At 45.4% G+C, this 288358-nt stretch overlaps 1 protein-coding gene across 1 annotated transcript; it reads left to right on the forward strand.

Moving 5' to 3' along the window:
* Positions 1-72017: 72017 nt before the first annotated feature.
* stard15 (StAR-related lipid transfer (START) domain containing 15) lies at positions 72018-214226 on the forward strand. Its single transcript, XM_078551242.1, has 6 exons — positions 72018-72179; positions 160433-160580; positions 175818-175921; positions 186530-186647; positions 211742-211794; positions 212751-214226. The coding sequence occupies exons 1-6, from the start codon at positions 72018-72020 to the stop codon at positions 212979-212981; spliced, it is 816 nt and encodes a 271-aa protein (XP_078407368.1). The 3' UTR covers positions 212982-214226.
* The last annotated feature ends 74132 nt before the right edge of the window (positions 214227-288358 follow it).

The following is a 288358-nucleotide window of genomic DNA, read 5'->3' on the forward strand; positions in this document are numbered from 1 at the left end:
TCCCATAATCCCATATGCCTTCTTGACTATCTTATTAACCTGTTCTTCGATACTCAGGGATCTGTGGACATGCACTTCAAGGTCCCCCTGTTAGTCTACACTTCCCAGGATGTGACCATTGATTGGGTATTCCCTTCCCCATATAAATTACCTCACAATTCTCTCTTGGTCATGTCCTAGTTCCTGGCCATTTCAGAAATCAGAAAAGCTGCCGATTTTCAGAGTCGATATTTATTTTCAGCTTTGTTTCTTTTGGAATAAGACAGCCTGGGCTGGAGTGGGATGGTCTAACATCCTAAATAACAATCCTGACACAGATTGAGAAGTAGCTCTCTGAGGATAGCACACAAGCTTCAAACCCACGTGCCTCACTTTACCTATGACAATCCGAAGGGACAGGATGGAATGAAAAATATTCCCATTCCAAAAGAAGCAGCATAATAAACCAGGATTTTGGAATTTTCTGCTGAGAAGCTATCAGTGTGGAACCGTGGTTCGAAATCCACAAGTAAAAGGATTGGAGACAGGAGAAGGCTAATGGTTGCACCATTTGAAATGCTGTAAACACTTGATACTGAAATCCCTTTTTGTTCAGGTTTGTTGCTCCTTTCCAACCTGATCCTGACACTGAGAATTTCAGAATTTAAAATAACCTTATGCCATTTCAATCTGGATATAGTTTGGAAGAGATCAGGGATGTGTTTAGTATCAAAATTCCTGCCGCACCAAAGACCTCAAAACCAAATTGGGAAATCCGACTGCAGCTGAATAGACAGAATAACTGGGGTAGAATTGACACAAATGCAACAGGGTCAGTCCCAGGGTCAGTCTCAGGGTCAGTCCCAGGGTCAGTCTCAGGGTCAGTCCCAGGGTCAGTCCCAGGGTCAGTCCCAGGGTCAGTCTCAGGGTCAGTCCCAGGGTCAGTCTCAAGGTCAGTCCCAGGGTCAGTCTCAGGGTCAGTCCCAGGGTCAGTCTCAGGGTCAGTCCCAGGGTCAGTCCCAGGGTCAGTCCCAGGGTCAGTCTGAGGGTCAGTCCCAGGGTCAGTCTCAGGGTCAGTCCCAGGGTCAGTCTCAGGGTCAGTCCCAGGGTCAGTCCCAGGGTCAGTCCCAGGGTCCGTCCCAGGGTCAGTCCCAGGGTCAGTCCGAGGGTCAGTCCGAGGGTCAGTCCCAGGGTCAGTCTCAGGGTCAGTCCCAGGGTCAGTCCCAGGGTCAGTCTCAGGGTCAGTCCCAGGGTCAGTCCCAGGGTCAGTCTCAGGGTCAGTCTCAGGGTCAGTCCCAGGGTCAGTCCCAGGGTCAGTCCCAGGGTCAGTCCCAGGGTCAGTCCCAGGGTCAGTCTCAGGGTCAGTCCCAGGGTCAGTCCCAGGGTCAATCCCAGGGTCAGTCCCAGGGTCAGTCTCAGGGTCAGTCTCAGGGTCAGTCCCAGGGTCAGTCCCAAACATTGTTTTTCCCACTCATTACTGCATTTAGTGAAAATCTGGGATGATTCCACCCCATGCTTCAGTTTGAGTCAGTGTGACAGAGAGGAGAAAAGGTGCCTTTGGGTGATTCTGTAAACTGTACAATATTTATGTCTAACAATCTAATTCTGCTGCTGTTTCAGGTCATTGAGCAGAGTCCGGATTCAGACGAGCTGGTGGTGAATAATCTGTGTCACACCTGTCAGCTTCTCCAGCCACTTCGAGCTAAACACTGTTCCGCTACAAATCGCTGTGTGAGGCACTTTGATCACTACTGCCCTTTAATTTACAATGCTGTTGGATACAAAAACAGGTCTGAACTAGGTTGAAAATTGTCCCATCACTTAGACCCTCTGATCCATCAATTGTGGGGAGTTATCTGTGTGCATTTATACGTGTTCCACATGTTTGTGTTAATATGTATGTGTTTGACCAGATTGATAACAATCATGGACTAAATCGTATCACCATTAAATAGCATCAACACCTTGAATTAATAGTTCAAAAAAACTCAATGTTTTAAACTTAATTATTCAAAATGTCTATGCAGAAGGTCTGTACATCACTGTTAATGAGCTTGAGAAACATTGGTATCGGAACATAGGAACAGGAGGAGAGCAATTAGCCCTCAAGCTTCTTCTACCCTTCAATAAATCATGACTGTTCTGTGATCAAACTCCATATTCCACACCCACCCCCCCACCCCCGACCTCAATGCCCCTTATCACTTAATATCTTTAAAAAATCTCAGTCTCAGATGCAATTTTAATAATTAATCTAGCAGCAATTGCTATTTGAGGAAGACAGTTTCAAACTTCTCCCACTTTTTGTGCGTGAAGTGTTTCCTATTTTCACTCCAGAAAGATCTGACTCCAATTTTTAGACTCTGCCTCTTAGTCCCAGACTCCCCAACCAACAGGAATAGTTTCTCTCTATCTGCCCTGTCGGTGTCCCTTAAGAACATAAGAATTAATATCTTGAAAACTTTGATCAAACCCCCTTTAACTTTCTAAATTCCAAGGAATATAACTTGAGTGTCTAAACTTAGCTGAAATAAAACCTAAAGCTTGTCCCTGATCTGATTAAAATAAGACTCACTAATCACCCCACACTCTCTTACCTCCAGGCGTTTACTCTTCGGGACTTGTGACTTATAACTCTCATCAGATTGCTGCTCTACCCCCAACATCTCTCGGGCTTACCCTTGCTTCCAGGCTCTCTGATTGCTTTTAAATTATAGCTATGCTAAATTAAATACTTACCAGCAAAATCACCCCCACCACCTCTCCTGCTATGTCACATCCTCCTCTCCCACATTTTCTGTACTGTCACTTTCTTGAATTCCCTCGATATTTGCTTTTTGTATTTAAATCTCAGGCCTCTCCCATGATGCTCTGCACTCTCCAAACTTTTCTACATTTTGTTTCCTTTTCTTTGTATGTTTTGGTTTTTCTCTTATTTTTTTGCTTTCAGACAACAGCACACCCGCTCTCGGCACATCTTTTCTTTATTTCTTCCTTTTCTTGTCCTGGCTCCATTCCCTTTGACCCTGGAAGACTAACTCTACTGTCATTCACTCTCTCCTGTCTCCCACCCAATCACAGACCTTCCTTTTGTCCTAGTCCCACCCACCCCTTGCTCAAAACCTATTACATCTCAAACTTTCCCCAGTTCTGGTGAAAGGTCATAGACCTGAAACGTTAACTCTGTTTCCTTCTCCACAAATGATGCCAGACCTATTGAGTATTTCCAGCATTTTCCATTTTTATTTCAGATTTCCAGCATCCACAGTATCCTGCTTTTGGACAGAAGGATTTAGTTTGTATTTCGCTGTATTTACTTAACCAAAAAATGGTGAGAAAAAGTGGCCAAGACATGAATTGGGCTAATATTGGTTGGCTGGTTGAAAAGAATGGTGGGCTCTAGACCAGGTATAAGCCTGATTTAAAAATCACCATCTCAGAATTCCGATGCCTCCAGAATGCTCTGCAATTATTCAAAGTGCTGGTGGGTGGGAGGGAATGGGGAAGCCACTCGCTGTCCATTAGTGGCTCATTAAAGTCCTTTAGGTGCTTGTTAACAGACCAGAGAGGTCAAAACTGTAATTTTCAATGGAGACTTCAATGAAAATGAACAGTCACTTACACTTTAGAGCATATTTGCCAGACTTGCTGTGGAGCCAAATAAAAGTTTCTATTTTAACACTGGGGCCCTCTGCTAATCTGCACAGGAACATGTGTATTCCCTTGGTTTTTCCCGTTCACACTCTGTCTTATGCCTTTATCCTGCTGGCTGTCTGAGGAGCCGCCTGCTCTCTTTAGCGAGGCAGTGGCAGCCCCCATCGTGGCGGCCGTCCGTCTTTGCCACTGCAAGGCAGGCAGCTCCCATCTCCTGGAGGCAGTTGGCATCACTAATTTAGCACTGAGCTTGCCTCCTGCCCTATCAGGGCATTTCCATTTAAAAATAGCCCTGCCAGAATGATGAAGTTGAAGTGCAGGGTTAGGATTTGAAATTCTTCCAGTTGTTGGGCTCCCAACCCCACTTTGAAAACCTGGCCCTAGGTGTCTGAAATCAATAACATGCTTCACTTTCGTGAATACAAAGTTGTCCAATTTGAGGAAAAATAATCACCTTGTTTCCTTCCTCCTTAGAGTTGCATTTTCCCTCTTTCTGCTTCTACTTGCTCTGAATTGCTGGATGGCAGCTTTCATTGGAGCCACATGGTTCCAGAGATTTGGATTCCATCTGCCAGTCTTTGTTTTCTTCCTGGTTGTGCTATTTAGTGCATCTGGTATCTCTCTGCAAGTGTGCTTCACAGTGAGTAAACAGGAATGAGGGACCTCATTCATACCTTAAAATTGTTACTCCTGAGAAGTGAGATTGATTCTTCCAACTCCCTATGGTAGCGAGTTCCACATTCTCACTACTCTGGGAGTTAACAACTTTCCCCTGAATTCCATATTGGATTTATTTGCGGCTATCTTATATTTATGACCCATAGTTTTGGTCTTTCCCATGAATGGAAACACTTTCTCTATTGTTACAATTCTTGTAGAGAGCAATAAGCTGAAGGGAAAGGAGTCTCCAAATAAATCCAACTAAAGGAATTGTCAATGGTTAAGATATCACTTTTTAAAACTTTTACTGTGACATCAAACCCAAAACCAACATAAACTTAAGCAAGCATTAACAGACAAATGATATTTCAATGGAAACAATGAAGTTTAGAACTTTAAATAGTTGATACAATAAGAATATGTTTCACAGAAATACGAGCATTTCTCTTCAGCATGTGTGGCATTATGTAGCTACACAGTTCCACAAAGTGCTCTTCTTTATTCACACAGGGTAGGTCAGGAGTCCTATCAGACAACAATTTTCACCCCCCCCAGCTTCATGAGTATAATAATCATCAGCAAGACACACGTCTCCAAATGTCCACTCCTCAGGGTCACGACAGTCCTGATGGTGCAGCTTTCTAGAGATCCTTTTCAACTAGCCAACCACTACCAAAAATTGGCTTAGTGGCTGGCGGCAGAGGGTGATGGTCAGAGGTTGTTTTTGCGATTGGAAGCCTGTGACGAGTGGTGTATCTTAGGGATCGGTGCTGGGACCCTTGCTGTTTGTAGTGTACATTAATGATTTAGACATGAAAAGAGGAGGTATGATCAGTAAATTCGCAGATGACATGAAAATTGGTGGTGTGGTAAATAGTGACGAGGAAAACCCTAGATTACAGGACGATATAGATGGGCTGGTCAGATGGGCAGAACAGTGGCAAATGGAATTTAATCCTGAAAAGTGTGAGGTGATACATTTTGGGAGGACTAACACGGCAAGAGAATACACAATGAATGGTAGGACCCTAGGAAGTACAGAGGTTCAGAGAGACATGGTGTACATGTCTCTCTGTAGCCAGAGAGCACAGGTAGATAAGGTGGTTCTGAAGGCATATGGGATACTTACCTTTATTAGTCGAGGCATAGGATATAAGAGCAGGGAGGTTATGTTGCAGCTGTATAAAGCGTTAGGCCACATCTGGAGTACCGTGTGCAGTTCTGGTTGCCACATTATAGGAAGGATGTGCTTGTACTGGAGAGGGTGCAAAGGAGATTCACTAGGATGTTTTTTGGGCTGGAGCGTTTCAGCTATGAAGAGAGATTGGATAGGCTAGGGTTGTTTTCCTTAGAGCAGAGAAGGCTGAGGGGGGACCTGATAGAGATATACAAAATTATGAGCGGCATAGATAAGGTAGATGGGAAAAAACTTTTCCTTTAGTGGAGGGGTCAATAAACAGGGGGCATAGGTTTAAGGTAAGGGGCAGGAGGTTTAGAGGGGGTTTGAGGAAAGAAATTTTCACCCAGAGGGCAGTTGGAATCTGGAACACACTGCCTGAGGGGGTGGTAGAGGCAGAAACCCTCACAACATTTAAGAAGTATTTAGATGAACACTTGAAACGTCATAGCATATAAGACTGTGGGCTAAGTGCTGGAAAATGGGATTCGAGGAGATAGGGGCTTGATGACCACTGCAGACACGAGGTGCCAAAGGGCCTATTTCCATGCTGTAAAACTCTATGACCCTATGACTCTATGACCACACTCGTTCATGGTTTGGCCACTACTGGTAAAAACACCCAGCTCTTTAGTGGCTCTGAGCTATTCACACAGCTTTCCAGGTTCTAGACCTTTTTAGCCAGCTCACACAGTACCTCCTACTCCTGTCTCCTTTTCTGCCCAACTGAAAACTGACCTCTTCCAGAGAGAAAATTGTTTCTTCTCCTCACAAGAATTGTGTGTATTCTACTGCTGGACACAATCTGTAACCCAAAACCTTCAATTAGTTTTTGTTTGTCTCAGTTTTTTAGCTAATTCTCATTTTCCATCCAACCCAGTTCGCAGACCAGTTCATGGTTTTGCCTCTTACCTGAACCCTGGCTCCCTAACAACTGCATTTCAGGTTAGTTTCTCTGAAGTCCAATGACCTCATAGCCAGGAATCGAATTTTACCCCCTTTCCAGAATTCTCTTTAGTTTCATTTTGGATTCAAAAGGGACATCTCATGCCATATTTTTGCCAAGTAGAGTTTGTCACTCTATGTGTAACAGATTGAAACCCCCTTCACAAGATCTTCATCAGGTTTACTCTCAATCTTCTAATTTCTAAAGAAAAGTCCCCCAGTCTAAACATAATCTATTTGATATACTCCTATATGAAATAGGTTATGTTTAGACTGGGGAGCTTTTCTTTAGAAATTAGCCGGCCACCCAGCACCTTAAGCCTGTTTGATGCACACTCTTCTTAAAAGTAAGATGAGCTTCATATATTCCAATGAGCTTGTGGACAGTTTTATCTGTGTTTTATTTTATTCCATGCTGAGCACTGTGATTGTAATGATTAAGATGATGATTGGGTGATTTAGAGAGCAGGAGGTCACTGTTGGGTTTTTTTTGCTTTAGTTAACCCTGGCGATGATGAATCTGACAGCCTATGAGGTGCAGCATTGTCAGGAACTGAGCTATCTGAAGAGAAGATGTGGCCGTATATCTAACCCTTTCCAGCAAGGGGTGAAGCTCAGTTTGCTGGAGTACTTTCACTTCATTCAGCCTCTAAATGATGAAGAAATCCCAAAACACCAACAACAGGACCTAGTGTAACTGCTGACATTCCAGTTGTTTCATTTTCTAATAAAATTAACTTTGTCACATGGAGTTTCAATTCTCCAATGATTGAAAGATTCAATCATTTCATATTTATCATACCCAAGGGTTGGTGAAACAATAATGTGGTCTCTTTATTTGAAGATAAGACTATATACAGATAATGTTCCCTGGGAGGCTAAGTATAGTAGATCTGATCTCTACCTGACTACCTGCAGATTGACTGCAAGTCATGGGACTGATACATCATATCCTGTGCCAGTTGTAGTAGCGATTGACAGTAGTTTAAGACACACTCCTTAAAGATGCATGCACATCATAATGCAATATGCCCCTTTTCCCTAACGAAAGATTTACCCTTAAAAAATCAAACTATCAACGTGACAGCAAAACATTATAATATTGTGTCTAAATGTACTTTAACATAGAGCATTTACAAGTCTCTGAAATGTATCAGCAGTTTACTTATTTGTCCAGACTTAGTTACGGTGATTGTTGCTGGTGACAGCTGTATGATTTCAGAATGCTGCTTAGGGGTGTTTTGGTTATGTTGTGTTTTAGGTTGTGTTCTGTTTGCAATAGGGTTACTCAGTATTTCTGGTTGTGACATTGTTCTGATTTGGCTTCTGGTTCGCCACATGGTCATGCTGTTTGGTGTTTGGATTTGATACATCGTGGTCCTGGGCAATGCTGACATTTTCTGCTGGATTCCATGTGTCATGTGGCTGTTGTACTTGAACTTTCTGTCCGATGTTCAGGTTGGGAAATTTGTCACCCGCATTCCAGCCATGGGATCTTTTATCATCCCCTGTTTATTGAGTAATGCATCATGTCCTTCTGGGAGTATTGACGAGTGGTGACTGGGGAGGTTTGCCCCCACTTGCCTGTTGAATAGCAATGCCCCACTGGTTCTGCAGTTTGCAAGTTCAGAATGGGTATAACTATCCAGTTCAATCAGTGCTGTGTAGCCTGTTGGCTGATGAGCTGCATTGCAAAGTTAGGTAAACTCTCCCAGTGTGTGAGCAGGGCTCCTGATGCTGCTCCTTCTGGTCTCTGGTCTTCATCATTGTCTTGACGATACCAAAGATGATGACCATAGACAGGCCCTTGCCCGCCGGTACACGTCTGACCACTAGACCCACGGAGTCCACAACATAAATTCTGTGGGGTGACCAGGTTGAGTTTTTGTAGTGACACTTGAGTGTAATGGATCTGAGAGATTGAATCTCTGAATCATTGTACAGAGTGAGTTTTGCATTGGTTGGTTGAATCATCGCTTTCCACTCCTGTAGATACATATATTTCAGTGCACAAATGGAAGGATATTTGCACCTGCACCCATATCCTGTTTTGCAAATAGGTTATTCTGACCCTTTGTCTGTGGTCACATAATCTAGCTGGTGACAAATGCTTCCGTTGGTACCACTGTGCCAATACATTCTTTAATATTCACCATGCTAAATGTCTGCTCACTTTGTGTATCAATGGTCTGGTCATCCTCATCACTGGACCCCATAGCTTGGCCAGACATTTTTTGGACCTTGTCTTGACGTTCTTTGGTACATACTCCTGGTTAGTCAGAATGTTGTACCTGTCAGGCATTTGGATGTCGGGCTTCTCATGATGTCAAACCACTTGTTTTGGCCTTTGCTTTCCATATTGGTGCTTGCAGTTCCCTGTAATGCCTCATGCCTTGTATACAACGTTAAACGCTGGGCAATTTCTGCGTGCATGTATGAGAGATTGCACTGCCTGTGTTGCTTACTAGGCTTGCCAATGTTGGTAATCTTGCCAATGGTGGATGAATGACACGTAGCCTGTAGACTTTGTCTACCCATTAGAACGGCTTCATACATGTGCCTGCTTTTCAATAGTGCTTCCATAGTGTAAACCTTTGGTTAGACCAAGAGGTCTTCAAGGGGAGTTAAATCTGCAACGTGAGTGGTAATTGGAACAGAGTAGATGCAGTTTCGGGGCTGAGAGAGAGAGCAGCTTGACACTCTGTCCTTAACAGTAGAAAACCAGAGGCTGCCCTGCATGTCTGGAGGAAGCTGTGGTGGGCACATCTAATCGTTAATGGCCTTCCTCAGTGATTTGTCATTTTGAGCTAACATACAGGTGAAGGCCACAAGTAAGGGGGCAATGGGCAAGTTAGCCTTGACCACAAGAGGGATTGAGTGTGGGATTTAAGAGGTGTGAGTATAGTTGACTGAAGCCTTTGTCAGACCTCACATGGATATTCATTTAGCCTCCTTGTCTCTCTGTCAAGGGTGGCAGTAGAGGGTTTGCAACCAAAGTGCCCCAGAATCAATGAAGGACCGAGGTCTTAGTCCACGAGGTGAGAGAGAGTAGAATGAGTCTGTGTGCTGGGCTGTGCTGAGGACTGTGAGGGTGTCCATGTGAAGCATCAGCAGCTCTAACAGCCTCTGCAGGGTCCATATAGGAAATATGTTTACCTTGGCTGGGGAGTCCGCAATGTCAGATCACAGTCTCACACCATTACTAAGGCCATTTAGGGCTGAGTCTTGTAGGAGTCTCTGCGATTGGAGGGTCCTGAGTGGTTGCTACTCAGCAACCGATAGTGCAGGTGAGGCACTCACAGTGGGTGGACTCCAGAGTAACCTCGAAACCTCTCAGCATGATAAAGATGTCAAGGGATCTGGTTCATCTTGGGTAAGTGGAGGACTCCAATGTCCATTGTCAAGAGTGGCTTGGTAGCACCACTACTGACCGAGCTGGCCGAGTCCTAAATGACATAGCTGCTAGACTGGGTCTGCGGCAGGTGGTGAGGGAACAAACAAGAGGGAAAAACATACTTGACTTCATCCTCACCAACCTGCCTGCCGCAGATGCATCTGTCCATGACAGTATCGGTAGGAGTGACCACCACACAGTCTTTGTGGAGACGAAGTCCCACCTTCACATTGAGGATACCCTCCAGCATGTTGTGTGATACTACCACCGTGCTAAATGGGATAGATTTTGAACAGATCTAGCAACTCAAAACTGGGCATCCATGAGGCGCTGTGGACCATCAGCAGCAACAGAATTGTACTCGAACACAATCCATAACCTCATGGCCCGGCATATCCCCCACTCTACCATTACCATCAAACCAGGGGATCAACCCTGTTTTAATGAAGAGTGCAGGAGGGCATGCCCGGAGCAGCACCAGGCATACCTAAAAATGAGGTGTCAACCTGGTAAACCTATAACACAAGACTACTTGCATGCCAAACAGCATAAGCAGCAAGTGATAGACAGAGCTAAGTGATCCCACAACCAACGGATCAGATCTAAGCTCTGCAGTCCTCCCACATGCATCCATGAATGGTGGTGGACAATTAAACAACTCACTGGAGGAGGAGGCTCCACAAATATCCCCATCCTCAATGATGGAGGAGCCCAGCACATCAGTGCAAAAGATAAGGCTGAAGCATTCACAACAACCATCAGTCAGGAGAGCCAAGAGGATGATCCATCTCGGCCTCCTCTGGAGGTCCCCATCATCACAGATGCCAGTCTTCAGCCAATTCAATTCACTCCACGTGATATCAAGAAACAGCTGAAGGCACTGGATACTGCAAAGGCCATGGGCCCTGACAATATTCCAGCAATAGTACTGAAGAGTTGTGCTCAGAACTTGCCGCACCCCTAGCCAAGCTGTTCCAGTACAGCTACAACACTGGCATCTACCCGGATATGTGGAAAATTGCCCAGGTATGTCCCGTGCACAAAAAGCAGGACAAATCCAACCCAAGCAATCAGTCTACTCTCCATCATCAGTAAACTGATGGGAGAGGTCATCAACAGTGCTATCAACTGGCACTTACTTAGCAATAACCTGCTCACTGATACCCAGTTTGAGTTCCGCCGGGGTCACTCAGCTCCTGACCTCATTACAGCCTTGGTTCAAACATGGACAAAAGGGTTGAACTCATGAGGTGAGGTGAGAGTGACTGCCCTTGACATCAAGGCAGCATTTGACCGAGTGTGGAATCAAGGAGCCCTAGCAAAACTGGAGCCAATGGGAATCAGGGGGAAAACTCTCCACTGGTTGGAGTCATACCTAACACAAGGGAAGATGGTTGTGGTTGTTGGAGGTCAGTCATCTCAGCTCCAGGACATCACTGCAGGAGTTCCTCAGAGTAGTGTCCGAGGCCCAACCATCTTCAGCTGCTTCATCAATAATCTTCCTTCCATCATAAGGTCAGAAGTGGGGATGTTTACTGATGATTGCACAATGTTTGGCACCATGCGCGACTCCTCAGATACTGAAGCAGTCCATGTCCAAATGCAGCAAGACCTGGACAATATCCAGGCTTGGGCTGACAATTGGAAAGTAACATTTGCACCACACAAGTGCCAGGAAATGACCATCTCCAACAAGAGAGAATCTAACCATCACCCCTTGATGTTCAATGGCATTACCATCACTGAATATGAATACCCCACTATCAACATCCTGGGGGTTACCATTGACCAGTCTCTGAACTGGACTAGTCATATAAATACAATGGCTGCAAAGCAGGTTAGAGGCTAGGAATTGTGTGATGAGTAACTCACCTCCTGACTCCCCAAAGCCTGTCCACCATCTACAAGGCACAAGTCAGGAGTGTGATGGAATACTCCCCACTTGCCTGGATAAGTGCAGCTCCCACAACACTCAAGAAGCTTGACACCATCCAGGACAAAGCAGTCTGCTTGATTGGCACCCCTTCCACAAACATTCACTCCCTCCACCACTGACACACAGTAGCAGCAGTGTGTACCATCTACAAGATGCACTGCAGGAATTCACCAAGGCTCCTTAGGCAGCACCTTCCAAACCCACGACCACGACCATCCAGAAAGACAAGGGCAGCAGGTACATGGGGACACCAACACCTGGAAGTTCCCCTCCAAGTAACTCACCATTCTGACTTGGAAATATATCGCCGTTCCTTCACTGACACTGGGTCAAAATCCGGAACTCCCTCCCTAACAGCACTGTGGGTGTACCTACACCACATGGACTGCAGCGGTTCAAGAAGGCAGCTCACCACCACCTTCTCAAGGGCAACTAAGAATGGGCAATAAATGCTGGCCCAGCCAGTGACACCCACATCCCATGAACAAATTAATACATTTCATCAGCTGAGCGGAGGACAATAAGTGGACATCAGCAGGAGATTTCCTTATCCATGTTTTACCTGATGACAAGAGCTTTACCAGTGAGAGAGTGAGAGGAGAGTGACCTTTAACAGTGAGAGTGAGAGGAGAGTGACCTTTAACAGTGAGAGAGTAAGGGGAGAGTGACCATTAACAGTGAGAGAGTGAGAGGAGAGTGACCATTAACAGTGAGGGAGTGAGAGGAGAGTGACTTTTAACAGAGAGAGAGTGAGGGGAGAGTGACCTTTAACAGTGAGAGAGTGAGAGGAGAGTGACCTTTAACAGTGAGGGAGTGAGAGGAGAGTGACCTTTAACAGTGAGGGAGTGAGAGGAGAGTGACTTTAACAGTGAGAGTGAGGGGAGAGTGACATTTAACAGTGAGGGAGTGAGGGGAGAGTGACCTTTAACAGTGAGAGAGTGAGGGGAGAGTGACCTTTAACAGTGAGAGAGTGAGAGGAGAGTGACCTTTAACAGTGAGAGTGAGAGGAGAGTGACCTTTAACAGTGAGAGAGTGAGAGGAGAGTGACCTTTAACAGTGAGAGAGTGAGGGGAGAGTGACCTTTAACAGTGAGAGAGTGAGAGGAGAGTGACCTTTAACAGTGAGAGAGTGAGGGGAGAGTGACCTTTAACAGTGAGAGAGTGAGAGGAGAGTGACCTTTAACAGTGAGGGAGTGAGAGGAGAGTGACCTTTAACAGTGAGAGTGAGAGGAGAGTGACCTTTAACAGAGAGAGTGAGAGGAGAGTGACCTTTAACAGTGAGAGAGTGAGAGGAGAGTGACCTTTAACAGTGAGAGTGAGAGGAGAGTGACCTTTAACAGTGAGAGAGTAAGGGGAGAGTGACCATTAACAGTGAGAGAGTGAGAGGAGAGTGACCATTAACAGTGAGGGAGTGAGAGGAGAGTGACTTTTAACAGAGAGAGAGTGAGGGGAGAGTGACCTTTAACAGTGAGAGAGTGAGAGGAGAGTGACCTTTAACAGTGAGGGAGTGAGAGGAGAGTGACCTTTAACAGTGAGGGAGTGAGAGGAGAGTGACTTTAACAGTGAGAGTGAGGGGAGAGTGACATTTAACAGTGAGGGAGTGAGGGGAGAGTGACCTTTAACAGTGAGAGAGTGAGGGGAGAGTGACCTTTAACAGTGAGAGAGTGAGAGGAGAGTGACCTTTAACAGTGAGAGTGAGAGGAGAGTGACCTTTAACAGTGAGAGAGTGAGAGGAGAGTGACCTTTAACAGTGAGAGAGTGAGGGGAGAGTGACCTTTAACAGTGAGAGAGTGAGAGGAGAGTGACCTTTAACAGTGAGAGAGTGAGGGGAGAGTGACCTTTAACAGTGAGAGAGTGAGAGGAGAGTGACCTTTAACAGTGAGGGAGTGAGAGGAGAGTGACCTTTAACAGTGAGAGTGAGAGGAGAGTGACCTTTAACAGAGAGAGTGAGAGGAGAGTGACCTTTAACAGTGAGAGAGTGAGAGGAGAGTGACCTTTAACAGTGAGAGTGAGAGGAGAGTGACCTTTAACAGAGAGAGTGAGAGGAGAGTGACCTTTAACAGTGAGAGAGTGAGAGGAGAGTGACCTTTAACAGTGAGAGAGTGAGGGGAGAGTGACCTTTAACAGCGAGGGAGTGAGAGGAGAGTGACCTTTAACAGTGAGGGAGTGAGAGGAGAGTGATCTTTAACAGTGAGAGAGTGAGAGGAGAGTGACCTTTAACAGTGAGAGAGTGAGGGGAGAGTGACCTTTAACAGCGAGGGAGTGAGAGGAGAGTGACCTTTAACAGTGAGGGAGTGAGAGGAGAGTGATCTTTAACAGTGAAAGAGTGAGAGGAGAGTGACCTTTAACAGTGAGAGAGTGAGGGGAGAGTGACCTTTAACAGCGAGGGAGTGAGAGGAGAGTGACCTTTAACAGTGAGGGAGTGAGAGGAGAGTGATCTTTAACAGTGAGAGAGTGAGAGGAGAGTGACCTTTAACAGTGAGAGAGTGAGAGGAGAGTGACCTTTAACAGTGAGAGTGAGAGGAGAGTGACCTTTAACAGTGAGGGAGTGAGGGGAGAGTGACCTTTAACAGTGAGGGAGTGAGAGGAGAGTGACCTTTAACAGTGAGAGAGTGAGAGGAGAGTGACCTTTAACAGTGAGAGAGTGAGAGGAGAGTGACCTTTAACAGTGAGAGAGTGAGGAGAGTGACCTTTAACAGTGAGAGAGTGAGAGGAGAGTGATCTTTAACAGTGAGAGTGACCTTCAACAGTGAGAGACTGAGAGGAGAGTGACCTTTAACAGTGAGAGAGTGAGAGGAGAGTGACCTTTAACAGTGAGAGAGTGAGAGGAGAGTGACCTTTAACAGTGAGAGAGTGAGGAGAGTGACCTTTAACAGTGAGAGAGTGAGAGGAGAGTGACCTTTAACGGTGAGAGTGAGAGGAGAGTGACCTTTAACAGTGAGAGTGAGAGGAGAGTGACCTTTAACAGTGAGAGAGTGGGGGGAGAGTGACCTTTAACAGTGAGAGAGTGAGGGGAGAGTGAATGCGAGAGGGGAAAGAGAGGGGAGCAGCTGATTGGTGAGTAGGATTGGTGAGTATTTCTAATCTTCAATGTAAAGTAAGGTCTTTAGTTTGTGTTTAGATCTCTTGTCTTTTTTCCTCTTTGTTTTATAGGCAGCTTGTTAAAGATAAGATCAATACTGGTGTCTATAAAAAATAATTATAATAAAGTGTAGAGAGTGTGGATACTCGAGTAATTAATTAATAAATTGAATAGGATTCAATAGCGATGGCAGGATGGGTGATGTGTTGCTGCTGCAGCATGTGGGCCCTGCTGGGTACCAAGGTGATCCAGAGTGAACACATCTGCAGTAAGCGTTTGCAGGTCAAGGAACATAGGATCCCAGTTGAGGGGCTGGAGCCCGAGCTGCAGACATTGCGCCACATCAGGGAGGGGGAAAGTAACCTTGCTCTTTGCTCCAGGAGGCAGTCACACACCTCAGATTAGGGAATTCAAATTTGGACTGTGGCCTGGGAAAGGAGGATGTGACTGCAGGTGAGGCAGGTTTGGGGATCTGGGGAAAGTGTTCGAGGAGCCTCGGCCCCTGCAACTGTCCAACAGTTTATAAGGTTCTTGCAAGCTGTGTGGACAAGAGGGGGACTGCAGAGAGGATGAGCAAACTGACCACGGCACCATGGTACAGGGAGACATTCAAGGGGGTGGGGTGGAAATGGGAGCATAGTAGTGATAGGGGAGAGTATAATTAGGGGGATAGATACTGTTCTCTGTAGCCATGAGCATGAGTCCCAAAGGCTGTGTTGCCTGCCCAGTGCCAGGGTTAAGGACATCTCCTCAGGGCTGGAGAGGAACTTGGAGTGGGAGGGGAGGGACACAGTTGTCGTCATCCATGTTGGTACCAACAATGTTGATAGGACCAGAAAGGAGGTTCTGCTAAAAGAATTTGAACAGTTAGGAGATAAATTAAAAAGCAGAAAATCTATGGTAATAATCTCAGGATTGTTACTGAGCCACAGGCAAACTGGCACAGGGTAAATAAAGTCAAGGAGTTAAATACGTGGCTCAGAGATTGGTGTGGGAGGAATGGATTTCAGTTCACGGGGCACTGGTGCCAGTACTGGGGTAGAAGGGGCTGTTCTGCTGGGACGGGCTTCACTTGAACCGTGCTGGGACCAGTGTCCTGGCGAATCGAACACCTAGGGCTGTAGAGAGGACTTTAAACTAATTAGAGTGGGGGCGGGGGTGGGTGGGGGGGGGGGGGGTCGCGGGAGGTGGGGGTGGCAGTGTTGTGGAGAGGAGATACATAGACTTACAAAGCAAAAGGACATGTCTGCATTTCAGGGCAGCTATTTAGGTATTGATACAGGAAGATATAGATGGGATGGTCAAATGGGCAGATAAGTGGCAGATGGAATTTAACCCTGAAAAGCGTGAGGTGATAAACTTTGGAAGGAGTAATTTGACAAGGAAGTGTTCAATGAACGGCATGACACTAGGAAGTTCTGAGGAACAAAGGGACCTTGGCGTGTGTGTCCATAGATCTCTGAAGGCGGAGGGGCATGTTAGTGGGGTGGTGAAAAAGGCATATGGGGCACTTGCCTTTATCAATCGAGACATAGATTACAAAAGTAGGGAGGTCATGTTGGAGTTGTATAGAACCTTGGTGAGGCCACAGCTGGAGTACTGTGTGCAGTTCTGGTCGCCACATTATAGGAAGGATGTGATTGGACTGGAGGGGGTGCAGAGGAGATTCACCAGGATGTTGCCTGGGATGAAACATTTAAGTTATGAAGAAAGGTTGGATAGACTTGGATTGTTTTCGTTGGAGCAGAGAAGACTGAGGGGCGACCTGATCGAGGTGTACAAGATTATGAGGGGCATGGACAGGGTGGATAGGGAGCAGCTGTTCCCCTCAGTTGAAGGGTCAGTCACAAGGGGGCATAAGTTCAAGGTGAGGGGCAGGAGGTTTAGGGGGAATGTGAGAAAAACCTTTTTTACCCAGAGGGTGGTGACGGTCTGGAATGTGCTGCCTGGGAGGGTGGTGGAGGCGGGTTGCCTCACATCCTTTAAAAAGTACCTGGATGAGCACTTGGCACGTCATAACATTCAAGGCTATGGGCCAAGGGCTGGTAAATGGGATTAGGTAGGTAAGTCAGGTGCTTCTCACGTGTCGGTGCAGACTCAATGGGCCGAAGGGCCTCTTCTACACTCTGTGATTCTGTGATATCCAGAATGTGAAAGTAAGGGACAGAGTGTACAAACATAAAAAAAAAACAACAGCAAATAGGGTCACGGGGGGGAGAAATGTTAAAAAGGCAAAATTAATGGCTCTTCACTTAAATACACGTAGTATTCAGAACAAAATAAATGAATTAACGGCACAAATAGAGGTTAATGGGTATGATCTTATAGCCATTATAGAGACATGGTTACAAGGAGATCAACACTGGGAACTAAATATTCAGGGGTGTGTGTCTTTTTGACAGAACAGGCAGGAAGGAAAGGGTGGTGGGGTAGCTTTGTTAGTACGAGATGGAATAAGTACGATAGCAAGAAATGAAGGATTCAGGGAAGGGGATAAACCAACCATGGTTAACCAAGGAAGTTAAGGACGGTATCAAATTGAAAGAAAAGACATACAATGTGGCTAAGATTTGTGGTAAGCCAGAGGATTGGGAAAGATTTAAAAACTAACAAAAGATGACCAAAATAATAATAAAGAGGGAGAAAATAAACTTTGAGGGTAAACTAGCAAGCAATCTAAAAATGGACAGTAAGAGCTTCTTTAAATATTTAAAAATGAATAGAGAGGCCAAAATCAATATCAGCCCCTTAGAGAGTGAGGCTGGGGAAATAATAATAATGGGGAATCAGGAAATGGCAGAGGAGTTGAATAAACACTTTGCATCAGTCTTCATAGTAGAAGACACTAATAGCATTCCAAAAATACTAAATAATCATGGGGCAAAAGAGGGGGAGGAAATAAATACGTCAACTATCACTAGAGAAAAAGTACCAGGGAAACTAATGGGGCTAAAGGCAGATAAGTCCCCTGGACCTGATGGGTTGAATCCTAGGATATTAGAGGAAGTAGCTGCAGAGATAGTGGATGCACTGGTAGTAATCTTCCGAGAATCCTTAGATTCTGGAAAAGTCCCAGGGGATTGGAGAACAGTCAATGTAACACCCTTATTCAAAAAGGGAAGGAGACAAAAAACAGTTAACTATAGGCCAGTTAGCTTAACATCTGTCATTGGGAAAATGTTAGAGTCTATTATAAAGGATTTAATAGTAGACCATTTAGAAATACATAATATAATCAAGCAGAGCCAGCATGGCTTCATGAAGGGGAAATCATGCCTGACAAATTTATTAGAATTCTTTGAGGAGGTAACAAGCAGAATAGATAAAGGGGAGCCACTGATGTAATATATTTTGGATTTCTAAAAGGCGTTCGATAAGGTACCGCACATAAAGCTACTTAATAAGATGAGCCCATGGTGTTGGGGGTAGTATATTGGCATGGATTGAGGATTGGCTAACTAAGAGAAGACAGAGAGTTGGAATAAGGGGGGCATTTTCAGGATGGCAACCTGTAACTAGTGGAGTGCCACAGGGATCAGTGCTGGGGCCACAATTATTTACAATATATATTAATAACTTAGATGAGGGAAGTGAATGTACTATCGCCAAGTTTGCGAATGACACAAAAATAGGTGGGAAGGCAAGTGGTGAGGATGACACAGAGTCTACAGAGGTATGTAGACAGGTTAAGTGAGTGGACAAAAATGAAGCAGATGGAATATAATGTGGGAAAATGTGAGGTTATGCGCTTTGGCAAGAAGAATAGAGGAGCTGAATATTATTTAAATGGAGAAATACTGCAGAAAGATGCAGCACAGAGGGGTTTGGGTGTCCTTGTGCATGAATCACAAAAAGCTTACATACAAGTTCAACAGGTAATAGGGAAGGCAAATGGAATGTTGGCCTTTATTTCAAAGGAAGTGGAGTATAAAAATAGGGAAGTCTTGCTAAAACTATACAAGGCACTAGTTAGATCACACCTAGAATACTGTGAACAGTTTTGGTCCCCTTATCTAAGGGAAGATATACTGGCATTGGAGACAGTCCAGAGCAGGTTCACTAGGTTGATCCCGGGTATGGAGGGATTTTCTTATGAGGAGAGGTTGGAGTTTAGAAGAATGGGAGGCGACTTTATTGAAACATGTAGGGCAGCATTTTCCCTTTGGCGGGCAGGGGGCGGGGCTCACTTGCTGATGTGTAAAATGACGCGTGGTGATGTCGGGCGGGTGTAATTCTGATCCTCAGTTCGGTGAGCGCACACCAGAGTCAGCTGTGCACCCGCCGAACTGTCAAAGGCCTATTAAAAATTAATCAAAGTAATTAACTGAACTGCCCGTCCAACCTTAAGGTTGTGGGCAGGCGAAGAGCCCAGGCGGCCTTCGCATTTTTCATGAAACCTCATCCACGGGCGGGATGAGGGTTCATAAAGGGTTTATTAATTAAAAACATTTTTTGAAAAAAATCATTGACATGTCCCAGCTCATGTGATATGGTCACATGAGGGGACATGTTTTAAAAGGTTTTTTTCCTTGATTTAAATTTTAAAACCTTAAACTGATCCCCTGAGGCACCTCAGGGAGATCTCTTCGCTCTTTCACACACAGGGAACCACTCAGGGAATCCCCACCCGCACAGGGAGCCCTCAGCACTTCCGGGTGGGTGTCACGATGGGTGGGCCTTAATTGGCCCCCCCCACATAAAATGTCTGAGCGTCCCCGATCGGAGGCGCCTAATGGGCTCACGCCCACCCCCTGTACAACCCCCCCAATGGGGGGAAATTTCTGCCCATAAGATTCTTAGGGGGCTTGACAGGGTAGGTGCTGAGAGGTTGTTTCCCCTTGTGGGAGAGTCTAGGACCAGGGGGCATAATCTCAGAGTAAGGGGTCGCCGATTTAAAACAGAGATGAGGAGGAATTTCTTCTCCCAGAGGGTAGTCAACCTGTGGAATTCTTTACCGCAGAGGGCTGTAGAGGCTGGGTCATTAAGTATATTCAAGGTTGAGATAGACGGATTTTTAATCAGTAAGGGAATCAAGGGTTATGGGGACAAGGCAGGAAAGTGGAGTTGAGGATTATCAGATCAGCCATGATCTCATTGAATGGTGGAACAGACTCAATGGGCTGAATGGCCTCCTTCTACTCCTACATATAAATGTTCTAATTTCGCACTGGTCAGGGAACTGAACACACACAAATCTGCACACACACACACGCGCACATACACACACACACACACACGCACATTCACACTCTCATGCACACACACACACTCATGCACACACACACACACACACACACAGATTCACACACACACACAGACACACTCATGCACACACACACTCATACACACACACACAGACTCGCACACGCACACACACACTCATGCACACACACGCACACACACACACATGCACACACACACACACACACACAGACTCACACACACACACACACACACAGACTCACACACACACACACACACACAGACTCACACACACACACACACATGCACTCATGCACACACACACATACAAACGCATGCACACACACACACAAACCCCTGCGCAAACACACACGTTCACACAAACACAGGCAGTGGATTTCCTCACAATGTCACTTTGTAATATTCCATGAGTTCTGATGCATATTTACAGTTTGAGGCCATTGGTTCTGGGGCATTGTTGCTGTAATTCCAGCTCTTACCACATGAGGACAGCAATGTCTCAGTATTCCACAGACACTGAGAGTTTCTGAGGGTTCCCAGCATTTTGTCTTGTTTGTTTCAGTTTACAGTTGAAACTCAACTGATTATTAATCAGTAAATCCTGCATCTACTGCTGTCTCACAATCTATTTTTTCATTTTATAAATGCCCACATTGTTGATAGGTTTAGCAATGGGAGAAGACTTGGAAAAATAAAGGGAGGGATGGAATTTGGTCGCTCCTGTGTTCAGGTGCATCAGTGACGATTTTGCATTTAGCCTGAACCTGATTTTGCTGAAACAGGCAACACATTTTCATGCTGCTTCCTTATCTTGTCAGGAACTAGAGATAGTTTAATAAATTACATTTGTTTTTGTGGTTATTAGGAATGAGTTTTAGCTTTGAGTTTAAGTTTAATTAGTGTTTCTGTATTTGTATGTTAAGAAAGCGGGGAACTTGAGTTTTGGTTTCACTTTAAAAGCTGCCTGAATTTTAATGGGGTTTTAAGACTCTTGAAGGGAAGTTAAAACAAACACAAGGTAGAAAAAAACTGCGGTTGCCTAGCAACAGGGGTCCAGAGAGAGGGGTCCACAGACACAGAGATAAACAGAAAAGTAGCTTCAGTTCAGTTGAAAGGAGTTGCCAAGAAAAGCAACATGTGAGAGGGACAGAGGGCAAGTCCCAAACAGAAAGAAGAAGCCAAAACCAGGGAGTGGAACAGGAGACCTTCTAGTCAAAGGAAGAAAAGGTATTTGGAAATGGTCCTGTTAAGTTAAGAGTGGGGAGCAGAGGGAGCTCTAAGCTTAAAGGAAAAAAGCTGCAGGACACAGACCTAAAGCAATATAGGCTTGTGAGAAGCCAGAAAATCCAAGGGGACAGTCAGAGGTTGGTGATTTCTTACTCTGGGCATGTGAAGCAGTGGTGTTCTATTGACACGGCTGAGTGTTTGAGAGAGAGTGTGTGGAAGGTAAAGTTTTAATGCACTTGGTGACCCAGGGGAGAAGAACCCTGGAAGGAGAGTTCCAAACCCTGGAGGTGGACCATTGCAGAAGGCGTCCGAGAGAAAGCATCGTTTGAGAGAAAATTCCAAAGTGGGCTCTTCGAGAATGAAAATTGGAATCCCTCGCGTGAAAGATGGGATTCAGTGAGACTGGTTTGCTCACAGTGTGACAAGCGTCTGGGGGGAGATGAGAAGAGACCCATAGCATCAGTTTGGGGTGGTATCTGTCACTAAGTTTCAGAGTGTGGTGTGTCTGACCACAGGTCACCTATTGGTTTACATGGACTGTGCACTTACTGTGAACATTAGAGTATAAGATAACATTTGTAACTTGTACTATCCTTACAATAATCTGTATATATCTGTATAGGTATCGTTGTGGGTGAAGGAGTATTGTAATATGGTTTATTTTGTAATATGGTTTATGGTTTCTTGCTTAATAAATGTTTTATTCTTTTGTTAAAAGTTCATAGCTGACTCCTGTGACTCTGTTCAGTTGCCATTCTCCACATATCTAAACAAAAAATAAAAATTAGGATCTATCAAGCCGGGTTCCACCCTGGGATCAGGCTTGTCCAGTAGTAACATCAGCTGGGATCATAAAATATGACCAGTTTCAGTCCAGTGTCCAACAGACTGCTTGTTTGCTGCGCACTCCACAGAGGTCAGCAGTTTGCATGGGAAGGACATGTCTTAGACAGCCTGGGCCTCTCTCGGGCAGTCTGCTCCTCTTGGAGGGGAGATGCACTCATTTTACAGGAGCTGCTGCTAACAGTCTCTCTAGGAATTGACGACGAGAAGCACAGAAAATGGAGCAAAGGGAAGGGAGATGGTTCCTAAGGTTTAAAGTGTGGTGTTGAAGGCATTAGTGTAGGAGGTGGAAATGAGGAGCGATGCAGTGGGTGGGAGGGAGCAGCAGGCCCCCCAAGACAAACCCGGAGAATGGAATGGGAACAGGTGACCAGTGCAAACAACTCCCAAGGTCTGGGCCGAGGACCTGGCAGCAGCGCCACAAGAAGTTTAATGACCTCACACAGGTGGTCAAGGTCAGTGGCTGCACCTTCGCAGGACGTCTCCTAATGACCACAGGACCGAGCTCTCACCCGTCTCAATGCACCCCACCCCCTCACTCATCCAGCAGCATCCCTGACATCCAGATCAATCTCACCCTCAAGCACCTACCAATGCTGCATCCAGCTCTCGCTGAGTCCACTTACCTCCAGCTATTCAGCTGGAGCAGGCACATCACCCAAACACAGAGTAAAACAATCGCTGACATTCGGCCTCTCTCCTGCAGGACAGATTGGCCCCCAACATGAGGAGGGAGGTGAGAACCAGACACGGACAAAACTGCAACTCCAAAACCCGCTGGAGCAGATGGATCTCAGCTTCATGGGACCGTCTGTGACAGAGTCAATAAGATCAGCATTACCCAGAACAGTCAGGGGGGCGGCATCTTCCAGGCTTTAGCCTCTTCCCCCCCATCCCCCAACAGAGTCTCGAACCCACTCCCCCTGTTTTTCTCTATTTAGAGAGATGACAATAAAGTCCTGACGACTCCCGACAGTTTTACCCCTTCAGTGTTGGATGTTCTGCTATCTAAACGACATGATCATTATTATGTTTTTTTAAAAATATTCTTTATTCATAAAATATCTGGAAGAACATTACAAACCATTTCTAAATCACCATTACAAAAGTACAATCAGCTTCAACTTTTACACATGGATCATGAGGTGCATCAATACAATCAATGAATATTACACTCATTTCAATATGGTCATTGCAGAGTTAGACAGTGCGATGGTATTGGAGTTATCGACATACATCATGTTGCACTCTGAGGTGCTTCAATATAATTATAATACATTATAATTATCACTGCAGACATTCATTGTGAGTCTTACAGCCCGAGGGGTCCATACCTTTCCCAGTCCCTCGGTGCACTATGGCAGGAAGGTCTTAGACAGCGACCTTTCCCCATTGGGCCTTTGCAGCCCCTGCCCCAAGCTTTAGTGCTTTAGTCCCTCAGCACGTAGTCCTGGACCTTGGAATGTGCCAGTCTGCAACACTCGGTCAGGGACAATTCTTTGTGCTGGAAAACCAACAAGTTTCGGGCAGACCAAAGCGCGTCTTTCACTGAGTTGATGATCCTCCAGCTGCAGTTGATGTTAGTCTCGGTGTGTGTCCCTGGGAACAGCCCGTAGAGCACAGAGTCCTGTGTCACAGAACTGCTCAGGATGAACCTCGACAGAAACCACTGCATCTCTCTCCAGACCTTCTTTGCAAAGGCACAATCCACAAGGAGGTGAACAACGGTCTCGTCCCCACCACAGTCACCTCGAGGGCAACGTGCAGAGGGGGTGAGACTCCTGGCGTGTAGGAAGGATCTGACGGGGAGGGCCTTTCTCACCACCAGCCAAGCCACGTCTTGGTGCTTGTTGGAAAGTTCTGGCGATGAGGCATTCTGCCAAATGACTTTGACAGTCTGCTCGGGGAACCATCCCACAGGATCCACCCTCTCCTTTTCCCTCAGGGCCTCTAAGACGTTACGTGCCGACCACTGCCTGATGGACTTGTGGTCAAAGGTGTTTCTCTGCATAAATTTTCCCACGAGGGACAGGTGGTACGGCACGGTCCAACTACTTGGAGCGTTCCGCGGCAGCGTGGCCAGACCCATCCTTCACAACACCGGGGACAGGTAGAACCTCAGCACGTAGTGACACTTGGTGTTTGTGTAATGAGGGTCTACGCACTGCTTGATGCAGCCGCACACAAAGGTGGCCATCAGTATGAGGGTGATGTTGGGCAAGTTTTTTCCCCCCCTTATCTAGAGGTTTGTACATCGCATCCCTGCGGACACGATCCATTTTTGACCACCAGATAAAGCGAAAGATGGCTAGTGTGAAAACCATCACGCAGAAGTCTGGAATAGACCAGACCTGCGCCACGTACAGCAACAGCGAGAGTGCCTCACACCTGATGACCAGGTTCTTACCCGCAATGGAGAGGGAGTGTCGCTCCCACATGCCCAGTTTCCTTTTCACCATTGATACTCGCTCCTTCAGCCCTGATGGTGAAGGGGACAAAGTATCGGTCAGCCCAGTTCCCAAAGAACATGGCCTCGCTCTTCCCACGATTTACCTTGGCTCCCGAGGTCAGTTCGAACTGGTCGCAGATGTGGATCAGTCTGCGCACCGACAGCGGATCCGAGCAGAAGACGGCGACGTCGTCCATGTACAGGGAGGCTTTTACCTGAGTGCCTCCACTGCCTGGGATCGTCACTCCTCTTATACCTGGATCCTTCCTGATGGACTCAGCAAAGGGTTCTATGCAACACACAAACAGGACAGGGCAGAGAGGGCAGCCCTGCCTGACTCCAGATTTAACAGGAAAGCTATCTGATTCCCACCCATTGATTGAGACTGCGCTACTGATGTTAGTGTAGAGCAGTTGGATCCAATTGCGAATTCCCTCCCCAAACCCCATTTTGGAGAGCACATCCACCATGTAGGTGTGCGACATTCTGTCAAAGGCCTTCTCCTGATCCAGGCTGATGAGGCAGGTATCCACACCCCTGTCCTGTACATAGGCAATCGTATCCCTGAGCAGCGCCAGGCTGTCAGAGATCTTCCTGCCGGGCACAGTGCAGGTCTGGTCAGGGTGGATCACCAATTCCAGAGCAGACTTGACCCGATTGGCGATGACCTTGGACAGAATCTTATAGTCCACATTCAACAGTGAAATGGGTCGCCAATTTCTAATTTCCTCCCTTCCCCCCTTGTGCTTGTAGATGAGGGTGATGATGCCTTTCCTCATGGATTCTGACATACTGCCGGCCAAGAGCATACTCTCGTACACTTCTAGCAGGTCTGGGCCGATCAAGTCCCACAGAGCCGAATACAACTCCGCCGGCAAGCCGTCGCTTCCGGGAGTTTTACTCTTCTCGAAGGACTCAAGGGCCTTAGTCAGTTCGTCAGGAGTTAGCGGTTTGTCCAGGCTCTCCCGTGTACTGTCGTCTAAGACCTCCGTGATAGAGGACAGGAAGGACTGGGAGGCCGTGCTGTCCGTGGGCTTCACGTCATACAATCCGGCATAAAAGGATTTGCTGATCCTCAAAATGTCGGACTGCGATGACCTTACTGAACCGTCTTCTTCCTTCAGGCTGCTGATCACAGAGCTCTCTCTGTGTACCTTTTGGAAGAAGAAATGTGAGCACGTCTCATACTGCTCCACGGAGCGGACTCTGGAACAGAAGATGATCTTGGAGGCCTCCGAGGCAAAGAGCGAGGCTTGCTGGCTCTTCACCTCTTGGAGTTCCTCCTTGACCTTGAACCCCATCGACTGCAGCCGGAGCAGATTCTGCATGTTTTTCTGGAGTCGGGACATTTCCCTCTGTTCCTTTCTAGCTTTCTAGGCGCCTTTGAGGATGAAAAACCTCTTGATGTTTCCCTTGATCGCTTCCCACCAGTGTGTCAGGGACTCAAAGAGGGGGTTTCACGGTTCTCCAACCTTTGTAATCCCTCTTAAGTTCCTCAATGTTCTCCGGGGTCAGCAGTTGCACGTTTAGCTTCCATGCCCCCTGCCCACCCTCTGGTCCTTCTCTAAGTGACAGTCAGCCAGTAGGAGGCAGTGGTCAGAGAAGAACACTGGCTTGACGTCGGTGGATCCGGCTGTGAGTGCACGGGACACAAACAGGAAGTTTATCCTGGAACGGATGGACCCGTCTGGCCGCGACCAGGTGTATCTACGCTGCGCTCCGTCTGCAGGGTTGCTGAAGACATCGTGCAGCTTGGCATCCTTAACTGTTTCCATCAGGGATCTGGACGTGGCGTCCAATCTGCTGTCGGCCCTGCTGGATCGTCCAGCCGCATTGATGATGCAGTTGAAGTCACCGCCCAGAATGACCGGCCTGGAGGTCGCCAGCAGCAGTGGGAGCTGCTGAAAAACCACCAGCCACTCCGCCCTTTGTGCCGGGGTGTACATGTTAATTAACCGGAGTGGAGCGTTCTTCTACATTATGTACACGTTAATTAACCGGACATGATCATTATTATGTAAGATAAACAGAAAATACCGGAAACACTGAGCAGGTCAGTTCGTGCCTGTGCAGAGAGAAGCAGAGTTAATGACTCCGCTATTGTAGTCAGCGTTGAAGGTGTTCATTCCACTGACAGCCGATCACAAAGTGTTTGCTAACTTTAAAAAAAGGCCTGTTCCAGCCCATTTTCCGATCAGGCACAAAGTTCTCTACAGGAAACCAGCGGTGTGTGTGAGCAGGACACCAGCGGTGTGTGTGAGCAGGAAAAGGAACAGTGAGGCTCTCCAACCAAGCAAATTGAAGCAGCCTTATTGAGACATGCAGACTATAAACCAGACTGTATAAAGTAGATTGATCATGTAGAGAAAGTGAAATAATGAGTGGGAAACACAATTAAGATTGAGAGAGAGAAAGTTAAAATAGACAGGAACAGTAGAAGTTGTTTTATAAGCAAATATCCAACATCAATTAAATTCTAAAAGAATGAAATGTTGCACTTGTAAAATGAAATTTTCAAGACCCAACAGTGCTATCAAGTGGCACTTGCTTAGCAATAACCTGCTCACTGATGCCCAGTTTGGGTTCCGCCAGGGCCACTCAGCTCCTGACCTCATTACAGCCTTTGTTCAATCATGGACAAAAGAGCTGAACACCTAAGGTGAAGTGAGAGAGACAGCCCTTGACATAAGGCAGCATTTGACCGAGTGTGGCATCAAGGGGCCCGAGCAAAACTGGAGTCAATGAGGATCAGGAGTAAAACTTTCTGCTGGTTGCAGTCATACCGAGCACAAAGGAAGATGTTTGTGATTGTTTGAGGTCAATCATCTCAGCTCCAGGATATCCCTGCAGGAGTTCCTCAGGGTAGTGTCCTTGGCCCAACCATCTTCAGCTGCTTCATCAATGACCTTCCTTCAATCATAAGGTCAGAAGTGGGGATGTTCACTGATGATTGCTCAATGTTCAGCACCATTCCCGACTCCTCAGACACTGAAGCAGTCCATGTCCAAAAGCAGCAAGACCTGGATAATATCCAGGCTTGGGCTGACAAGTAGCAACTAACATTCACACCACACATGTGCCAGGCAATGACCATCCTCAACAAGAGAGAATCTAACCATCTCCCCTTGACATTCAATAGCATTGCCATCGCTGCATCCCCCACTATCAACATCCTGGGGGTTACCATTGACCAGTCTCTGAACTGGACTAGTCATATAAATACTATGGCTGCAAAGCAAGTTAGAGGCTAGGAATTGTGTGATAAGTAACTCACCTCCTGACTCCCCAAAGCCTGTCCACCATCGACAAAGCACAAGTCAGGAGTGTAATGGAATACTCTCCACTTGCCTGGATGAGTGCAGCTCCCACAACACTCAAGAAGCTCAACACCATCCAGGACAAAGCAGCCGCTTGACTGGCACCACATCCACAAACATTCACTCCCTCCACCACCAACGCACAATAGCAGCAGTGTGTACCATCTACAAGATGCACTCCAGGAATTCACCAAGGTTCTTTATGCAGCACCATCTAAACCCACAGTATCTAGAAGGACAAGGGCAGCGGATAGATGGGAACACCACCACCTGGAAGTTTCCCTCCAAGCCACTCACCATCCTGACTTGGAAATATATCATCGTTCCTTCACTGTCACTGGGTCAAAATCCTGGAACTCCCTCCCTAACAGCACTGTGGGTGTACCTACACCACATGGACTGCAGCGGCTCAAGAAGGCAGCTCACCTCCACCTTCTCAAGGGCAATTAGGGATGGGCAATAAATGCTGGCCCAGCCAGCAAAGCCCACATCTCAGAATGAATTTTTAAAAATATTCCTTTTTGCATCATTAAGAGTTCACTTAAACCTGAATTCATTTTTTATGGCATCTTTAGTGGGGAAGGACTGGACAGACCCCCCCAATTTCATGCTATTGCATGTCTTTCAGCGCTAAGCGTATCATTGAGAACTGTTAGTGCTCACCGTGTGGGGGAGTGAGTGACCTCTGACAGCAACTGCCAGCTTTTTGTATTTAAAAGCACGAGCTCAAATGCCAGGTGTTGCTGTTTGATTTACTTCATAATTGTGAGGTGCTGTTTGCCACATTTGTAACTTCATCATTATCATTAACGCAAAATCCGGTGAATATTTTAGCTTGGGTGACCTTTTGACCTTTCACCAGAAGCAGTGAACATCATATTGGTCGTTGCTCAGTCCACCCACCAGATGGGGCAGAGTTGCTTCACCTGACTGCAACCCTCACCTTCACTCTCTGCAAGAGCTACTTATTCAACTCGAGCCCTTTCCCAACCCTTCAGCTCTGGGTTATTGTTGGGGGAATGCAGAGGAGGAGAAAGACAGCAACCCAGAGTTTCTCAACGCTTTTTAAAGGTGTCTCCCAGGAGATTCCTTGGCTGGTTGTTGGGTGGCAGTGATAGGGAGGGCTGGGGGTGGGTGATAGTGGTTGGTAAAGTTGGGTGGCAGTGATAGGGAGGGCTGGGGGTGGGTGATGGTGGTTGGTAAAGTTGGGTGGCAGTGGTAGGGAGTGCTGGGGGTGGGTGATGGTGGCTGGTTGTTGGGTGGCAGTGGTAGGGAGTGCTGGGGGTGGGTGATGGTGGTTGGTAAAGTTGGGTGGCAGTGGTAGGGAGTGCTGGGGGTGGGTGATGGTGGTTGGTAAAGTTGGGTGGCAGTGGTAGGGAGTGCTGGGGGTGGATGATGGTGGCTGGTTGTTGGGTGGCAGTGGTAGGGAGGGCTGGGGGTGGGTGATGGTGGTTGGTTGTTGGGTGGCAGTGGTAGGGAGTGCTGGGGGTGGATGATGGTGGCTGGTTGTTGGGTGGCAGTGGTAGGGAGGGCTGGGGGTGGGTGATGGTGGTTGGTAAAGTTGGGTGGCAGTGGTAGGGAGGGCTGGGGGTGGGTGATGGTGGTTGGTAAAGTTGAGTGGCAGTGATAGGGAGGGCTGGGGGTGGGTGATGGTGGTTGGTAAAGTTGGGTGGCGGTGAGTGGGTGGGTGATGGTGGTTGGTAAAGTTGGGTGGCGGTGAGTGGGTGGGTGCAGGTGGGCGGGATTTAATTCAATTCTATTCCCCCTCGGCTCTGTCTCTCGTTCCTGTGTAAACCCCTATTATTCCTGTTGGTCTTTGCTCTTTCCGAGAGGGTGATGTTCATTTTAGCTCAGGTATTATTTTGTCTCAATGCGGTTTCCTCTACATTGGAGAGGCCAAACGCAGACTGGGTGACCGCTTTGCGGAACACCTTCGGTCTGTCTGCAAGCATGACCCAGACCTCCCTGTCACTTGCCATTTCAACACTCCACCCTGCTCTCATGTCTGTCTTTGGCTTGCTGCAATGTTCCAGTGAAGCTCAACGCAAACTGGAGGAACAGCACCTCATCTTCCGACTAGGCACTTTACAGCCTTCCGGACTGAATATTGAGTTCAACAATTTTAGATCATGAACTCTCTCCTCCATCCCCACCCTCTTTCCAATTTTCCCCCTCCTTTTTGTTTTTTCCAATAATTTATATAGATTTTTCTTTTCCCACCTATTTCCATTATTTTTAAATGTATTTCCATCCATTGTTTTATCTCTACCTTTTAGCCTATTTCGATTCCTTCCCCCCACCCCACCCCCACTAGGGCTATCTGTACCTTGCTTGTCCTGCTTTCTACCTTAATTAGCACATTCCTTAGATAATATCACCACCTTCAACACCTCTTTGTCCTTTTGTCTATGACATCTTTTGGTTATCTCCACCTATCACTGGCCCTCTGTCCAGCTCTACCTGCCCCACCCCCCCTTAAACCAGCTTATATTTCACCTCTTTTCTATTTTTCCTTCGTTCTGTTGAAGAGTCACACGGACTCGAAACGTTAACTGTGTTCCTCTCCGCAGATGCTGCCAGACCTGCTGAGTTTTTCCAGCTATTTTTATTTTTGTTTTCTATTAAATAAGGTATTGAATCAGAACACAGCTCAACTCATAATAAAATTATTGACTTTAAAATGACCAACAATACTGCTTAATAGGACAGAAGAAGAGACAATTAACTCACATTGGACCAGTTGCAATTTCCACAAACCAGCCCATCTGGCTTTAATATAGAATTTTTTTTAATTCATTCACGGGATGTGGGCTTCTCTGGCTGGGCCAGCATTTATTGCCCAACCCTAGTTTCCCTTGAGAAGGCGGTGGTGAGCTGCCTTCTTGAACCGCTGCAGTCCATGTGGTGTAGGTACACCCACAGTGCTGTTAGGGAGGGAGTTCCAGGATTTTGACCCAGTGACAGTGAAGGAACGATGATATATTTCCAAGTCAGGATGGTGAGTGGCTTGGAGGGAAACTTCCAGGTGGTGATGTTCCCGTCTATCTGCTCTTCTAGGTGGTAGTGGTCATGGGTTTGGTGTTGTCTAAGGAGCCTTGGTGAATTCCTGCAGTGCATCTTGTAGATGGTACACACACTGCTGCTACTGTGCGTCAGTAGATGGAGTGAATGTTTGTGGATGTGGTGCCAATCAATCGGGCTGCTTTGTCCTGGACGGTGTCGAACTTCTTGAGTGTTGTGGGAGCTGCATTCATCCAGGCAAGTGGAGAGTATTCCATCACACTCCTGACTTGTGCCTTGTCGATGGTGGACAGATTTTGGGGAGTGAGGAGGTGAGTTACTCACCACAGGATTCCTAGCCTCTGACCTGCTCTTATAGCCACAGTATTTATACGGCTAGTCCAGTTCAGTTTCTGGCCAATGGTAACCCCCAGGATGTTGATCATGAGGGATTCAGCAATGATAATGCAGCCTTTCCCTTAATACTGTTGAAAAAATTACCTGTATTAAATTATCCTGGAGGTGGCAGAACGCCAGGATATACTTGTCCCCAGGGACAGGAGGAGGAGGACCCCCACCTCACCCAAAATGCCTGGGAGGAGGTGACATCCACGGTGAGCTCCCATGATGTGGTGAGGTGCACATGGGTGCGGTGCCATAAGCGGTTCAATGATCTCCTGCGATCGGGAAGGGTGAGCACCGTGTTGGCCTGGGTCACTTAGCACAGTAGTTAGGAGCAGCACCCCCACCTCCCCCTACCCCACGACCCCACCATCCCTCCCTCCACCCCAGAGCTCAGTGTTCTTAGAGTGTGAGTGGCAAATGTCAATGAGGCAGCATCTGGGTAAAGGGGGTCAGCCCTGGCTGCTTGGACTGAGTGTTTGGTGGCTCCAGGGTCAGGAATCGGATGAGCCCTGTGAGGGTTTCCCTCAGGTGGGGTTGGCCAGGCTGCAGTGACAATGCAGGTACAGGGTGGACTAATCAATGCTCCTCTCTCCTTTCAGGAGAAGACAGCCCACAGTAATGCAGAGCGGCTGTGGACTGGAGGGGGGCAGCCCCACCTTCTCATCATCACCAGATACGAGCAGGAGGCCCTGGAGCTGGAGAGGTGCCATGCGCCCAGGTCAAGCGGCCGCGGTGAGGTTGGGGTGTCACTGGGAGGTAAGAGTGCCGTGCACTGAGGTCACAATGTCTGTCACTGCAAACATTCCACTGTCGACTGTATATTGATGTTAGCCTCAGACATGGGATCCCCATTGATAATGGAAAGACGAGGGCCCCCTGACCCGGGTGCCGGGATGCACAGTAACAGTGTAACACATGACCTTGTTCTTCCTTTCAGGCTCACCAGAAGCCCATCGGGGTCAGGAGACTGAAGGACCATCGCTCAGCCCAGAGGACACGGAGGATCTAAGCGCACCAGCGTCCCACCCTCTCAGCCAGACAGGCACCAGCGCAGATACCAGCACCTCGGTGGGAATAAGATTGTCGGCTAGTATCTCAGTCACAGCGGTGAGGGCACTTCACACTCGCTTGAGGTGCAGCGGAGGCAGAGAGTGCCCAGGGCCCCGGCAGTTGGAGGGCTGCTGGGGACCAGGAACACGCTCAGTCGGTGGCTGATGATGAGCCTCTGGACTCGTCTCTGAGGCAGCAGATGCTGGAGGTCCAGCAGGGTGTGCGGGAGGATCTGGCGGGGATACAAGAGGGGATGTGTGTCATGGTCTCCGTTGTGGAGGAGTCCATGTGGATCGTGAGCAATGTAATGACCCTCATGCCCGGGCGCACTGCCCCCTCCATGGAGAGAGTGGTGACTCTGATGGAGAGGCTGCTCCAGGAGAACAATCAGAGCTTCCTGGGCATCCGCTCGGACCTGCAGCCCTCACACTGGCAATGACCTCAGGTGGTCAGTGTCAGTGTGGGAGATGGGTTGGGCACCCAGTATCCCAGCTTGGTGACTGTCCATCAGTGGTGAGCAGGGAGGTCCAAAGCGACATCATGTTAGTGCACAAGCTGCCTGTTGTCTCTACGGGCTCCTCTCAGGGCGCTCCAGATGACGGCAGCAGCTCCTCCGCCACTCTGCTAGTGACTGTGGCATCTGATGAGGCTGTGGTGACTGGAGAGATGCCAGCCATGGCACTGGCTGTTCTCTCTCAGGCGAGGCCAACACAGGCTCCACGGGCCAGAGGACACCCACCAAGGTCATCAAGGCCAACAGGACAGCAGAGTCAGCTTCCAATGCCAGTGCCAGTGAGGTGGGAGCACCTGGACGTAGCACCCGCAAGCGAAAACTTAAAGCGCCTTTGGCACAACACGGGCTTATCATTGGTGAAACTTTTATCCCCCACTTTTACATTAATTGTTCATCGTTGTGCTCCTTGCGCTCTGACCGACCACGTGTGCAGGAAATGCCACCAGCTGCAGCTACTTGAGCTCCGTGTATTGGAGCTTGAGCGGCAGCTGGAGACTCTGAGGCACATCCGCGAGGCTGAGAGTTTCGTGGATAGCACGTTTTTAGACATGGTCACCCCACAGCTTACGGAAGTGCAGACAGAGAGGGAATGGGTGACCATCAGTCAGAAGAAAGGTGTCAGACAGGGAGTCAAGAAATCCCCAGGGTGCATCTCGCCCGAGAACCATTTTTCTGTGTTGGAAAACGGTGAGAGTGACGGTTCCTCTGGGGAGTGCAGCTATGCTCATGGCACTGTGAGTGGCTCAGCTGCACAGGGGATAGGAAAAAGAGGGGAAGAGCAAAAGTGGTAGGAGACTCAACAGTAAGGGGAACAGACAGGCGTTTCTGAGGCTGTAGACGTGACTCCAGGATGGTATGTTGCCTCCCTGGTGCCAGGGTCAAGGGTATCAATGAACGGCTGCAGGACATTCTAAAGGGGGAGGGCAAACAGACATAGGTAGAAAGAGGGATGAGGTCCTGCAAGCAGAATTTAGGGAGCTAGGAGGCAGGTTAAAAAACAGGACCTCAAAGGTAGTAATCTCTGGATTACTTCCGGTGCCACACGCTAGTGAGTATAGAAATAGAAGGTTAGTCCAGATGAACGCGTGGCTGGAGAGATGGTGCAGGAGGGAGGGCTTTAGATTTCTGGGACATTGGGACCATTTCTGGGGGTGGTGGGACCTGTACAAGGTGGACGGGTTGCACCTGAACTGGAATGGGACCAACATCCTTGCGGGGAGGTTTGCTAGTGCTGTTGGGGAGGGTTCAAACTAACTTTGCAGGGGGATGGGATCCTGAGAGGAGGTTCAGCAGGGGGGGAAGCACAGCCAAAATTAGAAGAGAGAGCAAGTGAGTCTGGAAGGCATAGAAATTATAGGCCAGTTAAGGCATAAGGGAGGTTGGCAAGGTTGGATGGTATTTATTTTAATGCAAGGAGCCTGATGAATAAGGCAGATGAGTTGAGGGCACAAATTAACACATAGAAGTATGATGTCATTGCTGTCACAGAGACATGGTTGAGAGAGGGGCGGGACTGGCAGCTCAATATTCCAGGATATAGGGTCTTCAGGTGAGACAGGGAAGGAGGTAAAAGAGGGAGGGGGTATCGCAATATTGATCAAGGAATCAATTAGAGCAGCAGTAAGGAGGGATGACATCTTAGAATGCTCCTCAAATGAAGTAGGACATAAAAACATAAAAGGAGCAATCACATTGCTGGGAGTGTACTATAGGCCCCCAAACAGTCAGAGAGAAATAGAAGGGCAGATATGTCGGCAAGTTTCAGAGAAGTGTAAAAATATTAGGGTAGTAATAGTGGGGGATTTCAACTTCCCCAACATGAACTGAGTTAGTCATAGTGTGATAGGTTTAGAGGGAGCGGAAGTCTTGAAATGCATCCAGGAGAGCTTTTTAAGCCAATACGTAGAGGGTCCTACAAGAGAGGGGGCGGTCCTGGACTTAAGTTTAGGGAATGAAGCCGGGCAAGTGGTAGAGGTATCAGTGGGGGAGCATTTTGCAGATAGTGATCATAATTCCATTAGATTCAAGGTTGTTATGGAAAAGGACAAGGATGGGCCAGAAATCAGAGTTCTAAATTGGGGGAAGGCCGATTTTAATAAGATCAGATATGATTTGGCCAGAGTGGACTGGGAGCAGCTACTTTTAGGTAAGTCTGCATCAGAGCAGTGGGACTCATTCAAGAAGGAAATAGGGAGAGTACAGGGCCAACATATTCCAGTAAAGACAAAGGGTGGGACCAACAATCCAGGGAACCCTGGATGTCGAAGGATGTACAGGATTGGATAAAGAGAAAAAGGGAGGCTTATGGCAGACACCGAAAAATGCCCTGAAAATCGCACGGGCTGCGAAAAATACCAGACAATTGGTGCCTCAAGGGCCTTAACTGGCCCGTTAATTAATGATGGGTGCCCGTCCTTCCTCAACGCGTGCCCGCCTAGTGAAATATCGCGACGGTGAGCGCTGACGTCAGGACGCATACCCGACATCATCACGCGACATTTTACTTTCAAAATTCTGCCCATAATCCCACAGTTCTTTCTACTGCCCATATCCTAACTTGAAACAAGTCCAATTCACCCATCAGCCTTGTGCTCGCTGATCTGCATTGGCTCCTCCACTTTAAAATCTTCATCCCTGTTTACAAATCTCTCCATGACCTCACCCCTCTCTATCTCTCTCATCTCCTCCAGCCCCACAATCCTCCGAGATCTCTGTGCTCCTCTAACCCTGGATCTTTGCACATCCCTGATTTTCATATCCCTGTCACTGGTAACGCTTTCAGCTGCCTCTTGAATTCTCTCCCTTACCTCCTTACAACGTCCCTCTTTTTCATCATCTGTCCTCATATCTCCCTATGCAGCTCGATGTCAGATTTTGCTTGTTGACTCTCCTGTGAAGTGTGATGTTTTATCTGTTAAAGACACTTAGATAAATGTACTCAGTTGCAAAGAAGAGTCATATTGGACTTGAAACAATAACTCTGTTTCTCTCTCCACAAATGCTGCCAGACCCACTGAGTTTTTCCAGCACTTTCAGTTTATATAAATGTAATTTGTTGTAAGAAAATAATCGAAAGGAAATGAGAAAATATGATGCTGATTCTTGATAGGTGGACTTAAGCAAGTTAATATCCTACAAATATCATATGTGTGTTCCTGAACAAAAGCTTCATTGGCCAAGTCATACTTAATATAAAGGAAGATGTTTACAGTCATTGGAGGTCAGTCATCTCAGTCCCGGGACATCGCTGCAGGAGTTCCTCAGGGTAGTGTCCTAGGCCCAACCATCTTCAGCTGATTCATCAATGACTTTCCTTCCATCATAAGGTCAGAAGTGGGGATGTTCGCTGATGATTGCACAATGTTCAGCACCATTCGTGACTCCTCAGATACTGAAGCAGCCCGTGTCCAAATAGAGCAAGACCTGGACAATATCCAGGCTTGGGCTGACAAGTGGCAAATGACATTCGTGCCACACAAGCGCCAGGCAATGACCATCTCTAACAAGAGAGAGTCTAACCATCTCCTCCAAACATCCAATGGCATTACCATTGCTGAATCCCCCACTATCAACATCCTGGGGGTTACCATTGACCAGAAACTGAACTGTGCTAACCATATAAATACTGTGGCTACAAGAGCAGGTCAGAGGCTAGGAATCCTGCAGTGAGTAACTCGCCCCTTGACCCCCCAAAGCCTGTCTACCATTGACAAGGCACAAGTTAGGAGTGTGATGGAATACTCCCCACTTGCCTGGGTGAGTGCGGCTCCAACAATATGCAAGAAATTTGACACCATCCAGGACAAAGCAGCCCGCTTGATTGGCACCAAATCAACCACCTCCAACATTCACTCCCTCCACCACCAACTCACAGTAGCAGCAGGGTGTACCATCTACAAGATGCACTGCAGGAATTCACCAAGGCTCCTTTGACACCACCTTCCAAACCCACGACCACTACCATCCAGAAGGACAAGGGCAGCAGATACATGGGAACACCACCACCTGGAAGTTCCCCTCCGAGTCACTCACCGTCCTGACTTGGGAACATATCGCTGTTCCTTCACTGTCACTGGGTCAAAATCCTGGAATTCCCTTCCTAACAGCACTGTGGGTGTACCTATAGCAATTGGACTGCAGCAGTTCAAGAAGGATTACAAAATTAGGGAGCTTATGCTTCAGTTAAACAGGACATTGGTGAGACCACATCTGGAATACTGTGTACAGTATTGGTCTTCTTATTTAAGGAAGATGTAAATACATTGGAAGCAGTTCAGAGAAGGTTTCCGAGGCTAATACCTGGGTTGTCTTTTGAGGGAAGGTTAGGCTTGTATCTGCTGGAGTTTAGAAGAGTAAGAAGTGACTTGATTGAAACATATGAGATCCTGAGGGGTCTTGACAGGGTGGATGTGAAGAGGATGTTTCCTCTTGTGGGAGAATCTAGAACTAAGGGTCACTGTTTAAAAATAAAGGGTTGCTCATTTAAGACAGAGATAAGGGGGAATAGTTTCTCTCTGAGGGTTGAGTCTTTGGAACTCTCTTCCTGAAAAAGTGTTGGAAGCAGAGTCTTTGAATATCTTTAAGGCCGAGGTGGATAGATTCTTGGTTAACAAGGAGGTGAAAGGTTATCGGGGGTAGGCAGGAATGTGGGGTTGAGGTTACAATCAGATCAGCCATAATCTTATTGAATGGCGGAGCAGGCTTGAGGGGCCGAGTGGCCTACTCCTGCTCCTAATTCAGATATTCATATGTTCATAAGGCAGCTCACTACTACCTCCTCAAGGGCATTTAGGCTTGGGCGACACATGCTGGCTTAGTCAGCGACGCCCACATCCTGTGAAAGAATAAATAAGAAATAAATAATTAAAATTAGGAAAGTTGAATAGACTCAGAATCCATTCTATCTATATTCACAGCCAACCCGCTAATCAACAGCAGAGCTTCTATTTATTATTAATTCCCTGGCATGATCAAATTGCTCAGTTACAACAGCAGGTTGAAGTCAGCAACCATTCATCGAATGAACCACATTTGTTCTTTTAAACTCTTTTCTGGGCACCTGATCCAAGGGGCCTTGGCAATCATTGGGCACTATCACATTACTCTCGACACACACTGTAAGCAGGAGTGGCAGAGGGCAGCAGGTGCAAGGTCACAACTTGTTGTTTATGTGAGTCTAACTTCAATCACTAGAGGGTGTAAACTGATATAGGACAGACAGTTTGAGGCAGGTGGCATTTTTCTAATAGCTCCTGATGAAACCATGATAAACAAATCCTCTGCCCAATCCAATGTGTTTTCAATCATCTTCCCTGTCTGTGTGGCAGCCTCGCAAGTAGCGGGTAGTGAGCTCCTGTGACTGGTGGGCAGTTTAGCAGCAAAGGATGTAGAGGTAAGAAGAAAATCAATGAATTGGGCCCTTGTGAAGGGTTTCCTCCAGCCTACCAGGTTTCAGGGGCTGGATCCCATCCAATTCATTGATATCTTCCTCTTTCAGATGCTGATTCATTCTGGTGTCTTGCTTGCAAGGACAACATTTTTGCTCTTGAGAAGTTGGCAGTGTGATGAACTCCAATATTTACCTTAATTGGCAGTCGGGGATCGGGAGTTCGGAGGCAAGGAACTACAGTTCTGAGTAGGTCTCGGGCCTCCTGCACATGTGCCAGCCGGAGAATGGTGGCACATGTGCAATTTGTTGATTTCACCATCTTCAGGCCGGTAACCAGCCCTGCGCACATGTGAAACTGCGAAGCTGCAGGTCAGGTGAACTGAAGGCAAAGTGTCCCAGGGAGCAGGGCACTGGGAGGGGGGCAGGGAGAAAGTCCCAAACCCGTGAGTGGAGCAGAAACAGGTCCCAGAAGAAGGTCCCAGGTAAGGGACAAGGACAGAGATTGGAAACAGATCCTGTTAAGTAAAATTAAGAAAAAGGAGCAGAGCAATAGGCTTTGAATTAAAGAGCGAGAGCTGCAGGGAGCAGACATAAAGCAAAGTGGGTTCGAGAGAAGGCTGAAGATCTGAGGAGGCAGCCAAAGATTGGTGACTCCTTACTGCAGCACTTTGAAGCAGTGGTGTTCTGCTTGGCATGGCCAAAGACCTGAAATTGTGCTTGGAAGGTGAAGCTTGAGTGAACGAAGTGATCCAGGAGAAAAGAATCTCAGAAGGTGAGATTGAAACCCTGGAGGTAAGTCCTGGTTGAAGCTGTCCAAGTGTGAACGAGGTATGGGAGGGAATTCCCAGGCAATTTCTTCAAATGCGGAGGTTGGAGACCCTCGTGGGAAAGACAGAGTTTCAATGAGACTGGTTGCCTCACAGTGCGACAAGCACCTGGGTGGTTGTTGAGAAATCCATAGAATCTGCTTTGGTCGCATCTACCATTTACTTTGGAGTGTGGTGTGTCTGACCACAGTTGACCAGTTGGTTTAAATGTACCTCATACTTACCCTAAATATTAGAGTATAAGACAGATATGTTAAATTGCTTTATCTTTCTGAATTTGTATGTGTCTGTACAGATAAAGCTGGTGTGAAAGAATAGTGAATACTTGAATCATTTTCTTGTATTTGTATTGAGACCTTTCCAACCTTTTTGTCTGTTGTAATATAGTTCATTTTTCTTGTTTAATAAATGTTTTATTCTTTGTGTTGGAAGTTCATCAGCAGATTCCTGTGAATTTGTTCAGTAACTTCCCTCCACAGTTTCTAAAAAAAAAATCCCAAGTTTCACTCTGGGATCTGAATTGTCCAGTAGTAACATCAGTTGGGATTGTACCAGGATTGAGCTGCCTTCTTGAACCACCTCAGTCCACGATGCTGTTAGGGTGGGGGTTCCGGGACAGAGACAGTGAGGGGATGGTGATCCAGCTCCAAATCAGTACAGTGTGTGGTTTGGAGGAGAACTTGCTGGTGGTGGTCTTCCCTTACAACCACTACCCTTACCCTTCTAGGTAATAGAAGCTGCAGCTTTGACAGGTGTTGTCAAAGTGGACACCTGTAGCTTTACAGAAATTTTAGTTCCATGCCAAAAATGTACTTTTAAAAATTGTTGCTGACCAGGTTTGTCATTGATCCCAATATTGTCAGTTTGACAAATCCAAGCGAGGGGAACATTGTGTCAGGGTCTGGTGCTAAAGCAGTCGGTAAACATTCCAGGAGTCCAGGGGTCTGGTGACACGATCACACCCATTATTGGGATTGAGATTTCAAAATCAAGCATCAACACATTTGAAATGGAAAGGTCAAACAGACCCCTTTCATCTCTATCTCGCAGCAAGCATGCTGTTCACCATCAAACAGTACATTTATTAACAATTCATCATAATTTTCCATTTGATTCTGAAGCGAAAAGTTCAAACCAACTCCTCAATAAATTCAATAACCCCAAGGCCAGGGTTTCCCAGTCGGTGAACAGGGGGCGGGGCCCACTCGCCGACGTGTAAAATGACGCGGGATGAAGATGGGCGGAACTCTTTTTGAGGAAGGCGGGGGCTCAGCTAAATCAGCTGTGCACCCGCCGACCTGTCAATGGCCAATTGAGGCCATTGACAAAGTAATTAAAGTCATTAGTGGACCTGCCCGTCCAATCTTGGCGGGCAGGCCGGGAACCCCGGCAGCCATTGGAAAAAGCAAGAAACCTCATCCACGGACAGGATGAGGTTTCATGGAGGTTTTTAAATTTTTAATAGAAGTGTTCATGAAAGTGATGGGCATGTCCCAACTCATCTGACAGTGTCACATGAGGGGATGTGTCGGGGAATTTTTTTTTTCTATTGTTAACATTTTTGAATTTGGCGCCGATCTCCCTGAGACAGCACTTAGCCTCAGGGAGACAGGGAGATGGGGGCACCCTAATGCGCGCATGCGTGAAAGAGCCCAACCCCAGCTCAGGGAATTTTCCCCCCCTCCCAACGTCCACACTGGGAGCACATAGGGCTTCCTTGCGGACGTCACGCTGGGCGGGTCTTAATTGGCCCGCCCACGTAAAATGCTGGTGCGTCCCCGATCGGAGGCACCGATCGAAGGTGCTCCTCCATGCGCCCGGTCCTAAACTTCCCTCCCCCGGTGGGGGAAAATTCTGCCCCAAATGTATTTGTTGTCACTGGAGTAACCCTAAAATCTGTGTGACTCCAAATGTTACCAGGAGGGTGAAGCCTGTTTTTGGGTTTCCATTATTCCTTATGGAATAACAACAACAACTCACATTTATAGAGTGCCTTTCACATAATAAACTGCCCAAGCATTATAAAGCAAAATATGTCAGTGAGTCACATTAGGACAGAACGCCAAAAGCCTGATCAAAGAGAGAGGATTTAAAAAGCATCTTTTTTCAATTGGTCCTAAGGATTTGAGCATCGCTGGCTGGGCCAGCATTTATTACCCATCCCTAATTGCCCTTGAGAAGGTGGTGGTGAGCTGCCTTCTTGAGCCGCTGAAGTCCATGTGGTGTAGGTACACCCACAGTGCTGTTAGGAAGGGAGTTCCAGGATTTTGACCCAGCGACAGTGAAGGAACGGCGATATATTTCCAATTCAGGATGGTGAGTGACTTGAAGGGAAACTTCCAGGTGGTGGTGTTCCCATCTACCTGCTGCCCTTGTCCTTGTAGATGGTAGAGGTCGTGGGTTTGGAAGGTGCTGTTGAAGGGGGCTTGACAAGTTGCTGCTGTGCATCTTGTAGATGGTACACACACTGCTACTATTGTGTATCAGTAGTGAAGGGAGCCAATGTTTGTGGATGGGGTGCCAATCAAGAAGGCTGCTTTGTCCTGTGCCCTTGCCAACCTCAGTGCTTCCTCCAAGTGGTGCTCAACATGGAGGGGCACTGATTCATCAGCTGAGGGAGGGCAGTACATGGTAATCAGCGGGAGATTTTCTTGCCCATGTTTGACCTGATGCCTTGAGACTTCATGGGGTCCGGAGTCAATGTTGCGGACTCCCAGGGCAACTCCCTCCCTGCTGTATACCACTGTGCCTCCACCTCTGCTGGGTCTGTCCTGTCGGTGGGACAGGACATACCCAGGGATGGTGATGGTGGAGTCTGGGACATTATCTGTAAGGTATGATTCTGTGAGGATGACTATGTCAGGCTGTTGCTTGACTAGTCTGTGAAACAGCTCTCCCAATTTTGGCACTAGTCCCCAGATGTTAGTCAGGAGGACTTTGCAGGGTCGACAGGGCTGAGTTTGCCGTTGTCATTTCCGGTGCCTAGGTCGATGTCGGGTGGTCCATCTGGTTTCATTCCTGACGTTCCGAACGTACTGCGGTGACTGATGGGCTAAAGCGCACAATCACGGTCTGGTTTCACGATGCCTTTAAACCGATTTTTGACCTTTTCACAATATTTTCCACTCCTGCCCACCTGCTGCGAATGGGTGTGGAAAATCCCAGCCCTTACCTTACCTATTAATCATTTGTGTGGCACATTATTGAATGGCTTTTGGAAATCCAGGTGTGCTGTGTCCATTTGGTTCCACTTTAATTACGCTGCTAAAAATTTGTTCAACAGGATTTCGCTTTAGTAAAACCATGGCCGCAATTTTGCACTTGTTGGGTGCGCGTGGTGGGCGGGCCCGGGAGCAGACAGGAAATGGGCTCCTGACCGCAATCGGCACTGACTGCGATTTCATGCTGGCTGATCGAAACGCGTCCTGAGAAAGGCTCAGCGCTGCCGGAGGGGGTGGGAAGAGGGTGGAGGCTGATATCACTGCGGGGGCTGGTCTGCACGTCCACTGAGCTCCCTGAAGGCAGACAGAGTCTCAGGAGCTGCAGACCTGCAAATAATACAAAGAAGCACAAAAATGCTGCAAAAAATGCCCATGCAGCAGTCAAGCGCCTGAAAGTGTATCTCATAAAAATGATGTTCCCAGATATTTCTCTTTATTTTGTATCCTAACGGAGATTTCATCCCACCCATGGATGAGGAAATGATTCAAACGTGAACTCCACCCACCCGTTTTACCCATGTGATGAGCTAAAAATCGCAACGTTTAATCACGGTCAGTAGGCTTTTTAATGACCTTAATTGGCCCTTTAATTGTCGGCGGGCACCACTCCGACTCCCGTGTGCTCCCGCTGACCTCAATATTGCACGTGTGCGCGATGACATTGGGATGCACGTCCAACATCTTTTCACCTTATTTCACATGCGTTCAGGCCAGGCACATACCTGACCCCTGAATGCAAGATTCAGGCCCATGTTGACCTGTTCTAATCATACTACACTTTTCTAATTACATTGCAAAGACTTCGTTGATAATATATTCCAGCATTTTCCCAACAGCTGATATTAGGCTAACTGGCCCATAGTTCAATGTTTTCTCTCTCCATTCTTTCTTGAAGAGCGATGTAACGCTTGCCAACTTCCAAACTAGTGGGACTGTTCCTGAATCTAAGGAATTTTGGAAAATCGTAGCCAGCACATCCACTATTTCTGCAGCTGTCTCTTTTGGAACCCTCGGCTGTAGACCATCAGGTCCCAGGGATTTGTTGGATTTTAGTCCCTCAAGCTTCTCCAATGCTTTTTCTCTGCTAATATTCATTTACCTAATTTCCTCACCCTAGCTTAGCATTCATTTCTGGTGTGAAACTTACATCTTCTACTTTGAAGACAGACACAAAATATTTGTTCAATGCCTCTGCCATTTCCTCATTCCCCATGATAATTTCTCCTGTCCCTGCTTCTAAGGGACAAAGTTTACTTTAGCTACTCTCTTCCTTTTGTATGTACTTATTGAAGCTTTTACAACCTTTCTTTTATTTTTCTGGCTAGTTTACTCTCGTATTCTATTTTTTTCCTTTTTTATCGACTTTTTGGTGGCTGTCTGCTGGTTTCTAAAACACACCCAACCCTTGGACTTGTAACTGTTTTTTGCAACATTGCAAGCCTCTTATTTTAATTTAATACTATCCTTAACTTCCTGAGTGAGCTACGGATGGGTCTTTCTTGATTACTTTTTGTTTTTCAATGGAATGTATTTTTGTTGAAGATTTTGAATTTTCTTTAAATGTTTCCCACTGTTCATTTACCTCCATATTGTGAGGATGGATGTTATGTTTTTAAATATTTTGGGGGAATATTGTGTTATTCTGTAAAGAAGGCTGTGTGTGTGTGCACGCGTGTGTGTGTGTGTGCATGCGTGTGTGTGTGTGTGATTTAATTAAGCTGGGCAGAGATTAATAGGAGACAGGTTGTCTGGGGGTTTAAAACATGAAAAGGATAGAGGTGCTAAGTTGAGGTACAAGTAAATAGGTTAGATCTAACATTTGCATTTTTAGGTAAGTTGAGGTTTTGTTTGAATATCAAAGGGAAGTCAGAGGCGATAAGAAACACATTTGTATCTTGCAAGAGTTCCATAAGTAAATAGAAGAGGGTATTTATTTTATTGACCTGAAAGCAAAGGCAAAACAGAGGTATGAAAGATTTTATATTTGGAAGGATTTGAGTTTCAAAGAGGTGTGAGAACAATGGAACAGGAGGTGAAAGGGGAAAAGGGTATTTTAGAGTTACTATGGGGATCTTAGTTGGGAGAGATAGCTGGAGGTGTTTGAGCTGTTGAGCCATAGCTAGAGCTCTGGGCTGGGAGAGGATGCAGTTTTAAGCAACCATCCTGTCAAGCCAGAAAAGTCCTGAGCTGCAACAAGCAATTTTATTCTGAAGTGGATTCCACTGCAGAGTGGAAGAGGGTAGAGGTCACATGGTATGCCAATATTGAAGCTACAGCAGTTTGCCTCGTGTAATATTTCTGGGTTTTTTTTATATTTAACATTTATAAGGGAGTGTTTACTTGTTGGTCTCACCAAGTAAGGAGTCTTTTTGGGGATGTTTTGTAAGACTAATTTTAACTGTGCCACTGTAATCTTATGTGCTAACGTTTTCTTTAATTCTTGTTAATAAAACTTTTACTTTTCATGTTTAAAATCCCAAAAATGTTACTGCACCTCTTACTGCTGAAATTGGTACATCTTCTTCTCATTTTCAGAATACAGAAAAAAAGGTTGTGGCCCATAAGCCAAATTTCCCTCTGGGATTTGGTTTGCGCAGAATTAACAGCAGTTGTGGCCATAACAACACCTTTTAGTCTATTTACCCATTAACCTTATCTGGTTCTCCCCTCATACCTATATAATTGGCTTTGTTTTAGTTTAAGATTCATGTTTGTGATTGGAGTATGTCACTTTCAAACTTAATGTGGAATCCAATGGTATTATGATCACTATTTCCCAATGGACCTTTTGGTATGACATTGCTAATTTATCCTGCTTCATTCTAAGATTTAAGATTGCTTTATCCCTAGTTTGTTCCACAATCTAATGTTCCAGTAAACTGTCATTAAAACATTCTACAAACTCTTCTTCTAGACCACCTTTGCTGATTTGATTGTTCCAGTCTATATGAAGATTAAAGTCCCCTATAATTAATAAATCTCCTTTGTTAAAGGCTCCAATAATTTCTTGTTTAATACTCTGCCCAATGGTAATGCCTATAAACACCCCCCACCTGACTCTTGCTTTTCCTGATTTCCACCCAGACTGATTCTCCTTCATGATCTTCTGGGGACAGATCCTTTTTCACTAATGTTCTAATGTCATCTTTTATTATCAGGAGGACCCCTCCTCCTTTGCCATTCTGTCTGACTTTCTGAAATATCGTGCACCCTGGAATATTTATTTCCCAACCTTGATCACTTTGTAATCATACGAGACAGAAGGCAGGACAAACAAATCTGCGGCTCCCAAGTGAAGATAAATTTTGAACTGTTTGGAGGCAGGAATATCTGCAACAGCTGATCCCACCTTTTAAAATGCATCAACACAGCTCAATGAGGCCCCTGACTCTGCCCGAAAATCAGATGGTTGTGTTCAAGGGAAACCTTGGATGTCTGAAAACTATTTGACCATAGCTGTTTAACCCAGTGTTGTCCCGTGCATTTGCCAGCAGCAGGAGCCTCTGAATGATAGTGCAGAGTGGGGACCCTGTTTGACAAATTGTTCCCAATCTCCATCACAAATGCTCCCTTGCCTATGACATTTCCAGCAGCAGCTCTCTGCCCGCCAGTCAGTCACTGGAGACCTGGATTCCCTCTTCTTGCTCATTTGCAGAGGCCAAGCAATTTTCAGGATCTCAAATCTCACACACTCTGCAAGATTGCAATAAGGTTAAGATAGACACCGTCTGAAACACCTCCTGCACTCGAAATTCCAGCCCCTCTCAATATCGCTCCCATTTCTCTCTCCACGGATGCTGCCTGACCTGCTGAGCATTGCAGCATCTTCTGTTTTTATTTCAGGCTTCCAGCATCTACAGTAAGTTGATTTTATTTACATACAAACATATTAACATAAGAAATAGGAGCAGGAGTAGGCCGTTCGGCCCCTCAAGCCTGATCTGTTTGTGTTTCGATTTCCACATTCCCATCTACCCTGGATAACCTTTGATTCCCTTGCCTAACAAGAATTTACCTCCCTCTGCCTTAAAAATATTCAATCCCGCCTCCACCACCTTCTGAGGCAGAGAGTTCCAAAGTCACACAACCCTCTGAGACACAAAATTTCCCCTCATCTCTGTCCTAAAAGGGTGACCCCTAATTTTAAAACACTGCCCCCTAGTTCTGGACTCACCCACAAGAGGAAACATCCTTTCCACGTCCACCTTGTCAAGACTGTTCAGGATCTTGTAAACTTCAATCAAATCACCCCTCACTCTTCTCAACTCCAGTGGAAACAAGCCCAGTCTGTCCAACCTTTCCTCATAAGACAACCCACTCATTCCAGGTATCAATCTAGTAAACCTCCTCTGAACTGCCTCCAACGCATTTACATCCTTCATTAAATAAGGAGACCAAAACTACACACAGTATTCGAGGTGCAGTCTCACCAATGCCCTGTATAAACGAAACATAACATCCTTACTTTTACGTTCAATTCCTCTCATAATAAAGGATAGAATTCCAGTAGCCTTCTAAATTACTTGCTGTGCCTGCATACTAACCTTTTGTGGCTTTTTTAAAAACTAGAATATGGTTCTGTATACAAAGGTCAACATCTTGCACCATGTGTGACCTCCAGACAATTACTATCAATAGGCTATTAGACTGCGAAAGGCGGCACTGACATCTCAATCATGTCCTCCCCTGACATCCCAACGCACATATATTCCTGTGCCTGGGTTGTTTGGATTGTCTCAGCACACAACGACTGCAGGAAGATCAGAAGCAGTGAAATGTACACCACACAGCCTGGCTGATACTCTGTCCATTCATTTAAATAGAGACACTCAGGAGAGATCCTGAACTGACACATACTCTTCTTGTCTATTTTTCCTTTATTCATCGCGCCCAGGAAAACCTGTGCCAATATTTGGGAAATGAATTCTTGGCATCAGACTGAAGCTATCTTTTTGGTCCCCACTCCAGAGTCCATTCCCTAACAGCCAACTCCATCCTCGCCCTGGCAGCAGCCAGAACCAGCCTGTCCACAACCTCAGCGACACATCTGAATCTGAGATGAGCTTCTGAACTCATATTCATGTCATTGCTAAGACTGCCTTTCTCCTCCTCAGTAACATCGCCTGACTTTACTCCTGTCTCAGCTTATCTGCTGCTGACACCCTCATTCACGCCTTCATTTGCCCGAGACTTAATTATTCTAACACAGTTCTGGCCGGCCTCACACACTGTACACTGCGTAAACTCGATCTCACCCATAACTCTGCTGCCCATGTCTTAACTCGCAGTAAGTTCCATTCCCCTTCACCCCCTGTGCTCACTGACCTGTACCGGCTTCCTATCAAGCAATGCTTTAATTTTAAAATTCTCATCATTGTTTTCAAATTCCTCCATGACCTTGCCTTCCGCCCTCACAATTTCTGTAATTTCCTAGAGTCCCACAGCTCTCCGAGATAACTACACTATCATTCGGGCCTCATCCCCGGTCTTAATTACTCCACCACTGGTGGTTGCGCCTTCAGTTGCCCAAGCCTCAAGCTCCGGGATTCCCTCCCTAAATCGCACTGCCTCGTTACCTCACCTTCCTCCTTTAAGACACTTCCTAAAACTCAGCTCTTTGGCCAAGTTTTTGGTCACCTGACCTAGTATTGCTCAGTGTCATACTTTGTTTTATAATGCTGCAGTGAAGCACCTTGGGCTGGTACAAAAGCCTAAAGGTACTATGTAAATATAAGTTGTTGTTGCTATTTTTGCATTTTTGTTTTTGCAGCCCAAACACTGAAACACTTTTCAGCTAATTCAGCTCTGCAGCCCTGCTGCATCCCGTCATGAACAGTGCTGGGTAATAAAACACCTAACAGGCAGAGGAAACTCCACAAATATCTTCATCCTCAACGATGGGATAGCACAGCACATTTTTTCTATTATTCTTTCGTGGGATCACTGGCTCGGACAGAATTTACTGCCTGTCCTTAACTGCCCTTGAGAAGGTAGTGGTGAGCCACCTTCTCGAACCGCTGCAGCCCATGTGTGAGAAAGATAAGGCTGAAGCATTTGCAACAATCTTCAGCCAGAAGTGCCAAGTGGATGATCCATCTCGGCCTCCTCCGGAGGTCCCCAGCATCACAGATGCTGGTCTTCAGCCAACTTGATTCACTCCAGGTGAAGGCACTGCAAACGCTATGGGCCCTGACAATATTCCAGCAATAGTACTAAAGACTTGTGTTCCAGAACTTGCCGCGCCCCTAGCCTGGACGTGTGCTCCAGGTCCCTGAATGCCGTAGGATTCTGCAGTCACTCTCCATTTAATTAGTATTCTACTTGGACTCATAGACTCATAGACGTCTACCACACAGAGAGAGACCATTTGTCCCATCGTGTCCACGCTGGTCAACAAAGATCTGACGACACTAATCCTATTTTCTTGCTTGGCCTATAGCCCTGGAGGCAATGTTAAAACAAGTGAATATCGAAATACTTCTTAAATGTTGCGAGAGTTTCTGCATCAACCACCCTTTCAGGCAGTGAGTTCCAGACTCCCACCACCCTCTGGGTGAAAACATTTCTCCTGAACTCCCCTCTTAACCTTCTACCTATTACCTTAAATCTTTGCCCCCTGGTTAGTGACCCCTCTACTAGTGGAAAAAGTGCCTTCCCATCCACCCTATCTGTGCCCCTCATAATCTTATACACCTCTATCAGGTCCCCTCTCAACCTTCGCTGCTCCAAGGAAAACAACCCCAGCCCATCCAATCTTTCCTCATAGCTCAGACCCTCCAGCCCAGACAGCATCCTGGTAAATCTCCTCTGCACCCTCTCCAGTGCAATCACATCCTTCCTATAATGTGGTGACCAGAACTGCACGCAGTACTCCAGTTATGGCCTAACCAGTGTTTTATACAGTTCCAGCATAACCTCCCTGCTCTTGTATTCGATGCCTCGGCTAATAAAGGCAAGTGTCCCATATGCCTTCTTAACCACCTTATCTACCTGTGCTGCTGCCTTCAGGGATCTGTGGATATGCACACCAAGGTCCCTCCGATCTTCAGTACTTTCCAGAGTCCTACCATTCATAGTGTAATCCCTTGCCTTGTTAGCCCTCCCCAAGTGTATTACCTCATACTTTTCCGGGTTGAATTCCATTTGTCTCTGCTCTGCCCACCTGACCAGTCCATTGATATCCTCCTGCAGTTTACAGCTATCCTCCTCACTATTTAACACCCTAACAATTTTCGTGTCATCCACGAACTTCTTGATCATACCCCCTACATTTAAGTCCAAATCATTTATGTACACCACTAACAGCAAGGGCCCCAGCACCGAGCCCTGTGGAACCCCACTGGAAACAGACTTCCAGTCACAGAAACATCCCTCTACCATCACCCTCTGCTTCCTGCCTGTCAGCCAATTTTGGATCCAATGTGCCACTTTGTCTTGGATCCCATGGGCTCTTACTTGCTTGACCAGTCTGCCATGAGGGACCTTATCAAAAGCCTTGCTAAAGTCCATGTAGACCACATCAAATGCATTACCCTCATCAACACTCCTGGTTACCTCCTCAAAAAATTCAATCAAATTGGTCAAACACGACCTTCCCTTAACAAATCCTTGCTGACTATCCCTGTTTAATCCGTGTCTCTCCAAGTGCAGATATATTCTGTCCCTCAGAATTCTTTCGAGTAACTTCCCCACCACCAAGGTTAGACTAGACTGGCCTGTAATTTCCTGGTCTACCCCTTCCTCCCTTTTTTAATAATGGGACAACATTAGCAATCCTCCAGTACTTTGGCACCTCACCTGTGGCCAGAAAAGATTTGAAAGTTACTGCCAGGGCCCCTGATATCTCTTGCATTGCCTCCCTCAACAGCCTGGGATACATCTCATCTGGGCCTGTGGATTTATCCACTTTTAAGGCTGCTAAACCCGCTAGTACCTCCTCTCTCTCTATGTTAATTTCCTCTAATATTTCACAGTCCTCCACCCTGATGTCTACACCTGCGTCATCCTTTTCCATTGTGAAGACCGATGCCAAGTATTCATTGAGGACTGTACCCACATCTTCCGGGTCCACACACACATTACCTCTATGGTCCCTAATTGGCCCTACTCTTTCCCTAGTTATTCTCCTGCTCTTTATATATTTTAAAAAACCCTTTAGATTTTCCTTTATTCTACCCACCAATGCTTTCTCCTGCACTCTCTTAGCTTTCCTAATTTCCTTTTTAAGATCCCTTCTGCACTTTTTATACTCCTCCAGGGGACTCTGCTGTATTGAGCCCTCGGTATCTGCCATAAGCTTCTCTTTTTTTCTTAATCCTAACCTTTATGTCCCTTAACATCCAGGGTTCTCCGGACTTGGCCCCCCCTTTGTCTTTACGGGAATATACTTCTCCATTCTTCCTGCCAAAGTGGACAACCTGACATTTTCCAACATTATCCTCCATCTGCTAAATTTATTCCCATCTCACCTATTTATATCCCTTTGCAGATCTTTGTATCTTCCTCACATCTTATTTTTCTACCTATCTTTGTATTGTCAGCAAATTTGGCTACAATTCAGTTGGTTCCTTCATGCATTGTAAATATTTGAGTCCCTAGCAATGATCCCTGTGGCACTCCACTCATAAGTTTGCTAACCTGAAAATGATTCATTTATCCTGACTGTTTCCTGTTCGTTAGTCAATCCTCTAACCAGGCTAATATATCACTCCCAATACTATGAGCACTTATCTTGTGCAGTAATGTTGTATGTGACATCTTATTGAATGCCTTTTGAAAATCCAAATACACTATATCTACTGGTTCCCCCTTCGTCCACCTGCTTGTTACATCCTCAAAGAACTCTATTAATTTGACAAACATGATGTCTCTTTCAAAAAACTATGTTGACTCATACCAACACATGAATTAGGAGCAGGAGTAGGCCACTCGGCCCCTCAAGCCTGTTCCGCCATTCAATAAGATCATGGCTAATCTGATTGTAACCACAACTCCACATTCCCACCTACCCCCGATAACCTTTCACCCACTTGCTTACCAAAAATCTATCTAGCTCTGTCTTAAAAATATTCCAAGACTCTGCTTCTGCCACCTTTTCAGGAAGAGAGTTCCAAAGACTCACGGCCCTCTGAGAGAAAAAAAAATTCTCCTAATCTCCATCTTAAAAGGGAAACTGCTTATTTTTAAACGATAATCCCCTAGCTCTAGATTCTCCCACAAGAGGAAACATCAGCTCCACATCCACCCTGTCAAGACCCCTCAGGATCTTATGTGTTTCAATTAAGTCACCTCTTACTCTTCTAAACTCCAGCAGATAAAAGCCTAAACTGTCCAACCTTCCCTCATAAGACAACCCACTCATTCCAGGTATTAATCTGGTAAAAACAAAAAACTACTGCAGATGCTGGAAATCCAAAACAAAAACAGAATTACCTGGAAAAACTCAGCAGGTCTGGCAGCATCGGCGGAGAAGAAAAGAGTCGACGTTTCGGGTCCACACGACCCTTCAACAGAACTGAGTATAGTTAGGAGAGGGGTGAAATATAAGCTGGTTTAAGGTGGGTGTCGGGGGGAGAGAAGTTGAGGGTGGGGTGGTTGTAGGGACAAGCAAGCAGTGATAGGAGCAGATAATCAAAAGATGTCACAGACAAAAGGATCAAAGAGGTGTTGAAGGTGGTGATATTATCTAAGAAAATGTGCTAATTAAGAATGGATGGCAGGACACTCAAGGTACAGCTCTAGTGGGGGTGGGGTGGAAAGATTGACAAGGTATTAGTTGTAGATTTAAAAATAATGGAAATAGGTGGGAAAAGAAAAATCTATATAAATTATTGAAAAAAACAAAAGGGAGGGGGAAGAAACGGGGTGGGGATGTGGGGAGGGATTTTATGATCTAAAGTTATTGAATTCAATATTCAACCCAGAAGGCTGTAAAGTGCCTAGTCGGAAGATGAGGTGCTGTTCCTCCAGTTTGCGTTGGGCTTCACTGGAACAATGCAGCTAGCCAAGGACAGACATGTGGGAAAGAGAACAGGGTGGAGTGTTAAAATGGCAAGCAACAGGGAGGTTTGGGTCTTTCTTGCGGACAGACTGCAGGTGTTCTGCAAAGCGGTCGCCCAGTTTGCGTTTGGTCTCTCCAATGTAGAGGAGACTGCATTGGGAGCAACGAATGTAGTAGACTAAGTTAGGGGAAATGCAAGTGAAATGCTGCTTCACTTGAAAGGAGTGTTTGGGCCCTTGGACGGTGAGGAGAGAGGAAGTGAAGGGGCAGGTGTTGCATCTTCTGCGTGGGCATGGGGAGGTGCCATAGGTGGGGATTGAGGAGTAGGGGGTGATGGAGGAGTGGACCAGGGTGTCCCGGAGGGTACGATCCCTATGGAATGCCGCCGGGGGGGTGAAGGGAAGATGTGTTTGGTGGTGGCATTGTCTGAACCACTTCCAACACATTTATATCCTTCCTTAAATGAGGTGACAAATACCATGCACAATACTCCAGCTGTGGTCTCAGCAACACCCTGTATAACTGACGAATAACTTCCCTACTTTTATATTCAATTTCCTTCACAATAAATGATAACATGCTATTAGCTTTCCAAGTTACTTTCTGTACCTGAATATGAGCCTTCGGCAACTCATGCACCAGGACACCCAGGTCCCCCTGCATCTCAGAGCTCTGCAATCTTTCACATTTAAATGATATGCTTCTTTTTTATTTTTCCTGCCAAAATTGACAATTTCACATTTTCCCACATTATTCTCCATTTGCTAGATCTTTGCTCACTCACTTGACCTATCTATATCCCTTTGTAGCCGCCTTACGTCCTCTTCACAACTTATTTTCCTACCTATCTTTGTACCACCAGTGAGTTTAGCAACCATCACTTCGGTCCTTTCATCCAAGTCATTTAAATGCTCTGCTTAATTGCATTTCGATTTTCCAAATGTCCTGCTGCTATCTCCTTAAAATGGGTTTGAGATAATGGATGCAGAAAACCTGGACAACATTCAGGCTTAGGCTGCAATGTGGAAAGTAACAGCCATGTCATGCAAGTGGCAGACAATGACAATCTCCAACAAGAGCGATTGTAGCCATGTCCCCTTGAATTTCAATGGCCATTATCATGCTGAATCCCCCACCATCAACATCCCAGGAGTTACCATTGACCACAAACATAACTGAAACACATCAGAAGATTTGTGCAACAGCTTCGAATCACTGTGAACCAGGTCAGGAGGAGTGTGAAGCACATCATAATCACTGTGAAGCAGATCAGGAGGAGTGTGAAGCACATCAAAATCACTGTGAAGCAGACTGGGAGGAGTGTGAAGCACATCAGAATAACTGTGAAGCAGATCGGGAGCTGTGTAAAGCACATCAGAATCACTGTGAAGTAGGCTGGGAGGAGTGTGAAGCACATCAGGATCATTGCGAAGCAGATCGGGAGGAGTGTGAAGCACATCAAAATCACTGTGAAGCAGACTAGGAGGAGTGTGAAGCACATCAGGATCATTGCGAAGCAGATCGGGAGGAGTGTGAAGCACATCAGAATAACTGTGAAGCAGATCGGGAGCTGTGTAAAGCACATCAGAATCACTGTGAAGTAGGCTGGGAGGAGTGTGAAGCACATCAGGATCATTGCGAAGCAGATCGGGAGGAGTGTGAAACACGTCAGAATCACTGTGAAGCAGACTGGGAGGAGTGTGAAGCACGTCAGAATCACTGTGAAGCAGATCGGGATGAGTATGAAGCGTATCAAGGTGACTGTGAAGAAGACCAGGAGAAATGTGAAGCACATCAGAATCACTCCTGAAGCAGACTGTGAGGAGTGTGAAGCACATCAGGATCATTGTGAAGCAGACCAGGAGGAGTGAAAAGCACGTCAGAATTACTGTGAAGCAGACCAGGAGGAGTGTGAAGCACGTCAGAAATACTGTGAAGCAGACCAGGAGGAGTGTGAAGGACCTCAGGATCATTGTGAAGCAGATTGGGAGGAGTGTGAGGCATGTCAGAATGACTGTGAAGCAGATCAGGAGGAGTGTGAGGCATGTCAGAGTCACTGTGAAGCAGATTGGGAGGAGTGTGAGGCATGTCAGAATAACTGTGAAGCAGACTGGGAGGAGTATGAAGCACGTCAGAATCACTGATGTGAGAGAGAGAAAAAAACAAACGTTGACAACACTCGAAGGTCATGAGCTGATTGCCTCGTGAATATTGTTGCTTTGTTTCCCTTTGTCCAAAGTTAGGGAGTTTGTCTAAGGAGTTGGGAATTTAACATTTCATTTACTTTTTGATAATAAGCATTAAATTAAGCATTTGAATTAATCTTCCTATATTTAAGTTACGTAGAAGAAGAGAAGTGAGTAGCTGATGCATCTTTTTTTTAAGTAGTTTTTTAATGAACTAATAGATAGAGGAATGGCAAGGAATCTCTGACCCCTGGAGTGCATATCCTGCTCCATGTGGGAACTCCAAGACATTTCCTGTGTCCTGGATAACTATCTGTGGAAGAAGTGTCATCAACTGCAGCTCAAGTTCTAGTTTCAGAGCTTGAACAGCAGCTGGCATCACTGTAGCACATCGATGCAGCTGAGAGCTTTGTGGATAACACATTCATAGGTATGGTCACCAGCAACTTAAGAGTATGTAGGAAGGGAGGGAATGGATGACCACCAGACAGTAAAGAAGAAGCAGTCAGGTCCTGCAGGAATTGCTTGATTGCGTCTCACTCTCCAACTAGTATTCAGTTCTCAATTAAGATTAAAGCAATGGTTTATCTGGAGAATGCAGCCAAAGCTGAATCCATGACATCACGAGTAGCTCAGCTGTACAGGGGGCACAAAGGAGATTGGAAGAGCAGCAGCTATTGGAGATTCAGTAGTTAGGAGAACAGGCAGGTGTTTCTGCAGCTGCAGATGTGAATCCAGGATGGGGTTTTGCCTCCTTGGTGCCCGGGAATAAAAGGGACAATAGCAACGAGGATACAAAATTGTCTGAATGACAGGAAATAGTGAGTAGTGGTGAATAATTGCTTTTTGGATTAGAGGGAGGTTTATAGCTGGCTTCCCCAGGGGTTAGCTGGTGTTAAGACCCCTGCTCTTATTTATATATTTTAATGACATTGGTATAAAGAGCGCAATTTCAAAATTTGCGAATGATGCCAAACTTGGCAGTATTGTGAGCTATGGGGAGGATAATGTCGAACTTCAAAAGGACATAAACATCCAATACAGCAGCTGCTGGGAATCTGAAACAAAATCAAAAAGTGCCCAAAATACTCAGCAGCTCAGCTCGTGGTTAGGGGGCAGAATGTACTGCCTGAGATAGAGGCAGAGTCAATGAAGGCTTTCTAAAGGTTCTTGGACATTATCTGAAATGAAAAAGTTTGCAGGATTACAGGGAAAAGGCAGGGGGTTGGCACCAGCTGATTTGCCCCTTCAGAGGACCAGCACAGACACATTGGGTCAATTGGCCTCCTCTTGTACAGTAACTATTCTATGATTGCATGCTATAAATACTGTGGCTACAAATGTAGGTCAAAGACTGGGAATACTGTGGCAACTAATTCCCTCTGACTCCCCAAAGTCTGTCCACCATCTACAAGGCACAAGTCAGGAGTGTGATGGAATACTCCCCACTTGCCTGGATGAGTGAGGCACTCACAACACTCAAGAAGCTCAACACTGTCCAGGACAAAGCAGCCGCTTGATTGGCACCCCTTCCACAAACATTCACTTCCTCCACCACTGATGCACAGTAGCAGCAGTGTGTACCATCTATAAGATGCACTGTAGGAATTCACCAAGGCTCCTTCGACACTACCATCTGGAAGGACCAGAGCAGCAGATACACAGGTATACCACCACCTGGAAGTTTCCCTCAAAGCCACTCACCATCCTGACTTGGAAATATATCACTGTTCCTTCACTGTCACTGAGTCAAAATCCAGGAACTTTACAGTGAGCAACTGTGAGAGAAACAGCGTGGTCATTTACAGTGAGAGAGTGTGAGAGAAACAGTGTGGTCATTTACAGTGAGAGGGTGAGAGAAACAGTGTGGTCATTTACAGCGATAGAGTGTGAGAGAAACAGTGTGGTCATTTACAGTGAGAGAGTGTGAGATAAACAGTGTGGTCATTTACAGTGAGAGAGTGAGAGAAACAGTGTGGTCATTTACAGTGAGAGAGTGTGAGATAAACAGGGTGGTCATTTACAGTGAGAGTGTGAGAGAAACAAGGTGGTCATTTACAGTGAGAATGTTTGAGAGAAGGAGTGTGGTCATTTATAGGGAGTGAGTGTGAGAGGAGCGGGGCCTTTAACAGTGAGAGAGTGCGAGAAGAGTGTGGGACCATTAAAGAGAACGAGAGGGAAGAAAAGCACAGAGAGCAGCTGATTGGTGAGTAGGATTGATGAGTCTTTCTAGTCTTTAAAGTTTATGTTTAGATCTCTCATCTTTCTTTCTCTTTTCCTTAAAGATAGCTTGTTAAGTATAAGATCAATACTGTTGTGCATAAAAAATAATTATAATAAAGTGTAAAGAGTGGGGATACTAGAGTAATTAATTAATAAATTGAATAAAGTACGATAGCCATGGCAGGATGGGTGATGTGTTGCTGCTGCAGCATGTGGGAGATGCTGGACACCAAGATGATCCAGAGTGAACACATCCATACCAAGCGTTTGCAGTTTGAGGAAATTTGGGTCCGAGTTGAGGAACTGGAGTCTGAGCTGCAGACATATCTCCACATCAGGGAGGGGGAGAGTTACCTGGACACTTTGCTCCAGGAGGCAGTCACAGCCCTCAGATTAGGGAATCCAAGCTTGGTCTGTGATCAGGGACAGGAGGATGTGACTGCAGGTGAGGCAGGTGTGGGGACCCAGGGGGTAGCGTTTGTGGAGCCTCAGCCCCTGCAATTGTCCAACAGTTACACGGTTCTTGAAAGCTGTGTAGATGAGAGCGGGGACTGCAGGGAGGATGAGCGGACTGACCATTGCACCATGGTACAGGGAGTCATTCAAGTGGGGGGGAGGAAATAGGAATGTAGCAGTGGTAGGGGACAGTATAATTAGGGCGATAGATACTGTTCTCTACAACCGTGAGCATGAGTCCCAAAAGCTGTGTTGCCTGCCCAGTGCCAGGGTTAAGGACATCTCCTCAGGGCTGGAGAGGAACTTGGAGTGGGAGGGGAGGGATCAAGTTGTCATCGTCCACGTTGGTACCAACAATGTTGTTAGGACTGGAAAGGAGGTTCTGCTAAATGAATTTGAACAGTTAGGAGCTAAATTAAAAAGCACAACCTCCAAGGTAATAATCTCAGGATTGTTACTGAGCCACAGGCAAACTGGCACAGGGTAAATAAAGTCAAGGAGTTAAATACGTGGCTCAGAGATTGGTGTGGGAGGAATGGATTTCAGTTCATGGGGCACTGGCACCAGTACTAAGGTAGAAGGAAGCTGATCCGTTGGGACGGGCTTCACTTGAGCCGTGCTGGGACCAGTGTCCTGGCGAATTGAATAACTAGGGCTGTAGAGAGGGCTTTAAACTAAATAGAGTGGGGAGGGTTCTGGAAAGAGGATACGTAGGCTTACAAAGCAAAAGGATATGGCAGCCTTGCAGAGCAGCTATTTAGGTAATGGTACCCAGAGTGTAACAGGAAGGGACAGAGTGTGCAAACATAAAAAAACAGCAGCAATTAGAGTCAAAGGGGGAAAATATGGTAAAAAGACAATATTAATGGTCTTTTGCTTAAATGCATATAATATTTGGAACAATTAACGGCACAAATGGGGTTAATGGGTATGATCTTATAGCCATTACGGAGACACGGTTACAAGGAGATCAAAGCTGGGAACTAAATATTCAAGGGTATGTGACTTTTCAAAAGGATACGCAGGAAGGAAAGGGTGGTGGGGTAGCTTTGTTAGTACGCGATGGAATAAGTACGATAGCAAGAAATAAAGCATTCAGGGAAGGGGATAAACCAACCATGGTTAACCAAGGAAGTTAAGGACAGTATCAAATTAAAAAAAAAATACAATGTGGCAAAGATTTGTGGTAAGCCAGAGGATTGGGAAAATTTTAAAAACCAACAAAAGATGACCAAAAATAATAAAGGGACAGAAAATAAACTTTGAGGGTGAGCTAGTAAGTAATATAAAAAACAGACAGTAAGACCTTCTCTAAATATATGAAAAGAGAGGCCAAAGTGAGCATAGGTCCCTTGGAGAGTGAGGCTGGGGAAATAATAATGGGGAACCAGGAAATGGCAGAGGAGTTGAATAAATACTTTGCTTCAGTCTTCAGGGTGGAAGATATTAATAGCATTCCAAAAATACTGAATAATCAAGGGACAAAAGATGGGGAGGAAATAAATACAATAACTATCACTAGAGAAAAATCACTAGGGAAACTAATGGGGCTAAAGGTTGATAAATCCCCTGGACCTGGTGGGTTGCATCCTAGGATATTAAAGGAAATAGCTGCAGAGATAGTGGGTGCACTGGCTGTAATCTTCCAAGGATCCTTAGATTCTGGAAAAGTCCCAGAGGATTGTAAAACTGCCAATGTAACACCCTTATTCAAAAAAGGAGACAAAAACAGGTAACTATAGGCCAGTTAGCTTAATATCTACCACTGGGAAAATGTTGGGGTCTATTATAAAAGATTTGATAGCAGAACATTTAGGAATACATAATCTCATCAAGCAGAGTCAGCATGGCTTCATGAAGGGGAAATTATGCCTGACAAATTTATTAGAATTCTTTGAGGAGGTAACAAGCAGGATAGATAAAGGGGCACCAGGAGATGTAATATATTTGGATTTTCAAAAGGCGTTCGATAAGGTACCACACATAAGGCTACTTAAGATATGAGCCCATGGTGTTGGGGGTAGTATGTTAGCATGGATCGATAATTGGCTAACTAATAGAAGGCAGAGAGTTGGGGTAAAGGAGGCATTTTCAGGATGGCAACCTGTAACTAGTGGAGTGCCACAGGGATCATTGCTGGGGCCACAATTATTTACAATATATATTAATGACTTGGATGAGGGAAATGAATGTACTATCGCCAAGTTTGCGAATAAAACAAAAATAAGTGGGAAGGCAAGTGGTGAGGATGACACAAAGAGTCTACAGAGGGATATAGACAGGTTAAGTGACTGAGCAACAACTTGGCACATGGAATATAATGTGGGAAAATGTGAGGTTATGCACTTTGGCAGGAAGAATAGAGGAACTGAATGTTATTTAAATGGAGAAAGACTGCAGAAAGCTGCAGCACAGAGGGATTTGGGAGTCCTCATGCATGAATCACGAAAAAGCTAACATACACGTTCAACAGGTAATAGGAAAGGCAAATGGAATGTTGGTCTTTATTTCAAAGAGAATGGAGTATAATAATCGGGAAGTTTTACTAAAACTGTACAAGGCACTTGTTAGACCACACCTAGAATACTGTGAACAATTTTGGTCCCCTTATCTAAGGGAAGATATACTGGCATTGGAGCCAGTCCAGAGAAGGTTCACTAGGTTGATCCTGGGATGGAGGGATTTTCTTATGAGGAGAGGGTGAGTAGGCTGGGCCTGTACTCATTGGAGTTTATAAGAATGAGAGGTGACCTAATGAAACATATAAGATTCTTAGAGGGCTTGACAAGGTAGATGCTGAGAGGTTGTTTCCCCTTGTAGGAGAGTCTAGGACCAGAGGGCATAATCTCAGGGTAAGGGGTCACCCATTTAAGACAGATGAGGAGGAATTTCTTCTCTCAGAGGGTAGTGAATCTGTGGAATTCGTTATCGCAGAGGGCTGTGGAGGTGGTTTGTTAAGTATATTCAAGGCTGAGGTAGACAGATTTTTAATCAGTAAGGGAATCAAGGGTTATGAAGAAAAGGCAGGAAAGTGGAGTTGAGGATTATCAGATCAGCCATGATCTCATTGAATGGTGGAGCAGACTTGATGGGCCAAATGGCCGATTTCTGCTCCTACATCTTATGATCTTGTGGTCTCCCTCCCTAACAGCACAGTAGGTGTACATACACCACATGGACTGCAGTGGTTCAAGAAGACAGCTCACCCCCACCTTCTCAAGGGCAATCAGGGATGGGCAATAAATGCTGGCCTAACCAGTGATGCCCACAGCCATGAAATGTTACCTGTTGTACTATGGGTAGCATGACAGCCAGGCTCTGCACAGCAAGCTCCCACAAATAGCCGCAAAATAAATGTTTGTTTTGCTTATTGGTTGAGGGATAAATATTGTGCAGGACACCAAGAGGACTCCTGTGTCTTCCTCTTTATATAATGCCATGAAATATTTGACATCCATTAATGTAGCAGATGGAGTTTTGGTTTAACATCTCATATTAATGAGATTTATTAAAAGCAGCATCTCTAAGTGTACCGATCTCCCTCAGTATTACAGAAAGAGTTGCATTTATATAGCTTCCTTCATGACTACAGGATGCATGAGAGCACTTTCCAACCAATGAAGCATTTTTGAAATGTTATGTCTCTTATACTGCAAGAAATGCAGCAACTACTTTGTACATAACAAGATCCCACAACCAGCAGGTAATGGCCAGGTGATCTGTTTTTGTGATGTTCATTGGGAGACAGTTATTGGCCTGGGCACTGGAAAGAACTCCCGTGCTCTTCTTCGAAATAGTCTTCGGATTTTTTACATCCACTTGAGCAGGTAGACAGGCCTCAGTTTAATATCTCATCATTAAGGTAGCACCTCCAACACTCCCTCAGTACCACACGAATGGTAGACTCTCCATTGTTTGACTATGTCCATGATGTAAATGATATCTTCTGTGGGTCCTCTCATGAAGAGTCCAATGTGGCATTGGCATTGACATCCACAGAACTTTATGTTGTCATTGTTGCTGCTTGGGGAACATCTGCAGCTGCGCCATCTCTGGCCTTCCGCTGGGCATCATGGATGTTGCGTGTTTGGAATAGATGGTGTTCGAAACATGCTGAACCAAACTTCAGTTTTTGCTTCCACATGGGCTGGCCAGTTGTAGTGTTTCTCCACTAGAGGTGGTCTGCAATGCAGAAATCTGTAAGACTTTTTTAGGATGCCCTTGTATCGTTTACACTGACTATCCCAGTGTTGTTTGCCCTGAGGCAGTTCCCCACAGAAGATCTGCTTGGGGATTCTGTCTTTATCATCGGGAGACATGGCCTGAACATCTAAGTTGAATTTTCTGGAGGATGGCCTCCATCCGGTTGAGACTAGCATGACGGAAGAGCTGGTTGTTTGTGATCTTGTTGTGCCACTGAATTCTCATGATGGACCTTGGGTATCTTTGGTCAAAGTGTAACAGATCTTTGATGTGGTGATGATAGCAGAGCCAGGATTCTGTGCCATACAGCAGGATGATAAGGACAATGTCCTGGTGAAGTTAAAGGGCAGGCAGTGACATAGTGGTATTGTCACAGCATGAGTAATCCAGGGTAATGGTCTGGGACCTGGGTTCAAATCCCACCACGGCAGATGGTAGAATTCAATAAAAATCTGGAATTAAAAGTCTAACAATGATGATGAAACCATTGTCAATTGTCACCAATGTCCTTTAGGGAAGATGTCCTTACCTGGCCTAGATGTCACTCCAGACCCACAGCAATGTGCTTCACTCTTAACTATCCTCTGAAATGGCCAAGCAAGAGTCTCAGTTGTAACAATCCACTAAAAAGCTTAAAATGAAAGGAACCAGGTGGACCACCCGGCATCGACCAAGGGGCTGGAAACAACAACATGAAACCCAGCCCTGTCAACCCTGCAAACTCCTCCTTACTAACATCTGGGGCTTGTGCCAAAGCTGGGAGAGCTGCCTCACAGACTAGTCAAGCAGCAGCCTGACATAGTCATCCTCACGGAATCATACCTTACAGATAATGTCCCAGACACCGCCATCACCATCCCTGGGTATGTCCTGTCCCACCGGCAGGACAGACCCAGCAGAGGTGGCTGCACAGTGGTATACAGTTGGGAAGGAGTTGCCCTGGGAGTCCTCAACATCAACTCTGGACCCCATGAAGTCTCATGATATCAGGTCAAACATGGACAAGGAAACAAGAAGTGTGAGGTGATTTGTTTTGGAAGGAAAGATATGGTGAAAAATAGAGAGTCTCTAAAGGAGGTGCACAAACAGAGGGACCTCGGTGTATATGTACATAGGTCATTGAAGATGGCAGGGCAAGTTGAGAGAGCAGTTAATAAAGTGTATAGTATCTTGGGCTTTATTAATAGGGGCATTCAGTAAAAGAGCAAAGAGTTCATGTTGAAATTATATAAGCCAGCAGTTATGCCTCATCTGGAGTATTCAAGATCCTGAGGGGTATGGACAGGGTAAATAGTGAGAAACTGTTCCCACTCAAAAGAACATCATGAACCAGAGGGGCACGGATTCAAATAAAGTGACGTGAGGAAAACATTTTCACCCAGAGGGTGTTTGGAGTCTGGAACAAACTTCCTGAGGGGGGCGATGGAGGCAGGTTCGATCGAGGTATTCTAAAGGGAATTGGATTGCTACCTGGAAAGAGAGAATGTTACGGGATAAGGCAGGGGAGTGGGACTAAGTTGAATGCTCTTTCTGAGAGCCAGTGCAGACCCAATGGGCCGAATGGCCTCCTTGAGCATTCTAGAGATTCTGTGATTCTGTGAAACCTTCTGCTGATTATCACACAGCACAGACCCCTGCCCCCAGACCCCCAGCCCCACAGCCTCAGCTGATGAATCAGTGCTCCTCCATATTGAAAGCCATTTGGAGGAAGCACTGAGGGTGGCAAGGGCGCAGAATGTACTCTGGCACAGGGACTTCAATGTCTATCACCAAGAGTGGCTCGGCAGCACCACTACTGACTGAGCTGGCCGAGTCCTAAAGGACATAGCTACTAGACTGGGTCTGCAGCAGGTGGTGAGGGAACCAACAAGAGGGAAAAACATACTTGACCTCATCCTCACCAACCTGCCTGCTGCAGCTGCTTCTTGCCATGACAGTATCGGTAGGAGTGACCACAGCACAGTCGGTGTGGAGTCCTGTCTTCACATTGAGGATACCCTCCATCATGTTGTGTGGCACGACCATCATGCTAAATGGGATAGATTTCGAACAGATCTAGCAACTCAAAACTGGGCAACCATCATCAGCAGCAGAATTGTACTCAAACACAACCTGTAACCTTATGTCCCGGCATATCCCCCACTCTACCATTACCACCAAGCCAGGGGATCAACCCTGGTACAATGCAGAGTGCAGGAGGGCATACCAGGAGCAGCAACAGGCATACCTAAAATTGAAGTGTCAACCTGGTGAAGCTATAATACAGGACTACTTGCGTGCCAAACAACATAACCGGCAAGTGATAGACAGAGCTAAGCAATTCCACAACCAATGGATCAGATCTAAGCTCTGCAGTCCTGCCACATCCAATCGTGAATGGTAGTGGACAATTAAACAACTCACTGGAGGAGGAGGCTCCAAAAATATCCCCATCTTCAATGATGGAGGAGCCCAGCACATCAGTGCAAAAGATAAGGCTGAAGCTTTTGTTACAATCTTCAGCCAGAAGTGCCAAGTGGATGATCCATCTCGGCCTCCTCCAGAGATCCCCAGCATCACAGGTGCCAGTCTTCAGCCAATTCAATTCATTCCATGTGATATCAAGAAATAGCTGAAGGCACTGGATAGCGCAAAGGCTATGGGTCCTGACAAAATTCTGGCAATATTACTGAAGACTTGTGCTACAGAACTTGCCGAGCCCCTAGCCAAGCTGTTCCAGTACAGCTACAACACTGGCATCTACCCAGCTATGAGGAAAATTGCCCAAGTATGTCCTGTACACAAAAAGCAGGACAAATCCAAGCCGGCCAATTACCACCCCATCAGTCTACTCTCCATCATCAGTGAAGTAATGGAAGGGGTCATCAACAGTGCTATCAAGCGGCACTTGCTTAGCAATAACCTGCTCACTGACACTCAGTTTGTGTTCCGCCAGGGTCACTCAGCTCCTGACCTCATTACAGCCTTGGCTCAAACATGGACAAAGCGTTGAACTCCAGAGGTGAGGTGGGTGTGAGAGTCAGGCGAAAAGCTCTGTGGCGATGGAGGATTGTCGACAGGGGCAGGGCTGTGATACCTGCAGGCCCCCAGCCAAGATTCTGCACACAGGCGGCGATGTGCGATGGTGTGTCGGGCTCCTGTGTCGGGACAGGGGTGCCTTTCGGCAGCTGCATTTGCGACTGAGCAGCCCTCTTCAGGACACCCTCTGCTCACCCCGAATGAGGAGGGGGGCTAGAAAAGGTGGTCCAAAAATAGGCTGTCCCATCTCTCCATGCTGGGAAACCACACCCAGCGGGATCACCATCTCCGTAGTCGAAACAAGGAAAAGCTAAACTCCAGAACCTGGAATGTGAGAACATTTGTTGACAACCTAAAGAGTGATCATCCAAAAAGATGAACTGCCATCATGGCCTGTGAGCTAGTGAGGCACAACATCGACACCGCTGCTCTTACCAAAACTCAGCTCGCTGGGGAGGGGCAGTTGAGGGAGGCCAGTGGAGGGTGCACCTTCTGGAAAGGGAAGTCAGACTGTGACCCCCACATCCACAGAGTTGGTTTCACCATCAGGACCAGGAGAGCTGCCACACTCTCCAAACTCCCATTGAGGTCAATGAGAGGCTGATGACCTACATCTCAGTCGTAACCAATGCACCATTGTCATTAGCGCATACTTTAGATTCGGACCATGAAGTAAAGGAGAGGTTCTACTCCAGTCTCGATGGTGTCCTTGCTTCTATCCCAGGAACGACAAGGTCATTCTCCTGGGTGACTTTAATGCCCAAATTGAACATGACCACAAAACCTGGACTGGAACTTTCAGCAAGAATGGCGCGGGGAAGGCCAATGCCAACGGCATCCTACTCTTGACCGAGTGCGCCCAATACGGTCTGATCATGATGAACACAATCTTCTGCCAGAAGAACCAGCTCAAGATCACACGGCGGCAGCCGAGGGCGGGGCATTGGCACCTCCTGGACTACAACATTATCCAAGGCAGAGACCTGAGGGGTGTGTTTGTCATGAGGGTCATGAAGGGTTCTGAATATTGCTGGATGGACCATCGAATTGTGCACTTGGTGATGAACATCTGCCTGGCACCAAGATACCAGAGGACCCAAAAAGCAGCCCGGAGAAAGCTGAATGTTACAGCATTGAAGGACCCGGGATTGTGAGAAAAGTTCCAGGCCCAGTTGCACAGTGCACTGGAGCAAGTGCCTACCAGTGATGCCATTTCCATCTAGGCATACTGGGAGCAACTCAAGTCTGCTGTCCTTGACACCTGCGCACAGACTATCGGGTTTGTGCCACTATGGAGCCAGGACTGGTGTTATGACATGGCAGATATGTGCCAGGCTGACCAAATCCACAAGGAAACTTGGTCGCGCTATCACAACAGTTTTGCAATTTGTATTTATTACGAGATGTGTGCACTGAATTCAGAAGCAATAAGTCAACCAAGCCTTTTAGAGACTTTAAAAATTAAATTAAAAAATTTATTAACAAAATAAAAGATTTAAAGCACTTACATAAGACTACAATTACTGTATTTACTCCTAAAATTCCTAATTAACCTGACTCCCAGTTACACCCCCTTTAAGGCAATGGTCCAAAATAGGTTTTAGATTTAAAACAGAACCAGCAAGTTAACACAATACCCACTTGTCAGTGGAATTCCTCATGGCTTTTCCCCAGCTTCAGTTTTGTTATATGGCAGGCTCATGCACGCATGACTGGAGGCTTCATTAAGGCTATTTCACACACTCCTGTTAGATCTTACATGGCCTTCTCCCATATAGCCTTTCATTCCCCTTTATAAGTGTTTCTCTATTTTTAATATGTAAATTCTATTGTTCCATATGTCTTTGAAACTGTATCTTCCTCATAATATAAAAACTTTCATGTTGCCAATATTGTCAGTAATATTTGGGAAAAATAAACACATTCCTTGGCCCTGCTTACCTGGCTAGCTGTAAAAGGATAAGAGCCCTTTGAAATTCAAATCTTTTCATTTAACTAAAAATGCAAATTCCCTTCACAACTTATATACTAAGCTCACATCCATGTTTATTCATTAGCATGTCAAGCGCGTAGCTTCTTTTGATGATTTTCAACATGCAGTCTACTTGACTCCAAGTGTAATTAAATCACCCAGACAGACCCAACTATACTTTAACCCCATAAACCAACTTCACATTAAACCAGAAAAATATTATGAAAATTATTATACGTTCATCACACTGGTTTGATGCCAATGACACCACAATATGTGATCCGCGATCTCCTCGAGCAGAACTGAGCAGCCTTCATCACCGGGCAAAGCCTCCCATGTACCCGGCGAATAAGGGCAGAGTACCACTAACTGAAGGCTGTGGTCCAACGATGCATTCGAGACTTGAAGAACTGGTGGGTGGAGAAGGCGCATGAGATTCAAGCCTATGCTGACCAGCACGACATGTGCAACTTCTTCCAGGCTACCAAGACAATCTATGGTCCCCACTTGACTGGACAGAAGACTCTCCGACCACAGGACGGCTCCCAGCTCCTGAAGGACAATCAGCTGGAATGAGAGGCCATAGTTTTAGAATAAGGAGTGGTAGATTTAAATCAGAGATACAGAAGAATGACTTTTCTCAAAGGGTCATGAATCTGTGGAATTCACTACCTCAGAGTGCAGTGGATGCCGGGACACTGAATAAATTTAAGGAGGAGATAGACAGATTTTTAATTAGTAACGGGTTGAAAGGTTATGGGGACAGGGCGGGAAATTGGAGTTGAGACCAAAATGAGATCAGCCATGATCATAATGAATGGCGGGGCAGGCTCGAGGGGCTGAATTGCCTAATCCTGCTCCTAGTTCTTATGTTCTTATGTTCTAAGGACAATGGCACCATCTGTCAGCATTGGAAGGAGCACTTTGAACTGCTCCTCCTCTGGGACTCCACCGTATTGGAGGAGACCCTCCACGCCATCCCACAACACCCTGTGGAGGATTCCCTCAGTGATCCACCAAACATTGATGAGCTTAAGTGGGCATCCAACAAGTGAAAACTAACAAAGCTTGTGGGCCAGATGGTATACCTACCATGCTGGCAGCTATCAGCTTATGCCATGACTCCACCAGTTTATCCTCCGCCTCTGGGGTGAAGAGGACTTCCCCACCACCCCCCCACCAACCAACCCACCCCCCCCCTCCCCACCCCCACCCCCACCCCCCCAAGGATCTCAAAAACATGGCCATCATTACTTTCCACAAGAAGGGGAACAAATCTGATTGTGAAAACTACAGGAGGGATTTCCCTCCTGTCCATTATGGGTAAGATCCTGGCCCACATCCTCCTGAACCTTCATCCAGTCTCTAAGGAGATCCACCCAGAAACCAAGCATGGCTTCCCATCATCCCAGGGTACTGCAGACATGGTCTTTGTGGCTATATAGATCCAGGAAAAATGTCAGGAGCAAAATCAAGAATTGCTCCTCACCTTCATCAACCTGACCAAGGTGTTTGATTCTTTGAATCGTGAAGCTCTGTGGATCATCCTCCAATGATGTGGTTCCCGTTGAAGTTTCTCACTGTCCTGAGACTCCTGCATTACAACATGGTCACCACTGTCCCAAGTGGAGGATCTGAAACTGACACCTTTCACATTCGGACCGGGGTCAAACAAGGTTGTGTGATCACCCCCACCTTGTTCACCATTTACCTGACTGTCAATGTCCACCTCATCCGAGATTAGCTGCCACCTGGTGTCAGCGTTCAGTACTGTCTGACTGGGAAGCCCTCCAACCTGGGTTGTTTCCGGGCAAAAACAAAACTCACCACCATGGGCATCCACAACCTTCAGTTTGAAAATGACGGCTGCGTGATGGCTCACTCTGTACAGGACATGAAAAGGACGCTTGACCTCTTCAACACCTCATATAAGAAACTTGGTGCAGTAATCTGATATGTAATATACATTTTTTAATGTAAGGACACATGATCTTATTGTCCAATAGCAGAGTAGCACGGACTACCTCTCTGTGGGAGAGTCTTGAGTTAGTCACTGATGAGTGAAGACAGAGTTTTATGTTGTGAACACACAAGTGTATCTGCTGAGTTTAGTTTATTAAATAAACAGCGTGTGTTTATTCTAATGGTGATCTCCCGATGCTCTCTCTCTCTGCACCAACTCGGTCACCCCAAGACAAACGTGCAACCCGGATCCTTTAGCCCCAAAATCCCAAAGGCACTGGATCCAACACTTGGCCTGTCCTTAAACATTGTTAAGACGATGGTCCTTCAGCAACCTTCCCTGGCCAGTTGAGCATCCCCTGCACCATTCACATAGATGGGGTGGCTCTGGAATATGTGCAGCACTACCCTTATCTTGGCAGCCACCGCTCCTAAGGGACTACCATCGATAAGGAAGTCCAACACCGAGTCAACTGTGCCAACACTGCCCTCTTCAAGCTGTGCCAATGTGTCTTTGACACAGGGACCTTTGCAAGTCAACAAAGGTTCTGGTTTGTAAGGCCACCCTCCTCTACTGCAGCGAAACATGGACTGTCCACTGACTCCTCATTAAGACCCTTGAGAGCTTCCATCAGCGGAGTTTGTGTTGACTCTTCAGGATGAAATGGGATGATGGCCGGACTAACACGAGTGTCCTCCATGAAGCCACATCGACTGGCAGTGAAGCCCTGCTCCCGCGGAACCAACTCCAATGGACGGGCCATTGCGTCCGGAAGCCTGAAAACCACCTCCCTCGGCAGCTTCTCTTCTCACAGCTCTCCATTGGCCAACACTCAAAGGTATAAGGATATGCTCAAGGTCACCCTAAAGAACAGAGTCATTGACACCACTGACTGCGAGGAGAATGCTGCCGATCACTCGGCATGGACCCACCTGGACCGTCAAGGTGCCAGCCACTTCAAGGCTCAGCGTCTCAACAGTGAGGCAGAATGGTGATGTCAGAGGAAGGAGAAGGAAGCCAATCTGGGGCTGTGATTTCCAATCCATATGCAACAACGTACCCCCACTGCACAAGAACATGTGGAATCAGAATTGGGCTCCTCAGTCACCTGAAGTCTCGCCAAGCCTGACGGATGTCATCCTCGATTCTGAGGGACTGCCAATGACATCCTTGGTTCAAACATGGACAAAAGAGCTGAACTCCTGAGGTGAGGTGAGAGTGACTGTACTTGACATCAACACAGCATTTGACCGAGTGTGGCATCAAGGAGCCCTAGCAAAACTGGGGTCAATGGGAATCAGGGGGAAAACTCTCCACTGGTTGGAGTCATACCTAGCACAAAGGGAGATGGTTGTGGTTGTTGGAGGTCAATCATCTCAGCTCCAGGACATCACTGCAGGAGTTCCTCAGGGTAGTGTCCTAGGCCCAAATAACTTCAGCTGCTTCATCAATGACCTTCCTTCCATCATAAGGTCAGAAATGGGGATGTTCATTGATGATTGTTCAATGTTCAGCATCACTTGTGATTCCTCAGATACTGAAGCAGTCCATGTCCAAATGCAGCAAGACCTGGACAATATCCAGGCTTGGGCTAACAAGTGGCAAGTAATATTTGCACCACACAAGTGCCAGGCAATGACCATCTCCAGAGAGAATCAAACCATCGCCCCTTGATGTTCAATGGCATTAACATCACTGAATCCCCTACTATTAACATCCTGGGGGCTACCATTGACTAGAAACTGAACTGGACTAGCCATATGAATACTGTGCCTACAAAAGCAAGTCAGAGACTAGGAATTCTGCAGCGAGTAACTCACCTCCTGATTCCCCAAAGCTTGTCCACATTCTACAAGGCACAAGTCAGGAGTGTCTTCTGACTTGCCTGGATGAGTGCTGCTCCCACAACACTCAAGAAGCTGGACACTATCCAGGACAAAGCATGTGATTGGCACCACATCCACAAACATTCACTCCCTCCACCACCAACGTACAGTAGCAGCAGTGTGTACCATCTACAAGATGCGTTGCAGGAATTCACCAAGGCTCCTTTGACAGCACCTTCTGAACCCACAAACACTGCCATCTAGAAGGACAAGGGCAGCAGATAGATGGGAACACCACCACCTGGAATTTCCCCTCCAAGTCACTCACTATCCTGACTTGGAAGTATATCACCGTTCCTTCACTGTCGCTGGATCAAAATCCTCGAACTCCCTCCCTAACAGCACTGTGGGTGTACCTACACCACATGGACTGCAGCGGCTCAAGAAGGCAGCTCACCACCACCTTCTCAAGGGCAACTAGGGATGGGCAATAAATGCTGGTCCAGCCAGCGAAGCCCACATCCCATGAATGAATTTAACAAAAGCTTGATTCTAGTCTTTGGCTTAATGCTGAGTATAAGCTAAAGTCGGCACGAGATTCACTCAGCAGAGAATACCACGCACACACCACCATGTAGGATAGAGGGAAGAGCTCTCCCCACTGAGCCACAGCCAGCAGGAGACTGACTGATAGATTATATTTCAAACGGTAACTTATGACTTCTCTTCACAGACGCTCTGCCTGAGTCTCGTCAACAATTTCCTGGGTTTTTTAAAATATCAAATTTCCTGTATCTGCAATATGTTTATTATAAAATAAATATTCCTCACCAAGGATTCCTCAAACAGATTACCTCCATGGTATTACATTGTTGTTTGGGGGTCTTGCTGTGTGTAAATTGGCTTGTGTTTCCCACATGACAACAGTGCCTACACTTCAAAAAGTACTTCACTGGGGCCCTGAAAGGCGCTATATCAATGCAAAACTTTTTATGATGTAAAATGAAGTACAGGCAATTCTGTCAGCAGGATGTAGTTGTGTTAAAACTCTTGAATTTTAAACTACCCCAATGACCAAGAAGCTTTTAATTTGCAAAGTGAATGATTGGGTAATATTTGGACGGCAGGTTTATTGCTCCTGGTTCAAATGGGGAGGATCCTGAAGTAAAAGTGGCCCATGACCGAGAGACAGAACATGTGGGGGTAAATCCTGCCCCCAGACACTGACATGTACCCAGGGGGCTGCAAATTCAGAGGCTCAGACTGTCTGGGGGGGGGTCAGGTTGACACTCCGAGGGCAGATCTGATAGGTTTGTGTTCATTTCCAGCCCCCTACCCTCGGCAAGAGGTAATCCAGTTCCCTCTCAGGGTTTGGTGCGCTGGTTTGAGCCGAGAGGAGCCTCTGAGAGAGACAACCTCTTGTCTTCAATTTCAGGCGGCGTCCGGATCAGTTTCCAACCGCAACGTGAGCCTGAAACCTGCAAACAGGAGGGAGAGGGAGAGAGGGAGAGAGGGAGGGAGAGGGAGAGAGAGAGAGAGGGAGAGGGAGGGAGGGAGAGGGGGAGAGAGAGAGGGGGTGGGGGAAGTCTTCAAACAGAAACACAACTGATGCAGCAATTCGAGGAGAGAGAGAGAGGGGAGAGTAAAGTGGAGGAGGTGATAGGCTGGAGGGTGGGAGGGAGGGAGGGAGCGGCTGTTCGGACTGTGCTGACCGCTCATTTGCTGGACAGTGTTGTTGGCTGGTGTCGCTGGGGGAGGGTGGGGGATATTGCATGTGCCTGTTGTGTTGTGTTTGTGAGTGTGTCTGTGAGTGTCTGTGTGTGTGTGTCTGTGAGTGTTTAAGCTGCTGTATTGGAAGATTCCGGTCTCTGGCTGCAGGATGTCCAGTGGGGAGATTGTACAGATCCCCGATGATGCACATTTCACCTCTTTCCGGGAACAGTGTGAACGCCAGGAGGGTTGGCTGGTTCAATACGACAAGGGGGGCACGACAGTGTGGAACCGACAGCCCGAGGAGAACAGGACCGTGCAGAAACTAAAGGTAAGGAGACGAGAAATCTGCACAAAATCCAGGTCCATGCTCCAGTAGTTTACTGAGGGAGAGCTACAGTGTCGGAGGTGCTGCGGATAAACAGAGGTCCCATTTGCGGGCTCAGGTGGATGTAAAAGATTCCATTTGGCAGAAAAGCAGGAGAGTTTCTCCCTGTGTCCTGGTCAATATTTATCCCTCAATCAACATCACTAAAACAGATTACCTGGCTGGTATTACATTGTTGTTCTGGGGTCTTGCTGTGTGTAAATTGGCTTGTGTTTCCCACATGACAACAGTGGTTACACTTCAAAAAGTACTTCACTGGGGCCCCGAAAGGCGCTATATCAATGCAAAACTTTTTATGATGTAAAATGAAGTACAGGCAATTCTGTCAGTAGAATGTAGTTCTGTTAAAACTCTTGAATTTTAAACTACCCCAGGTTAAATCTGGGAGTTTTCTATAAAAGTGCTAGATAATTCAAAATCGTTTAATTTCAAGTATTAGATAATTTACATTGGTAGCAGTAATCTCAATTCACTGTGCAATTTCTGTCACCTACTGCAAATGTTTAGGGAAAAGACATTTTTTTACCATAAGGAAGTGAGTTTGGATTATTAGAAATAACATTCATTCTGACATGGCCCTGTTAACTTTGTGGGATTTAATGTTTAAGAGAACTGGTTTTGTTGGAAGGTGTTTGGGAAAAACATTGTTCTCTGATCACTAAACACTCAGCCCCACAATACAGCCCATGTGGAAATCCACAAATTGTGTTAAATGGCTATAGCACCTTGGTTAGACCACATAGAATACTAGCACAGTTATTACCAAAAATGATATAAAGACACTGAATAAGGTGGAAAGAGGATTAATGTGGCTGATACCAAAGCTGAGAGGTTATCCCTATCCAGGCTTGTGCTGTGAAGGGGTGATCTGATAGAGGTAGTTCAGATTAAGGAAATATTTAATAAGTTCGATGTAGAGAAGATGCCCCCACCAGTGTGGGGGAGAGGAGGGGATAATAGAACTAGGGGGCATCAATATAAGATAGGCACTAATAAATCCAATAGGAAATTCAGGAGAAACTTCTTTACCCAGAGAGGTGAGAATGTGGAATTCATGACCATAAGGCAAATTGTTTAGATCCCTTCAAGGTGAAGCTAGATAAACACATGAGGGAGAAAGAAATAGGAGGATATGTTGATGGAATTAGGTGACATAGGGTGGGAGGAGGCTCATGTGAAGAGTGAATACCAGTATGGACCAGTTGGGCTGAATGGCCTGTTTCTATATTGTACATTCTATGTAATGTGAAATGTGCCACTAAGTCACAAAAACATCACCCTGTCAATTGTACAATAACTACAACAATCATAAAAGGGTATATTGTGGGCTTTTTACAACCTCAGTCTCCCTTTTATCAAGATTTTTATTGCACAAAACGTCAAATTAAACCAAAATGTGCTTTTTGAACTGTATTTTGTTTCGATGTGACGCTGGCGGGAGGAGAATGAGCAAGTGATTAGGTGGAACTAATACAGCCTAACACAAGACCATTAAGAGAAAAGTGACTGAAAGAGAGAAATATAATGCAGCCATTGGAGAGAATTATAGAGAAATGGACATCATAGGGACAAAGCTTTCAGCCCAGCTAGGTGGAGATTTTTTTTACACAGCGAGTTGTTATGATCTGGAATGCACTCAAAGCAGACTTAATAGTAGCTTCAAAGGAGAATTGGACTTAAATTTAAAATGGAAAAAAATGTAGGACAATGAAGGAAAACCAGGGGACAATTGAGAAGCTTTCAAAGAGCTAGCACAGGCATGATGGGCTAAATGGCCTCCTTCTATGCTGTAATATTCTATTGCTTCTGAGAATGTCCAGTTATTAATATAAAGTGCAACCTTGGGCACACATTTTAAAATAACACTACATCCATCTGGTGTGGTAGAATTAACCAGCACTGAATGAACAGTTAAAATCTCATTATGCTGCCAGTGCACTTTAGGGGCATAACCACAAACATTAAAACTGAAAAGTCACAGTTAGAAATCACAGAAACTAGATTACCAACTGTTTTATAAAACCAAAAATAAATACATATGATTACTTTTCCATTCTGTTTCATTTATGTTGAATATCAACAAATGAAACATTTTCAGCCAATAAATATTAAAATTGGGAGACAGTTTTAGTATGTTGCAGTTTTCTCCAATGTTATATTAATGTAGAGTTCTTAACTTTCCCATCACCGTGACTTTCAAAATTCTAATGCCAAGCATTAATTGGATTAATATGTGGTGCTTACTTTCCATGGCACTTAATGACATAGAATCAGATGTCACAGCCCCACTCCCCTCCTTTTTCCCAACAATCCTGCAGTTATTTTCCACTTCAATATTTAGTTCCCTTTTGAAAGTTATCACTCAATTTCTTTCCACCAACCTTTCAAGCAGCACATTCCTGATCTCAACAACTTGCTGCATAAAAAACTTTTTCATCAGTTGTCTCTGGTTCTTTTGCCAATTAACTTAAATCTACGTCCTCTGCTTAGCAATCATCCCACAACTGGAAACAACTTTTCCTTCTTCATTCTATCAAAACATGTCATGATTTTTGAACAGTGGGGGTTATAAACACTGGTACTGGATTTATCTGGTGGGGTTATAAACACTGGTACTGGATTTATCTGGTGGTTTTATAAACACTGGTACTGGATTTATCTGGTGGTTTTATAAACACTGGCACTGGATTTATTTGGTGGGGTTATAAACACTGGTACTGGATTTATCTGGTGGTTTTATAAACACTGGTACTGGATTTATCTGGTGGTTTTATAAACACTGGTACTGGATTTATTCGGTGGGGTTGTAAACACTGGTACTGGATTTTTCTGGTGGGGTTATAAACACTGGTACTGGATTTATCTGGTGGTTTTATAAACACTGGCACTGGATTTATTTGGTGGGGTTATAAACACTGGTACTGGAGTTCTCTGGTGGTTTTATAAACACTGGTACTGGATTTATTTGGTGGGGTTATAAACACTGGTACTGGATTTATCTGGTGGGGTTATAAACACTGGTACTGGATTTATCTGCTGGGGTTATAAACACTGGCACTGGATTGATCTGCCGGGGTTACAAACACTGGCACTGGATTTATCTGGTGGTTTGATAAACACTGGTACTGGATTTATCTGGTGGGGTTATAAACACTGGCACTGGATTTATCTGGTGGGGTTATAAACACTGGCACTGGATTTATCTGGTGGGGTTATAAACACTGGCACTGGATTTATCTGGTGGTTTTGCATCTGAAATGAAATGTTGTTCCTTGTGTCCTCCAGTCACTCACGTGTCCACATAAAAGTTTTGCAATGCAAATGGTTCACTTCCCTTGGCCAACTTTAGGGGATTTTAATAAGGGCACACAACAGAACAGTAATGGGCACAGACACATAAAGGGAAGTCTATGGATCCACAGCATATGAAAATACACTGAAGGAGACGGATAATGACAGGGGTTTAAATTTGAAGAGAAGGGGTTTTTAGCTCCCGATAAAGAGCTGTGGGCTTAACCACAAGAGATGGGGAAGTTTACTAATTACAGCCACTGCCTCTGAATCAGCATTGTTGCAAATTTGAGTCCTGAAACTCAGTGTTATAAAGGAGACAACAAAATACAAGTGTAAAACTCGAGGGATTTCCATGCTTCATGAACGCTGTAACAAAAACAAAAATACCTGGAAAAACTCAGGTCTGACAGCACCTGCGGAGAGGAACACAGTTAACGTTTCGAGTCCGTATGACTCTTCAACAGAACTAAGAAATATAGAAATGAGGTGGAATATAAGCTGGTTGAAGGGGGGTGGGACAGGTAGAGCTGGATAGGGGGCCAGTGATAGGTGGAGGCAAAGAAGAGATTGCCAAAGATGTCATAGACAAAAGGACAAAGGGGTGTTGATGGTGGTGATATTAGCTGAGGAATGTGCTAATGATGACATTAAAGTTAGAAAGCAGGACAAGCAAGTGACAGATAGCCCGAGTGGGGGTGGAGTGGGGTGAAGGGTTAAATGAATGCTGTGTCAGCCAATCGTGAAGTCTGTTTTAATCTTATCAAAGTCACATCACACCTGTATGTGCTTTGCAACTGTAAAGTTTAAAAATGCAGGGCCTTCATGTGTCCAAACCAATTAGTTTGTGATTTATGAATGGAACTGCTGAAGTCTACTTGAGTTAAGAAAATTTCTTTGTCATCAACTATTGTGGAAGCGTCCATGTTTCCAATCTGGGAGACACGTTAAAGAATATGTGAGTTATGGACATGTTGAACTTTCATTTCAATTCTGGCTCAGAGATTGGTAGAAATCCAGTGACAGAGAGTAAAGGCTAGCAGTACAAGTATATAGGCTGTCCCTTCATGAGTCTGATTGCATACTTTTGTAACTGATAGTGCTGAAAAGAACAGTGATTTGGGCTTCTGTTAACCCCGACTAATATGATCATGAATATGATTCAAGACACGAAAATGTTGAAATATGTGATTAATATGGGCTGCAGCAGATTATTTAACTTCATCTCCAGGCTAGTACAGTTACAGACCTTGCATCATTAAAATGCTGCAGCAAACCAAACGGCCTGTTTCACAGCACAGAAGTCCGAGGAAATTCTGGTATAGGTTACTTACGTCAATTCTCGTGCCACATTGCAATTTCCTGGGACTTTTGCTATGTCCCTCTGACGCCCTCGTCAAAGCCGTTGCCATTTAAATATAATGGCTCCACTCCCACGTTAAAAATAAGACGAGTGGCAAATCCCCTTGATTCACACTATTCTTCTGGATGATTACAGGTAAACTGATAATAAAAGGCCCTGTGTCATAATTTTGAATTTTAATAAAAGTTGAATCTGATCAAATTGATTTTCTACAGTCGCATTCAACAGAGAAGAGTTTTATTCAGATCAGCTTCTATCGGTCATTTCATTTTGTGTCAACGTGTTTAATGTGTAAAGTTATAATCAGGCAAATTATTACAGCCTTGAAATATGTATATTTGAAAGGAATTGATTGTTATAAATTCAGTGCACATGTAATTGGAGAGAGAGGCAAGCTAAATTTTAAACAAAGTAGTTCTCAACATTTTCTATAACATGAACATATCTTTTAATTGTCACTGTGAATTACAACTCAAGCAAGCAGTGCAGTTGAATTCTCAATTATAACCAATTGTGAAAAAAGAAACTTGGGTGGCAGGTTATTACTAATCACTTCATCCTGAATCAATATCTAACCTATACATCCCATAGTTCAAATGTGCTGGAAATCAGGGAAGAATGTTAAAATCCCAGCCCTTTGGTAAACATATTAGCATAAGCGAATGAATTATGTAGTGTACAGGAAGCTGGGAGCCATTTACCTCCACGTTCCTGAATTATTAACTGGTTGCAACATTTGTGATTAGTTGCCACATGCGGCATGTTCAAATGACAAATCCTGTTTCAAATTCAAATACTAATATCAGCATGTAAAATGCCAAAACTCACGGTACATGCCAGCCAGTTCCCTGTTGCAGGAAATTCTGGGCCAATGCTGACAGGTTGTACTAGTGACATTACTACAGCTAATCAAAGCTTATCAAAAACGCTGTTGGGATTAATATCCTTTAGGCCTACATATCACCCCAGACCCACAGCAATGTGATTGACTCTTAAATGCCCTCTGAACAAGGGCAATTACGGGTGGGCAATAAATGCTGACCTAGCCTGCGACACCCACAACCCATGAACGAATAATAAAAAAAACAAATCGATTTGATGTGAGTCCATTCCCTACTCCTGCAATTCTCTATAGAACAGTTTTCTACATTATCCACTCAGTATAATACTATTTATTCATAATCTCTAATATAATGCATTTCTGATGTGATCCTTATCTAATAATTAGACCATTTGGATGGAGTCTCTGTAGAATACAAGTTTACTGGTCTATTCAACATGATGAACAAGTGTGATCTCCTGATCTGTACCAATCTATGACTTTATTATTCGACTGTGAAGAATTGATTTGGTGGGCGTCTATACGAACAGAATATTTTTATTCTATATTAAGAATAATATACTTAAATAATTAAAACTTGAAAAGACACTTACAGTTAAGATAAAGTCAACATCATCACACTTGCACAAATGTGCTGACCTGGCAGGTTTTTTGGGATTTTTCTGATGTCAGACATTACTCAAGCTGAAAGAGGCATTTTCTCTTGGGCTTTATTGATCTTAACTTAAATCTGACTCCTCAATATTTACACCTCGTTCCTTCCCCAAAACAGATCCTAAATCAGTCAATAGCATTTGTGATGTGTGTGTCTGCCAAAAAGTATCTCTGCAGTTTTGATGCTAACGTAATCAGTTTTTATGCACCAATAAGTGACGAAAAGGATGAAATTCAATCTCAAATGCTACTGCCTTTACATCTTAGTCAGCAATGTAATGTGCTAACACATACACCCCATACCTATTCCGATGAAATTCAGAAGCATTCTGAAATTGAGAATATGTTTTCAAAGCAAATGGCCCAGGGTCTCATCACTCTGAGCTGTGTGAAGTTTAACAATGTTCTTATTTATATGAAAGGAATATTTTGACATAAAGTGAGGCTAGGATGATATAATGGCCCAGAAATTGCTGAAAAAAGTTATGGCATGTGAATGACACTGATGTTAAACCATCCACCAAGCTGTGACAAGACTCCGCACCCCGTGAATTGCAAATTGCTACAAGTTGCTGGCAATTTGCAATTAGCCCCACAAAAATGGCACTTTGCCCAGAACCTCTCTCTGATTTTTGTGGAGTTGTTGTATTTACACAAAAATTTCTCATTAAACTCCTGGCAGAAAATTAAGCCCAGTAATTATGGGTGTAAGTATCCCGATAACAATTTGACAAGTATCACTATAGCAATGCAAGTTAATGACAGCTAATCAATTCCTCTTGCTCAAAAAGTGGACAATTATAATGGACAATAAATGAGCAATGGCAACAACATCATGAAACTTATGGGGATGTTAAGGATGAGCTGCTGTTTTCACTTAACTAATGGTGAATTGTTCAGCAGCTTCTGTTTCACCATTCACAGTGTATCACTTGGTTGCCAAGAGTTATTGACTGATTTGTCATTAATTTGATATGAATGAGAGTGTGGACACATTCATTATTTTCTCAGCAAATTCTGGATTATTATTTTCAGTTTTTTACCTGCTATCTATTTTTTATTTATTTATTCATGGGTTGTGGGCTTCGCTGGCTGGGCCAGCATTTATTACCCATCCCTAATTGCCCCTTGAGCAGGTGGTGGTGAGCTGCCTTCTTGAACCGCTGCAGTCCATGTGGTGTAGGTACACCCACAGTGCTATTAGGTAGGGATTTCCAGGATTTTGACCCAGCGGCAGTGAAGGAACGGGGATATATTTCCAAGTCAGGGTGGTGAGTGACTTGGAGGGGAACTTCCAGGTGGCGGTGTTCCCATTTATCTGCTGCCCTTGTCCTTCTAGATAGTAGTGGTCAGGGCTTTGGAAGGTGCTGTCTAAGGAGCCTTGGTGAATTCCTGCAGTGCATCTTGTAGATGGTACACACTGCTGCTACTCTGTGTCAGTGGTGGATGGAGTGAATGTTTGTGGATGTGGTGCCAATCAAGTGGGCTGCTTTGTCCTGGAAGGTGTCCAGCTCCTTCAGCGGTGTTGGAACTGCACTCATCCAGGCAAGTGGGGAGTATTCCATCACATTCCTGACGTGTGCCTTGTAGATGGTGGACAGGGTTTGAGGAGTCAAGAGGTGAGCTACTCATCGCACGATTCCTTGCCTCTGACTTGCTCTTGTAGCCACAGTATTTATATGGCTAGTCCATTTCAGCTTCTGGTCAATGCTAACCCTGAAGATTTTGATAGTGGGGGATTCAATGATGGTAATGCCATTGAACGTCAAGGGACAATGGTTGGATTCTCTCTGATGGTCATTGCCTGACACTTGTGTGGCGCGAATGTTACTTCCCACTTGTCAGCCCAAGCCTGGATATTGTCCAGGTCTTGCTGCATTTTGTCATGGACTGCTTCAGTATCTGAGGAGTCATGAATGGTGCTGAACATTGTGCAATCATCAGCGAACATCCCCACTTCTGACCTAATGATGGAAGGAAGGTCATTGATGAAGCAGCTGAAGATGGTTGGGCCGAGGACACTACCCTGAGGAGCTCCTGCAGTGATGTCCTGGAGCTGAGATGACTGACCTCCAACAACCACAACCATCTTCCTTTGTGTTAGGTATGACTCCAACCAGTGGAGAGTTTCCCCTGATTCCCATTGATTCCAGTTTTGCTAGGGCTCCTTAATGCCACAATCGATTAAATGCTGCTTTGATGTCAAGGGCAGGCACTCTCACCTCACCTCAGGAGTTCAGCTCATTTGTCCATGTTTGAGCCAAGGCTGTAATGAGGTCAGGAGCTTAGTGACCCTGGTGGAACCCAAACTGGGCATTAGTGAGCAGGTTTTTGCTGAGCAATTGCCACTTGACAGCACTGTTGATGAACCATTACATTACTTTACTGATGATGGAGAGTAGACTGATGGGGCGGAAATTGGCCGGGTTGGATTTGTCCTGCTTTTTGTGTACAGGACATACCTGGGCAATGTTCCACATAGCTGGGTAGATGCCAGTGTTGTAGCTGTATTGGAACAGCTTGGCTAGGGGCACTGCAAGTTCTGGAGCAAAAGTCTTCAGCACTATTGCCGGAATATTGTCAGGGCCCATAACCTTTACATATCCAATGCCTTCAGCCGTTTCTTGATATCACGTGGAGTGAATTAAATTGGCTGAAGACTGGCATCTGTGATGCTGGGGACCTCTGGAGGAGGTTGAGATGGATCATCCACTTGGCACTTCTGGCTGAAGATTGTAGCAAATGCCTCAGCCTTATCTTTTGCACTGATGTGCTGGGCTCCTCCATCATTGAGGATGGGGATATTTGTGGAGCCTCCTCCTCCAGTGAGTTGTTTAATTTTCCACCACCATTCATGACTGGATGTGGCAGGACTGTAGAGCTTAGATCTGATCCGTTGGTTTTGGCATCGCTTAGCTCTGTCTATCACTTGCTGCTTGTGCTGTTTGGCATGCAAGTAGTCCTGTGTTATAGCTTCACCAGGTTGACACCTCATTTTTAGGTATGCCTGGTGTTGCTCCTGGCATGCCCTCCTGCACTCTTCATTGAACCAGGGTTGATCCCCTGGCTTGATGGTAATGGTAGAGTGGGGGATATGCCGGGCCATGAGGTTACAGGTTGTGTTCGAGTACAATTCTGCTGCTCTGATGGCCCACATCAGCCTGGATGCCCAGTCTTGAGTTGCTAGATCTGTTTGAAATCTATCCCATCTAGCATGGTGGCAGTGCCACACAACACAATAGAGGGTATCTTCAATGTGAAGACATGACTCCACAATGACTGTGTGGTGGTCACTCCTACCGATACTGTCATGGACAGATGCATCTGTGGCAGGCAGGTTGGTGGGAATAGGTCAAGTATGTTTTTCCCCCTTGTTGGTTCCCTTACCACCTGCCGCAGACCCAGTCCAGCAGCTATGTCCTTTAGGACTCAGCCAGCTCAGTCAGTAGTGGTGCTACCGAGCCACTCTTGGGGATGGACATTGAAGCCCCCCACCCAGAGTACATTCTGCGTCCTTGCCACCCTCAGTGCTTCCTCCAAGTGATGTTCAACATGGAGGAGCACTGATCCGTCAGTTGTGGTACGTGGTAATCAGCAGGAGGTTCCTTTGCCCAAGTTTGACCTGATGCCATGAGACTTCATGGGGTCCAGAGTCGATGTTGAGAACTCCCAGGGCAACTCCCTCCCGACTGTACACCACTGTGCCGCCACCTCTGCTGGGTCTGTCCTGCCGGTGGGACAGGACATACCCAGGGATGGTGATGGTGGTGTCTGGGACATTATCTGTAAGGTATGATTCTGTGAGTTTGACTATGTCAGGCTGTTGCTTGACTATAGTCTGTGAGACAGCTCTCCCAATTTTGGCACTAGCCTCAAGTATTAATAAGGAGGACTTTACAGGGCTGAGTTTGCCTTTGTCGTTTCTGGTGCCTCAGTCGATGCCGGGTGGTCCGTCCGGTTTCATTCCTTTTTTGTGACTTTGTAGCAGTTTGATACAACTGAGTGTCTGGCTCGGCCATTTCAGAGGCATCTACATTGCTGTGGGTTTGGAGTCACATGTAGGACAGACCAGATTTTCTTCCTAAAGGGCATCAGTGAACCAGATGGGTTTTTGTTACAAACCACAATGGCTTCATGGTCATCATTTGACATTTAATTCCAGATTTTTTTTATTGAATTCAAATTTCACTATCTGCTATGGTGGGATTTGAACCCAGGTCCCCAGAGCATTACCCTAGGTCTCTGGAATACCAGTGCAGCGACAATACCACTATACCATTGCCATCCCCCAAATACAGAGGTGTGGTGTGTCTCACTCAGATATTGCCCTAATTTATATCAGGAATATGGTGCAATAGTGGCTCAGCCTTTTTTTATTCATTCACGGGATGTGGGCTTCGCTGGCTGGGCCAGAATTTATTGCCCATCCCTAGTTGCTCTTGAGAAGGTGGTGGTGAGCTGCCTTCTTGAACCGCTGCAGTCCCTGTGGTGTAGGTACACCCACAGTGCTGTTAGGGAGGGAGTTCCAGGATTTTGACCCAGTGACAGTGAAGGAACGGTGAAATATTTCCAAGTCAGGATGGTGAGTGGCTTGGAGGGGAACTTCCAGGTGGTGGTGTTCCCATCTATCTGCTGCCCATGTCCTTCTAGATGGTAGTGGTCGTGGGTTTGAAAGGTGCTGTCTAAGGAGCTTTGGTGAATTCCTGGAGTGCATCTTGTAGATGGTACACACTGCTGCTACTGTGTTGAGTGTTATTGGAGCTGCACTCATCCAGGCAAGTGAGGAGTATTCCATCACACTCCTGACTTGTGCCTTGTAGATGGTAGACAGGCTTTGGGGAGTCCGGAGGTGAGTTACTCGCTGCAGGATTCCCAGCCTCTGACCTGCTCTTGTAGCCACAGTATTTATATGGCTGGTGCAGTTCAGATTCTGGTAAATGGTAACCCCCAGGATGCTGATAGCGGGGGATTCAGTGATGGTAATGCCATTGAGCATCAAGGGGAGATGGTTGGATTCTCTCTTGTTGGAGATGGTCAGTGCCTGACACTTGTGTGGCGCGAATGTTACTTACTGGAACAGCTTGGCTACGGGTGTGGCAAATGCTGGAGCGCAAGTCTTCAGTACTGTTGCTGGAATATTATCAGGGTCCATAGCCTTTGCAGTATCCAATGCCTTCAGCCATTTCCTGATATCACGTGGACTGAATTGATTTAGCTGAAGAGTCGTATCTGTGATGCTGGGGACCTCCAAAGGATGTGAAAATTAATCATCCACTCGGCACCTCTGGTTGAAGCTAGTTGCAAATGCTTCAACCTTGTCTCTTTCATGACTTGAGTAAAAGAAGTATTGCCGCTGTCTTGATGGGCAAAGGAAAGATGTTAAGGCTTTAGAGAGGATGCAGAGGAGATTTAAAATCATGAGAGGTTTTCATCGGGTAAATAAGGAGAACTTAGTAATTAACACTGAAATCACAGCCTAAAACTTGATTTCCAGGAGCACTGTCTTCATGGGGAAGTGTCAGGCGAAGCTCATTTTCCAATTTTCTGACAAACATAGAACATACACACAATTCACACGGAGATGCGTTCTCCCATCACCTCCAGACTCATTGATACTTGCATCGTGTATCCCACACCATCAAATTTAAAATCACTATTCACATTTAAAATTCTTCCACAAACTCGCTATATACTCGCTCGCTTTCAGTCAATGAACTGACAAGACAGAAACTCACAACTGAACCAGGTTAGATAGTTTGAATCAAGGCCTGAATAATTCTCTCCTCACCATCCCCCTCAAACCCATCTCCTTTGCGTTCCTCACTTGTTCTTTCTCCATATCTAATGATGGATAAGTGTAAGAAGCAAGTGGCACCGGTCATGCATGTGTGTACTTGCTTGTACACAAATGTGAGTGTGTGTGCGCGTTTATGTATGTAGGGGAAAACATGTCATAATATTTTCATTACCTTTAATGTATTCTGATCAAAAGAAAGCAAATAAACCATGTGTAATAAAAACAGAAAATGTTGGAAAAAACTCAGCAGGTCTGACAGCATCTGTGGAGAGAGAAACAGAGTTAACGTTTCGAGTCCGTATGACTCTTCTTCAGAGCTCGAAACATTAACTCTATTTCTCCCTCTACAGATGGTGCCAGACCTGCTGAGTTTTCCCAGTATGTCCTGTTTTTATTCCAGATTTCCAGCATCCGCAGTATTTTGCTTTTAAATAAACCAGGTGATTTTTTATGATTATTAGCAAAAGGAACGCTTTTTTGAAAAGTAACTTTTCAAAACACTTTCAAAAAGGCCCTAAACTATGTCAAAAAACAAACCAAAATTTGCCAAGTCTGATCTGACTGCGATCTTGTTGCCCATTTAACTAATAACCAGATTTACCTCCTATGGTCACACTGTGGGCAGGATTTTACCGTCGGTGAGCAGGGGGTGGGGCCCGCTCACCAATGTGTAAAATGATCCGAGATGATGTTGGGCGGAACCCCAGATGTCACCGCGCCCCATTTAAATTTTCGGGAAGGTGGGGGCGCAGCAAAATCAGCTGTGGACCCACCGACCTGTCAGTGGCCAATTGAGGCCATTGACAGGATCATTTAAACAATTAAAGGACCTGCCCTTCTAACCTTAAGGTTGGCAGGTTGGCCAGGAGCCCCAGCGGGAAATAGAGAAAACATGAAACCTCATCCAGCGGCGGGATGAGGATTCATGTAGGATTTAAAAAGTTTAATAAACTTATTATGTAAATTAGGAGCATGTCCCATCTCATGTGACATTGTCCCATGAGGGGACATGTTAGGGAATTTTGTTTTCTCTATTTTTAATATTTTTCAAAGTCGAAGTGATCTCCCTGAGGCTGCACTTAGGGAGATGAGTGCGCTCTGTCGTGCGCATGCGCTCTGTCGCGCACTCTCAGGGTTAGAGATTCCCCCCACCCGCACAGGAAGCGCTTCCCACCGGACGTCACGCTGGGTGGGCCTTAATTAGACCCCACCTAAAATGGCGGCAGGGCCGGCTTCTCCGGCGGGGATCGGCTCCCCACCTGCCGGAGATTGGGTCGGGCCCGCCCGCCCGACAGGTAGAAAATTCTGCCCAATGTTTCTGCCTTTCTGCTAGATAGATTCCAATACCATCCCCCCCGCACCCGCCCGCCACCCGCCAGTCCGTCCTGCTGTGTCACTGCATTAACAGATTTTCCTTGGGTCAGGTAGCGGTGCAAAGCCAGTAGTATAACTAGAGCCTGCTGGTTACCCATTGCCTTCAGACTCAGACACTATTTGTAATATCACTGGCTGCTTTAGTGAAGGAGCAATGGCAAATTTTCCACTTCTGTAATCTTGGTGAAGAGTCACAGGAAATCTCGCAACAGCAACCAGCAGCTTTTTGTGTCTTCATTCAATGTTAATATGTTTGGAAATCCTTGGCTGCACCAGTGCCCTCATCTTGGAGCTGTCGGGCTAGAAAATTGCCCTGTCCCTGCACATCTGCAAAGTTGCTCCCATCTTCTCCTGTGCAAGGTCAAGATAAGGAAGTTAGCTTACAAAACCTCACGCCAGGTTTGCTCACCTTGTTAGATTCATTGGCAGTAAGCCACGTTTCACTGTTTGCATTAGCCACACACTAATAGTTGACTGAACACAGCACAAAGCTTTGCATCATTGTGACATCAGAATAATTTCCTTGATTAAATGTAAAGATCAATTTCTCTTTATTTTATTTCATAAACAGTTTCCTAGATTTAGACGCTGTCACCTGGAATTAACCATTTGCCAATGATCACATAGAAGCCCCTGTCCCATGAACCAGACAAAGCATAAGAAATAGGAGCAGGAGGAGGCCATTCGGCCCCTCGAGCCTGATCCACCATTCAATAAGATCATGGCTGATATGATTATGGCTTTCACTCCACTTTCCTGTAAAATAAATGAAAAAAATAATTTATGAAAGGAAAATTACGTTTGACAAACTTGTTGGAGTATTTTGAAGATGTTACTTGTAGCGTAAATAAAGGAGAACCAGTGGATGTGGTGTCTTTGGATTTTCAGAAGGCTTTTGATAAGGTTTCACACAGGAGGTTAATAAACAAAATTCGAGCACGTGGTATTGGGGGAAATATATTAGTATGGATTGAGAATTGGTTAACAGATAAAAAACAGAGAGTAGGAATAAACGGGTCATTCTCAGGATGGCGGGCTGTTACTAGTGGGGAACCACGAGGGTCAGTGCTGGGGCCACAGCTGTTCACAATCTATAGAAATGATTTGGATGTGGGGACCAATTGTAATATTTCCAAATTTGCGGATGACACCAAACTGGGTGGGAATGTAAGTTGTGAGGAGGATGCAAGGAGGTTCCAAGAGGAATTGGTCAAGCTGTGAATGGGCTAGAACATGGCAGATGGAATATAAAATGAATAAGTGTAAAGTTATTCACTTTGGTATAAAAACGGAAAGGCAGAATATTTCTCAAATGGTGAGAGGTTGGAAAGTGTTGATGTCCAAAGGGACCTGGGTGTCCTTGTTCATGAGTCACTAAAAGCTAACAGGTAGGTGCAGCAAGCAATTAGGAAGGCAAATGGTACGTTGGCCTTCATCGTGAGGGGATTTGAGTACAGGAGTAAAGATGTGTTGCTGCAGTTCTATAGAGCCTTGGTGAGACTGCACCTAGAGTATTGTGTAGAACTTTGACCTCCTTACCAAAGGAAGGATATACTTGCCATAGAGGGAGTGCAGCAGAGGTTCACCTGACTGATCCCTGGGATGGCAGGATTGTCTTACGAGGAGAGATTGAGGAGACTGGGCCTGTATTCCCTAGAGATTTGAAGAATGAGAGGTGATTTCATTGAAACTTGCAAAATTCTTACCGGGCTCGACAGGGTAGATGTGGATAGGATGTTTTCCCTGGCTGGTGAGTCTAGAACCTGGGGACACAGTCTCAGATATTAAGGGTCAGGCCTTTTAAGGCTGATGTGAGAAGAAATTTCTTCACTCAGAAGGTGGTGAATCTTTGGAATTCTCTCCCCCAGAGGGCTGTGGAAGCTCAGTCATTGAGTACATTCAAGACAGAAATCAATAGATTTCTGGATACTTATGATATCAGGGATATGGGGATAGTGTGGGAAAGTGGGATTGAGGTAGGTGATCAGCCATGATCTAATTGGATGGTGGAGCAGGCTTAACAGGCCAAATGACCTATTCCTGCCCCTATGTTGCTATGTTCCTGGAAAATAAATATGTTAATGTGCTACTTACTTTCCACTTGCTACATCTCTTAATCAGCAACCCTTCCACTCCCCAATTGTCACTCTTCCTGACCCTCCCTCTCACCGATCTTCCTGTTCCCCGACCCTCCCTCTCACCGATCCCCCCTCTCACCGATCCTCCCTCTCACCGATCCTCCTGTTTCCCGACCCTCCCATTCCTCAACCATCCTACACCCCAACCCTCCCGTTCCATAACATTCCCACACCCCAACCTTCCACTCTTCAACCTTCCCTCTCTCCGCCCCTCCCATTCTTCGACTGTCCTGCTCCCCAATCACCCCTCTTCCCAACTGTCCTATTCCTCGATCCTCCCTCTCCTGACCCTCCTGCTCCCAGACCTTTCCACTCCTTGACCCTCCAGTTCTCTAGCCCACCGAGACTCTGACCCTCCCGCTTCCCAAACCTTCCCTCTCTCCAACCCTCCCACTTTCTGACCCTCCCACTCGCTGACCCTCCCACCTACTGCACCTTCCGCTCGCCGACCCTCCCACTCGCCGACCCTCCCGCTCGCCGACCCTCCCTCTCGCCGACCCTCCCTCTCGCCGACCCTCCCTCTCGCCGACCCTCCCTCTCGCCGACCCTCCCTGTCGCCGACCTTCCCATTCCTCGCCACTCCCTACCCTTCCCTCTCCACAACCCTCCCAGCCACTGATTGTTCCACTCGCTGACCACCCCGCTCCCCACCCTCCCTCTCACTGACCCTCCCACTCGCTGACCCACCCCCTTACTGACTGCCCCAGTCCCCACACCCCCACTCGCCAACCCCTCCACTCACCGACCCCTCCACTCGCCGACCCTCCCAGTCCTCGCCAGTCCTGCTCATCAAATCTCCCGCACCCCACTTCCCAATCCCAAAACCTGGCTGTGTGCTCGGGTTTGGAGATGAGTGGCGAGAGGCAGGAAGAGCAGCTTTGAGTTGTAGGGTTTCATAAGGAAGTTGCAAGCCCGAGAGGTGGTGAAGGGGAGGGTTATGGAGTGGGAGGGATATGGAACTGGAGACTCAGCAAGCGGTCGGGGAGAGGGAGAGTCGGGGAGAGGGAGAGTCGGGGAGTGGGAGGAGTGGTGAGAGAGAGGGATGGTGGCGAGTGGGAGGATCGGGGAGCAGGAAAGACTGCTCCAAAATGGCGTCGATAGAGTCACATGACACCAAGTCAGACCCAGTGCAAAACAACATTAAAACAAAACTTCCACTGCTAAACACAAATATTGGCCCATTAACTGTGCAATGTTACAGCAGAATGACTTAAAATAAGGGCTTACTGTCAGCTATAACATCTGTCTAACTCAGCCTTGAATATGTTCAATGACCCAGCCTCCACTGCTCACTGAGAAGACTATTCCAAAGATTAACGATCCTCTGAGAGAAGAAATTCCTCCTCATTCCCATCTTCAATGAGCAGTTCCATAATTTGAAGCTGTGACCCCTCGTTCTAGTCTCTCCCAGAAGGGGAAACATCCTCTCAGCATCCACCCTGTCAAATCACCTCAGGATCTTCTATGTTTCAATAAGATCATCTCTCATTCTTCAAAACTCCAGTGGATACAGGCCAAGTCTGTCCAACCTTCCCTCATTAGATAACACTCCCCCATACCAGCTATCAGCTGAGTGAACCTACTCTTAACTGTTTCCAATGCAAGTAAATCCCTCTTGTAGGCAGTACCCCAGGTGCGGTCTTGCCAATGCCCTGTAAAGTTGTAACAAGACTTCCCTACGTTTATATTCCATCTCCCTTACAATAAAGGCCAACATTCCATTTGCCTTCCTAATCATTTACTGTACCGGCATGCTAAATTTTTGTTATTTATGTATGAAGATATGCAGATCCCTCTGTACCTCAGAATTCTGCAGTCTCTCTCTCTCTATTTAAATAATTTGTTGCTTTTCTATTCTTCCTGCCAAAGTGGACAAGTTCACATTTCCCCCCATTAAACTCCATCTGCTAAATTTTTGCCCACTCACTTAACCTGTCTATGTCCCTTTGCAGGCCCCTTATACCCTCTTCACTACTTGCTTTCCTATTTACGTTTGTATCATTAGTAAATTTAGCTACACTAGTTGGTCGCTTCTTCCAAGTCATTAATGTGGATGGTAAATAGTTGAGTCCCAGCACTGATCTCTGCGGCACTTTACTAGTTACAGTTTGCCAACCTTACAATGACCCATTTATCCCAACTCTCTATTTCCTGTTCATTAGCCAAGCCTCTATCTATATTAATGTATCACCCCCAACACAATGAGCTCCTATCTTGTGCAGTAACCTTATCGGCTACCTTTTGGAAATCCAAATGCACTACATTTACAGATTCCCCTTTATCTACGTTGCTTGTTACATCCTCAAAGAACTCTAGCAAATTTGTTAAACACGATTTCCCTTTCGTAAAACCATGTTGTCTCTGCCTGATTGCATAATAATTTTTTAAAAAATGTCCTGCTACTACTTCCCTAATAATGGATTCCAGCATTTTCACAATAACAGATGTTGCATTAACAAGCCTATAGTCTCCTGCTTTCTGTCTCCCTCCTTCCTCGAATAGTGCTGTTATATTTGTGGTTTTCCAATCCACTGGGACTTTTCCCAGATCTAGGGAATTTTGGAAGATTACAGCCAATCTATCCATTATCTCTATAGCCACTTGCTTTAGGACCCTCGGATGTAGACCATTAGGTCTGGGGGCTTGTCAGCCTTTAGTCCCATTAGTTTTCCTAGTTCTTTTCCTCCCAAGTGATAGATCCTGTTCTATTGCCTCCTCCATTTGCAATATTCCATTTGCCACTGTACTTGGGATGCTTTTGTGCCTTTTGCTACGAGGACAGTTATAAAATATTTGTTCAAAGTCTCTTCCATTTCCCTGTTTCTCATTATTAATTCCTCAGTCTCACCCTCTAAAAGACCAATGTTTACTTTAGCTACTCTCTTCCTTTTCATATACTTGTAGAAGTTTTTGTTGTCTGTTTTTATATTTCTTGTTCGTTTACTCTCATATTCTAACTTCTCTTTTGTTTAGTCACCCTTTGTTCATTTCTAAAATTTTCCCAATCTTCTGGCCTATCACTAATCTTCACAGCATTGTACACCTTTTCTTCCAATTTGATACCATCTTTAACTTCCTTAGTTAGCCACAGATGGTGCATCCTTCTCATTGAGTCTTTCATTCTCAATGGGATTTTTATTTGTTGAGAGCTTTGAAATATCTCCTTAAATGCCTGTCACTGCTTGTCTGCCATCCTATCTTTTAACTCATTTTCCCAATCCACTTTTGCCAATTGTTTTCATATTTCTGTGAGTACCTTTATTTAATTTTTATTTATTTATTCATTCATGGGATGTGGCCATCGCTGGCTAGGCCAGCATTTATTTCAAACCCTTATTCCGAGGGCATTTTAAGACATTACTGTGGGTATGGAGTCACATGTAGGCCAGACCAGGTAAGGATGGCAGATTTCCTTCCCTAAAGGATATTAGTGAACCAGATGGGTTTTTATGACAATGGTTTCACGGTTATCATCAGACTTTTAATTCCAGATTTTTGTTGGACTTGAATTTCACCATCTGCCGTGGTGAGATTCAAACCCGGATTCCCAGAGCGTTATCCAGGGTTCCTGGAATACTAGTCAGTGACAATACCGCCTCCCCATGATTAAGTTTAAGACATTAGCTTCAAACCTAAGTTTCTCACCCTCAAACTGAATGTGAATTTCTATCATGTTATGATTACTCTTGCCTAGATGATCCTTTACTATCATTAATTAATATTGTTTCATTACACAGTGGGAACAGTGGGCAGTAAAAAAGCCTCCATCCAGTAATAGTGGAAACAGTCGTTTCCAGGCTTTTAACTTAGGATGTTAAATCATATCTACAACCAACTTCGAAACTGACAAAGAAAGAATGTAATTATATAGGACCATTTATAATTTCATGGTTGTCTGAAAGCACTTTATAGTGAACAAAATACTTTTCAGGTTTAATTTAGGAAATACACAGCCAATTTGTGTCCATCAAACTCCCACAAACAGCAAGGAATAATAAACAGATCATTTTTAAGTGATGTTCATAAATATAATGGCCATGAGACTGCTTTTCTTTGAAATAATACACAGGATTTTCTATATCCACCTGAGAGGAAAGATAAGGCTTTGCTTTAACTATTCATCTGAAAGCCAGCACCATCAATAGAATAGCAGTCCCTCATTCCTGTAGCCAGTACCACAACCATTAACACCCTTTCATTCACGATATCTTTGTCAATCTCTCCTTTGCCTCCACCTATCACTGGCCTTCTATCCAGCTTCACCTGCTCCACGCCCCTTAAAGAGTATAAATTTCATCACATTTTTACTTTTCTTTAGCTCTGAAGGGTCATACGGACTCGAAACATTAACTCTGTTTCTCCCTCCACAGATGCTGTTAGACCTGCTGAGTTTTTCCAGTATTTTCAGTTTTTGTTTCAGATTTCCTTAATCCGCAGTTTTTTGCTTTTACCCTCATTCCTGCACTGGTCTGAAGTCTACATTTTGTACTCGAGTGCTTGGGATTTGAATCCATAAACCTTCTGTCAGAGACAAGAATGTTTCCAACCAAGCCAGAGTTGACACACAAATTCAGTCTGCAAACACTTTACTGGTGCCTTAAAAACTCCTGCAGTAATTTGAACGGCATTGCTCAGAATACCAATCAACCTTTGATGGTAATGAAGCTGTTATTAACAACTGTCATTATTTCCATGCACTGACATGGTTTCCATTTCACTTTGGTTTTGATATTACAGCCTTGTTCAGTTTGGATTAATACACTGTGAATGCGATCCTCCAGGGATTATATTTACAATGCTCACTTTCAGAGTGTAAACTGAATGCTATCAAGTTACCTGTTCAATGCATAAAGCGAGATTTTCTTTGCTGCAAGAGTTCCTTATTAAAAAGGGCCAGAGAGTCATTACGGCACAGAGAGAGGCCATTCAGCCCACAAATCATTTTCTGTCTACTCAGTCCCATTCTCCCACTCGATTACCTGCAAGTATCTCCTTCAAGCATCCATTCAATTTCCTTTTGACATCAGTGATCGTATTTGCTTCCACCACCCTCGCATGGAGGGGTAAAGATTCTGCTCGCATACCCCTGTAGCTCTTTCCAAAACCTTAAATCGGAGTCCCCTAGTCCACGCACCATTAGCCAATGGGAACAGATTTTCTTTGTCTACCTTACCCAAACCTGTCATAATGGTGTATACCTGTATCAGATCTCCCCTCAATCTCCTTAGCAACATCGCAACACAGGAACACAAGTGGGCCCTTCAGCCCATTGAGTTTGCTCTGCCATCCAATTAGATCATGGCTGATCATCTATCTCAATGCCTCTTTCCCACACTATACCCATATCCCTTGATGTCATTAGTCTCCAGAAATCTATCGATTTCTGTCTTGAACGTACTCAATGATTGAGCTTCCACATCCCTCTGGGGGAGAGAATTCCAAAGATTCACCACCTTCGGAGGGAAAAAATTATTCCTCACTTCAGTCTTAAATGACCTATCTCTTACTCGGAGACTGTGTCCCCTGGTTCTATACTGACCAGCCAGGGGAACATCCTATCCACATCTACCCTGTCATGCCCTGTAGGAATTTTATACGTTTCAATCAAGCCACCGCTCAATCATTGAAACTCTAGCGAATGCAGACCCACTTTCCCCAATCACTCCTTAGAAGCCAATCCCACCATCCCAGGGATCAGTCTGGTGAGCTTCCATTACACTCACTCTATGGCAAGTATATCCCTCCTTTGGTAAGGAGACCAAAACTGTACACAATACTCCAGGTGCGGTCTCACCAAGACTCTATACAATTGAAGCAAGACATCTTTACTCCTGTACTCAAATCCCCTTTGCCTTCCTAATTGCTTGCTGCACCAGCATGTTAGTATTTAGTGACTTATGAATAAGGACACCCAGGTCCCGTTGGACATCAACACTTTCTAATCTCTCACCAGTTAAGAAATATTCTGTCTTTCTGTTTTTTCTTCCAAAAGTGAATAACTTCACACTTACTCACATTATATTCCATCTGCCATGTTCTAACCCACTCACTTAGCCTGACCAAGTCCTCTTGAAGGACAACAAGCCCAGCTTCTCAAACCTAACCTTGTAACTAAGATACCCCACCTCTGGACCTATTCTGGTAAATCTCGTCTGCACCCTCTCAAGAGTCCTCACAATCCTTCCCAAATTGTGGTGGCTAGAACTGCACGCAATACTATGCTTTTGGCATAACACCCCTGCTTTTGTACTCCATGCCCCTATTTTTAAAGCTCAAGATCCCATATGCTTTGCTAACTACTCTCTCAATATGTTCAGCCAGCTTTAAAGATCTATTTGCACAGAATTATACATTTTGTTCCACACTCCACTTTGGAATGGCCAAATATGTCCTTTGGTTAAGCAGAGAGTCCTGCTTTAATTTTTTATATTCCTTCCTGTGATGGCGGCTTCGCTGGCTGGGCCAGCATTTATTGCCCCTCCATAGTTTCCCTTGAGAAGGTGGTGGTGAGCTGCCTTCTTGAACCACTGCAGTCCATGTGGTGTAGGTACACCCACAGTGCTGTTAGGGAGGGAGTTCCAGGATTTTGACCCAGCGACAGTGAAGGAACGGTGATGGAGTTCAAAGTTTGGGAGGCTGCATGATTTGGGGGAACATGAAACTGATGGTGTTCCCAGGAACTTGTCCTTCTTGGTGTGGGGGGTTTAGATTTACAGACTTTACATTAGTAACAGCAAACTCTAATTTGATTCACAAAGTTCTTTGAGGAAGTAACATGTGTTGTGGATAATGGGGAACTGGTGGATGTACTGTACTTAGATTTCCAGAAGGCATTTGATAAAGTGCCACATCAAATGCTATTGCAGAAAATAAAAGCTTCTGGTGTAAGGCAGAACGTATTGGCACGGATAGAAGATTGGCTGGCTAACAGGGAGCAGAGAGTTGGCATAAATGGGTCTTTTTCAGGTTGGCAAGATATAACAAGTGGTGTGCCACAGGGATCAGTGCTGGGACCTCAACTGTTTACAATTTACATAAATGACTTGGATGAAGGGGTGAATGAGATGGTTGCCAAATTTGCTGATGATACAAAGATAGGTAGGGAAGTAAGTTGTGAAGTGGACATAAGGAGGCTACTGCTAAATATAGATAGGTTAAGTGGGTGGGCAAAGATCTAACAAATGGAGTATAATGTGGGAAAATGTGAAATTGTCCATTTTGGCAGGAAAAATGGACAATAGCTTATTATCTAAATGGTGAGAGACTGCAATGATCTGAGATTCAGAGGAATCTGGGTGTCCTAGTGCATGAATCACAAATGGTTAGTTCAGGTACAGCAGGTAATTAGGGAAGCTAATAGAATGTTATCATTTATTGTGAGGGGAATTGAATACAAAAGTAGGGAGGTTATGCTTCAGTTATACAGAACACTAGTGAGACCACATCTGGAGTATTGTGTACAGTATTGGTCGTCTTGTTTAAGGAAGGATGTAAATGTGTTGAAAGCAGTTCAGTGAAGGTTTACTAAATTAATCCATGGAATGGGCGGGTTGTCTAATGAGGAAAGGTTGGACAGGCTCGGCTTGTATCCACTGGAGATTAGAAGAGTAAGAGGTGACGTGAATGAAATATTAAGATCCTGAGGGGTCTTGACAGGGTGGATGTGGAGAGGATGTTTCCTCTTGTGGGAGTATCTAGAACAAGGGGTCACTGTTTAAAAATAATGGGTCACCCATTTAAAACAGGGATGAGGAGAATTTTTTCTCACTCAGAGCGTTGTGAGTCTTTGGAATTCTCTTCCTCAAAAGGTGGTGAAGCAGAGTCTTTGAATATTTTTAAGGCAGAGGTGGATAGATTCTTGGCAAGCAAGGGGGTGAAAAGTTATCCGGTAGGTGGGATGCATATTTGAGGTTATTGTCAGATCAGCCATGATCCTATTAAATGGAGGAGCAGGCTCGAGGGGCCGAATGGCCTACTCCTGCTCTTTGTTTGTATGTTCGTTTTTCGTATGTTCATGATTGTTCTGTTGACAGAAGCAGTCAGTCACGAGGGAAAACTGACTGTAGCAAATGAAGCATTGACTGGTTTCTCACTCCTAAGCAACGAGTGACAGACCAATCCTGGAAACACTCCAAACTGACAATATTCCTGCAACTGCTCCATTGAACTTGGGAAATTTTACTAACCTGTGTCCTCATAACTATTCTCCTCTATCTCAATACAATTTGGGAGAGGTAATTACAAAACCATTGGTTTTCTTCCCACTGTCCTTTATAATGACAATCATTGCTTTAATCATAGAGCTCCCAGAAACCATAACAATAATTAGTATTTCTAATGCACCTTTAACAGAGTAAAACATCCCAAAGCATTTCCAGGAGCAAAATCAGACAAGGTAGGACAGCAAACCACACGAGGAGGCCTGAGGACAGATAACTAAAAGCTTGGTCAAAGACTTGGGTTTTATAGGGAGAGCCTTGAAGGAAGAGAGATTGGTGGAGAGGTTTGGAGAGTTGTGGGTGGGGTGCGGGGGGCACATTTCTATAGGTCAGGGTCTAGACGTTGAAAACACAGAGCTCACAGTGGGTTGCAGGGCTGGAGGAGGTCACAGAGAGGCCATGAAAGGATTTGAACTGAAGGATGGGAGCCTTAAAATCAAGGTGTTGTCAGTCCTGAATCACATCAAGTCCTGTTCACCAGGCAGTCCTGTGCTTGCTGACCTACACTGGCTCCCAGACTGATAACACTTTCATTTTAAGACTCCGATTCTATCAGGGAAAAATAATTAGTTGAAAATTCATCTCATTGCAGTTTGTTACTTCTTTGCAGCTCTCCAGAAGTGACCACATAAATACAGCTTCAGGGTGGATTTTTCCAGACACCCTTCCCTACCCCCTCCACCGACACGGCAGGGTGGGGGAAGGGGGCAATGCGGCAGAAACTGAAAAATCGGTTTTCCACAGGTGTAAAACGATGGGGGAACTTGTACTCCTGCCCACCATTCCCTGAGGGAACTTGTGCCCCTGCCCACCATTCCCTGGGGGAACTTGTGCTCCTGTCCACCATTCCCACCAGAGGCCGGCAGGAAACCATTTTGTATCCCATTATTGGGATGCAAATGAAGGCCCAGCCGGAATTGTTCCCTCTCTGCTTGATTGTCCACACCACCAGTGGGATGTCACCCTGGTCCAGAACAGGTCTGGATCTACGTGGGTTGGAGGTGTTGGACTTACCTGAAGAAGGCCTGGGGTAGCCTGCGGAGATCAGGCTGGAGGCCTCCAGCGACTGTGGACCCTGGAGCACCAAGCGCAATGGGTGGGTGAAGCATTTACCAGGTGGATCTCCTGTCTTCAGGATCTTCCAGTTGGTCCATCTCCTGCCTACAGGATCCTCCAGGAGGTGGATCATTTGGCTTCAGGAGCTTCCAGGAGGTGGATCTTCGACCCTCAATGGTGGCTCAGTTCATGTTCAGATGGCTTTTCAATATGGCACCCGGATATGGTGATGGGGCACAAGTCATCCAGCTGCCCCATCGTGTAGGAAACCCCTGACTGCGGAATTAATTAGGCCAACGTTGTGCAATATGGCGTGAATTCCCACCGGCCTCCGCTGTGGGAAACTCTCCCTATTCCCACTCCCACCACAGGGCTTAGTCCCAAAGTGGAAAACCCCACCTTTAGTCTCTTGCAGGGAAGCTGTTACGCTTGGGGCAGTTGTGCTGCGTTTGTAGATAATATTTTCTTCTGAGATTTACAGTAACTAGACTGAGATTAAAAATGTATTTCCATTACCAAATGCTACATAAAAATAGAAAATTATGTAACCTCAAGGAAGCATTCTGGAATCCTCGACTGGATTAGAAATAAAATAACTCAATTTCCAGTACTAGGTACTAGTCTTATGAGAGGTTAGGCTGGTAAGTGAATTGATTGCATCTGAGAGACTTCAGAATTGAGTGCAAATTTTAATATTTAAAAAGAATTTTCATAGGGTTCAGCCATAGTAACTCGAAAGTTTAAATCTTTAAAAGCTGAGGATTAAGATAGCACCGAGACATATAGGCACAGAAATGAGAGGCAGGTCCTTTAGCAAATTCTGAAAGGAGAGTCCTTTCTGTCACTTTTTTAATTCTGAAAGATGTGGGCAGGGTGGGGTTGGATTTTGTGAACCACAGTGCAGTGTGGGAGGGGTATGAACGAGGAGGAGGGGTATGAACGATGCAGTGTGGGAGGGGTATGAACGAGGAGGAGGGGTATGAACGAGGAGGAGGGGTATGAACGAGGAGGCAGGCTGGTTAGAAGACCTTGCTTGGGAACAGCAGGCCAGCTGCCAACACCATTATTCTACCCCCTCAACCTCACTTCCCCCATGCCTCCTCCTGCCCCCATGCTCCCTGTATCTCCTCCCCTCCATACCCCATCATACCCCGTGCCCCCATGTATCCCCCATAGCCACTCATCCAGTATCCACCACCAGGAGACCTCAGGATGTCGTTGAAATAGAGAGTTAAAAAAAATAAACTTCTAGCAATCTGAAAGGGCTATCATGATTGGGAGGTAATGGCGTAGTGGTATTGACACTGGGCTAGTAATCCAGATACCCAGGGTAATGCTCTGGGAGCCCAATTTCAAATCCCACCACATGAAGTTTGAATTCAATAAAAATCTGGAATTAAAAATCTAATGATGACCATGAAACCATTGCCGATTCTTGTAAAAACCCACCTGGTTCACTAATGTCCCTTAGGGAAGGGAGCCTGTTGTCCTGACCTGGTCCAGACCCACAGCCACTCAGTTGTATCAAACTGCTAAAAAGTCTAAAATAAATGGAACAGACAGACACCCCAACATCAACAGAGGCACCAGAAACGACAATGGCAAACCCACCCCTGTAAAATCCTCCTTGTGAATATCTGGGGGCGAGTGCCAAACTTGGGAGGGCTGTTTCACAAACTAGTCAAGCAACAGCCTGATATAGTCATCCTCACGGAATCACACCAGATCATGGCCAGGATTCTCCAGCCGTCGAGTGGGCTGAGTGGGTGGACAATCACGGAGCCGACTGCTGCACACGATTGGCTCCGCACCGCAATTTCACGTGGGTAGGCCAATTAAGGCCCGCCCTGCGTTTATCACAAGCGTCAGCGCTGAGCCTGTGCTGGAGGAGGGAGAGCCAGGTGGGGGCGGGCGGAGGAGGGAGAGCGGGTGCGGGCGGGGGGAGGGGGGAGAGCCGGGTGCGGGAGGGGGGAGGGGGGAGAGCCGGGTGCGGGAGGGGGGAGAGCCGGGTGCCGGCGTGGGGGGAGGGGGGAGATCCGGGTGCCGGCGTGGGGGGAGGGGGGAGAGCCGGGTGCGGGAGGGGGGAGAGCCGGGTGCCGGCGTGGGGGGAGGGGGGAGAGCCGGGTGCCGGCGTGGGGGGAGGGGGGAGAGCGGGCCTGGTGCACAGTTGCGCTTGCGCGCGAAAGAGCATTTCAATGCCGTTGAGGCACGGAGCTGCCTCAGGGAGATTGAAGCGCTTTTTGGAAAAAGTGATTAAATACAATAAAAAATTAAATGAAACATGTCTCCTCGTGTCACATGAGATGGGAATTGTTCTTAATTTCAAAGGAAAGTTTTTATTTATTTTTGATTAGCTTTCGGAAACCTCATTCCGCCTGTGCATCATGTTTCCTAAAAACAGTAAAGTCTGCTTGGCCTTTTCGCCTGCCCATCAGGTTAAGGTTGGACAGGCAGCATAAAAGTACAGTTAATTAGGTCCTTCATGGTCTTAATGCCTTTCAATTATCAGCAGGCGCGCAGCCAACTCCAGCACGCACCCGACAAACAAAATATCGTGAGAGTTTGGGACGCATGCCCAGCATCATCGAGCGTCATTTTACCTTTCGGCATTTTAGGGACACGCCCACACGCCAAATGTAAAATTCTGCCCCATGTCCCAGACACCAATATCACCATCCCTGAGCTTGTCCTGTCCCACCGGCAGGACAGGCCCAGCAGAGATGGTGACCCAGTGGTGTAGAGTTGGGAGGGAGTTGCCCTGGGACAACCCAACATCAGCTCTAGAATAATAGCATCAGGTCAAACATGGGCAAGGAAACCTCCTGCTGATTACCATGTACCACCCTCCCTCAGCTGATGGATCAGTGAGATGATATCTTGGAGGGGGCATCGAATGAAGCTTTGTGGGTAGAGCTTAGGAATAAAAAAGGGGCAGCCATATTATTAAGTGTTTATTATAGACCCCCGGATAGTCAGCGGGAAATTGAAGAGCAAATATGTGCACAATTTGCGGAGGTGTGTAAAAAGAATAACAATAGGGTAATTATATTAGGTGATTTCAACTTTCCCAACATTAATTGGGATAGACATATTGTTAAGGGCTTGGATGGGGTGGATTTCTGCAAACGTGTTTAGGAGAACTTTTTAGGTCAATAGGTACAGGGTCCAACAAGGGACAGCGCATTGCTGGACCTAATTCTGGGGAATGAAGCCGGACAGGTGGCTGAGGTGGTGGTGGGTGAGCATTTTAGTGATAGCGACCACAACATGGTACAGTTTAAGCTTGTTATGGACAAAGAAATAGACAAGATGTTTTGGATTGGGGGAGAGTGGATTTTTAGTAAAATAAGGCAGGATCTGGCCAAGGTAGACTGGGAACAGTTACTTGTGGGGAAATCTACAGAAGAGCAGTGGGGGGTGTTCAGAAACGAAATGGGGAGGGTACAGGCTCAACATGTTCCCTCTAGGGTGATAGGAAGGCGTAAGAAGCCCAGAGAACCATGGATGACCAGAGATATTCTGGATACGATGAGAAGGAAAAGAGAGGCTTTTAGCAGGTACAAGGGGAGCAAATCAGCGGAGGCATTAGTGGAGTACAGAAAGTGCAGAGGGGAGCTTAAGAAAGCAATCAGGAGAGCAAAGGGCAAAAATGAGAAATGTCTGGCTAGTAAAAGTAGGGAAAATTCCAAGATATTCTATTAGTATATCAATAGGAAAAGGATAACCAGTGAAAGAGTAGGGCCCATTAGGGACCAAGAGGGCAATGTACGGATGGAGTCAGAGGACATCGCTAGAGTGTTGAATGAATACTTCGCATCTGTCTTCACCCAAGAGAATGAGGACAAAGGTATCGAACTCGGGGAGAGAGACTGTGAGGTTCTTGAGCAAATTGATAGAGGGAGTGACAAGGTATTGGAGGTGTTGGCAGGCTTAAAAGTGGACAAATCTCCAGGTCTGGATGATTTGTGTCCCAGACTGCTGAGGGAGGCAAGGGAGGAGATCGCAGGGGCTCTGACCCAAATTTTTAATTCCTCTCTGGCCAAGGGGGAGGTGCCAGAGGACTGGAGAACAGTTAATGTGGTTCCGTTATTTAAGAAGGGTTGTAGAGATAAGCCAGGGAACTACAGACCAGTGAGTCTCACGTCAGTGGTAGGGAAACTATTGGAGAAAATTCTGAAGGAGAGAATCTATCTCCACTTGGAGAGACAAGGTTTGATCAGTGATAGTCAGCATGGCTTTGTCAGAGGGAGGTCATGCCTAACAAATTTGATTGAATTTTTTGAGGTGTGTAGATGAGGGTAGTGCAGTTGATATTGTTTATATGGATTTCAGCAAAGCCTTTGACAAGGTCCCACATGGGAGACTTATAAAGAAGGCAAATGCACATGGGATACAAGGTAATTTGATAAGGTGGATTCAAAATTGGCTTAGTTGCAGGAGACAAAGGGTGATGACAGAAGGATGCTTTAGTGACTGGAAGCCAGTGTCCAGTGGCGCACCACAGGGATCTGTGCTCGATCCCCTATTATTCCTCATTTATATAAATGACATAGATGACTATGTGGGGGGTAGGATTAGTAAACTTGCGGATGACACAAAGATTGGCCGGGTGGTTAACAGTGAGGTTGAGTGTCTTGGGCTACAGGAAGATATAGATGGGATGGTCAAATGGGCAGATAAGTGGCAGATGGAATTTAACCCTGAAAAGTGTGAGGTGATACACTTTAGAAGCAGCAATTTGACAAGGAAATATTCAATGAACGGCATGGCACTAGGAAGTTCTGAGGAACAAAGGGACCTTGGCGTGTGTGTCCATAGATCTCTGAAGGCGGAGGGACGTGTTAGTCGGGTGGTGAAAAAGGCAAATGGGACACTTGCCTTTATCAATCGAGGCATAGATTACAAAAGTAGGGAGGTCATGTTGGAGTTGTATAGAACCTTAGTGAGGCCACAGCTGGAGTACTGTGTGCAGTTCTGGTTGCCACATTATAGGAAGGATGTGATTGCACTGGAGGGGGTGCAGAGGATGTTGCCTGGGGTGAAACATTTAAGTTATGACGAGAGGTTGGATAGACTTGGGTTATTTTCGTTGGAGCAGAGAAGACTGAGGGGCGACCTGATCAAGGTGTACAAGATCATGAGGGGCATGGACAGGGTGGATAGGGAGCAGCTGATCCCCTTAGTTGAAGGGTCAGTCACGAGGGGACACAAGTTCAAGGTGAGGGGCAGGAGATTTAGGGGGAATGTGAGGAAAAACTTTTTTACACAGAGGGTGGTGACGGTCTGGAATGCGCTGCCTGGGAGGGTGGTGGAGGCGGGTTGCCTCACATCCTTTAAAAAGTACCTGGATGAGCAGTTGGCATGTCATAACATTCAAGGCTATGGGCCAAGTGCTGGTAAATGGGGTTAGGTAGGTAGGTCAGGTGTTTCTCACGTGTCGGGGCAGACTCGATGGGCCGAAGGGCCTCTTCTGCCCTGTGTGATTCTGTGATTCGGCTCCTTCATGTTGAACATCGCTTGGAGGAAGCACTGAGGGTGGCAAGGAAGCTGAAGTACTCGGCGTGGGGGACTTCACTGTCCATCACCAAGAGTGGCTCGGTAGCACCATCACAGACCGAACTGGCTGAGTCCTAAATTACATAACTGCTAGACTGGGTCTGCGGCAGCTGGTGAGGGAACCAACAAGATGGGGAAAACTACTTGACCTCATCCTCACCAACCTGCCTGCCGAAGATGCATCTGTCCATGACAGTATCGGTAGGAATGACCACCGCACAGTCATTGTGGAGGCGAAGTCCCGCGTTCACATTGAGGATACCCTCCATCGTGTTGTGTGGCACTACCACCGTGCTAAATGGGATAGATTTTGAACAAATCTAGCAACTCAAGACTGGGCATCCATGAGGCGCTGTGGGCCATCAGCAGCAGCAGAATTGTACTCGAACACAATCTGTAACCTCATGGCCCAGCATATCCCCCACTCTACCATTACCATCAAGCTAGGGGATCAACCCTGGTTCAATGAAGAGTGCAGGAGGGCATGCCAGGAGCAGCACCGGGCATACCTAAACATGAGGTGTCAACCTGGTGAAGCTACAACACGGCTACTTGTGTGCCAAACAGCATAAGCAGAAAAGGATGGATCGAACTAAGCAATTCCACAATCAAAGGATCAGATCTAAGCTCTGCAGTCCTGCAACATCCAGTAGTGAATGGTGGTGGACAATTAAACAACTCACTGGAGGAGGAGGCTCCACAAATATCCCCATCCTCAATGATGGAGGAGCCCAGCACATCAGTGCAAAAGATAAGGCTGAGGCATTTGCTACAATCTTCAGCCAGAAGTGCCGAGTGGATGATCCATCTCAGCCTCCTCCGGAGGTCCCCAGCATCACAGATGCCAGTCTTCAGCCAATTCAATTCACTTCCCATGATATCAAGGAACGGCTGAAGGCACTGGATACTGCAAAGGCTATGGGCCCTGACAATATTCTGGCAATATGACTGAAGACTTGTGCCCCAGAACTTGCTGTGCCCCTAGCCAAGCTGTTCCAGTGCAGCTACAACACTGACATCTACCCGGCTATGTGGAAAATTGCCCAGGTATGTCCTGTACACAAAAAGCAGGAAAAATCCAATCCGAGCAATCAGTCTACTCTCCATCATCAGTAAAGTAATGGAAGGGGTCATCAACAGAGCTATCAAGCGGCACTTGCTTAGCAATAACCCTATTGTGTCTGATGTCCAGTTTGGGTTCCGCCAGGGTCACTCAGCTCCTGACCTCATTACAGCCTTGGTTCAAACATGGACAAAAGAGCTGAACTCCCGAGGTGAGGTGAGAGTGACTGCCCTTGACATCAAGGCTGCATTGTGACCGAGTGTGGCATCAAGGAGCCCCAGTAAAACTGGAGTTAATGGAAATCAGGGGAAAACTCTCCATTGGTTGGAGTCATACCGAGCACAAAGGACGAAGGTTGTGGTTGTTGGGGATCAATCATCTTAGTTTTGGGACATCACTGCAGGAGTTCCTCAGGGTAGTGTCGTAGGCCCAACCATCTTCAGCTGCTTCATCAATGACCTTCCTTCCATCATAAGGTCAGAAGCGGGGATGTTCACTGATGATTGCACAATGTTCAGCACCATTCGCAACTCCTCAGATACTGAAGCAGTCCATGTCCAAATGCAGCAAGACCTGGACAATACCCAGGCTTGGGCTGACAAGTGGCAAGTATCATTCGCAACACAAGTGTCAGGCAATGACCATCTCCAACAAGAGGGAGTACAACCATCACCCCTTGACATTCAATGGTATTACCATTGCTGAATCCCCCACTATCAATATGTTGGGGTTACCATTGACCAGAAACTGAACTGAACTCACCATATAAATACCGTGGCTATAAGAGCAAGTCAGAGGCTGCGAATCCTGTGGCGAGTAACTCACCTCCTGACTCCCCAAAGCCTGTCCACCATCTACAAGGCACAAGTCAGGAGTGTGATGGAATACTCCCCACTTGTCTGGATGAGTGCAGCTCCCGCAACACTCAAAAAGCTTGACAACATCCAGGACAAAGCAGCCCGCTTGATTGGCACCACATCCACAAAACATAGAAACTAGGAGTAGGCTATTCGGCCCTTTGAGCCTTCAATATGACCATGGCTGATCCTCTATCTCAACGCCATATTCTTGCTTTCTCTCCACACCCCTTGATGCCTCTAATATCCAAAAAATTATCAATTTCTTTCTTGAATATGCTCAGTGACCCGGCCTCCACAGCTTCTGTGGGAGAGAATTCCACAGGTTGACCACCCTCTAAATGAAGAAATATTTCCTCATCTCAGTCCTAAATGGCCTACCCCGTATCCTGAGACTGTGGCCCCTGGTTCTAGACTCCCCAACCAGGGGGAACATCTTCCCTGCATGCAGTCTGTCCAGCTCTGTTAGAATTTTATACGTTTCAATCAGATCCCCTCTCATTCTTCTAAACTCTAGTGAATACAGGCCCAGTCGAACCAATCTCTCCTCGCACGACAGTCCTGCCATCCCCACTATCAGCCTAGTGAACCTTCACTGCACTCCCTCTAGGACAAGTATATCCTTTCTTAGGTAGGGAGACCAAAACTGCACACATTACTCCAGATACGGTCTCACCAAGGCCTTGTATAACTGCAGTAAGACATCCTTACTTCTCAACTCAAATCCTCTTGCAATGAATCACAGGATCACAGAATGGTTACGGTGTAGAAAGACGCCATTCGGCCCATCATTTCTGCACCAGCTCTCTGAGCATTTTAACTTAGTGCCAATCTCCTGCCTTTTCCCCGTAACCCTGCACATTGTTTCTATTTAAATAATCATCTAATACCCTCTTGAATGCCTCGATTGAACCTGCCTCCACCACACTTCCAGTCAGTGCATTCCAGACCCTAATTACTCGCTGTGTGAAAAGTTTTTTCTCATCTTGCATTTGCTTCTTTTGCAAAACACTTTGTAACTGTGCCCTCTGGTTCTCAATCCACTTACGAGCAGGAACAGTTTCTCCATATGTGCTCTATCCGGACCCCTTATTATTTTGAAAACTTCTATCAAGTCTCCTCTCAGCCTTCTCCTCTCCAAGGAAAACAGTCCCAACTTTTCCAATCTTTCCTCATAACTGAAGTGTCTCATCCCTGGAACCATTCTTGTAAACTTCTTCTGCTCTCTCCCCAATGCGTTCACATCCTTCCTACAGTGTGGCACCAGAACTGTACACAACACTCCAGCTGAGGTCTAACCAGTGTCTTATATAAGTTCATCATAACCTCCCTGCTCTTGTACTCTATGCCCCTATTAATGAAGCCGAAAATACTGTATGCTTCAGAAACAACTCTCTCCACCTGTCCTGCCACATTTAATGACTTATGTTTGCATACACCCAGGCCTCTCTGGCCCTGCACACCCATAGAACCATGGAAAAGTTACAGCACAGAAGGAGGCCATTTGGCCCATCTTGTCCATGCCAGCCCGAGGACATCCAGGTGCCCTTCCTAATCCCACCTTCCTGTACCTGGCCCATAGCCCTGCAGTTTACAGCACTTAAGGTGCAGATCCAGGTACTTTTTAAAAGAGTTTAGAGTTTCTGCCTCTACCACCAACTTGGGCAGTGAATTCCAGACACCCACTACCCTCTGGGTAAAAAAGTTCTTCCTCATGTCCCCCCGACACCTTCTGCCATTTATCTTGAATCTATGTCCCCTGGTTCTAGAATTCTCCACCAAGGGAAACAATTTTATCCTGTCCACTCTATCTATTCCCCTCATAATTTTGTACACCTCAATCAAGTCACCTCTCAGCCTTCTTTGTTCTGAGGAAAATAACCCCTTAGAATAGTATCCTTTATTTTATACTGGCTTCACCAGGTTGGGACCCTATTTTGGGTACATGTGGTGCTGTCTCTAATATGCCCTCATACACTCCTCATTGAACCAAAATTAGTTATTTGCCTTGATGGTGGTGGAGGAATAGTGATTTCTTCTGGGAGTGAGTTTACAGAATGTGATGGAATATAATTCTACTGCTGATGGCCCACAGCTTCTCATGGATGCTTAGATATGAGATGCCAGATCTGTCCTTAATAAATGCTGCTTCACACAGTGGTGGTACCTAATGAGCTGATGGGAGGGTGTCCTCAGTGTGAAGGTGGGACTTGGTCACCACAAGGATTGTATAGTGGTCACTTTTACCAATGCTGTCATGTACAGACCCATCAGCGACTGATTGGCAAGGATGATGCTGGATGTGATAGTTTAAAAATAAAATACTGCGGATGCTGGAAATCTGAAACAAAAACAAAAATAGCTGGGAAAACTCAGCAGGTCTGACAGCATCTGCGGAGAGAGAAACAGAGTTAACACTTTGAGCCCGTATGACTCTTCACCAGATAGTGTAATGATAGTGATAGTGTAATGGTTACATTTCTGGGTGATTAACCCCCAGGCCTTAATCCAGAGATTGTGGATTCAAATCCCAGTGAACGACTTGAGAATTAGAATTCAGTTTAAAACATTTGGAAATGAAATAAAAAGTTACGATCAGTAAAAATGGCAATGAAGCTGTTGTGTTTTCATCAAAACCCATTTTGTTTACTCCTATTCTTTAGCGAAGGAAACCTGGGATTAATGTTTAATTACTCTCCGAATTGTTGCAGCAAACCATTCATTCGTACTCAAGCTCTGGAAAGAATTGTGCTGAGGGAGGTCAGTGTAGCCTGAGAGTGAGCTGATTCACCAGCCTTTTCATTAACTCAGCCATAAAAGATACTTCCCACTGCGCAGAACAATGACTATGAATTATGATCATGTGTTTATTAAAAATTCAGCACTGTACTTGGAAGAATGTCTTAGACTCCTTAAATACTATAGAAATATTGTGCCCTGAAATAAATTTAATTGTTTATATTTGTTTGGAAATTTCTAAGTGTTTAAGCAGCATATCTAATTATATAGGACCTCTAATTTATTCATAGGTTAATAATTTTACTAAAATAAAGGACTGCATTTATATAGTGCCTTTTTGTGACCTCAGGACTTTCCGAAGTGCTTTATAGCCAATTAAATTCTTCTGAAATGTAGTCATTGTTATATTGTAGAAAACCTGGTAGCCAATTTTGCTCATACCAAGGCCCATAGACAGCAATGAAATACATGTACGGTACATCTGACTTCAGTACTACGGTACATTCAAACTTCATAAGTTATGAGGGATAAACATTGACAAGGGCACTGGGAAAGCTGCCCAGCTCTGCTTCAAATGATGCCATGGGAATTTTTTTACATCCACCAGAGTCAGGTAGACAAAGCCATGATCTAATCCCAAAAGGCAGCACCTCCAACAGTGTTGCACTACCTCAGTACTGCAAAGGAGCTTTAGCCTGGCTTATATGTTAAAATCTCTGTAATGAAGTGTGTCATCAAATTCAGAGGCAGGAGTGTTACACATTGAACCCAGCATTGTCATTGTGTTCATTCAGAAAATGCAGCAGCTGATTCCACAGACAGTAATGAAATTCACACACACACACACACATACTCACACACTCAGTCACACACACATGTATATATATTTATATATATATATATATACACAGATACTCAGTCACACACACGCACACAAGCACACGTACACACACACACACAGACACACACACACACACAGACACACACAGCGGTTTGAGTGCAGTTGGAAGAAGGTGCTAGGACAGGCAGGACATGAAAAGGGACTGATAGCAACTTCCAAACTAAAATCCAAGGGAGTGGAACAGGAGAAAGCCCCAAGAAGACCTTCAAATCAAAGGAGGGACATGAACCTGGAAAAGGTTCTGTTAAATGAAGTTAAGAGTGAGGGGCAGAAAGTGTAAAGTCCGAAGGTCCAAAGAGACAACTGAAGGTCTGTAACTCTTTACTATGGGCCTGTGAAGCAGTGTTGATGGGTGAGCATTTGAGAGAGAGTGCATGGAAGAAAGTTTGAATGTATGTGGCGATCCAGGGGAGAAGAACATCAGAAGAAGAGTTCGAAACCCAGGAGGAGAACCCTTGCAGAAGGCCTCTTAGAAAAGTGTCAGTTTGGGGGAAAATTCCAAAGGGAGTTCTTCAATACTGGAAATTGGAAACCCTCATGTGAAACATGGAGTTCAGTGAGACTGGTTGACTCACGGTGTGACAAGCGCCTGGGCGGAGCTAACGAGAGATTCATAGCATCTGTTTGGGGTGGCATCTATCACTTGGTTTCAGAGTGTGGTGTGTCTGACCACAGGTCGCCTATTGGTTTACATGGGCTGTGTACTTACTGTGGACATTAGAGTATAAGATAGCTTTTGAAACTTGTGTCAACCGTACAAATTTATAACAGTATAGTTGTGGGTGAAGGAGTTTTGTAATATAGTTCACTTTTTCTTGCTAAATAAATGTTATATTCTTTTGTTAAGAGTTCATCAGCTGACTCCTGTGACTCTGTTCAGTAGCCATCAAGCCGGGTTCCACCCTGGGATTTGGCTTGTCCAGTGGTAACATCAGCTGGGATCATAACACTGAAGAATTAAACTCATTTTTACTGCTGCTGAATTTGTTTACATGTGTAAAATTGGTAGCATATTAGAGTTATGTGCTTGTTATATTTTGGGGCTTCTGCAGTAGATATTTGCTCAGATTTAGTCTTGGTGATCACTGTGATCAGGAGTGCATCCTCATCTGCCAAGTATCGAGACAAATAATAGGAAGACCCTGAGGTTGTAACAGAGGACCCCCTCTCTCTGTCTGCTGACAAATCACCAAATCACTGATTCGTGTGTTTACACTGTTTTTTCAAGAGTGAACTTAACATAAATTACTCCTAAATAAAGACACAATTGTGAAACCATCATCAAATGTTATAGGCTAAATAAATAAATCCACCAGTTAATCATTACCTAGGGTTAAAGAAAAATACATTAGCATTAGTAATAGAGAAATAAATGTACAGTAAATAACTAAATAAACTAACAAGAGCAGCACAGGTAGTGTGGAGACAGTCAGCAATGATCATATCTGTGCGAAATATTTATGCCCTGGGCCACTCTGCTTAGACTCATTGAGCTGAAATGTGAAATAGAGGAACTCCAACACTTAGAAGAAATAGAGGAACGTCTGGATAATTTACTCCCGAGCCCCATCAAACCGTGTAGAGAGCTGGTGACAGCCTTCCATCTTGTAAGACAATAGTTTCCTCTGTTAAACATCACCTGGTGTGACTCAGGAGCCCCTCTCTGGTATGGCAGCCTCTGCTGTATTTCCTGCACAGGAAGACAGGGGCTGAGAAGGTGCACGATTCACCGGCCTTGGTTTCCCCTGGACCCCCTCCTCGGGCAGCTGAGCTTTTCATTTCTGCTCCCCTCTTCCAATGTCCTTCCAAGCAGTCAGCCTCCAGAGGTCACAGCCACCAGAGGTCACAGCCTCTAGAGGTCACAGCTGTCAGTGACTGTCTCCCAGTTGTCAGTGTCAATGCTGCCATCTTCGTATCTCACTTGCAGGTGTCCTTGTAGCGGAGGTATCGATGTCCAGGAGGTCATGACCCAGTGGCCAGGTCAGTGCACAGAAGATCTTTGGGTACATAGACAATCCAATGAACATGGCTGAATCCCAGTGTGATTTCAGAACTGGGAGGTTTACAGTTGACATGATTTTCTCAGTCTGGCAGCTGAAGGGGGAATGTCATGAACAAAGGAGACCTTTGGGTATATTGCCTGCATCGACCTCAACCAAGATCTGCAGTGACAAGAGAAACAGGGGCAAATACATTTCCCACGATGCTCAGGAGGATGCTGCCTGGATGGTTGTTGCAATCACTGCATCCGTCTGACGAACATGATTGCGCAGGTCAGGCATCATTGGCTTAGCAATGACTGGGGAGACGGTGCCATAGTGGTAATGTCACTGGACTAGTAATCCAGATGCTCAGGATAATGCTCTGGGGACCTGGGTTGAAATCTCACCACAGCAGCTGGTGGAATTTGAATTCAATTCACAAATCTGAAATTAAAAGCTAGTCTCAGTACTGGTGACCATGACAATTATCATCAATTTTGGTAAAAACCCCTCTGGTTCACTAATGCTCTTTAGGGAAGGAAATCTGCCTTCCTTACCTGGTCTGGCCTACATGTGACTCCTACAGGCCATGAAAGAATAAAGAAAGAAAGAGAATGAGTGTACGCTGATGGAATGAGCACACTCCAGGACCTCTGAGTTGGTGACCTGGTCCTGCCAAGAGATGCCGAGGATACGTGTGGGACAGCGAGAGGAGAAACTGTTCAGCCTTTTCTCCTGCCTAACGTTTGTTGTCCAGGTCTCACCCAGGTGAGGAGTGAACTGGGGATTCAGGCTCAGTAGACTCACAGTTTGGTGATCTCAGTCAGGTTGCTGTTGTTCCACACTCTCTTACTCAGCTTGGACATAACAGCTGCAGCTTCTGTGATACGTGTGATTCCTGCATCAAGTGACAGATTGCTGGTGATTGTGGAGCCGAGATATGTGAAGCTATCAACAACCTCCAGTGTCACATTGTCAATGCTGATAGGTGGTGATATGGCAACACCCAGGACCATGACATTTGTCTTCCTGATGCTGATGGTCAAACCAAACTCTTTACAGGTGTGAGTGAGTCTGTCCATTTGCAGCTGCAGGTATTCCTCGGTGTGGAGTGTTAATGTGGAATTGTCAGTGTAGAGCAATTCTCTGATGAGGACAATTCTCCTGACAAGGGCAACTCGCACAAATACATTTCCCATGATGCTCAGCAGGGAGATGCCCCAATAGTTGTTGCAACCACTGTGGTTGCCTTGTTCTGGTACAGGGTCACAGGAGCTCCAGGTACAGGAAGAGGAGTAGGTAAATTAGCAAGGTAGTTGATTGGGGGTGGGGGGCGCGGGGGAGGAACCTGGTGGAGGCAGAGAATAAGGAGCCTATGAAGCAGGTCCTGCCTGACACATATGATCTACTGGTTAAATGAGGAGATAAAGACGACTGTGCAGATGATGGCCACAATGAAGACAATTCAAAGGGGAAGAGGCTTTTGGGGGGCAGGTGAAGAATAGAAAGGTTGTAGTTTCAATTCTTTGGAGGAATTGAGAGAATCATCTGTAGTCACCCTGAAGAGTCCAGGAAGAGGTATTGCTCAAGTCAGGAATATTTCAAAGCAACTGGGAAGGAGAAGAGAAGAAGAAGATCTCATTGTCACAGTTTGTGTCAAAACCAAGAGGAAAAGGTTCTGCTGAGAAAGTATCAGGAGCTAAATGAAGAAAAAATATGACCTGACAAGCAGTAAACTCCAGATTAGGATTAAGAGATCAGGAAAGAGTGGGTGTGGGAAGGAAAGTTTTTAGCTATGAGACACTGGTAGCAGTGCTGGGACAGGAAAGAGCTATACTGATGGGACAGGCTTCACCTTAACTTACTTGGGCCTGGGTCGTCGTGGCAAGAATGAATAGAACTTTAGAAAGGACTTTAAACATGCAAAGAGGGGTAGGGTTTGAGTGGATATAATAGTAATATAAAAAGATTAGATGAGAGAAAAGGTGAGAGAATAAAAATAAATAAAAAGAACCTGAATACTCAAGAAGCAGAAGAGTTATGAAGCAATAATAAAATATATGTTCAAAGTAAAGCATGAATAATAACAAATAAGAATGTATTAAGTTGCTTGAGTACCGGTGTACAGAGTATCAGTGATAAAACAGAGGAATTGTAAATATTCCATTGGAAATGAGCTATTAGACGTAACATAGAGAAATGAGAAATGGCTGAAGACTGAACAGGATAGGCAGTTAAATATTGTCGACTTTATTTAGGGCGGGATTTTTCTCTGAGCAGGCAGGCACACGCCCAACCCACTCGAGCGTAAAATGACGTGCGATGATGTCGGGCGAGCGTTCCGATGTCCGCGCGCACTCACGTGATATTTCGGTCAGCGGGCACGCCAACAATTAAAAGGCCATTACGGTTGGTGGGCAGGCAAAAAGGTCAAGTGGCCTTTGCATTTTTGCGAAACCTCATCCACGGGCAGGATGAAGTTTCGATTCGTCATTTAAAAAAAAATAATAATTTAATTCACCCTAATTTCTAACATGTCCCTGCTCGTGTGACAGAGTCACATGAGGGACCATGTCTTTTAACATTTTAAAAATCTTTATTTTTAATTTTCAAAACTCTTCATCTCCCTGAAGCCTCAGGGAACTTTTCCTGCGCTCACCCACGCGCCTGCACGAAGTTGTGCACTCGCTCTCCTGTCCCTCCACACTCCGGCAGTGCTGAGCGCTGCCCCATGCGCTTCACGCTGGGTGGCCCGCCAATGTGAAATTGCGGTCTGGCCCCGATTGCGGGCAGCGGTCAGCTCCTCGACTACTCCTACCCACCCCTGTCGAGCCCGCCCGAGGAGGGGAAAATCCGGGCCTTAGAAATGATAGGGAAGGAAGGGCAGTGGCATTAATCAGCAATAATACGATGACAACAGCAAGAAAGAGCATAACAAACAGACAGATTAATAAAATCTATAAGGTAGGAAGGGAGCTGTCACGTTAATAAGATGCAGACACCAAATAGGTGAAAGGAAGTGGAGAAAGAAACATGGAGGCAGATATAATAAATGGGCAAAAAGCAGAGAATTATAGCCATTAGGGATTTCAGCTACGTCTAATTAAAATGGTGAAAGGGAAGAGAGCATGGAGATTTTACCGAATATGTGAAACTCTTGACTGACCGAAAATGTAAGAAACCCAACAAAGGAGGAACTATAGTTAGACGAGGAATGGGAAAGGATCCAAAGCAGATGAGAGTAGTGAATAGAACCATAGAACACTACAGCACAGAAAACAGGCCATTCGGCCCTTCTAGTCTGTGCCGAAATATTATTCCGCTAGTCCCATTGACCTGCACCTAGTCCATAACCCTCCAGACCTCTCCCATCCATGTATCTATCTAATTTATTCTTAAAACTTAAGAGTGAGCTGCATTTACCACATCAGATGGTAGCTCGTTCCACACTCTCACCACTCTCTGAGTGAAGAAGTTCCCCCTAATGTTCCCCCTAAACCTTTCCCCTTTCACCCTAAAGCCATGTTCTCTCATGTTTATTTCTCCTAATCTAAGTGGAAAGAGCCTCCTCGCATTTACTCTGTCTATACCCCTCATAATTTTGTAAACTTCTAACATGTCTCCCCTCATTCTTCTACGCTCCAAGGAATAAAGTCCTAACCTGTTTAATCTTTCCCTGTAACTCAACTCCTTAAGACCCGGCAACATCCTAGTAAATCTTCTCTGCACTCTCTCAATCTTACTGATATCCTTCCTGTAGTTAGGTGACCAGAACTGCACACAATACTCCAAAGTTGGCCTCACCAATGTCTTATACAACCTCACCATAACATCCCAACTCCTATACTCAATACTTTGATTTATGAAGGCCAGTATGCCAAAAGCTTTCTTTACAACCTTGTCTACCTGTGACGCCACTTTCAGGGAATTATGTATCTGAACTCCCAGATCCCTTTGTTCCTCTGCACTCCTCAGTGCCCTACCATTTACTGTGTATGTCCTACCTCGGTTTGACCTTCCAAAATGTAACACCTCACACTTTTCTGCATTAAATTCCATCTGCCATTTTCTGCCCTATTTTTCCAGTTGGTCCAGATCTCTCTGCAAGCTTTGAAAGCCTTCCTCGCTGTCCACAACGCCTCCAATCTTAGTGTCATCAGCAAACTTGCTGATCCTCATAATATGGCAGAACATCTCAGAAGTAGTGATTAAAATATAATAAGGTTTATGCTAATTATTGAGTGAGAGAGTTAGGTAGTAAAAGATTGAGAATTGGAAGAGAGCTAAAGGAAGTAAACTGAAGAAAAATACCGTAAAGAGGGAGAATAATAATGGAGAATTTCCCACCACCACATGTCAGGCGGCTAATTTTAATACTTTAGCATCTCATTATAGTCCCTGCTGTCTGGAACCATTCCCCACGCTGGATCATCCTGGCAATCACGCCATGTTTCACAACTGTACATATGCAACGTGCACCTGGTGGGCTGCACTTCACTCACACCTTCGAAGGTTGTTCGCCTACCTTGCTTCAGGCATCACTCGCGATCATCAGCGCCAGGCTTCACAGGCGGCACCACATCACTTTTAGGGGGGCTCATGGGCAGGTCTCTACCTACCAGACCAGCCGTAAGGCAGGGGTGGCTTTTCAATGACTGCAGGGCTAGGGCTTGCTTGGGGAAGGGGGAGAAGTGGACTCAGGCAAGGGAAGAGACTGCAGGGTGAGGGCTGTACTGGGGAAAGGGGTGTATATCAGGGTGTGTGTCGGGGCACATGTTGATCTATGCAAGTGGACATGATGGTGAGGGCTGAGGAGGCAGTCTGCAGAGGAGATGAGGCCAAATGGAGATGTGAAGGTGTGTGTGAGGGAGTGAGTGGTGATATCCATTGAGCTGGCAGTGAATGAGATACCAGTGAATGTGTGATGGGCTTGTGAGTGGGTGAGTTTAGAGTGATGGGATGGTTGCCTTACCCTGGCTGCATGGATGAGATCATTCACCCTATTTCTGCACTGGATGGCCAACCTCTTGTGTGCAACATTGGCACTGACCACCACTGCCACTGCCTCCCAAGCCGGGGTGGTGAGATTGTTGGACCTCGTGCAGTCAGAGTGAGGGTAGAGGACATCATGGTCGGCCTCCAAAAGGCGTTTCAGCGATAGGTCACTGAACTCTTCTTGACTTTCAGGGCCATGTCTTCACTGGAGAAGCCCTGGGCTGGAAGCATTGAGAACTGTGTATGCGGCTTCAGTTTAAATATGGCACCCGGAGTGAGGAAACAGTGAGGTAACGGCGTTGGGAGCAGTTCAGAGGCTGCCCACCAGCGAGACAGCTTGTTCCCTGTGGCTGCATAATTAATGAGGTTCGATTGGGACAATACGGCATGAAAACCTGCAATTGCAGCCGACGGGTAAAACATTGTTCTTCTCGCCTGCTTCCGCACTTAGTGCAAATCTGGGATGATTTACCCACAATGTATTTATGAGGAAGAAGGGAATACAGGGATATGGGGTAGGAAAAGATAATTAGAGACAGAGAAGGCTCACTTGAATGATAAACATTAGAAAGAAGGACTTACATTTACTTTTCATGTCCATTAAACATCTCAAAGTGCTTTAAAACCAATTTTTGTTTTGAAGTGTAGGCACCATTCTAATGTAGGAAATGTGGCAGCCAATTTGCGCACAGCAAGATCCCACAAACAGCAGCGTGATAACAACCCAGATCATCTGTTTTTGTGATCTTGATTAAGAGATGAATGTTGGCCAGGACACTGGGGAGAACTCCCCTGCTCTTTTCTTCAAAATCGTGCCCTGGGATTTTTTACATCCACTGAAAAAGGCAGACAGGGGCCTTGGTTTAACACCTCGTCTGAAAGACAGCTCTTTCAAAATTGCAGCACTCCCTCAGTACTGCACTGGAGTGCCAGCTTGATTTCTGTGCTCAGGCCCCAGTCTGCTCTTGGAACCTTGTGAGTCAGCAGGAAGAGGGTAGCTGACTGAGACCAGCACAAACCCAATAGATCGAATGGTCTGTTTTAGTAAATGTGCTGCTAGTTTAATGTAATATTTTTACTGCATTGAATATCACCCTTTGATTCAAATATGCAACAATAAGACAAAGAAGAATAAGTAAATCTTCACCAAGGAATTCAAGAATTGTCTGATGGATATTTAAGCAACAGCTAGCTGCAATGATGAAAAGCCAGGAGGCCTGTGTGAATTACTGACAGACTCTGTATACATAATGCACTTTATAAAGCATAGATATTAATATCAGATCTGCGGAAATCAGTTCCATCACAATAGTGCTGAAGATCAACATTTATTTTTCTTTCAAGTGATTTTTTTCTTTGGAATGCTGTGACTCAGTTGTAACGTTCCTGCTTTGGAGTCAGAAAGTTGTAGCTTCTAGACTATCTTCAAGACTTCAGCACAGAAGCCTAGGCTGATACTCCAGTGCAGTACTGAGGGAGTGCTGGACTGTGGCCATATTTCACATATGACAGAGGGCCCATCTTCCCTCTCAGGTGAATTTAAAAGATCCCATAGCACCATCTCAAAGAAGAACAGCGGAAATATCCCCATTATCTAGACCAATCCCTCAAAAGACATCATTAGAACAATTGATCTGTTCATTATCACTTTGCTGTTTGTGGGATCTTGCTGTGCACATATTGGCTGCCACGTTTCCTACATTACAACAATGATTACACTTGAAGTAATCTAATTGGCTGTAAACCACTTTGGCACATCCTCTGGTCATGAAAGGTGCTAGATAAATGCAAAGCTTTCTTTCAGCAAGTTGGGAATATATTTGAGAAGACACTAACCTAAATGTTGATGCAACTGCATCGATGAGCTGCCAACAATGAAGATGCTGTCAATGTATCTGATATAGGAGAACACTTCATTCTGCAGAGGCTGCATCTGCTATTTCAAAGTGAGAAGGTTGGCTGCACCAGCAATAAATAGCACCGTTCCTCATGCTTCTGTGACCTGTGTTAGATTAGTTTCCTCTAATAATAACTTATTAAACATGAGAAATCGCAGCACTGGCAGGTCGATGGATAATGGATTCAATAATTGCTTTCAGTAATTGTTCTCCTGCCTGAGGTTACAGCAACATGCAGAGTTTATCAGGGGATGTGTCTGAAACTAGCTCAACAAAAATAGCCAGCCTTCCATCGGTGACAGCAAGAGAGATAAGGGCCTGGATTTTTACCCTGGGGTTGAGATACTGACAATGGGATAATTTCTGTGTCTCAACCCTGCACATCATTGTTGTGACAGTCTCACCTTCCAGTACTGAAGGATCTGTAGATACAGGTGAGATAGAGGGCACCTCAACATGGAGGCAGCCACTCAGTCCTTTATCAGATTGTCACAGCTGCCAGATTGCCCTCATACTGCACTGGGGGCAGGCTGCTGCTACTGTGCCAGCCACAACCCCTCTCCCCAACCCAGTCTGCTGCCAGGGGGCTGCTTCCTCTCTATTGCCATGGTTTGGTCACATGCAGGGGGTCCACCTGCCAACTAAAATTCAGTCAGTGCGGGAAAGGGGCCTTAATAGGAGCAATGTACAGTACCTCTCTTTCTAGGTGTGAATGAAGGCAGTTTGATTTACTCACTGCCTGATTTTCCTTTCCATCGACTTCAGTAGTTTGAAATTTCGAGCTGGTGTGAAGCAGGCTGTCTATCCACTAGGCCTGGTTCTGGAATACTGTCCATCACCAATTTCACCCCAAAGAATTCCAGTGGTAATACTTGGCAAAGAGGAGGGAATTCTTCAGGTAACCCTGTCCATGCCTATCCCTTGATCAAAACTGATTAACTGATCATCTTTCTCAGTTGCTGCATGTGAAACCTTGTTATACACAAACTGACTGCAGGTAAAAGCAAAATACTGCGGATGCTGGAAATCTGAAACAAAAACAAAAATAACTGGAAAAACTCAGCAGGTCTGACAGCATCTGTGGAGAGGAATACAGTTAACGTTTCGAGTCCATATGACTCTTCATCAGAACTAAAAAAATATAGAAATGTGGTGAAATATAAGCTGGTTTAAGGGGGGTGGGACAGGTAGAGCTGGATAGAGGGCCAGTGATAGGTGGAGATAACTAAAATATGTCATGGACAAAAGGACAAAGGGGTGTTGACGGTGGTGATATAAGCTAAGAAATGTGCTAATGGTGAGTTTAAGGGTAGAAAGCAGGACGAGCAAGTGGCAGTTGTTTGCTTAAATATTAATATCAAGCACACCTCAAATATAATTAATTTCCTTTGAAGTGCTTTAGGATGGTCTAAGGATGCAAAAGGTGCAAACTGCAAGTATTTGATTCAACTTGTATATTTGTACAACTACAGGCACTCTGGCACTTAAACATCTGCATGAGACAGAGCATCTGTCTCACACCATCTCTGAACTTCTCTATTGAAGTGAATGGAAAGGAAAATCAGCACTGAGTAAATCACTTCACTTCCTCCCAGTTTGTATTATTGACCTTACACCGCTTCAAGGGGGAGGCAGTGACACAGGGGGAACAATGCTGGACGAGTAATCCAGAGCCCAAGCTAATGCTCTGGGGACAAATCCCACCATGACAGCCGGTGGAGTTTAAATTCAATTAACAAATCCGGAATTAAAAGCTAATCTCAGTAATGGAGACAATGAAACCATTATTGATTTTTGAAAAATCAAGCTGGTTCACTAATCTGCCATCCGTACCTGGTCTGGCCTACATGTGACTCTGACACACAGCAATGTGACTGATGCTTCAATGCCCCCTCGAATGGTTGAGCGAGCCACTCAGTTGTATCAAACTACCACAGAGTCTAAAAGCAATGAAACCGGACAGACCACCCGGCATCAACCTGGGCACCAGAAATGACAATGACAAACTCAGCCCTGTCGACCCTGCAAACTCCTCCTTACTAACATCTGGGGGCTAGTGCCAAAATTGGGAGAGCTGTCTCACAGACTAGTCAAGCAACAGCCTGACATAGTCATCCTCACGGAATCATATCTTACAGATAATGTCCCAGACACCACCATCACCATCCCTGGGTATGTCCTGTCCCACCGGCAGGACAGGCCCAGCAGAGGTGGCGGCACAGTGGTATACAGTTGGGAGGGAGTTTCTCTGGGAGCCCTCAACATTGTCTCCGGACCCCATGAAGTCTCATGGCATCAGGTCAAACATGGGCAAGGAAACCTCCAACTGATTACCACATACCGCCCTCCTTCAGCTGATGAATCAGTGCTCCTCCATATTGAATGCCATTTGGAGGAAGCACTGAGGGTGGCAAGGGCGCAGAATATACCCCGGGTGGGGGACTTCAATGTCCAACACCAAGAGTGGCTCGGTAGCACCACTACTGACCGAGCTGGCCAAGTCCTAAATGACATAGCTGCTAGACTGGGTCTGCGGCAGCTGGTGAGGGAACCAACAAGAGGGAAAAACATACTTGGCCTCATCCTCACCAACCTGCCTGTCACAGGTGCATGTATGCATGGCAGTGACCACCGCGCAGTCATTGTGGAGACAAAGTCCTGTCTTCACATTGAGGATACCCTCCATCATGTGTGGCATTTACCTCCGTGCTAAATGGGATAGATTTTGAACAGATCTAGCAACTCAAGACTGGGCATCCATGAGGTGCTGTGGGCCATCAGCAGCAGCAGAATTGTACTCAAACACAATCTGTAACCTCATGGCCCTGCGTATCCCCCACTCTACCGTTACCATCAAGCCAGGAGATCAACCCTGGTTCAATGAAGAGTGCCGGAGGGCATGCCAGGAGCAGCACCAGGCATACCTAAAAATAGGGTGTCAACCTGGTGAAGGTAGAAAGCAGGACTACTTGCATGCCAAACAGCATAAGCAGCAAGTGACAGACAGAGCTAAGCAATTCCACAACCAACAGATCAGATCTAAGCTCTGCAGTCCTTCCACATATGGTCGTGAATGGTGGTGGACAATTAAACAACTCAATGGAGGAGGAGGCTCCACAACTATCCCCATCCTCAACAATGGGGGAGCCCAGCACATCAGTGCAAAAGATAAGGCTGAAGCACTCGCAACAATCTTCAGCCAGAAGTGCCAAGTGGATGATCCATCTTGGCCTCCTCCTTAGGTCCCCAACATCACAGATGCTAATTTTCAGCCGATTCGATTCACTCTACCTGATATCACAAAACGGCTGAAGGCACTGGTTACTGCAAAGGCTATGGGACCTGACAAGATTGCAGCAATAGTACTGAAGACTTGTGCTCCAGGACTAGCCGCATCCCTAGCCAAACTGTTCGAACACAGCTATAACACTGGCATCTCCTCGGCGATATGGAAAATTGCCCAGGTATGTCCTGTCCATAGAAACCAGGACAAATCCAACTGACCAGTTACCGCCCCATCAGCCTATTCTCGATCATCAGCAAAATGATGGAAGGTGTCGTTGACGCATGTGTGCAGGAAGTGTGACCAGCTGCAGCTCCTGGAAGCTCAGGTTTCAGAGCTGGAACGGCGGCTGGGGACACTGTGGAACATCCGTGAGTCTGAGAGCATTGTGGATAGCACGTTTAGAGAGGTGGTCACACCACAGATGAAGGGTCGTGAGGAAGGAAGGGAATGGGTGACCACCAGGCAATCCAAGAAAAACAGGCAGGTAGTTCAGGAGTCCCCTGGGGTCCCGCTCGCAAATCGGTATTCCGTTTTGGAGGCTGATGAGGGCGCTGGATCCTCCAGGGAGTACGGACAGAGCCAAGCTTCTGGCACCACAAGCAGCCTGTCTGTACAGGAGGGGAGGAAGGGAGGAAGAGCAACAGTAATAGGGGATTCTATAGTCAGGGGAACAGATAGGCGCTACTGTGGCCGTCAATGTGACTCCAGGATGGTGTGCTGCCTCCCTGGTGCCAGGGTCCGGGATGTCACTGAACAGCTGCAGGGCATCCTGAAGGGGGAGGGTGACCAGGCAGAAGTCATGGTACATGTTGGTACCTATGACATAGGTAGAAAGAGGGATGAGGTCTTGCATCAAGAATTCAGGGAGTTAGTCAGTAGACTAAAAAGCAAGACCTCTCGGGTTGTAATCTCTGGATTACTCCCAGTGCCACGTGCTAGCGAGCTCAGAAATAGGAGAATAGCGCAGATGAATACGTGGTTAAGAGTTGGTGCAGGAGGGAGGGTTTTAGATTCCTGGATCACTGGGACCATTTCTGGGGAAGGTGAGACCTGTATAAGCGGGACGGTCTACATCTGAACCAGAGTGGGACTAACATCCTTGCGGGCGGGTTTGCTAGTGCTGTTGGGAGGAATTTAAACTAATTCGGCAGGGGAAGGGGACACAGAATGTTAGCAGAATTGGGACACATCATAATACAGTAAAACAACTAAGTCAGAGGGAGTACAGCTGCAATAAGCTTCAAGGGAGTAAGGCAAGGCTGGATGGCCTCTACTTTAATGCCAGGAGTATTACAGGTAAAACGGATGAGTTAAGGGTGAGGATTGACAAGTGAAATTGTGATATAGTAGCCATCACTGAGATGTGGTTGAGGGAAGGGTAGGATTGGCAGCTCAACATTCCGGGATGTGGAATCTTCAGGCGAGACAGGGGAGGGGGTAAAAGAGGAGGAGGCGTTGTATTATTAATTAAGGAGTCAGTTACTGCAGTAAGGAGAGATGATATCTTGGAGGGGGCATCGAATGAAGCTTTGTGGGTAGAGCTTAGGAATAAAAAAGGGGCAGCCACATTGTTAAGTGTTTATTATAGACCCCCAGATAGTCAGTGGGAAATTGAGGAGCAAATATGTGCACAATTTGTGGAGGTATGTAAAAATAGTAACAATAGGGTAATTATATTAGGTGATTTCAACTTTCCCAACATTAATTGGGATAGACATAGTGTTAAGGGCTTGGATGGAGAACTTTTTAGGTCAATATGTAGAGGGTCCAACAAGGGACGGCGCAGTGCTGGACCTAATTCTGGGGAATGAAGCCGGACAGGTGGCTGAGGTGGTGGTGGGGGAGCATTTTAGCGATAGCGACCACAACATGGTACAGTTTAAGTTTGTTATGGACAAAGAAATAGACAAGTTGCAAAAAAAAATGTTTTGGATTGGGGGAGAGTGGATTTTAGTAAAATAAGGCAGGATCTGGCCAAGGTAGACTGGGAACATCTACTTGTGGGGAAATCTACAGAGGAGCAGTGGGGGGTGTTCACAAAGGAAATGGGGAGGGAACAGGCTCAACATGTTTCCTCAAGGGTGATAGGAAGGTGTAACAAGCCCAGAGAACCATGGAAGACCAGAGACATTCAGGATACGATGAGAAGGAAAAGAGGGACTTTTAGTAGGTACAAGGGGAGCAAATCAGCAGAGGCATTAGTGGAATACAGACAGTGCAGGGTGGAACTTAAGAAAGCAATTAGGAGAGCAAAGAGGGGAAATGAGAAAGCTCTGGCTGGTAAAAGCAGGGAAGATCCCAAGATATTCTATAAGTATATCAACAGGAAGAGGATAACCAGGGAAAGTGTAGGACCCATTAGGGATCAAGGGAGCAATCTATGGGTGGAGCCGGAGGGCATCGGTAGAGTGTTGAACGAATACTTCACATCCATCTTCACCCAAGAGAATGAGGATGAAGGTATTGAACTCGGGGAGAGAAACTGTAAAGTTCTTGAACAAAATGATATAGGGAGTGACAAGGTATTGGAGGTGTTGGCAGGCTTCAAAGTGGACAAATCTCCAGGCCCGGATGATTTGTGTCCCAGACTGCTGAGGGAGGCAAGGGAGGAGATCGCAGGGGCTCTGAACCAAATTTTTAATTCCTCTCTGGCCATGGGGTAGGTGCCAGAGGACTGGAGAACAGCTAATGTGGATCTGCTATTTAAGAAGGCCTGTAGAGAAAAGCCAGGGAACTATAGGCCAGTGAGTCTCATGTCAGTGGTGGGGAAACTATTGGAGAAAATTCTGAAGGAGGGAATCTATCTCCAATTGGAGAGGCAAGGTTTGATCAGGGATAGTCGGCATGGCTTTTTCAGAGGGAGGTCATGCCTAACAAATTTGATTGAATTTTTTGAGGAGGTGACCAGGTGTGTAGATGAGTATAGTGCAGTTGATGTAATTTATATGGATATCAGCAAAGCCTTTGACAAGGTCCCACATGGGAGACTTATAAAGAAGGCAAATGCACATTGGATACAAGGTAATTTGATAAGGTGGATTCAAATTTGGCTTAGTTGTAGGAGACAGAGGGTGATGACAGAAGGCTGCTTTAGTGACGAAACCAGTGTCCAGTGGTGTACCACAGGGATCTGTGCTCGGTCCCCTATTATTCATCATTTATATAAACGACATAGATGACTATGTGGGGGGTAGGATTAGTAAATTTGCGGATGACACAAAGATTGGCCGGGTGGTTAACAGTGAGGTTGAGTGTCTTGGGCTGCAAGAAGATATAGACGGGATGGTCAGATAAGTGGCAGATGGAATTTAACCGTGAAAAGTGTGAGGTGATACACTTTGGAAAGAGTAATTTGACAAGGAAGTATTCAATGAATGACATGACACTAGGAAGCTCTGAAGAACGAAGGGACCTTGGCGTGTGTGTCCATAGATCTCTGAAGGCAGAGGGGCATATTAGACGGGTGGTGAAAAAGGCATATGGGACACTTGCCTTTATCAATTGAGGCATAGATTACAAAAGTAGGGTGGTCATGTTGGAGTTGTATAGGACCTTGGTGAGGCCACAGCTGGAGTACTGAGTGCAGTTCTGGTCGTCACATTATAGGAAGGATGTGATTGCACTGGAGGGGGTGCAGAGGAGATTCACCAGGATGTTGCCTGGGTTGAAACACTTAAGTTATGAAGGGAGGTTAGATAGACTTGGGTTGTTTTCGTTGGAGCAGAGAGGAGTGAGGGGCGACCTGATCAAGGTGTACAAGATTATGAGGGGCATGGACAGGGTGGATAGGGAGCAGCTGTTCCCCTTAGTTGAAGGGTCAGTCACGAGGGGACACAAGTTCAAGATGAGAGGCAGGAGGTTTAGGGAGGATGTGAGGAAAAACTTTTTTACCCAGAGGGTGGTGACAGTCTGGAATGCGCTGCCTGGGAGGGTGGTGGAGGTGGGTTGCCTCACATCCTTTAAAAAGTACCTGGATTAGCACTTGGCACATCATAACATTCAAGGCTGTGGGCCAACTGCTGGTAAATGGGATTAGGTAGGTAGATCAGGTGTTTCTCACGTGTTGGTGCAGACTCGATGGGCCGAAGGGCCTGTTCTGCACTGTGAGATTCTGTAAAAAAAAAGTGCTATCAAGTGGCACTTGCTTAGCAATAACCTGCTCGCTGACGCCCAGTTTGGGTTCCGCCAGGTTCACTCAGCTCCTGACCTCATTACAGCCTTGGGTCAAATATGGACAAAAGAGCTGAACTCCGGGGTGAGGTGAGAGTGACTGCTCTTGACACCAAGGCAGCATTTGACCAAGTGTGGCATCAAGGAGCCCTAGCAAAACTGGAGTCAATGGGAATCAGGGGGAAAACTGTCCGCTGGTTGGAGTCATCCCCAGCACAAAGGACGATGGTTGTGGTTGTTGGAGGTCAGTCATCTCAGCTCCAGGACATCACTGCAGGAGTTCCTCAGGGTAATGTCCTCGGCCCAACCATTTTCACCTGCTTCATCAATGACCTTCTTTCCATCATAAGGTCAAAAATGGGGATGTTCGCTGATGATTGCACAATGTTCAGAACATTCGCGACCCCTCAGATACTGAACAGTCCATGTCCAAATGCAGCAAGACCTGGACAATATCCAGGCTTGGGTTGACAAGTGGGAAGTAACATTCACGCTACACAAGTGTCAGGCAATGACCATCTCCAGCGAGAGAATCTAAGCATCGCCCCTTAACATTCAATGGCATTACCGTCACTGAATCCCCCACTATCAACATCCTGGGAGTTACCATTGACCAGAAACTGAACTGGACTCGCCATATAAATACTGTGGCTACAAGAGCAGGTCAGAGGCTAGGAATCGTGCAGAGAGTAACTCACCTCTCGACTCCCTGAAGCCCATCCACCATCTACAAGAGCACAAGTCACAGGGTGTGATGGAATATTCTCCACTTGTCTGGATGCACAATAGAGTAATCATGGTTGACTTCAATCTGCATATGGACTGAGCAAACCAACTGAGCACGAATGTTGTTGAAGATGAGTTTCTGGAGTGTATTAATGATGGTTTTCTAGAGCAGTGTGTTGAGTAGCCAACTAGAGGGCAGGCTATTTTAGATCTAGTATCATGTCACAAGAAAGAGCTAATTAATAATCTTGTTGTAAAATAACCTTTCGGGATGAGTGACCATAATATGATAGAATGTCACGTTATGTTTGAAAGTGAGGTAGTTCACCCTGAAGCAAGGGTGTTAAAGTTGAATAAAGGAAATTATGAAGGCATGAGGGACAAATTGGCTGAATGGATTGGGAAAATACATTAATTGGTCTTTAGAATTCTCTATCCCAGAGGGCCATGGGAGCTCAATCATTGATAGATTTCTGATTAAAGAGTAATGGGGATAGTGCGGGTAAAAGGCATTGAAGTGTTCGATCAGCCATGATTGTATTGAATGGTGGAGCAGGCTTGATGGGCTGAATGGCCTCCTCCTGTTCCTATGTTCCTATGAGTGCAGTTCAAGCAACACTCAAGAAGCTTGACACCATCCAGGACAAAGCAGCTTGTTTGATTGGCTACCCATCCACCATCTTAAACATTTACTCCCTGCATGACCAACACACAGTAGCAGCAGTGTGTACCATCTACAAGATGCACTGCAGGAACTCACCAAGGCTCCTTAGACAGCACCTTCCAAGCCCATGTCCTCTACCACCTAGAAGGGCAAGGACAACAGATGCATGGGAACACCATTGCCTGGAAGTTCCCCTTCAAGCCACTCATCATCCTGACTTGGAAATATATCGCCGTTCCTTCACTGTCGCTGGGTCAAAATCCTGGAACCTCCCTAACAGCACTGTGGGTGTACCTATACCTCATGCACTGCAGCGGTTCAAGAAGGAAGCTCACCACCACCTTCTCAAGGGCAACTAGGGATGGGCAGCAAACTTTGATCTAGCCAGCGATGCCCATATCCCATGAGCGAATATTTTTTTTAAAAGGTTGACAGGGCATCCGTTCAACTTCTCAACGAAAGGACATAGGTCCTGATGTTAACCTGGAGATTGCCTGCACCATGGCAGGCCTAGCAGCTGGCAAGACTGACAATCTTTACCGAAGGTCCTCATATGAGTCATTTTGGACAAGGCTCCAACTGCCAGGCACTGCATTGACTGCCTGACCAAGAGGCAGGAAGGAACATAGCGGCACAAGGTCATGGCCCCTAACCCAGGGGGGGCTTCTGCCACTGGAACACGTAGTGGGGTAATGCTCCAGGCTCTGACTGGGCTGTGGGGAGATGGGAGCCAAATCAGGGCCATGGTCGGGGCTGGGAGTAGTGGGGGCAGATCTGAAGGCTTCTTTCGGCTGGGGAAAGGCATTCCTGCTCCTCATGGTCCTCATGGAGCTTTACAAGTAGCTGGTTTTCGACACATACTTCAGGAGGTTGATGCCTCCCACCTCAGCCAGCTGATCATGCAAACCCCCCCCTACCCTGCACGTTACCCCCTCCTCCACCAACCCACCCCACCTCAGCCAGCTGATAGCGTAAACTCCCCCTCCCCCGTCCACACCCCTGTCCCACCACCAGCCAAAAGCTTAGTTTAAGTCCTGGCACTAATGATGTCATCGAGCCATGACTTTAGCAAGTTAATGAGGTTTCCTGAGTGAATTGATGGCTTGATGAGGATGTTTAAAAACATTGGAGATGGCGTGTTGGAAACTGGCCATTTAATAAAAATGAATGAATTCTGTCAGGAAAAAGCCACAAAAGCTTTTTTATAATCCACACCCGGCTGATCAAAGCTACTTCAGTGACTATTCTCACTGCGATGAGTGTACTTCCCGCCCCCACATTAAAAAAATCTCTCACATGTTATCAAGTACACTAAAGGAATCTGAATATATTATTTTCAACATAAAACTCAACAAGTTTGAATGCTAAAAATGAGCCACTGCCTTTGCTGCAATAGAAATATTTTTAAAATATTTTTAAAAATTGCCAGAGTATTTTCCACCAAATCTGCTTATGTTGAAGTGGGTAAATGGCTCATACGATGGGAAACTATCACCCGAAGGTCATCTCACATCATTTGCCTAAATTTGGCTAAGACAATTTCACACCTAAAAACACTGCACAGTTTGCTTCATTGCAAAACTTTCCAAAATGGGCAACATGTTGAGGTACAAAGTTGTTTCATTGTGATTTATCTGCAGCCAACCTCATTACCAAAACAATGGGATATTTCCTTTGGTTGTTGAGAGTTAGGCCGGGGCTTTCCGGTCACGTTGTGGTGGGACTGTGAAAATGTGGGAGATTTCCTGTGTTTGCTATTTCCAGCAAAATGTAAAAACCTTTTAAGGGAAAACATTGGTGGAACTAATAATGGGAGAAAATCTTGCCCCACGTTTACAATTTCACTAACGCATTAAGACCAGAGGAAATCATATGGCCGACTTTTCTAAAGATTGTAGTCAAAACATTACAAAACCATCAGATTGCATAATGGTTTGGGTCTGGGAAGTGTTGTGTGAAGGATTAACAGATGGGATATGCTAATGTATGACGTTGATGATGGTGTACCACTCACATGAGTTAATCATGTGTTAGACTCTCTCTAGCGAGACAGGCTGGAATCATGCCTAGGAGCAACATGCCTACACTGTAACCAAGTGCTAAACTGATACTAGAGTATGTCTATGGTCTGTCTAAGAACCAAGTCTCACGCCTAGAGTCCAAGGTATAAGGACACATTAGATCAGGGTGGAGCAAGTAAAGAAAGTATTCCCTCTGCTTCATCAGAGCATTAAACAGTATTACAAAGTATTTTTAACACAGAAACAAACCGCTCAGCCCTATAGGCCCAATGCTGGTGTTTACCTTCCATATGAACCTCCCTCCATCCTTCATTATCCAAAAACCCATCTGGTTCACTAATGCCCTTTAGGGACTGAAATCTGCCGTCCTTACCCGGTCTCATCTACATGTGGCTCCAGACCCACAGCAATGTGGTTGACTGCTAAATGGCCTAGCAAGTCACTCAGTTCTAGGGCAATAGAGATGGGCAACAAATGCTGTCCTTGACACTCCCACACATTTTACAACTGCATTTAATGCTAGATGGGAGGAGCTTGTAGAATGGGAAGTCAAATGTTTTCACTGAACTAAAGTATCGTCCCACAGTAAACTGAGCCTTTGACTAGAGCCCAAATTGAGCACTGTGTGAATGCATTAAAGAAGACTTACATTTACATGGCGCCTTTCACAACCTTAGGATATCCCAAAGTGTTTTACAGCTAATGAAGTCCATTTGAATTATAGTTAGAAACCATAGAAAAGTTACAGCACAGAAGGAGGCCATTCAGCCCATCTTGTCCATGCCAGCCCAAGGACACCCAGGTGCCCTTTCTAATCCCACCTTCCTGCACCCGGCCCATAGCCCTGCAGTTTACAGCACTTAAGGTGCAGATCCAGGTACTTTTTAAAAGAGTTTAAAGTTTCTGCCTCTACCACCAACTTGGGCAGCGAATTCCAGACACCCACTACCCTCTGCGTAAAAAAGTTCTTCCTCATGTTCCCCCTACACCTTCTGCCACTTATCCTGAATCTATGTCCCCTGGTTCTAGAATTCTCCACCAAGGGAAACAATTACTGTTGTAACTTAGGAAACACACAGCAAGTTGTGCACAGAAGAATAAAATGAAAACTAGGAGGGTGGTCGGCGGGCTGGGTGAAGCACTGATCACACTCCACGATCAAACATGGCATCTGTTTATCCGGCCACCTGCACAGTAAGATCCCATAAACAGCAGTGAGATGATGACTGGATCGTTTGGCTCAGTACCGTTGGTCAAGGGATAAATATTGACCCAGGAGACCGGGGTGGGGGTAACTCCCTTGTTCTTCTTTGAGATAGTGTCATGAAATCTTTCATGTCCACATGAGAGGGCAGATGGGAGCTTGGTTTAAATGTTATTGCAGAAAATTCAAAGGTTATTGTGGAAAATAAAAGCTCAGGCTAAAGTGGGTAACATTGGCATGGATAGAAGATTGACTGGCTAACAGGAAACAGCAAGTTGGCATAAATGGGTCTGTTTCTGGTTGGCAGGATGTGATGAGTGGTGTGCCACAGGGATCAGTGCTGGGACCTCAACTGTTTACAATTTACATAAATGACTTGGATGAAGGGATGGATGGGATGGTTGCCAAAGTAAGTTGTGAAGAAGGCATAAGGAGGCTACAAAAAGACATAGATAAGTTAATTGAGTGGGCAAAGACCTGGCAAATGGAGTATAATCTAGGAAAATATGTAATTGTCCATTTTGGCAGGAAGAATAAAAGAGAAACATATTATCTAAATGGTGAGAGATTGCAGAGCTCTGAGATGCAGAGGGATCTGGGTGTCTTATTGCATGAGTCGCAAAAGGCTAGTCTACAGGTACAGTTAGTAATTAGGAAAGCTAGTAGAATGTTATCATTTATTGTGAGGGGAATTGAATACAAAAGTAGGGAGGTTATGCTTCAGTTATACAGGGCATTGGTGAGACCACATCTGGAGTATTGTGTACAGTACTGGTCTCCTTATTTAAGGAAGGATGTAAATGCGTTGGAGGCAGTTTAGAGAAGGTTTACCAAACTAATACCAGGAATGGGCGGGTTGTCTTATGAGGGAAGGTTGGATAGGTTAGGCTTGTATCCGCTGGAGTTTAGGAGAGTAAGAGGCAACTTGATTGAAACATATAAGATCGTGAGGGGTCTTGACAGGATGGATGTGGAGAGGATGTTTCCTCTTGTGGGAGAATCTAGAACTAGGGGTCACTGATTAAAAATAAGGGGTTGCCTATTTAAAATGGAAATGAGGCAACATTTTTTTCTCTTAGAGGGTCATGAGTTTTTGTGACCCTGTTCCTGAAAATGTGGTGGAAGCAGAGTCTTTGAATGTTTTTAAGGCAGAGGTGGATAGATTCTCGGTAAACAAGGGGGTGATAGGTTATTGGCAGAAGGTGGGATGCAGGTTTCAGGTTACTGTCAGATCAGCCATGATTATTAAATGGCAGAGCAGGCTCGAGGGGCCGAATGGTCTACTCCTGCTCCTTGTCCATATGTTTGTAAAATCTCACCTGAGATTTCAATAATGGAGCTTTTGCTCAGTCCCTGTACTGGGAGCGCTAGCCTAGATTTTGAGTTCAAGTTTCTCAAGTCAACCATCCCCTAGTTTGTACTGTCGAGATTTCTCATTTTGGTTGACTGGGTTCTCATTCTGTTTCTGCGTTATGTGCAAGATATTTATTATTGTACAACACAGACAGATGAGTGGTTAAGAGGTTTCCAGAGAGGGGGATGCTAACCTGAGGCGGTGGGTGGGGTAGGGGCAGGGAGGTTTAGACAGCAAGGAAAGAGGGGTGGGCCTCCTACCCTGATCTTCCTAGGAGACCACCTGACAGGTTTGGTGGGCAGTCTCTCCCGCATGGCGAGTTACCCATCTGCTGTTGGTATTCAACCAGCTCTGAAGGAGTAAGGACTTCAATCGGCTCCCAGGTGGGAAGGCCACTCTCAAGCCTTCCTGCCTCAGACTTGATTTGAGGAAGGCGATGGGATCCTCCTCCCTGCACCCACCTGCCCAATCACACAGCCCCCCAACCTTCGAACTCACCACCAGCTGGGGCATTAAATTTCCCCACGGAACTGAGAATTGTACATGAGACTGGAGTCCTCTAATATTTTTATAGGAAAAGCAATGGACTATCTTTCATTTTAAAGACTTTTTTCACAATTGATCGTTACTGTAGGACACTACAAGGGAATCAGGGATTATCGGGTCAGGGCAGGAAAGCGGAGTTAAAGCCACAGTCAGATCAGCTACGATCTTACTGAATGGTCAAGCAGGCTCAAGGGGCCGAATGGCCTTCTCCTACCCCTGTTTCTTATGTTCTTATTGCATTATTTAATGTACACCTTTTATAAACAATTTCACAACAGCCCTGGCCTTGATCAGTCCAATGCATTAGGGCCATTCAGAATTGCGTGATCTTGCCAGTGAAGTGATGATGGATAAAGTGCTTATTCTGTGAATTTTGAGAAGAAGCAATAGTGTATTGATAACTCAGTGGGTAGAGGAGGATTTGTACAGAAGTGTTAAGCACTCTACCTCTCTCTCTCTCTCCCTTTCTTCAAAAGCTTTGTTAAAACTCCTACATCTTGCTTAATCTCTCTTCCTTTGCTGGCGCTCATTCCCTTCATGCCGAATACTCTGAGATGTCCTCCTCAGCTGTGAGTGGCACTATACAAGTTCAAGTTGCCTTTGTTGTCATATCAGAAATCAGCTTGAAGGCCTTGACTAGTTTAAACATAATTAAGCTTGACCAGAAGTCAATAAGCCAACAGACAAGAAAGGTCCCAGTTTCAAAGCCAGGCCTGTGCTGAATATGCTGATCTTTCAAGGCAAAGTTACAAGAACCACAATCAGTCTCACAAGTTCGCTCTTTCCTCCTAGCCTTGCATTTAGTTCCTTTCATTTATTTATCCAATTCCCTTTTAAAAGTAAACTATTGAATCTATCTGGCAGTGCATTGCAGATTGCAACTCACTGCATAAAGAAATGTCTCCTTATCTCCCCTCTAAATTCTTCATATTGATGACCCCATTTAGTTAATGTGTATAACTGGAGTAGCTCCTGAAAATGCTTCCTGCCTGGAAAAATGAACTTATCAATCATATCGAGCTGTGCTCCTTGTCACTGAGCCCTGCACTTTTCAGAGACTCAACACAGTGAGAACAAATAAACCATTACACTCCACAACAAAAGATCTTAATTTAACCCCTAGAAAAATGGAAGGGTTCTGACATTTTAAACAAAAGAGAAAAGATGGAACTTCATTATTAATGAGGTTTTTTTGCAGTGACGTTGGCTCATTGCTGAATATTTTAAGACCTATTGATTGCAGAAGAGAAGCTGTTATAGACCTTTCCATTCATGGTGACGGTTAAGTCACATCAAGTTATACAGATGCCTCATCAATGATACATTCTTCTGTTGAGGAACAACACCAGGCCTTGTTCTAGAGTTTCATTAATATTGTGCCCACTCAGTGACGCTGAAAACCAATCTGCCCAGCTCAGTGACAATTGAGGTCAGCCACAGCTGACAGGCTGCCAGAAACTTCTTTGAATTTTAATACTAATGAAATGAATCCTCAACAGCATTTTTTATTCTTGGTCTTAACAAGTGGTAGATCCATTATTAATCTCTATTGCTCACAACTTTAGCATATACCTGTTGCTGTGTAATAATGTGAGATGGTGTAGGAACATTATAGTAAAGAACATCACAAAACACTGAGATAAAAATAAAATACTGCGGATGCTGGAAATCTGAAACAAAAACAGAAAATACTGGAAAAGCATTTAGACCTGCTGAGTTTTTCCAGCATTTTCTGTTTTTGTTTCACAAAACACTGGCTGTGTGTGTATCCATACTGAGAGTATCTATCAGATCATATCTCGCTGTCAGATCAGCTCGGTTTTGTTCCATTGTGTCTCAGTGTGTTACCACTGAGCTTAGCCCAAATAAAACTGAGGGCATGTTTGGTCAAAAGTTGAATCACTGACCAGACTCTGCCCTGCTGTTGGGATGCCTTTGTGATGCATCGTGCAATCACCTACTGTTCAGTCAGTGACTGGCAGGAGTATAACAAAATGGTGGCACCTGGTGTCGAGTGTTGGCATAGGCTTAACGCCACTGATGCTTTGCCTCCTGAGGCTTGGTTAGAAACCACAGTTAGTGGCGGCCGGCCTCTGGACCACCTCAGTCCTGCAGTGTAGCTGCTGGTATAACCGGAACATAGGAGCAGAAGGAGGCCATTCAGCCATTGAGCCTGTACTGTCATTCAGTGTGATCATGGCTAATCATCCACTTCAATGCCTTTTCCCCACACTATCCCCATATCCCTTTGTATCATTGGTATTTAGAAATCTGTCAATCTCTGCACCAAACACACCCAATGACTGAGCTTCCACAGCCTCTGGGGCAGACAATTCCAAAGATTCACAAACCTCTGAGTAAAAAAATTCTCCTCATCTCAGTCCTAAGTGGCTTCCTCCTTATTTTGAAATGTGTCCCCTGATTCTAGATTCCCCAACCAGGGAAAATATCTTATCTGTATCTACCCTGTCTATCCCTTTCAGTATTTTGTAGGTTTCAATGAGATAAAGCCTAAGTGGGATTTGAACTTGTGACCTCGGGGCTATTAGCCCAGTATGTTTTTTTAATTCATTCACAGGATCAGGGCATCGCTGGCTGGGCCAGCATTTATTGCCCATCCCTAGTTGCCCTTGAGAAGGTGGTGGTGAGCTGCCTTCTTGAGCCGCTGCAGTCCGTGTGGTGTAGGTACACCCACAGTGCTGTTAGGAAGGGAGTTCCAGAATTTTGACCCAGCGACAGTGAAGGAATGGTGATATATTTCCAAGTCAGGATGGTGAGTGGTTTGGAGGGGAACTTCCTGATGGTGGTGTTCCCATGTGTCTGCTGCCCTTGTCCTTTTAGATGTTCGTGGTCGTGGATTTGGAAGGTGCTGCCTAAGGAGTCTTGGAAGGTTCCTGCAGTGCATCTTGTAGACGGTACACACTGCTGCTACTGTGCATCAGTGATGGAGGGAGTGACTGTTTGTAGATGTGGTGCCAATCAAGTGGGGCTGCTTTGTCCTGGACGGTGTCAAGCTTCTTGAGTGTTGTTGGAGCTGCACTCATCCAGACAAGTGGAGAGTATTCCATCACACTCCTGACTTGTGCCTTGAAGTTGGTGGACAGGCTTTGGGGAGTCAGGAGGTGAGTTACTTGCCACAGGATTCCCAGCCTCTGACCTGCTCTTGTAGCCACATCAGAAGTGGAAATGCTCACTGATGATTGCACAATGTTCAGCACCATTCGCGACTCCTCAGATACTGAAGCAGTCCATGTCCAAATGCAGCAAGACCTGGACAATATCCAGGCTTGGGCTGAAAAGTGGAAAGTAACATTCGTGCCACAAAAGTGCCAGGAAATGACCATCTCCAACAAGATAGAATCCAACCATCACCCCCTGACACTCAATGACATTACCATCACTGAATCTGCCAGTATCAACATCCTGGGGGTTACCATTAATCAGAAAAATGGACTAGCAATATAAATACTGTGGCTACAAGAACAGGTCAGAGGCTAGGAATTGTGTGACAAGTAACTCACCTCCTGACTCCCCATAGCCTGTCCACCATCTTCAAGGCACAAGTCAGGAGTGTGATGGAATACACCCCACTTGCCTGGATAAGTGCAGCTCCCACAACACTCAAGAAGCTCTACACCACCCAGGACAAAGCAGCCCGCTTGATTGGCACCCATTTCACAAACATTCATTCCCTCCACCACCGCACAGTGGCAGCAGTGTGTACCATCTACAAGATGCACTGCAGGAACTTAGCAGGGCTCCTTAGACAGCACTTTCCAAACCTGTGACCTCTATCACCTAGAAGGACAAGGGCAGCAGACACATGGGAGCACCACCACCTGGAAGTTCCCCTCTAAGCCACTCACCATCCTGACTTGGAAATATATCGCCGTTCCTTCACTGTCGCTGTGTCAAAATCCTGGAACTTCCTCCCTAACAGCACTGTGGGTGTACCTACACCACATGGACTGCAGTGGTTCAAGAAGGCAGCTCACCACCACCTCCTCAAGGGCAACTAGGGATGGGCAATAAATGCTGGCCCAGCCAGTGACACCCACATCGCAGAAATGAATAAAAAAGAAATGGTAAAGATCATGGTTAGATATACTCTTGTTGGAGATATTCATTTGCCTGGCACTTGTGTGGCTTGATTTTTACTTGCCACCCAACCGCCCAAAGACCAGACCTTGCTACATACAGGCACCATCTACCTCAATATCTGAGGAATTATACAGAGAACTGAACATTGTGCAATCATCAGCGAACTTCCTCACTTCTGACCTTATGATGGAGAGAAGGTCATTGATGAAGCAGCTGAAGATGGTTGGGCCGAGGACACTACCCTGAGGAACTCCAGGATGTCCTGAGCAGCAATGTTCTGTGGCTGAAATGTTTGGCCTCCACAACCATCTTCTTTAATGCCAGGTATAATTTCAGCTGAATGATATAGGGGACTTTCCAAAAAGGGTTGCAGAGTCGGCAGAAATGGGGAATTGAACTGATGGCCTGAGTTAGAGAAATGAAAATTTCAGCAGATTTTGCGTGGGCTGAAACATTGAACTAATTTCTCCATCTGCCAAAAAAACCAAAGAATTCTTAACTGACCAACAAAAATAGGTAACAGGTAAATTTTTCAAATTTCTACCAAGGCAGCTGGCAGTTGAAGACTCTCCATTCTGGGAAAGCTTTATCATTTATTTAAATTTATTCATTAATATTCTGTAGCTTGCTCAGGCTTCTCGAGGTAACTGAAACCACATTGATGAGCTTCAGAAAGGTTGAATAGAACCTAATGCGTGCCCCAGGAAATAAAATTCTCTCAGAGACGAAAACAGAGACCAAGTGAGTAGTGAATTAGCCTCATGTGGGAATTTGGGGCGTGATGGAAAGAGGTGTGGGGTGTACATCGGAATTACTCTAAGTAAAGAGGTGTGGGGTGTACATCGGAATTACTCTAAGTAAAGAGATGTGGGGTGTACATCGGAATTACTCTAAGTAAAGAGGTGTGGGGTGTACATCGGAATTACTCTAAGTCAGGAACAGGAGCATCTGAGCAGAAAGAGACCTCGGTGGAAACGTCGCCTTCAGAGCCCAGTTTGAAAAACAAAATCAAACAGTGACATCACAGGAAACTGTCAGCACATTGGTTGGTAAGAAACTGCTGTTAGGGAGTGTCTTTAAAAGCTGTAAATTAGAAAAGCGTATTATTTTTAAAGAAGTAGCTACTTGGATTTGAGTAAGAAACACTAGGAATGAGGGGAAGTCACTGTCAGTAACATAAAGCAATATAAAAAAAACAAAGCAAAATAAAGTTAATGTAAGGGAAGTAAAGATAAGACATGGCAGGGCAGCTGAGTCGAGTGCAATGTGTGTCTGTAATATTTGGGCAGCCGTGGACGCTACCGGTGTCCTAGACGACCACGTGTGCAGGAAGTGCTGCAGCTGCAGGAACTTGAGCTCCGGGTTTCAGAGCTCGAGCAGCAGCTGGAGTCAGTGTGGCACATCCGGGAGGCTGAGAGCTACATGGATAGCACGTTCAGAGAGGTGGTCACACTGCAGGTTAGGAGCATAGAGGCAGAAAGGGAATGGGTGACCACCAGGCAGTCCAAGAGAACCAGGCAGGTGGTGCAGGAGTCCCCTGGGGTCCCGCTCACAAATCAGTTTTCTGTTTTGGATTCTGGCGAGGGTTTTGGTTCCTCAGAAGAGTGCAGTCAGAGCCAGGTTAATGGCAGCATGAGAGTCTTGGCAATACAGGAGGGGAGGAGGAAGAAAGAAAGAATAATAGTGATAGGGGATTAGTTAGTTAGAGGAGCAGACAGGCGTTTCTGCAGCTATAGACGTGACTCCAGGATGGTATGTTTCAAAGTTTGGGGATGATACGAAGCTTGGGAGTGTTGTGAACTGCGAGGTGGACAGTATAAAACTTCAAGAGGACATAGACAAGTTGGTGGAGTGGGCAGATAGGTAGCAGGTGAAGTTCAATGTGGAGAAGTGTGAGGTGATGCATTTTGGTAGGAAGAACATGGACAGACAATATAAAATAAGGGGTGGAATTTTGAAGGGGGTGCAGAAGCAAAAAGATTTGGGTGTATATGTGCATAGATCATTGAAAGTGGCAGGACAGGTGGAGAGAGCAGTTAATAAAGCATATAGTATCCTGGGCTTTATTAATAGGGGCATAGAGTACAAGAGCAGGGAGGATATGCTGAATTTATATAAGACACTTGTTAGACCTCAGCTGGAGTATTGTCTACAGTTCTGGGCACCACATTATAGGAAGGATGTGAACACATTGGAGGGAGGAGGGAGGGCAGGAGAGGTTTACAAGAATGGTTCCAGGGATGAGACACTTGGAGAGGTTGGGACTATTCTCCTTGGAGAGGAAAAGGCTAAAAGGAGATTTGGTAGAGATGTTCAAAATCATGAGGGGGCTGGACAGAGTAGACAGGGAGAAACTGTTCCCGCTCGTAAAAGGATTGAGAACGAAAGGGCACAGATTTAAAGTGATTTGCAAAAGAAGCAAATGTGACGTGAGAAAAACCTTTTCACAGAACGAGTGGTTCGGGTCTGGAATGCACGGCCTGGAAGTGTGGTGGAGGCAGGTTCAATCGAGGCATTTAAAGAGAGGATTGGATGATTATTTACATAAAAACAATGTGCAGGGGCACAGGGAAAAGGCAGGAGAATGGCAGAGAGTCATAATGCTCATTCAGAGAGCCAATGCAGACATGATGGGCTGAATGGCCTCCTTCTGTGCTGTAATAATTCAGTGATTCTGAGAAAGTGGTGGAGGAGGTTAAAGAACAGAACACACACAGAGTGAGGAGCCTTTCTATTTTGTGACATTCTGTCAAGAATCTTGTTTTGGCAGATTTTCAGCTCATGCACTGAAATAAACATGAACATTATTGTAATTAATGGGAATTGGCAGATAATTCAAGAAGCCTCAAATTTTGGTCCTACCCACAGTACACAGGAATAAAAACAAGTATATTTCTACTTCAAGAGCCATCGGCCGGGATTTTCCGGCCCCATCGTGGGTGGGACCCATCGTGGGTGAGGCAGCGCCTCAGCCAGAAGCCCATTGACTTGCGGCGGGAGCAGAAGATCCCGCCCATCGTATAATTTTATTCACCAAGGAAGCACATGGTTGGTGTGATCTCCTGGACTGGTTTTGATGCTGCAGGGGTTCAGAGAAGAAACTTCCAGAGATTCTTTTTTTCTCTGCAGGAACATGCACAAGAATTATAGATTGGGGAGCTTTAATTACCCAAATATCGATAGGGATAGTGTTGGAGTCAAAGGAAAGTGGAGGAGAGGATTCCTGAAATGTGTTCAGGGGAACTTCCTTGAACAGTATGTTCTCAGTTTAATTCGGAGACATTGCTGGATCTGGTGCTGGGGAAAGAGGGGAGCCAAGTGGACCAAGTGTCTATGAGGAAATACTGGGGTAAGAGTGATCATCATATCATCAGCTTTAGACTGCTCACACTGAGAGTAAGGAATAATCTGAAATAGCAGGACTGAATTGGAAGAAGACCAACTTCAATGGGATCAGGAAGAACCTATAACCAGGATAAAATGGAACACTGAGAGGAAAACTCTCATGGAACAATTTGTGATCTTTAGGGAGCAGATGCTTCAGGTACAGGCTATGCACATTCCAACAAGGGTGAAAGGTGGGGAACCAAAGTCAGGGCTCCAGGATCATGAGGGAGATAGAGAACATAATGAAACAAAAAAAAGAGCCTATGATGCGTGTCAGGTGAATCCTTCATTTGAGAACCGGCTCAAATACACGATGTTGAGAGGGGAGGTGAAGAGGAAAGTAGGACTGGCAAAGAGAGAGTATGAGAATAGAAAGGCATAAAAGGGTACCCAAAAATCTCCTAGCAGCCTATAAATAGTAAGTGGGTAGTAAAAGGTGGAGTGGGCCCTATTAAGGACAAAGAAGATGAAATATGCTTAGATGTGCTGGGTAAGGCTAGAATACTTACTGGGCAGAATTCTGCCCTTGTCGGGTGGGCTCGGTGGGGGTAAGCGGGGATGGTCCGGAAGCCGCCCCCCAGCCATGATCGAGGCCAGAAGGTGATTTCACGCTGGTGGGAAAATTAAGGCCCACCCAGCGTGAAACATGAGCGTTAGCGCTGCCTGTGCGGGCGGGGGGAGGAGGGTGAGCGGGGCAAGTGTGAACTTCACACATACACACGAGTGTGCACTTGAGAATCGCACAGAGCTGCCTCAGGGAGATGAAGAGTTTAAAAAATAGAAATAAAGAAATGAAAATTGTTATAAAACATGAACCCTCATGTGACTCTGTCACATGAACAGGGACATATTATTAATTAAATTTCAAAAAAAAATTTTATTTTTATTTGCTTTAGGAAACCTCATCCCGCCCGTGGATGAGGTTTCCTAAAAAGTGCAAAGACACTCACCTCATCTAAGTCATTGGTGTAAATTGTAAAAAGTTGAGGCCCCAGTACAGACCCCTGTGGGATTCCACTCGTCACATCCTGCCAATCAGGAAAAGACCCATTTATACATACTCTCTGCTTTCTGCCAGCCAGCCAATCTTCTATTCATGCTAATATGTTACCCACTATACTAGGCGCTTTTATTTTCTGTAACAATCTTTGATGTGGCACCTTATAAAATGCCTTCTGGAATCTCACTATCCCAAGGATCAGTCTGGTGAACCTTTGCTACACTCCCTCTATGCCAAGTATATCTTTTCTTAGTTAAGGAGACCAAAACAGTACACAATACACCAGGTGCAGTCCCACCAAGGCTCTATATAATTGCAGAAAGACATTCTTACTCCTGTGCTCAAATCCTTTTAGAATCAAGGTCACCATACCATTTGCCTTCCTAATTGCTCGTTGCACCTGGATGTTACCATGTTAACCCCCTGACATCCTGAGGGGAGAAGATCGGGGTAAGGCTGCCAATCAGAATAAAGCAGCCACCTTCTCCAGCCGGCAATTGTCAGATTCTGGGTCCCATGGCAATGAGGGACAATGCCCTTCACAGGAAAGGCAGGACCCTGGGCATCAGGAGGTTATGGGAGAGGGAAGAAAGGCAGGAAGGCAACGAAGGCCAAGACCTCAACCTTGGATTGAGCACCTTGGATGAGCTACCTGGAGATGAACAAGCCTCAGTGCCACAGGCGACTGAGACTCTGCTGGCAGATGGTCACAGACATCTGTAACCACCACTGCCAAAGACCCTGTACCTCGCTAGGCCCTGTTATGGGCTGTCAAAGCCATGGAGGCCTTGAACATCTTTGCCTCAGCCTCTTTCTAAGGATCAGCTGTAAACCTTAGTGCCATCTCAGAAGCAGCTTCACACACTGCGTCTCTCAGGTCATTAATAGCCTCTTTGCCAGAGCTGGACAGCAAATTGATTAAACAACAGACATGGCCTCACAGGGACAGAGGGCAGTGGGTTTCCCCACCAATGCTGGATTCTGGGTGCAAGGCAGCACCGATTGTACTTACATGGCCTTTAAGACACCCAGTGACCGGCCAGTGAGATTTATCAACAGGAAGAGCTTCCACTTCCTCAATGTTCAGCTGGTCTGTGAGGGCATCGTGAGATTCCTCCAAACCTGTGCTCGCTTTCCTGGCTACTGCCATGACTCCTTCATCCTCCGCTGCCTCAGATTGTCATTCCAGTCCATATAGCATGTGGAAGAATCCTAAGGGATAGGGAATATCCCTTCCACAGATAACAAACTACCCACCGGAGTATGGGAGACCCAGACAGAGGTATAGAGGTGATACAACAAATGCCACCTGCTTAGTAGGACAATCACTGAGCAGGCCATCGGACTTCTGAAGATGTGATTCCGGTGACTTGATCTGACAGGTGGTGCCTTCAATGCCCTCTTGCCAGGATCTCAGTCATTGTCGGTCTGCTGCGCTCTCCAGAACAGGGCCCTCCAGAGAGGTGTAAACCTTGAGATTCAGAGGGATCTGGGTGTCCAAACGCATGAATCACAAAAGGTTAGTATTCAGGTACAGCAAGTAATTAGGGAAGCTAATAGAATGTTATCATTTATTGTGAAGAGAAATTAATACAAAAGTAGGGAGGTTATGCTTCAGGTATACAGGGCATTGGTGAGACCACATCTGGTCTCACTGTATACAGTATTGGTCATCTTATTTAAGGAAGGATGTAAACGCATTAGATGCAATTCAGAGAAGGTTAAATAGACTCATACCTGGAATGGGCGGGTTGCCTTATGAGGAAAGGTTGGTTTGTATCCGCTGGAGTTTAGAACGTGACTTGATTGAAACCTTTAAGATATTGAGTAGGAATGAACCGGGCTTGTCCAACGTATGGCCTACAGGCTGGACACAGCCTTCAAAGCCACTCTTAAAACGTCCAGTCACACAGGTCAGCCAATCAGCAGCAATTTTTTTTTACCTTTCATGGGATGTGGGCGTCAATGGCTCAGCGGCATTTATTACCCATCCCTAACTGCCCCTGTTCAGGGGGCACTTAAGAGTCAACCACATTGCTGTGGGTCTGGAGTCACATGTAGGCCAGACCAGGTAAGGACGGCAGATTTCCTTCCCTAAAGGACATTAGTGAACTAGATGGGTTTTTACAACAATCGACAATGGTTTCCTGGTCATCATCAGAGATTAATTCCAGATATTTATTGAATTCCAATTTCTCCATCTGCTGTGATGGGATTTGAAACTTGGTCCCCAGAGCATTACCCTGGGTCTCTGGAATACCAGTCAAGTGACAACAGCACAATGCCACCTCCTCCCCTCAATCAGAGAGAGAAGTAGTCTCTCATATTAGGAGCACCGAAGACGGGCATTGGTGAGTGTGCTGCCGGGCCGAGGGAAGCAAAGGTATTGGGAGAAGAACAACAGTGGGACTGGAGCACAGGGAGCAGAGTAACAGTGGGGCTGGAGCACAGGGAGCGGAGTAACAGCGGGGCTGGAGCACAGGGAGCGGAGTAACAGTGGGGCTGGAGCAAGGGGAGCGGAGTAACAGTGGGGCTGGAGCACGGGGAGCAGAGTAACAGTGGGGCTGGAGCACGGGGAGCGGAGTAACAGGGGGGCTGGAGCACGGGGAGCAGAGTAACAGTGGGGCTGGAGCACGGGGAGCAGAGTAACAGTGGGGCTGGAGCACAGGGAGCGGAGTAACAGTGGGGCTGGAGCACGGGGAGCGGAGTAACAGTGGGGCTGGAGCACAGGGAGCGGAGTAATAGTGGGGCTGGAGCACGGGGAGCGGAGTAACAGTGGGGCTGGAGCACGGGGAGCGGAGTAACAGTGGGGCTGGAGCAAGGGGAGCGGAGTAACAGTGGGGCTGGAGCATGGGGAGCAGAGTAACAGTGGGGCTGGAGCACGGGGAGCAGAGTAACAGTGGGGCTGGAGCACGGGGAGCAGAGTAACAGTGGGGCTGGAGCACGGGGAGCGGAGTAACAGTGGGGCTGGAGCACGGGGAGCAGAGTAACAGTGGGGCTGGAGCACGGGGAGCGGAGTAACAGGGGGGCTGGAGCACGGGGAGCGGAGTAACAGGGGGGCTGGAGCACAGGGAGCGGAGTAACAGTGGGGCTGGAGCAAGGCGAACGGAGTAACAGTGGGGCTGGGGCACGGGGAACGGAGTAACAGTGGGGCTGGGGCACGGGGAACGGAGTAACAGTGGGGCTGGGGCACGGGGAGCAGAGTAACAGTGGGGCTGGGGCACGGGGAGCAGAGTAACAGTGGGGCTGGAGCACGGGGAGCGGAGTAACAGTGGGGCTGGAGCACGGGGAGCGGAGTAACAGTGGGGCTGGAGCATGGGGAGCAGAGTAACAGTGGGGCTGGAGCACGGGGAGCGGAGTAACAGTGGGGCTGGAGCACGGGGAGTGGAGTAACAGTGGGGCTGGAGCACGGGGAGCGGAGTAACAGTGAGGCTGGAGCACGGGGAGCGGAGTAACAGTGAGGCTGGAGCACGGGGAGCGGAGTAACAGTGGGGCTGGAGCACGGGGAGCAGAGTAACAGTGGGGCTGGAGCACGGGGAGCGGAGTAACAGTGGGGCTGGAGCACGGGGAGCGGAGTAACAGTGGGGCTGGAGCACGGGGAGCGGAGTAACAGTGGAGCTGGAGCACGGGGAGCGGAGTAACAGTGGGGCTGGAGCACGGGGAGCGGAGTAACAGTGGGGCTGGAGCACGGGGAGCCGGGTGACGGTGGGGCTGGTGAAGTTTTGGCAGACTTGAGGAGAAGATGGTTTTGTGGTATGTTGGAGTGAGAGAGTGTGTCTGTGAGTGTGTTTGGCAGTGAGAGAGTGAGTGACTGTGCGTGTGTGTGTGGGAGTCAGAGTGAGTAACTGAGTGTGTGGGGGGGGTAGTGCAAGAGACTGAGTGAATGTCATAGGGAAAATGTTAGAAGCTATTATTAATGATATTATAGCAGGGAACTTAGAAAAATTCAAAGCAATCAGACAGAGTCAACATGGTTTTGTAAAAGGGGAACCATGTTTAACCAATTTATTAGAGTTCTTTGAAAGAGTTACATGTGCTGTGGATAATGGGGAACCGGTGGATTTGCTGTAATTATATTTCCAGAAGACATTTGATAAAGTGCCACATCAAAGCTTATTGCAGAAAATAAAAGCTCTTGGTGTAGGGAGTAACATATTGGCACGGATAGAAGATTGGCTGGCTAACAGGAAGCAGAGAGTAGGTATAGATGGGTCCTTTCCTGGTTGGCAGGATGTAACGAGTGGTGTGTCACAGGGATCAGTGCTGGGACCTCAACTGTTTACAATTTATATAAATGACCTGGATGAAGGGAGCGAAGGAAAGCTAAATTTGCTGATGGCACAAAGATAGGAAGGAAAGTAAATTGTGAAGAGGATGTAAGGAGGCTGCAAAGTTACATAGATAGGCTAAGTGAGTGGACAAAGACCTGACAAATGGAGTACAATGTGAGAAAATGTGAAATTGTTCATTTTGACAGGAAGAATAATAAAGAAGCTTATTATTTAAATGGTGAGAGAATGTAGAGCTCCGAGATTCAGAGGGATCTGGGTGTCCTAGTGCATGAATCACAAAAGGTGAGTATTCAGGTACATCAAGTAATTAGGAAAGCTAATAGAATGTTATCACTTATTGTGAGAGGAATTGAATACAGAAGTAGGGAGTATATGCTTCAGTTGTACAGGACATTGGTGAGACCACATCTGGAGTATTGTGTACAGTACTGGTTTCCTTATTTAAAGAAAGATGTAAATGCATTAGAAGCAGCTCAGAGAAGGTTTACTAGATTAATACCAGGAATCTGCAGGTTGTCTAATGAGGGAAGGTTGGACAGGTTAGGCTTGTATCCACTGGAATTTAGAAGAACAAGAGGCGACTTGATTGAAACCATTAAAATCCTCAGGGGTCTTGACAGATATGGATAGGATGTTTCTCCTGGCTGGTGATTCTAGAACCAGGGGACACAGTCTCAGAATAAGGGGTAGGTCATTTAAGACTGTGGTGAGGAGGAATTTTTTCCCTCATAGAGTGGTGATTCTTTGGAATTTTCTACCCCAGAGGTCTGTGGAAGCTCAATCATTGTGTATGCTCAAGACAGAAATCCATAGATTTCTCGAGACTAATGACATCAAGGGATATGGAGGAGAATGGCATTGAGGTAGATGATCAGCCATGATCTAATTGAATGGCGGAGCAGGCTCGATGGGTTGAAAGACCAACTCCTGTTCCTGTTCTCCTATGTGTCACTGGCAAGATCAGCATTTGTCACCCATCCCTAATTGCCCTTGAACTGAGTGGCTTGCACTGCTGTTTCAGAGGGCAGCTGAGAGTCAGCCACATTGCTGTGGGTCTGGAGTCACACGTAGGCCAGACCAGGTAAGGACGGCAGATTTCCTTCCCTAAAGGATATTAGAGAACCAGATGGGCTTTTACAACAGTTGATGATAGTTTCGTGGTCACCATTACTGAGGCTAGATTTCAATTCCAAATTTATTTATTTAATTTAAATTTCACCAGCTACAGTGGTGGGACCCAAATCTATGAAAACTGTTGTAAAAGCCCCACCTGGTTCATTGGCATCCTGTAGGGAAGAAGATCTGCTGTCCTTACCTGGTCTGGCTCCAGACCCACAGCAATGTCAGTGACTCTTAACTGCCCTCTCTGTGCTAAGGTAATTAGGAATGAACAACAAATGTTGGCCTTGCCAGCAACAGCTGCATCACATGGAAGAGTAAATTATTAAATTCAATACATTTCAGGGGAAGCATGTTAAACGCATGAGGGAGCTAAGAATAGAAATGTTGGCCAATTGGGTGAGTGGAAGACGGGTGGGAGGGAGCTAGTGTGGAGCATAAGCATTGGCATGAACGAGTTGGACTGACTCCTTTGTGACAATTTCATTGTTCTGACGAAGGCTGTACGGTTAAATAGACACAGATCTCGAACTGGATGTATTCAGTTTTTAGCTGATGAAATTGCCACCTGTGGTTGCAGTGCAAAATCGGATGGAATTATTCTAATCTTCGTAAAGCTTTTTCTTGAAAACTGTCAATAAGTATCAGTTTTGACTTGGCATCTAAAAGCCAGATACTAATCTTTTCTGTACCGGGGATTATTTGGCTGTTGCACCAAGTGTCAGCCTCTGTGGCAATGTTCTCACCTCTGAGTCAATAGGCTGTGAGTTGATCATCCCTGCCGGAGATAATCCAAGTTGATTGCTGAGGGCAATACTGACTGTTACATGGGGCCACCTTTCAGGTGAAACATTTAAACTGAGACTCAAGCTGTCCTTTCTGGTGGATTTTAAAGATCCCACAACATTATTATGAGGAAGGGGTGACTTTCCTGTTCAATAATTATCCCTCAACCAACATCATTAAAATAATTCATCTGGTCATTATCGCATTGCAATTTGTGGGATCTTGCTGTGCATTAATTGGCTGCCAGGCTTCCTTCATTACAACAGTGGCTACACTTCAAAAGTTCATTGGCTGTAACGTGCTTTGAGAAATCCTGAGGTCTTGAAAGGTGCTATGTAAATGCAAAGGATGAAATATATTGGGGGTGGGGGTATTCCTCAGTCCCTGTGGTGGAGGCAACTCGCTGACTTTAATCAGGACCTACCCTGCCTCAATGATATTTTGGGGACAGCCTTAATGAGGAAATTGTGGGACTTCTGGCCCTCAGGAAAGGAAAGACCCAACCTCGAGAGCAGTCGGCCAATCCCCCAGCAGCGTGCGAACGCAGTCGTGGCTGTTCGAGGGGGTCCTGAGAAGAAGCTCGTGGAGACTGGACTGAGAGGTAAATCAGGGGGCTTTGGTCAGGGAGGAATCGGGGACCCTAGTGATAGGGAGTGGAGGGGCTGGTGGGTCATGTTCTAGAGGCTGAGGTGAGGCACAAAGTGAGAACTCCCATCTTAGGGTGGGGGGGGGGAGGTAGGGGGGAATGGAAGGGGCCCCCCCTTCCCAAAAGAGGTACCTCCCCCGCATTCTCTCCCGCCTTTTACCCCGAGTTGGGAAAGTACCGGGCTAGCTACTTGCCTTCCGCCTTCCCCCACCCTCTGTATTATGGTGACAGAGTTGGAAAGAGGCCTTAAGTGACCTTTAATTGGCAACGTCAGGCTCTCAATAGACCTAAAAGTGGGCAGACTTCCTGAGGCCTTACCCGCCCCTCGGAATATGGAGGATGCTTCTGCGGTGGGTGGGAAGGCAGTAGGCTGGCCGCCTGTTTGGTTTTACGTGACCCCCACCACCTTCAAATATGCTGGTGGGAGGCTGTAAAATTCTCACTCAAATCTTTCCACATGAATGAAACTGAATCCACTTCTTCAAGTGGGTGCTCCCCACTACAATCCAATCAGAGAGGAAAGACTACTCCTAAAAAACCACATATATTCAAGCTATTTACATAAAGTCAGCAAATGTTGATGTTTGCGATGAGACTATTTGCAAGTTGGTGCAAGATGGTGACTTTGAGATGTACCCCAAAGTCACAGCACTTCCAAAGGAACCCACTAGGTGAAGTGCCGCCAAATATTATTGTGAGAACGGTAATTTGCTTTTACATCACAGCTTCAGTGGAGAAAATGTTCTGAAATCACTTTGTAGGTGGATGAGATCAAAAATAAATTAAATCAATATTTGTGGAGGTGGAAGGGACTAAAGGTTTGGTCGATAGGCAAAAAAGCATTGCATTTATATATCACCTTCACAAAGTCAGGTCAATGAAGTGCTTTCTGAAGTGCAGCCATTGCACAGCAAACTCCCCCACACAGCAACCAGGTAATGGCCAGGTAATCTGTTTCAGTGACATAGGTTGAGGGATAAATATTGGTCGGAAAGTCAGGGTGAAGCCCTCTACTATTTGCTGAAACAGTGTTGTCTGGAAAATATAATAATATTATTGGAATTTATTGTAAAATAGTATCTGTCTATATGCGTCTGTGTGTGTGTGAGAGAGAGAGAGAGAAACTTAATTGGATTAAAGTCAGCTGATATGAACACGTTGATGTGTTAGAAGATAAACTGAGTTTGAAATATCAATTAGGTAAACATGGGAGAAGTTTACAATGTCAGGTGTAAAAGAACATTTGCATTTTTAAATAAACTACACTAGGTTGTTTTCAAAGGAGGAGTGAAATGTTTTACCTAGCCAGGTGCACTTCAGAAACAGTGTGTTTATTTTTCCCAAAGATTACTGGTAAAATTGGTATTATGATAAATTTTTATGATCAGGGAGGTAAAGATCAAAGACATAGTGAATCAATGGGAGAACGGGGAAAATATGTATAAAGGAGAGAAGGCTGTGTATAAAGGCAGGAATTTTAAGATCTAACAAGTGTGAAAAACCTTCAGCATCTGCACCTCAAGCTGCTGTCTACAATGAACTGAAGCTAAGGAAACTCACTTTGAATTGGATTGTTCAGGGTCATGTTTCTTTGCCCGGGTCTTTTAAAATCTATGTATCTCACTGTTGCCTTAACAGAGGTGTAGCTGGGAGTCAGATTAATTAAAGAATTTAGAAGTTATTATAGTAGTAATTTATAGACATATGTATGTGCTGAAAATCATTTCTCTTATTAATAATGCTTAATCTAGTTTTGTAAATAAAAACCTATAAGGCTCACTGGACTTATTACCACCGAAGTCAAAGCACGCATCTAGAAACATTCAAATTGCAAAACAAAATGTGGCAGTTTTCTCAAGTTTGCCTCTGGGATTTGAACAACTCAGCGTTTACCATCGGCTGTGCCATAACAAGTGTCATGGGTATTCTATGTCCAGCTGAAAGGCTGAGAGGTTTAAAATCTCATCTAAAAGAGGCACTGCCAACACTGTAGCACTTTCTCAGTCGTGACTTAAGTAGCATTGAAGTCTCACCTAGATTCCGTGCTCGTCTCCAGGGTGGGACTTCAAACTAACAACTTCCTAGGCCAAAGGTGAGAGTGCCACTGCTGATCCATTGTTTGCAATACATATGAAGATTTTTAAAAAGTGGACAGTGGAAATGTTTAGGGGAGGACTCAAAGGGTGCAAAACCAAGGGAGATAAAGCAAGACATTCTGGAAGAAGTTTTCTAACTTGACTGGAGCACAACTCAGAGAATGAGACACATAGTTAAGATCTCCAATTCACACGCTTTTCAAACTCCAATCATTAACATCAAAAATTGCTCAAAGAGTAAGAAGAAATGATTGCTTGGATACTCGACCTGTTGTTTTCTAGTTTAATATTTGTTGGAAATATTGGGAAAATCCACCCTCATTCTGAGTGTGATTGGAACAGGATTAGAGATATAAACAATGTTGCAGTCCTGGAACAGAGTGTGCCATGAAAGACAGGGTGGCGCCAAAAAGGAGTCCTGGACCAAGGGAGCTGCCTGGCAACAACTGGGTGACCAGGGTTTTGTGTGAGAGCAGTGTAGCAGAATAGCTCCTGGCCTAAAAGAAATAAGACCTAAAACTTCTTGCTCCTGTGTGTGGAAGATTCCAGTAATTCCACAATAATAGCTAGCTGGCTTTTTCTCCTCATATCTCTATAACCTGCTCTCTCTCCGAAAACCCCTGTCAAGAGGCAATGGGGAAAATCACTGTTAGAGACGTTGAAAGGCAAGTGCTCAACCAGTGAAATAAATAATGAAAGTGCTGGAAGACCCCGCGTGTCATCAACAAGAACTGAAAGGAATTTGGAAGACTTCGATCAAAATCAACCCATCGAATCCTGTACTCCGGAATTGATGCTATTGAACTATTTCATCCTGCCCTTAAAATCCATGCTTTTGTGTGTCTTATGTGTGTGTAGGGATTTAAGAAGGGGTAGAGTTTAGGTTATTGAGTTAGAAATTAGCAGCTCATATTTCTTTATTTTGCCACTGGTTAATGACAGTCTGTTCAATAAACAGTTATTTACTTATTCAGTTTACAAACCTGGTGTTAATCTAAATCAAACAGTTAGGTTGAATTGGGGCAATCTGGTGGTTCGGTCAAATTTTTCACGTGTGTCGCAACTCGGGGAGCAGTGGGACTTGATATTGCAGCACACTGTCCCCAGTGAGTCGATATTACGGCGCACTATCCCCAGTGAGTCGATATTATGGCGCACTATCCCCAGTGAGTCGATATTACAGCGCACTGTCCCCAGTGAGTCAATATTACAGTACGCTATCCCCAGTGAGTGGTGACACTGCAGACACAGTAGCAACTGTCGAATTGGAATTGATGTCTGCTAAGTTTCAGACCAATGCAGCACTCTGTGTGGACCTGAATCATACACAGGTTTCAGCATTAATGCCTCGTCTGTGTGGAGTTAGCTGATATCAGCCATGAGTACGTACACTGCTACTCTATCAGAGAGAAGAATCAGCCAGGTATCCTGTACCAAAACCCCAGGATCTAAGGCACCTCCTGGAAGGTGTGCATTTTCAGCTCTTCGGAAAGGGCGTGATTGTGATGCCCTCGGTTGTTAAATAGTTTGCTGAGAATGACTGGGGGAGGTCTCCAGTTGTTGCCAAGTGGATAGGGGACTTAGGCAGACTAAAATGGTGGGGAATGGCTGGTCTGGTGGACATCACACTCTCAGTGGCTTGGCGATGGATATTCAGGTGAGGTGGTCAGAATTGTAACATGAAAATTGGAATCCTGTGGCATGCATGGGACCCCAAGAGCCATTTGTGGAGTCAGCTGGACCGGCCACACTGCTGGTTTAAGCTAGTGGTTCAGCCGAAGTTAAGTTGTAATTTATGTTTGCAGTGCTGGTTGGAGGTGATACACTTCTCCGGGTCCTGACATGAACGCACTGGGGGCTGCTACCAAATTATATTCCCCCTCCCCAGCCTCGGACTTACCTTTTTTCAGGGCCCAGAGGCAGCCTGGGCAGCCAGTATTGTGGTGGAACAGAGGGGAAGGGCCACCCTAGGGGCCTTTTTTCCTACCCTCTGGCCCAGTGTTAATGAGACCCAGCACTGAAAATTGACAGGACCTTCCACAGACAGGATTGAGAAACCCTAACCCACATTGAGGAAACACTTTTCCCAAATACAAGGCTCAGATTGAAGAATGCACAGCATTCTGGGAGGCAGAAGATAATGAAAAATCTGCCATCAGACAGCATCTTCCAGAGAGGGGAGAAATTTGGATTATAAAGAGCAGCCTAGATATTGCTTCCCAGTTACAGAGTTGTTAGAACAGAGTTGATTGAGCTCAAGATACCAGTTGAAAAGGAGTTAAATTTGCCCAGTTCCATTGCAGTAAAATTGTATTCAGAGAAACAACCAAGAATCCTGATAAATTGAGCAGGAAAGCCTATGATTCACAAAATTCAACATGACAAACATTATTTGCTGAATGTTCTGATGTCCAGATCACCACACTTCCCAATGTATTAGAATTCTTTGAGGAGGTAACAAGCAGGATAGATAAAGGGGAACCAGTAGATGGAATATTTTTGGATTTCCAAGAGGCGTTCGATAAGGTACCACACATAAGGCTACTTAATAAGATAAGAGTCCATGGTGCTGAGGGTAGTATATTAGTATGGATAGAGGATTAGCTAACTAATAGAAGACAGAGAGTTGGGATAAGGGGGCCTTTTCAGGATGGCAACCTGTAACTAGTGGAATGTCACAGAGGTCAGTACTGGGACCTCAATTATTTACAATATATGTTAGTGACTTGGATGAGGCAAGTGAATGTACTATCACCAAGTTTGCGGATGACACAAAAATAAGTGGGAAGGCAAGTGGTGAGGATGACACAAGGAGTCTACAGAGGGATATAGACAGGTTAAGTGAGTGGACAAAAACTTGGCAGATGGAATATAATGTTGGAAAATGTGAGGTTATGCACTTTGGCAGGAAGAATAGAGGAGCTGAATATTATTTAAATGAAGAAAGGCTGCAGAAAGCTGCAGCACAGAGGGATTTGGGAGTCCCTGTGCATGAATCCTAAAAAACTAATGTAAAAGGTCAGCAGGTAATAGGGAAGGCAAATGGAATGTTGGCCTTTATTTCAAAGGGATTGAAGTATAAAAATAGGGAAGTGTTGCTAAAACAAGGCACTAGTTAGACCACACCTAGAATACTGTGAACAATTTCGTTCCCCTTACCTAAGGAAAGATGTACTGGCATTGGAGGCAGTCCAGAGAAGGTTCACTAGGTTGATCCTGGGAATGGAAGGGTTTTCTTATGAGGAGAGAGGGCTTGACAGGGCAGATGCTGAGAGGTTGTTTCCCCTTGTGGGAGAGTCTAGGACCAGAGGGAATAATCTCAGAGTAAGGGGTCACCCATTTAAAACAGAGATGAGGAGGATTTTCTTCTCTCAGAGGGTAGTGAATCTGTGGAATTCTTTACCACAGAGGTCTGTAGAGGCTGGGTCGTTAAGTATATTTAAGACTGAGGTAGACAGGTTTTTAATCAGTAAGGGAATCCGGGGTTATGGGGAAAAGGCAGGAAAGTGGAGTTGAGGATTATCAGATCAGCCATGATCTCATTGAACGCCGGAGCAGACTCAATGGGCTGAATGGCCTACTTCTGCACCTACATGTTATGGTCAAAGTATTTCTCAGCATTGAGTCTTTGTTTTTACTGAGACTTAGCTAGTTTATGCTCATCACAAGTGATGAATGTTTCGGATGGAGAATGCAAAACGCATTCAGCTCCCTCGATCTACTTTTCCTCAACAGTGTCTTTGGCCGAACTTCAGAATAACATTCCCATCATCGGAGAATGATTACAAACATGATTTCTCTGCAAAGTTTAAGCTTTTCTCATGTTTAATTTTTCTGGCAGCACAAAATAAAAAGAACGACAAGCAAGAAAGAGAAAATAACATCCAAAAATACCAAAGTGAGCAGGAGGTAGAAACAGAGAGAATTAAACTGGAGTGGCTTTAATCACCCACTTTGTTAGCTATAAGCCAGGTGGCTTGATAGAATAGTGAAACAGTCCTTTTAAAATTTGGTCCTGATTTCCTCTGAAAGTAACACTGCTGGTGGTACGAGCTGTGAGGTATTTTAGGGGCCCAGCTGCACTCAGTTTCTTTACAATTTACAACGGAACAGCCCGGTTTGCTCATCCACCCGCTGTGCCCCTCGACAGCTCCCCGTTGGGACAACATGCTCTGGATAACCTAAACACAGAAGAGTTAATTACTGCTGTCAAAGCCTTCACTGTGTCAAAAAAACACTTCCTAAACCCCATCATGTTTACTAAAGGGCAGGCCCCCCACCTCCCATCCTCCACAGCTGTCATCTACAATCCTTCTGGATCCCAGCAAAACTATTCCCAGCACATCTCAAATAAACTGACTTATAACCAATAATTTGTGCACTGATGTTGAGGCTGCATTACTAACTGATACCAGCAGTACAATCTGTATGAAGGCAACATTCCAATGTATATTATCTGAAGATATAGTTATCATAGAGCACTGAAGGAGGCCATAAGAACATTATAACTAGGAGAAGGAATAGGCACAACCATCCCTCAACCCTGTTCCACTGTTCAATTAGATCACAGCTGGTTAAATCTTGGCCTCATCTCCTCTTTCCTGCCTGTTCCCTGAAACCCTTGACTCCACTTGAGGCCATTCAGTCCATCATGTCACAGATCAGAGAATGATCCCATAAGGAGCCAGTCAGCCTGTTGATCCTGTGCTGCCTATTTACAAGATCAACTCAGCTAACCACACTCCCATGCCCTTTCCCCCCGAGCCCTGCAACATTTTTCTGTTCAGGTGAAAACCACGATTGAATCAGCCTCCAGCACACTCTCAGGCTCTGCATCCTGGACCATCCATTGATCTCCAACAACCACAACCATCTTCCTTTGTGGTAAGTATCACTCCAACCAGTGGAGAATTTTCCCCCTGATTCCCATTGACTCCAGTTCTGTTAGGGCTCCATGATGCCACACTCGGTCAAATGCCTCTTTGATAAGAGCAAATTCCTTTCTTTCTAACAGTGTAAATAACTATTTTGAATTTGTGTTATTTGTACCCTCCTCCTTGCTTGAATATAATTTGTTTGAAACAGACACCATCCTACCATTGCTGCGTAGGCTGCTGAAATGGTTAATATTTTGTAGCTTGAATGTTTATCAAAGAAATTGGTTAAAATTCAAACGAAAAGATTATCTCTGTCACACACAAGAACATTTCTACTTTTTCAGTTTGCTCTCTGTGCTCCCATCAGAGGACAGAGGTTAATCGAGGTTGTGCACCAACAGGGATAGCATCTGTCCAAGAGTTTGCCAAGAAAAGCTCAAACTTGAAACTCTATCTTTACATCGTCAGCTGTGTTCATAGAGATAAAAGCAAAATACTGTGGATTCTGTAAACCTGAAAAGAAAACAGAAAATGCTGGAAAAACTCAGCAGGTCTGGCAGCATCTGTGGAGAGAGAAACAGAGTTAACGTTTCGAGTCCGTATGACTCTTCTTCAGAGCTAAACAGAAATAGAAATGTGATGAAATTTATATTGTTTTAAGGGGGTGGAGCAGGTGAAGTTGGATAGGAGCCAGTGATAGGCGAAGGCTAAGGAGAGATTGACAAAGATGTCATGGACAAAAGGACAAAGGGAGTGTTAATGGTTGGGGTAAGGGCTAAAGGAGGTGCTGATAGTGGCGTCAAGGTAAGAAAGCGGAATGTGTTAAGAAACCCTTGTTCTGCTATTAACACATTCTGTTTTCTTATCTTGATGCCAGTATCAGCACCTCCTTTAGCCCTTACCCCAACCATTAACACTCCCTTTGTCTTTTTGTCCATGATATCTTTGTCAATCTCTCCCCTGCACTTTACCAGGCCTCTATCAGTGACATCAGCAAGCAACAAGAAATACTGATCTACATTACTGCAAAGTGATAATGATGGGGGTTGGATGGTGTCTTCCTACATTCCCACACTTACACTGTGTCTATATTAAGGAATTGCTTTAGGAACATAGGACTTAGCAGCAGGAGTAGGCCATTCTGCCCTTTAAACCTGCTCCACCACTCAATAAGATCATGGCTGATCTGCTGTGATCTTAGCTCCACCTCCCTGTCTGGACACCATAACCCTTGACTCCCAGTTTGAATAAAGTCAATGACCCAGCTGCCACTGCTTTCTGGGGAAGAGAATTCCACAGACTAATGACCCTCTGAGAGAAAAAATTCTCCTCATCTCCATCTTAAAAGAGAGACCTCTTATTCTTAAACTATGTCCCCTGGTTCTAGTCTCTCCCACAACTGGAAACATCCTCCCGGTATCCATTCTATCCAGTCCCCTCAGCATCTTATATGCTTCAATAAGACCTCTCATTCTTTTAAACGCCAAGGGATATGGGCCCTGCCTGTCCAACCTTTCTTCATAAAATAAGCCCTTCATCCCAGGTGTTATGAGCGGGATGGGGGGAGTGCGCAGTTGATCAAGCCCCACTACCCCACAGGTCGCACCATTAGTTTAAAAGTTTGATTCACTCACCAAAATGGCTAATTATTTATCTTCGCTACTGTTACCCAGAATAAAAGACTCTTAAACCTGGCTTCTTTCAATAAATTCAGAATGATTGATTTTTTTAAAACAAAACTTATTCTTTTAAACAAGTTACAAGAACTGCTTAACTCACAATTGTAATCTGGAAGTATAACCATCTATCCCTTTTAAAAATACCCCAGCACATACGCCCACACACACACACACCCAGAGCCACACACACCCACAGCCACATACGCCCACACACACACACACCCACAGCCACACATGCCCACACACACACACACCCCCACAGCCACACACGCCCACACACACACACACACACCCACAGCCACACACGCCCACACACACACACACCCAGAGCCACACACACCCACAGCCACACACGCCCACACACACACACACCCCCACAGCCACACACGCCCACACACACACACACACACACCCACAGCCACACACGCCCACACACACACACACCCACAGCCACACACGCCCACACACACACCCAGAGCTACACACACCCACAGCCACACATGCCCACACACACACACACACCCACAGCCACACACGCCCACACACACACACACACACAGCCAAACAAAGGACAAACATATAGGGTCTCTGCAGAGATCGGCTTTGGAGGATAGACTTTATAAAATAAAGGTTAAAATTCACAGGGTTTTGATGCTGTTGATCTGGAACTCCTTTGTGTGAAATGGGCCACTGGTCCCAGTAGATGTCTGGAAGTTCTCACAAACGGAGACTTGGCATGGAGGAGAATACAGCCAGTTCAATCCCTCTTGCCTCAGCCTCTTGGCTTTCCCAAGACAGACAAGCTCCTCTAAGATGAGGATTCCTAGCTGGATACTGAACTACTCTATTTCAGGCAGGGCAAAGAGAGTGCAAGTTGGGGCAGGTTCATGCCCAACTGAATTTTTAAAAAACCAAGTCCAAAACTTAAAGCTCATCTGTATCATGTGATATCCAGTAAATCACTAGCCTTTGCCTTTAAACCAGTTTTTTTTTTCCATCCATTAAAATAATTGCAGTGCAAACAAGCAAACAGTTCTTCCCCTCAAGTACGATGCTGCTCAGGTGATTTCTTGGAAACTGCATGCTTGCTCTCAGTAATTAGTGTATAAGGACACCCAGGTCTCTCTGTACATCAACATTTCCCAACCTGTCACCATTTAAGTAATACTCTGACGTTCCGTTTTTCCTACCAAAGTGGATAGCTTCACACTTACACACGTTATACTGCATCTGCCATGTATTTGCCCACTCACTCAACCTGTCTAAATCACCTTGAAGCCCCTTAACACCCACCTCACCACTCACATTCCCACCAAGTTTCGTGTCATCAGCAAACTTGGAAATATTACATTTGGGGCTGAAGCACTGATCTCTACAGCACCTACTAGTCACCACCTGCCACTCTGAAAAAGGCCCCTTTACTCTCACTCCCTGTTTCCCGTCTGCTAACCAATTCTTAACCCTACCGTGAATACTACCCTCAATGGTTACCCTGATCAGACCATTTCATGCTGTATATCACACAAACTCATGAACAGGCCAAAGGTCATCACTTTCAGCCCTGAAAAGTGCCCAGTCTACCTCACATTACCCTGGAAGGGCAAAGGTATCTCAGAAATTTGAGCAACAGGTGAAGCTAGCTGTTTCACGCTGCTACTGTGCAGCAGCAACACGACTGGTATTCATCACTAACAAGATGCTGCCATCAAGCCAAAAAGATGTTCTGCCTATCACACAATGAGTGATGTGGTATATGAATTTCAGTGCCAGTCTGATGCCAGGTATGTGGCCGTACATCCCAAAAACTGCTGGATCGTATCAAACAGCATGTCCCAGCCGCTGTTCACAACGGACAAGGTACAGACCCTACCCAACCAGCCCGTGCTTGCAAAATTCAAAACATTAGATGTGATTCCCTGATTGGACAACATTTGCTAAATAATCCTCAGTGTGCTAAGAATTACACTAACTGCCAGTTTAAGATTGTCAGTCAGACCCGCAGTGTGGCATATTTGCGTGTACTGGAAGCTACATATATTAATACACAGGGCCCGTTCCTTGCAGACAGAAAGAACATGTACAAACATTGCGCCTGTTTCAGCTAAACAAAACAAGTGACAGCCATTCACTGACTCCTTCCTCAAGGCAATGCCTTGGCCAGTGTCAAGCTGCCTTGTTTAAATTTATAACAATGCTTGGCAGTTAACTGTCAGCTACCATCACTGCTGCATGTTCCATGGCAATGCCTCAACCAATCAGAATCCACCTGCCAACCAATCAGCACTCTCACATACAGTGTAAGTTGTTGTTTTCCCCCTTATAATGGCATTTTTGCTAATGTCCTGATGAGTGCAAGACAAAAAACTTTGACATGTCTCTTTTTTAGCAATGCTCAAGTTCTGTACTACCAAATAACTATTTATTGTAATTTAGTTAACTAATTAATTAGTTATTATATGAATAATTTTTTAAAATTAATGTGTCTCCTCACCACCACTTACCCTATTAATTTAAACCTCATGAATATAGTAAACTCTGCCACTTTAAAATAAAACAGGAGACTGACCAGTTCCTGCTTCCCCTCTGCAAGTGCTTTTTAATTAATTCGAAGATAGCTACTTAAGGGTTATTTAAAATTTTACATTTTTCTAATTTCTAGCATCTTAAACACACACACAGATGTTAAGGGCAGTTACTCACCAACCAATGAACTACCTACCTCCATGTGATGACGCTGTTCAGCTTTTTTTCAAACTCTGGAACATCTGAACTTCTTCCAGTCTGTGCTCAACACCCCCATCTCCCTCTCTCCTTCTCTCACGACAATCTGTGCTCCCCTGCAGATCCTTCTCTCTCCGCCTCTCTCCATGGTGTGTGCACCCCTTGCAGTTCCCTCTCTCTGCCTCTCTCCCTGGTTTATGTTCATCCTGACGATCCACCTCTCTATCCCTCTATCCCCGGTCTGTCTCCCTCCTGCAGGTCCACTCCTCTTCGCCTGTTCCCCTGCAGGTAAATGGTGAAGGTAAGGAGGTGGGTTTTGTAACAAGTTGAAGTTCCCGAGGTTGTAGATTCTATTTTGTTTATGTTGTAATGCAGGCGCCAGAGATCAAAACTAACAATCATACATCACAGTTCTTTATGAGGCGTCATTCAGAAATTATATTCTGTCGCAATTGGATGGAGAGGTTATGTGCAGACCCCTATTGGGAACTGAAATTCTGGGGCACCAATCAAGTGGCTGCTTTGTCCTGGATAGTGTCAAGCTTCTTGAGTGTTATTGGAGCTGCACTCATCCAGGCAAGTGGGGAATATTCCATCACACTCCTGACTTGTGCCTTGTAGATGGTGGACAGGCTCTGGGGAGTCAGGAGGTGAGTTATTCACCACACGATTCCTGCTCTTGTAGCCACAGTATTTATATGTCTGGTCCAGTTCAGTTTCTGGTCAATGGTAACCCCCCAGGATGTTGATAGTGGGGGATTCAGTGATGGTAATGCCATTGAATGTTAAGGGGAGATGGTTAGATTCTCTCTTGTGGGAGATGGTCATTGCCTGACACTTGTGTGGCGCGAATGTTACTTGCCACTTGTCAGACCAAGCCTGGATATTGTCCAGATCTTGCTGCATTTGGACATGGACTGCTTCAGTATCTGAGGAGTTGCAAATGGTGCAGAACATTGTGCAATCATCAGTGAACATCCCCACTCCTGACCTAATGATGGAAAGGATGAAAATATTTGAACATAATAATGAGAAAATTAAATGCAAGACATTGCTAGACTGGGAGCCAAGATATGTTAATGAACACAGTGGTGATGGGAACTTTTATCGATGACTCAATCCTGGAAATTGAACTCATATTTGGTTCATTGATTACTTGCTGCTCATTCTCCTTTTCCTGACTCTGCTGATAGAGACAGAGCTGCTCCACATACCTCCAATGGGTAACTGAACAGCAGTCAGTACACACCTGAACTGATATGATTGCCACTTTACAGCAGAGTGCTAGGATATGTGTGCTCGTAGCCCAGTGATGGCCCTCCCCCTGCTTGCCCAATCCCGCAGTAGTATAGCTGAGATCAAAAGCCAAGTGGAATAGCCAGATGGAACCCTAGCTCCTTCACTACATGGTGGCTTCCATTGTTTCCATGCCAACATTATTTATTTATTGAAGAAGACTTTTGTAGTTACACTGGATTTTACTTAATGCCCCATTCTCAACCTGATCAACATGATGTATCCACTGACAATCTCTAATTATTTAATTCAGCATCAATGTTGTTTTATAATGGTTGTTTCATCTTATGTTTCAAAGGTTAATTGCTGGCTGCATATCAACAGCACAATTCATTATATAAAATAGTTCACCCATGCATAATGAGGTCTGACCATCATTTGTTTATTAATGACAGGAACATGCAGATAAACCCAGTTTATCTACTCTAGAGTCACCAACTCAAGCAATTTTTAATGGACAATATAATGGAGATAAATCTGAAAGTGAATCTCAAATGAATAATCTTTCTGTTGGGGTTAAGTTTAGAGAGAATTACGATAATCTTATTTTTAGAGGCATTTTTAAATGAATCACTTTAGACTAAATATCTTTGCTTAAATGGGAGACAGTGGTGAAGTTGTAATGTTACAGGGTTAGTAATCCCAAGGCCCAGGCTAATGCCCTGTGGGCAGGTTCAAATTCTACCATGCCAACTGGTGGAATTTAAGTTCAATTAATGAATAAATTCAATTAATCAATAAAAAATCTGGAATAGAAAGTTAGTTTCAGTAATCGTGTCATGAAACTATCATTGATTGTTGTAAATTTCTATCTGGTTGACTAATGTCTTTTAGAGTGAGGAATGCTTACCTGATCCGGCCTACATCTGACTCCAAATCCATAGCAATGTGGATAACTCCTAGCTGCCCTCTGCAATGGCCGAGCAAGCCACTCAGTTCAAGGGCAGTTAGGAACGGGCAACAGATGCTGGCCTTGCTAGTGACACCCACATCCATAAAAGAATTTTAAAAAATCAAAGTTGTGATAGAATTTCTATTTGATATTGCAGTAACTATCTTATTTGATCAATTAGTTCTGATGGCAAAATCTTGAGAAATGCAGCAAGCCAACTTTGGATCATAGCTCATTGGAGTTTAGTTCTGTGAATTTGTAAAAATTTGCTTCACGTTTTTCAGTTCCCATCGTGACCTCAGAATCTTCAAGAAAGTCTCAAGTTATGTAATTATTGAACAATAATGATAATGGGAGGCATTAATAATAGTTACACTTTGTACATGCTTCACACTCTCCAGTTTCCAGAATACCAATATTCTATAATAGTTATAAAACTGGAAGAGATTTGTCTAGTGTCTTTCAGAATTATGCTTCAATGAGTATGGGCACGACTCTCTTTATCAAAAGCTCCATCATAACCTTGGTACCATCATTAGATTGTTCCTCATCTTTAATCTTAGAAACCTGCTCTGCAAGTTTCCAAACTGCCAGTGTTTCTTGTTCCAGATGAGAATTAACTGCAAGGATGTTTCAGCTGCGACCCTGTATGATGTTCTCCATGACACACACTACAGAAAAAAATGGGACACCAATATGATTGAGACCTACGATATTGGTCGACTGACAGTGAATGCAGATGTGGGCTATTATTCCTGTAAGTAACCCCCAACAGCAGATGTTTTACTGTGATGTGGGCTATTATTCCACTACATATCCCCCAGGATCAGATTGTTTCACTATGAAACATAATTCTTATGAAATTGTGCAAAGGCAAATTGTTGAACTGAAACAGCTGAGATGCTGACTCTGAATACAGAGTCATCGAGAGACTAAGACAGAGTGTGTACGTGTGTGAACATAGAAGATAGATTGTTAGGAGAGGCACAAAGAGAGAGAGCATTATCCATGGTGGAGGAGAAGGGCTTTAGGGAGCAGTTGGTAGCCAGTAATACTTCCCCCTAAATAAAGGGTTGGTTCAGCTGATAACTTCTTCACATCAAATAATTGAAGAAGTAGGAGGTTAGACCCAGAGGTAACATGAGTGAGAAATCAGAATGATCTTCAGCCAACCAATTTCTTGGATAATGTTGAACGGGCATTGTGTGTCACAGATTTCAAGTTCCACAAGAAATTTGAAATAGTTTCACAAGAAATAGGCGCAGGTGTAGACCACAGGGCCCATTGAGCTTGCTCCGCCATTCAATACAACCATGGCTGATCTTGGGCTTCAACTCCATTCTCCTACCTGCTCCCCATATCCCTTAATCCCGTGAGAGAGGAAAAACCTGTCTATTCCAGCCTTAGATGTTGTCAACAATGGAACATCCTCAACCCTCTGGGGTAGAGAGTTACAAAGATTCACAGCCATTTGAGTGAAGTATTTTCACCTCTTCTCAGTCCTAAATGATTGGCCCCTTATCCTGAGAATGTGCCCTCATGTTTTAGATTCCCTGACCAGCAGAAACGATCCAGTGTCCTGTTAACTGGGCACAGGATTTACAAATGGTAAAATTATTTCCTACCCTGTCAAATTTTGTAGGATAGGAAATGTCCAAAACAGATTTGGCCCCAAACCTTGGCAATCGAGCCTGAAAATCGAAATTTTGGCAGTTACGTCACCCTAGGCTCATTGGATAGCTCTCTCACCTCCGAGTCAGAAGGCTGTAGGCTCAAGTCCCATTCCAGGAATTGAGAACAAAAATACAGGCTGACACTTGAGGGTGTGCTGCACTGTCAGAGATGCTGTATTCTTAAATGAGGTGTTCTGTGCCTGCTCTCCCAACTGGATGTAAAAGGTACTGTGGTATTATTCAGAAGAACACCTAGGCAGTTGTACCCAGTGTCCTGGCCAATATTTATCACTTAATCAGAATCACCAAGATGGATTACCTTGGCATAATCACTGCTGGGATTGTGGGAGCTTACTGTGCACATCTTGGCTGCAGCATTTCCTACATGATTGGAGTGATATCCTAGAGCTATGTATATGTAACACAAATTAAGTAGGTGCATTTTGTTTGCTTGAGGATCTCTGGTGGGTTTATTTACAAGCAGTGGAGCAATCTCTAGACGATCCTGTTGTCTAGGTTACTACAGTGCACAGAGAGACCGTGGCCCCTGGTTACATGATGACACCCAGCTATGTGGCTCATGTGCATGTTGAGCTTCTTAAAGGGACATCATTCTTAAAACAATATTACAACAATTACAACAGTAACTAAACTTCAAAAAGAAAGTAACTGGCTTCTAAATTCTTTGGGGCATTCAGAGGTCATGTCAGCCGTTACATCTATGCAAGTTTTTTTTCTTAATTTAAAGGTCTGTCCCCTTCATATCCTGTAGATCTGGGGTTTCTATAAAGTGATATTCTTCATATTGTTGGTCAACGTCACAGCAAATGAACCCAGTCTGATAAAACTCAGCTCCCTTTCACTTCAGCATCTCCAGATCAACAGAGATAGAAATGAAAGACAGAAAAGTAAAAAGCAAAAGTGAAAGGCAGAGGGAACGGGGGCTGGCGGCAACTAAGGCCATAGTCCAAAAATATGAGTAAAAATGTTAAAAAGAGAAGCCTAAAGACAATGTATCTGAATGCACAGGGCATTCACAATAAGGTAGACAAATTAACAACACAAATAGATGTAAAGGGGTCCAATATGATTTCAATTACAGAGACATGGCTACAGGGTGACCAAAACTGGGAACTGAATGTCCAAAAGTACTCAATATTCAGGAAGGACAGGCAAAAAGGAAAAGGAGGTGGCATGGCAGATTTAGTTAAGGAGGAAATCAGTGCAATGGTGAGAGAGGATATTGGCTCAGAAAATCTAGTTGTAGAATCAGTCTGGGTGGAGCTAAGATGTAACAGGGGCAGATAACTCCCATTAGTGGGAGTTGTCTATAGGCCTCCAAACAGTGGGGATAAAGTAGGGGACGGCATTAAACAGGAAATTAAAGGTGCATGTAACAAGGGTGCTACAGTAATCATGGATGACTTTAATCTACATAAAGACTTTACAAACCAATTTAGCAATAATAGTGTGGTGGATGAATTCATGGAGTGTGTACGAGATGGTTTTTTAGACCAGTATGTCAAAGAACCGACTAGGGAATAGGCTATCCTAGATTTGGTATTGTACAGTGAGAGGAGGTTAATTAATAATCTTCTGTGGGGCCCTTTAGGAAAGAGTGACCATAACATGATAGAATTCTTCATTAGGATGGAAAGTGAAGTAGGTTAATCCGAAACTAGAGTACTAAATCTAAACAAAGGAAACTATGAAGGTATAAAGTGCGAGTTGGCTAAAGGTCGATTGGGAAACTTCATTAAAAGGCATGACGATGGATAGACAATAGTTAATATTTAAAAAACGAATGTATGCATTGCAAAATTTATACATTCCTTTCTGGCACAAAAAAATAACAGGAAAAGTGGCTCAACCATGGCTAACAAAATAAATTAAGGATAGTATTAGATCCAAAGAGGAATCATATAAAGTTGCTAGAAAAAAAAGCAAGTCTGAGGATTGGGAGCAGTTTAGAATTAAGCAAAGGAAAACCAAGAGATTGATTAAGAGGGGAAAAATAGAGTACGAGAGTAAACTTGCAAGGATAAAAGCAGACTGTAAAACCTTCTATAAGTATCCATTTTGGTAGCAAAAACAGGAAGGCAGATTATTATCAGAATGGCTATAAATTGAGAGAGGGGAATGTGCAGCGAAACCTGGGTGTCCTTGTACACCAGTCGCTGAAGGTAAGCATGCAGGTGCAGCAGGTGGTAAAGAAGGCAAATGGCATGTTGGCCTTCATAGCCAGAGGATTCGAGTACAGGAACAGTGATGTCTTGCTGCAATTGTACAGGGCCTTGGTGAGACTACACCTGGAATATTGTGTGCAGTTTTGGTCTCCTTATCTGAGGAAGGATGTTCTTGCTATTGAGGGAGTGCAGCAAAGGTTTACCCGACTGATTCCTGGGATGGCAGGACTGGCATATGAGGAGAGAGTCAGTCGATTAGGATTATATTCGCTGGAGTTCAGAAGAATGAGGGGGGATCTCATAGAAACCTATAAAATTCTAGCAGGACTAGACAGGGTAGATGCAGGAAGGATGTTCCCAATGGCGGGAGAGTCCAGAACCAGGGGTCACAGTCTGAGGATATGGGGTAGGCCATTTAGGACTGAGATGAGGAGGAATTTCTTCACCCAGAGAGTGGTGAGCCTGTGGAATTCATTACCACAGAAAGTAGTTGAGACCAAAATATTGTATGCTTTCAAGAAGGAGTTAGATATAGCTCTTGGAGCAAAAGGGATCAGAGGGTATGGGGAGAAAGCGGGACCAGGCTATTGAGTTGGATGATCAGCCATCATCATATTGAATGGCGGAGCAGGCTCGAAGGGCCGAATGGCCTACTCCTGCTCCTAGTTTCTATGTTTCTATGTTTCTAAGCATGTAAAAAGAAAAGAAAAAGATTAGTGAAGATAAATGTAGGTCCCTTACAGTCCAAAACAGGTGAATTTATAATAGAGAACAAGGAAATGGCAGAGCAATTAAACAACTACTTTAGTTCTGTCTTCACAGAGGGAGACACAAATAACTTCCCAGAAATACTAGGGAACCAAGGGTCTAGTGAGAAGGAGGAATTAAAGGAAAGTAGTTTTACTAAAACAATAGTGCTGCAGAAATTAATGGGACTGAAAGCCAATAAACCCCCAGGGCCTGATAATCTACGTCCAGGGCACTAAAGGAGGCGGCCGTGGAAATAGTGGGTGTGTTGGTTGTCATCTTCCAAAATTCTGTAGATCCTGGAACAGTCCCGGCAGATTGGAGGGTGGAAAATGTCACCCTACTTTTTAGAAAAGGAGGGAGGGAGAAAACAGGGAATTACAGACCGGTTAGCCTAACATCAGTAGAAGGGAAAATGCTAGAGTTTATTATAAAGGATGTGATAACAGGACACTTAGAAAACATCAACAGGGTTAGGCAAAGTCAGCATGGATTTATGAAAGGAAAGACAAACCTACTGGAGTTTTTTGAGGATGTAACTAGCAGAATAGATAAGGGAGAACCAGTGAATGTGGTGAAATTGGATTTTCAGAAAGATTTTGATAAAGTCCCACATAAGAGTTTAGTGTGTAAATTTAAAGCACATGGGATTGGGGTAATATATTGATATGGATTGAGAATTGCTTAGCAGACAGGAAACAGAGAGTAGGAATAAATGGGTCTTTTTCAGAATGGCAGGCAGTGACTAGTAGGGTTCCACAGGGATCAGTGCTTGGGCCCCAGCTATACACAATATATATCAATGATTTGGATGAGGGAACCAAATGTAATATTTCCAAGTTTGCTGATGACACAAAATTAGGTGGGAATGTGAGTGGTGGGGAGAATGTTAAGAGGCTTCAAGGCGATTTAGATAGGTTGAGTGGGCAAATACATGGCAGATGCAGTATAACATGGATAAGTGTGAAGTTATCCACTTTGATAGGAAAAACAGAATGTCAGAGTATTATTTAAATGGTGATAGATTGGGAAATGTTGATGTACAAAGGGACCTGGGTGTCCTTGTACACCAGTCACTGAAAGCAAGCATGCATGTGCAGCAAGCAGTTAAGAAGGCAAATGGTATGTTGGCCTTCATTGTGAGAGGACTTGAGTACAGGAGCAAGGATGTCTTACTGCAGCTGTACAGGGCCTTGGTGAGACCCCACACCTGGAGTATTGTGTGCAGTTTTGGTCTCCTTACTTAAGAAAGGAAATACTTGCCATAGAGGGAGTGCAGTGAATGTTCACCAGTCTGATTCCTGGTATGGCAGGATTGTCACATGAGGAGAGATGGGGCTGACTAGGCATGTATTCACTGGAGTTTAAAAAATGAGAGGTAATCTAATTGAAACATGTAAAAATCTGACAGACTGGATGCAGGGATGATGTTTCCTCTGGTGAGGGGTCTAGAACAAGGGGTCACAGTCTCCAGGATACGGGGTAGACCATTAAGACTGAGATGAGGAGAAACCTCTTCACTCAGAGGGTGGTGAACCTGTGGAATTCTCTACCACAGAGGCTGTGGGGGCCAAATCACTGAATATATTTAAGAAGGAAATAGATAGATTTCTAGACTCTAAAGGCATCAAGGGATATGGGGGAAGAGCGGGAGTATGGCGTTGAGATAGAGGATCAGCCATGATCATATTGAATGGCGGAGCAGGCTCGAAGGGCCGAATGGCCTCCTCCTGCTCCTAGTTTCTAGATTCAAAGGGTCCTACAGGTACTTCCAAAGCAAGGGGAGTTCCTTCCATGTGTGATGTAGACTCCAATGGGAATGTTTTCACCCTCTTTCAGGCCCAATTGGCTGCACTCCTGCTGCCCCTCCCCTCCAAGTTTAACAATGTGAAGGACAACTGTCAGGTTCTCCAAATCAGGATGTTGGGCAAGACTGAATTCAACATAAAATGATCAGCTTCCTGTTGTATAAAAAAACATTTTCAGGGCCTTGTTGGTAATTTCGCTTTCTTTTCCTACGTGTCTCCTTTTGATTGGTTTTCTTCTTGGCAACGCTGACTTTAATCTCAGCTTCCTCTTCAACTTCCCTATTGGCCAGACTGGGCTCAGGTATGAGCTCAATTTGAGTGAACTCGGTGGTTGAGTCTTCCAGCATTTACTTATCTGTCGGCTCCTTTGAAAACACAGAGGTCTCTAGTTTTAAAACTTCTTGGCTTTCACGTAGCTGATTCTTCAGCTCTTCCATTTCTTTTTTATATTTGTTGTTGTTTCCTGGAGAATTAAGTATTGTTGTGCTTTCTTGGCTAATTGATTCTTCATCTCGGCTAGAGATATGCTGAGTTCCTTCTGTCCATCTTCATACCTTTTTAGTGGTTCAAACTGGGATCTGATCAATTTGGCTGTGACCAGGAACATGTGCTACAGCAGATTTGTTTGGAGGTTTGTGCAATCTCTCCCACGCCTCAATTCCATTCCCGACGCTGTCTCTTGATGTGATTGGTGCCTTCCTGAATGAAGCATCTCCATTTGAGTTGGTCACAAACCAGAGACTCCAGGAGTCGGTGGGAGGTTTCATCTTCTCAGGGATATTTTGAGGACACCCCTCGAACGTTTCCACTGTCCTCCTGGGAGTCTCCGGCCGTGAGCAAGTCCTGGGTAGAACAGCTGCTTCGGGAGTCGGATGTCAGGCTTACAAACAACATGTGCCCTCCCTCCTTCAGCTGGGGTTTACCATTGGATTAACCATTGGCGCCTGTGATGGTTCTAGTGGTAGCTTCAGGAATTACTGACAGCAGGTTTGTGGCATCATCAAACTCTTGAAATTGTCGCTCTGGCTGGAGATGTCTGCACAAGTGACGTCCCAGAATCCCGGTGGCATGGTGTGAGCTGGTGTGAGCTGGTGTGAGCTGATGTGAGCTGGTGTGAGCTGGTGTGAGTTGGTGTGAGCTGGTGTGAGCTGGTGTAAGCTGATGTGAGCTAGTGTGAGCTGGGGAGCCCATCAGGGGGACAAAGCCCAAAGCCCAGGATACTGCCATGTGACCCTGGGCAGTGAGAGTGGGCAGCGTGTGACTACAGTCTGTCAGTCAGCGGGTGACTACAGTCTGTCAGTCAGCGGGTGACTACAGTCTGTCAGTCAGCGGGTGACTACAGTCTGTCCGTCAGCGGGTGACTACAGTCTGTCAGTCAGCGGGTGACTACAGTCTGTCAGTCAGCGGGTGACTACAGTCTGTCAGTCAGCGGGTGACTACAGTCTGTCCGTCAGCGGGTGACTACAGTCTGTCCGTCAGCGGGTGACTACAGTCTGTCCGTCAGCGGGTGACTAAAGTCTGTCAGTCAGCGTGTGACTACAGTCTGTCAGTCAGCGGGTGACTACAGTCTGTCAGTCAGCGGGTGACTACAGTCTGCCTGAACCTATTCCTCGTCTGACATGTGTACTTTTCTGAATCGACCAAATAAAACAAAAGAAGCAATTAATAAATCAACACACAGGTCAAATTTACAAATTAAAGAAATGACCCCTAAAAAGAGGACTGTAAAATAAACAACAAAATCACAAAGGAAACTTACAAATATGAAAGTAAAATGTGATTTTGGGGGATCACAATGTACCTCAGGCCCCATAGTGCCCACTGACGCCTGACATTTCTACACAGACTTTCCACCCCATCCCTCCAGCATTCCCAGCATTGACAAACACCCTACTGCTTGGTTATTTTTATTTTAATCAGACGGCTGTACCCGGGCACCCACTGGAACCACAGTCAGTCTGCGGCCCTTCAAAGCAGCTACTGCTGAATCCTCACCCCTCCCACCTTCCCCCCACCCAACCCGACCCGGGCTCAGACCCCTGTCTCTCCGCTTGCCCCCACCACCTCCCCCTTACACACATGGGGGCTCCTGAAGGACAATCCCTTGAGCACACACACAGACAGACAAACACAGACAAACACAGACAGACAGACACACACACCGACACACACACACAGACAGACACACACACCGACACACACACACAGACAGACACACACACACACACACACACACAGACACACACACACCGACACACACACAGACAGACAGACACACACACACACACACACACAGACAGACACACACACACAACCATCTTCAGCTGCTTCATCAATGACTTTCCTTCCATCATTAGGTCAGAAGTGGGGATGTTCGCTGATGATTGCACAATGTTCAGCACCATCCGCGACTCCTTAGATACTGAAGCAGTCCATGTCCAAATGCAGCAAGACCTGGACAATATCCAGCCTTGGGCTGACAAGTGGCAAGTAACATTCACGCCACACAAGTACCAGGCAATGACCATCTCCAACAAGAGAGAATCTAACCATTTGACATTCAATAGCATTACCATCGCTGAATCCCCCACTATCAACATCATTGACCAGAAACTGAACTGGACTAGCCATATAAATACTGTGGCTACAAGAGCAGGTCAGAGGCTTGGAATTGTGTGATGAGTAACTCACCTCCTGACTCCCCAAAGCCTGTCCACCATCTACAAGGCAGAAGTCAGGAATGTGATGGAATACTCCCCACTTGCCTGGATGAGTGCAGCTCCCACAACACTCAAGAAACTGGACACCGTCCAGGACAAAGCAGCCCACTTGATTGGCACCACATCCACAAACATTCACTCCCCCCACCATCGATGCACAGTAGCAGCAGTGTGTACCATCTACAAAATGCACTGCAGGAATTCACCAAGGCTCCTTAGACAGCATCTTCCAAACCCACTACCATCCAGAAGGACAAGGGCAGCAGATAGATGGGAACACCACCACCTGGAAGTTCCCCTCCAAGCCACTCACCATCCTGACTTGGAAATATATCACTGTTCCTTCACTGTCACTGGGTCAAAATCCTAGAACTCAAGGGCAATTAGGGATGGGCAATAAATGTTGGCCTAGCCAGTGATGCGCACATCCCATAAATGAATAAAAAACTCACACATACATGAACACATATGTACATACACACACATACAGACACACACACATACACACACACACACATACACATACACACACACATACACACACACACACACACACACACACTTACAGACACACACACTCCAGGTACTGAAAGGCAGCTGACTTGGGTTCCGCTCTCTGGTCTTCAGTAACCCTGACCTGCTCTGCTCTGATGATTATGTTAGCAGGTTCCGCATTGTAACATTGGCTGCGCGCTGTCCATCCCCAGAGCCATGGCCTCACACTCCACATCTGCTTCCTGCAGACGCACCGATCTCCCCACTCGCTCACATTACACTCACCTCACAGACTGCCCCATGAACCTCCCACCAAACAAAATAACAGCCAGAGACATGATGGTCACTATTCCATCACTCACCTGTACTCTTCTCCACAACCGTACATCAGAGCCTCACCTGCTCAGTGGGTAAAAACAGGTAACCATGTTTTTGAGTGAGTATGTATATGTGACCTGCATCAGTATCATTTGTTTAAATGCTTAAAATAACGTCTCAAAATTTCTCGGATTGCTCTCAGTAGCCACCAGGAGATCAATGCCGATTCCAGGGGATCCCCAGCCATTCTGGGACAGTTGGTGAGCCTATCCCAGCGGAGCTGGCGTTGAGTGATGTGCTTTGGGTAGGATGCTAATGTTGGACCACCTTTCTTACCATTGGATTTACATATCAAACTCCCTCTTCAATGTATCTGTTACTAATCTCAGTCACTCCCAGTAGCAGCAAGTTCCACATTCTCATCACCCCCTGGGTAAAGAAATCTCTCCTAAATTTCTTTTGGATTTATTGGTGACTATTTTGTATTTATGACCTGTAGTTATGGAGTGAAAGTGAAAGGTTCACCAGACTGATTCCTGGGATGGCAGGATTGTCGTATGAGGAGAGATTGGGCCGACTAGGTCTTTATTCACTGGAGTTTAGAAGAATGAGAGGAGATCTCATTGAAACATATAAAGTTCTGACAGGGATGGACAGACTGGATGCAGGGATGATGTTTCCTCTGGCTGGGGGTCTAGAACAAGGGGTCACAGTCTCAGGATACGGGGTAGACCATTTAGGACTGAGATGAGGAGAAACTTCTTCACTCAGAGGGTGGTGAACCTGTGGAATTCTCTACCACAGAGGCTGTGGAGGCCGGGTCACTGAATATATTTAATAAGGAAACAGATAGATTTCTGGACTCTAAAGGCATCAAGGGGTATGGGGAGAGAGCGGGAGTACGGTGTTGAGATAGAGGATCAGCCATGACCTGAAAAGGGAGAATGTGCAAGGTTACAGGGATAAGGCAGGGGAGTGAGACAGGGTGGAATGCTCTTTCAGAAAGCCAGTGCAGACTCGATGGGCTGAATGGCCTCATCCTGCGCTGTAAAGATACTGTGATGATCATATTGAATGATGGACTAGGCTCAAATGGCCTACTCCTATGAAAACATCTATGTTCACTCAAACTCTTTCATAATTTTGAAGACCTTGATTAGCTCCCCCCTTCCAAATTCTTTTTTTATTCATTCATGGGATGTGGGCATCACTGGCTAGGCCAGCATTTATTACCCATCCCTAATTGCCCTTAAACTGGCTTGCTTGGCCATTTCTATTAATTATTGTAATCAAATTCTACCATCTACCCTGGTAGGATTTGAACCCGGGTTCCCAGAGCATTACCCTGGGTCTGTGGAACACCAATGCAGCAGCACTACCACCACACCATCACCTCTCATAAAATAAAATCTAATAAAGATACTTTCCAAATACTAAACCACCTAGCTTGAGTGTCAATTATTCACCAAGCTACAGGATCAATCTACAAGCTATGTTTAATGTTGATAAATGTGAAGTGATACATTATGGTGGGAATAACGAGGAGAGGCAATAACTCATGGGTACAATTCTAAAGGGGGTACAGGAGCAGAGGGAGTTGGCTGGGGCTGGCGGGTGGGGGGTATATATCTACATAAGTTACTGAAGGTGGCAGGGCAGATTGAGAGAGTGATGAATAGAGCATACGACATTCTGGGCATTAGAGGCAGAGAGTACAGAGTCACAGAGTCACAGAATTGTTACAGTGTAGAAGGAGACCATTCAGCCCATTGTTTCTGCACCAGCTCTCTGAACATTTTAACTTAGTGCCAATCTCTTGCCTTTTCCCTGTAACCCTGCACATTGTTTCTCTTTAAATAATCATCCAATCCCCTCTTAAATGCCTTGATTGAACCTTCCTCCACCACTTCCAGTCAGTGCATTCCAAACCCTAACTACTCACTGTGTGAAAATGTTTTTTCTCATCTCGCATTTGCTTCCTTTGGAAAACACTTTAAAACTGTGCCCTCTGGTTCTCGATCCATTTACGAGAGGGAACAGTTTCTCCCTATTTACTCTGTCCAGACCCCTCATGATTTTGAAAACTTCTATCAAGTCTCCTCTTAGCCTTCTCCTCTCCAAGGAAAACAGTCCCAACTTCTCCAATCTTTCCTCATAACTGAAGTGTCTCGTCTCTGGAACCATCCTCGTAAACCTCTTCTGCTCTCTCCCCAATGCATTCCCATCCTTCCTATAGTGTGGCAACAGAACTGTACACAACACTCCAGCTGAGGTCTAAAGAGTGTCTTATGTAAGTTCATCATAACCTCCCTGCTTTTGTACTCTCTGCCCCTATTAATGAAGCCGAAAATACTGTATGCTTTAGAAACAGCTCTCTCTACCTGTCCTGCTGCCTTTAATGATTTATGTACGTATACACCCAGGTCTCTCTGCTCTTCACAAGAAGTTATGGTGAACCTGTATAAAACACGGGTTCAGTCTCAACTGGAGCATTATGTCCAGTTCTGGATGTGACACTTTAGGAAGGATGTGAAGGCAGTAGAGTGTTGGTTCCAGGTATGAGAGACTTCAGTTATATAGATAGATTGGAGTTGCTGAGACTGTTTTCTTTGGAGAAGAGAATACAACAACGACAAGGGCAATTGCAGCCTTGTTGACCCTGCAAAGCCCTCCTTACTGACATCTGGGGGCTGGTGCCAAAATTGGGAGAGCTGTCTCACAGACTAGTCAAGCAACAGCCTGACATAGTCATCCTCACAGAATCATACCTTACAGATAATGTCCCAGACATCACCATCACCATCCCTGTGTATGTCCTGTCCTACCGGCAGGACAGGCCCAGCAGAGGTGGTGGCACAGTGTTATACAGTCAGGAGGGAGTTGCCCTGGGAGTCCTCAATGTCAACTCTGGACCCCATGAAGTCTCATGGCATCAGGTCAAACATGGGCAAGGAAACCTCCTGCTGATTACCACATACCGCCCTCCCTCAGCTGATGAATCAATGCTCCTCCATGTTGAGCATCACTTGGAGGAAGCACTGAGGGTGGCAAGGGCACAGAATGTACTCTGGTTGGGGGACTTCAATGTCCATCACCAAGAGTGGCTCGGTAACACCACTACTGACCGAGCTGGTCGATTCCTAAAGGACATAGCTGCTAGACTGGGTCTGCGGCAGGTGATGAGGGAACCAACAAAAGGGAAAAACATACTTAACCTCATCCTCACCGACCTGTCTGCCACAGATGCATCTGTCCATGACAGTATTCAGGATACCCTCCACCATGTTGTGTGGCACTGCCACCATGCTAAATGGGATAGATTTCAAAAGATCTAAAAACTCTAGACTGGGCATCCATGAGGCGCTGTGGGCCATCAGAGCAGCAGAATTGTACTCAAACACAATCTGTAACCTCATGGCCCGGCATATCCCCCGCTCGACCATTACCCTCAAGTCTGGGGATGAACCCTGGTTCAATGAAGAGTGCAGGAGGACATGTCAGGAGCAGCACCAGGCTTACCTAAAAATGAGGTGTCAACCTGGTGAAGTTAAAACACAGGACTACTTGCGTACCAAACACCATAAACAGCAAGTGATAGACAGAGCTAAGCATTCCACAACCAACAGATCAGATCTAAGCTCTACAGTCCTGCCACATCCAGTCATGAATGGTGGTGGACAATTAAACAACTCACTGGAGAAGGAGGCTCCACAAATATCCTCATCCCCAAAGAAGGAGGAGCCCAGCACATCAGTGCAAAAGGTGAGGCTGAAGCATTCGCAACAATCTTCGGCCAGAAGTGCCGAGTGGATGATCCATCTTGGCCTCCTCCAGAGGTCCCCAGCATCACAGGTGCCAGTCTTCAGCCAATTCAATTCACTCCACTTAATATCAAGAAACGGCTGAAGGCACTGGATACTGCAAAGGCTATGGGCCCTGACAACATTCCAGCAATAGTACTGAAGATTTGTGCTCCAGAACTTGCCGCGCCCCTAGCCAAGCTGTTCCAGTACAGCTACAACACTGGCATCTACCCGGCTATGTGGAAAATTGCCCAGATATGTCCGGTACACAGCAGGACAAATCCAACCCAGCCAATTACCGCCCCATCAGTCTACTCTCCATCATCAGTAAAGTAATGGAAGGGGTCATCAACAGTGCTATCAAGCAGCACTTGCTTAGCAATAACTTGCTCACTGATGCCCAGTTTGGGTTCTGCCAGGGCCACTCAGTTCCTGACCTCATTACAGCCTTGGTTCAAACATGGACAAAAGAGCTGAACTCCCGAGGTGAGGTGAGAGTGACTGCCCTTGACATCAAGGCCGTATTTGACCGAGTGTGGCATCAAGGAGCCCTAGCAAAATTGGAGTCAATGGGAATCAGGGGGAAAACTCTCCGCTGGTTGGAGTCATACCTAGCGCAAAGGATGATGGTTGTGGTTGTTGGTGGTCAGTCATCTCAGCTCCAGGACATCACTGCAGGAGTTCCTCAGAGTCGTGTCCTCGGCCCAACCATCTTCAGCTGCTTCATCAATGACCTTCCTTCCATCATAAGGTCAGAAGTGGGGATGTTCGCTGATGATTACACAATGTTCAGCACCATTCGTGACTCCTCAGATACTGAAGCATTTCATGTCCAAATGCAGCAAGACCTGGACAATATCCAGGCTTGGGCTGACAAGTGGCAAGTAACATTCATGCCACACAAGTGTCAGGCAATGACCATCTCCAACAAGGGAGAACCCAGCCATTGCCCCTTGATGTTCAATGGCATTACCATCACTGAATTCCCCATTATCAACATCCTGGGGGGTTACCATTGACCAGAAACTGAACTGGACTAGCCATATAAACACTGTGGCTACAAGAGCAGGTCAGAGGCTAGGAATCCTGCAACGAGTAACTCACCCTGACTCCCCAAAGCCTGTCCACCATCTACAAGACACAAGTCAGGAGTGCAATGGGATACTCTGCACTTGCCTGGATGAGTGCAGCTCCTGCAACACTGAAGAAGCTTGACACCATCCAGGACAAAGCAGTCCGCTTGATTGGCAGCCCATCCACAAACATTCACTCCCTCCACCACTGACGCACAGTAGCAGCATTGTGTGTACCATCTACAAGATGCACCACAGGAATTCACCAAGGCTCTTCAGACAGCAACTTCCAAAACCACGACCACTACCATCTAGAAGGACAAGGGCAGCAGACACATGGGAACACCACCACTTGCAAGTTCCCCTCCAAACCACACACCATCCTGACTTGGAAATATATCGCCGTTCCTTCACTGTCACTGGGTCAAAATCCTAGAACTCCCTCCCTAACAGCACAGTGGGTGTACCTACACCAAATGAACTGCAGCGGTTCGAGAAGGCAGCTCACCACCACCTTCTCAAGGGGCAATTAGGGATGGACAATAAATGCTGGCCCAGCCAGCGAAGCCCATATCTCATGAATGAGTTAAAAAAAAAGCAGGAGTAGGTCATTCAGCCCCTTGAGTCTACTCCACCATTCAATACGATCATGGTTGATTTGATTGTGGCTGAATGTCGCTTTCCTTGCTAACCCTTTACTCCCGTGTCAATCAAAAATATGTCTAAGATTGAAAGGACACTTTCAATTCCAAAGGGTAGGTCGGGAGTAGTTCAGGAGAAACTATCCCATTGATGGAAGGGTCACAAACCAGAGAATTGCCAATTTAAGGCGATTGGCAAAAGAAGCAACAAAGACTTGAGGAAAAACTTATTTATGTAGCAAGCGGTTCAGATTATGGAAAGCTCCACTTGAGAGGGTGCTGGAGACAGATTCAATTGTGGATTTCAAATGGGAATTGGATTATCATCTGAAAAGGGAAAAATGGAGAGCTATGGGGAAAAGGCTGGGGAGGGGCACTAAGTGAGCAGCTATGACAGAGAGCTAGCAGAGCCATGGTGGGCCGAATGGCCTTCTCTGTGTTATAACCATTCTATGATTCGAAACACAGCACTTTTCATGGCACCATTCCTATGTAACTAATACTAAAGTACCCTTTGTTTTCTCTGTTAGGGAAATGTCCGAGTCCATTGAAGAATAGAGACTTTGTTACCCTGCGATCTTGGCTTCCTCTGGGCAGTGACTACATGATCATTAATTACTCAGTGAAGCACCCAGTGAGTATCACTACATGAAGAGGTCCTCCTGTTCAAGGTGAAGGATTGTGTGTTCATTGCTTTTGAAAAGAACTGACATATGACATTAGAAAATTCAGCATGTCTGGCAGCATCTGTGGAGAGAGACAGAGCTCTTCTGAAGAAGAGTCAAACAGACTCGAAACGTTAACCCTGATTCTCCCTCCACAGATGCTGCCAGACCTGCTGAGGTTTTCCAGCATTTTCTGTTTTTGTTATCATATATAACATCAATAAATATAAAATCCAGGGTACAAGTGGAGGCCTTTCAGGTGGAGAAGGTTTTATAGCAGCTGGTTAAACATTACTCACTGTTAGTTCAATGAATTGGAAATGGTGAAACTGTCCAATGTCTATTCTATATATTGACGAAAGCTTCCAGACTGTGTCCCAGACTGTAGATTAATTCGAAATTGCATTCTCTGCCCCTCCGAGGATCGTTACCTTGTCGTGTTGGTGGGGGGGCTTGTGTGATCCTGTGAACCTTGGAGCTATGTGGTCTGGAGGCGAGAACTCCTGTTGGGTCTCCCTTGGCTACGAGGTCCAAGGTGAGGTTCCAGGCAAAGAGTGATCCACCAAAGACCCCCATGATGGTTCTAAAAATAACACATGGAATCTCGCCCGGAACAGGGATATCGGGTCCCACCCCTGGAATCAGGCCTGGGGGTGAGGTTCACTTGTGAGCACCTGATGGCCGGGCCACCCACCTAACCCGGTCGGGCTCAGCCAAAATGGCTTTGTGGGGCCACCTTGTGGACCCACCACTCGCAAGACAAAGGGTGGGGGCCGGGCGCAATGCTAGTGTGGCAGTGAGTAAGAGCGGGACTGATCAATGCTAGTGTGGCAGTGAGTGAGAGTGGGACTGATCAATGCTAGTGTGGCAGTGAGTGAGAGTGGGACTGATCAGTGCTAGTGTGGCAGTGAGTGAGAGTGGGACTGATCAATGCTAGTGTGGCAGTGAGTGAGAGTGGGACTGATCAGTGCTAGTGTGGCAGTGAGTGAGAGTGGGACTGATCAATGCTAGTGTGGCAGTGAGTGAGAGTGGGACTGATCAATGCTAGTGTGGCAGTGAGTGAGAGTGGGACTGATCAATGCTAGTGTGGCAGTGAGTGAGAGTGGGACTGATCAGTGCTAGTGTGGCAGTGAGTGAGAGTGGGACTGATCAGTGCTAGTGTGGCAGTGAGTGAGAGTGGGACTGATCAGTGCTAGTGTGGCAGTGAGTGAGAGTGGGACTGATCAGTGCTAGTGTGGCAGTGAGTGAGAGTGGGACTGATCAGTGCTAGTGTGGCAGTGAGTGAGAGTGGGACTGATCAGTGCTAGTGTGGCAGTGAGTGAGAGTGGGACTGATCAATGCTAGTGTGGCAGTGAGTGAGAGTGGGACTGATCAAGACGGAGTAAATGTTGGCAATGGAAACTGGCTCTTGGGATGTGGAATGTCACCTCACTGGTGGGAAAGGAGCTGGAGCTGGTGAAGGAGATGGAGAGGTACCGATTAGTTATAGTTGGTCTCATCTCCACACATAGCATTGGCTCTGGAACCAAACTTCTCGATCGAGGGTGGTCTCTCTCCTACTCTGGAGTAGCCCCCCCACCGTGAGAGGCCCTGGGTGGATGTGGGGACACCCACCACTCCCCAGCTGAGTCCCACCCAGTTGAGCTTGTCCCAGTGGACGAGGGCATCGCCTCAATGAGGCTTCAGGTCTCAGAGAGGAAAACTTTGACTGTTGTTTGCGTTTATGCACCAAACAACAGCTCGGAGAACTCGGCCTCCTTAGAGGTAGTGGGATTGGTGCTCGATAGGGTGCCACCTACCGACTCTGTTGTCTTACTGGGACTTCAACACCTACGTGGGGAACGATGGGGATGCCTGGAGAGGGGTGATAGGGAGAACGGCCTCCCTGATCTGAACCCGAGTGGTGAGTTGTCATTCAATTCCTGTGCTAGTCATCAATTCTCCATAATGAACACCATGTTGGAACACAAGGATGTTCATAAGTGTAGCCGGTAATTGAGCATCTACGGTCAAAGGCCGATGATTGATTTTATAGTTGTGTCATCGGACCCAAGGCCATATGTTCTGGACACACGGGTGAAGAGATAAGCGGAGCAGTCAACTGATCACCACTTGGTGATGAGTTGGATTTGGCATATGAGAGGCCTAAACGTGCTGTGAGGGTCACCTGGGAATATCTGGCGGACGTTTCTGTGCGAAATGATTTCAACTCCCATCTCTGGCAGAAGGTTACTTATATCCTGGGTGAGGTCCAGCACATTGAGTCTGAAAGGACCATGTTCAAGACCCCAATCGTTGAGGCAGCCACGAAAAGCTGTGGCTTGAAGGCAATTGGTGTCTGTCATGACGGCAACACTAGGATCTGCTGGTGGACGCTAGTGGTGAAGGCGGTGTGGCTAAAAGAAGGACAGGATTGGCAGCTCAACTTTCCTGGTTATAGGGTATTCAGACGAGATAGAGAGGGGTTAGAAGAGGAGGGGGGGTCACAATATTGATCAAGGAATCAGTTATAGAAGTGAGGAGGGATGATATCTTGAAGGATCATCAAATGAGGCCAAATGGATAGAAGTAAAAAACACAAAAGGGGTAAACACACTGTTGGGTGTGTACTATAGGCCCCCAAACAGTCAGGGAGAGATAGAGGATCAAATATGTAATCAAATTTCAGAGAAGTGTAGAATATTAAGGCAGTAATAGGGGATTTTAACTACCCAAATATTAACTGGGATAGTTGTGGTGTACAAGGTAGGGAGGGAGCAAAATTCTTAAGTTGCATCGAGGAGAACCTTTTTAGCCAGTACGTAGAAAGCCCAAAAAGGGATGGGGCAGTTCTAGACCTAATATTCGGAAATGAGCCCGGACAGGTGGAAGGTGTATCAGTAGAGGGGCATTTTGGAGATAGTGACCATAAATCAGTTAGATTTGGAATAGTTATGGCAAAGTATAAGGTTGGCCCGGGAATAAAAGTTCTAAACTGGGGAAAGGCTAATTTTACTAAGATGAGATACGATTTGGCCCGAGTGGACTGGGAGCAGCTACTTACAGATAAAACTGTGTCAGAGCAGTGGGAGGCATTCAAGGGGGAAATAGCGAGAATACAGGGCAAATATGTTCCCATAAAGACAAAGGGGGGACCAAGTCTAGAGAACCCTGGATGTCAAGAGACATAAAGGTTAGGATTAAGTAAAAAAGAGAAGCTTATGGCAGATACCGAGGGCTCAATACAGCAGAGTCCCTAGAGGAGTATAAAAAGTGCAGGGGGGAACTTAAAAAGGAAATTAGGAAAGCTAAGAGAGTGCGTGAGAAAGCATTGGTGGGGAGAATAAAGGAAAACCCAAAGGGTTTTTTAAAATATATAAAGAGCAAGAGAATAACTAGGGAAAGAGTCGGGCCAATTAGGGACCATAGAGGTAATGTGTGTGCGTGGACCCGGAAGACGTGGGTACAGTCCTCAATGAATACTTGGCATCGGTCTTCACAATGGAAAAGGACGACGCAGGGATAGACATCAGGGTGGAGGACTGTGAAATATTAGAGGAAATTAACATTGAGAGAGAGGAGGTACTAGCAGGTTTAGCAGCCTTAAAAGTGGATAAATCCACAGGCCCGGATGAGATGTATCCCAGGCTGTTGAGGGAGGCAAGGGAATAGTTATCAGGGGCCCTGGCAGTAATTTTTAAATCCTTTCTGGCCACAGATGAGGTGCCAGAGGACTGGAGGACTGCTAACATTGTCCCATTATTAAAAAAAGGAGGAAGCGATAGACCAGGAAATTACAGGCCAGTCAGTCTAACCTCGGTGGTGGGCAAGTTACTAGAAAAAATTCTGAGGGACCAAATATATCTGCACTTGGAGAGACACAGATTAATCAGGGATAATCAGCATGGATTTGTTAAGGGAAGGTCATGTTAGACAAATTTGATCATATTTTTTGAGGAGGTAACCAGGAGTGTTGATGAGGGTAATGCATTTGATGTGGTCTACATGGACTTTAGCAAGGCTTTTGATAAGGTCCCTCATGGCAGACTGGTCAAGGAAGTAAGAGCCCATGGGATCCAAGGCAAACTGACATGTTGGATCCAAAATTGGCTGAGAGGCAGGAAGCAGAGGGTGATGGTAGAGGGATCTTTCTGTGACTGGAAGTCTGTTTCCAATGGGGTTCCGTAGGGCTCGGTGCTGGGGCCCTTGCTGTTTGTGGTGTACATAAATGATTTGGACTTAAATGTAGGGGGTATGATCAAGAAGTTCGTGGATGACACGAAAATTGTTAGGGTGTTAAATAGTGAGGAGGATAGCTGTAAACTGCAGGAGGATATCAATGGACTGGTCAGGTGGGCAGAGCAGAGACAAATGGAATTCAACCCGGAAAAGTATGAGGTAATACACTGGGGGAGGGCTAACAAGGCAAGGGATTACACTATGATGGTAGGACCCTGGAAAGTAGCAAAGATCAGAGGGACCTTGGTGTGCATATCCACAGATCCCTGAAGGTAGCAGGGCAGGTAGATAAGATGGTTAAGAAGGCATATGGGATACTTGCCTTTATTAGCCGAGGCATCGAATACAAGAGCAGGGAGGTTATGCTGGAACTGTATAAAACGCTGGTGAGGCCACAACTAGAGTACTGTGTGCAGTTCTGGTCATCACATTATAGGAAGGATGTGATTTCACTGGAGAGGGTGCAGAGGAGATTTACCAGGATGTTGCCTGGTCTGGTGGGTCTGAGCTATGAGGAAAGATTGGATAGGCTGGGGTTGTTTTCCTTGGAGCAGCGAAGGTTGAGAGGGGCATAAAAGCAAAATACTGCGGATGCTGGGAATCTGAAACAAAAGCAAAAATTGCTGGAAAAACTCAGCAGGTCTGACAGCATCTGTGGAGAGAAAGACAGAGTTAACGTTTCGAGTCCGTATGACTCTTCTTCAGAGCTAAAGGGAAGTAAAAATGTGGTGAAATTTCTATTGTTTGAGGTGGGTGGAGCAGGTGAAGCTGGATAGAGGGCCAGTGATCAGTGGAGGCAAAGGAGAGTTTGCGAAAGATGTCATAAATAAAAGGTCAAAGGTGTGTTGATGATGGTCATAGTGGCTAAAGTTGTTGTTGAAGGTTGAGAGGGACCTGATAGAGGTGTATAAGATTATGAGGGGCATAGATAGGGTGGATAGGAAGGCACTTTTTCCACTAGTAGAGGGGTCAATAACCAGGGGCCATAGATTTAAGGTGAGAGGTAGAAGGCTAAGAGGGGAGTTGAGGAGAAATGTCTTCAACCAGATGTTGATGGGAGTCTGGAACTCACTGCCTGAAAGGGGGGTTAAGTCAGAAACTCTCGTAACATTTAAGAAATATTTAGATATTCACTTACATTGCCATAGCCTCCAGGGCTATGGGCCAAGCGCTGGAAAATGGGATTAGTGTCATCAGATCTTTGATGACCAGTGAGGACACGATGGGCGGAATGGTCTCCTTCTGTGCTGTAAATGTCTATGAGTCTATGAGGCTGTCAACTCGAAGAAGGAGGCCTCCTGGGCAATGCTGGTGGATGGGTCTCCGGATTGACCTGTGAGGTGCCGGCAGACCGGGAGGGCTGATGGCTGATGAAGTGAAAGCTCGAGTTTGCGAGGAGTTTGGAGAGGCCATGGAGACTGACTCTCGGACAACATCAAAGCTGTTCTGGCAATCCATTCGTCACCTTGGCAGGGGTCAGCAGGATGTCACCCAAACTATTCTCAGCAAGTGTGGGGAGACACTGACCACAACTGGGGAGATCGCTGAGAGGTGGAAGGAACACTTTGAGAAACTCCCCAACCCGGTGAGCACACCCTCATTACAGGAGGCAGCACCAGAACCTTCCAGTGAGATCGGATCTATCGCTGTTGCTGAGGTCGCTCCGATGGAGAAGGACCTCTGTAGCAATAAGGCAGCAGGGGTGGACAAGATTCCTCCGGCGATGTTGAAGGTGCTGGACAATGTTGGGGTGTTGTGGGTAATGTCCCTCTTCAATGTTGTGTGGAAGGCAGGGGCAGTACCACTGGATTGACAAACTGGTCACCATCCAGAGGGTGTGTTCCAACTATCGAGGGATCACACTCCTCAGCCTCCCCGGGAAAGCCTACGCCAGAGTGTGGGAGAGGAGACTTTGTCCATCAGTCAAACCTCAGATTCAGGAGGAACAATGCAGATTCCGGCCTGGCCCTGAAACACTGGGCCTGCTCTCTGCCTCTCACCGATATTTGAGGGTTTGTGGGAATTTGCTAATCCGGTGTTCTGTAGACCTGGAGAAGGCATATGACCACACTCCTCGGGATATTTTGTGGGAGGTGGTGTGGGGATGTGAGGTGCTGGTGCCCTTTCTGCGCACTATCAGGTCTCTCGATTCGCAGAGCGAGAGTTGTGTCCGCATTCTCGGTGTTACAGTGAATTTGTTCAAGGTGGGTGTTGGATTCCGTGGAGGGTGGGTCTTATCTCCGTTCATGTTTATGGTTTTCATGGACAGGATATCAAGTCGAGGTATGAGAGAGTATCCAGTTTGGATCTGCTGTTTGCAGATGATGTTTGTGCTTCTTGCCCCATCCGACTGTGATCTCCAGCGCGCTCTCGAACGTTTCGCTGCTGAGTGTGACACGTCTGGGATGCAGATCAGCACCTCCAAATCTGAGGTCATGGTTCTCTCCCGGAAAAGAGTGGGTTGCTCACTCTCCAGGTGAGGGGGGAACAGCTTTCCTTAGTGGAGGAGTCCAAGTATCTCAGGGTCTTGTTGACGAGTGATGACAGGGGGAGAGTGAGATTGACCCGCAGATCGGTGTGACGGCTACAGTTCTCCGGGCGCTTTACCGGGCTGTGGTGGTGAAGTGGGAGCTCTCGGTTCACCAGTCAATCTACATCCCCATCCTCACCTATGGTCATGAACTATGGGTAATGACCGAAAGGATAAGGTTGCGGGGACAAGTGGAAATGAGGTTTCTCCGCAGGGTTGCTGGGCGTATTCTCTGGGATAGGGTGAGGAGTTCGACAATCCGGGAGAGCCTTGGAGTAGAGTCGCTGCCCCCCCAAATCGAGAGGGGCCAGTTGAGGTGGTTCGGGCACCTGACAACGATGCCCCCAGTAGGATCCCACTGGAGCTGTACCAGTCACGGCCCACTTACAAGAAACCCGTCCTGCACTCCAAATTTATTACAATTTCCAACTCAAGACTGGTGAGTGATTGGGGGGGACTTGCAGGTGGTGGTGTTCCCATGTGTCTGCTGCCCCTGTCACTTTAGGTGGTAGAGGTCATGAGTTTGGAAGGTGCTGTCGAAGGAGCCTTGATGAATTACTGGTCCCTCACGGGCTCCCTTTCTCGACCGCGTGCCCCTCTCCCAAGGTCTGAATGCCCCCCCCCGACCTGCCCCGGTTGCTCCCTAACCCCCACTGGCCTTTTCAAGCTGATCACCCCCTTGCACATCCCCATTGTACAAAGAAGGCTTTTTATTCTTCAGGGACTTGTGCATTTGATGATCCTTGTAATACCTATTCATGGATTCTTGCTAAAATTAGATCCTGATTTGTCCAATTCTTTACCTGTCCCCCGCAGACTGGTGCGGAGTCCAGGAAATTCAACGCAAGCATTACCTCTGGAGGTACTGGAGCGTGTGTAATAGTATCTGGCAAAGGGAGATGACTGAGGGCATCTGCATTTGTTATTTGCACGCCCAGACGGTGCATAAAAGTAAATGTCATATGTTGACAAAATTAAAGCCTACCTTTGAATTCTAGCAAAGGCTATCAGTGGGATTACCTTACCTTCACTGAACAAACCTGACAGTGGTTTGTGATCTGATACTATGGTGAAATGTCGACTTCAATACAAATATTGACGGAACTTTTTTGTTCCAAATATGATAGAACAGCCTTTTTCAATTTGCGAGTAACCTTTCTCAGCTCAGAAAGGGTTCTGGAGACATATCCAACTGGCTTTTCAGATTTGATTTCTGTTTTCTGGTTTTGTGTTAGCCACAGGGTTTTTTCTCATCCTTCATTTTCATTTCACAATCGGCCAAATTCCTCTCTGGTGAAATCTTAATTTGGTTCAGTTCAGGGGTTGAACTTCCCATTCACATTTTGGAAAGTTCCGTGATTTCCTTCTAATGCCTCTTTTGTCTCAGTCAATTGATTCTTCAATTCTCCCGTCTCCTTTTTGTATCTTTTGGCTTCCTCTTGGAACACCGAACACTGTTGGGTTTTGATTCCAACTGTTTCTTCAGTTGGTTCGGATGTGGCACTGCATTCGTTTCGCTTCTTTTAATGATTTTCCCGTGGAACCAACTCTGACCTGAGGGATCCGTGCTTCCTGTGAAGATCCTTCGATCCTTCTATCTCATTCCGAAAGACACCATCATCTTCCCTTTTCAACTCAGGATTTCTCCTTGCCCTGACCTGAAAACCTTTCGACCTGTTTAGTTTGATTTCTTTCAACCAATCACAGCCCAGAAGGCTAGGTCCTTCCCCTGTTACAACAATTATTAGCAGCTGAGCTGCCTGTTGTCTGTATGATACAGGCACAGAGGTGATGCCTTTTGCTTGTATTGCTTCTCCTGTGTATGTTTTGAACTGAGCAGCGGTTTTCTCCAAACTCAATGGCTGGTACCTTCTCTGAGATATTTAAAGATGTTTTCTCCCATCACTGTGGTCAACCCTCCTGTGTCCACCTCCATGAGCAGAGGCTAACCATTTACTTGAAGTGTAACAGTGCTTGGTTCAGTTTTCCTGGCCTTCAGATTGTGTAGGGAATAAACGTCAGCCTCAGTAACTTCTGACTCATCGATATTGTGCACTTCATTTAACTGGACCTGCTGTCTGAATGGCTGTCTGAATGGCTGTCTGAATGGCTGTCTGCATCTAGTCCTGTGCTGTTTAACAACATGTCCTTTTTTGTGGAGGTAATGACATTCTGCCTCTAAATCTGTAGACTTCGGGTGTATGATTTCCCTCACAACGGAAACACTTTAACTTCTGGGTCACAGCTGAGCTGCTTCCAGTGTTTCTTTTTGTTTCTCTAGCGGTAGAGACCATGTCCCATTTCACTGTAGCCCCCCTGATCTTCGCGCCTCGCCCAGTGGCTGGTTCCCACCCCAGCTGCAAAACGGCGCCATGTTGCACCCCCTGCGAATCCCTCGGTGCTCTCCATTGCTAGCGCTATCTCCCTGGCGCACTTCAGCTCTATCTCAACTTCTGCAAGCAAATACTGCAAAACCAAACGATCTCACTACGTCATTTAAAGTATCACCGAAGTCACAGTGCTCTGTTAACTGTTTTAACTTAGCGGTTTACATTGTGATCCACTCACTGGGAGTCCTTACTCGAGAATTAAACTTGAATTTTTGTATGATCACTGAGGGTTTAGGTTGAAAATGTCCTTTCACAAGGTTGGCTAGCTCAGTGAAAGATCTGGAATTTGGTGCGTTCAAAGCCGTTAAGCTACAGATTAAGTTATAGATTTTGCTCCCACAGACATTTAGGAGAATTTCTTCCTGTTTCTCCTCCGCTGTTATTTTGTTAGCTACAAAGTAGAAACCTAACCGCTCAATGTATTGACTCCAGTCCTCAACGGACAAGCATATGGGTCAATTCTGCCAAAGAGAGGCATTGCTGGTGAGTATAATTTTCTTTCTTTCTTCCCTTAAAATATTGGAATACTCACATTCACGAGGTGAGGTGCTCCATTGACGCTTTTTATCCTTGTCACCAATTGTAATAAATTTGGAGTGCAGGACCAGTTTCTTGCAAGAAACAGTAAATTTTAGTTACAGACTCCAGGTGAGGCTACAGCTTGTTCCAAGACCAAGGCTAAGAAGCTCCACCCCTAAGATTCCCCACGCTTAGGGCTGATTCGTCTATATAGTCACATGATCCCCATAACAGTAAGAAATGATTTAACTTACAATTACTACAGAAATATATCACCATTCCTTCACTGTCACTGGGTCAAAATCTTGGCACTCCCTCCCTAACAGCACAGTGGATGTACCTACACCACATGGACTGCAGTGGTTCAGGAAGGCAGCTCAACACCACCTTCTCAAGGTCAACTAGGAATGGGCAATAAATGCTGGGCCCAGCCACACATCCCATGAACGAATAAAATAAATGATCGGGGGTGGGCCCATCTGAAAGCGTGCTGGTGGGGGTCAGTAAAATTCTGTCCCAGGGTTGAATTTGATGACAATTTCTCTCAACACTTAGTGTATTTATAATAGATTTGACTCTAACAATTCCAGGACCGTGCATGATCCAGGCACCCGGAATCAGTACATTTCATTTGATAATATTTCTGGGTCCTAGTAGTGTCTGTGTTTAAAGCTTCCTAACCCTGAGTGCTCTATTCTCCCCTGGGTGAACTCCATTGATATTTGCATTAAACAAGATGCTGACATCAAGACTTTGGAGACGTTCTGAGAAACAGATCTTCAATGGACTGGCGGATGACAAGGCACACAATGTGAAGCGATTGTGTCCATGGCTGGAGACAGCTCGCTGCTGGGAAGAAATGTCCTGTTTCAATTCCAGATTTTTTTTACTGATGTTGCTGTCGGTTTCTTTATTTACAGAAATATCCTCCGAAGAAGGACATAGTGCGAGCTGTCTCCCTCCAAACTGGCTACTTCATCAAATCGAATGGAACCAACAGTTGCACCCTGTACTATTTAACCCAGGTGGACCCACGAGGTTAGTGCAGGAGGCAGCCAGGACATTCCAATCCTCTGCCACACACTGGTTTGGAAAGCTGTCTTCCCAATGGACTGATGCATAGATTATAGCAATAGTTCACGATATTTTCTTAGAGCAGCTCATTCTGGAACCAACCAGAGAGCAGGTTATATTAGACTTGGAATTGTGCAATGTGGCTGGATTAATTAATGATCTCAGAATGAAGACACCCTTAGGTAGCAGCCACCACAATATGACTCAGTGTTATGAGACAGCCTTTCGGTAAAGCTGAATTATTTAAAAATTCCAGAGGGAAACTTTAAACAACTGTCAGAACCTATAATTTTAAGTGTTATGTTTGAGATGCGACTCTAAATTCAGGAATCAGACCACCAGTTCTCGAGGTTTTACATTAAACTAAATGAAACATTTTATTAATTTACACAGGTTAAAATATATATATATATACACATGGCTACAAATTACTACTATCATAACTTTTAACAAATCCCCAAAAGAATCTCCATTATGGCTACAGCAACCCATAGACTTAACCAAACACAAGGGAAAGCATTTTGACCTTACAAATTCACAATGAGGTTCTTTTCACTTTGGTTCCTGTGGGGCCAGTTGGAGGCTTACAGCTGCCTTTTGATCTCACATTGCCTCAGCTCTACAGACCCAAAAACTACCCCATTGAATATTAATTCTCATTGTATCAACAACCTCTGAACTAAACCTCTCTAACAATAAAATCCCTTTCATAGTACCAACTTTATTAGTAATAAACATATTGCTTGGTAGCTGCTAGAAAGGCATCAGTTTTCACCCCACTACTTGAAAGCTCTATTCAAAAAATGTAATTGCACACTATCTCTCTTACATATCAAAACTAGTACACATCAAAGCACCCAGGATAGCTGGCTTTAATCCAATTAAGACACCCCCACAGACTAAAGCTCTATTTTAAAAGAAAAATATTTCCAATAATATTATATACATTAATGGCTTCATGACAGTCCCACATAAGAGGCTCATGGGCAAAATTAAAGCACATGGGATTGGGGGTAATACACTGGCATGAATTGAGAATTGGTTGACAGACCAGAAACAGAGAGTGGGAATAAATGGGTCTTTTTCCAGATGGCAGCTGGTGACTAGTGATCAGTGCTTGGGCCCAGCTATTCATGATATATATAAATGACCTGGATGAGGGAACCAAATGCAATATTTCCAAGTTTGCTGATGACACAGAACTGGGAGGGGTTGTGAGTTGTGAGGAGGATGCAAGGAGGCTTCAGAGCGATTTAGACAAGTTGTGTGTGTGGGCAAACACATGGCAGATGCAATATAATGTGGATAAATGTGAAGTTATCCACTTCGGTGTGAAAAACAGAAAGGCAGAGTATTATTTAAATGGTGATATATTGGGAAATGTGGATGTACAAAGGGATCTGGATGTCCTTGTACACCAGTCAATGAAAGTAAACAGGCAGGTGCAGCAAGTAATTCGGAAGGCAAATGGTATGTTGGCTTTCATTGCAAGAGGGTTTGAGTTCAGAAGTAGGGATATCTTACCGCAGTTATACAGGGCCTTGGTGAGACCATATCTGGAGTATTACGGGCAGTTTTAGTCTCCCTACATAAGAAAAGGTAAACTTGCCATAGAGAGAGTGCAGTGAAGGTTCACTAAGCTGATAGTGGGGATGGCAGGACTGTTGTATGAGGAGAGATTGGTTCGACTGGACCTGTATTCACTAGAGTTTAGAAGAACGAGAGGGGAACTGATTGAAACATATAAAATTCTAACAGGGCCAGACAGACTCAGGGAGGATGGATCCCAGGTTGGGGAGTCCAGAACCAGGGACCCCAGTCTCAGGATTCGGGGCAGGCCATTTAGGACTGAGGAGAGGAAAAATTTCTTCACTCAGAGGGTGGTCAACCTGTGGAATTCTCTACCACAGAAGCTGTGGAGGCCGGGTCACTGAGTGTATTCAAGAAAGAAATTGATCATTTTTTGGATACTAGGGGCATCAAGGGGTATGGAGAGAAAGTGAGATTATGGCATTGAGATAGAAGATCAGCCATGATCATGCTGAATGGCAGAGCAGGCTCAAAGGGCTGAATGGCCTACTCCTGCTCCTAATTTCTATGTTCATGTTTCTACTGTGTGTCGGTGGTGGAGGGAGCGAATGTTTGTGAATGGGGTGCCAGTCAAGCGGGCTGCTTTGCCCTGGATGGTGTTGAGCTTCTTGAGTGTTGCTGGAGCTGCACTCACCCAGGCAAGTGGGGAATATTCCATCACACTCCTGACTTGTGCCTTGTGGATGGTGGACAGGCTTTGGGGAGTGAGGAGGTGAGTTACTCACTGCAGGATTCCTAGCCTCTGACCTGCTCTTGTAGCCACAGTATTTATATGGCTAGTCAGGTTCAGTTTCTGGTCAATGGTAACTCCCAGGATGTTAAAAGGTTGGTAAGGTAGTTGACCCAGCCGACTGTGCGACAGTTAACTGTCAATCACCTGAAGCCTGATTAGGGCCTGAATAGGGATTAATTACTATTTGAAGCTTAACTAGTGGTGAGAAAAGTCAGCTGTATTTAAGAAAGGGACAATCTGGAACCACCCTACAGTGTGCTCGCACACGGACAGGAGAGCGAGCACATCCAGAGTGGGGCACATCCAGAGTGGGGCACAGCCAGAGTGGGGCACAGCCAGAGTGGGGCACAACCAGAGTGGGGCACAGCCAGAGTGGGGCACAGCCAGAGTGGGGCACATCCAGAGTGGGGCACATCCAGAGTGGGGCACATCCAGAGTGGGGCACATCCAGAGTGAGGCACAGCCAGAGTGGGGCACATCCAGAGTGGGGCACATCCAGAGTGGGGCACAGCCAGAGTGGGGCACAGCCAGAGTGGGGCGCAGCCAGAGTGGGGCACATCCAGAGTGGGTATTCGGAATTTGGTGCAAAGCGGGAATTCAGTGCAGAGGGGACGAGGTGCTCTTTGCATTTTTTCCTTGCTATCCAACCTCTTTAACCTTCAGAGCGTGCTGCAGCAGTAGAGGCTACAAGGGAAAGGAATCACTGGTAAGTAGTGGGTAAGGTATTTACTACTTTAATCGCTTATGGTTAAAGGTCTTTTTGTGGTTTACAGTTTGTATACTCTATGGCAGGAGTGCTCAAAGCCGTGGTGTGCTCCTCGTGCTCCACGTGGGAATCTGGGGACATTTCCAGTGCCCGGGACCAGCATGTGTGCAGGAAGTGTGTCCAGCTGCAGCTCCTGGAAGCTCAGGTTTCAGAGCTGGAACGGCGGCTGGGGACACTGTGGAGCATCCGTGAGTCTGAGAGCATCGTGGATAGCACGTTTAGAGAGGTGGTCACACTGCAGATGAAGGGACTTGAGGAAGGAAGGGAATGGGTGACCACCAGGCAGTCCAAGAGAAACAGGCAGGTAGTTCAGGAGTCCCCTGGGGTCCCGCTCACAAATCAGTATTCCGTTTTGGAGGCTGATGAGGGCGCTGGTTCCTCCAGGGAGTGCGGACAGAGCCAAGCTTCTGGCACCACAAGCAGCCTGTCTGTACAGGAGGGGAGGAAGAGAGGAAGAGCAATAGTAATAGGGGATTCTATAGTCAGGGGAACAGATAGGTGCTACTGTGGCCGTCAACGTGACTCCAGGATGGTATGTTGCCTCTCTGGCGCCAGGGTCCGGGATGTCACTGAACAGCTGCAGGACATCCTGAAGGGGGAGGGTGATAAGGCAGAGGTCATGGTACATGTTGGTACCAATGACATAGGTAGAAAGAGGGATGAGGTCTTGCATCAAGAATTCAGGGAGTTAGGCAGTAGACTAAAAAGCAAGACCTCTCGGGTTGTAATCTCTGGATTACTCCCAGTGCCACGTGCTAGTGAGCTCAGAAATAGGAGAATAGCGCAGATGAATACGTGGTTAAGAGTTGGTGCAGGAGGGAGGGTTTCAGATTCCTGGATCACTGGGACCGTTTCTGGGGAAGGTGGGACCTGAACAAGCGGGATGGTCTACATCTGAACCAGAGGGGGATTAACATCCTTGCGGGTGGGTTTGTTAGTGCTGTTGAGAGGAGTTTAAACTAATTTAGTAAAACAATCAAGTCAGAGGGAGTACAGCTGCAATAAGCTTCAAGGGAGTAAGGCAAGGCTGGATGGCCTCTACTTTAATGCCAGGAGTATTACAGGTAAAACAGATGAGTTAAGGGTGAGGATTGACATGTGGAATTGTGATATTGTAGCCATCACTGAGACGTGGTTGAGGGAAGGGCAGGATTGGCAGCTCAACATTCCGGGATATAGAATCTTTAGGCGAGACAGAGGAGGGGGTAAAAGAGGAGGGGGTGTTGCATTGTTAGTTAAGGAGTCAGTTACTGCAGTAAGGAGAGATGATATCTTGGAGGGGGCATCGAATGAAGCTTTGTGGGTAGAGCTTAGGAATAAAAAAGGGGCAGCCACATTATTAGGTGTTTATTATAGACCCCCAGATAGTCAGCAGGAAATTGAGGAGCAAATATGTGCACAATTTGTGGAGGTGTGTAAAAACAATAACAATAGGGTAATTATATTAGGTGATTTTAACTTTCCCAACATTAATTGGGATAGACATAGTGTTAAGGGCTTGGATAGAGTTGATTTCTTTAAATGTGTACAGGAGAACTTTTTAGGTCAATATGTAGAGGGTCCAACAAGGGACGGTGTATCGCTGGACCTAATTCTGGGGAATGAAGCCGGACAGGTGGCTGAGGTGGTGGTGGGGGAGCATTTTAGTGATAACGACCACAACATGGTACAGTTTAAAACAAAAACAGAATTACCTGGAAAAACTCAGCAGGTCTGGCAGCATCGGCGGAGAAGAAAAGAGTTGACGTTTCGAGTCCTCACGACCCTTCAACAGAACTAGTTTGTTATGGACAAAGAAATTGGCAAGTTGCAAAAAAATGTTTTGGATTGGGGGAGAGTGTATTTTAGTAAAATAAGGCAGGATCTGGCCAAGGTAGACTGGGAACAGTTACTTGTGGGGAAATCTACAGAGGAACAGTGGGGGGTGTTCAAAAAGGAAATGGGGAGGGTACAGACTCAACATGTTCCCTCTAGGGTGATAGGAAGGAGTAACAAGCCCAGAGAACCATGGATAACCAGAGATATTCAGGATACGATGAGAAGGAAAAGAGGCTTTTAGCAGGTACAAGGGGAGCAAATCAGCAGAGGCATTAGTGGAGTACAGACAGTGCAGGGGGGAGCTTAAGAAAGCAATTAGGAGAGCAAAGAGGGGATATGAGAAAGCTCTGGCTGGTAAAAGTAGGGAAAATCCCGATATTCTATAAGTATATCAATAGGAAGAGGATAACCAGGGAAAGAGTAGGGCCCATAAGGGACCAAGGGGGCAATCTATGGGTGGAGCCAGAGGACATCGCTAGAGTGTTGAATGAATACTTCACGTCCGTCTCCACCCAAGAGAATGAGGATGAAGGTATCGAACTCGGGGAGAGAGACTGCGAGGTTCTTAAGCAAATTGATATAGGGAGTGACAAGGCATTGGAGGTGTTGGCAGGCTTAAAAATGGACAAATCTCCAGGTCTGGACGATTTGTGTCCCAGACTGCTGAGGGAGGCAAAGGAGGAGATCACATGGGCTCTGACCCAAATTTATAATCCCTCTCTGGCCATGGGGGAGGTGCCAAAGGACTGGAGAACAGCTAATGTGGTTCCGCTATTTAAGAAGTATTGTAGAGATAAGCCAGGGAACTACAGACCAGTGAGTCTCATGTCAGTGGTAGGGAAACTTTTGGAGAAATTTCTGAAGGAGAGAATCTATCTCCACTTGGAGAGGCAAGGTTTGATCAGGGATAGTCAGCTTGGCTTTGTCAGAGGGAGGTCATGCCTAACAAATTTGATTGAATTTTTTGAGGAGGTGACCAGGTGTGTAGATGAGGGTAGTGCAGTTGATGTAGTTTATATGGATTTCAGCAAAGCCTTTGACAAGTTCCCACATGGGAGACTTATAAAGAAGGCAAAGGCACATGGGATACAGGTAATTTGATAAGGTGGATTCAAATTTGGCTTAGTTGTAGGAGGCAGAGGGTGATGACAGAAGGATGCTTTAGTGACTGGAAGCCAGTGTCCAGTGGCGTACCATAGGGATCTGTGCTGGGACCCTATTATTTGTCATTTATATAAACGACATAGATGACTATGTGGGGGGTAGGATTAGTAAGTTTGTGGATGGCACAAAGATTGGCTGAGTGGTTAACAGTGAGGTTGAGTGTCTTGGCTACAGGAAGATATAGACTGGATGGTCAAATGGGCACATAAGTGGCAGATGGAATTTAACCGTGAAAAGTGTGAGGTGATACACTTTGGAAGGAGTAATTTGACAAGGAAGTATTCAATGAATGGCATGACACTAGGAAGTTCTGAGGAACAAAGGGACCTTGGTGTGTGTGTCCATAGATCTCTGAAGGCAGAGGGGCATGTTAGTGGGGTGGTGAAAATGGCATATGGGACACTTGCCTTTATCAATCGAGGCATAGATTACAAAAGTAGGGAGGTCATGTTGGAGTTGTATAGAACCTTGGTGAGGCCACAGCTGGAGTACTGCGTGCAGTTCTGGTCTCCACATTATAGGAAGGATGTGATTGCACTGGAGGGGGTGCAGAGGAGATTCACCAGGAATTTGCCTGGGAAGAAACATTTAAGTTATGAGGAGAGGTTGGATAGACTTGGGTTGTTTTTGTTGGAGCAGAGAAGACTGAGGGGCGACCTGATCGAGGTGTACAAGATTATGGGGGGCATGGACAGGGTGGATAGGGAGCAGCTGTTCCCCTTAGTTGAAGGGTCATTCACGAGGGGACACAAGTTCAAGGTGAGGGGCAGGAGGTTTAGGGGGGATGTGAGGAAAAACTTTTTTACCCAGAGGGTGGTGACGGTCTGGAATGCGCTGCCTGGGAGGATGGTGGAGGCGGGTTGCCTCACATCCTTTAAAAGGTACCTGGGTGAGCACTTGGCACGTGGTAACATTCAAGGCTATGGGCCAAGTGCTGGTAAATGGGATTAGGTAGGTAGGTCAGGTGTTTCTCATGTGTCGGTGCAGACTCGATGGGCTGAAGGGCCTCTTCTGCACTGTGTGATTCTGTGATTCTGTGATTCTGATAGTGGAGGATTCAGCGATGGAAATACCATTGAATGTTGAGGGGCGATGGTTAGATTCTCTCCTGTTCCAACTGGAGTTTAGAAGAGTGAGGAGTGATTTGATTGATATATACAAGATCCTGAACGGCCTTGACAAGGTGGACATGGAAAGGATGTTTCCTCTTGTAGGTGAGTCCAGACCCAGGGGTCACTGTTTTAAAATTAGGGGTCACCCTTTTAGGACAGAGATGAGGAGAAATGTTTTCTCTCAGAGGGTTGTGCGACTCTGGAACTCTCTGCCTCAGAAGTCAGTGGAGGCGGGGTCATTGAATATTTTTAAGGTGGGGATGATAGATTCTTATTAGGCAAGGGGATCAAAGGTTATCGGGAATAGGTGGGAATGTGGAAATCAAAACACAATCAGATCAGCCATGATGTTACTGAATGGTGGAGCAGGCTCGAGGGGCCGAGTCGCCTCCTCCTATTCCTAATCCATATGTTCATACGTATTGTATGGAAACAGAACTACAGGAGGTCATTCGAGCCATCCAGCCTGCTGCACCATTCAACACCATCATGGCTGATCTTCAAATAAACTCCATTTTCCCATCTTTGCTCCAGATCACTTGATACTCACAGAAAAATCCACTGATCTCAGTTTTAAAGCTCTGACTGTCCCACAGCATCCACTGACCTTTTGTGGGGGGGCTGGGATGTAGGTCACTGATCAAGGAGGAGGGAGGACAGGGTCAGGTGATCGAGGGTCAGGGGGAGATCGGGGTCGGGTGATCGAGGGTCAGGGGGAGATCGGGGTCGGGTGGTCAAGGGTCAGGGGTAGATCGGGGTCAGGTGATCAAGGGTCAGGGGAAGATCGGGGTCAGGTGATCGAGGGTCAGGGGGAGATCGGGGTCAAGTGCTCAAGGGTTCGGGAGAGATTGGGCTCGGAGGGGAGATCAAGACTGGCGATCGCCGGCCGGAGGTGCACATTGTAGGTCGGAGGGGAGATCAGGATTTGTGATCACAGGTCAGGGGTGAAGATCTTGGTGGGTGATTTCAGGGAGGGGCTGCGAATCGAGTGGGCGATCGCAGGTTTGGGGGAAATTGGGGTTTGGGTCGAGTTGCTGATTGTGACTCAGGGCTTGGTTGGAATCAGAGTGTTGGCTGTAGGGTGGGTTTTTCTGTCACCACATTGAGGGGGGCGTGGGGCAGCTGGAGAAAATGCCCCCACTCTCCTGGACCCCAAGCTGTGCTGTAAAGGCTAAAACCTGCCTGAGACGCTCATTCCCACCTGTTTCCAGCTCAGGTTTTCACAGATCCTAGGGAACAAGTCCCAAACCAGCTAACTGTTAAAGTCAATCCCAATCTGAGGCATTACGCCTCATTAGCATATTTAAATGGCTGATCCAGACTCGAGCACAGGTTATCCACTTGACCCTGAAACCGTCCCAGTTAACCCAGGAACTGTTCCCAGTGGGTTAGAACTTGGTTTCAGGTTTTTTAACGTATTAAACCCCTGGGGTCCCTCTCTCACCCATTCTGGGGTTAAAAACTACCCCCACAACCAGGTCAGAAATTGATCTGCCTCACTTTGGGGGCACTTTTGACATCACACTGTCAGAAAACCTTGCTGCATTTACCTGAATATGCACAGTTTGATGCCAAGGCACCTGGATCATTATCCCTCGGTCAGCCACTGGCCGATTGGCATTCTCGGAAGATCCTCTCCACCAGAAGCTGTCATTTGTTTGACCACTGGGTGGAGCTGTGGCTACTTTCCTGACTCACTGAGCAGATACCTGGAATTCAAACATTTCCACCAAAATCCTAAATATGACATTAATCAATGTTTTCACTCAGCTCGGAACTGTTAAACCCCAAGAACAATTTACAAAGGAGCTTAGTGATTGCAGGAACTGAAGTTGTGGAGATACTTTGGAATACATTAGATACAATTAAATAGAATACACAGGAAAGCAACACTGTACCAGTCTTTGTTTAACGAATCCATTTGTTCCCAAAGGTGTTTGTTATTAGAACAGTGTGAGTTCTCCATATTCTCCAGCCTCTAACTCCATGACACTCTAACCCAACGTTTTTGGTTGTTTTTTTTTATTTGCTCCCAGGACGTGAGTGTTGCTGGCAAGGCCAGTGTTTAATGTTCATCTCTAATTGACCTCTCTAACAGCACTGTGGGTGCTCCTACACCAAATAGACTGGCGCGGGTCCAAAAGGTGGCTCACCACCTCCTTTCAAGGGTAATTAGGCACGGGCAATAAATGCTGGCCCAGCCAACGATGCCCACATCCCATGAATGAATTTTTAAAAACCATCTTGTTCACTGATACCCTTCAGTGAAGGAAATCTGCTGTCCTTACACTGTCTGGCCTACACTGGCTCCAGCCCCAGACCCACAGCAGGTTGATTCTTAACTGCCCCCTGAAATGGCTGAGCAGCCACTCAGTTGTAAGTTGCTCAGCACCATCGAGAGTAACTAGGGATGGGAAAATGTTGCAGCCACTCTCACACCTTAAGAAGAAGTAAGTAAAAACATACATTAAAATAGCAGCTATAACATAAAACATCCTGAGGGTGAAACCAGATCGATCTAATAATGGGACTGGGGTTTATGTGAGGTGATCAAAAACATGGTCAAAGGGTAAGATTTCAGCAGGTTTTTGAAGAAAGCAAAATGATTTACAAAGCGTATTTCAGCAACCAAGTAACTCAGAGATTCAACTAAATTTAACCCCATGAGACGTAGGACGGAAAGGTAGTGATGTGGCATTATCCCTTCCATGGTTTGGATCCTGGTGAAATTGATATTTACTTCAATGCCTGTAACTTGGGAATGATGTGTTGGTTTGTAAGTTTAATATTGTTTCTTTTAGTATCCCGACCACCACTCCCTTGTTACTGGCTGAATTTGTTGGTCTATTTTTGTTACTATAATATTGTCACATTTCCATGATTTTAACTTGATTACTTGTCATTATATGCATTTTTTGATGAAAGCTATACTGCAATTCATCCTTTGGTCTGCAAAGTGTTTGTTGAATAAAGTACTATTGTTATTACTGTGGGACTGAGATAGCTGAGTGCCCTGGAACAAACCTGGAGTGGAGAGTAAGGGGCCAGAGTCAGAGAGATGGAGACTGAGTTGACCTATCGGCCGAGGAGAACTTACAGAGACAAAAAGAACGAAAAAGACTTGCATTTCTATAGAACCTTTCCTGACATCCTAAAGCACTTTACAGCCAATCAAATTAAGTGTAGTCACTGTTTTAATGTATGAAAAATAGAGTAGGGCATGACCTTTGAAATGATGACAAAGGTTCTGAATTTGATGGTTTTGGTTCAAACTCATGCAGATTTGCAAACACAGTACAAGTACAATGGATACTACAATGAGACAGCATGAAGGAGGCAGACTTTTAGATACATGTATTTTATCAAGGGTGAAATTGGAACAGTCGTCTAGAGTATAATAACCTTAAGGTTACCAAGATGTGAGATTCAGCAGCATTGGAGGTCAGGTAGGACAGAGGAGGTTCACCTGTGGAGATGATCTTCCTCATGACTCGGGTACAGGGTTTGAAACTCACTTTACGGTCAAAATAACATGAAGGATAATTGTGGTCAGGCTCAAACTCAGCAAACAGCCAATGAGACGGATGAAATTAGGGATGAGGGATTGTAAGTTTGAGTAAAAATCAAACAAAATGGTTTCAGCCTTGCCAATGTTGGCTTGGAGAAAATTCATGTTCATTCACAGTTTGATGTTGAACAATGTCAGGATATTTGTCAAGTTGGGTCTTGAGGCAGAGTTGAGTCTGCCAACTAACCGTGTCTTATTCCAGCTGAGATTAGCAGCTCCAAACTCCAGCACCTTGACATAAAGACTGACATTTTATTAGCCTTTTTAGTCATATTTTTGTACCTGTCCACTAGCTTTTTTTTATTCTTTCATGGGATGTGAACATCTGGTTAGGTCAGCATTTATTGCCCATCCCCAGTTGCCCTTGAGAAGGTGGTGGTGAGCTGCCTTCTTGAACCACAGCAGTTCATGCGGTGTAGGTACACCCACAGTGCTGTTAGGGAGTTCCAGAATTTTGACCCAGCGACAGTGAAGGAACGGCGATATATTTCCAAGTCAGGATGGTGAGTGGCTTGGAGGGGAACTTCCAGGTGGTGGTGTTCCCATCTATCTGCTGCCCTTGTCCTTCTAGATGGTAGTGGCCGTGGGTTTGGAAGGTGCTGTCAAAGGAGCCTTGGTGAGTTCCTGCAGTGCATCTTGTAGATAGTACACACACTGCTGCTACTGTGCGTCGGTGGTGGAGAGAGTGAATGTTTGTGGATGTGGTGCCAATCAAGTGAGCTGCTTTGTCCTGGATGGGGTCGAGCTTCTTGAGTGTTGTGGGAGCTGCACTCATCCAGGCAAGTGGGGAGTATTCCATTAAATTGCTGACTTGTGCCTTGTAGATGGTGGACAGGCTATGGGGAGTCAGGAGGTGAGTTACTCATCACAGGATTCCTAGTCTCTGACCTGCTCTTGTAGCCACAGTATTTATATGGCTAGACCAGCTCATCTTCTGGCCAGTTGATAGTAGGGGATTCATTGATGGTAATGCCATTGAATATCAAAGGGTTAGATTCTCTCTTGTTGGGGACGGTCACTAGGCTGATAGTGGGGATGGCAGGACTGTTGTATGAGGAGAGATTGGTTCGACTGGGCCTGTATTCACTGGAGTTTAGAAGAATGAGAGGGGATCTGATTGAAACGTATAAAATTCTAACAGGGCTAAGCAGACTAGATGCAGGGAGGATGTTCCCCCTGGTTGGGGAGCCTGGAACCAGGGGCCACAGTCTCAGGATACGCGGCAGGCCATTTAGGACTGAGATGAGGAAAAGATTTTTCACTCAGAGGATGGTCAGCCTGTGGAATTCTCTACCACAGGAGCTGTGGAGGCCGGGTCACTGAGTGTATTCAAGAAATTGATAATTTTTTGGATATTAGGGGCATCAAGGGGCACGGAGAGAGAGCAGGAATATGACGTTGAGATAGCGGATCAGCCATGATCATATTGAATGGCAGAGCAAGCTCGAAGGGCCTAATGGCCTACTCCTGCTCCCAGTTTCTATGTTTCTATGTCATTGCCTGGCAGTTATGTGACTTCAGTGTTACTTGCCAATTATCAGCCCAAGCCTGGATGTTGTCCAGGACTTGCTGCATATGGGCACGGACTGCTTCAGTACCTGAGGAGTTGCGAATGGTGTTGAATGTTAGTTGTATCAGTTGAAGTTAAGTACAGACACAGAATAGGGCAGAATGTTTCTCTCGTCAGGCAGGTGCGCGCCCAACCTGCCTGAGAGTGAAATGTGCACGCTGAGATCGGGGAAGCGTCCTAATGTTATCTCACACTCGCGACATTTCAGTCGGCGGGTACGTGTGAAAGGCAGCTGTGTGCCCTCCAACAATTAAAAGGCCGATTAAGGCAAAGGTAAAAAAACTATAATGGGAGTTATGTACATGTCTCCGAACAGTAGTCAGGATGTGGGGCACAAGATACACCAGGAGATAGAAAAGGCGTGTAAGAAAGGCAAGGTTACAGTGATCATGGGGGATTTCAATATGCAGGTAGACTGGGAAAATCAGGTTGGTAGTGGATCCCAAGAAAAGGAATTTGTGGAATGTCTACGAGATGGCCTTTTGGAGCAGCTTGTGGTGGAGCCCACTAGGGAACAGGCAATTCTAGATTTAGTGACGTGTAATGAGACAGATTTGATAAGGGAGCTTAAGGTGAAGGAACCCTTAGGAGGAAGTGACCGTAATATGATAGAATTTACCCTGCAATTTGAGAGGAAAAAGCTGGAATCAGATGTAACGGTATTACAGTTGAATAAAGGCAACTACAGAGGCATGAGGGAGGAGCTGGCCAGAATTGACTGGGAGATGAGCCTAGCAGGAAAGACAGTGGAACAGCAATGGCAGGAGTTTCTGGGAGTAATTTGGGAGACACAGTAAAAATTCATCCCTAGGAAGAAGAAGCATACTAAAGAGAGGACAAGGCAACCATGGTTGACAAGGGAAGTCAGGGACAGCATAATAGCTAAAGAGAAAGCATGCAATGCGGCGAAGAGCAGTGGGAAACCAGGGGATTGGGAAGCCTTCAAAGACCAACAGAGGACAACTAAAAAAGAAATAAGGTAGGAGAAGATTAAATATGAGGGTAAACTAGCCAGTAATATAAAAGAAGATTGCAAGAGTTTTTTTAGATATATAAAGGGTAAGAGAGAGGCAAAAGTGGACATTGGGCCGCTGGAAAATGATGCTGGAGAAGTAGTAGTGGGAAACAAAGAAATGGCAGAGGAACTGAATAGGTACTTTGCGTCAGTCTTCACGGTGGAAGACATGAGTAACATCCCCAAAGTTCAAGAGAGTCGGGGGGCAGAGGTGAGTATGGTGGCCATTACCAAGGACAAGGTGCTAGGAAAACTGAAAGGTCTGAAGGTGGATAAATCACTTGGACCAGATGGATTACACCCCAGAGTTCTGAAGGAGATAGCTGAAGAGATAGTGGAGGCGTTAGTGGTGATCTTTTAGGAATCATTGGAGTCAGGGAGGGTCCCAGAGGACTGGAAAATCGCTAATGTAACCCCTCTGTTTAAGAAGGGAGTGAGGCAAAAGACGGGAAATTACAGGCCGATTAGCCTGACCTCGGTCTTTGGTAAGATTTTAGAGTCCATTATTGAGGATGAGATTTCAGAATACTTGGAAGTGCATGATAAAATAGGGAAAAGTCAGCATGGTTTCATCAAGGGGAGGTCATGCCTGACAAATCTGTTAGAATTCTTTGAGGAAGTAACGAGTAGGTTAGACAAAGGAGAGCCAATGGATGTTATCTACTTGGACTTCCAGAAGGCCTTTGACAAGGTGCCGCACAGGAGGCTGCTCAGTAAGATAAGAGCCCATGGTGTTCGAGGCAAAGTACTAGCATGGATAGAAGATTGGCTGTCTGGTAGGAGGCAGAGAGTGGGGATAAGGGGGTCCTTCTCAGGATGGCGGCCGGTGACTAGTGGAGTTCCGCAGGGGTCAGTGTTGGGACCACAACTTTTCACTTCATACATTAATGATCTAGATGGAGGAACTGAGGGCATCCTGGCTAAGTTTGCAGATGATACAAAGATAGGTGGAGGGACAGGTAGTATTGAGGAGGTGGGGAGGCTGCAGAAGTATTTGGACAGGTTAGGACAATGGGCAAAGAAGTGGCAGATGGAATACAATGTGGGGAAGTGTGAGGTCATGCACTTTGGTAGGAAGAATAGAGGCATAGACTATTTTCTAAATGGGGAGAGAATTCAGAAATCTGGAGTGCAAAGGGACTTGGGAGTCCTAGTCCAGGATTCTCTAAAGGTTAACTTGCAGGTTGAGTCGGTAGTGAGGAAGGCAAATGCAATGTTGGCATTTATTTTGAGAGGACTAGAATATAAAAGCAGGGATGTGCTGCTGAGGCTTTATAAGGCTCTGGTCAGACCACATTTAGAATATTGTGAGCAATTTTGGGCCCCGTGTCTCAGGAAGGATGTTCTGGCCCTGGAGAGGGTCCAGAGGAGGTTCACGAGAATGATCCCAGGAATGAAAGGCTTAACATATGAGGAACATTTGAGGACTCTGGGTCTATACTCGATGGAGTTTAGAAAGATGAGGGGGGATCTGATTGAAACTTACAGAATACTGAAAGGCCTGGATAGAGTGGACATGGGGAAGATGTTTCCATTAGTAGGAGAGACTAGGACCCAAGGGCACAGCCTCAGAATAAAGGGAAGACCTTGTAGAACAGAGATGAGGAGAAACTTCTTTAGCCAGAGAGTGGTGAATCTATGGAATTCATTGCCACAGAAGGCTGTGGAGGCCAGGTCATTGAGTGTATTTAAGACGGAGATAGATAGGTTCTTGATTGGTAAGGGGATCAAAGGTTACGGGGAGAAGGCGGGAGAATGGGGTTGAGAAACTTATCAGCCATGATTGAATGGCGGAGCAGACTCGATGGGCCGAATGGCCTAATTTCTGCTCCTATGTCTTATGGTCTAAGTCAAAAGTTAAGCAGGAATATGGCGTTGAGATAGAGGATCAGCCATGATCATATTGAATGTCGGAGCAGGTTCGTAGGGCCGAATGGCCTCCTCCTGCTCCTAGTTTCTATGTTTCTATGTCATTGCCCGGCAGTTATGTGACTTTTGACTCCCTTGTAGACATAGCTGCAGGTGCTCCTCAGGATAGTGCCCTAGGCCCACCATCTTTAGTTGCTTCCTCAATGATCTCTCCTCCATCATAAACTCAGAAATGTGCACCATCGACAAGATGCACTGCAGGAATTGACGAAGGCTCCTTGGAAAGCACCTTCCGAACCCACGACCACTGCCACCTAGAAGGACAAGGGCAACAGATAGATGGGAACACCACCACCTGGAAGTTCCCCTCCAATTAACTCACCATCCTGACTTGGAAATATATCACCGTTCCTTCACTGTCGCTGGGTCAAAATCCTGGAACTCACTCCCTAACAGGACTGTGGGTATACCTACACCACATGGGCTGCAGTGGTTCAAGAAGGCAGCTCACCACCACCTTCTTATGGGCAACTAGGGATGGGCAATAAATTCTGGCCCAGCCAGCGAAGCCCACATCCCGTGAATAAATTTTTTTCAATGATGGAGAGTAGACTGATGGGCCGGTAATTTGCCGGGTTGGATTTGTCCTGCTTTTTGTGTACAGGACATACCTGGGCAATTTTCCACATATCCGGGTAGATGCCAGTGTTGTAGCTGTACTGGAACAGCTTGGCTAGGGGCACAGCAAGTTCTGGAGCACATGTCTTCAGTACTACTGCCAGAATATTGTCAGGTCCCATAGCCTTTGCAGTATCCAGTGCCTTCAGCTGTTTCTTGATATCACGTGGAGTGAATTGAATTGGCTGAAGACTCACATCTGTGATGCTGGGACCTCGGGGGAGGTCCCATTTCAAGCCTTGAACACATAAATCCTTGGACGCACAGTCTAGGATAATGTATAGAGAGAGCAAGGGGTCTGCTCTGCTATTAGATTCACTGTTCTTCAATGAGGACATTAAATTGGGTTCCTGTCTCCTGCTCCAGTTCTTCCTGAGGATCCTGTCACACTATTTGAATGAAAATGTCGGGAGTTTTCAAGGGAATCTGGTGAAAATTCCAGCTTGAACTCACGACCACCAAGACATTGATTTTTTTTCTAATTTTTGATAGGATGTGGAAGTCGCTGGCAAGGCCTGCATTTGTTGCCCATCCCTAATTGCCCTTGAACTGAGTGGCTTGTTAGACATCACAATCACAGAGTCACAAAATTGTTATGGTGCAGAAGGAGGCCATTCGGCCCATCGTGTCTATACCGGATCTCCGAATGAGCATCTCACCTAGTTTCACTCTGCCACCTTCTCCCCGTAACCCTGCACATCCTTCATCTTCAGATAACAGTCTAATTCCCTTTTGAATGCTTCCGTTGACCCTGCCTTCTCCACACTCTCAGGCAGTGCATTCCAGACCTTAACCATTCGCTGTGTGAAAAAGTTTCTCCTTATGTCACTTTTGCTTCTTTTACTTTAAATCTGTGCCCTCTTATTCTCAATCCTTTCACGAGTGGAAACCATTTCTCTCTATCTACTCATCCAGACCCCTTGTGATTTTGAATACCTCTATCAAATCCCCTCTCAACCTTCTTTCTCTAAGGAAAGTAGTCCTAAATTCTCCAATCTATCTTTACAACTAAAGTTCTTCATCTCTCCATGTTCTCCCTATCAAAATGAATCACTTCACATTTTTCTGTGTTGAACCCCATCTGCCACCTGACCACCCATTCCAACAACTTGTCTATGTCCCTTTGAAGTTCTACACTATCCTCACCTTTGGCAGTGTTTCCACGTTTGTGTCATCTGCAAACTTTGAAGTTGAGCCTGTACATCAAGGCCTAGATCATTAATATATGTCAGGAAAAGCAAACGTCCCAGTCCCGACCCCTGGGGAACTCCACGACAAACCTTCCTCCAGCTCGACAAATATCCATTAACCACTATTCTCTGTTTCCTCTCACTCGGCACATTTTGTATCCTTTTATTTCATGAGCTATAACCTTTTTCAACAAGTCTGTTGTATTATCTCAAATGCCTTTTGAAAGTCCATGTCCACCACATCAACAGCATTACCCTCATCAGTCCTCTCTGTTGCCTCCTCAAAAAACCCCAACAGGTTAGTCAAATATCAGTTTCCCTTAACAAATCCATGCCGGTTTTCCTTAATTAAACCACATTGGTCCATGTGGACTATTAATTTTGTCCTGAATTATTGCTTTTAGAAATTTCCCCACCACCGAACTTAAACTGACTGGTCTGTAATTGCTGGGCTTATCCTTAAACCCTTTTTTGAACAAGGGTGTAACATTTACAATTCTCCAGTCCTCAGGCACCACCCCTGAGTCTAAGGAAGACTGAAAAATTGTGGCCAGTGCCTCAGCAATTCCCACTCTTACTTCCGTCAGTGTCCTTGGATGCATCTCATCCCAATGCCTTATCAACTTTAGTACATATCCTATCCAATACTCCCTCCTTTTCAATTTTAAAACCTCTAGTGTCTGAATTATCTCCTTTCCCCATGGCCTGGGTAGCATATCCTTCCTCCATTTAACACCTCAGCTATGCCCTCTGCCTCCATGAATAAACCAGCTTTTTAGTCCCTCATCATCCCTACTCCTCTGTTTACCATTCCTTTACTATTTATATATCTATAGAAGACTTTGGGATTCCCCTTTTATGTTGGCTGCCAGTCTCTTTTCATACTCCCTCTTTGCTTCTCTTATTTGCTTCTTCACCTCCCCTCTGAACCTTCTATATATCAAGCCTAGTTTTTAATTGAATTTTCTATCTATCACCTAATAAGCACTCTTTTTTTCTTTATCTTAATTTCTATCTCCTTTGTCATCCAGGGAGCTCTGGATTTGTTTGCCCTAACCTTTCCCTTTCCCTTAACTGTGCCTGAAGCATTTGCTCTCTCAGGTGGAAATGAAAGATCTCATTACAGTATTCGAAGGAGAGCAGGAGGGCTACCCCTGGTACCCTGGTCAATGTTCATCCCTCAAAAACATCGCACAAGCAGATTAGCTGGTCATTATCACACTGCTGTTTATGGGAGCTTGGGTGTATGCGGTGCTGAAATCTGAAACCAGCGTAAGTAGGTGCTTTCAGGAGAGAATGCAGAGCCTTGAACAAAAGATTGGGCAAGTGGAGTTCACAACAATATTAAATAATGGATGCATGAGATCTTATCACCATAGCCTGGCAATTGAGGGGTTATTGGGGCATTAATTAATATTTTTGACATCACCTTCCAAACCCACGACCACTACCATCTAGAAGGACAAGAGCAGCAGACACATGGGAACACCACCACTTGGAAGTTCCCCTCCAAGCCACTCACCATCCTGACTTGGAAATATATCGCCGTTCCTTCACTGTCACTGGGTCTAAATCCTGGAACTCCCTCCCTAACAGCACTGTGGGTGTACCTACATCACATGGACTGCAGCGGTTCAAGAAGGCAGCTCACAACCACCTTCTCAAGGGTAATTAGGGATGGGCAATAAATGCTGGCCCAGCCAGCGAAGCCCACTTATAAGACCATAAGACATAGGAGCAAAAATTAGGCCACTCGGCCCATTGAGTCTGCTCCACCATTCAGTCATGGCTGATAAGTTTCTCAACCCCATTCTCACGCCTTCTCCCCGTAACCTTTGATCCCCTTACCAATCAAGAACCTATCTATCTATATCATGAATGAATTTTTAAAAACTTACCGAGCATGTTGATTAGCTGCCCTGCTGACTATCCCCACCCCCCGTCGCTATTTTCTTGTTTCACAAAACAGCAATAAAACCTGAGTTGTATGAATTGTGATGCTAACACAGGAGGATATCCAATAAAGAAGCAGAATCAATACTATCAACTGTGAATTACAGTAAAAGGAAACTTAAACAGTGAAAACAAGATGTGGGAAACAGGAAGGGATCACCACCTGCAGGATCACCACCTACAGGATCACCACCTACAGGATCACCACCTACAGGATCACCACCTACAGAATCACCACCTGCAGGATCATCACCTGCAGGATCACCACCTGCAAAATCGCTACTTGCAAGATCATTACCTGCAGGATCACCACCTACAGGATCACCACCTGCAGGATCACCACCTGCAGGATCATCACCTGCAGGATCACCACCTGCAAAATCGCTACTTGCAAGATCATTACCTGCAGGATTACCACCTATAGGATCATCACCTACAGGATCACCACCTACAGGATCACCACCAACAGGATCACCACCTGCAGGATCACCACCTGCAAAATCGCTACTTGCAAGATCATTACCTGCAGGATCACCACCCGCAGGATCACCACCTGCAGGATCACTAACTGCAGGATCACCACCTGCAGGATCACCACCTGCAGGATCACCACCTACAGGATCACTACCTGCAGGACCATCACCTGCAGGATCACCAACTGCAGGATCACCACCTACAGGATCACCACCTACAGGATCGCTACCTGCAGGATCACCACCTACAGGATCATCACCTGCAGGATCATCACCTGCAGGATCACTACCTGCAGGATCACCACCTGTGGTATCATCACCTACAGGATCACCACCTGCAGGATCATCACCTACAGGATCACCACCTGCAGCATCGCCACCTGCAGGATCACCACCTGCAGGATCACCACCTGCAGGATCACCACCTGCAGGATCACCACCTGCAGGATCACCACCTACAGGATCACCATCTACAGGATCACCACCTGCAGGATCACCACCCGCAGGATCACCACCTACAGGATCGTTACCTGCAGGATCACCACCTGCAGGATCACCACCTGCTGGATCACCACCCGCAGGATCACCACCTACAGGATCGCTACCTACAGGATCACCACCTGCAGGATCACCACCTGCTGGATCACCACCCGCAGGATCACCACCTACAAGATCGCTACCTACAGGATCCGGAGGTCCCCAGCATCACAGATGCCAGTCTTCAGCCAATTCGATTCATTCCATGTGATATCAAGAAACGGCTGAAGGCACTGGATATGCAAAGGCTATGGGCCCTGACAATATTCCAGCAATAGTACTGAAGACTTGTGCTCCAGAACCTGCCGCACCCCTAGCCAAGCTGTTCCAGTACAGCTACAACACTGGAATCTACCTGGCTATGTGGAAAATTGCCCAGATATGTCCTGTACACAAAAAGCAGGACAAATCCAACCCAGCCAATTACCGCCCCATCAGTCTACTCTCTATCATCAAAGTAATGGAGGGGGTCATCAACAGTGCTATCAAGCGGCACTTGCTTAGCAATAACCTACTCACTGACACTCAGTTTGGGTTCCATCAGGGTCATTCAGCTCCTGACCTCATTACAGCCTCGGTTCAAACATGGAAAAAAGAGTTGAACTCCCGAGGTGAGGTGAGAGTGACTGCCCTGGACATCAAGGCAGCATTTGACCGAGTGTGGCATCAAGGAGCCCTAGCAAAACTGGAGTCAATGGAAATCAGGGGGAAAATTCTCCGCTGGTTGGAGTCATACCGAGCACAAAGGAAGATGGTTGTGGTTGTCGGAGGTCAGTCATCTCAGCTCCAGGACATCACTGCAGGAGTTCCTCAGGGTAGTGTCCTCAGCCCAACCATCTTCAGCTGCTTCATCAATGACCTTCCTTCCATCATAAGGTCAGAAGTGGTACGACTCACTGATGATTGCACAATGTTCAGCACCATTTGCGACTCCTCAGATACTGAAGCATTCCATGTCCAAATGCAGCAAGATCTAGACAACATCCAGGCTTGAGCTGACAAGTGGCAAGTAACATTCATGCCACACAAATGTCAGGCAATGACCATCACCAACATGAAAGAATCTAACCATCGCCCCTTGATATTCAATAGCGTTACCATCACTGAATCCCCCACTACCAACATCCTGGGGGTTACCATTGACCATAAACTGAACTGGACTAGCCATATAAATACTGTGGCTACAAGAGCAGGTCAGAGGCTAAGAATCCTGCAACGAGTAACTCACCTCCTGACTCCCCAAAGCCTGTTCACCATCTACAAGGCACAAGTCATTAAACTTTTAAGTCAAGATTTTTAATGAATTCAAGTTCCACCATCTGCCATGGTGAGATTTGAACCCAGATCCCCAGAGCATTACCCTGGGTCTCTGGATTACTAGTCCATCAACAATACCACTACTCCATCGCCTCCCAACATAGCAGATACCAAGGACTCAATACAGCAGAGTCCCTAGAGGATAAAAAGTGCAAGGGGGAGCTTAAAAAGGAAGTTGGGAAAGCTAAGAGAGTGCAAGAGGAAGCATTGGTGGGTAGAATAAAGGAAAACCCAAAGGGTTTTTCAAATATATAAAGAGCAGGAGAATAACTAGGGAAAGAGTCGGGCCAATTAGGGACCATAGAGGTTATCTGTGTGTGGACCTGGAAGACGTGGGTACAGTCCTCAATGAATACTTTGTGTCGGTCTTCACAATGGAAAAGGACGACGCAGGTATAGACATCAGGGTGGAGGACTGTGAAATATTAGAGGAAATTAACAGAGAGAGAGAGGACGTACTTGCGGGTTTAGCAGCCTTAAAAGTGGATAAATCCGCAGACCCGGATGAGATGTATCCCAGGCTGTTAAGGGAGGCAAGGGAAGAGATATCAGGGGCCCTGACAGTAATTTTCAAATCTTCTCTGGCCACAGGTGAGGTGCCAGAGGACTGGAGGACTACTAACGTTGTCCCATTATTTAAAAAGGGAGGAAGGGATAGGCCAGGAAATTACAGGCAGTCAGTCTAACCTCGGTGGTGGGGAAGTTACTGGAAAGAATTCTGAGGGACAGAATATATCTGCACTTGGGGAGACACAGATTAATCAGGGATAGTCAGCAAGGATTTGTTAAGGGAAGGTCGTGTTTGACAAATTTGACTGAATTTTTTGAGGAGGTAACCAGGAGTGTTGATGAGGGTAATGCATTTGATGTAGTCTACATGGACTTTAGCAAGGGTTTTGATAAGGTCCCTTATGGCAGACTGGTCAAGGAAGTAAGAGCCCATGGGATCCAAGGCAAAGTGGCACGTTGGATCCAAAATTGGCTGAGAGGCAGGAAGCAGAGGGTGATGGTAGAGGGATGTTTCTGTGACTGGAAGTCTGTTTCCAGTGGGGTTCCACGGGGCTCAGTGCTGAGGCCCTTGCTGTTTGTGGTGTACATGAAAGATTTGGACTTAAATGTAGGAGGTATGATCAAGAAGGTCGTGGATCACACAAAAATTTTTAGGGTGGTAAATAGTGAGGAGGATAGCCGTAAACTGCAGGAGGATATCAATGGGCTGGTCAGGTGGGCAGAGCAGTGGCAAATGGAATTCAATCCAGAAAAGTGTGAGGTAATACACTTGGGGAGGGCTAACAAGGGATTACACTATGAATGGTAGGACCCTGGAAAGTACTGAAGATCAAAGGGACCTTGGTGCATATCCACAGATCCCTGAAGGTAGCAGGACTTGTAGATAAGGTGGTTAAGAAGGTATATAGGATACTTATCTTTATTAGCCAAGGCAAAGATTATAAGAGCAGGGAGGTTATGCTGGAACTGTATAAAACACTGGTTAGGCCACAGCTGGAGTACTGTGTGCAGTTCTGGTCACCACATTATAGGAAGGATGTGATTGCACTGGAGAGGGTGCAGAGGAGATTTACCAGGATGCTGCCTGGGCTGGAGAGTCTGAGCTATGGGGAAAGATTGGATAGGCTGGGGTTGGTTTCCTTGGAGCAGCGAAGGTTGAGAGCTTGACAAAGCTACTGGAATTTTTTGAGGATGTAACTAGTAGAGTTGATGAGGGGGAACCAGTGGATGTGGTTTATTTGGACTTTCAGAAGAGATTGGTGTGTAAAATTAAAGCGCATGGGATTGGGGGTAGTGTATTGAGATGGATAGAAAACTGGTTGGCAGACAGGAAACAAAGAGTAGGAATAAATGGGTCTTTTTCCGAATGGCAGGCAGTGACTAGTGGGGTACTGCAGGGATCGGTGCTGGGACCCCAGTTATTCACAATATGTATTCATGATTTAGATGAGGGAATTAAATGTAATATCTCTAAATTTGCAGATGACACAAAGCTGGGTGGGAGGATGAGCTGTGAGGAAGATGCAGAGATGCTTCAGTGTGATTTGGACAAGCTGAGTGCGTGGACAAATGCTTGGCAGATGCAGTATAATGTGGATAAATGTGAGGTTATCCACTTTGGTAGCAAAAACAGGAAGGCAGATTATTATCTGAATAGCTATAAATTGAGAGAGGGGAATGTGCAATGAGACCTGGGTGTCCTTGTACAGCAGTCGCTGAAGGTAAGCACGCAGGTGCAGCAGGCAGTAAAGAAGGCAAATGATATGTTGGCCTTCATAGCCAGAGGATTCGAATACAGGAACAGGGATGTCTCGCTGCAATTGTACAGGGCCTTGGTGAGACCACACCTGGAATATTGTGTGCAGTTCTGAGGAAGGATGTACTTGCTATAGAGGGAGTGCAGCGAAGGTTTACCAGACTGATTCCTGGAATAGCGGAACTTACATATAAGGAGAGATTGAGTCGGTTAGGATTATATTTGCTGGAGTTCAGAAGAATGAGGGGGGATATCATAGAAACCTATAAAATTCTAACAGGACTAGACAGGGTAGATGCAGGAAGGATGTTCCCGATGGTGGGTGAGTCCAGAGCCAGGGGTCACAGTCTGAGGATATGGGGTAGACCATTTAGGACTGAGATGAGGAGAAATATCTTCACCCAGAGAGTGGTGAGCCTGTGGAATTCGTTACCACAGAAAGTAGTTGAGACCAAAACATTGTATGTTTTCAAGAAGGAGTTAGATACAGCTCTTGGGCAAAAAGGATCAAAGGATATAGGGAGAAAGCAGGAGCAGGCTATTGAGTTGGATGATCAGCCATGATCATAATGAATGGTGGAGCAGGCTCGAAGGGCCGAATGGCCTACTCCTGCTCCTATTTTCTATGTTTCTATGTTTTTATGAGAGGGGACCTGATAGAGGTGCATAAGATTATGAGGGGCATAGATAGGGTGGATAGGAAGGCACTTTTTCCATTAGTAGAGGGGTCAATAACCAGGGGGCATAGATTTAAGGTAAAAGGTAGGAGGCTAAGAGGGGAGTTGAGGAGAAATGTGGGAGTCTGGAAAATAGGATTAGTGCAGTCAGATTTTTGTTGACAGGCATGTACATGATGGGCTGAATGGCCTCCTGTGCTGTAAACGTCTATGAGTCTATGAGTGTTAATTTCTTTAAGGCGAGACTTCCTCCCATTTCCCAGGAGGACGTTGTCTTAGAGAAGCTGCTACCCAATTGGACGGCCCTCATGCCTTGAAAGAATGAAGATAAAAAAAACATTGAAACCGAGAAACTTGAGGGAGGGAAATGGAAAATGAAAGACTGTCAGTATCTGAAAGAGGAATCTGAAAGGTTAACCTGTAAAAGCTAAATCTCCAGTGAAGGATCCAGCAAAGAATCAATCTGCCTTTCTCCTTTATATCCTCTCCTGCTGTAATGTGTTTCTAGCCTATATTCACAGTTAAATCAAAGTCTGAGCAAGGTGTTGAGATTTTAATTGCATTTTCCAAGCGATTACATTTCCAGTTCAACCTTGCAGTTTTATGCTGCACAGCAGAAATCAATTTTCATTTCTGTTAGGAGGACGTGGGAGGATTTGATGATTGTTACAGTTTGGAAACATCATGGGCAGCAAGACGTTGTTGGGTGATTAAAATCCCCTTCTTTTGTTCTCTTTTAATTGTTCTCTTTATATTTTACAGGGTCATTACCAAAATGGGTTGTGAATAGAGTTTCTCAATTTGTAGCTCCCAAGGTAAGGAATAAGTGTGGTCACCAGGCACTTTGCAACAGTTTGTGATGATTCCCTCAGTTGGGTTTGAGATGATTAGATTTTTATTAGCAGAAAACGAATGTTCTTTTCTCAAATAATCGACAAGGAACAATGATTTGCCCTTGTGTCACCAACTGAAAACCAGACATGATTGCCCCACCTTAATAAGAGAATTTAATCACAAACCAGAAGGAAACCTTGAAACAATAACAATTTGCATTTATATAGCACCATTAATCTAGTAACTCAACCCAAAGCACTTCACACAGGAGTGTTATCAAACAGTTTGTCATTGAGTCACAAAAGGTGATATAAGTACAGGTGACCAAAATCATGGGCAAAGAGGTAAGTTACAAGGTGCATTAGAAAGGAGCGAGGTGAAGAGGTTTAGGGAGAGAAGTCCAGAACTTAGGGCCTTGGAACTTGAAGGCACAGCCATGGTTGTGAAGAGATTGAAATCAGGATGCACAAAAGGCCAGAATAAAATTTAAATAATGCCATTAGTATCCACTGCTGCATAGTCCAGTTCAGACAATGTCCACCTATCACAAAAGCTCTCAAGCTGTCAGACACTTCCCAGCCCTTCTCCAGAACCACCTGGGCAAAGAGAGCCTCCAGAAGAGACACAGGCAGCCAGAATGACCACTCTCATGGACCAACCTGATCCTGTAGAAAGTGACCTTGACCTGACCAAGAAACAGACCCACAAGGAGGTCCCTCTGACTTGCCCACTCCCTTCCACACTGGGTGGCCAATGATCAGAAGCCCATGGGACTGAAGTGGAGCCAGAAATTCAGGAACTGTCCCTTCAAATAGTAGAAGAGGGGCAGAAAACTGGGATCAAAATTACCTCCTGCAGTTAATTCAAGTAATTCCAGTCAAAAGGAAGTGATTGGCAGTGTCTAGTATAATTGCCATTTTCTTTCTGTTTCATTCAGGCTATGAAGCGGATTTACAAAGCCTGTCTGAAATACCCTGAATGGAAGCAGAAGCACAATCCCCATTTCAAGCCATGGGTGTATCCGGAGCAGAACACTCTGCCTAGTGTCAGCCTTTCAGAACTATCGCTGCAGCACGCATCATCACTAGAGAATATCGATGAGAGCAGCCTGTCGGAGGAGAAAGTTCACATCAGCGATGAGGAGGATAGCTACTCTAAAGAATCATAACAGACAAACAAAGACAGGGGATTTAAAAAACAGCAAGAGATAGAATCATTTCTGTGGGAATTAAAGACTCAGTATCCCTTTTAAGTTCAGTGGCATATCTAAACCAAGTCTCAAATTAGCCTCACGAAATGACACAACCGAAACAGACACCAATGAAATCATATAACACAACCTTTAAGATTATTAAACAGTTCTGTGGTGTCTTTATGTATTGAAAATTAAATATTGCAGGTCGGACCAGAATGACCAATGGACATTGAACTGGTTTAAATAGGCAGCAACTTGAAAAGGTTCTATCTACATTTTCCAGCTCAGATCTCTCGAAGGGCAGTGGGTTTCCTCCACATTACTGCACTGACGTATGACGCAGATAATACTAGCTCAGTCACTGTATGTGGATGGAATGTGCTCCGGCTGCATCATTGTGTTTGTTATTGTTTTTCACCACAAAATAAGCCATTTGAGCTCATTCCCACTGAGCCTTGGCTACATTTGGGTGCTGCCTTCATTACAGAGCCCCAGTAAACAGTAACTGCAATGTGAAAAGGGATACTGCCTCTTTTAAAACTCTTACAGATTTCAGCATTCAATCAGACTCCTTCAGAGACACCTCTTGGTAGGTTCATCCTCACCAAAGTACTTTTTAGGATGCACGAGGAGTGACACAGAACTCTAACTAAATGATATGAGCTACAAGAACAATCCAAACCCCAAATTGCATTATTATTGTTCAGCTGCTCCTACTTGTTAGTTTAGAAAGTGTAGGCACTTCCTGACTTATATTTTGGTAGTGATTCTAAATTCCAGGTGAAACCTTGGTATTTATGAATGTAAACATACTAACGATGTGACAATATTGTTTAAAATGAAAAATGGAACAATGTTACAAAATTTTGATATTAATTGTTGTTGTGAGATCCCAGGCTCTCATTATATTATCATCAATGGATGGTATCCTTAACCAGATCATCCCAGCAAACAATGCTTTTTGACCAGTAGGACATGACTGGTACAATTCATCATGAGCCAAGTTGGCAATGATCCCAGCAATATTTCAAAGTATAGTTTCAAATAGACATTACCTGTTAGACTTCATCTGTTCAGATGATTCCATGTTCATACAATCATGTGTTAATGATACAGTTAGCACAATACCAGGACACTTAACAAGCTAAATAGTGACTCTGTGCAATTGCATTCTCCTGCTCCTGGTCAATAATGCAAGTGCATGTTAATGTCAGAAACTCCAACTTGGGCCTTTGGTTGATTATTCCCCACCTCCCCCACCTCCCCACACCACCCCCCGCCCCAACCCCCACCCCCAACCCCCACCTCCCCACCCATCTGTTCTGACAAGAGAGTTGGCAGTTCAGCATGTGATTTCTGATCTTTGACCATGTGCAGTGTCTTTCTAAGATCACAGCATGGCATGTAGAGGAAATATACAAATTTGTTAGAAATATTCTGCAGAGCTCTCAATGTCTCATTTGGTAAATGTATTCCAGCTGCAGCAGGGGTTATGGCCACATATGGGGTACAGATGGGAGGAAGTGACTTGAACTATAAACGAGAGCTTCAGTTGTATAAAACCCTGGGTGGAAGCCACCTGGAGTAACTGCATTCACTCAGCAAGGATGTAACAGCCTTGGAGGGGCTGGAGTGCTGATTTACCTGAATGACCCTGGGGATAAGAGGGTTAAGTTATGAGAACAGGTTTCATAAAGCTGGCTTGTATTCCCTTGAGTGTTGGAGATGGGTGGGTAATCTGAGTGAGTTCAAAAAGTTCCACTTGCTATGGTAGAAATGGAGAGACAAGTTCCTCTGGTGGAAGAATCAGGAATGAGGGACCAAAATATTAAAATTCAAATCAGACCAACTAGAAGCAAAATCAGGAAGCACTTTTTCCAAACAAAGGTTGAAGAAAGTTGGGAATCTCTGCCCCAAAAGGCTGAGGATGCTGGGGCAATTGGAACTTTCAAGACTGAGCTCAATAACCTTTCCTTAGGTCAGGGTATCATGTGATGTGAAGCTAAGTGGGGGGGGGAGGGTGGTAAATGGAGTTGATGTGTTGATGTGTTGATCAGCCATATAACTGAATAGTGGATTAGGCCTGAGAGGCTGAATGGTCTGCCCTGTTCCCAATGTTCATGCTCATATTCACTAGCTGCTCCATGATGAATAGCTGATGTTAGTCAGAGCAGCAGCTTAGTTGCTACAAATGGTCTCTGTGCACCTGAGCTGGGGCAAGAAGGAAATGGGGTTCAAACCTGATTGGCATCCATATGGATATTAGGCGAGGTTAAAATCGGGCTCAACAGTGATGTTCCATAACGAAATGGCATTCACCGTTCACTGTCTAGACTCTACGAACACAAGCATACGAATTAGGAGCAGGAGTGGCCACTCGGCCCCTCAAGCCTGCTTCACCATTCAATAAGATCATGGCTGATCTGATTGTAACCTCAGCCTTACATTCCTGGCCTCCCTCAATAACCTATCACCCCCCTTGCTTATCAATAATCTATCTAGTCCTGCCTTAAAACATTAATAGACTTTGCTTCCACCGCCTTTTGAGGAAGAGAACTCCAAAGACTTACGACCCTCTGAGAGAAAAAGTTTCTCCTCATCTCTGTCTTAAATGGGTGACCCCTTATTTTTAAACAGTGACCTCTAGTTGTAGATTCTCCCACAAGAGGAAACATCCTCTCCACATCCACCCTGTCAAAGCCCCTCAGGATCTTACATGTTTCAATCAAGTTGCCTCTTACTCTTCTAAACTCCAGTGGATACAAGCCTAGTCTGTCCAACCTTCCCTCAGAAAACAACCCACCCATTCCAGGTATTAGTCTGGTAAACCTTCTCTGAACTGCTTCCAATGCATTTACATCTTTTCTTAAATAAAGAGACCAGTACTGTACACAGTACTCCAGATGTGGTCTCACCAGAGCCCTGTATAACTGAAGCATAACCTCACTACTTTTGTAATCCATTCCCCTCATAATAAACAATAACATTCTATTAGCTTTCCTAATTACTTGCTGTACCTGCATACTAGCCTTTTGTGATTCATGCACTAGGACACCCAGATCCCTCTGAATCTCAGAGCTCTGCAATCTCTTACCATTTAGATAATGACTCAGACAATGATCTCCAATGTTCACTGCCTAAGCTAATGCATGACGACACATCATATGTACCAGAGTGTGCCCAGTACCTGTGGAACTGCACAATATCAAAACTAGCAATCCCTTGATAGATGGGTGAAAATAATTGTGGCACTGGTTTTGACTCTTGAAAGGGCATTAGTCCCAATTCGAAAAACTTGTTGCCTTTTTCTTGTAAAAACTGTTGATTCAATTCTGGGATGTTGGCTTGATGCCCAGGTGTTTCTTTAAGAGTATATTTGTGCTTTTATATTTGAGAGTCCTCAATATAAGAGAGTCATCAGTGTAATGTGAGAAAGTACTGGGATTCTTCAGTAAAATATAACACTCCTATGTGATATGATATATAATCAGTATATTAAAATAAAATGTGAATTAATTGGCAGTGGATTTCAAAGATTTTTAATGATGATGAAAACTGTACTGCAAACTCAATGGATCCTTTTGCTAGGATAAGTTAGCAGGTACTGTTAGATATCATCTTGTAAAATCCATTCAGATTGTCCAGACTTTTAAGATTATTAAGGTAATGTCAAATATTACTCATCCAGATTGATCATTTAAGACTCAGAAGTGAAGATTAATTTACTTTCTTTTTTAGTTACCGTCAGCCGGGTTTGTGCAACCTGAAGGAGTTTGATTTGTGTTTTATTTTAATGAAGAAATCAGCTACAAAAATATTTATTAACACAGAGATAAGTTTTTGGCAATGTTCTGTTTTGTGTTACTAACTGAAGCTTGTGATTTTTTGTGCTTAAAAATCTTTAGCCTTCAACTGTGTGCTGCTACTTTCTTTTTGTTTAGTCAAAATACTAATTAAATAGTGCGGGAGCTTAAAAAGGAAAGTCAAGTATTCATCAGGGAGCTTGCAATAAATGTTCAAGTGGTGTCGCTTAACCCTTTGGAGTACTGAATGTCTCCTGGACCTTACATGCTTGTTACTGCCAAAAATGATGGTTCTCTAAATTTAATTGGGCCAGAAACTGATGAGAAAATAATAAACTCATTTCAACAGTGTGTACTCATCTGGTTTTATTTCCAGATGACATTGTAAAATTACACAATGACGATGGAATTGTGCACTGTCTTGTCAACCTGATGATAAGCTTCATCAGTAAAGACCGAAATGCAGCTGTAATGTATGATTATGAACTGAAATGGAGAATACATAGCGACTGAGATGAACAAACATTCCATCAGATCATAGTGGTTCTCATCCTACTGAGAAATGTTATAGCATTTGATGATGCAGAAAGAGGTCATTGAACCCCTTGTGTCTGTGTTGTCCATGAAGGGCAACAGACAAGGATTGAATAATGGCTAAATGAGCATAGATAAATGTTCTGCAGTTATGTTTAGAGAAGGGAAATGTGTATGCAGAACTTTATATCAGAATTCAGTGGAATAGAGTCCATAAGAGTGAGTTACCTGTGAAAATGTGGACTTGATGAGCCAAATGGAGTTTTTTTATTTGTTCTTGGGATGTGGGCATCACTGGCTAGGTCAGTGTTTATTGCCCATCCCTAGTTGCCCTTGCGAAGGTGGTGGTGAGCTGCCTTCTTGAACTGCTGCAGTCCATGTGATGTAGGTACACCCACAGTGCTGTTAGGAAGGGAGTTCCAAGATTTTGACCCAGTGACAGTGAAGGAACGGCGATATATTTCCAAGTCAGGATGGTGAGTGACTTGGAGGGAAACTTCCAGGTGGTGGTGTTCCCATCTATCTGCTGCCCTTGTCCTTCTAGGTGGTAGTGGTCATGGGCTTGGTCTTGTCCCAGTATTTCTCATGCTGTCTTCCCACTTGTCTAGTCAGTTTGGCAAGACAGCGCATGTGTATTTGTGTCGCTGAGCCCCAAAGGTTCTTGCATCAGTTGCTCATGTATTAAAATTGTAGATCAATATAGAAACATTATCTTATCAGGTTACTATATTTCCTGGAATGAATATACCTCCTGTCTTCTTCTTGTTTGTCCTTTGAGATGAAGATGACCATGTTCACCTGGGGTGTTTGGTAGTGTCCCAGTGGGTACGCAGGTGACCACTAAGGCCAACCTGTGCCCGGAAGGTTCTGCTGTAAATAGGACAGGATACCGCAGGCAGTTGAGTTTTGGTTGAGATGCTGCTTCAGGATTTCCTCTCCTCGTGCTTTCTCTCTGCCTCTGATACGCACTTGCTTCTGAAGGAGACCACATCGTTTTTTCATTGGTTACGCCAAAATGATATCAAAGTCGATATCAAAACGCTTTTGGAGTGCCCTTGTGGTACTTCCTTTGACCAACATGAGAGTGCAGCCCAGTCTCGAGCTCTCCACAGAAGATTCACTTTGGTAAGTGAATGTCAGGGATTCTGGTTACGCTCGGCTGGGACTGTCTCAGTATGGTGCTCGATATGGTTTGGGTGCTCAATATGGTTTGGATGTTCGATATGGTGTGGGTGCTCGATATGGTTTGGGTGCTCGATATGGTGTGGGTGTTCGATATGGTTTGGGTGCTCGATATGGTTTGGGTGCTCGATATGGTTTGGGTGCTCGATATGGTGTGGGTGTTCGATATGATGTGGGTGCTCGATATGATGTGGGTGCTCAATATGGTTTGGGTGCTCGATCTGGTGTGGGTGCTCGATCTGGTGTAGGTGCTCGATATGGTGTGGGTGCTCGATATGGTGTGGGTGCTCGATATGGTTTGGGTGCTTGGCAGGTGAGCACCTCAGTGTCTGGTCTTTTTGTCCGGCATCTGATCTTCAGAAGTTTCCGGTAGCAGATCAAGTGAAATTGGTTGAGCTTCTCCTTGACACGACATTGGTATTAAAGAGATTAAAGCATTTATTACATTGGATATAACAGAGTGTTAAAGTTTAGAGAGACTAGCTCTAGGAACACACCTCATACCAATAAGATAATCCTGTTGTGATTCTACCTTATAAAAGGTTACATCTCCTGAAAAGTTCTGGAAGTTTCCTGTGCTGTAGAGCACAGTTCTTTATTCTGAAATGTTATTGCCTTTGACAGTAGCTTTTTATCATTTCTTGCTCAGGATCAAGGTTAGACAAACCACTAAACCACATAAAAATGAATCTGTTCACAGCTGCACTGATTGACTCTCATGACATCATGAAATTTTCGATAACATTAAAAGCTTCTCAGTCACATTTATCCATTACCAGTTAAAACATGAACTTATTTAGAGTTCATGATTCAACTGAGGTGGTTTAGCCTCTGCAATAATTTCCCAGGAACCATCCATGTTATTCAATGGATCGAGTGTATCTGTTTATTTTAATGCTCAGAAACACTTTTTCTCACACAGCAAGGGAGAAAGTGTAAATAATTAACCTCATTGCTGGAGCAAAAGAAGGAAGGTTCTTGCACTTATCTAACACATCATCACATCGTTTAAAACCCTCTTAAAGTGCTTCGGAGGCAGGAGGTTTACATTGAAAGGTGGTGATGCTGTGGTGCGGGCAGTAGCTCAGCACAGACAGTGACCTGTATGAAATACATTTGTTGTTGGATCACAAGCTGAATGATAAGGTGCCTGATATTAATCTGTAAGATGTAGCAATTCCATCTTTACTAAAGCACTGGGTGAGGTGAGCTTTGAAAACAAACCAACCAACCGATCACATTCAAAATCCTGCAGCTCAGCTGCTTAATCAGTTAAAAGCAAAAACTGTGGATGCTGGAAATCCAAAACAAAAATAAAAATACCTGGAAAAACTCAGCAGGTCTGACAGCATCTGTGGAGAGGAACACAGTTAACATTTCGAGTCCGTATGACTCTTCAACAGAACTAAGGAAAAATAGAAGAGAGGTGAAATATAAGTTGGTTTAAGGGGGGTGGGACAGGTAGAGCTGGTTAGAGGGCCAGTGATAGGTGGAGATAACCAAAAGATGTCATAGACAAAAGGACAAAGAGGTGTTGAAGATGGTGATATTATCTAAGGAATGTGCTAATGGTGATATTAAGGGTAGAAAGCAGGACGAGCAAGGTACAGATAGCCCTAGTGGGGGTGGGGTGGGGGGAAGGGATCGAAATAGGCTAAAAGGTAGAGATAAAACAATGGATGGAAATACATTTAAAAATAATGGAAATAGGGGGAAAATAAAAATCTATATAAGTTATTGGAAAAAAGTGGGATCGGAAAGGGGTTGGGGATGGAGGAGAGAGTTCATGATCTAAAATTGTTGAACTCAATATTCAGTCCGGAAGGCTGTAAAGTGCCTAGTCGGAAGATGAGGTGCTGTTCCTCCAGTTTCCTCTACATTGGAGAGACCAAATGCAGACTGGGTGACCGCTTTGTGGAACACCTTCGGTCTGTCCGCAAGCATGACCCAGACCTCCCTGTCGCTTGCCATTTCAACACTCCACCCTGCTCTCATGCCCACATGTCTGTCCTTGGCTTGCTGCATTGTTCCAGTGAAGCTCAATGTAAACTGGAGGAACAGCACCTCATCTTCTGACTAGGCACTTTACAGCCTTCCGGACTGAATATTGAGTTCAACAATTTCAGATCATGAACTCTCTCCTCCATCCCCACCCACTTTCCGATCCCCCCTTTTTTTCCAATAATTTATATAGATTTTTATTTTCCCAGCTATTTGCATTGTTTTTAAATGTATTTCCATCCATTGTTTTATCTCTACCTTTTGGCCTATTTCGATTCCTTCCCCCCACCCCACCCCCACTAGGGCTATCTGTACCTTGCTCGTCCTGCTTTCTACCCTTAATGTCACCTATTAGCACATTCCTTAGATAATATCACCACCTTCAACACCTCTTTGTCCTTTTGTCTGTGATATCTTTTGGTTATCTCCACCTATCACTGGCCCTCTATCCAGCTCTACTTGTCCCACCACCCCCCACCCCCCTAAACCAGCTTATATTTCACCTCTTTTCTATTTTTCCTTAGTTCTGCTGAAGAGTCATATGGACTCGAAACGTTAACTGTGTTCCTCTCCACAGACGCTGTCAGACCTGCTGAGTTTTTCCAGGTATTTTTATTTTTGCTTAATCAGTTAATTGGACAAGTTTAGTTCTCAATTAAATCATTAAATAGAATATCATCGTAATATTCCACTGCTGGAAATCTCTGGCTTCTGCTTCAGGGCTCACACCTCCTGTTGTTTGGGCTTCTGGTCGTGGAGAAGCATTGATAATGGTCCAGAATATTTTGCCAATCTATTCGATGAATTCGATGTACCTTGAGTGTCCTGCCATCCATTCTTAATTAGCACCTTTCTTAAACAATATCACCACCTTCAACACCTCTTTGATCCTTTTGTCTGTAACATCTTTTGATTATCTGCTCCTATCACTGCTTGCTTATCTCCACAATCACCACACCCTCAACTTCTCTCTCTCCCCCCACCCCCCCCACCTTAAACCAGCTTATATTTCATCTTTCTCCTAACTATGCTTCAGTTCTGCCAAAGGGTCATGAAGACTCGAAACGTTGACTGATTTCTTCTCCACCGATGCTGCCAGACCTGCTGAGTTTTTCCAGGTAATTCTGTTTTTGTATTCGATGACTTGTTCATCCCCTTTCCTGTATAGGAGCCAAACTGTAGTAAAAACCAGAGGAAAGTCATTTCTCTTAAACTAAACACGCAAACCCCTGCAAAGCAATGAGAGAGAATAGGATTCAAATTCACTATGGTATATACATCAAGTGTCAATTGTGGTTTAGTTGTGATAGGGAGGCTTGGCAGTCATTCTGAATATTGTATTCATCACCAACAAACTGTAGATTCTAATACTGATAGTTTATTTTACAGAAGGTGCTCGATGGTGACAGATAGAACAGAGCAACAATTACCTTTGGATTGCTGCAACCTGTCCATAGCCCCCCCCACCTGCCTCTGGCCTTCTGCCCGGCTTCCCCTGCTCCAGCCCCTTGAACAGTATAAATTTCATCACATTTCTACTTCCATTTAGCTCTGAAGAAGAGTCGTACGGTCTCAAAACATTAACTCTGTTTCTCTCTCTGATGTTGTCACACCTGCTGAGATTTTCCAGAATTTTCAGTTTTTGTTTCAGATTATTCCTGTGTTGTTTCATTTCCTAATTCTTTAATTCCACATGTCATAGAACATAGAGTTATACAGCACAGAAACAGGCCCTTCGGCCCATTGTGTCCGTGCTGGCCATCAGGCATGTGCTGTATCCTTCCTTTCCTCACCTGAAGATTTATGAGGCGGGATACTGAGTTCGGCAACACATAAAATGACGCAAGATGGCGCCGGGTGGAACTCCCAATGTCTCCCCGCGCCAATTCAATTTTCAGGTCGGTAGGGGTGCAGCCGAATCAGCTGTGTGCCCGCCGACCTGTCAATGGCCAATTGAGTCCATTTAAAAACTAATTGAACTCATTAATGGACCTGCCCGTCCAACCTTAAGGCTGGCGGGCAGTCTGGGAGCCCTGGCGGGCTTCAGAAAAAGCATCAAACCTCATCCACGGGCGGGATGAGGTTTCATGTAGGTTTTTAAAAATGTAATAAAAGTTTAATTAAAACTGATGGGTATGTCCCAACTCATGTGACAGTGTCACATGAGGGGACATGTCAGGGAAATTTTATTTTTCTATATTTCACATTTTTGAATTTGGTGCCTATCTCCCTGAGGCAGCACTTAGCCTCAGCGAGATGAGTGCACTCTTCTGCGCGCATGCGTGAAAAAGTACACTATCGGCTTAGGGAATCCCCTCCCCCGCTCGCACCGGGAGTGCATAGTGCTCCTTGGTGGACATCACGCTGGGCAGGCCTTAATTAGCCCGCCCACATAAAATGGCAGCACATCCCTGATCGGCTCCTGAACTGCCCCCCCACCAACAGGGGGATAATTCTTCCAATGGTTATTTCAGATTTTGCTTATCTCAGTCTCGTTTAAAAATTGACTTTGAAATTATGGCATTTTGTAAATATATTGACCCGTGCAAAACCGCAGTGCTGGTCAATAGCAATAATAGATAAGCTAGGGCCATTGCAGGTTATGTTCTAAGTGTAATCGCCTGACAATGAATTAATTTACCTTGAACTACTGAGAAGATCCGGATTAGGAGAATGGGCTGTTATCAGAGAGCAGGCAGGACGCCAACTGGAGTTTTCCAATAGTGAATAACTCTCATAAAGATTCTGTTACATACATTGGGAAGTATAATGTTTGGTGACTTTAAACCAGAGCATTACTAAGCAGAATTAGAGAACTGAACAGCATATTTTTTGCACTTCCTGACTATAGATTTTTCAATCCTGTTTAAGTTCGATACTTTTTTAATCTTTCTGCCAACCAACTGCAGGTCTTCAAAGAAAAACAAAAATATCTGGAAAAACTCAGCAGGTCTGACAGCGTCTGCGGAGAGGAACACAGTTAACGTTCCGAGTCCGTATGACTCTTCAACAGAACTAAAGAGAAATAGAAATGTAGTGAAATATAAACTGTTTAAGGGGGGGTGGGACAGGTGAAGCTGGATAGAGGGGCCAGCACTGTCCCCCCTGCCCAAAACCCCACCTCCCCCCACCCAGCATCCCCCTCCCCCCGCCCAAACCCCCACCCAGCATCCCCCTCCCCCCGCCCAACCCCCCACCCAGCACCCCCTCCCCCTGTCCAAACCACCACCCAGCATCCCCCTCCCCCCGCCCAACCCCCCACCTCCCAACACTCAGCACCCCCTCCCCCCGCCCAACCCACAACCCGGCACCCGCTCCCCCTGCCCAACCCCCCACCCAGCACCGCCTTCCCCACCCAACCCCCCACCTCCCCCCACCCAGCACCGCCTCCCCCTGCCCAACCCCCCACCCAGCACCGCCTTCCCCGCCCAACCCCCACCTCCCCCCACCCAGCACCGCCTCCCCCTGCCCAACGCCCCCCTCCCAACACCACCCCGCCGGCCCCCTACTGCACCCACTAAGGACTATTAAAATCCTAGGGATTAGCTCAGTTTCTCCCTCTGCACGAGTTGTCTGACCTGCTGAGAATTTCCAGCATTTTCTATTTGTCTTTCAGCTTTGCAGAATCTGCTGTATTTTGTTTTGTATTAACGTGTTTTTGATTGCGTTAATCCAGATTTGGCCTTTTTGGAACATAGGCCACCATAGACTGTGCCAGGCAAACCCCAGTCAAATGATCAACTTTTAACAAGTATAGAAATGGATTATTATCTGAAGTCTACGCCATTGATTCCCTGGAGTTCACTTTACAATCTAGATGTTACAATTCCTTAATTCAACCTACAAATCTCAATAGGGAGCTGCCAATCAAAATAGCATCATCTCACTTTTACCTTTCAGGAATAAGACCAAACCCACTCCCTCTACAAATACTCACAGACACATAGATAACCTGAGCCTAGCCCTAACCCCTCAGAGTATGGATATTCATCCCCTCCTCCCCCACACCCCTCATACTGGAGGCAATCACAATGTTTTGTCAATAAATCAAAGTTAAATGTCATTAAAGTATAAGAAGCCTTTGTGTTTTGTGCTGTTCACTATTGTGCTTTCTATCTGATATGTTTATTTTTTGCTCGTTGTATATTTTCTTTTTTTAAATTCATTCACAGGATGTGGGCTTCTCTGGCTGGGCCAGCATTTATTGCCCATTCCTAGTTGCCCTTGAGAAGGTGGTGATGAGCTGCCTTCTTGAACCGCTGCAGTCCATGTGGTGTAGGTACACCCACAGTGCTGTTAGGGAAGGAGTTCCAGGATTTTGTTATCTTATATGTGGTTTAGAGGAGAGGTCAGTGCTGAGAATATGATCATTATAATGTTCCACATCTGGAATGATGATAAATGATGATATTGGGAGTGGTATATGGATTGCCAGCAATAGTTTAAACTACATGTTCACAGTAAGCGGATTTTTGTTTGGAACCATTCTTTTCAAACTGCACATGTTTGGCGTCTGTACACACAATTTATTAAATGATCTGATAGTTGTGGCTGATATAACATTTCAAAGGGAAGGTGCTGCGCAAAATTCAGTCACTCACAGAAACGGGGCACCCATGTCCAGAGGAGGAATCATTCTCACCCACTTGTACTTACACTCTGCAGGAGATGTTTGCAAGCTGTAAGCAATGCCTGAGTGGTTTTAAATCTTGAGCTCTAGATACTCTGTCAAGTTCTGGTTTGATGTAAATGATGCAGAAATTCATCCAACAGCAGCTACAGGAAAGGGGGATAGAGGGGACGGGCAAATTCATCATCGGTGGCATTGGGGTGAATTTGCCTGTCTCCTCCCTTTCTGCTGCTGTAACCTCAGCAGCGGGCTTGTCTAGGTAAACAGAAACCCCGCTCCCCTCAATGTTGTGTTGACAGAGTTGTGGGGGAGTGGTACAGTCCTGTAAAAATCCATCCCTAGGCTGTATAGATCAGAACTTTTTCTTGCATTTTCACCTTGATCTTGCTCTGGCAATGGAATGTACAAGTGGTTTACATTGTTAAACAGTGGTGTCTGTGTCACTTTCTGTGTGTGAAATGGAAGGGATGTGCAACTGAATTTAAATCATTAAATCATTTAGCTGAAAGGTAGCTTAGTGACACCACCTCATCACCTTTCTCTAACCCACATCCCTCTGCGTTCTTTCAGTGAGATCACCTTATGTAATTCCTCAAAAATACAATTGAATTTTTCCTGCATGCATTTGAATCACATCATGTTTCTGATTAAAAAGAACACTTATTTTGAATAAAATGAACTGTTAAAGGATTAACTTTAGGGATGATTATTTGTCAAAATAACAGTTTGACAATTGAATAACCGTTGATGTTAAAAATCTTTCTGATTGAAATTAAAATTTCTGTGTTCAGTTTTGTTCATCCCAAGTTCCAGCTATTGTTGCACTTTTTTGTTTGTTAGTTTGTATATCTAGAAGATTTATTATGTTTCATGACAATTAAAATAAAACGACATTTCAATCTTAATTTTCAAAGTGTTCCTGTTTTCTGGTTAATGTGTTTTAGTTACATTATTTACAACTGAAAACATCAACCTGAATTTATATAAAATCTTTAAATAGTGTTACAACCAGGATGGGAGGGGTGCGCATATGATCCAGCCCCACTACTCCACAGGCCATACCATTAATTTAAAAGTTTAATTTTCTCACCAAAATAGCCAATCGTCTATTTCTCTGACTGGTGCCCAGAATAAAAGAGTCTTCAACCAGGCTCCTTTCAATAAACTCAGTCTGACTGTTTATTATAAACCAAAACTTCTTTTAACAAGTTGCAAGTACTGGTTAACACACAATTGTAATCGGGAAGTATAACTATCTATCTCTTCCTAAAGAATTCCCCCAGCACACACACACACACACACACACACAAACAGACACACTCACACATAAACAAACAAAGGGCAAACAGATAGAGTCTCTCTGCAGAAGTGGGCCTTGGAGGATGGGCGATATAAAATAAAGGATAAAGATCACAGGGTCTCAATGCTGTCAACCTGGAGTTCCTGTGGGTGAAGATGGGCGGCTGGTCCCAGTGGACTTCTGGAAGTTCTCACCAACTGGTTTCAACTTTATTGGTCCAAATGCAGACTGGTTACACTCAGATGAGGGTCTCTGGCTACAGGTTGATAGCCACACACAATTGCAGGCAAGGTAGAGAGAGAGGGAGCCAGTTAGGGTAGCCTTCCTCCCTCAGCCTGTTCCTCAACAAGATTCCCTTCAAAACCAGCAGGTTCAAAACTTAATTTTTTTTCCTTCTGCCGTGTGATTTCCAGCAAGTTACTAACCTTTGCATTTCTTAAGTTTTTTCCGCATCAATTAAAATGATTGCAGCTCAAACAAACAATCAGGTCTTCCTCAGTACCATAAAGGTCAGGTGATTTCTAGGAAGAGGCCCACTTGTTAAGAGTTCCAAGGTCAACTTCTGACCTTTTTTTAAAAACTCCAGGTTAGCATCCAAACGTACAGATAATGCCAAGTCCTTCCAGTTTGTAAAAGAAAAATTCAGTCTTGAGAGATGTGATTCCAACAATAGTGGAACATCCCAACTCATGTTTTCAAAAAACTGAACTACATAAGATGTTAGGACTAGAAGCTTGATCAAAGAGGTGGATTTTAAGAAGTGAAATAAGAGAGAAGTCCAGAGGCAGAGAGGTATAAAGAGTGAATTCCACAGTTTCGGCCCCAGGCAACTGAATACTCGGCCACCAATGGTGGACCGAAGAAAACTGGCGATGCACAGGAGGCCAGAATTAGAGAGGCTTAGAGATCTTTGGGGGTGGTGGGGCTGAAGCTTACAGAGAAAGGGGGGATTTGAAAACAAGGATGAGAATTTTTAAATCCCCAATGTCCCCAGTACAGCCCTCCCCCTGCAGCCTCTTCCCTTGCCTGAGGCCACTTCTCCCCCTTCCCCAAGCAAGCCCTAGCCCTGTAGTCAATGAAAAGCCACCCCTGCCTGATCTGGTAGGTAGAGACCTGCCCATGAGCCCCCCTAAAAATGATGTGGTTCTGTCTGTGAAGCCTGGCGCTGATGACTGTGAGTGCTGCCCGAAACAAGGTAGGCAAACAAACCTCGAAGCTCCTGCGGCCAGAGCTGGAGGTAGAGGACATCACAGCGGGTCTCTGTGGCGCCCAAAAGGCGCTCGAGGGCTGCAGTCTTCTTAACTTTCGGGGCCATGTTTTCTTTGCTGCAGTCCTGAGCTGGAAGCACTGAGCGCGGCTGGTGTCTGGCGTGATGAAGCGGTGAGGTGACGCTGTGACAGGTGAATTGGAGCCCACCCAACATGGAAATGGCTTGTATCTCGGGAATGTATAATTAATGCGCCAGGTTCGGGATGATACAGCGTGAAAAGCCACCATTGCGCTGGCAGGTAAAACATCGCTTTTCCCGCCCGCTACCGCATTAGTGCAAATCTGGGACGATTCCGCCCAATGACATTGAAATTTATTTGCTAATTAGTAGATTGGAATCTATTCAGACTGGCCAAATTCCAGCTGTTGTTTAGAGAGGGCAGGTTTTCAAAAGTCAAAACCAGGACATATTGAAAAGCCTTGGGAAGGCGGAGCTCTGAAGATTGACATGTTGGGCCACCAATGGCAGGAGTCTGGGGGAGGGGCAGTTGAAGGTAGGCAGTCATGTGATGACATCTTCCAGAATATGTCCAGACAGATTTGGCAACCCTATTGAAACACCCAGTTATTGAAGACCAGCTGTTAGAAACCACAGACTTTGTTTCAATGACTTTCCTGCCTCATTTTCTAAAAAAGACGGAATCAAGATTTTATTTGTCACAAGATGTCAGAATTGTCTATTGCACTAACTTGGTACAATGTACAATGGTAAAACCAACCTCCAGGTAAAAGCCAGGTTTATTTTCATTTTCACACTGGGCTCTAAAGATAAATGTTTCCAGCTGTTGGGTTTTAAACTATCGAACGTTCCTCACGTGTGGGAGATTTTGTTTGCCCCCCCAGATGGAGGGAATGGGTGACCACCAGGCGGTCCAAGAGAAGCAGGCAGTGGTGCAGGAGTCCCCTGGGGTCCCGCTCACAAATCGGTTTTCTGTTTTGGAAGCTGGTGAGGCCGCTGGTTCCTCGGGAGGGCAGCCAGAGCCAAGTTTGTGGCACCACGAGCGGCTCAGCTGTACAGAAGGAGAGGAGGAAGAAAGAAAGAGCTATAGCGATAGGGGATTCATTGATTAGGGGAGCAGACAGGCGTTTCTGTGGCTGTACATGTGACTCCAGGATGGTATGTTGCCTCCCTGGTGCCAGGGTCATGGATGTCACAGAGCAGCTGCAGAATATTCTTCAGGGGGAGGGTGATCAGCCAGAGGTCGTGGTCCACATTGGGTAAATTAAGTAAGAAGGGGGATGTGGTCCTGCAAATAGAATTCAGGGAGATAAGTAGAAAATTAGCAAGCAGGACCTCAAATGTAGTAATCTCTGGATTACTCCCAGTGCCAGGAAGACTTTAGATTCCTGGGACACTGGGTCTGGGGGAGATGGCACCTGTACAAGCCGGACTGTTGCACCTGAACAGAGCTGGGACAGAGTTCCTTGTGGGGTGTTTTGCCACCGCTGTTGGGAGGGCTTTAAACTAACTCAGCAGGGGTGTGGGAACCAAGAGAAAATATTAGAGAGGAATAGCAGGGTGCACAAAATACTGGGAGGGACAGATAGCACTAATATAGAGAATAGTAAGTTAATGAGTAAAGTTGGGGTGAGGGAGAAATTAACAAAATCTAAATCAGGGTCACTGTGCATGTATGTGAATGCACGGAGTGTGGTAAATACAGCTGGGGAGTTACAGGCACAGATTGCCATGTGGAAATATGATGTTGTGACGATAACAGAGACCTGGCTCAAGGAAGGGCAGAAATGGGTGTTAAATATTCCCGGGTACAAGGTGTTCAGAAAAGAGAGGAAAGGACGGAAAGTAGGAGGGTTGGCGGTATTGGTTAAGGAGAGAATTGCAGTGCTGGAGAAAGAGGATGTCCCAGAGGGATCAAGGACAGAATCAATTTGGCTCGAGCTAAGGAACAAAAAGGGTCCAATTACATTGCTCGGTGTAGTCCATAGGCCGCCAAATAGTGAGGAGGATGTAGAAGAACAAATCTGCAGGGAAATTACAGAGAGATGCAAGCATTATAGGGTAGTTATAATGGGGGACTTTAATTACCCGAATGTAGACTGGGACAGTGGTAGTGTAAAGGGTGGAGAGGGGCAAAAGTTCCTAGATTGTGTTCAGGAAAATTTTCTACATGTGTCCAATCCAACAGGAAAATATGCACTGTTGGACCTGGTTCTTGGAAATGAGGCGGACCAAGTAGATCGAGTGTTAGTGGGGAACATTAAGGAGACAGTGATCATTGTGTTGTATGTTTTAGGATAATGGTAGAAAAGGTCGATAGGCAACCCAGAGTAAGAATAATTAACTGGACAAGAGCCGACTTCAATGGAACAAGAATGGAGCTGGGCCAGATAGACTGGAACGAATGATTGGCAGAAAAAACTGTAGCTGAACAATGGGCTTCCTTCAAAAAAGAATCGGTTTGGGCACAGTCAGGGTATATTCCATCGAAAGGGAAAGGTAGGGCAACAAATCCAGAGCTCCCTGGATGAATAAGGAGATTGATGTTAAGATAAAGAAGAAATAATGCGCTTATGACAGGTGTCAGGTAGAAAATACAATCGAGAACCCAAGAGGAATACAGAAGGTTCAGAGGGGAGGTGAAAAAGCAGGTAAGAGAAGCAAAGAGGGATTATGAGAAAAGTCTGGCAGCCAAAATAAAGAGGAAACCCAAAGTCTTCTATAGGAATAGAAAAAGTAAAAGGGTGGTAAAAGGAGGAGTAGAGCCGATTAGGGACCTAAAAGGGAATTTACACATGGATGAAGGGGCCATGGCTAAAGTATTAAATGAATGTTTTGCATCTGTCTTTACCAAGGAGGTAGATGCTGCCCAGGCCATGGTGACAGACAAGGAAACTCTGTCACTAGGAGGGTTCAAAATTGATAAGGAGGAAGTGTTGAATAGCCTGTCAGTATTAAAGTTGACAAGGCACTGGGACCGGATGAGATGCATCCAAGGATATTGAAGGAAGTGAGAGTGGAAAATGCAGGGAAACCGGCCATAATCTTTCAGCCCTTTCTAGACTCAGGGGAGGTGCCAGAAATGTTAGGCCATTTCAGAGGGCATTTAAGAGTCAGCCACATTGCTGTGGGTCTGGGGTCATGTGTAGGCCAGACCTTCCCTAAAGGGCATTAGTGAATCAGGCTTTAATGACAATTGATGATAGTTTCACAGTCACTGTTACTGAGGCTAGCTTTATATTCCAGGGTTATCAATGAATTAAGTTCACATTCCACTAGGTGATGTGGTGAGCTCTGAACCCATTTCCCAGAGCATTAGCCTATGCCCCTATTAATAAAGCCCATAATAATATGCTTTATTAACTGCTCGCTCCAATTGCCCTGCCATCTTCAATGATCTATGCGCATATACACCCAGGTCTGGCTTACACATGACCCCAGACCCACAGCAATGTGGCTGACCCTTAAATGCCCTCTGAAATGGCCTAACATGCCACCCAGAGCAAAGGCAATTAGGAATGGGCAACAAATGCTGGCCTTGCCAACAACACCCACATCCCAGGAAGGAAGGATTGTGAAGGAAAAATGTTGATGTCAATGATTCAGCTTGGTGTAATGAATATATTGATCCTGCAGCCTCAGCCAAATGTGCCCCCACACTTAAAGACACCACTAATAAAGAAAAGCTGCATACTTTGGATTCTCAGTTTAATTCACCAAGGCTCCTTTGACAGCACCTTCCAAACCCATGACTTCTACCACCTAGAAGGACGAAGCAAATACGATGTGAGAAAAACTTATTCATACAGCAAGTGGTTCTTGGCTAGAATGCACTGCCTGAAAATGTGGTGGAGGTAGGTTCAATTGAGGCATTCAAGCGGGCATTAGATAATTATTTAAATAGAAACAATGTGCGGGGTTACTGGAAAAAGGCAGGAGAATGGCACTGAGTCGTAATGCTCATTCAGACAGCCAGTGTAGACATGATGGACTGAATGGCTTCCTTCTGCACCCTAACAATTCTGTGATTCTGTGCAAGTTTCCCACCAAGTCACTCACCATCCTGACTTGGAAATATATCGCTGTTCCTTTACTGTCGCTGGGTCAAAATCCTGGAACTCCCTCCCTAACAGCACTGTGGGTGTACCTACACCACATGGACTGCAGCGGTTCAAGAAGGCAGCTCACCACCACCTTCTCAAGGGCAACTAGGGATGGGTAATAAATGTTGGCCTGTCCAGCGAAACCCACATCCTGTGAATGAAGTAAAAAAAAAAGTGCAATGTATTGTGAAATGATTTGATGTATTATTAATGCAGCATATAAACTTTCTACGTGTCTACTCCTTAATGTATTTTCCTACATGATTGTGATTTAATAAAAGACGAAGGGAAAGGAGGCAGTTGTGCAGGGATGTAGAGAGGTCCCAATGTTCTTGGCATCCAGGGCTCCAAAACTCTTTCAGTAGTTTGAACATAGTCCTTCTTCAGGCTGAAACCTCAACATTTATCCTTTCTTCACAGATGCTGCTGAACTTGCCACGTGTTTCCAACATTTTTGCTCTTGCTTGATCTGAACATGCCCCTCAAATTGTTGGTTAGATCTAAGCTGTTACAACAGTAATAATACAGGGATCTTTTGGGGATTTAATTTTATGAATCTGTTCTGTAATTGGAGGAACAATTCAATTCTATCACCATAAATCCAAAACTAAACTGAATTCAGCTCAGCTTGGCTCAAACTACAATGAATGAAGGGAGCAGCTTCTTGGCAAAACAAGCAAATTGGTTTTATTTGTGAATAGAATCATTTTCTTGGAAGCCACAAAGAAAGGGATTAAATTTTAAAGTCACAGATATTTTAAAAATCACAAAGTCAGGTTCCAAATAAACGAGCAGCTTGGTACAAAGAGAAAACGACACAAACTTGGCTGCTTCAATTCTGTTTCCTAAAGCTCTCTAAGCAGCTGACAGTAATTCAGTTATTTCTCCTTCCTCATTGTCACAATAAACCTTTGGGTTAGTTATGCGCTCGCCTTTAGCTTTCCATTTTCTGGATTTGGCTGGTTTCCATGTTATAGAATAAAGACCTTTTTGTTCCTACCTGAAGCATTGTTACCGCACAGGACTGGCTCCATTTGTCTGTTCCACCCACATCAATTTGGATTCATATTACTCGCAGCATTTCAGTTTGTGGTTAAGGAATAGATATTAGGATAATTGAGCCTTTTTCAGAAAATACTGAAACACTTTTATGAGTTCAATTGTAAAGATTATTTTTCCACATTAAAAATGACAGCACAGAGGTGCATGTTGTCTTATTAGAGTCTGGACAGGAAGGATGTTTTCACTGACTGGTTGTATTTCTCAGTTATATGTGACATATCATTTTCTAGACTTTCATGAAGAGACAAAGCAACTTTAATTCAAATGAATTAAAACAATTTCTCTTATCTACATATGCCCAATTAAACCAGGCCATTTAATTATTTTAAACAAAGTATACTGTAACTCATGACAAAGACAGAAATTAACAGCTCTCTTTTAAAAAAAGCCACAACATCTACTGGGGAACTTGAAGTTTGAACCTACAAATAGATAAACATAAACTCCATAAAGAGCTTGGCAGGTTGTAACACGTCTCTTGCTGTTTCCCCTGGACATGTTATTTTATGCTCTAAGCACAAAGGGCATTGGGTAATTTCCAACAAAAATATAATCACTAAATTATTCATAATTTTATTTCAAACAACTGAAGCTTCATGTTAATGATTTCTGATGTCGCCTGAATGCATAATGGCCCTGATCATATCTCAGGATCTCATGAGTGATTTATAGAGAGTGAAACTCGGAAAGTTTCCAAAGTATGAAAGTAAAACCCTGCTGATGCTGAAAATCTGAAATAAACACAGAAAATTCTGGAAATACTCAGCAGATCTGGCGGCATCTGTGCAGAGAAACAGAGTAAACGGGCTGCGCTTTGCTGCCAACCAGCAGTGGGTTTGCAGATGGGGTGGGTGTAAAATGCAATGGGCACAGTGCCTACCTCCTACCCACCCACCCCAGTTCAAAGTTCCCTGTCCTCATGGTCTGTCTGCCCTGGTCCACCACCCCCTCGCCCACCCACTCCACTCACTTGGTCAAGGCCTTCTAGCCTCATCCCACTGAAATCACCCCTCTCCCACTTTTCTTTCACTCTGACCCCATGGCTCCCGGTGGTTGGGGATTGGATGCAGTCCCAGGAGTGACCATCACTCCCGGCGGCATTACTGCGGCTGGAGAGCTACCAGCCATCTGATTGGTAGCCGCTCTCGGAGGCTGGACTCCCTGCCCAGATTGTGGGGGAGTGTGGGTGGGGGTTGCAGAGCGACTTGCCTTAAACCAATTTAAAATCTAATGGCCATTAAATGCCTACAGGCCAAAGCCGCTCAAATAGGGGTCAGGCTCACCACCGACTCTTCCATTGGTGGGCAGGAACCCCTGGAGCCTGTGAAATCCAACTCAGTGTCAGTGACCTTGATAGACTATTGACCTGAAAGGTTAACTTTGTTTTTCTCTGCACAGATGCTGCCTGATCTGCTGCTTTTCTGTTTCTATAGTTTCTACAGCAGCTCCTGGTTCTCCATTGAGCCTGTTTCACAAGGCCGGCGTAGACCAGTTTCATCTCCTATAGAACACAAGGAGGCATAGACCATTTGGCCCATCGAGCCTGCTCTGCCATTCAATGTGATCATGGCTGATCTTGGGCTTCAACTCCACTTTCTCGCCCACTCCCCATATCCCTGAATTACCTGAGAGACGGAAAATCCATCCATCCCAGCCTTAAACATACTCAATGATGGAGCATCCACAACCCTCTGGGGTAGAGAATTCCAAAGATTCACAACCCTTTGAATGAAGAAATTTCTCCTCATCTCAGTCCTAAATGACCGGCCCCTTATCCTGAGACTGTGCCCCCGTGTTTTAGATTCCCCGACCAGTGGAAACAATCTCTCAGCGTCCACCCTTTCAAACCCCTTCAGAATTTTGTATGTTTCAATGAAATCACCTCTCATTCTTCTGAACTCCAGAGAATATAAGCCCAATATACTCAGCGTCTCATCATAGGACAACCCCCTCATCCCAGGGACCAATCCAGTGAACCTTCACCATACCGCCTCAAATGCAAGTATATCCTTCCTTACAAGAACTGTTTGTACATTTAACATGAGAATGGAAAAGTGGCCTTTTGTGTCAGTATAACAGAACATACAAAACGGAGCAGCAACAGGTCATTTGGGCCTTCGAGCCTGCTCCACCATTCAACGATGGGAAGGGTAAGGGAGAGCTGCTGAAATCCCTCTTCACTTCCTAATTGTCTGTAGTCAGTGAAACTTTGAGAGTGTTATGACCCCAGCTGATGTTACTACTGGAAAAGTCAGTCTTCAGGGTGGAACCCGGCTTGATAGATCCTAGCTTTTATGTTTCGTTTAGATACGTGGAGAATGGCTACTGAACAGAGTCACAAGAGTCAGCTGATAAACTTCTAACAAAAGAATGAAACATTTATTAAACAAGAAAAGATGAACTATATTACAATTCTCCTTCATCCACAACTATTTCTTTACAGATGTATACTGATTTTTAAGGATAACACACGTTACAAATGTTATCTTATACTCTAATGTTCACGGTAAGTACACAGTCCATGTAAACCAATAGGTGACCTGTGGTTGGACACATCACACTCTGAAACCAAGTGACAGATGCCACCTCAAACGGATGCAATGGATCTTTTCTCAGCTCCCCCCAAACACTTGTCACACTGTGAGCCAATCAGTCTCACTGCACTCCGTCTTTCACACGAGGGTTTCAACCTCCACCCTTGAAGAACTCGCTTTGGAACCTTATCCAAAATGATGTTTTCTCTCAGACACCTTCCACAAAGGTCCACCTTCAGGCTTCTGAACTCTCCTTCCAATGTTCCTCTTCCCTGGGTCATCACATACATTCAAACTTTCTTCCACACGCTCTCTCTCACTGACTCAGCGCTAACAGTACATCCCTGCTTCACATTCCCATTGTAAAATCTTACAGGCCATCGGCCGTCTCTCTGAATCTTCTGACTTCTCACAAGCAGCTTTTGCTTTAAATCTGTTTCCTGCAGCTTCCTCCTTTTAAATATGGAGCTCAGGGTCTTCCTCTCTGCTACTTACTTTTACTTCCACAGAAGGGAACCTCTATGAGATTCCTGTCCTTTGACAAGACTGGAAGGTCTTCTTGAGATCCTTCCTTTCTGTCTCACTCAGTGGCTTTGGGACCTTTCAGTTCTTTAGGGAAGTCCGCTCTCTCTCTCCGCCCTCTCCCAGTAGACTGCTGACAACTTGGTATCTCCCTTGAGATCCCGAACTCATTGTTACTTTAACTTTAGAGCAACTCATCTTAGATTCTTAGACTTATTTCCCTCAGCAGCCTGCTAGTATGTCATCTAGAGAGAGACTTAAACTGCTCCCTTCAATTTATAGCATAATGACCAACTGCATTCGACTAAACTCAAACTGTGTTTGGTTTCTCTGTGTGTGGGTGGGTGGGTCTCACTCTCTGGACCCCTGTTGCTAGGCAACAGCACAGATTTTTCTATTGTGTTTGTTTTACTCCCTGTCATGAAGAGATACTAATGTATATAATGTTATTGGAATTTTTTTTTAAATAGAGGTTTAGCCTGTGCCTGTGTCTTTGAGTATGCATGTGTTAATTGGATTAAAGCCAGCTAATCTTGGTGCTTTGATGTATTATAGTTTTGAGATGTAAACTGTAAGGTAAAGGGTGCTTTTGCATTTTGTTGAATAACCATTCAAAAAGCGGGAGTGAAATCTTGTACCTAGCTAGGAGACACCAAGCAATGTTTATATTACTAATAAAATTGGTGCTATGAAAGAGGTTCAAAGGGTCTAGTGAGACAAAGAAAATTTAAATTCACTGGGGAAGGCTGGTTATAACAGAAAAAAAGGTTGTATGTGCAGGTCAGAGGCAAGTAAGATCTAAGCCTGTAAGTGTACTGCTGTGTCTGCAAAGGAGCAAATTGAAAGGAACCTCATTTTGAATTTGTAAGGTGAAAATGCTTTGCCTGGTGTCTGGTTAAGTCTATTGGTTATTGTTGCCTTTATTGAGATTAATTTCAGAATTTGTTAAAAGTTATAATAATAATAATTTGTAGACATTTGTATATGTTTAATTTGTTGTTAATTGATAAATGTCTCATTTAGTTTGATATAAAAACCTCTCGAGAACTGGTGATCTTATTCCTGAATTTAGAGCTGGAACTCAAAACATTCCAATTGAAAATATAGGTTATGACAGTTGTTTAAAGTTTCCCCCTGGGATTTTAAATAACTCAGCCTTTATAAACTGCTGTGTCATAACACTTGGGGGCTCTTGGCAGGATAATATTTATAATTCCTTGATTGGTTTGGAATTAGTGAATCTTGAGGTTACGAGTACAAGAAGCACTTTGAATATAGGCGTTGGTGAGGTATGTTAGAAGTGGTGAGACTGCAAGAGGCTTTGGCAATTGCTAAGACTTGTCTTGGAGTAGAAGATATAACTCTGATTGGGTTTCAACAAATAACCAAGAGTAAGTTAACAGAATTGGCAAATAAGTTAAAATTGGGGTTATCAGCAGGAGCTAAGAAATCAGATATAATTAAAGTATAGCATAGCGCCTACAGTTGGAAGTGAAACCTGACACTAGTGAGTCACAGCTGGAGGGAGTGAGACTTCAGTTACAAATGAAGACGCTTGAATTTGAACAAGCAAAGGAACTGAAAAAGTTTGAAATGGAAGCAAAGGAAAGGGAACGGGCACTCCATAGGGAACAGGTAGAAAGGCAGGAGAGAGAAAGAAGACTGGAAAGGGAATTAGAAATTGTGAAGATAGAGAAGAAGGGAAGAGAAAAAGAGAGAGAGAGAGAACTCCAACTGAAAATATTGGCAGTAAAAAAAACAGACGCCAATAGATGAGTAAGGACTTATCTCCAGGGTAGAACCCAGTGGGGAGATGTTTAGATTTGTACAAGCTCTTCCAAGGAAAAAGATATTGAATCATTCTTTATTTCATTTGAGAAACTAGCTAAACAGATGAAATGGCCACTGGAAAACTGGACATTATCATTACAGACTAAGTTGCTGGGTAGAGTGCATGAGGTATATGCTTTGTTATCAGAAGAAATGTCAGTGAATTATGATGTGGTGAAAAGGATTATCTTCAGTGCGTATGAGTTGGATCCTGAAGCATACAGGCAGACATTTAGGAATGTGAGAAAACAGCCTGGGCAAACTTATATCGAGTTTGAAAGAGTAAAACAAAGTAATTTTGACCGGTGGATACAGGCGTTAAAAATAAAGACAACCTATGCAGCTCTTAGGTAAGTCATTTTTTTGGAACAATTTAAAAATTCAATCCCTTCGGTAGTGAGAACTCATGTGGAGGAACAGAGGGTTGATTCTGTAAGACAAGCAGCAGAGATAGCTGATGATTATGAGTTAGTTCATAGAGCTAAATCTATTTTTCATCACCCTTTCAAATTGGAAAAGGATGGAAAGTGGGAAAGCGAAAGGAAGGGAGGTAGTCAGGGATGAGAAGGAGAAGCTGGAAGTTCCCAGGAAGTTTTTTCTCAGAATAAAAAGAAAGGTGCTGAAGGTAGTAGTGACATTTGAAAATTGAGGTATTTTCATTGTAATAAAGTCAATGTTTTGGAAATTGCAGGAAAAATCTGTAGGAATTATTGGGGTATAGAAAATCTCTGGAAGTAAAAGTGCTGTGGGCTCTAAGGTTCATGCACAGGAGAAACCAATGGTTTGTGTACAGGTGAAACAGGGATAATCAGTGAAAGGTAAAGAAGTGGGAATGTGTTCACAGTTTACTCAAGAGAATTCTGAGGAGCAGGTTGAAGAAATGTTTAAAGATTTTGTGTGTGAAGGGAAAGTCTTTCCATGTGTACAGGGTGGAGTAAGTAAAGATGTTATAATTTTAAGAGACACGGGCTAGTCAATCCTTAATGCTATGGGATAGTGATATGTGTTGTTCAAAGGGAGTATTGCAGGAGCAGGTAATAATAAATGCAGCTCATGGAGTTGCTATATCTATTCCATTGTGGAAGGTAAATTTAAAGAGCAAATGGAAATCAGGTGAAGTTAGTTGGAGTGGTGGAAAAATTGCCCATTGCAGGGGTTCAATTTGCCCTGGGTAATGATATAGCTGGATGGCAAATGTGGGTGATGCCTGTGGTAGTTGAGCAGCCTGTAGAAGTGTTTTCAACAGAATCCTGGATTCTTTCCTGATTGTATCCTGAGATCAAAGGCTCATAGGGAAGAACAAGAAAAACAAGAAGGGCAGGCAGTTCAAAAGGTAAAAACAAGGTGTCAAAATCCAATTAGCCGGCACTGTATTTGATAACATTGTTCAGGAGGAAAAAATACAGGACAATTCAGCTGAAGTGTTTAACTCAAGGAGGTTAGTGGAGTTACAGAAAAATGATTTGCAATTTAAACAGTTATATCAGAAGGCTTACTCAATATGCATTGGACGTAGTCTACTTGGACTTCAGCAAGGCTTTTGATAAGGCCCCGCATGGGAGACTGATAACGAAGGTAAAAGCCCATGGGAGCCAAGGCAATTTGACAAATTGGATCCAGAATTGGCTGAGTGGCAGGAAGCAGAGGATGTTGGTTGAGGGGCGTTTTTGTGACTGGATGCCTGTGTCCAATGGGGTTCCACAGAGTTCGGTGTTGGATCCCTTGCTGTTTGTGGTATATATAAACGATTTAGACTTGAGTGTAGGAGGGTTGATTAGTAAGTTTGCGAATGACACCAAAATTGGTGGGGTGGTAAATGGTGAGGAGGGTAGCCTTATTTACAGGAGGATGTAGATGGACTGGTCAGATGGGCTGATCAGTGGCAAATGGAATTTAATCCGGATAAGTGTGAGGTGATGCACTTGGACAGGACAAACAAGGCACAGGAATACACAATGAATTGTAGGGCCCTGGGAAGTACCGAGGATCAGAGAGACCTTGGTGTGCATGTCCACCGGTCCCTTAAGGTAGCGGGACAGGTAGATAAGGTGGTTAAGAAGGAATGTGGGATACTTACCTTTATTAGCCAAGGCATAGAATATAAGGGCAGGGAGGTTATGCTGGAACTGTACAAAACGCTGGTTAGGCTACAGCTAGAGTTTTGCGTGCAGTTCTGGAATCTGCTTTATAGGAAGGATGTGATTGCACTAGAGAGAGTGCAGAGGAGATTTGCCAGGATGTTGCCTGGACTGGAGAGTTTTAGTTATGAGGAGAGATTGGATAGACTGGGGTTATTTTCCCTGGAGCAGAGGAGATTGAGAGGGGGGACATGATTGAGGTGTATAAAATTATGAGGAGCATAGATAGGGTAGACAGGAAGGAATTTTTCCCCTTGGTGGAGGGATCAATAACCAGGGGGCATAGATTTAAGGTAAGGGGCAGGAGGTTTAGAGGGTATGTGAGGAAGAATGTTTTCACCCAGAGGGTGATGGGAATCTGGAACTCACTGCCTGAAAGGGTGGTAGAGGCAGAAACCCTCATAACATTTAAGAAGTATTTGGATGTGCACTTGCGATGCCATGGCATACAAGGCTATGGGCCTAGTGCTGGAAAATGGGATTAGAATAGTTAGGCACTTGTTTGACCGGCACAGACTCGATGGGCTGAAGGGCCTTTTTCTGTGCTACAGACCTCTATGACTCTAAACAGAAGCAAAATTTATTCCAATGAGTTTTTTACCTTAAGGGAGATATTTTAATGAGAAACTGGAGGTTGCATCATGTCTCAGCAAATGAAAGCTGGAGGGAGGCGCTTCAGATTGTTATCCCATTAGGATATAGAAATGAGATTCTGAGGATTGCTCATGACATTCCAATGGGGGACATTTAGGAATTATGAAAACACAGGAAATGATACAGAGGTATTATTTTTGGCCAGGATTGCATAGGGATATAGACAAATTCTGTAGAACCTGTCATATATGTCAAGTAACAGGAAAACCACAAGCAGTGGTTAAACCGGCGCCTTTAATCCCAATACCAGCATTTGAAGAACCTTTTACCCAGCTCAGGAGTGATTGTGTAGGACCCCTCCCTAAGACTAAAAGTGGAAATCAGTATTTACTGACAATAAAGGATGTGTCTACCAGGTTTCCTGAAGCAATACCTTTAAGAAATATTACAATTAAAAAGATTGTGGAGGAGTTAACTAAATTTTTTACAAGATATGGTTTACCTAAGGAAATACAGTCAGATCAGGGGTCAAATTTCATGTCACAGCTGTTTAAGGAAGTAAGTTTGGGGATAAAACATTTTAAGTCAACAGCTTATCATCCGGAGTCACAAGGAGCTTTCGAAAGATGGCATCAAACTTTAAAAACTATGGTGAGAGCATACTGTAAGGATTTTCCACAAGATTGGGATACAGGAATTCCATTTTTGTTATTTGCTGTTAGAGACGCTCCTAGGCTGTTTACATTTTGGCCAGCGCGCAGCCGACTCTGGTACTCGCCCACGAAATGAAATATCGCGATGGCGTGTGATGACGTCGGGACACACACACGACATCATCACGCTTCATTTTACACGTCAGTGTGTCGGTCCCTCCCCCACCTGCCAACCAGAAGATTCTGCCCTATGATAATAGCATGCTGTCATGCTTATGCACAGGATTGGGATACGGGAATTCCATTTTTGTTATTTGCTATTACAGACGCTACTAATCGACTGGTTTTAGCCCTTTTGAACTAGTTTATGGTTATGAGGTAAGGGGACCACTGAAACTGATTCAGGAGAAATTGATGGGTCAAAACTCAGAAACTACTCTCCTGGATTATGTATCAAATTTCAGGGAAAGATTGAACAGAGTTTGTGAGTTGGGAACATATAAAGATATCACAGCAAGTGATGAAAGTGAAAGCAGATAAGAAGGCTAAAATTCGCAGTTTTGTTTCTGGAGTGAAAGTATTATTTTTGTTACCAGTTCTAGGTGTTTCATTAAATGCAAGATTTTGTGGGCCTTACAGGATTGAAAAGAAATTGAGTGGAGTAAATTATTTAATAACTACTCCAGCTAGAAGAAAAAAGCAGAGGGTGTGTCATATAACTATGCTTAAACAGTACTTTGACAGGGAAGAGGAACAAATAGAGATGTTAGTGATGGTGGATGATGAGAAAGAGGTAGAAGTGAAGGACTCTGAAATTGATTTTCCTCTAATCAAAATGAATAATGAGGGGGTGCTTGAAAATTTAAATGAAATATTGAGTTACCTTCCATAGAACCATAGAACCATAGAACACTACAGCACAGAAAACAGGCCATTCGGCCCTTCTAGTCTGTGAGGAAATATTATTCCGCTAGTCCCATTGACCTGCACCTAGTCCATAACCCTCCAGACCTCTCCCATCCATGTATCTATCTAATTTATTCTTCAAACTTAAGAGTGAGCCCGCATTTACCACGTCAGATGGTAACTCATTCCACACTCTCACCACTCTCTGAGTGAAGAAGTTCCCCCTAATGTTCCCCCTAAACCTTTCCCCTTTCACCCTAAAGCCATGTCCTCTCGTGTTTATTTCTCCTAATCTAAGTGGAAAGAGCCTACTCGCATTTACTCTGTCTATACCCCTCACAATTTTGTAAACTTTTCTAAACAGGCGTCAAAGTGATTTGGAAAAGATATTGCAGTTACACAAACCGATTTGTGGAAATGAGTTGGTAAAGATACATTTAGCTATACATGATGTCTTGGTACAGGTTTCATCTTCAATGAGACAACATCCTTACAGATTAAATCTGGCAAAGCTATCACAAGTACAAAAGGAAATTGATTTAATGCTTTAAAATGATATAATTGAGTCTAGTTGCAGTAACTGGAGTTTGCCTGTTGTACTGGTACTGAAACCGGATGGAACATAAAGACTGTGTGTGGACTATCGAAAGGTAAATATGGTGACAAAAGTGGATTCATCCCTATACCATGGTTAAATATTGCATTGAGAAAATGGGACAATCGAAATTTATCACAAAGATTGACTTGCTAAAAGGATATTGGCAGGTACCGTTGTCGGAGGGAGCAAAGGAGATATCAGCTTTTGTGACACCAAGTGAACTATATCAGTTTAAAGTCATGCCATTTGGTATGAAGAGTGCACCTGCAACATTTTAAAGACTGAAAAACAAAATAATTTCAGGTCTAAGCAATTCTGCTGTTTATATTGATGATCTAATCATTTTCAGTCAGATGTAGGGGGAGCATTTATAGCATCTGGAAGAATTATTTAGTTGGCTACAAGAAGCTAATTTGGTGATGAACTCGGCTAAAAGTGATTTTGCAAAAGCACAAGTTACGTATCTAGGCCACACCATTGGACATGGTAAGGTGGCTCTGAGAGATGTGAAAGTCAAAGCTACCATGGGTTTCCCAGTGCCTACAACAAAACGAGAAGTTTTGAGATTTCTGAGCATGAGTGGGTTTTACCAGAAATTTGTACCAAATTTTAGCCGAGCAGTTGCTCCACGGACTGAACTATTAAAAAGAACAAGACGTTTCAATGGGCACAGGAGTGTCAGAAGAAATTCAATAGTTTAAAAACTGTATTAACTATGACGCCAGTGTTGGCAGTACCCATTTATGCCAAGCAATTCAAGTTGGCCATCGATGCAAGTGATATAGACATTGGGGCTGTACTGTTACAAGCAGATAAGGGGAGGCAGTGGTGTAGTGGTATTGTCGCTGGACAAGTAATCCAGAGACCCAGGGTAAAGCTCTGGGGACCTGGGTTCAAACCCTGGAATTTGAATTCAATAAAAATCTGGATGAATGATGACCGTGAAACCATTGTCAATTGTTGTAAAAACAGATCTGGTTCACTAGTGTCCTTTAGGGAAGGAAATCTGCTGTCCTTACCTGGTCTGGTCTAACTACATGTGACTCCAGACCCACAGGAATGTGGTTGATTCTTAAATGCCTCTGAACTAGGGATGGGCAATAAATGCTGGCCTGGCCAGCAACGCCCACATCCTATGAATGAATTTTTTTAAAATGACAATGGAATTGAAAAGCCGATAGGGTATTTTTCACAGAAGCTGAATGTACAACAGAGAAGATATTCAATGATCGAAAAAGAGACTTTGAGTTTTGTGTTAGCATTGCAGCATTTTGAAATTTATGTTACAAACAATTCATCAGAAACAACTGTTTGTACAGACTATAATCCTTTGAAGTTTCTCAACAAATTTCGGGCAAAAGTGCAAGACTTTTCAGGTGGAATCTATTATTACAACCATTTAATCTACAGATTATACATGTTGCTGGTAGAGAGAATCTGTTCACAGATGCATTATCAAGAGTTTGAAGCTTAAAGGAAAATTGGACATTTTTAAAAACCTGGACACTGAACTGGAGTGATTTCTGTTGACACTAAGGACTTGTGTATGTATATTGTTATGTTAATACATGCATCTGGTAATATAATAGTGTAATAAGTGTAAGAGATAATGTGAGATGGGTTATTAAAATGAAGCCGTCTTTTAGAATTATGACAGTTCATTTGTCGATAGGAAAGGGGATGTCATGAAGAAATATTAATGTATACAACGTTGTTGGGAATGATGCAGAAGTTAGGACTTACCACAGAATCTTAATGGCACAGCAGGAGGCCGTTTGGCCCATCATGTCTGCACCAGCTCTCCAAGTGAGCATTATGACCTAGTGCCATTGCCCTGCCTTTTCCCTGTGCCCCTGCACATTGTTTCTATTCAAATAATCATGTAATGCCCTCTTGAATATCTCGATTGAAAATGCCTCCAACACACTTCCAGGCAGTGCATTCCAGACTCGAACCACTCGTTGTGTGAAAAAGATTTTTCTCACGTCACATTTGCTTCTTTTGCAAATCACTTTAAATCTGTGTTCTCTTGTTCTTGATCCTTTTATGAGCAGGAACAGCTTCTCCCTATCTACTCTGTCCAGCCCCCTCATGATTTTAAACATCTCTATCAAATCTCCTCTCAGCCTTTTCCTCTCCAAGGAGAACAGTCCCAACCTCTCCAATCTATCCTCATAGCTGAAGCTTCTCATCTTGTAAACCTCTTCTGCACTCTCTCCAATGTGTTCACATCCTTCCTATAATCTGGTGCCCAGAACTGTGCACAATATTCCAACTGAGGTCTAACGAGTGTTTTATATAAATTCAGCATAACCTCCTTACTCTTGTACTCTATGCCCCTATTAATAAAGCCCAGGATACTATATGCTTTATTAACTGCTCTCTCCACCTGTCCTGTACCTTCAGTGATCTATGCACATAAACACCCAGGTCTTTCTGCTCCTGCACCCCCTTCGGAATTTCACCCTTTATTTTATATTGTCTGTCCATGTTCTTCCTACCAAAATGCATCACCTCACACTTCTCCACAATGAACTTCATCTGCCACCTATCTGCCCACTCCACCAACTTGTCTATGTCCTCGTGAAGTTCCACACCGTCCTCCTCACACTCCCAAGCTTTGTATCACCTGCAAACTTTGAAATTGTCCCCTGCACACCAAGATCTAGATCATTAATGTATATCAGGAAAAGCAAGGGTCCCAATACCGACCCCTGGGGAACTTGTCATGAAGCTATTAATGTATATAATAGCATTGGAAAATACTTTTAAAATAGAGGTTTAGTCTGTGGGTGTGTCTTAATTGGATTAAAGCCAGTTAGTCTGGGTGCTTTGATATGTAATAGTTTTGATATGTAAACAGAGAAGTAGCATGTATTTGCATTTTTTGAATAGAGCATTCAAGAAATGGGGTGAAAACTGATGCCTTTCTAGCAGCTACCAAGCGATATGTTTATATTATTAATAAAATTGGTACTATGAATGGGGTTTCATTGTTTGAGAGGTTTAGTTCAGAGGTTGGTGATACAATGAGAATTTACATTCAATGAGATGTGCTAGGTATAACTTCAGCAGTTTTGTGTGTGCAGGGCAGAGGCAATGTGAGATCAAAAGCAGCTGTAAACCTCCAACTGGCTCCACAGGAATCAAAGTGAAAAGAACATCATTGTGAATTTGTAAGGTGAAAATGCTTTGCCTGGTGTCTGGTTAAGTCTATGGGTTGCTGTTGCCTTAATGGAGATTAGTTTGGGAATTTGTTATAAGCTATGATACTATGCTATGAAGTCGCATCTCAAACATAACACTTAAAATTATAGGTTATGACAGTTGTTTAAAGTTTCCCTCTGGGATTTTTAAACAACTCAGCTTTACCAAATGCATCGGTCATAACAATTGGGGGCTCGTCCTGGAATAAATTATATTTCTAATTCCTTGATTGGTTTGGAAAATTGGTGAATCTTAAGCTTATGAGTACGAGAGGCGCTTTTAATTCAAAAGTTGGTGAGGTATTTTAAAAGTGGTGAGACTGCAAGGTGGCTTTGGCAATTGCTAAGACTTGTCTGGGAGTAGAAGAGATAACTCTGATTGAGTTGGAGAAAATAACCAAAAGTAAGTTAACAGAGTTGGCAGATAAGTTAAAGTTGGGGTTACCAGTGGGGGCGATGAAATCAGATCTTGTTAAAAGTATAGCACAGCATCTACAGTTGGAAGTGAAACCTGAGACTAGTGAGTCACAGCTGGAGGTAGTGAGACTTCAGGTGCAAATGAAGAAGCAGGGGAGGGGGCGTGGGGGTGCGGGGGGGCAGTGGGTTGTGGGGGGCGGTGGGTGATGGGGGGGCAGTGGGTTGTGGGGGGCGGTGGGTGTTGGGGGGTGCAGTGGGTTGTGGGGGGCGGTGGGTGTTGGGGGGGCAGTGGGTTGTGGGGGGCGGTGGGGGGCGGTGGGTGATGGAGGGGCGTTGGGGGGGCGGTGGGTGTTGGGGGTCAGTGGGTTGTGGGAGGCGGTGGGTGGTGAGGGGGGCAGTGGGTGATGGGGGGGTGTTGGAGGGGCAGTGGGTTGTGGGGGGCAGTGGGTGATGGGGGGCTGTTGGGGGGCGGTGGAGGTGGTGGGGGGCGGGTGCAGATCTGGTCGTCACCCACATTCGGCTCCAAGCCGCTATTTTACATGGGCGGCCAGTTAAGGCCCAGCCAGTGTAATTCGCAGCTGGTAGCGCCTCAGTGCCACCTGTGCCAGCTCAGAGCTGCCTCAGGGAGATTGAATGGATATTAAAATAATAAAAGAATTGATTTTAAAATGTATTTAAACATGTCCCCTCGTGTGACTGTGTCACATAAGTGGGGACATGTTTTTATATTTATGAAAATTGATTTATTTATTTAATAAAAGCTTTAGGAAACCTCACCCCATCGTGGATGAGGTTTCTTGAAAAACGTGAAGGCCGCTTGGTCTTTCCAACTGACGCCAACCTTAAGGTTGGACGGGCAGCGTTCACAAGTGGCTCAGTTGATTACTTAAAGGCCTTAATAGGCCATTTACATTTCGGTGGGCGCGCACCCAACTCTGGCACTCGCCCACCGAACGAACTATTGCAATGGCGCGCGATGACGTTGAGACACACACCCGACCTCATCGCATGTCATTTTACATGTTGGTGTGTCGGGCCCACCCCCACACACTGACTGGAACATTCTGCCCTGTGATAAGAGTATACTGTCACGTTTATTGGCATTGGATTGGGATACGGGAATTCCATCTTTGTTATTTGCTATTAGAATGCTCCAAATGCATCGACTGGTTTTAGACCTTTTGAACTAGTTTATGGTCATGAGGTAAGGGGACCACTGAAACTGATTGATGAGAAATTGGGTCAAAATTGGGTCAAAATTCAGAAACTACTCTCCTGGATTATGTAACAAATTTCAGGGAAGGATTGAACAGAGTGTGAGAGTTGGGAACATTTAAAGGTCTCACAGCGAGTGATGAAAGTGGAAGCAGATAAGAAGGCTAAAATTCGCAGTTTTGTTTCTGGAGTGAAAGTGCTACTTTTGTTACCAGTTCTAGGTGATTCATTAAATGTGAGATTTAGGGGGCCTTACAGGATTGAAAGGAAATTGAGTGAAGTGAATTATTTAATAAATACTCTAGATAGAGGAAAGAAACAGAGTGTTTGTCATGTAAATGTGCTTAAAAAGTATTTTGACAGAGAAGGGGAACAAAAAGAGGTGTTAGTGTTGGTGGATGATGAGAAAGAGGGAGAAGTGCAGGATTCTGAAACTGACTTTTCTCTAATTAAATTGAATAATGAGGAGGTGCTTGAAAATTTAAATGCAATTTTGAATTACCTTCTGAACAAGTGTCAAAGTGATTTGGAAAAGCTATTGCAGTCACACAAACCTATTTGTGGGAATAAGTTGGGAAAGACACATGTAGCCTTACATGATGTACGTATGTGCTGAGTCCCCTCTGTCCGCAAAGTTATCCAGCTCCAGCCTCTGCTACTGCACCTTCCCCAGAGCAGGAGACTCACAGAAAAGCCGGGGCTCTCCGCGCCTCTCCGCGCCTCCAGAGGACACTCGCCAAAGTCATCGGAGGCAAGAGGGCACCGTGGTCAGCACCTGCCCCACCCCTGCTGCAGATGTCAGGGAAGCACCTAGGCACAGTGGTAGGGTGAAGAAAGCTAAGAAGCTCTAAGTTTGCTCTGGTAGCATTGGGTGTACAAGCAGCACAAATACTTGTTGCACAGTTGTAAAGTTTTTTTATCCTTTCATGGGATGTGGGTGTTGCTGACAAGGCCAGCATTTGTTGCCCATCCCTAATTGCCCTTGAACTGAGTGGCTTGCTCTGCCATTTCAGAGGGCAGTCAAGAGTCAATCATATTGTTTTGGGTCTGGAGTCACACGTAGGCCAGACCAGGTAAGGGCAGCAGATTTCCTTCCCTAGACGACATTAATGAACCAGATGGGTTTTTATGACAATTGATGAAAGTTTCCTGGTCACCGTTACTGAGACTCACTTTATATTCAGACTTTATTAACGGAATTTAAATTCCACCAGTTGCTGTGGTGACTATTGAGCCAATGTCCTCAGAGCATTAGCCTGAGCTTCTGGGTTTTACTGGTCCAGCAACATTTCCACTGTGTCACTGGAGGTCTGATGGGTTTTTATTGCTTCTGTTCACATTAATGCCTGTGCCCCCCGCACCCCGGGGCTGATCCGGGCTGGGTCTATGGCCCCCTGAGCCCGGCCTGCACACGGACACACAGATCATTGCCAGGGCCCTTGTGAGCAATTCTCGAAGCCTCCCACACATGCTGTCTCCTTGCCCTCCACTGCCCAGTCTATAGAAGCACCTCTCCCTCGTGAGGACAGCACATCAGGATTCCCCTTCAGTTGTCCAGCTCTGCAAACTTCAGCTCCGCACACCCAATGACCCTCCTCCCAACCAGGATTTCTTGAGTGGGACATTGAGCGGATGGACAGTTCCTCGAAATCAGGATGGTGTGCTTTTCCTTTCAGTTTCAAACACGTTCTACCTCCCACCTGTAACCCACACCCTCCCCCCCCATCACCATTGACCTCTCTAGTGTTACCTTTAACCTCCCAACCATCACCCTTGAACTTCCACCCCTACCTCTCCCCCACCTCCACCAACCCCCATAACCATGCAGCCCATCACTGTCACCATTCACATGCCCTCCCTCTCTGATGAGCCCACCCTGGTCACGGTGCCCATGCTAAGCCTTATCCTGCATACCCCCAGGATCCATGTAACTTCCATTTCTACCCCAACAACCCAAACCGGCCCCCTCACCCATCACCAACAGCCCCTCACTCTCTCACCCTACCCCACCCCACTGCCCCCTTTAACTGTTAATGTTCCCTCCTACCACCAGTACCCTTGGTTTGGCCCCAGAATTCCCCCATTGACATCACTAACCCTCCCCCTGAAACCCCCTCTCCCCCTCACTGTCCCCCACTTTTACAGACCCTTCTACATCTGCATCTCACGTGGGTGTGGTCATGTTTTCACTGGCTGAACTCTCGCTGCCGGGATGGATGATAGGCCAGGATTGGGGAGAATTCTGCTCAGGGCTTATTTCAATCTCTTTACGAATGTGTTAAATGTCTTCCCGACGGGGGCTTTGGTGGGAATGGTGACCCCTCCATAATCTCAGTGTCACGGTCAGGACCACAGGTTCCCACCGGCAATTCCCACCGTCAGGAAACTGATATTTTCACTCACATCGTATTCCCTCCCCCACCCCGACAAACCCCCCCCACCACAAACCCCCCCACCACAAACCCCCCCCGACAAACCCTCCCCCGCCCACAAACCCTCCCCACCACAAACCCCCTCCGACAAACCCCCACCACAAACCCCCCCACCACGAACCAACAGCCCCACCACAAACCCCCCCCAACAAACCCCCCCCGCCCACAAACCCCCCCCACTACAAACCCCCTCCGACAAACCCCCACCACAAACCCCCCCACCACGAACCAACAGCCCCACCACAAACCAACCCCCACCCCTACCACAAGCCCCCCCACAAACCCCACCCACTACAAACCCCCCCACCACAAACCAACCCCCCCACAAACCCCCCCACCACAAACCAACCCCCCCACAAACCCCCCCTCCATGAACCAACACCCACCCACTACAAACCCCCCCACAAATCCCCCCCCACAATTTCCCCCCCCCTACAATTTCCCCCCCCCACAAATCCACCCCCCACAAACCCCCCCACCACAAACCAACCCCCGCCCCCACCACAAGCCCCCCCACAAACCCCACCCACTACAAATCCCCCCACCACAAACCAAATGCTGCCCCCCACCCCCCTCCCGCCATCACTGGTGGGGGTGGAAAATTCTGGCCAGTCAGTTCTAAAACACACAGTTCAGGTCATCTGACCTCTGGTGGCCATTATTGTCACTGCACCTTGTCCATTTTAAGCCAATTCAAATATTCCTCATTGAATAAAGGTTGGGTTTTAAAAGTAGTAAATTTGAAATGCCTTTACTGGGTATGATCTTCTACCTCAACATTAACAGTTTGTCATGGTAGCGTTGCATTTTAAGAATTATGTTAACAGAGCATTTGTAATGCATCAAATAAGCAAACAACCTATAAAACATTGATAAGTAGTGTCCTGTTGGATTACCTCCTGTTTCTCAGTTGCTTTTTGAATCAGATTTTATATCAGTTCCTCGGTGTGGATTCAGGATAACCGTGTTGGAACTCAGCAGGTCAGAGTGCTCCCTAATCTCTCTTTGTCAGTAAGTTCCTGTTTCCTCTCCACTGCTGACAGCTCAGGCCGTACCATGTTTGTTATTTTCAGGGTCAAGATCCTGGACAAGATGCTAACGTCAGAGCTTCTGCCAATACTGGCCAGCTGCGCAGTAAAAAGAGCAAAGGGAAGCATGTTACTAGATCTGATCCCATTTGCCCATGGTAAAAGGAAACATTTATTCTTAATTTTGTGAATATCTATTAAATTAAAGTCACTCCACCCTCAACATTATTCACTCACTAGGCTGTTTGAAGCACCCTTAGAAACTTTTCATTCAAAGCTCATCTGCTGTTGCTTTCCTTACATATTACATGACTAGGGAAACTGGGATTAGAACAAGAACATAAGAAATAGGAACAGGAGCAGACCATTCGGCCCCTCGAGCCTCCTCCGCCATTCAATAAGATCTTCTTGTGTTTCGATTTCCACATTCCCATCTGACCCCGATAACCTTTGATTCCCTTGCCTAACAAGAATTATCTACCTCTGCCTTAAAAATATTCAATGACCCCGCCTCCACCACCTTCTGAGGCAGGGAGTTCCAAAGTCGCACAACCCTCTGAGAGAAAAAAATTCTCCTCATCTCTGTCCTAAAAGGGCGACCCCTAATTTTAAAACACTGCCCCCTAGTTCTGGACTCACCCACAAGAGGAAACATCCTTTCCATGTCCACCTTGTCAAGGCCGTTCAGGATCTTGTAAACTTCAATCAAATCACCCCTCACTCTTCTAAACTCCAGTGGAAACAAGCCCAGCCTGTCCAACCTTTCCTCATAAAACAACCCACTCATTACAGGTATCAATCTAGTAAACCTCCTCTGAACCACCTCCAGTGCATTTACATCCTTCCTTAAATCAGGAGACCAAAACTGCACACAGTATTCGAGGTGCAGTCTCACCAATGCCTGTATAACTGAAACATAACATCCTTACTTTTATGTTCAATTCCTCTCGTAATAAAGGATAGCATTCCATTAGCTTTCTTAATTACTTGCTGTACCTGCACACCAACTTTTTGTGACTCATGTACTAGAACACCTAGATCCCTCGGCACCTCAGAATTATGCAGCCATTCTCTATTTAAGTAATACTCTGTTTTTTTGTTCTTCCTGCCAAAGTGAACAACTTCACATTTTCCCACATGCCAGATTTGCCCACAAATCCTCCATTTGCCAGATCTTTGCCCACTCTCTCAACCTCTCTATATCCATCTGCAACCTCCTCATGCCCTCTTCACAACATACTTTCCTACCTATCTTTGTGTTGTCTGCAAATTTAGCTCCCATGTCTTCACTCCCCTCATCTAAGTCATTGATGTAAATTGTAAAAAGTTGAGGCCCCAGTACAGACCCCAATGGGACTCCACTCGTCACATCCTGCCAATCAGAAAAGACCTATTTATGCATACTCTCTGCTTTCTGCCAGCCAGCCAATCTTCTATCCATGTTAATATGTTACCCACTACACCATGAGCTTTTATTTTCCATAATGATCTTTGATGTGGCACTTTATCAAATGCCTTCTGGAAATCCAAATTCACAGGCTCCCCTTTATCCACCGAGCACATTACTCCTTCAAAAAAATTCCAATAAATTGGTTAAACATGATTTTCTTTTCACAAAACCATGCTGACTCTTCCCAATTGCCTTGAGCTCTTTTAAGTGCATTGTTCTACTTAGAGCACAGAAGGTTATGGGAAGCTTTCATTGAGGTTTTCCAAACCGTGAAGGGCTTTGATAGAGTAAACACATAGACAAGGAGAAATTGTTTCCAGTAACACAGGTGCCAGTCACTGGAGCACAGATTTCAGGTAACTGCAAAAGAATCAAAGATGAGATGAGAATTTTTTTTATGCAGCAAGTTGTTGTGATCTGGAAGGTGCTGCCTGAACAAGTGGCTGAAAGCGGATTCCGTACGAAATTTTAATAGGAAATTGGATAAATACTGAAGGAGAAATAACTGCATGATATGAGGAAAGAAGAGGGGAGTGCGACTGATTGGATAACTGAATAATTGAAGAACTCGTGCAGGGATGATGGGCTGCATGGCACCCACCTGTGTTGTATTTTGTTCCAGTTCTATGTTATTTTACTAGGTTTGTCTACAGGACTACACAATGTTGTTTTTCTACCGTGGTGACATCACTCAGCTTTGCTCTTATCTCAACTCATCAGCTGCTGAAGCCCTTGTTTTTTACCTTTGGCCTTCACTTTTCCAAAACACTCATGGCTGCTCTCCCACATTCTACTCTTCATAAACTTGAGGTTGTCCAAAACTCTGCAGCTGGTGTCTAAATTCACACCAAATCTGTTCACCTATCACCCCTGAGTAACTCGTTCAACTCCACAATCTTATTTACTCTACACCAATTTGCTCCTGGCTCAGTTTACTATCCAGAGATTATTACCTTTGTGGTTCTGCCTTTTAATTTAGCTCCTAGCTGTTCATACTCACTCAGCAGAAGCTCTTTTTTAGTCCTAACTATGTCATTGGTTCCCACATGGATCACGACAACTGGATCCTTTCCTCCCACTCCAATTTCCTCTCCAGTCCCGAGGCGATGTCCTTAGCCCTGGTACTGGGCAGGCATCACAGCCTTCAGGACTCACGCCCTTGGCTGCAGAGAACACTATTTAACCCCCTAACCATAATGTTCCTGACTACAACTACATTCCTCTCTAAACCCCCAGCTTGCATGGTCCCCTGTACCATGGTATCGTGGTGAGTTCGCTCATCCTCCCTGCAGTCCCTGCTCTCATCCACACAGACTGCAAGACCCTCGAACCTGTTGGACAATTACAAGGGCCGAGGCTCCTCGATCACTACTTCCTGGATCCCCATATCTGCCTCACTCATGGTCACACCCTGTAGGTAACTTCCTCCCCCCGATGCATCATAGTGTCAGAAGCTCAGACTCCAGCTCATCATCCCTGAGCTGTAAACACAGCACATGAGGTTGCTGTAGTGACCTTATCCAAAGCTATGCTGCCTGCACCTTAACTCACATCGAGACCCCTTCCCCTATCACCTCTGTGCTCACTGACCTACTTGGCTCCCAGTCAAGCAAGGTCTTAATTTTAAAATGCTCATTCTTATTTTCAAATCCCTCTATGGCCTTGCCCCTCTCTACTTCTGTAATCTCCTCCAGTCCCACAACACTCTGTGCTCCTCTAACACTTCTACCCCTTCAGCATCCCTGATTTTAATCACTCCACCATTGCTGGACTGAGCCCGAAACTCTGGAGTTTCCTCCCTACACCTCGCCGCCTCTCTACCTCTCTCCTCCTTTAAGACACTCCTTAAAACATAACTCATTGACCAAGTTTTAGATCTGACCTAATATCTCCTTGTGTGGCTCAGTGTCTAATTTTGCTGCTACCGTGAGAGTTTTATGAAGTTAAAGTTGCCTTATATTTGGCGGGGGGCAGTGGCGTAGTGGTATTGTCACTGGACTAGTAATCCAGAGACCCAGAGTAATGCTGGGGACCTGGTTCAAATCCACCACAGCAGATGGTGAAATCTGAATTCAATTTTTTTTTAAATTTGGAATTAAAAGTTTAATGATGACCATGAAACCATTGCCGATTGTTGTAAAAACCCATCTGGTTCACTAATGTCCTTTAGGGAAGGAAATCTGATGTCCTTACCTGGTCTGGCCTACATGTGACTCCAGACCCACAGCAATGTGGTTGACTCTGAGCCACTCAGTTCTCAAGGGAAGTTAAACGTTGGCCTAGCCAGTGATGCTCACATCCCATGAGTGAATTTTTAAAAAGTTGTTGAATAAAGCGCCTCTGCTATACTGGGTCAATTTCCATGAGGTTTTTTTTCTTTTGCACATTAAGTATTCCCACTGAAGCCCTGTTTGAGATCAAATAACTCAGTAAAGTATTCAATTCTATACCAAACAGTACAATTAGAAACATTGGAACAGGAGTAGGGCCATTTGGCCTGTGGAGCTTGCTCTACCATTCAATAAGATGAACTGGTTGTGGTCTCAGCTCCACTTCACTGTCTGCCCACATAACCCTTGACCCCCTTGTCTATCAAAAATCTGTCTAACTCAGCCTTGAATAAATTCAATGCTCCAGCCTCCTCACCTTCTGGGGAAGAGAATTCCAAACATCAATGACCCTTTAGGAGAAAATAATTCTCCTCATCTCTGTCTTAAAAGGGAGATCTCTTCATTTTAAACAGTGACCCTAGTTTTAGTCTCCCCACAAGAGGAAACATCTTCCAGATGTCTACATTATCCAGCCCCCTCAGGATCTTATATGTTTCAATAAGATCACCTCTTTCTTCTAAACTCCAATGGGTACAGGCCCAACCTGCTCAACCTTTCCCCATAAGACAAACCTTTCATCCCAGGGATGAGTCTAGTGAACCTTCTCTGAACTGCTTCTAAGGCAATTATTTTTGTTTTAAATAAGGAAACCAAACCTGTACACAGTGCTCCAGATGTGGTCTCACCAACACTCTGTGCAACTGCAGTAAAACTTCTCTATCTTTATATTCCATTCCCCTTGCTGCCGAAGGAGCCTTGGTGCATCCTGTAGATGGTACACCCTGCTGCTACTGTGTGTTGGTGGTGGAAGGAGTGAATGTTTGTGGATGTGGTGCCAATCAAGAGGACTGCTTTGTCCTGGATGGTGTGAAGCTTTTTGAGTGTGGTGGGAGCTGCGCCCATCCAGGCAAGTGGGGAATATTCCATCACACTCCTGACTTGAGAAGGCACCTCGACATCACACTTACCCACAGTTGAGGTAGGAGATGACCTGCCAATCACAGGGAACTCCAGCCCCAGACTCAGTGGAACATCTCTGGAAATCCTTCTCAATGCAGTGGAGGCCAGGAGGGGCATCCTCTACCAAGAGGGTGGAAGGAGGAGGCTGAGCCACCGCACCAACCCGTCATGGGAGGAAATCTCTAAGGAGGACAGTGCTCAGGGCCTCCACCAGAGGATAACCATGCAGTGCCGCATGAACCTCATCAGCTCCACCAGAGTAAGTGAACCCTCAGCTATTCACACTCACCTCACTGAGTGTTACAGGGGACATGGGCCTCAGTGACAAGTGCACCATCTATGCTGCCCATGCATAAAAGAGCTACTCAACATGATAAGCTGGTGACTCTGCCCCACTGTGGTCCATCTAGTCTCCAGGTGGAAAGGCCACTGTGGATCCCTGATCCTTCCGCACAGAGAACTCAGATGCTGTCTGGAGAGGGTGGGGGAGGGGGGTTGGTCGTGGGTTGGGGAGGGGGTTAGGCATTGAGGGCACCAGTGAGTACCACTAATGACATCCCTCTGTGAGCCTTATCCTTCTATCTGCATGGGCTCACCGCTCTGGAAGGTGCTGCCCCAGAACCCTTCTGCACAACCTGCAGTACATCAATCACATGGCACACAATCCAGTGGGTTATTTGTAAGACTGGAGGCGTGAGAACGATACGTGAAACCCAATTGCTCTCAACCCCATCTTCCCCTTTTTGTGCAGGAAAAGTTGAGGCACAACAGGGAGAGACAGAGAGAAGACAGGAGGGGGCCAAACTGACCTCAAGGACCTCAGTGAGTTTGAGGCGCAGGCACAGGGCAGGGGAGGAACCAGACCGAGTCTGTGCGGACGGGGCGGTCGGTGGGAGGCCCATGCATGATGTAGTCACATAGAACATACAAACAAGGAGCAGGAGTCGGCCATTCAGCCCCTCGAGCCTGCTCCGCCATTTAATAAGGTCATGGCTGATCTGGCAGTAACCTCAAATCTGCATCCCACCTACCCCCGATAACCTTTCACCCCCTTGCTTACCAAAGAATCTATCCACCTCTGCCTTAAAAATATTCAAAGACTCTGCTTCCACCGCCTTTTCAGGAAGAGAGTTCCAAAGACCCACAACCCTGTGAGTGAAAAAAATTTGCCTGATCTCCATTTTAAATGGGTGACCCCTTATTTTTAAACAGTGACCCCTAGTCCTAGATTCTCCAACAAGAGGAAACATCCTCTCCACATCCACCCTGTCAAGTCCCCTCAGGATCTTAATGGTTTCAATCAAGCTGCTTCTTACTCTTCTAAACTCCAGCGGATACAAACCTAGCCTGTCCAATCAGTCCTCATAAAACAACCCGCCCATTCCTGGTATTAGTCTGGTAAACCTTCTCTGAACTGTTCCTAATGCATTTACATCCTTCCTTAAATAAGGAGACCAATACTGTACACAGTGCTCCAGATGTGGTCTCATTAGTGCCCTGTACAACTGAAGCATAACCTCCCTGCTTTTGTATTCAATTCCCCTCACAATAAATTATAATATTCCATTAGCTTCCCTAATTACCTGCTGTACCAGCATACTAACCTTTTGTGATTCATGCACTAAGACACCCAGATCCCTCTGAATCTCAGAGCTCTGCAATCTCTCACCATTTAGATAATAAGCTTCTCTTTTATTCTTCCTGCCAAAATGGACAATTTCACATTTTCCTAGATTAAAGTCCATTTGCCAGATCTTTGCCCACTCACTTAACCTATCTATTTTTGTAGCCTCCTTATGTCCTCTTCACAACTTACTTCCCTACCTATCTTTGTGTCATCAGCAGATTTGGCAACCATCCCATCCATCCCTTCATCCAAGTCATTTATATAAATTGTAAACAGTTGAGGTCCCAGCACTGATCCCTGTGGCACACCACTCGTTACATCTTGCCAACCTGAAAAAGACCCATTTATGCCTACTCTCTGCTCCCTGTTAGCTAGCCAACCTTCTGTTCATGCCAATATGTTACCCTCTATACCATGAACTTTTATTTTCCACAATAACTTTGATATGGCACCTTATCAAATGCCTTCTGGAAATCTAAGTACAGTACATCCACTGGTTCCCCATTATCCACAGCACATGTTACTTCCTCAAAGAACTCCAATCAGTTGGTTAAACATGATTTCCTTTTCGCAAAACCGTGTTGACTCTGCCTGATGACCTTGAGCTTATCCAAGTTCCCTGCTATAGGTTCTTTAATAACAGTTTCTGGCATTTTCCCTATGACACATGTTAGGCTAACTGGCCTGTAGTTTCCCACTTTCTGCCTCCCTCCGTTTTTGAACAATGGAGTTACATTCGCTATCTTCCAATCCAATGGGACCTTCCCTGAATCCAGGGAGTTTTGGAAAATTCAAACCAATGCATCAACTACCTCACTAGATACTTCTTTTACGACCCTAGGATGAAGTCCATTAGGACCTGGGCTCTTGTCAGCCGCATCTCCGACAATTTACTCAGTACCACTTCCCTGGTGATTGTGATTTTCCTGACTTCCTTCCCTACTTCCATTTCCTGGTTTATAGCTGCTTCTGGGATGTTACTTGTATCCTCTACAGTGAAAACTGATGCACAATATCTGTTCAATTCATCTGACATCTCTTTGTTTTCCATTATCAATTCTCCAGACTCACTTTCTATAGGGCCAACACTCACTTTGTTAACTTTTTAAAAAATATTTATAAAATATGTTTTTATCTGTTCTTATATTTCTGGCTAGCTTTCTCCCATACTCTAACTTTTCCCTGTTGCTCATTGATCTTTTAGTCATGCTTTGCTGTTCCTTATATTCTGTCCAATCCTCTGGCCTTCCACCTATCTTTGCACAGTTATATACATTTTCTTTTAATTAGATACTATTTTTAACCTCTCTATTTAACCACGGATGGTGTGTCTGTACCTCGGACTTTTTCTTACTCGTTGGAATGTATCTATTCTGTGCATTCTGAAATATCCCTTTAAATATTAGCCACTGCATCTCTATTGACCTATCCCTTAACCTAATTTGCCAATTCACTTTAGCCAGCTCAGCTTTCATGCCCTCATAATTGCCCTTAATTAGGTTCAAAAACATAGTCTCAGACCTAATCCTCTCTCCTTCAAACTGAATTTAAAATTCAATGACATCATGGTCACTGTGACCTAGGGGCACCTTCACTATGGCCTGAGGGTCACACATTCCTCCACATTGGAGGCAGCTCATGCAGTCACTCGTTCTCTCCTCTCTCACTTCCAGGTGCCAGCAAGAAGAGGGCGAGGGAAGAAGAGGAGGTCCTGTCCAGCAGTACCTCCAGCCCACAGGGGACTGAGGACATTGAGGAGGAGGACGAAAGTACACGTGTAGAGGCGTCACAGCAGCCACCAGCCCAGAGACACACACCTCGGTGGGTACTAGATCTAGTTCAGGCAGGGCCTCACATTCATGTGGTCACCGCGCAAGCACAGTCCATAGCAGGAGGAGGCAGGGTCAGCAAAGCTTGCTGGTGCTCAGAGGGCTACTGGGGAAGAGGCATCTGTAACGTCCAAGCTGGACGACAAGCCTCTGGGATGGGTCCTGCCTGAGATGCTGAGAGGCGCAGGGGAACATCAGGCAGAGGTGAGGAAACCTTCAACAGTGTGAGGGCATGTGAGGCGGAGCAGTCCACCTGCCTGCTCTCTAATGAAGTCGTGCTGATGTGTATGCACATCGAGGTCTCAATGGGAAGATGGCGAATGCCATGGAGAACCTGGTCCAGCAGAACGCCCAGTTTCTGCCAGAGATGTGCGCAGACCTGCTCTCCATCACTGTAGCCGTGCGTGAGCTTTTGCTGTGGCCATGCAAGTTGGGAACAGAGTCCTCGACCTCCCTCCAGGTGCCCCTTTCCCTCAAGGAGTCAGGCAGGGGCTTCGGGCACCCAAAGTGGGAGGAGCAGCAGTTGGCCACCCTTGGGTCCTCCACTCAGGACTCTCTGAGTGTGTCTGACCCTTCGGAATCCCCCTGACCTGTGACTCCTTCAGCTTCATCCTCTGTGACCGCAGGCAGAGCAGCTGCCCCACAGCAGGGCAGTAAGCTGGGACCCTCCAGGCCTTGGGTCTCCAGGGGACGGCTGCCAAGGTCATCCAAGGCAACAGGGCAGGCTGCCTCCACCCCTGCGGATGTCAGGGTAGCACCTAGAAGAAGCGGTAAGGTAGGTAAGATTAAGAAGATTTGATTTCACCTGTGGTGCACTCTGATTGTAAATCTTACGGCATCTTTGTACATGTAGTCCGCTTGCACTTTAATGATGCCTGGTGTGGTTTACTTGCTCTGTAGCCTGGTGCACCACCACCCTCCCTCCCAACAGCTTCCAACAGACACCCCAGGCTGGGTCTATGTTCCCCGGAATCAGGCATGTGCAGGGAGGCAAGGGTCTCTGCCAGGGCCCTTGTGAGCCATGTACAAGAAGCCTCCTGCGCATGCTGATCCTTTGCCCTTCACACTCTCGTCTGTCCCAACGACCTAGCATTGTAACTACCACCTGCTGGGGTTCCCCTTCAGTTGTCCAGCTGAGCTGACCGGCCGCTCCGCTCACCCCCGATGACCCAACTCCCATGCAGCATCTCTAGATCTCCAGTATGAGGCTCTGGATAGTTCCGAGCAGCCATCGTTGCTGTTACCTTCCAGGTGCAGTCAAATACTTTTATCCCTCCCCCGTGACCCACACCCTCCCCCACCATAACCATCAATACCCCCCAGGTGTAACATTTGACCTTCCCATGGTTACCTTTCAACACGCCCCCATCACCCACTGTCCTGTGCAGGTGAATGTCCATGTCCCCTGCCTTCCTGAGGTCGGGAGAAAGTGAGTTTTAGTCCAGCTTTAAAACTGGACTCATTCAGGCTCTGCTTGTAGCTAGTTAATGAGTTAACTAGCTTAAACAGGTTTTCAGAAGCGAGATTCAGACAGCATAAAACACGCCATCTACAGTGCTGGTTATGTCTGCACTGGAGTGCTGCTTTGGGCTGCATTTGAGGGCTTCAGTTGGAGTTTGGTGAGTGAGGGAGTTCGCTGAAGAGGGAAGGGGGTGATCCTTTCATTTTCTACCTTTCCTCAGAAAGAAGAGCAGCGGCCTTGGCAAGTAGGATTTGGTGAGTATTTCTACTGTCCTTAATATTTTATAAATCAGAGGAAGTAAAAGTAAAGGGATTAATTTAAGGGTAAGTCATGGCAGGGAAGCTCAGACACATGGAATGCTCTTCCTGTGCAATGTGGGAAGTCAGGGACCTTTCCAGTCTCCATGGTGACCACATGTACAGGAAGTTGTCCTGCTGCAGCTACTTGAAATCCACATTTTGGATACGGAGCTGCCGCTGGAGTCACTGTGGGGCATCTGCAGGGCTGAGATCTTCATGGACAACATGTACATTGAGGTGGTCACACCTCAGATAAAGAGTGCACAGGCAGAAAGGGAAAGGGTGACTGCCAGAGTAACGGCATTAGGCAGATAGTGCAGGAGTCCATGGGTCCAAATCCCTCTCCAACAGATTTTCCATTTTGGATGCTGCTTGGGGAGATGGTTTCTCAGGGGAATGCAGCAAGAGCCAAGTCTGTGGCACCACGAGTGGCTCAGCTGCACGGGGAAGGGGGGTTGCAGGAAAGAGTAGGAGAGCAATACTGATAGGGGATTCTATCATAAGGGGAACAGACAGACATTTCTGTGGCTGCAGATGTGACATCAGGATTGTAAATTGCCTCCCTGGTGCCTGGGTCAAGGATGTCACTAAGCGGATGCAGGACATTCTAAAGAGGGAGGGTGAACAGCCAGAGGCTGTGGTCCATACCGATACCAATGACATAGGTAAAAAGAGGGATGAGGCCCTGAAAGCAGAATATAGGGAGCTAGGAAATAAATTAAAAAGCAGGACCTCAAAGGCAGAAATCTCTGGATTACTCTCAGTGCCACGTGCTAGTGAGATCAGGAATAGGAGAGTAGACCAGGTGAATGTGAGGCTGGAGAGATAGTGTAGGAGGGAGGGATTTAGATTCCTGAGGCATTGGGACTGATTCTGGGGAAGATGGGACCTGTACAAGCTGGACGGGTTGCACCCCAGCAGGACCGAGACCAATATCCTCGCAGGGGTATTAGCTAGTACTGTGGGGGAGGGTTTAAAATAGAGTGGCTGGGGGATGGGAACCTGAACGGGGAGACACAAGAGACAGAAACAAAGATAGGAATGAAAGACATAAAAGTACAAAGCAAAAGCGAAGGCTGAGGAGACAAGGCCAGCAGCAAATAGGGCCATAGTGCAAAACAATGTGTAAAAAGACAACTCTAAAGACACTGTATCTGAATGTATGGAGCATTCACAATAAGGTAGACAAATTAACAGTGCAAATAAATGTAAACGGGTATGATATGTTTGCAACTACAGAGACATGGCCGCAGGGTGACCAAGGCTGGAAACTGAATATCCAAGAGTACTCGAAATTTGGGATGGATAGGCAGAAGGGAAAAGGAGATGGTGTGGTGTTGTTAGTTAAGGATGAAATCAGTGCAATAGTGAGAGAGGATATTGGCTCAGGAAACCTAGATGTAGAATCAGTCTGGGTGGAGCTAAGAAGCAACAATGTGCTGAAAACATTAGTGGGAGTTGTCTATAGGCCTCTAAACGGTAGTGATAAACTAGAGGATAGTATTAAACAGGATATTAGAGATGCATGTAACAAGAGCGCTACAGTAATCATGGGTGACTTTAATCTAGACTGGGCAAACCAAATTAGCAATAATACTGTGACAGATGAATTCCTGGAGTGTGAACGTGATGTTTTTTAGACCAATACATCAAGGAATCGACTAGGGAACAGGTTATCCTAGATTTGGTTTTGTGCAATGGGAAGGGATTGATTAATAATCTTGTTGTGTGGGGTCCTTTTGGGAACAACGACTATAACGTGTTAGAATTCTTCATTAGGTTGGAAAGTGAAGTAGTCCAATCCAAAACTCTAAACAAAGGAAACTACAAAGATATGAAGTGTGAGTTGGCTAAGGTAGATTGAGGAATTTCATTAAAAGGCATGACAGTTGATAGGTAATGGCCAATATTTAAGGAACAAATGTGTGTATTGCAACAGTTATACAGTCCTTTCTGGCACAAAAACACAACTGGAAAAGTGGCCCAACCATGGCTAACAACAGAAATTAAGATAGCATTAAATCCAAAGAGGAGTCATATAAAGTTGCTAGAAAAAATAGCAAGCCTGAGGATTGGGAAAAGTTTAGAATTCAGCAAAGGAGGACCAAGAGATTGATTTAAGAAGGGAAGAATAGAGTATGAGAGTAAACTTGCAAGGAACATAAAAGAGGACTGTGAAAGCTTCTTTAAGTATGTAAGAAGAGAAAGATTAGTGAAGACAAATATAGGTCCCTCCGAAACGGGAGAATTTATAATAGAGAACAAGGAAATAGCAGAGTAATTAAACTACTTTAGTTCTATCTTCACAGAGGAAGGCACAAATAACTTCCCAGAAATACTAGGGAACCAAGAGTCTAGTGAGAAGGAGAAATTGAAGGAATTTAGTGTTACAAAAAAAAAGTGCTGGAGAAATTAATGAAAGCTAACAAATCCCCAGGGCCGGATAATCTACATCCCAGGGTAGTAAAGGATGTGGCCATGGAAATAGTGGGTGTGTCATCTTCCAAAATTCTGTAGATTCTGGAACAGTCCCAGTAAATTGGAGGGTGACAAATGTAACCCACTATTTAAAAAAGGAGGGAGGGAAAAATCAAGGAATTACAGACTGGTTAGTCTAACCTCAGTAGTAAGGAAAATGCTAGAGTCTATTATAAAGGATGTGATAACAGGACACTTAGAAAATATCAATGGCATTTGACAAAGTCAACATGGGTTTATGAAAGGGAAATCATGTTGGACAAACCTACTGGAGTTTTTATGAGGATGTAACTAGCAGAATAGATAAGGGAGAACCGGCGGACGTGGTGTATTTAGATTTTCAGAAAGCTTTTAATAAAGTCCCGCGTAAGAGGTTAGTGAGTAAAATTAAAGCACATGGGATTAAACTAGTAATATATTGGCATGGATTGAGAATTGATTAGCAGGCAGGAAACAGACAGTAGGAATAAATGGGTCTTTTTCGGAATGGCAGGCAGTGACTAGTGGGGTACCGCAGGGATCAGTGCTTGGGCCTCAGCTATTCACAATATATATCAATGATTTGGATGAAGGAGCCAAATGTAATATTTCCAAGTTTGCTGGGGACACAAGACTTGGAAATGGGAATGTGAGGATGAGGAGGGTGTAAAGAGGCTTCAAGGCGATTTAGACAGGTTGAGTGAGTGGGCAAATACATGGCAGATGCAGTATAACGTGAATAAGTGTGAAGTTATCCACTTTGATAGGAAAAACAGAATGTCAGAGTATTATTTAAATGGCGATAGATTGGGAAATGTTGATGTACAAAGGGACCTGGGTGTCCTTGTACACCAGTCACTGAAAGCAAGCATGCAGGTGTAGCAAGCAGTTAAGAAGTCAAATGGTACGTTAGCCTTCAGTGTGAGAGGACTTGAGTACAGGAGCAAGGGTGTCTTACAGCAGCTGTACAGGGCCTTGGTGAGGCCACACCTGGAGTATTGTGTGCAGTTTTGGTCTCCTTACCTAAGAAAGGATATACTTGCCATAGAGGGAGTGCAGCGAATGTTCACCAGACTGATTCCTGGGATGACAGGATTGTCGTATGAGGAGAGATTGGGCCGACTAGGCCTGTGTTCACTGGAGTTTAGACAAATGAGAGGAGATCTCATTGAAACATATAAAATTCTGACAGGGATGGACAGACTGGATGCGGGAATGATATTTCCTCTGGCTGGGGGGGAGTCTAGAACAAGGGGTCACAGTCTCAGGATACGGGATAGACCATTTATGACTGAGATGAGGAGAAACTTCTTCGTTCAGAGGGTGGTGAACCTGTGGAATTCTCTACCAGAGGCTGTGGGGGCCAAGTCACTGAATATATTTAAAAAGGAAATAGATTTCTAGACTCTAAAGGCATCAAGGGGTATGGGGAGAGAGTGGGAGTATGGGAGTATTGAGATAGGGGATGAGCCATGATCATATTGAATGGTGGAGCAGGCTCGAAGGGCCGAATGGCCTCCTCCTGCTCCTATTTGTCTCTGTTTCTACTCTAGTGCTATCTGTGTAAACAGATTTGCAAAGCCCACTTTCACTTTGGGTGTATCTCTTTGAGATGAGCTGTTGACTCCATGCTCCAGGGAGGCTCTAGTAAAACTGGAAATGATGTGAACTTTGAAAATGAGTGCGTTAGGTTCCTTATTCCTGTGACCAGAGTGACCACCTCATCATTCATTGTACATGAACTGGAATTGTATTAACATCACCAGAATGAACGTCAGCTGGGATCGGAACAGAATACTGGAAAGAAACTTTGGTTATTATTGGCCAAACAGTCAGATTTTGACTAACTGAAAATTGTGTACAAACAAACAACAGATAATTGGAAATGAAAACAAGAAATGGTGGAAACGCTCAGCAGGTTTGGACACATCTGTCGAGAGAGAAACAGGGTTAATGGCTGGAAATTTACAGCCCTCTGTTAGTGGGATAGTGGGTGGGGGAGGGGGAGTGCAAAAGTGGTGCCATAGCAGTACTGCTGTGCCCAACGACTACCTGCCCATGCCCACCTCACCACGGATTTACCCGCGGAGAGGTGGTCCACGTCAAATGCCCAGACCACCAGGTGAAACCTGGCAGCCTGTGGGATCGGCTGGGGGCTGTGATACCTTTTCCATCATCTTGTGCCAATTGGAGGCTCCCACAAGGTATTTCCCCTCCCCATATTTCCCTTCTCACCCTCCCTCACCACCCAGGTCCCCCACCCACAATCCGGGCTCTGGCAGTGAAGCACAGGGACTGTAATAGCCCCAGCAAAGGTCTGGGCTCCCAGTGTCACTGCTGGAACAAGAGAGCTGTCGGCCTCATTTACAGTGAGAGAGTGAGAGAAACAGCGTGGTCATTTACAGCGAGAGAGTGAGAGAAACAGCGTGGTCATTTACAGTGAGAGAGTGAGAGAAACAGTGTGGTTATTTACAGCAAGTGTGAGGGAAATAACAGGGCTGTTTACCGAGAGAGATTGTGAGAGAAACAGTGTGGTCATTTACAGCGAGAGAGTGTGACAGAAATAGCGGGGCCATTTACAGGGAGCGAGTGCAACAGGAGTGGGACCTTTAACAGTGAGAGTGAGAGAAGAGTGTGAGACCATTAAATAGCACGAGAGGGAAATGAGTGCATAGAGCAGCTGATTGGTGAGTAGGATTCGTGAGTATTTCTATCTTTAAAGTAAAGTAAGGTCTTTAGTTTGTGTTTAGATCCCTAGTCTTTTTCTCCTTTACCTATAGATAGATTGTTTAGCATAAGATCGATATTGGTGTATATAAAAAATAATTATAATAAAGTGTAAAAAGTAGGGATACTAGAATAATTAATTATTAAATTGAATAAAATACGATAGTGATGGCAGGACAGGTGGGATAAGGGGGTTATTTTCAGGATGGCAACCTGTAACTAGTGGAGTGCCACAGGGATCAGTGCTGGGGCCACAATTATTTACAATATATATTAATGACTTGGATGAGGGAAGTGAATGTTTTTTCGCCAAATTTGCGGCAAAGTGGTGAGGATGACACACAGAGTCTACAGAGGGATATAGACAGGTTAAGTGAGTGGGCAAAAACTTGGCAGATGGAATATAATGTGGGAAAATGTGACGTTTTGCACTTTTACAGGAAGAATAGAGGAGCTGAATATTATTTAAATGGAGAAAGACTGCAGAAAGCTGCAGCACAGAGGGATTTGGGAGTCCTGGTGTAGTAATCGCAAAAAGCTAACGTACAATTCAACAGGTAATAGGGAAGGTGATCTTATTGAAACATATAAGATTCTTAGGGGGCTTGACAGGGTAGATGCTGAGAGGTTGTTTCCCCTTGTGGGAGAGTCTAGGACCAGAGGGCATAATCTCAGAGTAAGGGGTCACCCATTTAAAACAGAGATGAGGAGGAATTTCTTCTCTCAGAGGGGAGTGAATCTGTGGAATTCTTTACCGCAGAGGCTGTAGAGGCTGGGTCATTAAGTATATTCAAGGCAGAGATAGACAGATTTTAATCAGTAAGGGAATCAAAGGTTATGGGGAAAAGGCAGGAAAGTGGAGTTGAGGATTATTAGATCAGCCATGATCTTATTGAATGGCAGAGCAGACTCGATGGACTGAATGGCCTCCTTCTGCTCCTATGTCTTATGGTCTTATGGTCAGCCATTTTATTGGCTGGCAGCTCTTGGGGGCAGGGCTTCCTGCCTGATGGACGTGCAAGTTCCACCTCAAACCAATTAACAGTTCAATGGCTCACGGCTCTCCCTGCGCTGACTGACATTGAGCTCTCCCTGGTATTGAGCAAAGCTCAGGATTCAGTCAAAGAATCTATAGCGCTCCAAGAACGGTCATCCTCGGATCAACACTTATCATATCAATGAGTCAGAAAGGACTCAGGAGTTCCTCAACATCCTCGATCAGGCTCCTGTAGACATCAACCCCCAGGCCAGAGTGAGATCCCCATGCATAACCCCATCTATGACCCTATATTCACTGCATACGGGTAATGAGATCAGAAGGATGTTAAAATAACAGCAAAATACTGCGGATGCTGGAAATCTAAAACAAACAAAAAAAAATGCTGGACAAACTCAGCAGGTCTGGCAGCCTCTGTGGAGGGAGAAATATAACATTTTGAGTCCAATATGACTCCTCTTCGGAAGTTCAGAGGAATGTTGACTGGGTTGAGGCTTATTGGGCTGAAATGAAGCCAGTTACTGCAAACAAGAGGAGCGGCCTCCTGAACTACAAGCAAGTCCCCAGCAAACAAAATCCAGATGCTCTCCGAGCTGCCAGAATCAAGTCTCAGCAAGTCTCGGCACTGTGTCAATCAAGACTGGTTGAAACCCTGCAACGTCAGACAGTCTGCTGCTGGATCTGGAGATGCTGGAGGGATGTATGAAGGAACCAAGAAAGCAATTGGCCTAGCAGCAACCAAATTGAAGACAAAGACAGGGATGATCATCACCGAACTGAGCAGGAGCTTGGAGCACCATCTCGAACTGTATACAACAGAGTACATTGTCACTGAAGAAGATCTCAGAGTCATTCCAGAAATTCCTGTCACAGAGGAGCTGGGCAGTGAGCCCACATAGCAGAGCTCAACAAGGCCAATGACTGTCTCGCCAGTGGTAAAGTTCCAGGAAAGATGGCATTCCACCTGGAATCATCAAAAGTGGAAACCCAGCACCTGCTCAGCATCTCCATGAACTCCTGTCCCGGATGGAAGGAAAGATTTGTCCCTCAAGACATGTGTGATGCAAAAATAGTCACCTTGTACAAAAACAAAGGCAATCGCAATGGCTTCACCAAATACTGAGGCAGCTCCTTGTTCAGTATTTGTAGGGAAGACCTTTGCTCACACCCTGGCATCTCACATCTACCCCGAGTCTCAGTGCGGCCTCACAGATGGCTGATCGACAGTCGACATGGTTTTCTCACTTTGGCAGTTCCAGAAGTGCCGTGAATGGTACAGGCCACTCGACATTGTCTTCATGGGCCTCACCGAGGCCTTTGAGCTTCTCAACAGAGACGGACTCTTTAGACTGCTGCAGAAAACAGGCAGCCCGTGTGGACTCCTGGGTGTCATTTCTGTTTTCCACGAGAGTGTGCACAGTTTCACCAGTTACAATGGAACAACATCAAGATGAGCAGGCAGATTAAAGCAGGCCAGCAGTCTTTGGTATATTTTTCTCCATGCTGCTGTTGTACACTTTCAGCAACTCAAATGAGGGTGTGTACCACATGCCAGAGCTAACAGCAAGCTGTTCGACTTGGCAAGACTGCGTGACAAAGTGTGTAATGCGTGAGTTGCTGTTTGAGGATGGGACCATGCTGGCACCCATACTGAAGCTCACTTGCAACAGTTTGTAGTCTTCCTGGGCCTGCAAGGAGTTTGGACGGACAATCAGTATCAGGAAGACCAAACTTATGGACCAAGACATAGAGGCTTCACCTTCCATCAGCATTGACAACTCACTCTGGAGGTTGTCAACAGCTTCACTTACCTTGGATTAGTACAGTAATTACCAGAAACCTGTCCCTTGATATCGAAATCAGTGTCAGGATTGCCAAGCTGTAGCTGGCATGTTGAAGTTGTGAAGTCAAGTGTGGACCAACAGCAGAGTAACCAGGAATAAAAAGCTCTGTGTGTACCGGGCGTGTGTTCCCAGCACCCGCCCTTAGAGCAGCGAGGCACGGAAAACTTATGGAAGCCAAGAAAAGTAGCTGAACACCTTCCACCTCCGCTGCCTCACAATTTTCATTTATTCATTCATGGGATGTGGGCTTTGCTGGCTGGGCCAGCATTTATTGCCCATCCCTAGTTGCCCTTGAGAAGGTGGTGATGAGCTGCCTTCTTGAACCGCTGCAGTCCATGTGGTATAGGTACACCCACAGTGCTGTTAGGGAGGGAGTTCCAGGATTTTGACCCAGTGACAGTGAAGGAACAGCGATATATTTCCAAGTCAGGATGGTGAGTGGCTTGGAGGGGAACTTCCAGGTGGTGGTATTCCCTATGTCTGCTGCCTTTGTCCATAAGACCATAAGACAAAGGAGCAGAAATTAGGCCATTCGGCCCATCGAGTCTGCTCCGCCATTCAATCATGGCTGATAAGTTTCTCAACCCCATTCTCCCGCCTTCTCCCCATAACCTTTGATCCCCATACCAATCAAGAACCTATCTATCTCAGTCTTAAATACACCTTCTAGGTGTAGTGGTCGTGGATTTGGAAGGTGCTGGTGAAAAAAGGATTGACCATATGGTGGAAAAGAGAGCTCGACAGAAGGGAAAACATCAGCGACCTCAGGCCAACACTCTTCATCAGTGCCAGCTGTGGAAGGGACCACCACTCAGGAATCAGCCTCGACAGCCACAACAGACAATGTTCATTCCAGAAGTGACGCACACCCTGGGCACAGCCCATCATCACCCGAGATGGCGTATGTCACTTAGCAGTTAAATAGCTGTGGTGTGGGCCAGCCAAACAGAGGCCGGCTTGCTTTTGTCTTTTATGCCAGTGGGCAGGAACTCCACCCCCTGCATACAATTCACTCCAATGCCTCATCAGAACTGGGAAAAGTTTGAAATGTAATAGGTTCTAAGCAAGTGAAAGTGGGCTGGCGGTGGGAAGAAGAAAGAAAAGGAAGATTTGTGATGGGGCAGAAGACAGGAGAGATTAAAAGACAATAAGATTAACAGTGTAAGGCTAAAGGGAGCAATAGTGGAACAAATAAAGAAACAAAAGATGGGTCCAGAGGAGGTGTGAATGGTAAAATGAAGGATAGATGGTGCCTGAAAGCAAAAAAAAAGAGAAAATCAAAAGAGGAAAAATCCAAAACCAGCAAAGAAAAAGGAAAGAAAATGGGGACAGGAGTTATAACCTGAAATTGTTGAATTCAGTGTTGAGTCTGGAAAGTGCCTAATGCAAAGGTATGGATCTGTTCCTCAAACTAGACAGGAGGGTCTGTCCGCATGAACATTGGACTCCGAAAGACCTTCACATACAAAATAATCCCGGTGACATGTAAATCTCACACAGGATAGTAACTTGCAAGAGATACTGGAGAGTGAGTGGAGCTCTGGATCTGTATTCGAGTGTAAAGGGGAAAAGCAGATAAAGGCTGAGGGTTAAGGGGTTCAGACAGGAGGGGGGCCTGTCCCTGCTTGTCTTCGTATTCTCATTTGTTGCTGGAGCTTCTGTTTCATTGGGGCTTGTCATTTCTAAATGGCCAAAGTTTCCCTCATTACCCAGCCATTTACTCATTCACCATTTAAATAATTAGTAAAATAATTTGCATCTTTTGCCAATATACAATTTTAGCCGCACTGAAAAAGAGTCACACGGACTTGAAACATTAACTCTGTTTCTCTCTCCACAGATGCTGCCAGACCTGCTGAGCTTTTCCAGCATTTTCTGTTTTTGTTTTAGTTATCTGCTGTTAGTCATAAACTAAAACTGATAACAATCTCAGCTATTGTTAGGATTTAAATTTGGCTCTTGATGTTTTGCTGCTTGATATGGTCATGTGTTCAAATAGCCACTCGAATGTCAATTGCATGATACCCTTCAATGGTTGTGGTCAACTCTTACTGAAACTGCACAGCAAGCCTTTCGATTCTCTCAAAATCAATGAGGGATTGGGAATAAATACTGGCTTTGCCAGCAATGCCGAAGCCCATGAGCGAATAAAAAATTCATTGAAAAGTGTTTGCATGACCATATGATGCTGACCCAGTATATAATTACTTTACCTGAATACTGATCTGTGAAACTTGTCCACAACTGATCACAAATGTTGCAAATGTTATTATAAAAGCAAAAAACTGCGGATGCTGGAAATCCAAAACAAAAATAAAAATACCTGGAAAAACTCAGCAGGTCTGACAGCATCTGCGGAGAGGAACACAGTTAACGTTTCGAGTCCGTATGACTCTTCAACAGAACTAAGTAAAAATAGAAAAGAGGTGAAATATAAGCTGGTTTAAGGAGCGGGGTGGGGGGGGACAGGTAGAGCTGGATAGAGGGCCAGTGATAGGTGGAGATAACCAAAAGATGTCATAGACAAAAGGACAAAGAGGTGTTGAAGGTGAAGATATTATCTAAGGAATGTGCTAAATAAGGGTAGAAAGCAGGACGAGCAAGGTACAGATAGCTCTAGTGGGGGTGGGGTGAAGGAATCGAAAAAGGCTAAAAGGTAGAGATAAAACAATGGATGGAAATACATTTAAAAATAATGGAAATAGCTGGGAAAAGAAAAATCTATATAAATTATTGGAAAAAAGAGGGATCGGAAAGGGGGTGGGGATGGAGGAGAGAGTTCATGATCTAAAATTGTTGAACTCAATATTCAGTCCGGAAGGCTGTAAAGTGCCTAGTCGGAAGATGAGGTGCTGTTCCTCCAGTTTGCGTTGAGCTTCACTGGAACAATACATCAGGCCAAGGACGGACGTGTGGGCATGAGAGCAGGGTGGAGTGTTGAAATGGCAAGCGACAGGGAGATCTGGGTCATGCTTGCAGACACACCGAAGGTGTTCTGCAAAGCGGTCACCCAGTCTGCGTTTGGTCTCTCCAATGTAGAGGAAACCGCATTGAGAGCAGCGAATGCAATAGACTAAATTGAGGGAAGTGCAAGTGAAATGCTGCTTCACTTGAAAGGAGTGTTTGGGCCCTTGGACGGTGAGGAGAGGGGAAGTAAAGGGGCAGGTGTTGCACCTTCTGCAGTTGCATGGGAAGGTGCCATGGGAGGGGGTTGAGGTGTAGGGGGTGATGGAGGAGTGGACCAGGGTGTCCTGGAGGGAACGATCCCTGCGGAATGCCGCCGGGGTGGGTGAAGGGAAGATGTGTTTGGTGGTGGCATCATGCTGGAGTTGGAAATGGCGGAGGATGATCCTTTGAATGCGGAGGCTGGTGGGGTGATAAGTGAGGACAAGGGGGACCCTATCATGTTTCTGGGAGGGAGGAGAAGGTGTGAGGGCGGATGTGCGGGAGATGGGCCGGACACGGCTGAGGGCCCTGTCAACCACCATGGGTGGAAAACCTCGGTTAAGGAAGAAGGAAGACATGTCAGAGGAACTGTTTTTGAAAGTGGCATCATCAGAACAGATGCGATGGAGGCGAAGGAACTGAGAGAATGGGATGGAGTCCTTACAGGAAGCGGGGTGTGAGGAGCTGTAGTCGAGGTAGCTGTGGGAGTCAGTAGGCTTGTAATGGATATTGATGGACAGTCTATCACCAGAAATTGAGACAGAGAGGTCAAGGAAGGGAAGGGAAGTGTCAGAGATAGACCATGTGAAAATGATGGAGGGGTGGAAATTGGAAGCAAAATTACTAAATTTTTCCAGGTACAGACGAGAGCATGAAGCAGCACCAAAGTAATCATCGATGTACCGGAGAAAGAGTTGTGGGAGGGGGCCAGAGTAGGACTGGAACAAGGAATGTTCCACATACCCCATAAAGAGACAGGCATAACTGGGGCCCATGCGGGTACCCATAGCCACACCTTTTATTTGGAGGAAATGAGAGGAGTTTAGGGAGAAAGTGTTCAGTGTGAGAACAAGTTCAGCCAGACGGAGGAGAGTAGTGCTGGATGGGGATTGTTCGGGCCTCTGTTTGAGGAAGAAGCGGAGAGCCCTCAGACTATCCTGGTGGGGGATGGAGGTGTAGAGGGATTGGACATCCATGGTGAAGAGGAGGTGGTTGGTGCCAGGGAACTGGAAATTGTTGATATGATGTAGGGTGTCAGAGGAATCACGGATGTAGGTGGGAAGGGACTGGACAAGGGGAGAGAGAATGGAGTCAAGATAGCAAGAAATGAGTTCCATGGGACAGAAACAGGCTGACATGATTGGTCTGCCTGGACAGTCCTGTTTGTGGATTTTGGGTAGGAGGTAGAAGTGGGCCATCTGAGGTTGGGAGACTATCAGGTTGGAAGCTGTGGAAGGAAGATCTCCAGAGGAGATGAGGTCAGTAACAGTCCTGGAAACAATGGCTTGATGTTCTGTGTTGGGGTCATGGTCCAGGGAGAGGTAGGAGGAAGTGTCTGCGAGTTGATGCTCAACCTCTGCGAGGTAGGGGTCAGTGCGCCAGACAACAACAGTACCACCCTTGTCAGCGGGTTTGATGACAATGTCAGGGTTGGATCTGAGAGAACGGAGTGCAGCAAGTTGAGAGAGAGACAGATTAGAATAGGTGAGAGGAGCAGAGAAATTGAGACGACTAATGTCACGCCAACAGTTCTCAATGAAAAGATCAAGAGAAGGTAAGAATCCAGAGAGAGGGGTCCAGGTGGAGGGAGAATATTGGAGGTGGGTAAAAGGATCCTTTGAACGGGGAGAGGACTCCTGCCCAAAGAAGTGAGCCTGGAGACGAAGACGGCGGAAGAAGAGTTCAGCATCGTGCCGAGCCTGAAATTCATTGAGATGACGGCGTAAGGGTATGAAACTAAGTCCTTTGCTGAGCACTGAACGTTCAGCATCGGAAAGGGGAAGGTCATGGGATATAGTGAATACATGGCTGGGGCTGGGATTGGAAGATGGGGTGGGGACGGAGGGACAGGCAGGGGTGGAGGGTCCCAGATGGGTGTTGGTGTCGATGAGTTTTTGGAGCTTGCGAGGGGGGGAGGGAGAGGGGAGAGAGGGAAGGGAGAGAGGAGGGAGAGGGGAGGGAGGGAGAGTGGAGGGGGAGAGGGGGGGGGGGAGGGAGAGGGGGAGAAGGGAGGGAGGGGCAGAGAGAGTCCTGGAGCAGACAGAGGGAGAGGGAGAGAGGGACAGAGGGAGAGGGAGAGAGGGACAGAGGGAGAGGGGAGGGAGGGACAGAGGGAGAGGGAGAGAGGGACAGAGGGAGAGGGGGGGAGGGACAGAGGGAGAGGGGAGAGAGGGACAGAGGGAGAGGGGAGGGAGGGACAGAGGGAGAGGGAGAGAGGGACAGAGGGAGAGGGGGGAGGGACAGAGGGAGAGGGGAGAGAGGGACAGAGGGAGAGGGGAGGGAGGGACAGAGGGAGAGGGAGAGAGGGACAGAGGGAGAGGGGAGAGAGGGACAGAGGGAGAGGGGAGAGAGGGACAGAGGGAGAGGGGAGGGAGGGACAGAGGGAGGGAGGGACAGAGGGAGAGAGGGACAGAGGGAGAGAGGGACAGAGGGAGAGGGGAGGGAGGGACAGAGGGAGAGAGGGACAGAGGGAGAGGGCAAGTTAAGGATATTCCTGCCCCAGATCCCGGAAGCGGTCCCGCTATTTCTGAGTTTCTGCAGCGATTGTTTCCGTGTTTGAGAAGCGAGTGGGAGGAGGAAGCGGGGGGAGGGTTTCGGGTTTCGGGGGGAGGGTTTCGGGTTTCAGGTTTCAGGGTTTCGGGTTTCGGGGTTTAATTCACTGACCCTGTGGAAACCAGTTATTAAAACGGGAACTTTGCTCCGGTCGGAGTTAAAGCTGAATTTTCCCTCTCGCTCAGTCGCTGCTCCGGCTCCGGGACATTGATCGGAAAGTGAGAGATTTCAGCCTCTCGCTGCCCCGAGAGACCCCGGACCGTCCGCCAGACCCCGGACTGCAGGTAATGTCCAGTTTCACATACAGGGTATTGATGTTGCATGTGCAGGAGTCTGTCCCTCTCCACTGGTCAGAGCATCACTTTGTCGGTGAGAGGTAGCGCACAGTGTGCATGTAGGTTGCTGTATGGGGCACTGAGTAAATATACACTCTGCTACAGTTTAAAGCTCAAAGACTGAGAAGGATCCAGTTTTGATCTCTGGACTGCATTGCATTAGTTAACCTCAGGCAGTGCGGGAGATATTGCCAGATTCTGGAAAAGTCCCAGACAATTGTAAAACTGCCAATGTAACACCCTTATTCAAAAGGGAGGGAGACAAAAAACAGGTAACTATTGGCCAGTTAGCTTAACATCTGTCATTGGGAAATGTTAGAGTCTATTATAAAGGATGTAATAGCAGAGCATTTAGAAATACATAATCTAATCAAGTAGAGTCAGCATGGCTTCATGAAGCGGAAATCATGCCTAACAAATTTATTAGAATTCTTTGAGGAGGTAACAAGCAGGACAGATAAAGGGTAACCAGTACATGTAATATATTTGGATTTCCAAAAGGCATTCAATAAGGTACCGCACATAAGGCTACTTAAAAAGATAAGAGCCCATGGTGTTGGGGGTGATGTATTAGTATGGATAGAGGATTGGCAAACTAATAGAAGACGGAGAATTGGGATAAGGGGGGCATTTTCAGGATGGCAACCTGTAACTAGTGGAGAGTAACTAGTAACCACAGGGAGCAGTGCTGGGGGCACAATTATTTACAATATATATTAATGACTTGGATGAGGGAAGTGAATGTACTATCACCAAGTTTGCGGATGACACAGAAATAGGTGGGAAGGCAAGTGGTGAGGATGACACAAAGAGTCTACAGAGGGATATAGATAGGTTCAGTGAGTGGGCAAAAACTTGGCAGATGGAATATAATGTAGCAAAATGTGAGGTTATGCACTTTGGCAGGAAGAATAGAGGAGTTGAATATTATTTAAATGGAGAAAGACTGCAGAAAGCTGCAGCACAGAGGGATTTGGGAGTCCCTGTGTATGAATCATGAAAGGCTAGCAATCAAGTTCAGCAGGTAATAGGGAAGGCAAATGGAATGTTGGCCTCTATTTCAAAGGGATTGAAGTATAAAAATAGGGAAGTGTTGCTAAAACTATAAAAGACACTAGTTAGACCACACCTAACGTACTGTGAACAGTTTTTGGACCCCTTATCTAAGAAAAAGTATACTGGCTTTGGAGGCAGTCCAGAGAAGGTTCACTAGGTTGAACCCGGGTATGGAGGGATTTTCTTATGAGGAATGGGAGCTTGACAGGGTAGATGCTGAGAGGTTGTTTCCCCTCGTGGGAGAGTCTAGGACCAGAGGGCATAATCTCAGAGTAAGGGGTCACTCACTTAAGACAGAGATGAGGAGGAATTTCTTCTCTCAGAGGATAGTCAATCTATGGAATTCTTTACCACAGAGGGCTGTAGAGGCTGGGTTGTTAAGTATATTCAAAGCTGAGATAGACAGATTTTAATTAGTAAGGCAATCAAGGTTTATGGGGAAAAGGCAGGAAAGTGGAGTTGAGGATTATCAGATCAGCCATAATCTAATTGAATGGTGGAGCAGACTCAATGGGCCGAATGGCCTACTTCTGCTCCTACGTCTTATGGTCTTCTCCAGCCTTCCAACCCTTCAAGATGTTTTACTGTTAAAAGTGCTATATAAATGCAAGTTGTTGTTGAGATGCAGCCCAAACTGGGTCAGCAGCTTCAGGAGAGGAGAGAGGTAAAACAGGAACAGATTTGTGAATTTTAATGTTTGTGTACGAATCTGGCAGGACTTTAAAAAAAAGATGAGATTCATTTGTTTTGAGAAGCAGCCACAAGCCTACAGCTAGTCTTCTGTTGTTCCCCTTTTGTCTTGTGCGTCAGCCTTGACAGAGTTTTAGGAAATACAGGACATGCCATTGCAACAGAGGACATACATGCAGACTAACGAGTGAAGGCTGCTGCAGATGCCCATGTGTGAAACATGTATCGACATAGGCATTAGCAAACACGGAGAAAATAATTTAACGTTCTAGTTAGATTTGCCGTGGATTTGTACAAACCCTGTAATTCAAGCCCTCATACTGACAGAATACACATGAATCCAGCCTCAAACACTGAGTGAAAGAGGAACCATCCTCAGATAATATTTCGCTCTGGCATTGGGCTTGTGATGAACTGTCTGGATTTAAGAAAATAAATAGGGACAAAAAAAAAGCTGTTGACAAAATCCTGTTCAGCTCCTGTAATTGTCTGAACAAAAGTGAACACCCTGTTGCATTTTATCAAATTTTTAAGCAATTTATGATGGCAGTTGCTGTAGTTTATTTAAACTTGGGAAAAGGGAAATGCCAAACAGAGTTGAAAGTGATCAATTGAATTTTGAGGCATATGGGGAGTTATTAGCAGTTGATAGATCTTGATTAGCACTTAACTGATGTTGGTATTGACCAATTATAGGCAGATGTTGCTAATTATACCGCATGTAAGTTTAAACACTGTGTTTTGAGACCGTTTGCTGACAGTGCACAGCTACATGAACCCTATACTTTTAAAATTTAATAACGGGATGAGGCGTCGCTGGCTGGGCCAGCATTCATTACCTATTCCTAATTGCCCTTGAGAAGGTGGCAGTGAGCTGCCTTCTTGAACCGCTGTAGTCCATGTGGTGTAGCTACACCCACAGTGCTGTTTGGGAGGGAGTTCCAGGCAGAAGGACTGTGATATAATTAAAGAAATTAGCATAGAAAGGGAGGAGGTTCTAAGTGGTCTGGCAGGCTTAAAAGTAGATAAATCTCCAGGCCCGGATGAAATGTATCCCAGGCTGTTGAGTGAGGCGAGGGTGGAGATAGCAGGGGCGCTGGCAATAATTTTCAATACCTCTCTGGCTACAGGAGAGGTGCCAGAGGACTGGAGGACAACCAATGTGGTAGCGTTATTCAAGAAGGGAGGAAGGGATAAACCAGGGAACTACAGGCCAGTCAGCCTAACCTCAGTGGTGGGGAAACTATTGGAAGTAATTCTGAGGGACAGAATTAATCTACACTTGGAGAGGCAGAGATTAATCCTTCTTGAATGAGTCCCACTGCTTCGACGCAGATTTATCTAAAAGTAGCTGCTCCCAGTCCACTCTGGCCAAACCATATCTGATCTTATTTTACACGATGAATGGTGGGACCCTGGGAAGTACCAAGGATCAGAGGGACCTTGGCGTGCATGTCCATTGGTCCCTTAAAGGGAGCAGGACAGGTAGATAAGGTGGTTAAGAAGGCATATGGGATACTTGCCTTTATTAGCCGAGGCATAGAATATTAGAGCAGGGAGGTTATGCTGGAACTGTATAAAACGCTGGTTAGGCCACAGCTAGAGTATTGCATGCAGCTCTGGAATCCACATTATAGGAAGGATGTGATTGCACTAGAGAGAGTGCAGAGGAGATTTACCAGGATGTTGCCTGGGCTGGAGAGTTTTAGTTATGATGAGAGATTGGATAGACTGGGGTTATTTTCCCTGTAGCAGAGGAGATTGAGGGGGGGACATGACTGAAATGTATAAAATTATGAGGAGCATAGATAGGGTAGAGAGGAAGGAACTTTTCCCCTTGGTGGAGGGATCAATAACCAGGGGGCATTGATTTAAGGTAAGGGGCAGGAGGTTTAGAGGAAATGTGAGGAAGAATTTTTTCACCCAGAGGGTGGTGGGAATCTGGAACTCACTGCCTGAAAGGGTGGTAGAGGCAGAAACCCTCATAACATTTAAGAAGTATTTGGATGTGCACTTGCGATGCCATGACATACAAGGCTATGGGCCTAGTGCTGGAAAATGGGATTAGAATAGTTAGGTACTTGTTTGACTGGCACAGACTTGATGGGCCAAAGGGCCTGTGCTGTAGACCTCCATGACTCTATGACCTCAGGAAAGATATCCTTGCCATAGAGGGCGTGCGACAAAGATTCACCTGACTGATTCCTGAGATGGCGGGGTTTTCCTATGAGGAGAGATTGACGAAACTGGCCTTGTATTGCCTAGAGTTTCGAAGAATGAATGGTGATCTGATTGAAGCATACAAAATTCTTACAGGGCTCGATAGGGTTGATGTGGATAGGATGTTTTCCCTGGCTGGGGGGAGGGGGGGGCTAGAAACAGGGGACACATTCCCAGAGTAAGGGGCAGGTCATTTTGGATTGAGATGAGAAGGAAAATCTTCACTCAGAGGTGGTGAATTTTTGGAATTCTTTACCCCAGAGGGCTGTGGAGGCTCAGTCATTGACTACGTTCAAGACTGAGATCGATAGATTTCTAGATATTAAAAATATCAAAGAAAATGGGGATAGTGCAGGAAGATGATGTTGAAGTAGACAATCAACCACGATGTAGTTGATTGGTGGAGCAGGCTCGAGGGGCTGAATGGCCTAATGCTGCTGCATTTCCTATGTTCTTATGTTCATATAGTCCATGATGGTACAATTTGCTGTCACCAGGGTGAAATTCAACATTGGCAAGAGCACAAAATGAGTGATGGATTTGTACACATCCTGCATGATCACTAGAAAGTAAATTCATGCGGGGTGTACAATGGGGAACTGGCCTGTTACAGCTCCCCTTGCACCTACATCAAAGATTAATATCACCACCTCACTGTCTTAGCTCAAACACCATTACTGACCACTTGGATGGGATATTTGCGGGCAGCCAACATCACAACGAGAGCAGGGGTGAAAAGTTGAAACAGGAAAGAAAAATGTCTTCTTGGTGCTTACAATTATTTAGTTCTTGAGACTGAACTACTTCACTTAATTTTTCAGAAAAACATATTTTTCACTCTATCTTGGTGTAGAATTCCTCTCAAATTCTAATTTTCAATTTGATGAAATGAAACAGAAATAAAGGCTGTCTGAAGATGTGTTAAGGCTGGTCAGTACGCATAAGGAATGAGAAATGAAAGTTGTTTATGACTCTCAATAGTAACATGTGACACCAAGGTATGAGAAATGTTGCAAAGTGTATAAAAGACAATGCTATTGCTCTTGCTGTTTGGAAACCAGCAACTTCAAATGAATTCAGATAAATGGAAGGGGGAGACTGGGGGTTGACTATGATCTGAGAGGAGTAGTTTTGGCTTCCCCTGGTCTTTTCATTATTATTTTGAGTTCATTGTGTCATCAAAGGCAAGTGGATTTCACTCTTCTTCGGGGTGACACATTCCTATTCATTTCTCTGGAACGTTTAGAGTATTTTTGAGTCAATGACGAGAAGATTTGGCTGAATGTCACTTGATCCTGTACCTGTAACTGAATAGTGAAGCAGTTTGGTCATGTCAGAGTCTCCTCCCTTTCGTATCAAACCTGTTTAACAATGAAATGCTGGGAGTTTCGAGCAGTGTTCACATGTGCAAGCATGCGTCCTTAACAATATTATCAGTAAGATTTCACTCATGTGCTTCATGTTTAGCTGCATAGTGGAAAAAACATTCAACAGTAAAATATTGTTTACCCTTTTAAACCTGGGTTGTGTATTTGAGTCACATGATGTTAGGCTAAACTAATGGTGGTTATGTGAGTTACCCTGGTGTGGGTAGCAGTGACAGTAATCTGAAGTGATAACATACAAATATTGATACAAGTGCATATTTTCTATAGCTCATTTGCTGCTGCATGAGATTTGATGTGTCACTTCTCAGATATTGACACCATAATACCAAATAAACCAAGATAAGAATTTGTACAAAAACAACATCATAAAGAATTTCCATGAACTGCACTGGGTGATGTTCTGCTGTCACTGTGATCAACAACAACATTGACAACTTGAATTTATAAAACAGTAAAATGTTCAACTTCAGAGAATCATAATCAAACAGAATTTAACGCTAAATCACATAAGGAGATAATAGGGCAGATGACTAAAAGCTTGGCCAAAGAGGTAAGACTTAAGAAACATGTTAAGAAAGCAAAGAGAGGTAGAAAAGCAGAGAGGTTTAGGGAGGGAATTCCAGAACTTAAGGCCCAGGCAGCTGAAGGCAGGGCCTCCAAATTATGTAGCAATTAAAATTAGGGATGCTCAAAAGGCCAGAATTATAAGAATGCAGATATTTGAAGAATTTAAGTCTGGAGGAGGTTATGGAGGAATTTTCTGTTCATCCAGTGCTGGATGTTGAATAAGCAGTTTGATGATTTAGCAACAGTGGAGGGATGAGAGAGATGATGGTGAGGTAGGGCTGGGTGTCATGAGCGTCCATGTGATCGTTAACACTGTGCCTTTAGATGATGTCGCTGAGGGGCAGCATGTGGATGAGAAATCAGAAGAGTCCAAGGATTGATCCTTGGGGGACACCAGAGGCAACGGTGCTTGAGTAGGAAGAAAAGCCATTGCAAATGATTCTCTGGCTACTATTAGATAAGAATGGAACCAGATGAGAGTCATCCCACCCAGCTGGACAACAATGGAGAGGCATTGGAGGAGGATGGTGTGGTCAACCATGTCAAAGGTTGCAAACAGGTCAAGAGGAGCAAGGAAGGAAAGTTTAACTTTGTCACAGTCACAAAGGATGTCATTTTTGACTTTGGTAAGAGCTGTTTCTTTACTGTGGCAGGGCAGAAACCTGATTGGAGGGATTCATACATGGGATTCCTGAAATATGGGCAGAGATTTGGGAGGCAGCAACACATTTGAGGGCTATGGAGAGGAAAGGCAGGTTAGAGATGGGGCAGTTGTTTGCAAAAACATTGGGGTCAAGATTTATTTTTGAGGAGAGGGGTGATGACGACAGATTTAAAGAGAGAGGGACAACAGCTGAAGAGAGAAAACCATTTATAATGTCAGCTAACAAGGGGAGAGGAGGGGAAGTTGGGTAATCAGCAGTTTAGTGGGAACGGGACTGAGGGAGGAGGAAGTGGATTTCATGGAAAAGATGAGCTCAGAGAAGGCATGAGGGGTGAGAGGAGAGAAGATGGAGAAAGATGAGAGTTCAGGGCTAGGAGAGGGGGGAAAGGTAGAGGAAGTTTGGCCCGGTGGGCCAGTGGAAGGGTGGAAAGTGGCAGAGGCAGCTGATTGGATGATCCCGATCTTTGTGACAAAGAAATCCATGAGCTCCTTGTATTTATTGGTGGAGATGAAGGTGGAAGAGACAAGGGAGAACACTTTAAGAAAACAGTTGGTAATAGGGAAAAGAAGCCGTGGATTATCTTTGCGTTCTAGGGTGGTGCTAGAATATGGGTAGTTTTAGTAGTCCGAGCAGGATCCAATAAGGTTTTTTATTGTTGAGCCAGATCTGGTGTGGATGGCAAATCCAGTTTTCTACTAGATCCAGGGGCAGATACAGAAAGAGGTAGGGTTGGGAAGGGGAATATGGTATGGGTGGAGAGTGCTATACGGAAGTGATCAGAGATGGCCTTAAGTGTGGCTGATACAATGGAAATAGCGAAGCCATATGAGATGACAAGGATCTGTAACATCTGGGTCCTTCTGTGCTTCAAGCCAAGCAATATTAATCTGCACTCTCATCAAACAAATTTATAACATTTTACAATCATTCCAAAAGCATTGTGAATTAGAAAATGTGCTCTGGGTTTTCTCTGTTGTATTCTTGTTTCACAACAGGCAGAGCACATTGGGAGGCCTGGAAGCATTTCTTAAGTATTTCACAGTTCCAGCAGATAGCTGGACATCTAATAGCACATTCAGCTTTTGTTCCCAGTCAAATTAACTAAAAGCTGCAAATATTTGGATTGCTACTATTTTTAAAAACACCTTTGATTAATCCTGTTTCTACTAAAATAAACGGGGACTTTCAGCCCACACAAAATCCTCCAGTTTTTAATGAAATGCTTGTGATGCATGAGAAATGTCACGGAATCTGTTGCTATGGAAATGGAATGAAGAGAAGGAGTTCCCATTTGACCTCCTGTGACATTGTGACCCTATTTTTAATTGCAGTCAGGAATGGCTGCACAGCCCAGTGAACGGATGGAAAGAGGCACATTGAAATTTCAGTGATTTTTTTTTCTCTAAAAGAAACATTCATTTGTGAGAAGCTATTAGAGAAAATGATTAATACACTCTTTCAGAGCATATGTAGAGGGGCAATCACAAAACAATGCTCTCCTTGTATGTTATAATTCAAACTAAAACAGAACTGGGGTCACAGTGGGTGCAGGGCAATTCTAATGTCATTTGGTATCCGAATGCAATGAGCTGGGAGACAGTCAGCAGAAAGCAGGTCTATATTCAGGGCAGAGGTGGTTCACAAGAGAATCCCCACTGAGGTACATCAAATATTAAATGATTTGCATAGGGTCAAACGAGAATATTAATTCAAATTAAATCTGGAAAGTTGATGGACACATTCTCAACTTTGCTGAAAAAAGAGAAATGCTCTCCGCTTTTTGTCTTGAAGTCATCAGGAAAGGTTCAGAAGAACGACAAATTTCAAAGGGAACAATATTTTATGCTGCAACTTGTCCTTTCTTCTTTCGTTGCTGGCAAGGCCAACATTTATTGCCCATCCCTAATTGCACTTAAACTGATCTTGCCAGGTCATTTCAGAGGGCAGTTAAGAGTTAACCACATTGCTGTGGGTCTGGAGTCATTCCTTCCCTAAAGGACATTAGTGAACCAGGTTGGTTTTTATGGAAATTGATGGTAGTTCCGTGGTCACCATTACCGAGACTAACTTTATATTCCACGTTTACTAATTGAATTCAGATTCCACCAGCTGCCATGGTGGGAATTGATCCCATGCCCCCAGAACATTAGCCTGGGTCTCTCAATTACTAGTCCAGTGACATGGTGTCACCCTCTCCCCCTGGACATGAGAAAAGGGGTTTTGGTTAGTTTGTAGGTCAGCTCTGATTGGTTGAGATATTGCCATGGGGGCAATTGTCACCGGGGAGTAATTGTCCCCCATGCTTTTGTTTATTTAAAAAAGACCCGATGCCTGGACATGTTCCTTTTGCCTGCAGAGGACAGGATCCTCTGTATGAATATATAGAGCTTCTAGCAAGCATAAATGGGCTACATTGTGAACCCAACTGATAGTGTTAAATTGATTGTGAGTGTAATTCTGAGCACAATATGCACATTGCGTATAGTAGTCACGAAGGTGAATGAATCCTTCACAGCGTATACAGAAACTGATTGCTCAGGACTGATTGTAGCAACTCGCTCAACTATACATGTTGTGCAGAATCAGTTATAGATAAGTTAGGGCATAAGGGGAGGTAGTGGTATTTTCACTGGACTGGTAGTCCAGAGACCCAGGGACCCAGGGTTAGGGTTAGAGTTAGGGTTAGGGTTACCACACCACGGCAGATGGTGGAATTTGAAATCAATAAAAATCTGGAATTAAAAGTCTAATGATGACCATGAAGCTAATGTCGAATGTTGTAAAAACCCACCTGGTTCACAAATGTCCCTTAGGGAAGGAAATCTGCTGTCCTTACCTGGTCTGGTCTACATGTGACTCCAGACCCATAGCAATGTGGTTGACTCTTAAATGCCCTCTGAACAAAGGCAATTAGGAATGAGTAATAAATGCTGGCCCAGCCAGTGACACCCACATCCCATAAACAAATTAAAAAAAAATATTACTTTTGTGTGTCACCCAAATAGATGGTGTTGCCATGGGATCCTCCCTAGACACAGCTATTGTTAACATTTTTATTGGTTCCCATGAGAAACACGTTTTCAAAGGAATCACAGAATCACACAGTGCAGAAGAGGCCCTTCGGCCCATCGAGTCTGCACCGACACGTGAGAAACATCTGACCTACCCACCTAATCCCATTTACCAGCACTTGGCCCATAGCCTTGAAAGATATCAAATGCCAAGTGCTCATCCAGGTACTTTTTAAAGGATGTGAGGCAACCCACCTCCACCACCCTCCCAGGCAGTGCAGTCACCACCCTCTGGGTAAAAAAGTATTTCCTCACATCCCCCCCAAACCTCCTGCCCCTCACCTTGAACTTATGCCCCCTTGTGACTGACCCTTCATCTAAGGGGAAATGCTGCTCCCTATCCACCCTGTCCGTGCCCCTCATAATCTTGTACACCTTGATCAGGTCGCCCCTCAGTCTTCTCTGCTCCAACAAAAACAACCCAAGTCTATCCAACCTCTCTTCATTACTTAAATGTGTCATCCCAGGCAACATCCTGGTGAATCTCCTCTGCACCCCCTCCAGTACAATCAGATCCTTCCTATAATGTGGCGACCAGAACTGCACACAGTACTCCAGCTGTGGCCTCACCAAGGTTCTGTACAACTCCAACATGACCTCCCTACTTTTGTAATCTATGCCTTGATTGATAAAGGCAATTGTCCCATATGCCTTTTTCACCACCCCACTAACATGCCCCTCCACCTTCAGAGATCTATGGACACACATGCCAAGGTCCCTTTGTTCCTCAGAACTTCCTAGTGTCATGCTGTTCATTGAATACTTCCTTGTCAAATTACTCCTTCCAAAGTGTATCACCTCTCACTTTTCAGGGTTAAATTCCATCTGCCACTTATCTGCCCATTTGACCATCCCATCTATATCTTCCTGTAGCCCAAGACACTCAACCTCACTATTAACCACTCAGCCAATCTTTGTGTCATCCACAAATTTACTAATCCTACCCCCCACATAGTCATCTTTGTTGTTTATATAAATGACAAATAATAGGGGACTGAGCACAGATCCCTGTGGTGCGCCATTGGACACTGGCTTCTAGTCACTAAAGCATCCTTCTGTCATCACCCTCTGTCTCCTACAACTAAGCCAATTTTGAATCCACCTTATCAAATTACCCTGTATCCCATGTGCATTTGCCTTCTTTATAAGACTCCGATGTGTGACCTTATCAAAAGCTTTGCTGAAATCCATATAAACTACATCAAATGCACTACCCTCATCTACACACCTGGTCACTTCCTCAAAAAATTCAATCAAATTTGTTAGGAATGACCTCCCTCTGACAAAGCCATGCTGACTATCCCCGATCAAACCTTGCCTCTCCAAGTGGAGATAGATTCTCTCCTTCAGAATTTTCTCCCATAGTTTCTCTACCACTGATATGAGACTCACTGGCCTGATCCCTGGAATGATCCCTGACTTCCTACCCCTCGCATATTTTCAATATGTAGATGACATGTTTGCTATATTTGAATCTACAGCTGGATGAAAGAATTTACTTGCACACCTTAATGCAATCTTGCACTCAAATTTGCCTTTGAAATGGAGCAGTCTATCAGCTCCCTTTCTGTGACGTGCCAGTTAAGGAATCTGCTAATGAGTTCTCTACTTCTGTCTACTGCAAGCCTACCTTCACTGAACAATGTATGCTTTGGGATTCCTACTGTTCCACACGTTATGAGATTGATTATATTGGCAACCTCATTAATAGGGCCCGATCCATTTGCTCACCATGCAAGCTTGATGCTGAAATAGGGGCAACAAATACATCTTGTGGGATAATGGCCACCCTGATCAGATCATTGCTCACTGTGTATTGCACAAACTCATGAATGGGCCTAAGGCTTCCACTTTCGGCCCTGAAAAGTACCTAGTACACCTCAGATTACCTACCACACAAGGAGACATATTTCACATGAATTTCAGTGCCAGTGTGATGTCAGGTACATGGGTCATACGTCCCAAGAACTGGTGGATCATATCAAGCAGCGCATCCCTTTGGCTGATCGCAATAGGCAGAGTACTGACCGTATTCAACCATCCTATGCTTGCAAAACTCAGAACATAATGTCTAACGTCAGATGTGATTCCACAATTGGACAGCACTTGCTGAACAGTCCTGAGTGTGCTAATAATTACACTAACCAATTTAAGATTATCAGTTGGGCTCACAATGTGGCTCACTTATGCTTGCTGGTAGCTGCATATATTCATAGACAGGGCCCTGTCCTCTGCAGGTAAAAGGAACATGTCCAGGAATTGTGCCATTTTTGAATGATCAAAAGCATAGGGGACAGTAGCTCTCTGCTGCATGCACCATGGCAACACTTTGACTTATCAGAGTCAACTTGCCAACCAATCAACACTTTTTCTTATGCAGTATAAATTGTTGCTCCCTTTGAAATATGGCATTCTTGCATTTGTCCTGATAAGTACAAGGTGAAAAGCATCTCTCTTTTTTGAAGCAATATTCAGGGTCTATTACTACCAAGCAACAATTTTCAACTTCCTTCTTGTCTTGGTTTTCTGCTCTATTTGGAACTCTAGCTTCTTACAGGTTGACCCATGAGTCCTGTTGCCATAATTCCTGAAATATACTGGACATACAATCTGCGGATAATCAATTGCTAATTATTAGTTTATTGCACTTGTAGTACTGGCCCATTCACAAACCCTTCCATGGCCTCGACCCCTCTGTATCTCTGTAACCCTCCACCAAGAATCTGCATTCCTCCAATTCCAGCTCTTGTACTTCCCCAGTTTTCATCACGCAATCGTTGGTGACTATGTCTTCAGTCATGAAGACCCTAAGCTCTGGAATTACCTTTCTAAACCTCTCCACCTCTCTACATCTCTCCTCTTTTTAAGATTAACAGCACTAGAATGGAGCTGGGACAGGTGCTCCTAAAATCCACCTGTTTAACCAAGCTTTTTGTCACCTGTCTTAATATTTCTTTAAGTGGTTCAGTGTCAAACTTTGTTTGATAACTCTGCTGTGAAGTGCCTTGGGTTGTTTTGCTATGCTCAAGATGCTATGTAAATGCAAGTTATGGTTGTTGTAGAGATTTCAATTCTGCAGCTAAAGTTTTGGATATTTTATGATGTTATTTGAACCCAGCTTTGTAAATAATGCCAGATAAATGCTCCAGGGTACTCTTTATTCTGCACTATAGCTAACTGAATGGATACAGAATTGGCTGACTGACAGGGAACAGAGAATAGTGGTTAATGGATATTTTTTTGGGCTGGAGTTCAGCTCTTTTGTCCATGTTTATACCAAGGCTGTAATGAGGTCAGGAGCTGAGTGACCCTGGCAGAATCCAAACTGCGCATAAGTGAGCAGGTTATTGCTAAGCAAGTGCCGCTTGATAGCACTGTTGATGACCCCTTCCCTTACTTTACTGATGATGGAGAGTAGACTGATGGGGTGGTAATTGGCCTGGTTGGATTTGTCCTGCTTTTTGTGTACAGGACATACCTGGGCAATTTTCCACATAGCCGGGTAGATGCCAGTGTTGTAGCTGTACTGGAACAGCTTGGCTAGGGGTGCGGCAAGTTCTGGAGCACAAGTCTTCAGTACTATTGCTGGAATATTGTCAGGGCCCATAGTCTTTGCAGTATCCAGAGCCTTCAGCCATTTCTTGGTATCACATGGAGTGAGTTGAATTGGCTGAAGACTGGCACCTGTGATGCTGGGGACCTCCGGAGGAGGTCGAGATGGATCATCCACTCGGCACTTCTG

The sequence above is a fragment of the Cetorhinus maximus genome, chromosome 10, assembly GCF_964194155.1.
Source record: "Cetorhinus maximus chromosome 10, sCetMax3.hap1.1, whole genome shotgun sequence".
In the NCBI taxonomy this organism is placed as follows: domain Eukaryota; kingdom Metazoa; phylum Chordata; class Chondrichthyes; order Lamniformes; family Cetorhinidae; genus Cetorhinus; species Cetorhinus maximus.

Bases quoted from the DNA above. Each gene is read 5' to 3' on its own strand.
- stard15 (XM_078551242.1), top strand. From the start codon at position 72,018: ATGTCCAGTGGGGAGATTGTACAGATCCCCGATGATGCACATTTCACC. The intron at 160,581-175,817 runs GTAAGTAACCCC...TTTCTCTGTTAG, and splicing joins AGATGTGGGCTATTATTCCT to GGAAATGTCCGAGTCCATTG. The intron at 211,795-212,750 runs GTAAGGAATAAG...TGTTTCATTCAG, and splicing joins CTCAATTTGTAGCTCCCAAG to GCTATGAAGCGGATTTACAA.